Here is a 288358-nt window from a genome sequence, read left to right as displayed (position 1 = left end):
GCTCAAGTTCAAGTCACAGTACTGCAATAAAAAATTAAATAGTAGTAACTACATTAGCAGAATTTGGTGGCATTAGTCTATAGTCCCAGCTACTTAACACACCAAAGCAGGAGCATCACTGGAGCCCAAGAGTTCTGGACCAGCCTGGGCAATACAATGAGATATGTGTCTCAAAGGGGAGAAGGGAGACTGGGTGTTGCTCAGTAGTAGAGGGCATGATTAACACGTACAAGACTCTGAATTCAACACCAGTACCACTAAAAAAAAAAAAAAAGGAAGGATGGAGTGGAGCTACATTAATGTGTTAAGACCTAACACATTAATTGAGGATGTAAAAGGGATAAAAAGTTATTTTTTATAATAAAAGATGTAAATGGGATAACAAAATATAAAATGCAGAGAAAAATGGAATGCAATTGGAGAGTTTTCTTATGGGTACTTCTTCACTTATTCTTTTATTTGTTTGTTTGATTATTGCTGTTCTTTTCTTTACCATCACATTAAGTTGCTATCATTTCAAAATAGTTTTTTATGACCAAATTATGTTTTTGTAAGCCTCATGATAACAAAGCAAAAATCTACAATAGGCAAACTGCTAGCTTTCCATCCCTGTGACAAAATATCTGAGAAAATCAACTTAAATAAAAAATATTTTGGCTCAAGTTTCAGAGGTTTTAATTCATGATCACTTGTCTCTGGTGTTTCTGAGACTCTGGTGAGATAAAACATTATGACAGGGAGCACATGATGGAGCAAAGCTATTCATCTTGCAGTGGGCAGGAGGCAGTGAGATAGGAAGGGATGGACATAAAATACTCTCTTCAAGCCGGGCACGGTGGCTCACGCCTGTAATCACAGTGGCTCACGAGGTTGAGGCAGGAGGATCGAAAGTTCAAAGCCAGCCTCAGCAAAAAGCAAAGCGCTAAGCAACTCAATAAGACCCTGTCTCTAAATAAAATACAAAATAGGGCTGGGGATGTGGCTCAGTGGTCAAGTGTCCCTGAGTTTAATCCCCATACCAAAAAAAAAAAAAAACTTTAAGGACATACCCCCAATGACCTACTTTCTCCAACTATGCCCCATCTCCTAACTTCCTATTGGGAAGTTTCCACCACTTCCCAATAGCCCATTAAGTTATTAATCCATTAATGAATGAATACATTGATGAGGTCAGAGCCCTCATCATCCACTCACCTCCTACAGGCTCCACTTCTGCAGATGACTACACTGGGGACAAATCTATAACACACAAGATTAGGGACATTTAAGATCCAAAACATAACACAAACCAAAACTAATAAGCTAGGAATCAAAACACACTACTAGAGTAACTCACTTAACTACAAAGGAAGACTGTAAGAGGAAGAAAGAAGGGAGGAGGGAGGGAGGTAGTAAAGAAAGAAAGAAGGAAAAGAACTATAATAAAACTAGAAAGTAAGTTACATAATGGATGTAGTAAAAGCTTATCTATCAATAATTACCTTGAATGTAAATGGATTAAATACTCCAATTAAAAAAACATAGAGTGACTGAATGAATTAAAAATTAAGACCAAACTGTATTCCTTACAAGAAACTTCACCTCTAAGAACAAAGAGACTTTGTTGGAATAAGATGGAATAAGATATTTCATGCAAATGGAACCCAAAGAAAGCAGGAGTAGCCATGCTTATATAAAATAAACTTTAAATCGACAGTAAAAGAAGAGTCAAGACAGGTCATTACACAATGATGAAAGTATTAATTCACTAAGAGGAAATATCAATTCTACATTAATATATAGTCTGGCATGGTGCAAACCTGTAAATCACAGCTACTGAGGAAGCCAAGACAAAAGGATCAAAAGTTCAAGGCCAGCTGGAACAATTTAGCAAGACCTGATCTCAAAATACAGTTTAAAAAGGGATAGGGAGGGACTCTGGATATAACTCAGTTGGTAAAGTGCTTGCTTTGCATGCACAAGGCCCTTGGTTCAATCACAAGGCCCTTGGTTCAATCCAGCACTGCAAAATAAACATATATATTTACCTTCTTATATATTAATTTTATTTTATATATATATATATATATATATATATATATATATATATATATATATATCTCCAATGGAGCACCCAATTATATAAAACAAATATCAATAGGTACTTTAATACCCCACTTTCAGAAATGGGAAGATCATTCAGATAGAAAATCAATAAAGAAACAACAGCATTAAATTGCACTCTGGGCCAAATGGACTTAAAACACATCTACAGAACAATTCATCCAACAGCTGTTGAATGGATATTTTTCTCATGTGTACATGGAACATTCTCTAGGATAGGTCATATGATAGACCACAAAACAAGTCTCAACAATATTTAAAAGATTGGAATCATGTCAAGCATCATTTCTAAATACATTGCAACAAAACTAGAATTCAATAACAAGAAAAGCTTTGGAAACTATAGAAATCCATGGAAATTAAACAACTTATTTTTGAGCAACCAATGAATCAGAGATGAAATCAAAATGGAATTTTAAAATTTTCTTGAAACAAGCAAAAATGGTGATACCAAAACCTATGTGATGCAACAAGAGCAATACTAAGGGAGATTTTTATAGGAATCAATGTCCACATGAAAAAAGTAGAAAGACAGATAGGGTGGCACATGCCTGTGATTCCAGCTGCTTGAAAGGCTGAGGCAGGAGCATTACATGTTTGAGGCTAGCTTGAGCAATTAAGTAAGACCCTTTCTTAATAAATAAAATAAAATTTTTTAAAATAGAAAATTTTTAAATAAATAATCTATTTCTTCATCTCAAGGAACTAGAGAAATAAGAACAAGTCAAATCCAAAATAAGCATGAGAAAAGAAATAATAAAGAGCAGACCAAAAATAAATGAAATGGAGAAAAAAAAATCAAAAAAACAAAGATCTGTTTCATCCAAATTCACTAAAATTCACCCAAACACTTAAAAACTAATACCAACACCACTTAAGTTGTTCCAAAAAATAGGAAAAAAAAGAGAAATTCTTCCAAACACATTCTACACCACCAACATTACCCTGATACCTAAACCAGATAGAACACACATGAAAGAAAGAAAACAGAAGGCAAATACCCTTGAGGTACATAGATGTAAAAGAATCCACAACAAAATGCTAGAAAACCAAATTCAACAGCATATTAAAAAGGTTATTTACCATGATCAAGTGGAATTCACCAGAGATGCAAGGATAGTTTGATAAATGTACATCAGTAAATATGATACAATTTATCAACATAATGAAGGACAAAAATCATATAAACATCTCAACAAATGTGGAAATGCATTTAATAAAATTCAACATCCTTCATGATAAAAATGCTAAATAAGTCAATATTAGAAGATTCATATCTTTAACATAGTAAAAGCCATTTATAATAAGACATCAGCTAACATTATACTGCATGAAGAAGAGCTCAAAGCTTTCTCTCTAATATCTGAAATAGACAACTTTTCCATTTTTATTCAACCTCGTTCTGGAAATCCTAGCCCAGACAATCAGGTAAGAGAAAGAAATAAAATACATCTAAATTAGGAAAGAAGAAATCAAATTGTCATATTTTTGCAGATGGCATGATCTTATATGTGAACCCTCCCCCCAAAAAAAGACACCAAAAAAAAACTGTTGGAATAAGTGAATAATAAATGAGTTCAACAAAGTTTCAGAATACAAAATCAACATACAAAATTGGTAGCATTGATATATACCAATAGCAAATTATCTGAAATAGAAATCAAGAAGACAAGAATAGGGTATAGCTTTGGGGTAGAATGTTTGTCCTGCATGTACAAAACTCTGAGTTTGTTTCCCAGCAACACACATACACACAAGTGAATTCTAAACCAAATATGGTGGTGCATGCCTATAATTCCAGAGATTAAGGAGGCTGAGGCAGAGGATGATTACAAATTCAAGACCAGTTTGTGTAATTTAGTGAGACCCTATTTCAAAATTAAAAAAAAAAAATTAAACACATAATGATGTACCTCAGTTGTAGAGCACTTGCCTAGTATGTGCAAGGCCCTGAATTTAATTTCTAGTATCACAAGAAAAGGAAAGAAAGAAAAGCGAAAGAGGGAGGAAAGAGGGAATGACAGAAGGTAAGAAGGAATGAAAGAAATCAAGAAAACATCTGGGTATGGTAGCACATGCCTCTAATCCAAGCTACTTAGAAGGCTGAGACAGATTATATGTTCAAGTTCGGACTAGGCAATTTAACAAGACCCTGTCTCAAAACAAAAAGAAGGGCTGGGGATGTGGCTCAAGTGGTGGCGCGCTCGCCTGGCATGCATGCGGCCCAGGTTCGATCCTCAGCACCACATACAAACAAAGATGTTGTGTCCGCTGAAAACTAAAAAATAAATATTAAAATTTCTCTCTCTCTCTCTTTAAAAAAAAAAAAGAAAAAAAAAACATTTTTAAAGGGCTGGAGATGTCGCTCAATAGTAGAGCCCTTTCCTAATGTGCAAGATTATAAATTCAATCTTGCAGGGATGTGAGAGAGAGAGAGAGAGAGAGAGAGAGAGAGAGAGAGAGAGAGAACATTACATTTACAATAGCTACAAAAATACATAATAAAATATTTATGAATAAATTTAATCAAGGTGGATGATCTAGTGCTCTCTCTCTCTCTCTCTCTCTCTCAACAGGGTCTCACTAAATAGTTGCTTAGGGGCTCACTAAATTGCTAGACTGTCTTTGAACCTGTGATCCTCCTCAGCCTCCTGAGCTGCTGGGATTACAGGTGTGCACCACCATGCTCAGCCAGAGATGGAAGATCTCTACACTGAAAATTATTAAACATTGATGAAAGAAATTGAAGATGACACAATAAAAGTAGAAAGACATTCCATGTTCATGGATTGGAAGAATTAATAGTTAAAATACCCATACTACATAAAGTGATTTACAGATTCAATGCAATCTCTATCAAAATACCAATGACATTCTTCATAGAACTAGAAAAAAAAATCCTAAAATGTATATGGAACAACAACCAAAAAAAAAAAAAAACCTGAATACCAAAAGCCATCTTGAGCAAAAAGAACAAAACAGAAGGTATTATATTACCTGAATAGCATGGTATTGTCATAACAACAGAGACCAATGGAACAGAATAGGGAATCTGGAAGTAAAATTATACAGCTACAGCCAACTGATTTCAACAAAGATGCTAATAACATGCTTTGGAGGAAGGCTGGTCTTTTCAATAAATGGTGCTAAGAAAATTGGATAGCCACATGCAGAAAAGTGAAATTAGGCCCTTTCTCTCACTAGTCACAAAAATCAACTCAAAATATATTAAAGACTTAATGTAAGACCTGAAATATGAAATCAGTAGATGAGAACATAGCAGAAATGTTTTGGGACATTGGAATGGGCAATAATTTTTAGAAAAGACTCCAAAAGCATAGAAAATAAAATAGATAAATGGGGATTTTATCAAACTAAAAAGTTTCTTCACAAAAAAAGTAAATAATCAACAGGATATACAGACAACCTACAGAATCAGAGAAAATATTAATAAACGATACATCTGCCAATCCAGAATATATAAGGAAGTCCAAAAACTCAATAGCAAAATAATGAGCAGCCTTATTTAAAAATGAGCAGGGTGGGGATATAGCTCAGCTGATAGGGTGCTTGCCTTGCATTCTCTAAGGCCCTGGGTTCAATCCCCAGCACCACAAAAAAAAAAAAAAAAAAAAAAAAAAAAGAATCTTCCTGAGATCCCAAGAAACACTAACTTTGGGGCTGGGGTTGTGGCTCAGCGATAGAGTGCTCAAAGCACTAGGTTGAGGCACAAGTTTCAATCCTCAGCACCACATAAATGTAAAATAAAAGATATAGTGTCCACCTAAAACTAAATATAAAAAATGAAAATGAGCAATATATCTAAATAGATATTTCTCAAAAAGAACACATACAGGTGGACAATAGGTATATGAAAAAGTGCCAAGCATCACTAATCATCAGGGAAATGCAAATCAAAACCATACCCCAGTAAAGAACTGTTACTATTAAAAGACTAAAGATAATAAATGTTGGTGAGGTTGTGGAGAAAATGTAACTTCTGCACACTATCAGTGGGAATGTAAATTAGTACAGCCATTATTGAAAAAAAGTACAGAGGTTCCTTTAAAAATTAAAAATGGAACTAACATATGATCCAGCAATCCTATCACTTGGTATATATCCAAAGGAATGAAATCAATATGTCAAAAGATATCTGCATTCCACTGTTCCTTGCAGCACTTTTCACAGTGTCCAAGAGAGAAACAGCTGAAGTGTCCATCAACTAATGAAAAGATAAAGGACTAGAGATGTAGCTCAGTGGTAGAGCTCCTGCCTAGCATGTGCAAAGTCCCAGATTCAATCTCCAGCCTCACACAAGAAAAGAAAAAAGAAAGGAAAAGGATATATTGTACATATACACTATGGAATCCTATTCAGACTGTTTTATTTTTCTTACAGATGAAATCCTGTCATGTGTGACCACGTGGGTGGAACTGGAGATCATTATGTTAAATGAAATAAGCCAGGTACAGAAAGACAAGTACCACCTGATATCACTCATGTGGAATCAAAAAAGTTGATCCATAAATGGGCATGGTGGTGCATGCCTATAATCCCAGTTACTTGGAAGACTGAGGCAAGAAAATAGTAAATTCAAGGCTAGCTGGCAAAACTTTGAGGGACCCTGTCTCAAAATAAAATTTAAAAAGGTGGGTGATGTAGCTCAGGAGTAGAACACTTTCATGGCATGCTGCATTCAGTCTCCAATCACACACACACACACACACACACACACACACACACACACACACAATTGATCCCATAAAATTTGAGAGTTGTATAGCCATTATATAAGCCAGGGAGAGTAGTAGTGGGAAGGAGTAGTGGTGGGTGAGGATGAGGGAAGCTTGATCCATGGATGTGAATTTACAATTCGATAGGAGTAAAAGAGTTCATTTTATTTTATTTTACTATTTTATTTTACAGTCCTGGGGATTGAACCCTGGGTCTTGCACATGCTAGGCAAGCACTCTTCCCAGAGCTACATCCCCAGCCTTTTTAAAATTTTTGAGACAAGGTCTTGCTAAATTGCCCAGGGCTTGCCTCAAACTTGCAATCCTCCTGCCTCAGCCTCTGGAGTAGCTGGGACTACAAGTGTGTACCACTATGCCAAGCTAAGGAACAAGAAGTTAGAGAGATTATGTACTGTACAATTCAAAAAACTGGAGGAAAGTATTTTGAAAATTTTAACCATAAATGATAAATATTTGAGGAGATAAATATGTTTAACCTGATTTAAATATTACACAATGTATAAGTGTATCAAAACAGTATATGGTACCCCATTAATATGTACAATTTTATGTTTTTAATGCACCAGTTAAAATGAATAAAGTAAAAATTTGTGACTTTTTTTCTGCAACCATTGTTTTAGGTAGTTATTTTTATAAATGGTTAATGTGAACTTTCTAAATGTAAGCTGTATTTAAAATTCATATTGAAGACTCATTTAAAAGTTTTGTTTTAAAAGATCCTATCTATGTCATCCTACTAAATATATTTACGGCCAATACCCTTAGAGCTCACAAAGACAAATATCTGTTTTATTCCAGCTTAGCCTCCTTATTTTCTCTTTCAGAGGTATTCTGAGAATCCTAGTCAGTGCCAATCTGTCTTCAATTTGAATAGGAAAAAGTACACAAAGTATCAAACAAATGAAAATGTCAGAATTATTTGTTATTAAGCAGAGTGAATCAATAGAACTCTGTGCTTAGATGGCAACTTTGTTTGAAGACTTCACATTTTACCATTATCTCACCATAGGACATGCTGCAAATCAATCAACTGAATATTGGCTTAATGCAAATTATGTGCAGACTGCAGTTCTAGGTGTAATCTGTGATGTTCAAGATATGAAAGGTGTGGTGTGTGTGTGTGTGTATGTTACTGAGGATTGAACCAAGAGGCATGCTACCACTGAGCTACATCCTCAGCCACTTTGTAAAATTTTGAAACAGGGTCTCACTAAATCATACAGACTGGTCTTGAACTTGTGGTCCTGCTACCTCAGTCGCTGGAATTATAGGCATGATCTATGTCTGCTTATGAAATATGCTTTTACCCATTTTTCCTTGCCCCGCAAAACACAGTTTTAGAACATGTACTATATTAAGGACCCCATGCTAAGTAGCAGAAAGAATGTAAGAATAAATCAAACTTAGTTCTTGCCCTCAACAAAATAGGAAAAGAAATGATTTGTATACACACTAAATGATCTTACTATCTTTTTTCTCCCTATTCCTACACCATACTAGGAATTGAACCTAGTAGTGTTCTACCACTGAGCTATATCCCAAGTCCTTTTTATTTTGAAAAAATAAAGTCATTAAGTCACTGGGATTACAGGGACACACCGCCATACCCAGCTACCAATCTCACTATATACTTAAGAAGAAAAGACTCCAATAAATGAGCTCTTTACTGATTATTCCTTAGAGCCTGCCAGCACTCACTTCACCCCTTCTTTTTTAAATTAATTTATTTATTTTAATAAATAACACATTAGGTATGTATGAGATATATATATTCAAATATATATAAGGTATATATATGTATATGAATATATATATAAGGTATATACGACAGCAGAATGCATTTTGATTCATTGTACACAATTGCAGCACAATGTTTTTATTCTCTAGTTGTGTACGATGTGGCATCCCACCATAGTGCAGTCATATATGTACCCAGGTTAATGATGTCCATCTCATTCCACCATCTCTCCTACCCCGATGGCCCCTCCCAAACTCACCCCTTCTTTTTTGCCCAGTCCTGAAAGACTTCTCTTCTGTTCACCTCTTTTCCAGGTCCCATTGCCCTAGTCACTTTTCCTGAGGCCAGTCAACCTCTGATATAAGTACTGAAGAGATAATGAAAAGGAAATAGACATAGTTTGTGCAAAAAATAAGGGGGAAAAGTCAAAAGTCATCTGAAGAAGTTTTAAATTTTGTAATTAATCATACCTGTCCCTTGTGTAAATTAATATCTTTAAATACCAACGACTGACGACTCCTAACTGCTTTTTTTTTTTTTTTTTAGTGGGAAGCTACCAGGGATTGAACTCAGGAGCACTCAATCACTGAGCCACTAAGCCTCAGCCCTATTTTGTATTTTATTTAGAGATAGAGCCTCATTGAGTTGCTTAGTGCCTCACTGTTTCAGAGGCAGGCTTTGAACTCGCGATCTTCCTGCCTCAGCCTCCTGAGCTGCTAGGATTATAGGCATGTGCGACTGGCTTTTCTTTTGTTTTGAGATTATGAATGACTTTCTTTCTTTTTTTTTTTAATAATGGTGGGATTTGTTGTTGCATACCCATACATGCACACAATATGATAACATGATTTGGTCAATATTCCTCCCCAGTATTTTCCACCCTCTGGTCCCTTTCCTCTATTCTACTGATCTCCCTTTGCTTTTCATGTGATCACCTCTCATCTTTTCCTCCTTTTTCCTTTCTAGCTTCTATATATGAGAGAAAACATATGACCCTTGACTTTTGGAGTTTGGCTTACTTTTATTAACATGATGGACTGCAGTTCCATCCATTTTTCTGCAAATGACATGTTTTCATTTTTTTATGGCTGAATAAAACTCCATTATGTATATATACCACATTTTCCTTATCTATTCATCTGTTTATGGACACTTTGGCTATTTTTAATCATGTGACTATAAACATAGATGTGCATATATCACTATAGTATGCTGACTTTAATTCTTTTGGATAAACCAAAGGGTCATATGGTGCCTCCATGCCTAATCTTTCAAGGAACCTCCATACTGATCTCCATAACCTTGTACTAATTTGCAATCCTACCAATAGGGTAAAAGTGTTCCTTTTTCTCCACATCCTCTGCAGCATTTATTATTATTTATATTCTTGATGACTGTCATTCTGACTGGTATGAGATGATACCAGAGATTAGCAGTGTAGTTTTGATTTGTATTTCCTTAATTGCTTAAGATGTTGAACATTTTTCCATATATTTTTGGCCCTTTGTATTTCTTTTGAGAAGTGTTTTTTTAATTCATTTGCTTGTTTATTAGTCGGGTTATTTGAATTTTTAGTGTTGGGTTTTTGAGTTCTTTATATATTCTAGTTATTAATCCTTTCTCAGAAGAGTAGCTGGCAAAGATTTTTCTCCCATTCTGTAGGTTCTCTCTTCACATTCCTGTTTCCTTTGCTGTGCAGAATCTTTTTAATTTGATGCCATTCATTTATTAACTCTTGGCATTATTTCCTGAGCTGTAGGGGGTCCTAGTTGCTGCTGCTTCTTTGTTTGTTTGTTTGGTTGGTTTTTGGTACTGGGGATTAAACTCAGGGGTACTTGACCACTGAGCCACATCCCCAGCCCTATTTTGTATTTTATTTAGAGACAGAGTCTCACTGGGTTGCTTAGTGCCTCACTCACTAGTGCTGAGGCTGGCTTTGAACTCATGAACCTCCTGCCTCAGTCTCCTGAGCCGCTGGGATTACAGGCCTGCGCCATCACACCCAGCCCTACTTGATTCTTCATATTTCCTCTTAGAAGTCTTTGGGAGGCAGGTACCAGGAATTGAATCCAGAGATGCTTAACAACTGAGCCACATCCCCAGCCCTTTTAAATTTTATTTATTTTTATTTTTGAGACAGGTTCTCACTAAACTGCTTAGGACCTTGCTAAATTGCTGAGGCTAGCCTGGAACATGAATTCTCCTGCTTCAGCCTTCTGAGTTGCTGGGATTACAGATTTGTACACCACTCCTGACTTCTAGTAAGTCTTAAAGGCATCTCAAATATGACCCAAACAAAACTATCTGTTCCTTCATTTCTTGCTTTTTCCACCTTACTCACATCTTAGTATATAGCTCTTTAATCAGTTCCCAAGCTAAGCATCTAAGGATCATACTTTGTTCCTCCTTTTCTCTTCTTCTCCCCTACTCAATCCAATAGACACTATTTCATTTTTGCTTTCAAAATCTTTATTTACTCACTCCATCTTTACCACCATAAACCAAATCACAAAAAAAAAAAAATCTCTATCCTAGACTATAACAGTGGCTCCCTTGAAATTGTTTGGTGCTCCCCTTTCCTTTTGCCCTTCCATCCCTCCCTTATCTTTTGGCTGAAGAACAGTCCAGCTAGAGGCTTTAGATCCTCTGAACCAGATGGCATGTGTAACACCTTCCTCAGTAACTGGTGCAGGAGATCAAATCAACTATGATATCCTGGAGAGGATATCAAGTCCTTGCAGAGGAAAATCCTGCCCGGCCTGCAACCTCACTGCCCACTCCCCTCTCACATAAAACTTTTCCCTCCCAAATATGGTACTAAAGCAGAGGGCAGCCCAGATATTTGATTCCAGTAACAAGGCCACTGCAGTTTATTTTCTTACTTAATCCATTCTTGGATTTCTACAACCCGTTATCCAAGTTATCTGTGAAATAAACTTCATAAGCAGTCAATACTGCCTGTTGTATTTAGAACAAAATTTAGGCTCCTGGGCTGGGGTTGTGGCTCAGTGGTAGAGTGCTTGCCTGGCACGTAAGAGACACTGAGTTGGATCCTCAGCACCACATAAATATTAAATAAATAAAAAACAAAGGTATTCTGTCCACCTATAACTAAAAAATAAATATTAAATAAGGAAAATAAATAAAAAAATATCATAAATAAAATAAAATTGAGAGCTGATCTCTTTCAGTACACTCATTTTTTTTAACTTGTCAATAAAACCATTTTTACTGAAAAAATAATTTCTGATTAATAAATATACTAGAGATACATTCCTTTTAATCACAGTGTGAATTTATTTAACCAGTATAAACTATTTTCCCAATATCTTCGTGTTGGATTAGAAAATGGACAATCTCTAAGGTTCCTTCAGCTATCATATTCTTCCCCTGTGGGAAAAGTGATATTTAGTTTCATCCAAATATCTAGTTCTTGAAGAGATCTTCATTATCCTAAGAGATCAGAACATGTTCTATTCTAGTTATCAGCATGTGGAACTGATAATACATATTACCTTGATGCTCTGGTTTTTTTTTTTTCTTTTTTTCTTTTTTTTTTATTGGTTGTTCACAACATTACAAAGTTCTTGACATATCATATTTCATACATTAGATTGAAGTGGGTTATGAACTCCCAATTTTACCCCAAATGCAGATTGCAGAATCACGTCGGTTACACATCCACAATTTACATAATGCCCTATTAGTAATTACTATATTCTGCTACCTTTGCTATCCCCTACTATCCCTCCTCCCCTTCTCTCACATCTTCTCTCTCTACCCCATCTACTGTAATTCATTTCTCTCCTTGTTTATTTTCCCATTCCCCTCACAACCTCTTATATATAATTTTGTATAGCAATGAGGGTCTCCCTTCATTTCCATGCAATTTCCCTTTTCTCTCCCTTTCCCTCCCACCTAATGTATCTGTTTAATGTTGATATTTTCTTCCTGCTCTTCCTCCCTGCTCGGTTTATAGTTGCTCTCATTATATCAAAGAAGACATTTGGCATTTGTTTTTTAGGGATTGGCTAGCTTCACTAAGCATAATCTGCTCTAGTGCCATCTATTTCCTTGCAAATTCCATGATTTTGTCATTTTTTAGTGCTGCGTAATATTTCCATGGTGTATAAATGCCACATTTTTTTTATCCATTCGTCTATTGAAGGGCATCTAGGTTGGTTCCACAGTCTTGCTATTGTGAATTGTGCTGCTATGAACATCGATGTGGCAGTATCCCTGTAGCATGCTCTTTTAAGGTCTTCAGGGAATAGTCCGAGAAGGGTAATAGCAGGGTCAAATGGTGGTTCCATTCCCAGCTTTCCCAGGAATCTCCATACTGCTTTCCAAATTGGCCGCACCAATTTGCAGTCCCACCAGCAATGTACAAGTGTACCCTTTTCTCCACATCCTTGCCAGCACATGTTGTTGTTTGACTTCATAGTGGCTGCCAATCTTACTGGAGTGAGATGGTATCTTAGGGTGGTTTTGATTTGCATTTCTCTGACTGCTAGAGATGGTGAGCATTTTTTCATGTACTTGTTGATTGATTGTATATCCTCCTCTGAGAAGTGTCTGTTCAGGTCCTTGGCCCATTTGTTGATTGGGTTATTTGTTATCTTATTGTCTAATTTTTTGAGTTCTTTGTATACTCTGGATATTAGGGCTCTATCTGAAGTGTGAGGAGTAAAAATTTGTTCCCAGGATGTAGGCTCCCTATTTACCTCTCTTATTGTTTCTCTTGCTGAGAAAAAACTTTTTAGTTTAAGTAAGTCCCATTTGTTGATTCTTGTTATTAACTCTTGTGCTATGGGTGTCCTATTAAGGAATTTGGAGCCCGACCCCACAAGATGTAGATCGGAGCCAACTTTTCTTTCTATCAGACGCAGAGTCTCTGATTTGATATCAAGCTCCTTGATCCATTTTGAGTTAACTTTTGTGCATGGCGAGAGAAAGGGATTCAGTTTCATTTTGTTGCATATGGATTTCCAGTTTTCCCAACACCATTTGTTGAAGATGCTATCCTTCCTCCATTGCATGCTTTTAGCCCCTTTATCAAATATAAGATAGTTGTAACTTTGTGGATTAGTCTCTGTGTCCTCTATTCTATACCATTGGTCCACCCGCCTGTTTTGGTACCAGTACCATGCTGTTTTTGTCACTATTGCTCTGTAATATAGTTTGAAATCTGGTATTGCTGTACCGCCTGATTCACACTTCCTGCTTAGAATTGCTTTTGCTATTCTGTGTCTTTTATTTTTCCATATGAATTTCATGATTGCTTTATCTATTTCTACAAGAAATGCCGTTGGGATTTTGATTGGCATTGCATTAAACCTATAGAGAACTTTTGGTAATATCGCCATTTTGATAATGTTAGTTCTGCCTATCCATGAACAGGGTATATTTTTCCATCTTCTAAGATCTTCTTCTACTTCTCTCTTTAGGGTTCTGTAGTTTTCATTGTATAAATCTTTCACCTCTTTTGTTAGGTTGATTCCCAAGTATTTTTTTTTTTTTGAGGATATTGTGAATGGAGTGTTTTTCCTCATTTCCGTTTCAGAAGTTTTGTCGCTGATATACAGAAATGCCTTTGATTTTATATCCTGCCACTTTGCTGAATTAATTTATTAGTTCTAGTAGTTTCTTTGTAGAACCTTTTGGGTCTTCTTGGTATAGAATCATGTCGTCTGCAAATAGTGATAATTTAAGTTCTTCTTTTCCTATTTTTATGCCTTTAATTTCTTTTGTCTGTCTAATTGCTCTGGCTAGTATTTCAAGGACTAAATTAAATAGAAGTGGTGAGAGAGGGCATCCCTGTCTTGTTCCCGATTTTAGAGAGAATGCCTTCAACTTTTCTCCATTCAGAATGATGCTAGCCTGAGGCTTAGCATAGATAGCTTTTACAATGTCAAGGTAAGTTCCTGTTATCCCTAGTTTTTCTAATGTTTTGAACATAAAGGGATGCTGTACTTTGTGGAATGCTTTCTCTGCATTTATCGAGATGATCATATGTTTCTTATCTTTAAGTCTATTGATGTGGTGAATAACATTTATTGATTTCTGTATATTGAACCATCCTTGCATCCCAGGGATGAATCCTACTTGATCATGGTGCACAATTTTTTTGATGTGTTCTTGTGTTCGATTCGCCAGAATTTTATTGAGGATTTTTGCATCTAGGTTCATTAGAGATATTGGTCTGTAGTTTTCTTTCTTTGAGGTGTCTTTGTCTGGTTTCGGAATCAGGGTGATGTTGGCCTCATAGAATGAATTTGGAAGAGCTCCCTCTTTTTCTATTTCCTGAAATAACTTGAAAAGTATTGGTATTAATTCTTCTTTAAAGGTTTTGTAAAACTCCGCTGTATACCCATCCTGTCCTGGGCTTTTCTTGGTTGGTACTCTTTTGATGGCTTCTTCAATTTCATCCATTGATATTGGTCTGTTCACATTGTGTGTATCCTCCTGACTCAGTCTGGGTAAATCATATGACTTAAGAAATTTATCGATGTCTTCACTATCTTCTATTTTGTTGGAATATAGGTTTTCAAAATAATTTCTAATTGTCTTCTGTATTTCTGTAGCATCTGTTGTGATATTGCCTTTTTCATCCCATATGTTAGTAATTTGAATTCTCTCTCTTCTTCTCTTCGTTAGCATGGCTAAAGGTCTGTCGATCTTATTTATTCTTTCGAAGAACCAACTTTTAGTTTTGTTAATTTTTTTCAATAGTTTCTTTTGTTTCAATTTCATTGATTTTCGCTCTGATTTTAATTATTTCTTGCCTTCTGCTACATTTGCTGTTGTTTTGCTCTTCCTTTTCTAGGGCTTTGAGATGAAGTGTGAGCTCATTTATTTGTTGGTTTTTTCTTTTTTTGAGGAATTACCTTCAGGCAATGAATTTCCCTCTAAAAAGTGCTTTCATTGTGTCCCATAGATTCTGATATGTTGTGTCTGTATTTTCATTTATCTCTAAGAATTTTTTTTATTTCCTCCTTTATGTCTTCTGTAACCCATTGATCATTCAGTTACATATTGTTCATTTTCCATGTGATGTAGGATTTTTCCTTCCTTCTTTTATCATTGATTTCCAGTTTCATTCCATTATGATCAGATAAAATGCATGGTATTATCTCCACCCCTTTATATTTACTGAGGGTTTCCCTATGGCATAATATATGGTCTATTTTTGAGAAGGATCCATGTGCTGCTGAGAAAAAAGTATATCCATTTGATGATGGTTGATATATTCTATATATGTCATTAAGTCTAGGTTATTGATTATGGTATTGAGTTCTATAGTTTCTTTATTCAACTTTTGTTTGGAGGATCTGTCCAATGGTGAGAGAGGTGTGTTGAAGTCACCCATAATTATTGTGTTGTGGTCTATTTGATGATTGAACTTGAGGAGAATTTGTTTTATGAATGTCGCAGCACCATTATTTGGTGCATAAATATTGATAATTGTTATGTCTTGTTGGTGAATGGTTCCTTTTGACAGTATATAATTTCCTTCCTTATCCCTTTTGATTAACTTAGTCTTGAAGTCGATTTTATTCGATATGAGGATGGCCACCCCTGCTTGCTTACGAGGACCGTGTGCGTGGTATATTTTTTCCCATCCTTTCACCTTCAGCCTGTGTATGTCTTTTCCAATCAGATGTGTCTCCTGGAGGCAGCATATTGTTGGATTTGTTTTTTAATCCATGATACCAGCCTATGTCGCTTTATTGGAGAGTTTAAGCCGTTAACATTCAGAGTTACTATTGATATATGGTTTGTACTTCCAGCCATGTTTGATTATTTATCCTTTTTTTAAAAAATTAGTTTGTTTCTCCATGATTATCTTTCCCCTCGCCCTCTGTCTTTACCGAGGCACTTTCCACTGATGGTTTTGGTTATTGTTTTTCATTTCTTCCTCGTGTAGTGTTTTGCTCAAAATGCTTTGCAATGCTGGTTTTCTGGCTGCAAATTCTTTTAACTTTTGTTTATCATGAAAGATTTTTATTTCGTTGTCATACCTGAAGCTTAATTTTGCTGGATACAGAATTCTTGATTGGCATCCATTGTCTTTCAGTGTTTGAAATACATTGTTCCATGACCTTCTTGCTTTCAGCGTCTGTGATGAAAAATCCGTTGTTAACCTTATTGGTTTACCCCTGAATGTAATCTGCCTCCTCTCTCTTGTAGCTTTTAATATTTTCTCTTTGTTCTGTATATTGGATATCTTCATATCCATGTGTCTTGGCGTTGGTCTACTGTGATTTTGTGTGCTCGGTGTCCTGTATGCATCTTCAATTTGTATATCTGTTTCCTTTTTTATTTCTGGAAAGTTTTCTGTAATTATTTCATTCAGCAGGTTACTCATTCCCTTGGTTTTAATCTCTGTACCTTCTTCTATCCCGATGACTCCTAAGTTTGGTTTTTTTATGTTATCCCATAACTCTTGGATGTTTTTCTCATGATTTTTTACCAGCCTTTCTGAGTTGGCTAGACTGTTTTCAAGATGATATATTTTGTCTTCATTATCTGACGTTCTGGCTTCTACTTGCTCCACTCTGCTAGTGATACTCTCAATTGAGTTTTTAATTTGGTTTATCATTTCCTTCATTTGTAGAATTATTGTTTGATTATTTTTTTATAATCTCTATCTCCTGATAAAGATGCTTAACTTCTTCTTTTATCTGTTTATGTAATTCATTCTCAATGTGTTCTTTCGCTGCTTGAATTTGCTGTCTCGTATCCTCTTTAAGTTTCCATTCCATCTGTCTAAGGTGTTCCTTGAGTTCTTTATATGACCATTTTTCTGATGACTCTAGGTCCTCCTGAATATTTAGGCTGTCCTGCATTGTTTGTACTCCTTTTCTTCCTTGCTTTTTCAAGCTTCTCATGTTACTTCTTCTTCTGTTTGACTGCTGAGTTACTGTTTACTCCTATAAATTTATTTGATGCTTGGGAGGAAAGGTATTAGAAGGGAAGGGAAGAAGTCACTAAAGAGAATGAGAGTAAGCAGGTAGAATTCAAGGAAGGGGGAATAAGAAAATTGAAAAGAAATGAAAAGACAAAAGGAGAAAAAAATAGGAAATTAAAAAAGAAAAAAATTTTTAAAAAATAATAATAATAATAAAAATTAAAATTAAAATTAGAAAAAAATTTTTTAAAAATTGAAAAAAAAATTTAAAAAACAAGAAAGAAAAATGAAAATGAAAGAAAAAAACCCAAATCAAAAAAAAGAGGAAAAAAAAGAAAAAAAAACTAATAAATGCAGTCTTAGAGTTTGATTAACTTCTCTTCCAGTAGGTGGCGCTGTGCCCACCAGGCCAAGTTTCTCCTGTCAATATGCGGGAACCAATCACTGTGCAGCAGCTCCTGCTCCCAGACTGGGCGAGTCTCCAATCCTGAGTGCCTAGGGCCTCCTCTTGTGTCTAGTCACTTCCCCACTTTTCCTCTATCCAGGCCCCTCTCATGGGTGCCGCTCACCACAATACTGGCTACACGCCAGGTCTGCTGCTCCCAGGAGCCCTGTTTTCATGAACGACTGGGCACACTCTCCCTGTTTGCCATTCCCTCAGACCCTAAGTTTGTAGAGCTTGGGGCTGAGAATCCTCAGCGAATTTTACTTGCCCTCCGGTAGCCACGCCCGCGGTAGCTGGTGCAAGAAACCTCAGTTGTCAGCACTGGTGGGAGCGGTAGCCGGGAGTTCCGCGCCGCGGGTCCCGCGCCACGTCTGATTCCCTCGATCTGGCTATCGCACTCACGGGAGAGCTGGGAGGGGCCCTTAAGGTTTCCCCGATGTGTGGAGAGGGAAGGCTAGGGAATTGCACACCTGTACCCGCAGGTTTCAATGAAGTTATCTCCTCCGCCACAGTCTGGTAACGTCAGTTCTCTGCCATGATGGTATCTCTTGCAAATGGCGACAGTTCGTTTCCCTTTGCCAGGTGACCAATGCAACGGGTGGGTCCTTACTGTCTCTCCCAAGCCCCGTTTCAAACCTGTGGCCACTACCTATGAAGGCTCAGTTGGCATTTACCTCCATAGGATCAGAAGGGCTGACCAGTTTTTCAGCCGGATGGATTAGTGCTGAGTCACAGCTGTTTGTCTGCGGGAAGCAGGCGAACGGGAGCTTGAATTCAGCCGATCCGGGCTCAGTGTGTGTTCTGAGAGGCCCAGACTGTTCGCCCCAGATCCATGTCAGCTCAGCATCGCCTAGTGATCCTGAGCAAACAGAATTTAGATTGTTTATGACTCCCTATGCCTGCACAGCTGAAGAGGTCAGAGACTTGATCTCTTCGCGCCCACCGCCATGTTGGAATCTCTCAGTACACTCATTTGACTTTATTTTAAATCTTTTGCTCTAAGTGGAGTCTATTATACTATTCTTTCTACTTTTGTAAGTGCTTGTTTAAAAATGTCCATACTAAAAAGGTTTTTTTAATGACATAAAATTAAAAAGAAAAAATTAAAAAATTAAAAAAGACATAAAGCCACAAAGGAGTGTGGGAAATTTAATTTTTAGCTTTCCAGCCTTTGCAACTGAGGAAGGAATACTAGGAAGAAATTGGATGGACATCAAGTTCTAAGGCATCACATCATCACACAAATAAAACACAAACAGACGACATATATATTAGAAAGGCCCTGTCCCACATGAATTCTCTCTCTCTAGTAACTGAGATATTTGTATCTGTAAAATACAGTGTCTCCCTTAGATAATGCTTGGAATTCACATCGTTATGGTTATTTTATCAGTTCCAGAATTACATCGTAGTCCCAGAGTTTATTAGCAATAAATCTTAGAGTAGATACTCTTGGAGCTGATATCCACTGAATTAATTCATTCGTGCATTTAGTTCTTTAGTCTTTTCAGATTTGCTCTCAAGGCCAACAAATGCTGAGAACACCTTACCATAACCCTTTTTACAAATCTTCTTCTCATTGAGGAACAACTAAATAGCCTAATTGAAAATGTCAAAGGAAAGAAATTCAAGGGAAAAATACACAGCAAAACAAGTCTCATTACGTAGAGTTGTTGCATGTGAAATCTATGTTAGAGATATTATTATTGTTGCTTTATTATTCAAATACTTAAGTGCTTTTAAAAACGTTCCAAGCAGTTAAAAGAGAAGAGGTTTGTACTTTTGGGATGTAATAAAGCATCATCTAGAAGTGCTGTTGTTAAAAAGTAAGTAGGTAAGCACTTGAGAAATTTGGACATATTTCATGGAGTGTACATAAAGATATTTTAAGCTCAAGAATGAGCTAAAAGTCTTATTGAACTGCTGACAGTTTTGAAAATTATTGAAAAACTATAGTAGAACACAGAATTGGAAAGGCAAATACAGTGCCATCCTACATCCATTGCATAAGCACTGTCCCTTAATGTTTCTTACAATTATCCTTACAAGCTCAGGCCACTTGTCAGCAAAAATTAAATGGCAGAGTTATAGCAATATTATTACTGAGATGCTGCCTACTTTTACAAAACACTCTTCAAGACATTTACTAATGCACTACAGTGTATTGTTATAAATAATTAAAATCAAATAAATTCAGAAAAGCTAAATAATTTAAACACTTGTCAAAATAAATCAGCTAAGAATATACTGAGGTTTAATGTATTTTATTTTCATACTTTGATTTACTTGTTTTCTCATTAAATCAGATATAATTTAAAAAACTGTTAAATCTTCCATTCATATATGCCAGATAACACCATCTTTATTGCTCTACAAAACATTTTAGAAACGAACTTTAAAATATTGACAAAAGAGACTTAAAAACTGGTCATGAAACTTGGGTGGATTTTCCACAAGTTACAAGTACCCCAAATCAAATGGTAGCCCTGTGTTCTCCTGAGTACAGAAAAGTTTTCACAGAACATACATTCAAACTTTTTGAAAATATATACAGTCCCTGGGCTTGAAAACATGTGTATTTTTTCTCTGTGTTTTTTTAATGAGTACCGGGGATTAAACCCAGGAACAGTGAATGCTAAGCATGAGCTCTACCACTGTTAACTGTATTATAAGGTGTATGCATATATGTTCTTGGTGTCAAGAAATAAGAAATTTATTAGAGAAATAAGGCATATGCATTACAAATTAACTGACAAAGAAAGGTACTAAATATGAAGTGCTGTAAATTATACAGATTTAGAGCTAGACAAGATGGCTCTGGATTAAATCAGAGAAAGCTTGAGGGGTGGGCAGTTCCTTTCTCTGAGCTTTAAATGCTGTTTAGGATGTAGATAGGTGATGAGTAAGAGATAATTTGGAAGCCAGGGAAAAAGTGGAGTGTATTATCTAACATGGAAGAATAAGCAAAACAGCTTGGTGGAAGGAAGGGGTTTCAATGATAGGACACTGAAGAAGAAAAAAAAAGGAAAAAAGAAAAGCTGGGACTGAATTGTGAAAGATTTTAGATTATAAATCTAGAAATTTCTGTTTCATTCTATAGACAATAGAGTCATGGTAATAGGAGTACAAAAGAAGGAACCAAAGCAAAAGAAGTTTCTACAGAATCTATAGAACTGGTGATTTCTTGGCAAGCAAAAGGAAGAGATGAAAGATGAAAGATAACACAGAGGATATATTTATTTTGTTTATTATGGTAAGAAACATAATGTGAGATCTATCCTAGCAATTTTTTTTAAGTACTGGGGATGGAACCCAAGGGTGCTCTACCACTGTGCTACAACCCCATCACTTTATTCATTCATTCATTCATTCATTCATTGAGATAGGATCTCACTAAATTGTCTAGATTGGCCTCAAACTTACGATCCTTCTGCCTCAGCAACCCTAGTTGCTCGGATTACAGGTCTATGTCATTGTGCCTAGCTACCTTAGCATATTTTTAAGTGTACAATACTTTATTTTGTTGACTATAGGTGCATGGTTACGCTGTGGGTCTCTAGAGTTTATTCATCTTGCTTATTTGAAATTCTATGTCTGTTGATTAGCATCTTCCTACTTCCCTCTCCCCCAAACCCCCAGCAACCACCATTCCACTTTTCAGTTTCACGAATTATATTGTTTTATCTATTGTGTTTCAAGTATTTGAATAGACGTTTTTACAAAGGAGACACACAAATGTCCAACATATAAAACTATGCTCAAAGTCACCAGTCATCAAGGAAAGGCAAGTCAAAATCACAATGAGATGTCACCTTGCATCTATCAGGACGGCTATTATCAAAAAGAAAGCAAATGTTGATGAGGATGTGGAGAAATCAGGATCCTTCAACACTGTTGAGGGGAATGCAAAAATGGTGCGGCCACTATGGAAAACAATACAGACGTTCCTCAAAAATTAAAAAGAAAACTCACGTAATCCAACAATCCCATTTCTGGGAATTTATCCAAAAGAATTAAAATCTGGACCTCAAAGAGATACTAACAAATCTTCATGTATTGCAGCACTATTCATAATAATCAAAATGTGGACACAAGCTAAATGTCCATAGACAAAATGTAGTATACCCAACCTGAAGTTTTTTTTTTTTTTTAATTTTATTTTGTGTTTGTTTTTTTGTGGTACTGGGGATTGAACCCAAGGAAACTTTACCACTGAACTACATCCCCAGGGTCTCACTAAGTTACCCAGGCTGGCCTGAAACTTTTAAAATTTTGAGACAGAGTCTCCCTAAATTGTCCAGGTTGACCTTGAACTTGTATCCTCCTTCTTCAGCCTCCCGAGAAGCCAGTCGGGATTACAGGTATGCATCACCGCTCCCAATAAACCTGAAGGTTTGGAGGAACTTGGAGAATATACAAAGGACAGAAAAAGAGAAATCAGGAGTCAATTTGTGAAGAAGAGAATGAGTTTGTTTTTTAAGCATGCTGTATTTTAAGGACCACTTAAGCTTTCAAGGAGTCAGGTCTGGGCCTGAAAAGATAACACTAGAGAGAAAAAAATTGGGATTCATTTGCCTAAAAAGGATGGTTAAGCCAATGGAACTACTAAATTCTCTGAAAATAAGAATGCAAATTGAGAAAGACATAACCAAACCTAGAAAATGCCCTTACTCACAATGTAACAGGGGTTCACTTGATGCTTTGACTATATCCCTTGTGGCTTTGAAACTTTCATATTTTTTTTCTTTTTCCCAACATTCTTCTCCCTGATCTTCTCCTCCCTGATCTTTTCCCTGAACTTCCCCTCTCTGAACTTGTTTTCCATGATCTTCTCCTTCCTAATCTCATCTTCTCTGAATCACCTCTGTAAAAGAGCCCTGTTCCTGCTGATGAGCAGAATCACAGCCTTTGGGACAGGAGTCCCCTGTGTTTCTCCTTTGCTAGCAAAGCAATAAACCATCTTTTTTCCTTTTTTCTCAAAACTGAGTTCTTATTATTGGATTGGCATCTGAGACTAGGACCGAGCTTTCAGCAACAAGAAGATAGGAAGAGGAAGAAAGGCCATCATGAAGCCAAAACATTTAATACTTTATTAAATTATAATTTAATAATTAAATTATAAAATAAAAATATGTAACATTAATGATGACAATGACTATTATTTTAGAAGTTTGTCCCTCAATGTTATTCAAGAAACTATAAGATATTGAAAATTTACTAAAGGAAACAAAAAAAGAAGAGTGACACCAAATTTTTAGGAATTAGACCAACAGAAACTATGATATGTTAAGAGACAGAGATAGATAAAGTTGCAGTGTTTTTAAGTTAATGTATATCATTCATTTGGGTGAGATGAAGGTTAATAAAGTATATGTATACAAATATTTAAGTTTATATGAAATTCTAGGAAGAATAAGATAAAATTATTCACAATCAGTAAATCACCTGTGCTATCTACCTGAGTCAATTAACTAATTGCATTTTTTTTCAGTAAATTGACTAAGCTAATTGAATTAGCATGTTGGATTGTCTTAGAATTATGTGGTCACATGGACAAAACCAAACATTCAAATAGAGCATAGTAAATTTCTAATAATTCACTTAGTACAGATAATCCTCAAACCAACTCAATCATTGAGTCTCTGAATTCTGAATGGGTTTGTCCCATTTATGCATTATGTCAAGCAATAATTATGTTTGTGAATAATTGCCTTATATAAGCATAAGACTGTTGTTGGGAATATTTTTATGGAACCACCAAATTATTGGAAGAATTTAAAGACAGTAAATATCCTTATCTAATAATATTAAAACCAGGAGGCTGGATAGTAAAATAGCACAGGTTTGATAGGCAAATTTAGACTAAGAACATTAAAAAGAATTGCATTACATGAGTTGATATATGTGCATTAAGTGCTTAATTAATGCTGAATAATTTGTTAATGAAGTTCTGACCTCAGATGCTATTGGATAGCAGAGAAAACTAGGTATATAAATCTCTAATAAAATAATGCAAAAATAAAAATATATATTATTATTATTAGGTGCTTACCAGATGTTAAATATAGTCTCCATTTCATAGAATAAGAAACTGAAGAATAGAGAGGTCATATAAATTGTTCAATGTCACATAGTTAGTTACTAAGGGATAAAATCAAACCCAGATTTGCTGACTGCAGAATCTGGGCTCTCAAACACAGATGTATACAGTCTTCAGATAGAGTTTTGATTAAAAGGTGCAATGGAAGTAGAAAGGAAGCACTTCTTGATGCGGAAAGGCAAGAGATAGCACAGAAAAGGTGAAAAGGAATCACAAATGAGTTTGCTTCCACATCATGCACAACCACAGGAATGGGAAGTTATACTTTATGTATTTATAATATGTCAAAATACATCCCACTGTTGTGTATAACTAAAAAGAGCAAATAAAAATTTTTAAAAGAAAAAAAAAGAATGAGTTTGCTGACAAAGTAAAAAAGCAGAGAATTGGAGTGCAGGGATGTAGCTTGGTGGTAAATCACTTCTCTAACATATGCAAGGCCCTGGGTTTGATCCCCAGCACCACCAAAAAAGTAGGAATTTGGTAGACAGTTAAGGTGATAGAAAGGACATTATGGTAATTTAAAAAAGAGGAAGATATAACTAATTAGAACAAACAAATTAAAAAATTTTTTAAATAAAAAAATTAGAGGAAAGGGCTGTGGCTGTGGCTCAGTGGTGGAGTGTTTGCCTGGCATGTGTGAGGCATAGGGGTCGATCCTGAGCACCACATAAAAAATAAATAAAATAGGGCTGGCAATATAGCTCAGTTGGAGCGAGCTTGCCTTGCATGCATAAGGCCCTGGGCTCAATCCCCAGCACCACAAATAAATAAATAAAATAACTTAAGGTATTGTGTTCATCTACAACTAATATATATATATATATATATATATATATATATATATGTTGCTCAAAACATTACAATGATCTTGACATATCATATTTCATACATTGATTCAAGTGGGGTATGAATTTTTATTTTTACCACACGTACAGATTGCAGGATCACATTGGTTACACATCCACGTTTATACATACTGCCATACTAGTGTCTGTTGTATTCTGCTGCCTTTCCTAACCGCTTCCTATCCCCCTTTAAAAAAAAAAAAAAAAAAAAAAAAAAAAAAACTTTTAAAAAATAAGAGGAAATTGGGGCTGGGGATGTAACTCAGTAATTCAGTGATAGAGTGCTTTGCATGCACAAGGCCCTAGGTTCAATCTCCAGCACACACACACAAATTCAAACACAAAGTATGGCTGCTTGGTTCACAAAAGGCACAGAAAAAATGTAGTAAAAAATGAGGTCAGAAAGTTCATCCAGGACTCCATGCCACAGAGGACTCCATACTTCCTGAAAAGTCGAAGCACCAGGAAGCATGAGAATGTCAAGATCATTCTGTCGCTAATGAGCGTGATACACAGGATGGGACAGAACCACTAGTTTGGAAACAATTGTAATAATCCAGACAAAGGATAATAAAAGCCCAAACTAAGGGTAGAGTGGAGGGGATAGAGTTTGAGCACACTTAGGAAGTAGAATCTACGAGGTTTGGCACTGATTGAATGTCATGGGTCAAAGGGTAGAAAAGTCTAGCTAAGTCCCTGCCCTTTGACTAAGGCAACTGCATAGAAGATGATTTGTTCCATTTACAGACTCTAAGAAGATGAGTAGGTCTGAAATGGAAAATCATGAATTTTACATTGGACTCTTCCTGTTTGGGATGCTTCTAAGACATCATGATGGAGATGCACAACAAAGTGGCAAAAAAAAAAAAAAGTTACTCAGAAGGGATTTCTTAGTATCTGCTAATATTGAGTGAATATTCCTTTATTCACAAAACATCCTTTTACATATGGAGAAACAAAAGCATAGATTTAATAGGTACACCAGTGTCCATAATCCTACACCTAGTCACCAACAGATGCTGCCTTGTGAATGCCAGTTTGACACCCAAACTTGGACTCTATCCACTAGACTGTACTGCCTCCATGTGTATCCAAGTTGCAACAGCACAATAAAAATTACATCTACTACACTGTTTTAGGCAGCATTATACATATTCAAACACTTGGTGGCCAGAGTAATCCAATGGATTCTTAGTTTATGTAATCTTTAAGGAATCTTTTTGGGAGTTCCACCATAGTCTGGTACTTCTCACAATAATATTTTTGTGTGACATAAGAAAATATTCAATAATCTGAAAGGACTATATTTTAAGCTTCATTAAATTACCAAGAAGAAATGCACCGAATACATATAAGGATTAAAAGTAAAATGTAATTACTTGTTATATTATCTTCCCATGATTTTTAGTCAAAAGTGCTAAAAATCTTAATTTTTAGCTAGTGTTAATAAAAATAAAAGCACTTTTAGGAATTATAGTCTGAAAATTTACAGGAAAACACCAAGACAATGAAAAATGAATTTTTAACCTTTGGGGGATTAGATTCACACACATTCTACAAAATATTGTTGTTACTTACCTATGCAAATAGAAGAAATGCCTCCCTTCTTCAAAAACACCACAAAACGGGGCTGGGGATGTGGCTCAAGCGGTAGCGCGCTCGCCTGGCATGCGTGCAGCCCAGGTTCAATCCTCAGCACCACATACAAACAAAGATGTTGTGTCCGCCGAAAACTAAAAAATAAATATTAAAAAAAAAACCCACAAAACTCCAAAGGGAGAAAAGGATTCTAAGGAGGGAACAGCAGAGAGAAATGAGGAAAATACACTGATCTGAGAGTTTTTTGTGGAGTGGGCGGGGGGGGGTACTGGGAATTGAACCCAGGGGAGCTTGGCCACTAAGCCACATCTCCAGCCCACATAACTCTAAGATAATCCAACATGCTAATTTAATTAGCTTAGTCAATTTACTGAAAAAAAATGCGATTAGCTAATTGACTCAGGTAGATAGCACAGGTTTTTTTTTATTTTGAGACAGAGTCTCACTAAGTTGCTAGGGACTCACTAAGTTGACGAGGCTGGCCTTGAGTTTGCAATCCCCATGCCTCTGCCTCCTGAGTCATGGAATTATAGGAAAATTTAACCACACTTGGATGATCTGAGGCTTTATATGTCAGATTCTCTTACCTTCTGAGACTTGAAAAGGAGAAAGAGATTGCACAGGGTTTTAAGTGAAGTAGCTAGAATTCTAACCCAGGTACAAAGTCCACCTCTATCTTTAAATGACACACTCTTAATTACCCTATTTTCTGCTTTCAATAAAGAACATTAGGCATGATCTTTTAAAACCTCGAGTCAAAATGTGTGCATGTCTTTCATCAGCCATCACCCAGAGAAATCATCTTCCCCAAAAGTATAAGCTGAGGGGAAATCTAAGATGCATGTCACCTACCTTTTCATTCTTTCAATTATTTAACAATTAAGTATGAAGATCTTAATTCATGCCAGGCACTGTCCAAGTACTGTATGTACACAGTAGTGAAGAGGGGGTAGGGAAATGAGACAACACATAGGAGAATATTAAATCATCGTAAGTGTTAATGATAGGAGAGAAAGAGTGGGAAAGCAGAAATTGGTAATCGTCTTGAGAGGTGCAGTGGCGCACGCCTGAAATCCCAGCAGCTCGAGAGGCTGAGAGTAGAGGATTGCTAGTGTAAAGCCAGCCTCAGCAACATAGCAAGGCCTTAAACAACTTAGCAAGACCCTGTCTCAAGGTAAAATATAGCTGGGAATATAGCTCAGTTGGTAGAGTGCTTGCCTTACATGCACAAGGCCCTGGGTTTTAAAGTGCTGAGACGTGGCTCAGGTTTAACCCCCAGTACTAAAAAAAAGTCCTGAATTTTAAATCAGAATTTAGATTTACCTTGGCTTTTGTCATACACTAGTTTTGGGAAAAGCACCTCACTCCCCTGGATATTAGTTCCTCATCTATCAAATGAAAATTTTCTTAAAATAGCGTATTAAACATATATTGGGCTGAAAATATAGCTCAATGGCAGAGCACTTGCCTAATCCCCAGTACTATACATACACATACAGAGAAACACATGCGCGCACACACATAAAAAGAAAACAATTAAAAACTCTTAGAAATTGAAGTATGAGAGCAAAAATAAAAATTCAACAGAAGGATCGAAAGATAAAGTTGAGGGGATTTGCAAAAAAATAAACTAAAAATGCAAAAAGATAGAAAATATGGGATAAACATTGAGGAAATCAGACAATATATTCAAAAGATATTACCTCCAATTTTTAAACATTTGGGAAAAAAAAAACAAAAAAATGTAGAAAAGGAAATTCTCACAGAAAAAAAAAATCCTTGAAAAGTAAGAATGAAAGGGCCTATAACAACAAAAAAAGCACATCACTGTAAAAATCTTATAAAAACAGAAATAGAGAAAGTGTCCTAAAAACTTCCAGAGAGGAAAAAGGCAAGAAGGTTATGCACAAACATAATAGGAATGAGAATGGCATTGAACTTCTCGATTACAACACTGGAATCTAGGAGATAATAAGAGAATGACTTCAAAATTATTTAAAACTATCTAACTTTATCTGGGGAAAACATTAAGTATGAGGGAAGATAGACATGAAAGTTCTCAAAAGAATTACTTGCTATACACTCTTTTTTGGGAAACCTGGAAAATGTGATCTGCCAAATTGAAAAGTATATAAAGAAAGGAAATGTGGTATGACAGATGCAGGGGATTAACTCATTAAACGATTCTAACCTCCTCTTAGTGTGTATTTCTGGAATAGAGGATGAAATCTTTTTTTGGCGGGAGCAGGGGTTATTGGGGATTGAACTCAGGGGCACTCAACCACAGAGCTACATTCCCAGTTCATTTTATATTTTATTTAGAGACATGGTTTTACTAAGTTTCTTAGAGCCTCACTAAGTTGTTGAGGCTGGCATTCAACTCACAATCCTCCTGCATCAGCCTCCCAAACCACTGAGATTACAGAAGTGCACCTCCACGCCTAGCTAGAGGCCAGAAATCTTAAAACAACATTTTTCCCAATGCTTTTGAATTGAAGACTTCACTTTGTTATTCAGATGCATGCACACAGGACTTGAATCTAGAACTAGGCTAAGTGAAGCATGAGAATATGGCATGCATGGATGGCATCCGGATTTTGCTGGCATGGATTTGTAGTCCCAACAACTGTAGTGGCAGCTTACTGATTCCTCTATCAAAGGGTATTTCTGGAAACGAGAGTTGTAAGGTGATTTGATGATTCACCAGCATCCCAATGTGGGTATATGTACCAGCAACTTGGTAGTAGTCTTGTTTTGAGAGTCATTTTTATAGGCCCCAGTTTCTTCTCTGGTCAGCAGCTATTTTTGGCACTGAATCCCTATATTAAATACTTTTCTGCTTGAAATATCTGGAGTGGTTTCTGTTGTCTATTTCATGGATAAAAACCTGGGATTATGTGGTCTGGATTAATATGAAAGGAGTGGAGATTCATCACAATTACAAGATAGGATGCTGATGATCCATGCTACTTGGTGGCAAAGTTACTTTCAATGTCATATGGGTGAACTGAAAAACGTGTCTCTTTTTTTTCAATACTGGGGATTGAACACAGACCTTGTGTGTGCTAGGCAAGCATGCTACCACTGAGCTACATTCCCAACCCCTCTCTTGGGGGGTTTCATTCTGTTTTCAGTATTATAGATTGAACCACCAATTTACATCCTCAGACTTTCTTTTTTGAGACTGGTCTCAAACTTGCAATCCTTCTGTTTCAGCCTCGCAAGTAGCTGGGATTACAGGCATGCCCAGTATGAAGTGTCTTTTGTAGGCATGTCTTTGGTGAACAAAGCAGTTGAAGCTATGGCAGAGTATAATGTAGTAAAGAAATACAAGGGCTATGGAATGAGATTACTGTTTCTAACAAAACTGGATTAAAAAAAAAAAAGAATCCAAGAATTTCAGGTTACCTTTTTCTCCCCGGTCCCTTTGAATCCAACCTGTGGTATTCATTTTCTCCCATCCCTGGATAAAACTCAGACTGGTGCTCAGATTTTTCAGGCCTTTCTTAGGTAATAAAAAGTCCTTTAAGTCACTTCAGTTACGCAATGCACGTTCCATTCAAAAATAAATATCAGAATAACAAAGAACAGAAAAAAGTCATGCCTAACTGGCCGTGTCATGATCACGGCATCTATAGTTTCTGGACTTACAGATTTTAAACCTGATCTTTATTTCATGTGCTCTTTGGTAGATTTTGTGGCAGGTTTCATAAATGATACACTACCAGGAAGCTTTCATGTGCAAGTCCCTTGCCATGTGTGCCTGTATCTGTGTTCTGGCTAGTTGTCTGACTCCTTCTTTAGTCACAGGCAGTCAGTAGTACAACTACAGGGTGTCCTCTTGGATGGAATTCAAGATAGTTCCACGCTGGCTTTCCCAACTTTCTTTGGGGTCACATAAAATCCTTAGTCATCTTTTTACCTAATGAACAAGAAAGGCAGGGTAATACCAACACGTTACCAATTGTAAGGTGATTTCATGATTCACCAGCATCCTAATGAAGGCAGATGTAGCAGCAACGTGGTAGTACAATCTCTACTTCGCTCTTCATTGGAACAAGCAGCCAGCCAGGTCTTCACTCTTTGGATTTCTCAGGTGAAATTAAACACACCCTAAACTGCAAGGGATATCTACTGAGCTTGGCAAGCATCTGTTGAGGCTCTTTCCCTGGACTTGCGATGAGGACAGAAGGAACTCACAGAACACTACCAGCCCTCTCCAAAATCCTCTCCTCATCACCAGCAACCCATGGCTCTTTATATTCTCCATACAGGTAGGAGTTTATGAATTGAATGGCCAGTCTAGTGTGTGTCCCCTCTGACATTTTTGTATCTTGGATCAAGTACTTACTTTGTAATATGTTTTCTGTTGAGCAGGGGATTCAGTTGAAACTTCCATTATGTTGGTACACTCTGGCACAAATAAAAATGATGGACTTTCAGACTACATCATCTTTAAGGTCTCTTGCAACCCTATAAACTGAATTATATGGAGATAGTTGAAAAAAAAGGGTAAAATTCTTATGGTGGTCACATAGAGAGGTGCAGAGAAAAGAGACATGTGTGTGACATGTTGTGATCAAGGATGGGTGGGCACAGCCTCTGGCCATGCTCCCTATAGACTTTCCTTGAATGCCTTGGAGGATAAGGAGGAGCTAGCTGAAAGGATGACCACTTAAGACCAAAACAATTACAGACCAGACATCTGAAAAAATCAGAAGAAAGTGGTTTGGAAAAACAAAGAACATTTTTTTTCTTCTTCATTTTGGGATCTTTCAGATGTTAATGAAATATAATTTAATATATTTAACTCTGAGGAGGACTATTATAGTGATTCTGATAATATACCAGATCTCTGTTTTTTTAAAAAAAAAATAAATAGGTACTCTTTTGCACTAATTCCATAAATTAATTATTGAAAAATGAATGTTACATCCAGGCTACCCATTCTTAATGAAATGTTACTAGATAGAAAATGTAGTAAAAGCCATATCTTTTCTTTTAATTTACTGTTTTTAGTTGGAGTTTGACACAATATCTTTATTTTATTTATTTATTTATTTATTTATTTATTTGTATGTGGTGCTGGGCATTGAACTCAGGGCCTTGCATGTGCTAAACAAGCGCTCTACTGCTTAGCCACAATCCCAGCCCAAACCTTCTCTTTTTAAGTGAACAACTTTTATGACACAACAAATGGTCAGGGTTATATGGAAAAAAAAAAAGAATCCACATTTATACACTTCACTGTATCTACACCTGGGAGCAGTTCTCTTCCAAATCATACACCGCAGCTGCACTTTTCCAATCCTCCTTTGCATAGGCATCCTAGTCACACTTAGCACTTAGGCCAGTAGAAGTAGCAGCTCTTCTTACAGAAGGTGCATTTGCACTCTGCACTTGCAGGAGCTGACATAGATACAGGAGCTACTAATGGCACAGGAGCTGTTGGGGTCCTTTGGGAGCCCTGGTGAGGCTGGAGATGCCAGCTGAATTGGTGGAAAATGTGTCCTAAAGCCAAATTATTTCTTAAGAGCTCTAGAATTTAGCTCCGATAGGGTGAGTATGTTCAAAATACTCTTTGAGAGACTTTCAATCAGAAATAATTGGCATCTGAGGGGGCTTAGAATATCTTTTCTCTCCTCTAATAATATTAATTGTTTTGTTTTGGGGTACAGGGACTTGAACCTCAGGGACACTCAACCACTGAGCCACATTTCCAGTCCTATTTTGTATTTTATTTAGAGACAGGGACTCACTGAGTTGTTTAGCGCCTTGGTCTTGATGAGGCTGGCTTTGAACTCTCGATCCTTCCTGCCTCAGCCTCCCTAGCCACTGGGATTACAGTGAGCACCACCACGCCCAGCTAATAATATCAATTTCTGAGCATCTTTGTAAAGCAAAATTTTCTGAATGATTTAGATTTGGGACTAGAGTAGAATTTGCATCTATATTCACAGTTCAGAAATTCCCACAAAATTGCTTTCCTTAATGATCTTGAAATTCATTGCAATGATTTATACCTTAACCTTTGAAGCATTTAATTTCCAGTGATGGGAAAAATGAGGTAAGGAAAAACTAGGAATGATCAATCATCAAATTAGTCATCTTCAGTAAAACTCAATTTGATAAGTAAAAATTATATATCATTGATTTAAATTTGCATTTCTTAGATTACTAGTTAGGTTGGACATTTTTTAGTCCTTAATAGCCATTTGTATTTCTTTATTTGTAAATAAGCTGTTCACAGGTAGAAATAATTTTTTAATAAATCAGATATCAATTTCCAATGGAATACAGAAAAATTGTGTCCTTGCTCCTCTTTTTTTTTTTTTAATTTGCACTTTAATGACATGACACTGCTTTGGATGAATACATCACTGGCCCCTGGCCGTGAAACAAACAAACAAACAAAAACAAGAAATTAGCCTTAATCTTAAACATGAATCACTATTAATGTTTCTGCTATCATTGAGCAATTCTCTATTTTCTTTTTTTCCCTATGTCTTTCATTTTTACTTATTTATTTGTTTACTTATTTATTTTTGCATTATAATTCTTAATACACCATTATATCATAATTTATCATATCTCTGATTATATATAAGGTATGTTGACACCAAATTCACATCTTCATACATGTATTTTGTATAATGATGAGGGTCTCCTTTCACCATCCATACTATTCCCCTTCTCCCTCTCTTTCCCTCCCACCCCTATTCCCTATCTAGAGGTAATCTTCCTCCCTTGCTCTCCCTCCCAAACCCATTTGAGTCATCCCCCTTATATCAGAGAAGACATTTGGCATTTGTTTTTTTGGGATTGGCTAACTTCACTTAGCATAATCTTCTCTAATGCCATCCATTTCCCTGCAAATGCCATGATCTTATTCTTTTTTTATTGCTGAGTAACTTTCCATTGTGTATAAATGCCACTTTTTAATCCATTCATCCACTGAAGGACATCTAGGTTGGCTCCACAGTTTAACTATTGTGAATTGTGCTGCTATAAACATTGATGAGGCTGTGTCCCTGTAATATGCTGTTTTTAGATCCTTTGGGTATAGTCTGAGAAGAGGAATAGCTGGGTCAAATGGTGGTTCCATTCCCAGTTTTCCAAGGAATCTCCATACTGTTTTCCAAATTGGCTGCAATTCTCTATTTTCAAATAAGAAATGCATCTAAAAAGTCAACAGTTCTGAAAATAAATTCTTACATTTGAAAGACACTAAAGTTTAACTTGCCTATCAATTATAAACTTACACGATTTTACCCATTGGGTTACCTATAGGTATTTCACTTTGAATGGGTGAGATAGGGATTTAGTTTCTCAGTTTAAGTGACTGAACTTACACTCTGCTATATATAACTTTGGGTCTGGAAGGCCCTTTCATCTGCATGCTGTAGTGAATCCCAAACTATATCCAGAGGGGAATCTAGAACCTGACCAGATAGTATAATAATGTGAGAACAAAAAGAAGGAAGTTGAAGGTGAAAGAAAATCAGTGATGATCAAAGTCTGTCTTTTATGCCATTCCAATCAATTTAAATTTTATCCTTTCAGCAATGTGTGGGCACACAGAGAAGGGATTTGGAGCATTTTGAGCTAGGAGTAATATTATTAGACTATTTTAAGTTAGTTATTTTCAAGTGATATGATGGATGGGTTTTGGAGATGAGCAAGACTAGAGGAACAACTCTCAAAAGAAACAATGAAGGTCAAAATCAGAACAACAATTTTGGAAAGGCAAAGAAAAGATAAGTTGGAAAGATACATACAAGTAGAATTGACCAGAACGGGATCAACCTAAATGAATTCAGAAGTAATAGATAGGCATAATTACAAGACTACCAACAGCTGATATTAGAAATGGCATTCCAGAGAGATGACCTGAAAAAATGTAGCAACCCAAGCTAAAGATGAGTCATTTACCACCGCCATACAGAGTTCTCATGAAAGTTCCGAGATTCACATGCACATTAGGTCTGAATAAATGTGCATAGTTTTAGTGGAGTGTACAGAAATTTAAATGATTCTTACATGTCGGGTATAATATGGATCAGTTCTTCCTCTCATATCAAGCAAGATATTTTCAATCTACTCACTCAGGCATGGAAATGAACTGAAACTTTATCTTTCTACAGCTCAATTTAGTCTTCATCTTGAGCCTCCACTCCACCTGATGATATACTGTGGTTATTTAAGATATTTTTCATAATTATTATAAAGTTAAATTTTCTTTTCCTTTTTTTGGTGGGGGAGACGGGGTGGGGTGCCAGTGATTGAACTCAGAAACACTCATCCACTAAGCCACATCCCCAGCCCTTTTTTGTATTTTATTTAGAGACAGAGTCTCACTGAGTTGCTTAATGCTCGGCTGTTGCTGAGGCTGGCTTTGAACTCTATCCTCAGCCTCCCAAGCCGTTGGGATTACAGGCATGGGCCACCACACTCAGCTAAAGTTAAACTTTCAATTCAGGAATTTTCCCCATCCCCATATTTTTCAGGTTATTTATATACCTGGATGTTTATATAAGCTCATTGGATTGAAGGTGGGGAGTGAAATTGCATACAAGCTCAGTTAGAGATAATAAAGTCCTTCACTAATACAATGGCTATAAAGTCTTAATTTTGTTTGTTTTAGGAATTGAGGATTGAACCTGGGGCACTTTACCAATGAGCTACATCCCCAGCGTTGTTTGAGACAGGCTCTCACGAAATTGCTTAAGGTCTTGCTAAGTTGCTGAGACTGTGCTATAGTCATCAGAGAGTCTTAATTTTAAAGTGCAGAGGAGTATCTCACTAATATACTCATAAATGCAAATATAATACAATAATATAAGAGGTACACAAGATAGAAAACTATTACTGCATTTTAAAGTATAAATTGGTTTATGACTCACTGTACTCTTTTCTGTTCATTTCTGATTGTTTTTCCTATTCAGAAAATGATTATGATCCTCTGTATCAAGAAAGAAAGAAGGGCTGGGGATGTGGCTCAAGCGGTAGCGCGCTCACCTGGCATACGTGCAGCCCGGGTTTGATCCTCAGCACCACATACCAACAAAAAGAAAGAAAGAATGAAAGAGAGGGAGGAAGGGAAAGAGGGAGACAGGAAGGAAGGAGAAAATAAAGAAAAGGAAGGAAGAAAGGAAGAGAGAGAGAAAGAAGGAAGGAAAGAAAAAGAGATTTTGGTAAATTTTTAGAGTATTGAGAATTGCATGAACATATATTTCAAAACCTAACTTCTAATTTTATGAAATAAGTTCAGTTAATTCTATTCATAAACCCTGGAAAAATTCTATCTCAAACACTCCAAGTAGATAGATGAGACTAACTAATCAGTTCAAATTAGAACTTTGGTTCCAGCTTAAGCAGTCTCGGATTGTGAGAACCAGATATTAAAAATAGTGAGGTCACTTCATATGGACCCCTCCATAGTCTATCTCATGATTCTCAGGTGGAGTCACTAGGAAAATATTAGTTCTGATATAAAATTTATTATCAAAATTTATCTTTGGTTGGAAAAGGTTATGAAACACTCTGTTCATAAATGTGAAATTACAACTGGTAACATCCTGTCTTCACTCTCCAAAAACAGAAATTTCTTTTTTTAAAAAAAAAATTTTCAAACAAAGTCTTCTATCTTTATGTCAGAAATAAAATACTATTATCTTTTTTGGTGGGTACTGGGAATTGAACTCAGGGGCACTCTATCACTGAGCAATATCCTCAGCCCTTTTTGTTTTTTATTTTGAGGCAAGGTCTCACTAAGTTGCTGATGACCTCACTAAATTGCTGAGGCTGGACTCAAACTTGTGATCCTCCTGCCTCAGCCTCCCAAATTGCTGGGATTATAGGCATGTACCATCATGTGATGGCTATCTTTTTATTTAAAGACGAGTTATCCTGATTTTGACTTCTAGAGTCAAAATCTTTGGAAACTTTAAATTTATACTATATATATATTTATTTGGTGTCTATATATTTCAGATACCATATTTGGGTATGGCTGTAAATAAAACAGAACAAAACAAAAATCCTTACACTCGTGGAGCTCACATTATCTTTGGGGAGGTAGACAATAAACAGAATCAATAAGTAAAATATATGGTACATGGTGATAAATGCTAGGAAGGAAAGTAAAACAGAGAAGGGCATGTGGGTGTACTTTAACAGAGTAGGAAGGGAAGGTGTACATCTGGATATGAGATATCCCCCCTGTGTCAATACAGGAATGTTCAGAGATGAAATGATTGGATCTCGAGACCTAATCAGTCCATCCTACTTCAAATGGGCTGGTTGGGTGGTAACTATAGATAGGTGGGGTATGGCTATAGGAGGTAGATCACTGGGGGCTACTCTGGAAGGGTGCACCTTCCCTCCAGTCCCTTCCCTTCCTTCCTGGCTTCCTGGGGGGGGGGGGCGGGAGAAATGTTTCTGTACATGCCCTTCTGCCACAGTGTTCTGCTTCACCCTAATCCCAGAGCAGTGGAGTCAGCCGACCATGGACTGAAACCATGAGCCAAAATAAATTTTTCTTCTCCTAGGTTGTTCTTGTCAGGTATTTTGGTCACAGTGACTGAAAAGCTGAGCAACACAGAGAACTTCATGGATTTTAGGGCAAAAACTGAATGAGGCAAAGGTTTAAAAACACAGATAAAGATGAAGGGAAAGAACTATGCCAGAGGGACCAGCAACTGCAAAGGCTATCAGAGAGCAGCCAATGTTGGGGGATCATCAAGGAAGCCAGTATGGTCATTATGGAGACTATAAGAGGAAAGTAGAAATGGGACCCAAGAGGTAAGAGAAGACATTAGAGGACTTGAGCAAAGAATATGATCTGACTTGTTCACAGGCTTATTCTGGCTGCTAGGTTGAAATTAGCAGTAGTAATAGAGGACAAAGTCTAAGTAGAAACTATTATTTACAAAAGAGACTAGAGATAATGGTAGCTTGGACCATGTGGCTGAGGTGGAAGAGGTAAGAGAAATGGATGGAATACGGATATGTTGACTATGTGGTCTACAGATTTTGCTGATGAAATACTTAGGGGGGAAATAAGAAAGAATAGTTAAGGCTGAGATTATTGGCCTGAGCAACTAGAAGAAAAATGCTTCTATTTACTAAGGAGATGAAGACTAAGAGAAGAGCGGATTCTTTCAGATGTTTTCTCATCTGCACATCACAGCACCCACAAGGAGCATATAAAGCACTTCTTAGAATTCTACCTAACAATCATAAACAGCACATGGGGAACTTCTTAGCATTTTAAGTGAATCTCAGAACCAGAATATGCATTAGAGACCATCTAGCTCACTGGCTTTTTTGTAATTTTTTTTTTTTTTTAGCTGATGGACAGAGTACTTTTATTTTGTTTTCTTTTTATGTGGTACCAGGGATCGAACCCAGTGCCTCATGTGCTAGGCAGGTGCCCTACCACTGAGCCACAACCCTAACCCTAGCTCACTGGCTTTTGAAATATTTTACTTTTATCCAAAATAAATAAACAAATAAATTCTTACATCTTAGCCAAGTACACACATTTACACATGCACATACTTAAGCGCACACATACATGCATACACGAGTATCACTGAAACATTTCACAGAACAAGCATCTTGATTATGTATGGTGTACTTTGATGTTTTGTTTCAATTCAAATCCTGTTTTCAATCTGAAAAACAATGTTGTAGCTGAACGTTCTCTTTGTCCAAATGGAGGAACAGACCAAGAAATCAAATGGTTTTTCAAATGTTCCGGAGATTTCACAGCAATGCTGGAACTAGAACCGGTTCTTTTGACACCTGGTCCGGGGTTTCCCACAACACAAAGAAGCCAGAACCTCCTTTCTAGCACTTCCTTTTTAACTTTCTTTTAAAAGAAATATTTATATTAAATATTTATATTAAATATTTATATTAAAACAGAATTTCCTGAGAAACACCCTAATTAGCTTTCTAAAAGGTGCCCTACCTACTAGTTTTATTTACAAAACTGAAACTTTTATAAACACAAACATTATAATATTTGTCATCCAAATATACTTAAAACTAAAGTCATTCACAGAGTATTCAAAGGTAAATTTCAATAATCATAAAATTATATCAAATTTTAGTTCATCATAAAGCTCATGAGATTTTACACTGCACACACATTGAAGTTCAGATTAAAACAGAATTATGGTTAATATATCCACCTCAACTCCATGAACATTTATAGTGCATCTACTATGTGATAATTGTGTTGTGCTGGCAAAATAACAGGGAATGAATGCATTCTTCTGGCTTTCAAGAACTTACAGTTCAACTAATACCAAAACTTAATATGAGATTTATTATAGATGGTCAAGAGCAAAGAATACTCTTTGCTTAAATGCTGAAGGTATACAGATGAGGGAAAAATCAGTTCTCCTGGAAGCTATAGATGGTTCAGAAATACTCAAAAGGGAGGTCATATTTGTTCTAGGCTTTGAAAGATGAATAGAAATTTACTAACCAGTTGAAGAGTGAAATGGTTATAAGGGGAAGGAAAAGCATGGAAAAAAAAGAAAAAACATAGAGCATAAATAGCATGTCACATAGAGGAATCACCTCATTAGATCGGGGATACCAGTGATTGGTTGTACATAATCAAATATTTAGACTCTTTCCTAGGTGAGTCATCAAAGCTGTTTAATAAAGCAATTCTAGAAGCAGTATAGAAACTAAATGAGAGGCTGTAATGGGTTGGACTGTGTCCCCTATAAAAGATATACATGTTTAAGTCCTAACCCCTAATCCCTCAGAATGTGACATAGTTGAAAACAGTCTTTACAGATGTTGTCAAGATAAAGCCAGTTGGGTGAGTCCTAATTCAGTATGACTGGTGTACTTATAGAAAAGGTAAATGGACATGCAGAGACATGCAGAGACTGTGACGATAATCCTATTGGAGGTGGAGGATAGGAGGGATACATGTACAAGCCAAGGAATTCCAAGATGGCTAGAAAACCACCAGAAATTAGCCAAGAGGCATGAAACAGATTCTTCCCTATAGAAGAAAGCAACCCTGTTGACACATTCTGGATTTATAGCCTCCAGAACCATAAGATGGTAAGTTTGTGGTGGGGCATGGTGGAGCATACCTGTAATCCCAACAATTTGGGAACTGAGGCAGAAGGATCACAAGTTCAAGGCCAGCCTTAGCAACTTATTGAGGGCCTAAGCAACTCAGTGAGACTCTGTTTCAAAATTAAAAATAAAAATGACCGAGAATATAGCTCAATGGTAAATGCTCCTGGATTAAATTCTCAGTAGTCCCTACCCTCAGGGGGAACACACACACACACACACACACACACACACACACACACACACACTAAGTTTCTACTGTTTTAAGCCACTTTGTACCTTTTTTTTATATTCCATTACAGCAAACTTAGGAAATTAATGCAAAGTATATTGAGTGATATAGTTTAAAGTGAACAGAAATTGGATATAAACGGTGACGGTGAGATATGTTAGTCAGCTTTTTGTCACTGTGACCAAAATACCTGACAAGAACAATACAGAAAAGGAGACATTTATTTAGGCTCACAGTTTCAGAGATTCAGTCCATGGTCAGCTGACTCTACTGCTCTGGGCCAGGGTGGGTGGAGCCAAACTTCATAGTGGAAGGGCATGGTAGAGGAGCATTGCTCCCCTCATGGGAACCAGGAAGCCAAGAGGGAGGGGAAGGGGCTGCAGGGTACATGAACCCTTCCAGGGCATGCCCCCACCACACTGGACCTGCCTACAGTTACCAGCCTATAATTACCTGCCCCGAGTAAGTTCATTCAAACTAGGATGGCTTGATTAAGTTGCAGCTCTTACAACCCAATCATTTTGCCTCTGAATATTCCTGCATTAACAGGCGCTTTTGAGGATACACCTTACATCCAAACCATAATCTGTGCTGCTCATAAAAAGTCATGAATCTAAAAGACATTAATGAGGTAAAAGAAACAAGAGTGCTAGGTGTGGTGGCAGTCGCCTGTAAACCCAGCTACTCGGGAGGCTGAGGCAAGTAGAACACCTGAGTTCAGGAATTCAAGGCAAGCCTGGATAATGTCATTAGACCCCCCCCCCATCTCCAAAAGGAAGAAGAGGGAATGGAAGAAAGAAAGGAGGGAAGGGAGGGAGGGAGGGAGGAAGGAAAGAAGGAACGAAGGGGGCTTAGTGATGGACTGAATATGCCAAAGAAGAAGGAGGAGTCCAAGATAGAAGAAGCTTTTTTTCTATCTTAATCAACCTTAAGTGGTGTCTAAATTACTTTGGTGTCTTTGTTACATTTCTTCCAAGGCCAGGGATCTTATAAATATCCCCTTACTACTTCCCCTGGATAGTGTTAACAAATCAAGCTGTGCTTCTGACCTTTTATTCAAACATTTCTTTGGGCTGGAATTCCATTTTTCATTATGTTGGTTTATAATATCTTTACAATATCCTGTTCTTTATATCCAGTCCCTTTAAGAGACTTTAGTTGACCTGCCCACTTTTTTTCCCATTTTAGTTTTGTCCTGAATGTTATCTATGAAATTATTCTTAGCTATGAATTCTGTCACCTTTAGATCAATTCTGTCTCTTCACTATATACAGCACAACCCCCACCTGGTTACAGCTCAGATTTAATACTACAAGCTCTCACTTATCTAGAGAGCTAAAATAGATACTTAAGCCAGGAACCAATCTGTAAAACACAAAAAAAGAAAACATGTGAAGAATGATACTGAGTTCACTTTTGGACACTGTACAGAATAGGTACTTTTCCCCCAACAAAGGCAAGACATTGACCCCACTTTCCTCAAGACTACAACTACTTCATACATCTAATCAAAGCAGATGGTCTAGTACATGTTCCTATCCAAATGACCAGATATTTTAACATGTGTATTCAGCTTTCTATCACCATAACAGATAACTGAAATAATCAATTTATAAAGAGGAAAGGTTAACTCCAGAGAATAGTTTTAGAGATTTCAGTCCATGAGTGGTTGGCCCTATAGTTTTAAGCCTGTGGCAGCACATCATGGCAGAAGCATATGGTAAAGTCAAGCCACTTACTGCATAGCTGGGAAGTGAAAGAAAGAGAGGAAAGAGACTGGATCCCACAATCCCCTTTGAAGACACACCCCCCAATGATCTAAATACTTCCACCCACTAGATCCCACTTCTTAAAGGTCCACCACCTCTGAATAGTGCCAAGCTGCTGACCAAGCCTTTAACACAACCTTTGGGGAACATTTAAGGTCCAACTTATAGCCGGTATAAACACCTTTTCCAAACTGAACCAACAAAACTGTCTCTATAGAGGAACAGAAATTAAACTCTGTATGTGTCTAAATATCTAACACAAATTAGTGCAGCAGCTATAGTCTTCCCTATAGACTATGCAGCAGAGAAAAAATTAAGCAGATGTTAGAAGGAAGTAAAGATGAGAGAGATGGAGAGATATGGGTTCTGTAGTGTAGTTTCCTTTTTCTTTCTTTCTTTCTTTCTTTTTTTTTTTTTTTTGTCCCAATACCTTTCTGATGCCAGCAACTTTTCTGCTTGTGAATTCTATAAAAACATGTCTACATCTTTAGGACAAGTGCACTCATCTTTTTAGATTACCCTCACTGGAGTTTGTTTCAAAGAAGCCTAAACAACACAGATGTATTGAGTATAAAATGTGAACTTCTACGAGGAGAGTAGTTGGAAATACAAGTCTAAACTTAAAGCAGAAGTTGTAGGAGAGTGTATTGTTTGGGTAAGGGAGTAACTGAAATCACTGGAGTAGATGAAGTTCTTCATAAAGGCACAAAGAGATGAAGTAAAAAGGGGGAAGAGATGAAGGATGAAGATCAAAGAATCTTCAATATTTAAGATATGAATCATAGAAAGAGGAGTCAGTGAAGAAGTTTAAAAAGAACAGAAAACCAGGAAAAATGATTTTGTGGAAACCAAGAAATATAAGTGTTTAGGTTGTACTACAGAAAACTGAGCCACTATTAGTTGCAACGGGTGTTAATTTATTTGTCTCAATGGGCTGTACAGAACTGGTATAACACATAAGCAAAGTCATCAGGGACCCTGATTCCTTCTCCTACCATCTTCATGGCACAAGATGGTTGGTACACCTTCCAGGGAGTAAGAAAGAAGAAAAAGTGAAGGGTGCCATGCCCTTACAAAAAGAAGAACTTTACAAGACACGACACTACGTACACACACACACACACACACACACACACACCTCAATGGTCAGAACTCCGTCACTTGGTTATCCATAACTGAAGGAATGGTAGGAGGTCAAGGAGAATGATAGCTAAAGATAGATGATAGTGGTGTGGGAAGTGAGGATAGTGAAGATGGGGAGTTGGATTTAATAATTACGAAGTTCCTAGCAACCTTATCTAAAGCAATTGTTTCATGGGTATATTAGGCATAGAAAGTATATTAGGGTTATACTAGACTTACTGAAGACAAATTAGTAAGTGAGAAATGAAAATAGATGGTTCTTTCTGATGTGTGAAAAGGAGAATTAATGGAGAAAGCAAAAATCTGAAGGAAAAACATAATGAAGAGGTGTTTTGCTTGGTTTTAAGATTGTGGATAATTGTATTATGTTTATAGGCTGAGAGATAGGAACAAATGGAGAGCCAGAGAGTTGAGGCATAAAAGGCATAAAATAAAGGTCAATTGTTAGGGGAAAGCCCAAAAAGATAAATGACAAGGCATTCTTAAAAGTAACACCTCTTACTACAAATCAAGAAAGGAAGTTAAGGACAAATAACAGTAGTGGTAGCAGTTAGATGTATCTAAGAAAAAAAAAAAGTGGAATTGTTGAAAATTTTGTTTCAGTAAGCATGAACTTTAAAACCATTTTTTTAGGTTTATTTATTTTTTTATTAGCACTTTATGGTTATACATAGTAGTTGGTCATCCCAACAAACTCATACATGCGTGATAATCGGTTTCAGTTCATGATCTCCCTTCCTCCTCTTCTACTAGACTCCCTTTCACCTATTAATTTGCATTTGATTGTTTCTTCATTTAATCTTATCCTTCCCTCCCCTTCTTCTTTATCTTACTCTAGCTTCCGCATATGAGAGAAAACATAGGATCTTTGGGTTTGGCTAATTCCATTTAGCATATTCTCCATTTCCATCCATTTACCAGCAACACCATAATTTCATTTTTTTTAAAAAAAAAGTCGTTTAACTTAGATGTAACTTTTTAAGAATACGTTTTGGATTCACTATAATTTAATTTGAGGAAAGGCATGAGAAGGTAGTAAATTCTCTCTAGAATTTAGTTTTGCTTTATTTTCTTAGATGGTTGACCAAACAATCCGAGACTAACTGTAGACTCCCCGCTCCCCCCCCCCACCCCCATTATAGAGAAGAGCTGGAACTTTTATGAGCATCTAAACATTTCACTTTTTTTCTCCCTTCCTTCTCCAAGGTCGTGGGCCCCAAAGGACCTGGAGGAAATACGCTATATTTTTCTCAAAAGACAGTGAAGAGACCACGGTGGCAAACAGCAATGGGTAGTCCTTATTAGAAGCATTCAGAAGTAGTTCCGCAAATTTATTTTGATCATGTTTTCAACTCCTTTGCCTTAGAACACTTAGGAGGTGGCGCTCAACAAGACTAGACAATAGAAAGACGCCAAGCGAAAGACGCCAAGCGGGACCTTCAGAAGGGCGGAATGTAACAAATCGATTAAAGAAAAAGCAGGAGAACAGAATAAAGCTATGGCCTCCTGCTCTTCCAAAATCAGAGCCCTAATCTGACAAGCCCGCCGGGACGCCCGTAAGATAATCACTCTCACTTTTCATTGGCTGACCCTCTCGGAGTTGAGACCTTGATTTATTCTCATTGGTTGTTGCTGCCGTCACGTCCTTTCGCCACTCCCACTTCGCGTCAGCGCCCAGTGAGCTTTGAAGTAAAGTGATTTACAGCGGTCAGGGGCGGGAACTGGCGTGCCGCAAGCCCCCGCCCCGCCCCCCAGCCTGAGGCCCCGCCCCCGCCCAGCCGGGCCCCGCCTCTCCCTCCCAAGAGGGCGGGGACCAGGCGGCGGCCACAGCCGCAGGAATATGCTGGAAGCCGGCAGGCTGGCGCCCGGGAGGTGCTGAAGGGACAGTTCCCGCCGCCGAACTTGCCCCGCCGTGCGCGGGTGGGGCGGCCCGGAGCCGGTGGGGCACGTGAGCCATGGAGGCCATCTGGATTTACCAGTTCCGCCTCATCGTGATCGGGGACTCCACCGTGGGCAAGTCGTGCCTCTTGCACCGCTTCACCCAGGGCCGCTTCCCCGGGCTGCGCTCCCCTGCCTGCGACCCCACGGTCGGCGTGGACTTCTTCTCCCGCCTGCTGGAGATCGAGCCGGGCAAAAGGATAAAGCTGCAGCTCTGGGACACGGCGGGACAGGAGCGGTTCAGGTAGGGCCGCCTGCGCCGAGACCACGGGGACCCAGAGGGCGGGCAGCCGCCCCGCCTGCCCGCACGGCCCCTCCCCAAGCGCCGGCCCCACCAGCCCTGGTCCGGAGAGGCTTTGGCCCTTCCCTCCTGAAAGTGCAAACACTCCATTCTTGCTTCCCCTTTGCCCCTCCTCTTCCAGGGACGACTTCCTCCTCCGCAATTTCTCACTTCTTTCTTTGGCGCCCACTTCCTGCGCCCCCTTTCTATTTCTCCTTTCCCGCCTGAACCAGGGTCACCCTCGCGTTCCCTTCTTCCCCAACTCTTTCTGCCCCTGATGGCATTTTGATCCCCTTGGGCTCCGCCACTGTTTTCTCCCCTGCCCAGCTTCCAGTCTGAGCACTCTCGGATCCGATCATCTTCCTCCAAGTGCCCCTTTTGGTGCCCTAACCAAGAGGCGCCCTGTCGACGCGGCCGGGGAGAACTGTGAAGTAGTGTTCCCTGATTCGTGATTGATCCTTAAGCTTGACAGCAAGCAGAGTCCCAACCCAGGCTACTGCATGAGCTCACTGGGCATGGTTCACAGGGAGATGGATGCGGTAATGGTTTGAACACCTCACACCACCGAATGTGGTCATCAGAAAATACTGGGCCATGACCCGTGGGAATGGTTTATAGGACAACTACATGCAACATCAGGGACATTGGCACTGCTGAAGTTGTGTGAGTGTGTGAGGTGGGGGTGGGGGGGTGTTTAAAGGTTCGAATTGTCTTTAGAAGTTTGTCACCATTGGTTCGTTGCTGGGGTGTGGGGATATATCTATCTATCTACTTACAGAGAGGCGGGGGCGGGAGGAAAAGAAATTTGCCAGGAGCTTCTTTATTTCACTTATGATCGCTTCTTAATGTTCCAGGGTGATAATAGAACAGAAAATAGATTTCTAAATAGAGAAAGAGGGACCCAAATAGTCTCATTCTAAAGGTTCACTGGGAGTCTAAAGGATTTCACAAAGGCAGCTCATGTCACTAAATAGTAAACGAAACTGTGCATTTCTTGGATATTTGAGATTGATCCAAATTTAAAGCACATTTTCAAATCCTATGATTCAAGGACACTTTATTTTAAAGGAAAGTAAGAAAGCAGATATCTTATAGTGTTTTGGTTCTTAATGATCACATTATCATTTGAAACTCATTTAAGCAAGCATTTTGTGTTCCTCAGCAAATACTCTGTTCGTGAAATACAGTGTTCCTTGAGGGGACTTCCCAAACATGGCTTCCCCTCACCCCCAGCCAGCATCCATCCGAATGAGATCAGCCTACATCTTGAGAATGTCCAATATTCAGAATTTTGGCTTTCATTCCCAGCTGTGACACTGATTCATAGAGATAATAAGGGAACTGCTTAGCTTGCTTATACATTAGTTTTTTTATGTATGAAATGGAAAGTTGGTAAGGCCTATCTTCTGACAGGTGTGAAAACTTATTGATTTGATTTATACAATACTTGAGATTCCATGAAGAAATTGTTTCTTTTTTCAAGAAGTCTTCTTTAATTAAAATAGCTTTTCAAACTTGTCATTCATCTTCGAAAGGCAGGTGTCATTATGATCTCGAAGATTTCTTCCCAGTTTTAACTCTCAGGTTGGTTGTAAATTTTTCACTTGTGATCTCAATCAGAGATGAACTTTGAAATGTTTCAGGTGTAGAAAAAAAACTTTTATTAAGTAACTCTTTCTCTATCCTCTAAACAGTACAATAAAAACATGACATTTGTGTCTTCAACTTCAAGTAACTTCTAGGAGTTACAACTACAAGAAACATAGGTAATAAAATCTTACTGTGTCTAATTGTTTGCTTATAAGTAAGTGGCTCCTCAACTTTTTGACAAGAAAGAAAAGGATAATTAAATTGTTTGACTTTAAAGACCTTTTTGCTAAATAGATGATTGGGTTTTAATGCTTTTGAGAAGAATGTAAATAGTAATTCGTTTTATATACATTATTAAAAGCACACAGTAACTCTTTCATTGTAATGCAAGGACATTTAGGAAATGTTTACTGACAATGAGTCATACTTTATTTTGTTTGGCTCTTTACCAAAGATATATTCACAAATACATATTTCAGTAGCTATGTCCAAATGCTTAGTTTTTCTATCATGTAGCAGAATGTTTTACTATAAAATTGCATTTAAAGTGATTACTATTAAGTCATCTGTATCTTTATCCAGAAAAAATATACTTACTTTGAATAATAGATATTCTTGCACATTTTATTTCATAGAAAATGATACTTGAAGATACATTCCTGTGATTTCTCATAATCACACCATGAGAAATTTGTGGTAAACACTGTATTTGGGGGACTAGGCTATAACTCAGTGGTAGAAAGTGTGAGGCACTGGATTCGATCCTCAGTACCACATTAAAATAAATAAAGATATTGTATGTCCATGTACAACTTAAAAAAATAGTAAAAAAAACTGTATTTGGAGGTTTATTGGTGGTTAGACATAAACTTACAAAAGGATCCTACTTTAGAAGCTTATGGAGTAGCTTAACATAAAAATATGGAATATTACTCAGCAATAAAAGATAATAAAATCATGGCATTTACAGGTAAATGGATGGAGTTAGAGAAGGTAATGCTAAGTGAAGTTAGCCAATCTCAAGGAGGCTGATTCATAGTGGGAGAGAGAGAGGGAGCATGGAAGGAATAGATGAACTCTAGATAGGGCAGAGGGGTTGGAGGGAAAGGGAAGGGTCATGCAGTAATTAATGATGGTGGAATGTGATGATCATTATTATCCAAAGTACAGGTATGAAGACACAAATTGGTGTGAATATACTATGTATACAACCAAAGATATGAAAAATTATGCTCTATATATGTAATAAGAATTGTAATGCATTCTGCTGTCATATATAAATAAAAATAAACAAATAAAAAATATGGCTCAGAACAATAGAACAGCTGATAATTATGATCATGATTAGCTTTTGTTTTCAGTCTTTAGATTAACGTATTCTAGTAAATGATAACTACCTATATGACATAAAAAGGAACAAACTCAAAGTGAAAAAAGTTTTCAAACAAGTATATATGTGACCATATTCTAAACTATAATATAAACTTAGATATTAATTTTCTGTTATTAACACTTCTTTAATGAAGGAAAATGTTAAATTTCTGTATTAGGGAAACTCAGAATTACCATGCCTTCAATAAAAATAGAAGTTTATTTTTCTCTCATATAATACCTAGGCCCCATCTCTTATGTAATAATAATATAATCATCATAATCTCAAGTTAAGTGGTTCAAGTTTGTGTAGTAATTCTGCTCTAGGTATCATTCAGATACCTTATCTTTTAGTTTTCTGCCATCCCTAGGACATTTTCATCATCTGCATGCACAAAAATTGGATTGCAGGCACACCATGTAGGCTCAGAGCAAAGGGAAAGAGATCTAAACCAAGTCATGTTCCTTTTGAAAATATTAGACCATTTAGGCCGTCACTTCCTTAAAGAGAACTTTAGTTACAAGGCCACACAGACTAGGCCACCATGTGCCCAGGAGGTAGGGAAGATGTTTGACATTGTTGTTGGGAACACTATCAATCACTACTTTTAATAGTTTTTTTTTCTTTTTCTTCTCTTTCTCACCTCCAATACTGGGAATTGAACCCTGAGTGCTCTACCACTTTTTAAAAATATTTTTTAAAATTTTGAGGCAAGGTCTTACTGAGTTGTCCAGGCTGACCTTATTCTTAAAATTTTCTTGTCTTAACCTTGGAGTTGCTAGGATTATAGGCATGTATCACTACACCTAGCATCACTTTTTAAAAATTTTAATCACAGGAGAAGTGTCACAGTAAAGAAAATAAGAATAACGTTTAATACAGTGCTAATAAGGGTAAGTATAGTAGTAGGCTGGAAATATGGAAAGCATTAAATATAAGAATATAAATTTTGAACTTTTTCCATAAAAAACATTTAAAGTAATAAAAATATAAAGTTTTATGATTTGGATGTGGTTTGTTTCCCAAAGATTCATGTATGGAAGCTTGGTTCCCTACATGGCAGTATTAGGAAATAGTGGGACCTTTAAGAAGTGGGCCCTAGTATAAAGTAATTTTGGGGTTATTATGGGTATCACCTTTGAAAAGAATTAAGTAATTCTTATGGGACCCCAGTTAGTTCCACAAGAGTGAACTATTATTAAAGAGTTAGTCTGGTTCCTCTCTGCTCTCTGGCTTCCTATCTTGACATGTGATCTCTCCCTTTTACACGTTTCCATCATGATACCATCCCCTATGACATGATGTAGTCAAGGAGAGCCTCACCATTCCCAGAGCCATGTTGTTGGGACTTTTTGCCTCCAAAAGTAAACTAAATAAACCTCTTTCTTTATAAAACCTCTGATATTTTATTATAGTAACAGAAAATGAACTAATACATAAAGTGGAATAAGGAAGTAGCAATGTTGATGATAGGAATATGAAATCTCCAGGATTCAAGACAGATTTGGCCTTTTTTCCACATTGTCTGTGGTCTTGGGGTGTTGTAGTTATAGCCACTGAATATAAAGTTCAGAGAATAATGTCCTCCTCCTGCAGTGCTTGCAGGGTATTTTCTGCAGATCATATCCATTGTGATTCTTTTTGAAAGATGAGTTCTGTGATCATATAAGTTTGGACATTTCTGTATTCCATATAACATTTCCTTTAAAATTCATATCTAAGCTCTAAGAATTGCAGCAAAGAAACCTGCTTAACTTTGATTAAACTCCATTTCCCAAATTTTTTTGAGGGGCTATTTTCAAAATATGAAAATCTATGATGACAGTGTTCCAAGGACTGTCATTTGGGGAAAGCTCCCTCTGATGATGAATTGCTTTAGTCACTTGGGGAGGGTGGGAGGGCAGAATTATTACATATTTAAAGTTTGGAGTAATGGAAGATATGCAAACATTAGTTAGACAGCTAATTAACTTGGCAAAGTGGTAATAGATAGTACCTGTTACATAAGAGTCAGCCCTTTATTTGCACCCCCCCCAAAACCTGGGGTGGTTTCCAGTACCACTCGATTTACTGGGCTTCTCCCTCTCCGACCACATACTTCTTCAACTCCTTTCCTTCAACTCCTCTTCTGCTGTGTATCTTTTTCTTTACCATATTTCTTAACTCTTTCTTTAGTTCCCAAACATCTGTGTGTTTGGAAGTATGAAAATTCCAAATGGATTTCCACACTAGTCTGTTTCTATTCTTGAACTTTGTTGACTCCCAGTTCTCTGTCTCTGAGCCTCTTATTGAAATTATTGAAGGAGATAATCTAATTGGGTGTTTAGCCAGTGAATCAGTTCCCCTGCAGTCAGATTATTGAGATGCACTCACATATAATACAATATTATATTGTAATATAAATACACTATGTAGGCATTATGAGTCACATAATGCAAATGTGTCTGTAATGGTACACTTTTTTGGAAAGAAAAATTGACAGAAGAGGAAAGTAAGCAGTCTCATCCCAAAATGACTATTTTGTGGTGTTTCGGAGTAAAATGTATGTAAGAATAAGGCAACATCATTTCTAACAAGTGTAACAGAATGTGAAAAGATGATCCATGTAGCCAAACATTTTTATACTCTCAAGATTATTTTTAGTGCCAAGCACGGTTGTGGCACATGCCTGTAATCCCAGTGGCTCAGGAGGCTGAAGCAGGAGGATCTCGAGTTCAAAGCCAGTTCCTTACTTTTGCTGATGCACTAAGCAACTCAGTGAGACCCTGTCTCTAAATAAAAATTTTTAAAAAGGGCTGGGGATGTGGCTCAGTTGTTGAGAGCCCCTAGTTCAATCCCCAGTACCGCCCCCCACTCCAAAAAAAAAAAGAAAGAAAGAAAAGAAAAATATATGTATTCTTTAATTCTTCCTAAAACAAACTACCTATAAAGCCTATACTTTATGATTTTAATAAATCTACATCTAAGTGTCAGTAACTTGTAATCAATTCTGACAATATATGATTCAAGAACATTCACTTTAAAAATTGCTATCTCACACAGTCTTCCTGGCCTATTACAAAACATGTGATTAATTTCTGTACTTGCCTATAGGAACTCCAGAAAAATGTGATGTAGAAGACAAAATATGTTTTAAATTTAAAAGGATTTCTTTAGTTTAAGCTATTAAAGAGTTTTGAAATACAGATAGTAGCTGGACATGGTAGCACACGCCTATAATCCCAGCTTCTCAGGAGGCTAAGGCAAGAGGATTACAAATCTGAGACCAGCCTGAGCAACACAGTGAGACTTTATTTCAAAATAAAAAATAAAAATGGCTGGAGATGTAGCTCCAGTAGAGTACCCCTGGGTTCAATCCCTGGTAACCCCACCCAACCCCACCAAAGTGCAGATAGTAGTTTTGTAGATATATATTACTAGTTAAGTGTTGGTAGCTAGCTGGCATATTATCTTAGTTTGATTTAAAATCATAACAGTATTCTCTTAAACATTCTTAAAATATAATGATTATTTCTACTTTCCTTCTTATGGTAATGACTGATTTTTAATTTAGGGACATCTTGCTAAGGCAAATGATCACACTATTGACAGAAAGTCTTTAAGACCATATGCTGATCAATAGTTAGGGCACCATCAAAAATACCTCAGTGCTGGGCTGGGGATGTGGCTCAAGCGGTAGCGCACTCGCCTGGCATGCGTGCGGCCCAGGTTTGATCCTCAGCACCACATACCAACAAAGATGTTGTGCCCGCCGAAAACTAAAAAATAAATATTAAAAAAAATTCTCTCTCTGTCTCTCTCTCTCACTCTCTCTTTAAAAAAAAAAAATACCTCAGTGCCAAAAATATTGAGATAAGGAAATGGAGACTTCTCTTAGCTGAGTGCATCAGGAGTCAAATGAGAAAGCTCTCTATCAAAGTACATACAAAAGGTCATCAAAGATTTTTCTTGACAAACTGTGAGCACTGTTCCTATTTTTTTCCTACTTTTTGTATGATTGGTCATAATATGTTTTAAAATTATCTTTTTCTACCCAGAATGTGAAAAACGGCTTTTCTTCTGATTCTTTAGCTTCTCCAAAAGTATTTCCTTTTCACAGGACTTAGGGTGGGATGTCCTCAAATAGATAAAACTGAAGTATAGCCTTGGTGACAGACATACAAAAGAACAGTGAATGGTCCAACTGAAACCTCTTCTCTGCAAAGAAATCAAGAGAGAATGCCATAAAAGGGAGTTAGTAGATACTAAGAACATCCTAGCTATAAGAGAAAGCCATATGAAGAAAAATTATAGATTCTCAAATTATAGGCATTGCCTATCATTTTTCTTTAGGCTTGCATTTTTCAAAGTGATGTTAATAGGTGTCATTTGAGAAAAGCCTTTCTTGATCTTTGGAAATGCCAGGTCATTGCAGTACTCTTCAGAGCTCCCCACTACTACCACTCTGATGCTAGACATTGAACCCAGGGCCTCAATCATGGTAGGCAAGCACTCTACCACTGAGCTACACCCTGAGCCTTTCTGAGGTCATTTAATATACTAGTATACGTTGTGACCCCCTGAGGTAGATATAGTGTTTCCCAGTCCAGAGTGCTTTTACAGAGAGGATTTTGCTATAATAATGTTCTACAGAATGCACTTTTGGAACTTATACTTTAAAGTGTAGGCAGTTCCTTTCTTCTCTCATGATTCTCTATGTCACTTTTACTAGTGTTTCTAGGGGATATCATCAAGGCTTCCTTTTTAAATACTTGATTTATTATATGTTAGGGAGAATTTTAGAAGCTCTTGAGAGTCCTTTGATTTTTGTCCTTCATTCAAAACTAAAAGATTTATGTTCTTGTCTGACTTTTAGCCACTTGTCAAACTTTTACACAGATCATAAAAATCATTAGTATTTGTTTTAAGCACAAAGCCTTCAAATAAAAACCACTAGAAAACCTGGAATATAAAGAAGCAAATAGTTAAACATTCATAACTAGATATTTTAGATATAAAATTACTACAGAAAGGCTTTGGGAATAGGAAAACATAAGTTAATAAAGCTATGTGGAAGCTAGAAAGAAATAAGGAAATAAAAAGTAGGGGTGGCGGGGAGATCCCATAAAAATAGAAGGGAGATCAGTGGGGTAGAGGAAGATGATCCGGGGAAGGAGGGGAGGTTTGAAGGTGGACGTACTGGGAATTGAAATGAAAAAAAATTATATTGCGTGCATATGTCATTATGTCAAAACTAACCCTGCTATTATGTATAACAATAACACACTGATTAAAAAAACATTTTTAAAAGTTAATGAAGTAAATAGCTGAAATTTAAGAAAAATTTTAGAGAACAGATGGCTACACACTGAAAAGAGAATCAAAAGTAGAAGAGAAGGTATAATTAATACTATAGCAGAGAATTATTGAAGGTGAAGAAAATTAGAGAAGAATTAAAAACAAAGTCCAAGAAAGTAAGGAAGAAAAAACATGAAAGAAACTACAGAGATCAGCTACACTGTGCTTAACTTTTTTTTTTTTTTTTTTTGGTAGAAAAGTAACTATAGCCACAGAATCTGACAGGGACATAGAGATGATCTGATATAAAAGTATCATTTTTTAAAATAATATGGTTAATATCCAGAGAACCTTTGACTTACCCAAGGCCTCATAGCTTGTTGGTAGTTTGCACAAGAGCCCAGTTCTCCTAATGTTGTGTTCAGTGCTCTTTCTACTATACTAGACTTCTTGTTATGGTTGAAATGAGTTTTAATGAGTGCTGTGCAATTTCTATCCTGAAAGTATTTCTGTTTGCATACAACCCAACTCCTTATCCCCATAGACCCAAACCTTGAGTTTATTGCTGTATTCAAAAAACAAAAGGTAAAATAGCTTTACATGTTAGTAGCAGTACTGATAATGAACACTGACACTGAAGTGGAGAAACTTACATGAGGTATTTGCCTCATTAGACAAGGAGAGGTGTTGGAGAGCAAATACTGGATATAGTGTTCTAAAGTTTTATAAGTATAGTGAAATAGCTTTCCAATCCTTAAATGCTTGCTTGCTTGCTTGCTTTCTTAGAAGCAAAATTAACCAAGATAGTAATTTAATTGTGGGAATATATACATTTATTTAGCTTAACTACATACCAGTCACTAGAGGTATAAAAATAATACTGTTTCACATTTAAAGTCCTTGTAGTGTCTGTAGTAGATAGAAAACAGGCTGTACTGCTATTACAGAAACCACCAAAATATGGCAACTTAAATAATAAAATAGAGCCTAATTACTCTCTCCTGTAATAGAATCATATATTATAGAATGAGCACTCCTGGGTAATTATGGTGGCTTTGCCTCAATATCAGTTTCCAGGAATCTCCAACATTGCCATTGCTTAGCAGGCAAGAACAGGCAAAGGATGTCTTTACAAATGGCTTCTTCTTCAAGTAGATGAACCTTAGTTAGACTGCACACATTACTTATCAGATCCTGTGACTCAAAGTAGTGCCATGACCACAAATTACTGCAAGAAACACAAAGGAACATAATTTCTAAATGGGTTTCTGAGTACCAGCTAAAACTTTTGGGGTTTTGTTACTAAAGGAAAATAGTAGAAAAGATTCTGGGGAATAGTTAGGATAGCCCTTCTTACAGACTTTTTTAAAAAATATACTTTTATTTAATTTATTTCTATGTGGTACTGAAGATTGAACCCAGTACTTCATACATGCTAGGCAAGCACTTTAACACCAAGCTGCAACCCTAGCCCTCTTGCAGATTTTAATAAAGAAAAATAATCAAATAATTACAGTAAGGGATAGTAAGTACTAAAATAAATTTCAGTGGCAAAATAGAGGGAGGAATTGCCATCTGTGTTTAGAGTGAAGGCCAGTTTCAGAAGATGTATCCCAAAGAAGGTGGTGCTTGATGCTGGGACATGATGGATATGTCTGTAATAAATGGAAAACAGTAGGAAACAATAACAATAGAAAAAGACCTGGCTTCTAGTAAAGATAGCAGACTGAACAGCTATATCTACTTTAGTTTTTTTTTTCCTGAAATTGCTAAAATCACAATAATAATTTTTTTAAACCATAAACCCTCCTGAACAAAGAGATAATAGCAACAAAATTTGGGAAGAAGGAAAACTATTGGGGCATGATAAATGAATGGTCAGACTCAAGATAACTGAATTATGGGGCTGTGTAGTTCAGTGGTAGAATGTATATGCATGAGGCACTGAGTTCAATCTTGAGCACTGGAAAAAAAATTTTTTAATGATTTCTAAACTAATGGTTGAAAAAAATCCACAACCCACTTGATGCATATCATTGAATCCTCCAAAGACTCACAAAATGATGGCACCAGATAATTCTGGAAGTGGGAGTGCTAAAGGATGGATCACTATCAGTCTGTTTAAGAAAGAGTGGATCCTCACATCCCCTTACATCCTCTACACACCAAGGGACTTCTTCCCCCATGTTGTCGAAAAACTGAAAACTAATTCTTGAAAAGAATTAAACATAAGGCCTTTGGATGAAAGCACCAGAAATGATTGGGGTTGTGGTCCCTTGTTAAAAAGTAAGAACTTTGGGCTGGGGATGTGGCTCAAACTGTAGCGCGCTCGCCTGGCATGCATGCGGCCCGGGTTCGATCCTCAGCACCACATACCAACAAAGATGTTGTGTCTGCCGAGAACTAAAAAATAAATATTAAAAAAAAAGTAAGAACTTTAAGTGAATATATGCATGGTAGATGCCCTCTGCCCTCTTCCCGGACATAGCTCCCAGTAGTAGTCAAGCCTTCACCCTTCAGACAGGACATTGGTGAAGTCAGTTCTGACTAATCTGACCAAGCCACAAGGAAAGTCTTAAAGATACCAATATTAGAGTTTCCACCAACTAAATAATCCTGACTAATCATTTTGTAATGAGGCCTTTAGTCTCAATGGAAAATTATAAGAAATAATAGAAAATCTTTAATGTGAAACCTTGAGACAAACCAACAGGAAACAACTGGAGAAACAAAAACTTAATAAAGGAGATGGGAATATTTAAAAACTAAACAAAAATTGTCTTTAATTTCCTCAGAGAGATAATAAACGGAAAAAAATTGCAATCATTAAAAAGGAACAGGATACTAAAAAAGAATATTCTAAGAACAAAAGAGCTTTTGAAACTACCATTAAAAAAAGAAGTTGAGGGGAGCTGGGGTTGTGGCTCAGTGGTAGAGCATTTGCTTAGCATGTGGGAGGCCCTGGGTTCAATCTTCAGCACCACATAAAAATAAATAAATAAAATAAAGGTGTTATGTTCAACTACAACTGAAAAAATATTTTAAAAAGTTGAGGGGCTGGGGTTGTAGCTCAGTGGTAGAGCACTTGCCTAGCATATGTGAGGCACTGGGTTCAATTCTCAGCAACACATTAAAAAAAATAAATATATTGTGTACATCAATCATCTACAACTAAAAATTTTAAAAAAAAGTTGAGAAAATCTCTAAAAAAAGAAAAAGGACAAATGACAAAGGCAGAGGGGAAAAATTGTTTATTTTAAATAAGAGAGTCAGTCCAAAAAGTTCAGTGTACAAGTATTAGGCATTCCATAAAAAGAGATCAGAAAAAAACAGAGGGGAGAAATCAAAACAATAAAGAATTTACCAAATATATATGGGTAGTATAACATAAATATTAAGAAATGATCTTACCAAAATTATGGTATAACAATATTGTTAAGTTCAAGGAGTGGGAAACATGCACAGGTAACTTTGATAAAAACACAAACCTAATAAAAGAGAGAAACTAGAAGGCAAAGAACCTCATCTATTCAATTGACTTGGAAATAAAAGCTGGATAATTTTAGAGATGGAATGAAGTGAGAAAAGAATAAACATCAATTGTAAATTCTAGGATATAGAGAGATATAGGAAGTCATGAAACAAAGCAGTATGGAGAAATCCATATAGAAGCAGACAGCAGTCACAGAAATGGTAGGAGAATTATAACCCAAGAAACCATACCCCTTATGTTAGATCATATAATCCTCTCTATGTTATATAGAAAATAAAGTAACCTTGAGAAGCTAGACATCTCATTATTGTTATGGAAACAGAAAATCAGAAAGCATTGGGATAAGTGCCTTTCCAAATAGAAAATACTCATTTTTTTCACCTAGAAGACAGTGAAGCTAGAAACCTTTCTCATTAATTTCCAGATAAACTTTCAGTTTTTACACATAACTTGTTCTATCTTCCAAAATCCACTAAAAAGGACAATTTGATAGTTCTTTAGAAAATGTGGACAATTTCAACTATAAGTTTATGGTGTGTGCAATTATTCAATCTATGACCCCCTTTGACCTTACTTTCAGTATCAAAAGGAGGTGAGACTTTTTTGTATTTCACTCTTTATTCTCCAATTTCCTCAACCTAATAGGGTATGAATTTACTAATTCAATTGTTTGTTTATTTATTCACAAATATTGGTAGTACACTTGCATATACAGTTCAGTTTTAAGCACTAGGGAAAGAGTATCCCTCACCAAAAAAAAAAGTTTTTTATTCTGAGTTGTCTTCAAATGGGAGGAGTCAGGTTATAAACAAATAAGCTGGAAAAATTATAGGATGTCAGAATATGTTAATCATAACAAAGAATAATAAAGTATAAAAGGCAAATAGAGACTGCTGCGTTGGTAAGAAGCACCATTAAACAATAAAGAATTTACCAAATTTATATGGATAGTATAACATAAATGTTAAGAAATGATCTTACCAAAATTATGGTATAACAATATTGTTAAGTTCAAGGAATGGGAAACAGGCAGTGATAAGTACACAGGTAACTTTGAAAACACAAACCTAATAAAAGAAAGAAACTAGAAGACAAAGAACCACATCTATTCAATTGACTTGGAAATAAAAGCTGGATCATTTTAGAGATGGATTGAATGATGATCTGTCATGAAAGGAAAATAAAAGGTGGCCACAGAACAATTGGTTCATGTATCCATATGGTCCATTAGGTCTTGTCAGTATTATATAGAACTTCTATAATCATAGACCAAGTTTTTGATAGAAAGATCCTGGAATTATACCAACAAAAAGAGTTCTGATGTTTGTTTGGATGATAGCGCCCATTTGTAATCTCAGTGACTCCAGAGGATAAGGCAGGAGGATTTTGAGTTCAAAGCCAGCCTCAGCAACAGCGCGGCACTTAGCAACTCAGTGAGACCCTGTCTCTAAATAAAATACAAAAAAAATCTAAGGATGTGGCCCAGTGGTTAAGTGCCCCTGGGTTCAATCCCAGTATCAAAAAAAAAAAAAAAAGAATTACCCTAAATGTAAAGTGCCAGGTTTTAGGATCTTAGGCAGGGGCAGGGATTAGTCAATAGTAATCAGTAGTAATAAAAGGTATGGGAGACTTGTATTTTAGTCTTTGGAAATCAGTTCTGAGGGCCAGCTTTACAAGGCAAGAGAAGCAGGTAAATAAAACATCAACACAGTGACTATTCCCAGAAGGACAGAAGGAATATAATGTCATGGTGAATAAGAGGCACTCACGAGGCTAATGTGTTCATAGGCTACTAGCTGCCAACAGCCTTTGGCATTCTCTAAATGCCTATTTTAAAGTTGGCCAAACCACAAGAAGGGCATTTCCAGGATGAAACATCTGGTTCATTTTTTATCTAAGTCAGCAAGTGCTCAATATTTTGTGGCTCTTTTAAAGAGTTCTATGTCCATAGCAAAGTTCATAATAACATACAAGATATATAGAGAGATATAGAGAGATATAGATAGTACATAATATATATAAAACCTTGCCACTTACATTTAAAATTTTACTTATAAGTAACTTATAAGATTATGTCTAAATCACTTGTCTATAGATTATTTCAGGGAAAAAAATTAAATATAATCTTGAGCATTCAGATGCCTATAGAATTTGTCTTTCATGTGACAATAGCATCTTGTTTTCTGGGCCTACCAGGAAAATAGATAACTTGTCTGAGATATCATTTACATTTTTTAGAATCTTAATAATCATATCATTTGTGTCAAAAAGATTATAAATTCCCTGCTGAGTGTGCTGGTGCACACATATAATCCTAGTGACTTGGAAGACTGAGGCAGGAGGGTCAGAAGGTCAAGGCCAGCTTCAGCAACTTAGTGCCTAATCAACTTAGTGAGACCCTGTCTCAAAATAAAAAATAAAAAGGGTTGGGAATGTGGCTCAGTGATAAAGTGCCCTAGGTTCAATCCCCAATAAAAGAAAAGATTACAAATTTGCTCAGGTATTTGTCATTCACACTTGATCGAATTAATCATATATTAAGTAATTCTTTGTAAATGTGTTGCTGAAAGCTTGGTCCTTGTCCCTGATGCCAGTCCAATAATGAGGACACAGTTTTGAGAAAAAGAAAAGAAAAGGTTTATTACTTTGTTAGCAAAGGAGAAACACTGGGGACTCCTGTCCCAAAGACTGTGATTCTGCCCATCAACAGGAACAGGAAGTTGTGGGGGTTTTTTTTGTTTTTTGTTTTTTAGTTGTAGTTGGACATAATATCTTCATTTATTTTTACATGGTGCTGAGGATCGAACCCAGTGCCTTGCAGATACTAGGCGAGCGTTCTACCACTGGGCCACAACCCCAGCCCCAGGAAGTTTTTAAGAGGTGACTTATTACATTACACTTGTTCTCTGTCTGGAGATGTAATTCACTTGTTCATTTGGGAGCTAGTCATTTCTGAGATCTTCTGGTGCCATCCTCAACTTCTGGATTACTTCATTCCTATGGTAGGTGTCTACTTAGGGACAGATAAATCTGCCTAAAATGGGGAAGAAAAGTAATCCTTATTCCCTTGACATTAGGGAAGGGGGGAGATTAGGGAGGAGCAGGGAGAGAGGAAGAGAAAAAACATAAAAAATAAGTTGCAAGGCTGGGATTGTGGCTTGGAGGTAGAGTGCTTGCCTAGCATGCATGAGTCACTGATTTCGATCCTCAGCACCACATAAAATAAAAAATAAAGATATTGTGTTCACCTGTAATTAAAAAATAAATATTAAAAAATAAAAATAAGTTGCAGTGGCAGAGCAGCAAGGTTTATATTCAAAGCATAAAGTGGACCACTGTTAACAAAATGTAAGCAAACTCTGGTGCTGTCTCATAATCACTTGTCTATATCTTATTTCAGGGGAAAAAATTAAAAGAGAGGGAACTTAAACAACTAAAACTTTTTACATGAACAAGACGACCATTTTTCTTCTCTGTTATTCCGAAGCAATACATATGTTAAAATGAACTTTGTGGGGGCTGGGAATATAGCTCAGTTGGTAGAGTGTTTCCTTCGCATGCACAATGCCCTGGGTTCAATCCCTAGCACCACACACACACACAAAAAAAAAAAAAAAGAAAGAAAGAAAGAAAATGAACTTTGTGGATGAATAAAGAAAATATGCTACATACACACAATGGAATATTATTCAGCCATAAAAAGAAGGCAACACTGTCATACACTAAACATGGATGAAACTTCAGGACATTATATTTAGTGAAATAAGCCACTTAAAGAAGGACAAATACCACATGATTCCACTTATACGAGGTAAATACTTATTTACCTTTAAAAAAGCAGAGTAGAATGATGATTGTCAAAGGACAGGGGAGGGGAAGAGGAAGAGTTCTGTTCCGTGGATATAAAGTGTTAGTCATGCAAAATGAGGAACTGATAGTGATCTGCTGTATAACACAGTGCTTATAGTTAACACTACGATACTGTACACTTAAAATTTGTTAAGTGGATAGATCTCACTGTGTTTTTCACAATTTTTAAATTAACTTCAAGCTGATTCATAAACAAAAAAATTGTACATATTTATCGGGTACCATGTGATATTTTGATATGTGTGTACATTGTACATGTTTAAATTAGATTAAACATATCTATGTCCTCAAACATTTGTATTTCTTTTTTTCTTTTTTTAATTTTATTTATCCAGGGTTCTTTGTGTGCTGTGCATTCCTAGCCCTGCCAAGGCCCAGGAGGATGTCATCACCCACATTTCTTTCTTTCATGTGGTGCTGGGGATCAAACCCAGAGTCTTGTGCATGACTATGCAAGCACTCTACCCCTGATCTACATAGCCAGCTCCACATTTGTATTTCTTTATGGTGAAAACATTTAAAACCCTTTCTTTTGATTTTTGAAATATATAGTACATTACCATTACCTGTAGTCACAGTTAAAAAAAAAAAAAAAGAATTAACTATGGAGGCGTTGCTGTGGCTGAGTGGTAGAGTGCTTGCCTCGTACATGTGAGGCAACTGGGTTCCATCCTCAGCACCAAATAAAAATAAATAAAGAAAATAAAGATATTGTGTCCATCTAAAAACGAAAAAAAAAATCTATGCTGACTTTATCAGTTAGATCTTTGGTAGATAGCAACAAAACCAACTTGAGGACTATAATCAAAAGTATAAGAAACAAGAAACATGTCTGAGTCACAGAAACTTGTAAGAAAGCTAGAGGATCAGGCTTAAAATGAACCAAAAGATCCCATGAATTCTGAGCATCAGAACCACAGGAAGTCTGTGTGGTCCTCATGATGCAATTGCTCCTTTTCTGCCTACTCACTACCATAAGAAGCCCCACATGGGGGCTGGGATTGTGGCTCATGGTAGAGTGCTTGCCTAGCATGTGTGAGGTACTGGGTTTGATTGTCAGCACTGCATATAAATAAATGAATAAAATAAAGGCCCATCAATGTCTAAAAAATATATATATATTTTTTTAAAAAAAAGATGCCCCACATGGCCAGTTGGTAGCCTCAGTTGCTAATTCAACAGGGTCCTCCAATGAATGCATTTCTCCTTTCTTATGGTTTAGATATGCAGTGTCCCACCCAAAAAGCTCAGGTGTGACTCCATTCTGGAATGTTCAGGGGTAGAATGGTTGGATTTTGAAAGTTATAACCTAATTAGTCAATTAATCCATTAATATGGATTAACTGATGCTAACTGGACATCTGGAGTGGCTAGAGGAAGTAGGTCACTGGGGCATGACTTTGGGGTTTTATATTTTGTCTCTAGTGAGCAGAGCTCTCTCTCTCTGCTTCCTGGTTCCCACGTCCTGAGCTACTTTCCTCTGCCACACCCTTTTGCCTTGATGTTCTGCTTCACCTCGGGCCCATAGCTACAGAGTTAACCAACCATAGAGTGGACCTCTGAAACCATGAGACACAATAAACTTTTTCTCCTCTAAATTGTTCTTGTTGGGTCTTTTGGTCAGAGCAACAAAAAAAGCTGACTAAAACACCCTTGAATACTAAAACTGTTATATCAGCAAAGTTCAGAGTCACAGGGATTAGATGCAACAAAAAAATTTTAGTGACTCATTAAGTGCAATTGTGAGAGGCACCATCACCCTATTTTCACCCTTTGCTTCCCATACTACAGTTTCTGTTTATGAGGGAAAACTCCACTTACTGTTTTGATCTACTTTAGAATGTGAATATCCTGAAGGATTGGGCCAAAATCTTACAAGGTGTCATAACTTGGACATGGACATAAATCGGTCCTATTAGCCCAGTTTTATAGGGCCGTACGTATGTCTCTAGGTGTTAGTGACATGATAAGATCAATGAGTCCCTTGGCATCAGCCCTTTTCCTGTCTCTGCCACTATTAAATGAATTCTTTAGTTGTTAGCAACGTGTAGAACATCATAACCGTATATAATGCATTCCTAAATTCATGGATAGTATTACTAGCACAGCCTGATTCCAGATTAAATACCTTACAATGAGGACATGTCAGCATCCACTCCATGAGTAAGGCACCACATCCAAGTTGTCAGTAGCTACCGGAAAACTGGGTAGTAAGCAATGATAGTCTAGGCCAGCCTAGGTAAGAGAAAGTCTCTACTGAGCTCAGGCACAGCCTCCCTCTCTGTACCATGATTACTTTGAGTTCAATAACTATAGGTCCATTCTGTTCTACTAATGATAAGAACTCCGTGAGGCAGCTTTTGGTAAGCATTCACATAAGATACAAGTATTGATATACTCTAGACTCATGCATCTTCCCCAAATCTCCAATTACCAGTCCTCCAATTATGCTTTGTTGTTGTTGTTTTGGTTTAGTTTGGTTTGGGGGTTTTGTTTTTAAACCTATCAATACTATTAGCCTCTGCTCATGGTTTGGTGTGGATCTTTACCTGTATGCCTCCATCCCTCCTGGAAAAAGTAGGCAATGAGTTGCACCACTAGAAGCCCCACAAGTGGAGAGTTTCTCTTTTCCATTAATCTTCAAGTTCACCATAGAGGGGAGCTGGCTGATGCTAATATATATTTTTAGAGCCATTTTGTGGGACTGATTTACATATTTCTTCTTTAAATATAGGGAAATATAGATATGGCTGTGGGTTCAGAGGGTGATGTATAAGTCTTGTTGCTCCAGGTTTGTTCAGGTCCCACCTTATACTCCTGCCTGCATATATGACTTCTGCTTGGTGATGAAGCTCCAGTCTGGTGAATCACAGAACACTCAGCTCCTGATGAGCACTCAGATTGCAAGGTCTTTAGGTGTTCTATAGCCAGGCATTTATCTTTATCAAAGCCAGGTTATAAACCAAGAGCTATTTTTCAAAAGCATAATAGCCTTTGACAAAAAGCATAACTTTATTCCAAAATGCCACTCCTACAATTGTCCAGTAGAGGTTTCCATGGGCTTAATCGAACATCCCAGTCTGCTGTAGGCACTATATACAGCTACCATTAGATCTGATGGCCCATGACCCAAATGGCAAATTGCTTTCAGTATAGTTTAGACCAACAAAAGGAACTTCACATTTTCAGTCTTCTTAAAGTGGGTAGCCTTTTGGGTTGCCCACTTAATGGGTCAGAGAAGCACATTTTACTATACAAATTACCTTCAAAATTCAAAAAGGTTCACCAGGTATTGTGTACCTTTCTTCTTGTAGGGAACATAATATATTAAACTTATCTTTTTGTTTTCTTCAATCTGCTCCTGATTAAAGAACCCCTTCACTCAAGAAACAGCAGAAATTTCTGGCTAGTATATTTTCATGGGGTGTGTGTTTCTGAATATTTGATTTACCTCTTACATGATATTCTCATAGCAATTCAGTGACCTTGGTGTGAGAATATAAGACTACACTACTAATGGATCTACTATTGAACAACTTTCTTTTTTGTACTGCTGTTATCCTTTTCCCTCAAATTTCCTTACTCTGTCATTTCTCCTATTTCCCCAACAGCTATGTATATGACTCTGAAATCAACTATTCATTAACTCACTAAGATAGATTGAGTACCCTTCATGTATCAGGCACTTGTAAACCACTGGGTATTCACCAGTGAGCAAACTAAACATGGCACCTGCATGCCTGTCACACAAGAAGCCAGTAGCATGGATGCAGAAAATGGAAAGGAAGGAGAAAAGATGCTTTGCCAGAGTCCATGATGCAGCTGAAAGTTTTTGAACACACATTGACCCTGTCCACTGACCTGAGAATTAGACTCTAACCAAGCAGAGCAGCCATTTGTCCTTCTATAGAGGAATTCATAAAAGGGCTAAAGTGTTCCTCCGGTTCTCTTTTGTGTAAAGAACAGTTTAATGGAAATTCCATTTCTTCCTGGGGTAGAAATCTAAATGTGAGAAAAAAGGGAGAAGAATTTCTCTTAATTCTAGAAGTATTCCTCAGCAGTATTGAACCTATTGCCATCTATCCTAGCTGGCAACCTAATTTTGTGCTGGGTTCATAAAATCTGACTATTCCAATAACTTAAGAAAACAACAACGAAAGCACTCAAACACACAGAAGTACCTTTTCAAAATCCGAGACAGCTCTCCAACCTTAAGGGTCATGAAAATAGAGAGAGCCACTGTAATTCTTTATTCTTATATAGGAGACACACAAGAGGAGGTTCCATGGAATATTCTATCCCAAAAAGGGCAAAGGTGTAGGATTACAAAGGAACAGGTGAGTGTAATTCAACCCCAGCAGGTGACACCTACTCCTGGAGCCACGCCTTGTTATCTAAGCTGGGGTAACACCCAAGTTACTGAGACCTGGCACTATCGCACCAGACTGAACGCAATAATTGTTCAGAACCCCGTCCATCAGGACTTAAAGGCATCTGCATCCAGGGCAGCTCCTGACAAATACCCACTTGGGATTATCTATAATTAATTCATACTGACACCAGTCTGCCTGATTGAGTGATATTCCCCAGAAACTTTCAGTTGCATGATGGACTGATCAAGAAATAGAGTTTTCCCAGATGAATATGTTAGAGGGAGAAGGGCTTGGGATTTTAGCTGTTTCCATACAGTGATGATGATGACAGAATCTAATATATGGAAAAAGGTACAGATAGGTGGATATTAATGACATAAAGTGATAGAGTTGGTCAGTGGATTACAAATCTTAAAGAAATTAGAGAATTATTGTGGTAAAAATATGCAGGCAGGCAGTGAGAGTTTGATTAAAAAATGGACTTTGTGAATTTGCAGACTTAGAGATGGTGAATGCTTCTGCTGATGATAAAAGAAGAAAGGAAGAATGTAGGAGAAAGTTTATGAGTGGAATTCAAGAGACTAGAAGATGACATTGGAAAACCCATACAAATTGATGTTGAAATCAGTAGGCAAAAGGACAGGAATTGAGAAAGAAAAACAAAGTAAACTGCTAAAATCTTGAATACATGGAGAATAACCAAGCAGTTGGCAGATGACAAGCCAGATGGCGCAAGCCTCTCAGGAGAGGAGGATTTTTTTTACAATAAGGGTTGGGAGGGAATAACTATCTGGATGTGGTATTGAGGAAACATTAGCCAGCACCTCCTGATCCTACAGAATAAGCAACAGGAATGTGCTGCAGAGAAAGCAAGTTTCAGGAGTTGGATAAAACATTCTGAGGAAACTGTTCCTCGGGAAATGAAATAATATATGCTGATAGTACAGCCTTCAGAGTATAAAAGAACAAGCAGATTTCCTTTATAATCAAAACCAGGGGATAGCAGTGTGGCTCTATAGCAGAGTGTATGCTTAGCATGTGAAGCCCTGGGTTCAGTTCCCAGAACCAGAAAAAAAAATCTTGGGACGGACAAGGAGCTACTAAGAGCTTGTAGCCCTGCTCCCTGCCCTCTATAACTCACCTTTCCTATCGTATCACATCATTATAACCCCTTTATCATTCTTGCCAGAGGATGGTCTCACAGCTCTTAATTCCACCTTTATACAATGAGACCAGTTTACAATCCATTTATGCATTACTCTCTCCCTTTCTTCCTTCTGTTCTTCTTGCCTTTCCTCTGTATTTTTCCTTTAAGTCATCCATTCATTCAGTGAGGCTTTCAAAGCCCAGAAGGAAATAAATATAAAGTAATATGCAAAAAAAAGTATTGTTGCTTTTAAAGAATTGTTATTTATCATGAATTCTTAAGTTCCTTAGTGGGAGAACCACATATGTAGTTCTTTTGAGTTCTGTTCCCTACCTCTTCATAATACCTTCAAAAACTTCTAAAGACCTAAAGGAGGAAGGTCCAGAGAAAAAATTTCCTCATTTCCTCATTACCTGCAAGACCTCCCTTTCAAGTTCAAGTTTTCTATATGAAGGCCTGCCCTTTCCCTAACTGACAGCAGGGATGCCCTATTGTTTCAGGAAAAACCGTATCCCATGGACAACTATATATAAATCTGAAGCCAAGCCTAATGAGGCCAGAATTCTACTTTCTTTTCTTTTTCTCTTTCTTTCTTTCTTTCTTTCTTTTTTTTTTTTTTTTTTTTTTTTTTTTTTGCAGTACTGGGGATTGAAGATTGAATTTGGATTAGGTAAGCACTTGCCCCTGAGCTACATCTCCAACTCTCACAGGTCAGAGTTCTAAACATAATATCTAGACTCACACACAGAACTTGGAGATGTTATTACATAGAAAATGTCAGATGTCATATTGAGACCTTTATTCCAACTATTAATAAGGATAGTTTTGTAGAGTGTATTACAGATACTTTGCTATAAGATGATTTTCCAACTGTATTCCAAATTTGATTTCCAAAATTAAATACCAGGGACTAGAAAACATGGTATTTCCTACATGTGTAAGACATGCCCCAGTGTACTACATAAGCATTTTAATATTGACTTTTCAACCACAAAAGGCAAATTGTAAAAAATTATAGTAATGGCAAATTAAATTTGGGAGAGGGTAAAATAATGCAAACTTGGTGCCTGAATAAATTAAAGCTTTCAGTCTAACAAGACGGCCTTAATTAAGTTTCTCTTATGACACTGCACATCTGCCTGAATTCAAACATATAAAGATGAAGTGGCAAAACAATAACAAATTAACTATCCTGTGAAAATAAAAAAACAGCAACAACTTAAATGAACGGCATTATTTATAGCCTGCTAAAGATTGTGGGAGATTTTTCTTATTGGCAATTACTGTGCAGTAATGTAATCCTCAAGAATAGTGTTTTAGAAATAGTCATTCAAGAACCTATTAGGAATTATGAGGAAAAACTGGGAGGCAGGAGAAGTAGAAAAGCGAGATAAAATACTTTCTTCACATTCTGACAACAAAAGTATTTGTGGTATTGGGTCATTGAACTGAGCTGTAGCTTTAGCAATAAGGATAATGAAGATGTATGAAAGATGGAGAATAGGAGAGCACCAGACAATCCTCTGGCACTTCACAAAAATCTTTGTGCCTCAGGCAAGTAGTCAGGTGGGTTTATGAGAAGCATTGGCAACTTGGAAACATACACAGGATCACACACACAGGATCCCTGACTCAGAACACTTAGCTCTTTCCCTCTCCAAGATGATTCACTAATCCAGTATAACAAACATTTAATAACATCTGTATTTGCCAGGCGACATGATTATTAGGTACACACATTTTTAAAAATTATATTTTGATCTTCAAAGAACTTGGAATTGAGTAGGAGACACACCAGCAAATCCAGTCAGCACATTGTGAAATTTGATATAATCATGAGGGCAGTGAGGCCACAACAGTTCAGTGGAAATAAGAGAAGGAGTGCCTAAGACAGAGCCTAAGAGTCAGTGGCAGGGAAGGCCTTCCAGGTGATATAATTCCTGAGCTGACTATTGAAGGAGAAATAGGAGTTTGCTAGACAGAAAAGGGCTACAAGGCATGATAGATAGAGAAGATAACATAGGTAAGGGCAAGAAACAAACATTAACAAACAAAAAAAAAAAACAGTGTTGTCTTGCCACGTTACCTCATAATTCAGCCAGGAAACAGGTGGCACAATAGTAGGTTAACTGAAAAGAGCTGAATAAAGTGACTATTTCCAGAGATGTCAAAGTCAAGGGCAGTAACAAAGGATGTTGAAGCATCTAGGGAATAGCAACAGTGTGAGGCCATTAACTACCTGGCTGGAAGAAATATTTGATAGAATGGTACTATCAAAACTTGGTGACAGCTGTAGCCATGGGAAAGGGACTACCCAAAAGGAACCTTGACCAGAAGCAGAGGAATACAACCACTGCTGTGCCATGCCCAACAGAGACAAAGGAAGGAATAGATATCCTTATTTCCCTTTCCTCCAGTCCCCATCTAGTATCCCCCATTGGCTGACCTCCATTTGGAGAGCTTTCTCCAAAGCCCAGATTCCTAAAGCTAAGAAAAGAGTAGAGACGAATCCTTGGAGGGGCAAACTGAGAATCACCAGCACATCTCAGATTCATATGCCAGGTCCAAATAACTTCCTGTTTCTTGAGTAGGTATAGCAGAGGCATATACTTGTAGCTAATATTGGAATACGTTTTCTGTCTTAGTACGAGTGTCCATAGAATGGGAGGCTTGACCAACAGAATTGTATTTCTCAGTATTGGTGGCTAGAAGCCCAAGATCAGAGTACCAGCATGGTCTGGTTCTGGTGATGACTGTTTTCTGGCTTGTAGACAGCCATCTTTTTGTGGTAGCCTCACATGGTAGAAAGAAGACTAGAGTGTTTTGAGGTCTCTTTTATAAGAGCATTGATCCCATTCATAAGGGCCCTTCCTCATAACCTAAATTATATCCCAAAGGCCTACCTCCTAACATCAACACAATCAGGATTGGGATTTCAACATAAAAATTTGGGGAAGGGAACACAACATTCAGTCCATAATACTGCTCTTTTTTCTTTTTTCTAAACTTTTGGTGGGGGGGAGTTGTTGAATTACATGACAGGCTGAGATTCTTAGGATTCACCTTGCTGTGCAACCTCTGTCCTTCTTTAGTCTTATATATATCTTTATTTTATTTGTTAATTTTTATGTGGTTCCTGGGATCGAACCCAGTGTCTCATGCAAGCTAGGCAAGCACTGAGCCACAACCCCTACCCTCTCTAGTCTTTTTATATGACTGTTTTTACCTATAATGATGCAATAATTATGCTATCAGTATTTAAAAACATAATCATAGATCATGTGAGATGATATACCATATCCATCTAAAAATATTAATGCTTCTTTGATATAAAGAGAGCAAATAAGAACAGAACAGGAAGGAAGAGCATGAGGAAAAGACTAACAGTAAACAAAGACGAATGGGGGGAGAGAAAGGGAGAGAGAAGGGAAAGCATATGGAAATGGTAGGAGACCTTCAATGATACACAAAATTATAAGAGGTTATGAGGAGCAAGGGGGAGGGGGAAAAAGGGGAGAGAATTGAACAACAGCAGAGGAGATAGAGAGGGAAGATGGGAGGGGAGGGGAGGGGAGGGGGGATAGTAGGGGATAGGAAAGGTAGCAGAATACAACAGTCACTAATATGCCATTATGTAATAATGTGAGTATGTAACAGTTGTGATTCTGCAATCTGTATTTGGGGTAAAAATGGGAGTTCAAAACCCAATTGAGTCTAATGTATGAAAAATGATATATCATGAGCTCTGTAATGTTTTGAACAATCAATAAAAAAATATTAATGTTCTGTCAGTGTATGAAACAGGTTTGCATGATAGTCTTATAGAATACTTTTGTTCATTTGAGACATTTTATATTTGATTTGTAAATTCTAGTTAAATCACATTAAAATATCTTCAAATTTTATTTATGGTATTACATTGTTTGAAGGAGAGGAAGATATACATTGTCTTATACAACCCCTTTTCTCTTTATTTTTCAGATCAATAACTCGATCCTATTACCGCAACTCAGTTGGTGGATTTTTAGTATTTGACATTACTAACCGACGATCTTTTGAACATGTAAAAGATTGGCTAGAAGAAGCAAAAATGCACGTACAGCCATTTCAGATTGTATTTCTACTGGTGGGACATAAGTGTGATTTAGCTTCACAACGTCAAGTGACAAGGGAAGAAGCTGAAAAACTGTCAGCAGACTGTGGAATGAAGTATATAGAAACCTCAGCAAAAGATGCTACAAATGTAGAGGAATCCTTCACAATCTTGACAAGGGACATATATGAACTTATTAAAAAGGGAGAAATCTGTATTCAGGATGGCTGGGAAGGAGTTAAAAGTGGTTTTGTTCCAAATACTGTGCATTCTTCCGAGGAAGCAGTAAAGCCCAGGAAGGAGTGCTTTTGCTGACTTCAAACATGCCAAAGAACAAGAACAGATTGGGTGTCACTTCAGGATAAATATCAACACTAATGGCAGAAGGATGCAATGATAGCATTTTAAAAAGTTAGGCCTATACTAACACTATTTTGTAAGCTATTTGATTCAGAGCACTATGCTTGTTACACTGCAAGATTGGGTATTTTGCTAAATTATCAGGCGAGGCAGACAACTTTTTGAAACTGGAGTATCTACATAATTTCCTCCATTCTTACTTCTTACCTTGTTAGCATATAGCTGACCTTAGTGTCCAGATATGTCAGTGTTATGCACTTTTCTTGACAGTCCAAAATGGATTTTTTTGTCTGATTGAAGATTTTATTAGGAGTTATATTACCTTGAGTTAATTAATATTGAATATTAAAGTGCATTTAAAAGTATGCTGTTCAATTGCAAAGTAAACAGTCTCAGAAGTATTTTTTAAGAATTTAACTTTTTTAATTTTTTTTTTTAATGTGGTGCTGAGGATTGAACCCAGGGCCTCACCCAAGGTAGACAAGCACTCTACCACTGAGCTACAACCCAGCCCTCAAAAATATCGACTAGGACAAAAGTAGCTGTTCCTTGTTTAAGATCCCAGATTTTTTACGATTCTCAGAGGTATTTATCCTCTTATTTTTGCCTGAAAGTGGGAAAATAAGTTTTATACTCATTTTTTGCTTGATTTATTGCTCTTGAAAATTTTATTTTATAAGATGTATAAGGATTCAGACTATATATATATATATATATATATATATATATATATATATATACTTTTTTTAGAGAGCGAGAGAGAGAGAGAGAGAGAGAGAGAGAGAGAGAATTTTTTTTAATATTTATTTTTTAGTTTTCGGCAGGCACAACGTCTTTGTATGTGGTGCTGAGGATCGAACCCAGGCTGCATGCATGCCAGGAGAGCGTGCTACCGCTTGAGCCACATCCCCAGCCCTCAGACAAAATATTTTAAGCAAATATTTATAAAAACAAAAATGAAGGACCACTCAATCGCAGATATTTTGATGTTGTAGTATACTGTCTGGATTTAGACAAGAAAATACAAAATTTATTTATATACTGACATTTTCCATGAAAAAAGGAATTAACTTTGAACCACTTTCAAAATTTTCCATATAGACACAAGAATGTTTTTAGTGACAGCATTTTTGGCCAAGTAAATTTCCAAAATTTCCCATTTCAATACAATAGAAGTGTAGAAAAAAGACTTTTCTGGACAAGGAAAATGGGTTAGATGCTTGATAAATTTAGCATTCAAATTGCATTTTACAATCTCCCCAGTACAAGTAAAGATAGACGAGATGGATGAGAATCAGTTAAGAATGTAAAATGACTTTCAACTTTTCTAATTTTGAATTTATTGATTAAACTTTCTCTCAGGACATTTTGAGCATACTATCAAATATTTTATATGACATACATGTCCATTTTGTTCTGTAAACTGTTCTTATTACAAAGAGTTACCAAATGAAGCTGCCTTTCTAAAAGCATAAAATTTTTACCACTGAACTATAGTTTCTTCATTTGTTTGAAAACCAAAATGGTATAACAGAAAGAATATTTTAGCAAGAAATTGAAAAACTTGGTTCTAAACTTGCCTTTGCTTACCAATATTTGACCATAAGGAAGTCATTTGATCTCTTTAAGCATCATTTTTCTCATTTATAAAACAAGGCTAGTGCTGGGCATGTTGGTGCACACTTGTAATCCCAGCAATTTGGGAGGCTGAGGCAGGAGGATCACAAGTTCAAACCCAGCCTCAGCAATTTAGCAAGGCCATAAGCAATTTAGTGAGACCCTATCCCAAAATAAAAAATGAAAAGGTCTAGGGATATAGCTCAGTGATCAAGGGCCTCTGGGTTTAATCCCCAACACCATAAAAAAAAAGACTAATAACCTCATTTATTGAGTTTCATGGAATTATTTTAAGAATCAAGTGAATCATGAAAATAAAAAGCTTGTAAATAGAGAAAGCATTCACAAATGTGAGGTTGATGTTGACTGCTCATGAGCATACCAGTATATTTACAGTGGATGAGAATTTTTTATCATCTTTCCTTTCATGTGTGTTCAGAAGGGACAAAAGAAGGTACATGTTTTCATGGACCTGGGGGATTTCTTGGCTGAAGCTTATCCTCTGCCCTTTTACCCTGAACCATTATTCCTCCAAAGCAGAAATGATAGGGAAGGAAGTCCCCAGAGAATTAATTCAATCAAAAGTCACATTTGAATGTGTTTTTTGTGTATCTTTGAAGTGGATATTTAATTGTATTTTCAAATACTTGTACATTTTCTAGGTTATTGTAAGTATTTTCAATAGTGTTTATGAATATAATATAAATTATGTCACTATAAAATTTTAAATATTTACATTGTCAACTTTTTTTATATTATTAAATTAATTTCACATGAGTGAATTCATACCATAATTGACCAGATGAGAAATATTTGTCGCCCAAAATGTGAAGTAGACTATTTTTACTATTACAATTTTAAATCTTAAAATTTTCCATCAGTCCAAAATGGCATAAGCTCAACTACTAGGTATCTAACAGCAATTTAAAGTATAGTCACCTGTGCCTACTTGTAAAGTTAAACAGCTATAACATAAAATGTGACTTAACTTTCAGTGGACACCCTTTATAATATTTATGTTGGATGAGACTAATTATTCAGGCTGAAGGATTTGATGTGTTCCAAGATTTAGAACAGAATTAAGAAACTAGGAGAAACAATTGGGAAAGCAGAACCCAAAAATTTAATACTTGAATAAGTAGAAGCAAGCCTAGCACTCTGGTCTCCTAACATCTTGATTACCATGCTTGGGGGCGGGGTGAGTTAGTGTGTGTGAGTGTGTGTGTGTGTGTGTGTGTGTGTGTGTGTGTACACATGCCTGCATGCGTGTACTCACATGAGTATGCATGTGCACATGGCTGGTTGTTGAGGAATGTGAGGAAAGGGGAAATATAATCAGATGGAATCAACAAACTTCTAAATTTGGGTTAAATCATTTTTATATTTTAGAGAAGCTGTTTGTGATAAAACCATAGTACAGCGAATAATGACTGCAAAGATCTGAGTTCTTAAACAAGATTGCCAAACACCTGTATACCCTTAGCCAGATATCTTTATCCATTTATATATATATAATAGCTGACCTATTTTTTATACATTACTGTGGAAAATATGGATAATAATTCCAAAAATAGTAAAAATTTTTGCTCTAGGCAAAACATTTTGACTAAGTTCCTTAGTAATCACTTATTCTTGATTTATGTTAAAATTACTTCATTTAAAATGAACTTTTAGCTCATTTAAAATTTAAAGCTAATGATGTAGCTAATTACTAAATAGTAATTTTTAAAAAGAAATGAAAAACTATCTAATTGTATAGTAACCTTTTCCATAATAGAAATTACTCATCTTGAGCTGCATTAACACCTTGAGTGCATGTGGTGATGTGATGATTTATTAAATAGTAAGCTTTAAACCAAAATGTTTAAGTAATCAGAATGCTTTTAAATGTGGCCTTTATATGCATAATAGTAGCAAACAAGATTTCTTGAGCCTGGAAGATGGAGTTTAGGATTCTAGAAGTCTGAAGCACTCCATGATTTTTTTGTGTGTGTGGCAACTGAAAAACCATCTTTTACATTATGGTTAAGATAACTTTATTAGAACAAAGTCTTTTTAGCAAACTTTTCATCATTAAAAAATGAATCTATGGATTACTAAAATCATTTTGAGAGTATTTTAATATTTTAATCTGTGTTTATACTGCCCTTTACTCAACTAAGAACAAAACTTCCATTAACTTCAAAGAGTGCACTGAATTTCAGTAATTTAAGTCTGTTACAGCGGGGAGGACTAGGAAGACTAAACAACCGTTTTATAAGCATATTCATTTGTTTCCCACTAACTGCCTGGAAAGATTTAGCTTGGAAATGCAAAGGAAATATATAATCTTTAGGGAAAGAAATATAAGACTGTAAAGCCTTTAGAGTTAGATCCTTTGTATTTTAAAATAGTAGAATACATTCCCAATGTTTTCACCAAACTCCTGAACAATTGATCTTCACCTGGTCTTGAAATACCTAGCACTATTTTTCCCGAACCTAAGTGATCTGCTGCATGACCTGTTATTTCTATAAAGTTAATAACTGATGCAAGTAGACACACGAGTGATGAGCTGTGACAATCTATATCAATCATTACACAGTCTAGTTCATTTATTGCACATAACCATGGTAGAAAATTATGAGAAGAAATTTGAAAGATATATTAAAAATAAGTGTACCTTGTTATCTCTCTGGGTAAATTTTTTGTCTTTTTTAAAAGTAGTGCCTAATACATTGTCTTATCTATGTAACATTCAGTGATTGCTAATTGATGGTTAATGTGTTGAATTAATCCTATTAAATGTGAGTTCCACATACTTGATTTTAATTTATACATTCCATGGAGGAATAAACATGTTTTGCTATCATCATTTCTTGGCATTTTTTTTTCAGGATGACAGCCAGGAGAAGTAAGATTTGGCATAAATTTTTGAAGTGTGTTATTAATCTTATTTGACTTTAAATTATGAATAAGAAGAATGAGAGTAAGATTGTTACATTATTCATTCTTAGCAATTCACCTGCAATAGTATTTTAAAACAGAAGCAACTACTTTAACTGCAGTTGCACTTGTGTATGTGTGTTCACAAATGAAATACAAATGAGAATCAATTCAAAATTTGCAATTTCATATATATTGCATTATTCAATGGTGGGTATGTGGCAGAGCCCCATTATCAAACAATATTTACACAGCAAAATGGCTAGTATTCACACTAGAAGAGATAAGTCTATAAGTAATCTATCATCAGGTCAGGTCAGATTTTTGCTGTCAAATGAGTTACAAAAAAATTAGAGTATTTTGGATTTTGAATTGCAGAAAAGGATGATGGCCTTGAACTAATAGATATTTTAAAATTTGTGATCTCTAGTTGGTTCATCTTTGTCATGCTTCAGCTTTACACATAACAGAAGCTAATTCAATTTTGAATCAAACTGTTAAATCACACAGTAAATGTTCATACTCCTGCACATAAAACTAATTACACATGTAAATGTTTATTTACCATTAGTGCTTGATACATAGTAAGCTCTTGATAAATGTCCTCTTATTTTTCTTCTGTTTTTAATAATAATATAACTATCAAGTTGTCAAGAAGCCAGTTTTCATCTCCATGGTTAGGCAGAATTGTTGGTAATGGCTATCTTGCTAGTTCATTTCAAATGGTCATGACTCTTTGAAACGGTCTGATATTTATCAGAAAAAAAAAGCTTTAATATTGCCTTAAAGCACACCGAGAAGATGATACACTTTTAGGGGATTGCTGATGATCAACAACAGCATCTGAGCAATGGGACAGGTGCTAGAATGAATGTGGCATGTCCCAACAGCAGTGCTGTAAATACAGGGAGAGTGTGCACGAACCTAAGGTAGTGAGGACTGTGGGTCAGAGGATTAGACTTTTTAATTTACATAAAATTATTATCAATAGCCTTGTTTTTTAAAAGATTTTTTTTTGGTAACAGCTTTATTGACATAAGTTACATGTCATAAAATTCAACCATTTAGAATGTACAATTCAATGTTTTTTTTACTATATTCCATTATGCAAGCTATCACCACAATTTTAGAACATTATTATTACCTGAAAAAGAAATTCCTGTGCCCTGTAGTTATCATTCAACACCCCTCCCCCAACAACAACTGCATCCTAATCAACTACTACTATTTTCTGTATTTGCATGTTTGCCTATGTGAACATTCCAGATAAATGGAATCATATAATATGTGGCCTTTTCTGACTAGCTTCTTTTCATTCATATAATGTTTTCAAAGTAGCAGTAGCATTTTAATAAAACTTTTTCTCATATGAAATAATGTATATTCTAACTTTATGCCATTTCTCTTTCCCCCACAAAATGAATGACCAAGATGTCAAAGAAAAACCAGAGCTGGGCAGTAAACTGGTAAAAACAGATTTTACTCAGGAAATATTGCAATACGAGAATAGAAACCTCACTATAGAAGTAGGCTTAATTTCAAATTCTGCAAGGAAAAGTATGAATTTATATCTGAGGAGCAGGGGACAGGGGTGACAATGAATGGAAAATTACTAACAAAAATACCAGGCATTTGGGAAGATTCTGCTTAAGGCTTGACAGCACCCAGGGGGATGATGGAGCATGAGAAGTATGAGAAGATATGGAGAGTGATCAGAAATCAAGGTTGCATTGAGGGATTATGTTCATACTGACTTGGCAGGCTTCTTACTAAAACTGGACTCTAGGATGTGTTCAAGATGGAACCTAGTCTGGCTCAGAGGACTCGGGCAAGGAGAGAAACATTGTCAAACACACCACACAAAGCTCTGTCCATTGGGCAGATCAGATCACTCTTGACCATTGCCTTTCAAGGCTTTGGTGCAACTGCTGTCCCTGTTTAGCCTGTACACACACATTGAGTCAAACCATTATGAGTCAAGCTTGGCTTTGTTCTCCTTCATCAGTTGGTCATGTGGCCACAAGTATATAAGGAAGAAGGTACATTCAACACTATTGTGATCCAAGTTTCCTGAATACACAGCTTGCTTGTGATTCTGGTGTGGCTTGTGATCCCGAATGTATTAATTCCATCTCATGAAAGTGTTGTGTGTTTGGTGGCACCAATGGAAACCAACTCATGAAGGGCAATTGCCACATGGTCATTTAGCGCTTCATCATCAGGCTCTTTACCTCTACCAGTGTCTAATGGCATGTCAGGAATTGTTTATAAAAAGGTACATAATTCCCCACTACAGCTGGAATGATTATGACCCGTAAACCTGGGGCTATTTGTGATTCTGCCCTGGGTCTTGTCATTAACTCCACAAGGGTTTTTCTCACCACCAATATATCAAATGCTGATTGTTTGGTCCAAGCAGCAAGGCCACTTCCACCACAATCTGAATGAACTTCCTTACCAATCCCTTTCCTTTTCAAGAAGCCTGGTACACAGATCAGAGCAGTGTCATCTAGTGTAGATTAATTTGCCTTCAGAACTCATGATGGGAAGTATAGGATACAACAATTAACTCTTTACTTTAAATAGAATATCCTGCAGCATGCACCTGATCACTTGATCCCTAAAATTTTTACTCTTGTGGGAGTTCCTGAATGTTTGTTTCTGAAGTATATGTGTCTTTATGAAGACTTCCATTATAATAGCTACCTGACTAATGTGGTGTTGTTTAACAATATAATTGGCAGGATATTAAAATAGTGCAGGTTTCTTTGACTATAGTATGACAAAGTAGAGGAGAAATAACAGCCCTAGGGCAAAATTGTAAATTTTTGCTGTTGTCCATTTCATTAGTAGGCAAACTGCTTTGAATACGCTTTTGTGACAGGGATAGGAAAGAATGTATTTAATAAGTCAAAGACCACATGCCATAAATCTTGGACCATGTTAATCTACTCTAGCAAAGATACTACACCTCAACTGGTATTAAAATTTGTGCTATTAGTGATGCATTTGGTCGAGCTTGGTAGTTTATTGTCATGTCTAATGTTTTCAGGGGTCAGACTGGTAAATTAAATGGAGTTGTGATGAGGATTGCCACTCCTGAATCCTAAAATCTTTAAAGTAGCTTTAATATCTACCATCTTCCCCAGAATATAATATTTGTTATTTTGGCCAGGAAGATGTGCATTTTCAGAGCCTACTTCTTTGTCTTCTCCCACAGGCTAATGATTCAATATGAGAATTGTGCCCAACTACCAAGTATGTCTAGTTCAATCATAAATTTGAGAACTGGGTAAATGACCATGAGACGAGTCTGTAGATGCATTGGACCCATTGTTAGCTGAACCTAAGCAAGGATGTCATTTATTATCTGGTCTCTGAATACCCCTATTCCTAACAGTAGAACCATAATGACACTTCAAGCCTCTGATATTTTTTAAAAAATATTTGAGTATACTCCTTTCCCCAGTATATAGAAAATGACTGTAGGTCTCTTTGGTAAGGGATGGAGAAAACATTGCTTTGTATATTTGCTGAGGTACTGTAAGGTTTTCCCTCCTGGGGTCCCAATCTTTTCTAAAAGTCCATAGGCTCTGGATCTGAAAACTATTTTAATTGCAAAAAAATTGATGACTGCTGTCAATCTCCTTGCTATAGTTAGGATGTTGTGTGTTCCCCAAAGGCCCACGTTTTAAAGCCTGGATTCCCAGGTGATGCTATTGGGAAACTTAGGAGGGTAAGGAAAAATAAAAAGGGAGACACAGAGACCAGATGCAGAGGCAGGAAAGAAAGATGGCAGAATGGTAGAGAGGCCAAACTGCCAAGCTTTATTGGGTTGTGGCCTAGTGATAAAGCACTTGCCTAGCATGTGTGAAGCACTGGGTTTGATTCTCAGCACAACATACGAATAAATGAATAAAATACAGGTCCATCAGAAATTTTAAAAATATTTTTAAAAGGTTACTTAGGTCATTGGCATCATTAGTACATATTGTTCATTGTATTACTGGACAGGTTACAGACTTAGCAACATTATGCAACATATTCCTCAGTTACATGTTAAGTTGCAATATGCAATGTTAGGAGCCTTGTGTAGCTCTCAAGAAAGTCCATTGTATAAAGTTACTGTTATGTGGACAGATTTAGGTTCAGTGAAACATTGTGGTTTTCTAATATTCCCAGGAGCTGTGTGCCTGAGCTGAAGGTGAAACTGATAAAACTCTTTTAACACAGAGCTTCCTGGTGAGGGACATCCCTACAGCAGCCAGGCATCCTGTGTCTTTACACACAAGTTTCCAAGCAGCCAGGCATTCTGGGCCTTTGCACAGAAACTTCCTAGCCACCAAGCATGCCACAATCATGAAGTTTATCAGAGACCCCAATCCCGAACACAGAACCCCTACATAGGAGGAGGTCTTTAAGCTACTGGGGGCAAGACTTTGAAGGGGCAAGACTTTGAAGGGTATTATGGGATATCAGCTTTTCTTTTTCTTCTTCTTCTTCCTTTTTTTTTTTTTAAGTACCAGGGATTGAGCCCAGTGGTGCTTAACCAGTGAGCCACATTCCCATATCTTTTTTACATTTTGTAATGTAAAAAAGTTGCTGTAGGACCTCACTAGGTTGCTGAGGCTGGCTTTGAGCTTGCAATCATCCTTCCTCAGCCTTCCAAGCCATTGGGATTATAGGAGTTCGCCACCACGCCGGCCACCTGGCTCTTCTCTCTCTTGCTTCCTGACCATGAAATAACTTCTGCCATGCACTTCTTACTTTTACCATCTGGAATGCACACAGGAGTCCCAAAGCAATAGGTCTGCCTGATCTTAGACTAGAACCTCCAAAATTGTGAGCCAAAATAAACATTTTCTAAGTTAATTATCTCAGGTATTTTTTATAGCAACAGAAAACTAATACATTTCTGATCGTACATTCTTGATTTCTTTAGATGATATAGATTGAGTATGCCAGTTTGGCTGCCCACCTATTTTATAAAAGATACAATACAGATAGGGTTCTTCAGGAAGGCAGAGCCAATAGAATGTTTATATATAAAGATATGTATTATTGGGATTGGCTCATATGAACCAATTGAAACTTCAACTTTCACATGGGGGCTGACAAGTCCAAAATCTTCAAGGTGGGTTGGCACACAGCAGACTAAGAGAACTGATGCTACAGCCAGACTCCAAAGGCTATTTGCCATTAAAACAAAAAGAGTCAATGTTGCAAATAAAGTCCCAAGGTTGTCTTCTGGAGAATTCCCTCTTTCTTGGGGAAGGAAGTCATTTTGTCCTATTCAGGTCTTCAACTGCTTGGATGAGGACCACTCACATTACAGAGGGTAATCTGCTTTACTCAAAGTACACCAATTTAAATGTTAATCTCATCCAAAGACACTCTCAAAGAGACACCCAGAATAATGATTGACTAAATATTCAGGCACCTCGTGGCCCAGCCAAGCTGCACATAAAATATTATCCATCACATAACCCTGGAAGACATCATGCTAAGTGAAATACAACAGACACAGAATGACAAATACTGCATATTCTTCTTATATGTGAAATCTAAAACAATAAAAGCCATAGAAACCAAGCAAGGAATGATGGTTACCAGAGGTTAGGGGTTGGGGAAATGGAAAGATTTTGGTAAAGGATACAATGTTTCAGTTAGAAGGAATAAATGAGAAGTGTTTGAAGTGATGCGTGTGTTGATTACCTTGGTTCAGTCAATCCATATTTTAATACATGTAGCATCATTTTTTACTCCATACATACATATAATTTGTCAATATTCAATTTTTCAAAACTAGCCATACAGATGCCACATTCAATGATCTCCATAACTGCAGATTCATCACCTCTTATGCCCCCTGACCTTGACATACATTATGATTGATGTGTCACCACCTAGCCTGTTTTTTTTGTTGTTGTTGTTGTTGTTGTTGTTGTTTTCCTTTCCTATCAGAAAGCCCAATTCTATCACGACCTGTCCTATCATAAGCTCCCACCTACAGAGGAAAGCCACAACTGACTGCCTTGATGAATGATACAGATACTTCCCTTACCAGGACATTCCTTATAGTCTAGGTAAATGATGTATCCTCTAGGCCTTTCTGCAATACGTAATCTGGAGAATTTCCACTTTACATGTATATCCATTTACCATGCTCACTTCTCTTACTTTTTAACTGTCTTCTACTATTCATCATAGCAATTCTAGCATTACAAGTTCATTTTAATGTGGACACCTGGTTTCTATGTTGTCAGAAGGCATGCTGGGAGAAAGTTGGTGCTGTCTTCTGGGGTTCTTGCCAGAGTGTTAAATCTAATATTTCTGAGAATGTTCCCAAATCAATAAAATTTTCCCTTGTTCAAATTTATACATTGTCCTGCTGGTCAAGCACCTTCAGAAATCCATGGCATGCATAATCTACCAGCACATGTGGACAGTCTTGGCACTCCTTTTAGATCACAGTCTCTTTCCTCCCTTATCTTGTCCAGCTCTTTTTTTTTTTCTTTTTTGGTACTAGGGGTTGAACCCAGGGGCACTCTTTCACAGAGTGATATCCCCATTCCTCCCACCCCACCCCACACTTTTTTTGTGTGTGTGACAAGGTCTCAGTAAGTTGCTTTGGTCTTCACTAAATTGCTGAAGCTGGCAGTATGGGTTGGCTTGTAGTTGGGCAAGTCCTTTTTTAAAATATTATTTTTTGTTGTTCTTCCACATTGTACCTCCCAAATGCATTTTTAATTGACTCATCACTTTCTGTAAAAAAAAGAAGAAGATTATCAAAGTATTTTGTTGGAATTTTATTGAATACACTGATTAATTTGGAAGAAGTATCAAAGGTAAGTGCAATGGGATGTTCCTGTTGTTGAAGCTGATTTTTTTGTGTGTGTGTGTCTAGTAGTCAGGTTCAAGTTATGGCCCCTTCTAAACTGCAGGAGTGGAAGGGAAGTCTGTTTTCTCTTGCAGTCCTACTCATGACACAGTGAGCAAGTTTAATGAGAGAGAAAAATTGACCACCTGGCTTCCCTTTCAAGATATATTCTCTCATGGCTTTACTACTTCAATGTAAATATTTTAAGCCCTATTTGTTCTCTTAAGCTTGTTCTCAATTGGCTTATAATTAGCATTTCTAATTATATTCTCTGAAATCACCAATACATTGTATATAGCTGGCTAAATGATGAAGCTTAATGGAGCTGAAGAACACAAGCAGAACTGATCCTGCTTCAAAATTGAAGCAGGTTCTAAAGATTAACAAACCAATATAAAAAGTGAGGGGGCCAAAGTGGAAGCTCGCAAGAAGTGGGAACATTTAGCTATTAATGTTGATGTGACCTCATTGCCTACACTTGTGAAGCCTGGGAATGTTTTAATTTTATAAGTAATAAATAGTTTACTAAGCAAAAAACACAGGATACATTTTTTTTAAGAGAGAGAGAGAGAGAGAGAGAGAGAATTTTTTAATATTTATTTTTTAGTTTTCGGCAGACACAAAATCTTTGTTTGTATGTGGTGCTGAGGATCGAACCTGGGCCTCACGCATGCCAGACGAGCACGCTACCGCTTGAGCCACATCCCCAGCCCAGGATACAGTCTTTGTACTGTAACTACTGGATAGCTTTGGCACAGTAAAAAGACCTCATAGAATTTACTTCAGATTTAATTCAATGGAGAAATTGAGTTTCATTTAGAAAGTAAATCTCTAAATCCTATTACTAAAATATTATTTTCCTATAGTCCGTCCTTGTAAATTGTCTGAACTGAATTTGAAAATTAGATAAAGCTTTTAAATGATAGTAGCTTGCATAAAATTATTATAGAATTTAAAAAGAAAATTCTAATTAGACAAAGTCTCCAAATGATAGCATGAATAGTGTTGTAATTGATCAACAGATGCTAATTTGTGTGTGTGTGTGTATGAGAGAGAGAGAGAGAGAGTGTGTGTGTGTGTTTACTTAGTGCTAATTAGACAAGTTAACATTGTTTGTTTTTCTCTGGTATTGGAAAATTGAATAATTATTTGTGCAATTATGGATAATGAAACAAGTATTAGAAGTGGTGTGTGTGTGTGTGTGTGAATCTGTCTGAAATCCCCTTTAGACTAAGTCAACGTGACCTCACAAGGCAGCTCCTGCTGCTGGACTTGTTACACCAATGAGGGAGAAATTGAGAGTTTAAACATGCTTCATCTCAGCTGCTGCAAACCCATGACTGGCCACTGGAGGATGTGGAAAGGGTAAAGAACATGGCCTTAAAATCTGTGCCTTGCCTCCTCTTTCTGTGGAGAAGTTCTAGCTGCTTGATAATTTATTTACTGTACCAGGAAAGGACGAGGGGTAAGCCTGATTTAGGCACTGAAGCAAATAGGTCAAAGGATAAACAAAGAGGTCCAAAAGAAATATCAGACAACCTAGAACCATCTCAAGTTTAACCACACCTCTCCCATGGGAAGAGAATTAGGGTACATCTTGAGAGTAAGGCAGGGGAGGTCCACAGATGTGGACCAAGGACAGAGAGGAACCAGAGTCTGTCTTTGGTGAAGAAATCACAGAGGAGATCAGAAGAATCAAGTCTGAAAGAGACAGTTCTGCCTGGCAGGAGAAGAGAATCATGCCCAGAGCATTTTTGCTTCTGTTTTCTTTGACGTTTTTCTCTGAAACCATCCTTCAAACAAGATGAGCATTCAGTCACAATTAAGACAGCCCATATCTAGGGCTGGGGATGTGGCTCAAGCGGTAGCACACTCGTCTGGCATGTGTGCAGCCCGGGTTCGATCCTTGGCACCACATACAAACAAAGATGTTATGTCTGCCAAAAATTAAAAAATAAATATTAAAATTATTTTAAAAAGCCTGTATCTAGTCTCAGTTCTGTCAGTCGACTACACTATTGTGGAAGATAATTGGACAACAAGGAGGTTCATAGGTGCAAGGTGGTCAACCCAACCCAATAGGTTGTTTAAAATGTTTGTTTTAAAAATTATATACCTAATAACTGGTTTTTCAAGAATTGATAATGTTGGTGTATGAAGATGTTGTTTTGTAATATTTTCAATCTTTAGGCACTTGTGCCACTTTTCAGCATTTGGGGGTTGTTTCCTGTTATATAAACAGAATATTATAAGGTCTACATTATTAAATTCATCCTTGTCTAGAAAATGTAACTGAAGCATCAGCTTTGGGCATTGGTTAACAGTTGTTAATGAGGAACCTTTAAAGAATGGATGACTATTCAACGGTTACTTTGAGGAGCCTAACCCTAAGCTAGTCATTAAAATTTGTTCCACAAAACTCTCAGTATTCCAAACAAGAATATGCTCTCACTGGGTTTCCTCATCTAGCAAGGATCAGGAGAAATCCAAGAAACCTGTGAATTTTGGAGTAATAGTATCCTTCCCAGAAAGGGTAAATATTGGGGAATGATATTGATCAAATTCTATTGTTATATTGTGTGAATATATGTCACACAAATCCCACCATTATGTACAACTATAATACACCAATAAAATATATGAAAACTTTTTTTAAAAAGAGTGCCTTTTCTAGCTTTCACACTTTTGGCTGCAGCAAAGAAGAGGGGACCCTAGAACTCAGTATTTTTTTTAATTTTTATTTATTCTAATTTGTTATATATGACAGCAGAATGCAGTACAATTCATATTACTCATATAGAGTTCAATTTTTTCATATCTCTTGTGGTACACAAAGTAGAGTTACACCATTTGTGTCTTCATACATGTACTTAGGGTGGTGATGTCCATCTCATTCCACCATCTTTCCTACCCCCATGCCTCCTCCCTTCCCCTCCTACCCCTATACCCTATCTATTGTTCATCTAATCTTCCAATGCTCTCTGCCCAACCCATCACGAATCAACATCCTTATATCAGAGAAAACATTCGGCATTTATATTTTTGGGATTGGCTAATTTTACTTTGCATTATATTCTCCAACTCCATCTATTTTACCTGAAAAATGCCATGATTTTATTCTCTTTTATTGCTGAGTAATATTCCACCGTGTATATATACCACATTTTCTTTATCCATTAATCTACTGGAGGGCATCTAGGTTGCTTCCACAGTTTAGCTATTGTGAATTGTGCTGCTATGAACATTGATGTGGCAGTGTTCCTGTAGTATGCTGTTTTTAAGTCCTTTGGGTATAGACCAAGGAGTGGGATAGCTGGGTCAAATGGTGGTTCCTTTTCCCAATTTTCCAAGGAATCTCCATACCACTTTCCAGATTGGCTGCACCAATTTGTATTCCCATTAGCAATGTATGAGTGTGCATTTTCCCCCACATCCTCGTCAACACTTATTGTTTGTATTCTTAATAGCTGCCATTCTTTTATTTTTTAAAGAATAAACTTCTAGCTTTATTGATCCTTCATACTGCATGTTTTCTATGATATGATTTCATGATCTCCTCTTTTTATTTTCTTCCCACTTGATTTCTTGATTTTTTTGAGAGAGAGAGAGAGAGAGACAGAGAGAGAGAGAGAGAGAGAGAGAGAGAGAGAGAGAGAGAGAGAGAATTTTTAATATTTATTTTTTAGTTTTTGCAGACACAACATCTTTGTTTGTATGTGGTGCTGAGGATCGAACCCGGGCCGCACGCATGCCAGGCGAGCGCACTACCGCTTGAGCCACATCCCCAGCCCCATAGCTGCCATTCTGATTGTAGTGAGATGAAATCTTAGAGTAGTTTTGATTTGCATTTCTCTAATTGCTAGAGATGTTGAACATTTTTTCATATATTTGTTGATTCATTGTATATCCTCTTCTGAGAAGTATCTGTTCAATTCCTTGGCCCATTTATTGATTGGATTATTTGTTGTTTTGGTGTTAAGATTTTTGAGTTCTTTATATATCGTAGAGATTAGTGCTATCTGATGTGCGGGTGGTAAAAATTTGCTCCCCAAATGTAGGCTCTCTATTCACCTCACTGATTGTTTCTTTTGCTGAGAAGTAGCTTTTGAGTTTGAAACCATCCCACTTGTTGATACTTGATTTTAATTCTTCAGCTATAGGATTCTTTATAAGGAAGTCAGGGCCTAATCCCATATGATGGAGATTGAGGCCTACTTTTGCTTCTATTAGGCATAATGTCTCTGGTTTAATTCCTAGGTCCTTAATCCACTTTGAGCTTTATGCATGGTGAGAGATAGGGGTTTAATTTCATTTTGTTGCATATGGATTTCCAGTTTTCCCAGCACCATTTGTTGATGAGGTTATCTTTTCTCCAATGTATGTTTTTGGCACCTTTGTCTAATATAAGATAACTATAATTATGTAGGTTAGTTTCTTGTGTCCTCTATTCTGTACCATTGATCTACAAATCTGTTTTGGTGCCAATAGCATGATGTTTTTGTTACTATTGGTCTGTAGTATAGTTTAAGGTCTGGTATAGTGATGCCACCTGCTTCACTCTTCTTGTTGAGGATTGATTTATCTATTCTGGGTCTCTTATTTTTCCAGATGAATTTCATGACTGATTTTTCTAGTTCTACGAGGAATGCCATTGGGATTTTGATTGGAATTGCATTAAATCAGTATAGTGCTTTTGGTACGATATTTTTTCTGCCTATCCAAGAGCAAGATAGATCTTTCCATCTTCTAAGGTCTTCTTTGATTTCTTTCTTTAGCATAGTTTTCATTGTAGAAAACTCAGTCCTTTTCTTGTGAGATGAGCAACCCACCCTGCTGCAACACACACACACACACACACACACACACACAACACACACACACCCCTATCTACTTTTCCAATGTTAGGCAAAACTCATTATGTCCTTATCCTTGTTGTATCAGTCTCCAAAGAAGACTAGATTACCCTTAGAACACCTTCATTCAGGGACACCTAAGCACATTCTCCCTTCTGACTTCATCTATGTTTTCATAATTTCTGTGCCTCTGGACAGGTAGTAAATACTCTATCTTTGTTAACTCTTATTAATGTCCTTTTACTTTCTTGTTGTAAGTAAAATTTGTTTCCCCCTAAAGTCTCTGTTCTCTCTCTCTCTCCCTCTCTCTCTCTCTCTCTCTCTCACACACACACACACACACACACACACACACACACTCACACACACACGATGGCCTATGTAGCACTGGGTCTGGAGTTCATGTGTCTTTGCTCCCACTGCCATTTCCACATCATCCTCCCTGCTTCACTAAAAACATTCATCTTGAGTCTTTGTTAATGGAATAACCATCTGTTAACCCTCCTAGTTTCAGACACATACTAACTCTCTAGATCATATGCCCTCATTGTTTAATGAATTTAGGTAGGTCCTGACTCCATTATCATTTTCTTCCAACACTATTTCTGATATAATTGTTAGTGATTTCAGTATCTGTGTAGAGGATTATTAACATGCTTGTTATATAGTAAGGTTTCTCTTGAAAGCAGAGTTTGAGACAAGGATTTGGGGTACCAGTGGCTTATTTGGAGATAATCCAGGAAGCAATAAGGAAGGAGAGTAAGATAGGGAAGGAGAAAAGGTCTCTGTAATGATGTACCGTCAGGGTCATGCCATGGACAAAGGGGACATGAGTACATTGAGACCTTTGGGAATCATTTGAGTGACTCACAATATTATCTATCAAAGACTAGAGACTAGGTCCCTTACTCACTGTTTCTTCACCCTACTGCTTGAGGGATATTCCCTGAAGCATTTTCTTCCTCTTGTTTTGCTGTACTTGCCTAAGAACCTCAAAGCCTCCTGGGTTTTGGAGAAGACTCTAAGGTGAAGGCAGAAAGGAGAGGTTCCCTTTTTAAGTGGGAAGCTAAGGAAACTGCACTAATATAATATAGAATACCCACTAAAACTTCTGTTAAAATCAGAAGCAGGTCAAGAAGTATGACTCTACACCAAAGGAACATGAAATGCCTAGCTTCTGAGTTCCCTGATCTCCTCATATCCAAGTTTCTGTTCTTTACCCTACCTCAACTACTCTCTTCCTTGATCATAGCTTAGGCCTTAGTCATTACCAATGGCTGCCACCAATTAACAGCCTATGCTCCATTTTACCCATCTATATTTCCCACCCTGTCCTTCTTGTTTCATGACTCCACAATCCTTAGATCCTTATCTGCATATAAAGTACTTTGATCCTACCATCTTTTTATGGTTCTTCACTCTCATAATTCAGCTTAACTCTGATGGTGAGTCATCATCCTGACTCCCCTTGTATATATGCTCAACTCTCTTCATCTTTTTCCCTCAACAAAACCTCAACCTTGTTAAATACATCCTATTCTATACATATCTGGTGCCTGCACTTGGGTGGCTGGATATGGCTTCAGAATTAAATAGGTCCTACCACTTACAAATTGTAAGATCTTAGAAATATTATTAAACTACTGAATCTTAGTTTTCTTATCTATGTCGAATGGTCTCAATTATAATTTGGAACAGCTAGGCTCAAGTTGGCACTTAGAACTGCACAAGAATCACAATACATTTCTCCAGTCCCTTTACTCTCCCACAATTGTAGATAACAATTTACTATTTTCTCCTTTTTCCCTTTGTTCTTAAACCTTGCAACATCCTCATTATCTTTGATCTTCAATCAAAGAACTTTTGTGCTGGGGATGGAGCTCAGTGGTAGAGCTCCTGCCTGGCATGCATGAGGCCCTGGGTTCCATCCCCAGCACAAAAACAAAAACAAAAAACTTTTGATGCACCTTGTCTGCTTTCTACACACAGAACTGTGCCAGGTGAGGTGGTATTCTTACATTTTAATTCTTTCTCACTGAGATTCAGCCATGTGAACTATAAGTTCAAAAGCAAGATCAAACCCAAATCTACAAAGACAAGAAGGTAGTTAAGAGTCCTCCTATTCTGTTGAGACTGGGTTTTTCTGAAGCCCAGTGAACAAGCTCAACAAGAGCTACCAAATGAAAAAATCAGGATATTATACCAGGTCAAGAGAGAAAATGAAGCAGCACCTGAGGTTCAAGGGCTTGACAATAAGCCAGTCTGGCTCAGGCAGAGAGGAAATATATATGGAGATGGGAGTGATGTCAAGAAAGAAATTCTTTCAAACCTAGAACCTATTAAAACTCCAGAAGCAGGTGAAATGCAATCACTAGTTTCAACAAAGATAAGTTGGAACCATGCATGCAGTCTTTGTGTTAAAACTTTGACCTTATTTATTTATTTATTTATTTTTGGAAGGGGAGAGGGTAATTAGGGATTGAACCAGAGGTGCTTAACCATGGAGCCACATGCCCAGCCTGTTTGGGGTGGTGGTTTTTTTGTTTGTTTGTTTTGTTTTTGTTTTTGTTTGTTTTGGTTCTCACTTTTTTTTTTTTTTTTTTTGAGACAGGGTCTCACTAAGTTGCTGAGGCTGGCTTTGAACTCACAAGCCTCCTGCCTCAGCTTCCGAAGATGCTGGATTACAGGTGTATGCCACCAAACCCAGCTTAACATTAAATTCTATAAATAAAATCTTTACAGTATCTATGGAGGGAGAGGAGGAAGGAGAGAAGGAAGGGAAGGGAAGGGAAGGGAAGGGAAGGGAAGGGAAGGAAGGGAAGGGAAAGAGAGAGAGAGAGAGAGAGAGAGAGAGAGAGACACTTCCAATAGCCCATCTACTATCTTGTGTCCATCCTTACTACTTTGTGTGACTCTGTGGTTCTAGTAAATGTGAATCTCTTTTCATTTGTACACTAAGTACCATCCTCTTTCTATATCAAGGACAGGGTCCTAGCAAATTTCCCCACCTTTATATATCTGCAAAACCTTTTTTTTTTTCCTTCTACTGGCTCTTTGATGATGGGAGAGAGTGTTTCTGGGGATTGAATCCAGGGACTCTTGCATGCTAAGCAAGCACCCTACCACTGAACTACATTCCCAACCCCTTCTACTGGATCATTTCTATCAGCACTTCTGACTCTTCTTACATGTGAAGTTCAAATAATAGTCTGGACAGGAGAGGCTAAAACATAGCATCAAATGTATTAATTTACATAAAGTGCATAGAACCATGCCTGACATATAATAGGCATTATACATGTTAGCTCTATTTGCTTTACATATATTGTTATATTTAATTCTTACAATAACTCTATGCCATAGATGCTACTTTTATCCTAATTATACAGATGAGGACACTAAGACTCAGTAATATTAAGTCATGCACCCAAGGTCTCAGCTCCTAAGTGGAGGGTCATGATTGATTTTAAAGCACATACTCTTAAGCACTATACAAGGGGTTCTTGGCTATTAGTACTGCAGATATAGGTTGCCTAAGATGCTTTTGAAAAATGCAGATTTGTACCTAACTCCTGACCTATGAAATTGCAATCTTCAGAAGATGAAGTTTGGAAATCTGCTTTTATAAAAAGCATCCTAGTTTATTTTGATGAAGTGATGTCGTGACCACATTTGAGAAACTCCTTTATATATCCTTTCATGTATACACAGAAAACAAAGGAGAAAAAACAGGCAACCAGTTAACAGTAGATATTTTACAACGTAGAAGAGATTTGATTATAGGGGACTTACAGTTTCTAAATAAATAAAAAGTAAAAATTATCCCACTTTCTACCATTGTGTATTAGTTAGGTTTTCATCATTGTGGCTAAAATGCCTGACTAGAACAACTCAGAGGTGGAAAAGTTTATTTTCAGATCATACATACATCCAGCCCTTGGTTGGCTGACTCCATTGCTCTGGGTCTAAGATGAGGCAAAGTATTATGGCAGAAGGACTGGATGGAGGAAAGCTGCTCACTTCACAGTAGCCAAGAAACAAGGAGAAAGAAGCAAGAGCCAGAGGGACAAGTTATATTCCCAAAGGGCATGCCCCCAGTGACCCACCTTCTCCAGCCACACCTCACCTGACTACAGCTACCACCCAGTACAGTAGTCCTTTCAAATTACTAATGCATGAAGTGGATTAATTTACGATTAGGTTTTAGCTCCCATAATCCTAGTAATTTTACCACTGTCATTAACATAAGAGCTTTTGGGGGACATCTCATATCCAAACAATATCAGATTGCTAACATTTTTAATATTTTTTCAAGTTTCTCCCTATTCAGACTAGGAAGTTGTTTTGTTTTGTTTTTTGCAAAGTTGGAATCATAATGTAAATAGGATTTCACATTTTACATATGATTTTCACATATCATATTCTGAGCATATCACTATGTAATTATGTATATAAGAGGTTGTTAGGGCTGGGGATGTGGCTCAAGCGGTAGCACGCTCGCCTGGCTTGCGTGTGGCCCAGGTTCGATCCTCAGCACCACATACCAACAAAGATGTTGTGTCCGCCGAAAACTAAAAAATAAATATTAAAATTCTCTCTCTCTCTCTTTTTTTTAAAAAAAGAGGTTATTAAAAAAAAGTATGTATACTAGGGAATGAAGTTAAATAGCAAGCTCACCAGAGAAAAACATGGCAGGATTGTATGGATAGTGTTAAGTGCCCACACAAGTTCTGAGTTTATCATTTACTGAGAACCCATTCAACTTTGTTTGAGGCTTTTCTCTAGCAATGTCTAGCTACTTGGGTACAGGCATAGAGAAGAAACAAGGGTTAACTCAAGTTTGTGATTTTATTACTAAGTGCATGACAGAGGGGAAAAGAGGTTAGGTGTTGAACACATTTGTAAGAAATGATTATATAATAAGTATAAATTGGACTGGTAGGACCCTCATCTGTAGTGGGTTCTACTTTCTGGAGGTGATGGTGGAGCTTAAAAATGTTTGGAGCCATGAGACAGTCATCCAAATAGAGTAGTCCCAATGGCCTGAGCAAAGACTTAAGGTGCAGATGATTGTCTTGTAGGCAATGTGGAGAAGGCACTTACTGCTAAGATGCACTCTTCCAAGAAACACAAGTAATATAACCCTCAGCACAGACAATGCATAGTACTCCATGGCATAGTAAGGAAGGATCTGATTGAGCAGTAAGAATAGAAATTGACCTCTACAACGAAAACTACAGAACACTAAGAAAAGAATTGAAGAAGACAGAAAGATTTCCTATGTTCTTGGATAGGCAGAATTAATATTGTCAAAATGGTCATACTACCAAAACTATTATACAGATTTAACGCAACTCCTATTAAAATCCCAATGATATTCTTCATAGAACTAGAAAAAGCAATCATGAAATTCATCTGGAAAAATAAGAGACCCAGAATAGCCAAAGCAATCCTTAGCAAGAAGAGTGAAGCAGAAGGCATCACAATACCAGACCTTAAACTGTATTACAAAGCTATAGTAACAAAAACAACATGGTATTGGCACCAAAACAGACATATAGACCAATGGTACAGAATAGAAGACACAGAGGTAAACCCACATAAATATAGTTATCTCATAATAGACAAAGGTGCCAAAAAATACATTCTATCTTTTCCTTAGAAAAGATAGACTATTCAACAAATGGTGCTGGAAAAACTGGAAATCCACATATAGCACAATAAAATTACAACCCTGTCTCTCTCACTCTGCACAAAAATCAGCTCAAGAGCTAGGGTTGTGGCTCAGTGGTAGAGCACTTGCCTAGCACAAGCGAGGCCCTGGGTTCAATCCTCAGCACCACATAAAAAAGGTATTGTGTTCAACTACAACTAAAAAAATAAATATTTTTTTAAAAATCATCTCAGAGTGGATCAAAGACTTAGACACTAGAACAGAGATCCTACACCTAATAGAAGAAAAAGTAGGCTCAAATCTTCATCATGTTGGCTTAGGACCAAACTTCTTTACAAGACTCCTAAAGTGCAAAAAGTAAAATCAAGGATCAGGGGCTGGGGATGTGGCTCAAGCAGTAGCGCTTGCCTGGCATGTGCAGTGCACTGGGTTCGATCCTCAACACCACATAAAAATAAAAAATAAAGACATTGTGTCCACCTAAAACTAAAAAATAAATATTAAAAAATTAAGAATCAATAGATAGGATGGTTTCAAACTAAAAAGCTTCTTCTCAGCCAAGGAAACAATCAATAATGTGAAGAGAGAACCTACAGTTTGGGAGAAAATATTTACCACACTCATCCCAGATAGAGTACTAATCTCCAGGATATATAAAGAACTCAAAAAAACTTAACACCAAAAAAACAAATAACCCCATCAATAAATGGGCTAAGGAATTGAACAGACACATCACAGAAGAAGAAATATAATTGATCGGCAAATATATGAAAAAATGTTCATCATCTCTAGCAATTAGAGAAATGCAAAGCAAAACTACTCTAAGATTTCATCTCACTCCAGTTCAGTATAGCAGTTATTAAGAATAAAAGCAGCAGCTCGGGAGGTGAAGGCAGGAGGATCATGAGTTCAAAGCCAGCTTCAGCAATTTAGCTAGGCGCTAAGCAACTCAGTGAGACCCTGTCTCTAATAAAATGCAAAATATGGCTAGAGATGTGGCTCAGTGGTTGAGTGACCCTGAGTTGGATCCCTGGTAGCCCCCTCCCCCCAAAAGAATACAAGCAACAATAAGTGTTTGTGAGGATATGGGAGAAAAGGCATACTCTTATATTGCTGGTGGGACTGCAAATTGGTGCAACCAATCTGGAAAGCAGTATGGTGAATCCTTAGAAAACTTGGAATGAAACCACCATTTGACCCAGCTATCCCACTCCTTGGTCTTTATCCAAAGGACTTATAAATCAACATACTATAGTGATGCAGCCAGATCAATGTTTGTAGCAGCACAATTCACAATAGCTAAACTGTGGAAGCAACCTAGATGCCCTTCAGTAGACGAATGGATAAATAAGAGGTGGTATATATATACACAACAGAATATTACTCAGCCTTAAAGAAGAATGAAATTACAGTATTTGCAGGTAAATGGATGGAGCTGGAGAATATCATGCTAAGTGAAATAAGTCAAACCCAGAAAACCAAAGGCTGAGTGTTTTCTCTGATAAGTGTATGGATCCATAATGGGAGGGGGTAGGGAAGCATGAAGGAACTTTGAATTGGGCAGAGGGGAGGGGGGTAAGGGAGGGGGTGTAGGGGTAGGAAGGACAGTGAAATAAGATGGACATTATTATCCTATATATGTATATGAGTACACTATTGATGTGACTCTCGGCTATGTACAAAGGAATGTGTTGTGATCCATTTAAGTAAAACATGTCAAAATGCATTCTACTGCCATGTATAACTAATTAGAACAATTTTTTAAAAATAGAAATTGATATAAGTATACTGTAAAATTCCAGTTAGGTTAGATTTAGGGTTTGCCCCTATAAATCTTTCTGATAATAGACAATGGTTCAGTCTTTTAAGGTGGACTCTTTCTCCCTGTGGTACTGAGAGGCTCAGGAGGCTCTGATATACATCTTCCTCCAACTCTTGGGTCTGTTTTGCTCCTTGTTCTCCAAAATCCTGTGAACTCTTGGTGCCTCATCTAGGTTTTTTCACCAATTTTCTCATAAATACATAGTTTACTGATTAAACTTTGTATACTCTCTTGATAAGTGCAAACATTTTTAATGTTTATGGCCTCAGAAATAAAAACTTTATAACTATTGTTCATCAAATGGATTTCAAGAGCCTATTTTGGAAGTAATAATCCTAAACATCCTGGACACAATGCATGCATTAGATCAATAATTGTTTGACTTTCTGTAAGTGAAAAAAAAGCACAAAAATGTTTTTCATTAATTTATATCATACTGCTGAGTGAAAAGAAAGGATGTGAGGGCTGGGGCTGTAGCTCACTGGTAGAGTGCCCGCCTCACATGTGTGAAGCACTGGGTTCAATTGGCAGCACCACATAAAAATAAAGAAAGATATTGTGTCCAATTACAACTAAAAATATATTTTTTTAAAAAAAGAAAGGATGTTACAAAGTATAAGTAGTATGCCATCATTTGGGGGTAGGGGAGAAGAAAAAGAATGTATATAGGAATGCTTATATAAGTACAGAACATCCTAGGGGTTCACAGTATCTGTAGTTGTCTCCAAGAAGGAAGAATAGATGCTGGAGGTTATGGAGAAAGAACAGATGCTGGAGGCTTATTTATTTCTTAATTCCCCCAATGTTTAGTCATAAAACATTTCAAACATATAGACAAGCTGAAAGAATTACCCATAGGGAACACTAGTATTTGCCACCCAGACTCTGTCATTAACACTTTAATTTGCTCTATTAGTCTTTCTACTCAACCATCAATCTACCTTAGTTTTTGATACATTGCAAAATAAATTGTAAATATAAATTCACTTAACCCCTACATTCTAGATAATAGACATGATTAACTGAATTTCAAATTGTGTTTACCATATTTTCTTTTGAATGAAATGTATCCATATTAAGGATACATTGGCTGAATTTTGACAAATGCATAAATCAGAATAACCCTAATCTCTATCACAATACTGTTAAAAAAAAAAAAACAGAAACCCAGAAAACAGAAGAAGGCCTACTTTTGATTGCATTGCTTTTAGCATCTTTAGAATTTTGTGCCATATACTTGTGTTCTCTATTTTAAAAGTAAATATTTAAACATCTTAAATATTTAGACTTTTTTAGCCAGGCATGATGGCACATACCTGTAATCCCAGTGATTTGGTAGGGTGAGGCAGGAGAATCTCAAGTTCAAGGCCAGCCTGGGCAACTTAGGTCCTGTCTCATAATTTAAAAAAATAAAAAAAGTGTTGGGAATGTATATCATTAGTAGAGTGCTGCAGGGTTCAATCCCCAGCATTGGAAAAAAAATGTATCTCATATATATATATGTACATATATATATGTATATATATATGTACATATATATATATATATATATATATACACATACATATATTTTTATAATGATGGATCATTGAGTCTAAATTAGATGAGAAACAAAACAAAAACAGGAGGAGGTGATACATGACAAGGAAATGATATATGACAATGGAATGGACTCATTGATGTTAAAGAGTTGTAGTGGTGGTGTTACCAGACAACTCTTTTGGCTAGACAGTGGGATGTTGGAATGGAGTTTTCAAAAGTAGTCATTAAGGTTCATTCATAAGGGTCCATTCGTAAGGAATGGGTGGCTTGTTTGAATGAAGATTAACATATTAGTTCTTCTCTCTACCTTGTCTCAAGTGCACAGTATATTTTCCCCTTGTAACATTTAGTACTACAACACTATAAGTAATTTAGCTATCTCTCCCAGTCCACAGGGGATTGCAAGGATACCAAAATCCTTGTATGTCCATGTCTTATATAAGATGGTGTAATATTTGCATATAATATACACACATACTCCTGTATAGTTTAAATCATCTCTACATTATTATAATACATGTTAATAATGTAAGTACTATGTAAATAATTGTTTTACTGTATTGTTTAGCCAATAATGATAAGGGATAAAAAAGTCAGTATACATAAAATTTTTCCCCAATTATTTTTCACCTGTGGTTGTTTGAATTCACATACATGGAACTCACAGATATGGAAGGTCAAAAGTATTTGAGTAACTATGCTTAATATTTGGTTCCCTTCATAAGCTCCAAGAAGGCAGGGGTCTTCTCTATTTAATCCTGTATTTCCAGCACCTACCACATATAGAATTGGAGTCGTTAGGTAGCCTTACCTCTTTGTTTTGCTTTACTCCAGAGCTTATTTACTTCTACATATTATGAGGGTGTGAACAAACACTGTTTTAAAACTTGCATAATACATACCAGGTATCCTGTAAACTCTCAGTATAAATAATCTTCCCTTCCTTAGGCCAGTGGTTTGTAGTTTGAAGGGATAAAATTAGCGGGCTATGGTTTAGGATATTCTAGGCCAGTGTTCCTTCAAGGAATCCAATTAATACTCATCCCCTAATCTTTTTTAAAATATATTTTTAGTTGTTGATGGACACAATATCTTTATTTACTTATTATGTGGGTGTTGAGGATCAAACCCAATGCCTTACACATGCTAGGCAAGTGCTCTACCACTCAGCTACAGCCCCAGCCCTGACCACATAAGCTTTAATATTTAAGCACCAGTCACTCCTGATCAGAAATGTTAATAGTTAACACGTTTGTGCATTCACTCATTCAACAGACATTTACGGGTTCCTTCTCTGAGCCAGTTATTTAAGACAGCTGTCATGATCCCTGAATGATAATGTATCTCATCTCCTCTAACCCGAAGTCCCCAGGTCTGGGGTGAGCGGCAAGCTACTATGGGCAAGGGGTGAGGGTGAGGGGAACTTCCAGTCTCGCCAGCAGAGGGCGCGCCCCCGCCCTCCGGACTCAGTAGGCTTCTAGGCTCCCATGCTCGCTCCCGAGCGCGCCCCCGTCCGCCGCATCACGTGATGCGGCCACGGAACCTGAGCTGCAGGGCCTAAGCTGAGTTAAATTCGTTGCCGGTGGCCGCTGTGGGTGCAACCACAAAGGCTAATCCGGAGGAGTCGGGGAGTCCGTTAGAGTCGATGCTTCCTCCTCGAAGTCAGGTCGGCTCCTGTTACCGTCTCACCATTCGTTGCTCCTGTCTCTCTTGAGCTTTTGCATGAGCTCTTTCGTGTGGGGAAGCTCCAGTGACCATGTAGGGGAAAAAAGCGAGGAAGCTCCGGTGCCTAGGACGAGGTCAACGCTGCCGGCACGCCGCCCGAGCGCCCTGAACACCCCGGGTACGGGCCACTGGGCCCGTGGGCCCTGGTGGGAACTCGGGCCTCCTGTTGTGGCCTGGCCCGGAGCGCCACGAATTCTCGCCTCCTCTCGCGAGAGTCTAAGTTGAAGGAACATGGCGACGTCTAATCTGTTAAAGGTAAGACCCTTACTCCAGCTTGCTTTTTACTCCATAGCCTCCGGGTTCAGGTCTTCGAGAACGGCTTGGTTCAAGTTCCGTGGCGAAATGCGGCAGTGCTCCGGGGTTGTCTGCTGGAAGGGAAGCCGCGGTGGCTGCGCCGAGGACCGGGACGCCGTTCTCTGGCCTTGGGGTCGAGAGGCTTTGGTGGTCCCTCCCCTCTCTCTGGCTGACGGGTGTGTGAGAAGCCCTGCCGAGGGCTGGCGGGGACCAGTGTTTTCTAGGGACCAGCTCTGGCTGGGAACGAGAGATGAATAGTCGCTGTGTCCGGACCATTGGGCCATTATTCCTCTTAGGTTCTGTTTATTCTGAAGCAAGAGTCTAGGACGCATGAAAGGGAAATCCAAGAAAATTCTGCCTGTTTCAATGACTCTACCACAGCTCCTCAATTTCTGTTCTCATACTGTCTGCACGCAATGCGAGTCAGACAGCAGTGCCTCCCACTCCATCCTCCTTCTGCCTTTTCTGCATGCTACACCTTCCTTCCTATTCTCTCATTCTTTGACTTCCTATCCCCTTTCTTTTCCTTAAGAGGCTGTTCCCCAACCTTCACCCCCATTAAAGGACACTACCAAATGACAGTGAATAAGTGCTGATATTATATCCATCGTTTTAGGAAAGTTCTTATCAAATAAAACATTTCAAGTTTTTTATCGCAAAAGAGATATAGGCCCAGAGGGACAGATTCTCCATTATAAGTTTAAAAGTTTGGAGGAGAATGAGGAAGACATGAACTATTCTGCTCTTTAGTATCTTTTGCCTTAACAGTACTGTCTGAAATGGGAGTAGTGATTACCTCTCTCTCAGAGCCATCATTATCCCCTCAGGCAAGGTGAATGGTTATTAAAAATATAGAAAATATATTAAAGCGCAAAGTGCATTCTATTATCATGTATAACTAATTAAAACAAATAAGAAAATATATTAAAGTGTACTGAAACCTCGTTTTCATATCTTTTTTAAGCCACTAAATTAGCTGCCTAATTGAAGTCTTATATTTCTCTTAGTAAAATTTTATTATTTTATATCACCTTTTACAAGGGCCTAGAACTAGACTCTGAATTTCTGCCACTTAAGAGCTGTGTGACAAGTTTCTTAATTTCTTGTGCCCACGTTTCCTCATCAGTAAAATGAAATGAGCAATAACACCTATTTTGAGCAAGCACTGTAATTAAGTGAATTAATGTAAAGTTCTTGTAACTGTGCCTGGCACTTAATTAGTATACAATACAGTAAATTACTAGGACTAATGTTCCTGTTTCTTTAAGAAAACTAATCCATAGGAATTAACTCATTCTACTCTTTCTTTTGTAACAATATAGGAAAGTTTTAATGTATTAGTTCAGAAAGAAAATTTAACTTTTGAAATTAGTGTATCCATGTTTTAGTGGGCAGTATTTTTTGTTAATAGAAATAGTTTTAAGAAATGATTTGGTTCCTTATTCTTTGTGAGTGTTTGACTCATTGATTACTTGGATATGAAGCACAGTCTCCTCTCCCACCCTCTGAATTCTCTATCAGAAAATAGCAAGTTGCTACTCTCTGTACAAAGCCTCACAAAGGATTTTTTGGAAGAGGTATAAACCTAAAGCTACTGCCGTCAATTGCAAGTTAAGTGGTTACCTTGTAAAGATTATGAGTCTGTATCTACAACATACACCAAAGAGTGGGAACAAACAAACAAAACCTGCCAGACATTATAGAAAATGGGCACTTACGGTTTAGGGTAAAAGGGCACTTAGGGTTAGGGTAAAAAGATCACGAGGAAATTAGGAGCATCTTACTTTCAAAATAGCCCTTACCCTCTTTTCCTTCTCATGTGTAAACCTCAGTTTCTTAAATAAATCTCTGCTAGTGCCTTTTTTTAAAGTGCTTTAACTTAAACAATGTTTAAATAACTTTCATAAATAAAAGGAAGGTGATAATGCATTGAAAATGAGTGACTCCATTATATTAGTAAACTTGAAGACAGATGCCAAAAAATACTTTGGAAAAATTTCAATAAAATTATTTTATGAAATGTTAACTATGGGAAAAGGCAGCATTTCTAAATGAATATTATATAGCATGTGATTTTAAATATGTATAACTTATGTTATATAGTGGCTTTACAAATAGACATTTGGTTCTGTTATCTATTAACAAAAGTTTATGTATTCAAGTTGGCCAGAAAACTTTTTTTTTCCTCATGTTATTGGGAAGTGGGAGGATTGCCTCATACTCCTACATTAAAAAGTAGTAATTATAGAGTGGGAAAATGGAAGTTTATCTTCTGGAAGAAATATAGTGAGAACCTACCACGTCTAGAACATAATTTGTAGCATCATTAAATGCAAGGCTGTTGGTACCTTGAATAGAGACAGGGCTGACTGCAGAGTGACCAAATTAGCCTCATTTCCTTTTTTTTTTTTGGCATTGGGGATTGAACCCAGGGCCTGTGCATGCAAAATCATGCATTCTACCAACTGAGCCATATCCCCAGCCTTCATTTCCTTTTTTGACAGGATTAGTTGACTGGTTTATTAGTGAGATGCTGTTGACATTGTGCAATTAGATTTCACCATGGCACATTTGACAAATTGATCATGTCTAGTGGTCAAAATAGAGAAATGGGAGCTAAATAAGAGTTGATTATAAATTAAACAACTTTACCTGGAAAACGATGAATAATAATAAACAGTCATCAACCCTAAAGGGAGTACTACTGAAAGTATAGTGTCCTACTGAAAGTATACATTCTTTAGTTATTTACCAGTAACTTTGATGAAATCAAGTTTATTGAGTTTGTGGGTGACAGAAGCAGTTAAAGGAATAGCTAATGTTTTGAAAGTTTGTCAGAACTTTCTTGACGTGAAACGTGTAAGTTAGAGCCCAGTGCAATAAAAAACACCAAATTTTTTAATATTGGAAGTTGATTAAAATAATTTTATTCTTTTTTTTTTTAATTTTTAATATTTATTTATTTTTTCTTAGTTCTCGGCGGACACAACATCTTTGTTTGTATGTGGTGCTAAGGATCGAACCCAGGCCGCATGCACGCCAGGCGAGCGCGCTACTGCTTGAGCCACATCCCCAGCCCCTAATTTTATTCTTTTTAAAGCAAATGGACTGTTGCTGAATCTGAGAATTCTTTTGGGTATACAAAGATTTGTGTAGTACATTTTGACATATACAATTATAAGCCTCTCTGAGCAGTTGATATCTACAAAACCTTTTCCATATTGCTACTTTATCTTGTTTTTTTCTTTCGTTGTGTTTTATAGAACATTTATAGTAATCTGATAGTTTTACCTTGTGTTTTAGATTACTTGTGTCTAATTCTAACATAATTGTTCGTTTTCTTTTGCAGTTATCTGGGCCCTCAGTGCTCATTTTCTTCACATCTAGTTAATCATCCTACTTCAAAAAGCAATCTTTTGAACCTCTTTTTTCTTCTTCTGATCCTTACTTTTCTTAATTCTAGCCCATTACTTTACGTAGCTATTGGGAATGTCCTTAATTACGTTGGTCAATACCACAAATTTTTCTAGTGTTCCCTATATTCTGCTGTTTTTCCATGCCACCTCCTAAATTGCTGCTTTCCCTCTGTCCTAGTTTTACCCCCTGAACTTGATGGCATATTCCCTCAATTTTTCCCCCACTTCTATGCCAATAAGAAAAGTTCATGTATTTCTTTATATAAATATAATGTGTGTTCTGCTTCTGTCTCAAACTTATGCTCTTTCTCTTTATTCACTGTCACAATTCTTGAAAAAGCCCCCATTTGCTGCCTTTATTATTCTTCACCTTTTTCCTTAATTCTCCCCCCCAATTATGTTGAAGCTGCCAAGTCTTCAGTGTGCCAGCAACCTTATGATTGCCAAGAGATTCTTCTTTGATAATGTTCATTCTATCTTATGATTTTATTGCTCACTTCCTCTGCTTTTCTTTTGTCTTTTGGTTTTTTTTCCTTTCTTTTTTTTTCTTTCGTGTGTGTGTGGAGAGAGAGAGAGAGAGAGAGAGAGAGAGAGAGAGAGAGAGAGAGAGACAGTATACTCTGCTTGGTCTACTGTCTCTCAAATCACTTGTGTTTTTCACTGACCTCCCTCCCTTCCCCCCAACATAATTATTTCTCAGAATTTAATCTTTAGCCCTTTCCTCTCTGGGTACTTTTTTTCTGGGACAGTCTTAACTCTCATGATTTCACTATTTTTATCTCTTAGAGCTGATCTGAGCTCTAGACCAAAACACAGTTCTGACCATATCACTTTCCTGCTTAGATACCATTGATGGTTCAAATTCTTTGAGCTCTTTCCAGTTGTGTCTTCTCCTTAATTATCTGTCTCACTGACACACTGCTACCTCGATGGTTACTTGTTGACTCACTAGCATTTTAGAGATTGTCTTTTTTCCTATAACTAACTCTACCTTTCTCCTAATTAGATGTAGAGAGACAGACTGATGAGGTGAGTGGTATACAATCAATTCACTAGAGGATCCAAATTTGAAAGTGAAATGTGAAGCACAATTTTTCTCAGTGAAAAATTTTATCCTTTGAGAGGAAAAAAATTTGGAAATAGCAGTGATTCAAAGTGTCTACAGAATTTATTCGTTATTAAATAATCTTATTAGATACCTATATGCAGGACACCAGGAAGAATACAGAGCTATACATATAGCAATGTCCATGCTCTTTGGGAATTTGTCGTATACTGAAGAAGATTGAATGGTACTAATGATTTTACTATAAGGAAGAATTTCAGGTGTAGTACCACCTGCTGTGTGGTCCCTCATAGATTGAAGTAGTAATTTCTCAGGGGATGATCAAGGTAAGTTTTGTGGAGAAAGCATTGGAGCTGGATTTTGAAGAATGAGTATTCTTTCTGTAGGTGGTGATTAGAAGAAAATTTGGTAAGAATAGAGACTAGATCAGTTTGGCTGCAGTATAAGCAGGACTTGTTACATCCTGTATGGTAGGTGCTCCTTAGAATTGGAGCATATTAGCACAGAATATAGGTAAACAGCAGGATAGAAAAGTAAAAAGAAAGTCAGAGTCAGATAGTGAAGGGCCTTTGATGCTTCATAAGTAAGTGGGTTTGAAATAAATTTCCATAGATAATAGGGAATATTTGGAAAATATGTGAGCAGAGATATTGTCAAACTTTCAACCTATTTTGGCTCTTACACACAAAATTTTACTTATATTTTATGTGCACTCAAAATCTCATTTGTGGGATAGCTGTGGATGAGGAGTATTTGTACTAAAGATATGTTCATTAAAACCATAATGAGTCATTAACTCTATGGGAAATAAATTTAATAATTGAACAAGAAATTGACATTTTTCTAATTCTAACTACATGATGGTAAACCAGGCAGATTCACTCCTGCCCGTGTAACTTACATTTTTGTGGGGAAAAGAAACAATAAACATAAGCAAATATGTAGTATAAGTCATATTGTGATAAATACTTTGAAGGAAAACAGTAAAAAATAGAGAATGAAGGTGTTATTTTTGACAAAATGATCAAGGAAGACCTCTGGGGAGGTGGATGATATTTGAGGCAGGACCTTTATGAAGCATGGGAGCAACCATACATGTTTAGGAGAGGAGTTCTGTATACAGGGAACAGCAAGTGCAATTTACTGAGTCAGGATCGCATTTGGCAGGGAATATGGATGTGATACCAAGATTTGAATGAATGTTTTCAGTGAATGTGGTTAAGATATATAACTGGGGATTGAACCCAGGAGTGTTCTACCTCAGAAATACAGCCTCAACCCTTTTTTAAAAAATTTATTTTGAGATAGGGTCTTGCTGTATTGACCAGGCTGGTTTCAGACTTACCATCCTCCTGCCTCACCTTCCCAAGTAGCTGGGATTACAGGTGTGTACCATATCCAGCCATAACTAGATTATGCTTTTTAATGTGTCTAGTTGAACATAAAAGAAAGGCTAATTAACTTAGCTTGTCAATTTTTTGCTAGATTATTAAGAATTGCTATTTTGAAATGGTCGTCAAAGAGGGGCGTTGAGCCTTTGGGATGCTTTTCCTCATTTCAGAGTCCTGCCTAGAAATGTGAATGCCTATGACACAGCCTAGAGGGAAACAAATTTAGGGATATGTAAGAATGGGAATGGGAATGGTGGACTAAATCAGTAATAAACTGTGATAATTATAAATGGGAAAACCTTTTGTGCTTTGTGAAAACAAAAGTTTACTCAGTTTTGATAAGCTAGAGGTGATGTATGTTAATTAAAGCTACTAAAAGGAAGTGACACTTAAACTTTGAGCGATCAGTCATTTATCAATGGATTTAAAGAGGGAGATTTTAGAATACTAGAAAGCATCAAGAACCCACTAGTCATGCCTGTGATTACGAAGTGACCTGGGAGACTGAGTCAGGAGGATCTTAAGTTTGAGGGCAACGTCAGCAGTGTAGCAAGACCCAGTCTTAGCATAAAGAATAAAGAGAGCTGGGGATGTAGCTCAGTGTAAAGTGCCCCCTGGGTTCAATTCCCAGTACCCCACCCCACTCCACCAAAAAAAAAAAAAAAAAAAAAAATCCCACCAATTATCAATCTAGTTTAGAAGTGTGGAAAAATAGTCAGGTTTTTCTTATTAGATATTTTGCTTTAAGGCTCTGATGAACCTAGTTAGTGTCACTAAAAGCCATCTGGCTCTTGCCTTTGGTATAGTAGGTAGAATAAATAGGTGCCAGATATGCTCTGCAAACATAGCAGGGCACAACTCAGATTAAAACATAGATGAACAGTACATACAAATAATGTCAAGGGTAATTGATCTGTGTAACTGGGGTTTGTTTATTCCATAAATGTCTGAATAACTACTTGGCAGGATATTATGCTGAGTGTCTGATACAGTAATGAATATGACAGATAGGGTCCTTAGTCTTTGGAGGGAAAATGCTAACACTACAGAAATAATACACTGCTTAGTTTTTGCCAGTAATGAAGGCTATGATAAAAACACTATATTAAGAGTGTTCAGGGCTGGGGTTGTGGCTCAGTGGTAAAGCGCTCACCTAGCATGTGTGAGGCCCTGGGTTCGATCCTCAGCACCACATATGAATAAATAAATAGAAGTTATTGTGTCAACTACAACTATCTATCTATCTATATATATATGTATATATGAGAGAGAGAGAGAGAGAGAGAGAGAGTGTGTGTGTGTGTGTGTGTGTTCAGAAGAGGGGGCTACTATTTTACTTGTTTACAAGTGGCAAAAAAAATTGTTTTTTTTTTCCCTCAAATTCTGCTTTTTAACTCTGTTCTGTTGGTTTTCCTTTCTTGCTGATTGATGGCATTTCAGTGAGATTCTATAGCTTTCTGGTCTTTTTAAAAAGTCCTCTTGGAAGCTGGGGTTGTGGCTCAGTGGCAGAGTGCTTACCTAGCATGTGTGAGGCACTGGGTTCAATCCTCGGCACCACATAAAAATAAAGAAACAAAATAAAGATATTATGTCCATTTATAACTAAAAATGTTTTTAAAAATTAAAAAAGAAAAAAAGTTCTGTTGGGCCAGGGGGTGTAGCTTGGTGATAAAACACTTGCCTCGTATGCTTGAGGTTCTGGGTCCAATCCCCAGTATTGCAGAAACACAAAAATAAAATAGTGACATTGAACATTTACAAACAAAACAGAACAAACCACCTTAGTCCTATTAATCTGAATTAAAAATTTAGTCTCATAGCCAATCAAATGTTTCTTTTACCAGCTCAAAACGTTGGCTCTGGATGTGTAGAGAGAAACACAGGGTGGATACTTAGGTTGGTTTGGGAAGACCTCTCTGAGGTGACATTGGAACCTGAATGATCTGCATTCTAAGGCAAAGGTCTTGAAATGCACTAATGAGTTTAGCGTATTTGAAGGTATTTTAAAAGGCTAGTGTGGCTAGAAAATACTAAGAATTGCCAGCATTCAAATATATACTGTTTTGTGGTTCTTTTTTTAGATGGGGATTGGCAAATGTGATTTAAAATCATATAACTGAGAACATTAGTGGGAACCTGCACATTCAGACAGCCAACTAACTTTATAATATACATGAAAGATCTAAAACTTGCAACTTGAATTTGTTTGGGGAGTTATTAGAATACCATCCTGGATATAATCCATAATAAATACCTTCATGACTCCCTGAAAGAAACAAAAAACAAATTAAAAAAAAAAAAAACCACTAAACTTGTATTGTGTTCAGTATATTCTGGGCAAGAGCATAGTGAAAAAAACAAATTGCTTTCAGTTGTGTGGATGCTGTGAGGTGTTTGTTTGTTTTGGTTTTGGTTTTGATCTTCCCTTCAACATGTCCTTTCACCCTAACTTTTCTTGTACTTTTGTTAACATTGATGAAGATATAGCAAGAAATATATAACAGTGGGCTGGCATTGCAGCTCAGGGAACAGTGCTTGCCTAGCATGTGTGAGGCACTGGGTTTGATTCTCAGCACCACATATAAATAGGTAAAATAAAGGTTCGTCAACAACTAAAGAATATTAAAAAGAAAAAGAAATATATAACAATAATTACATTCTTTGTGTTCTTACAATATGACATCATAAAATATTGTAGTAATATTGATCTTATAATTCAGAGGGGCATGTTTTGTCTTATATGTTATTTAGGGATTTCTGGATATTTCAGGGCAAACCAGTATGTAAATATTTGAATTATTTTGTTGTAAAGTAAGTGCTTATAAAAGCACTTTTGAATTTCAATGGGATATGTGTAGATTTTTAAAGTGATAATATTCTAAAAGAACTACTTGGTATCTTTAATTTCTGGCCTATGACACCTTTGCCCACCTTGAACACATTTTTAAAAAATTAAACTATCATATTCTTCTTCTTCAATCTACTTTCTAATGTATGGCTGCTTTTCTTTGAAACACTATCATGGCTACAGGCTAAGAGTCTAGGACTGTACTGGCAATCAGTTTTATAACTGATTTCTTCCATTAGAGACTTTTCAGATAAAGCTGAATGTATTTTGTTTGGGTCTGGGCAACCAAGTTATATTAAGAGATCTTCATTTCTTTATTAAGTCAGGGAAGGGGAACTTAACCTTTGTTCACTTTCCCCCCCTTTTTTATTAAATATTGTTTTCATCCTATTTCTCCTAATTACTTGTGAAAAACTTTATGCGGATTTTTTTTTCCTCAGCCTTGAGAGGAAGTCATTAAGTAAAAAGTAACTTAGTAATAAATAAACTTATTTAAAACAAAAGCAGGAGAATACAGAGAAAAAGAAATGAAGATCAGAGTTACAACCTCAGTATCTGCTTAAACTATGACAGGTCCCAGACTGCATTCATCACCTTTCCTAAACCATCCAATTCCATGTATTCTTTCCCTGGCATTTCTTGTTTGGTCAGTGATTCTGCTACTTGTTCATTCGAGTAAGAAATCTGAGAGCCACTTTATATAATTTAAGAGGAAGGAAAAGCCCATGTTTAGGATAACCCATCACCACCATAGAAAAAGTGAGGAAAAAATGTTGTATGTGGGGTTGTCTTTTATATAATTTTCTTAAAACTTTTGGCTTTTGGCCTATTATTTTAAGTTTAGTATCATTTGTACTGTGAATTATATTGAGTGGAGGGAGGAAGTATTGTCATTTGAAAGCCTCAGCCTTAATATGTTGAGTCATTTTCAAAGTTCTTTCTCTCGTTCCCAATTATCAGCAAATTATATTATTGTAGAAGTAGTAGTTATAGTTGGAGGACTAATGTAATATTGATAGCCAACCCTTAGACACTTCTCTGAAGATTTCACATATAAAATTCTTCCAACAGTCCTTTCAGGTAGATACTTTATTAAATCCATTTTAAGTAGATGTAATTGAAGTACAGAGTTTAAGTAATTTGCTTTAAGTTTACACAGCTGGCAAGTAGCTAAGCCATAGTTCTATTATTATAAAGTTGCTTTGTGAATATCTTATATCTGCATCTTCCTATTTCAGTGCCTTAAGTTTATTGTTTCATCATGTATTGCTCTTGTGAACTATCTCAGTAGTTTTTTGTTCAACTCCCTTTCAGTTTTTTATTTAGTGAATTTATAGGTGACTTCTCTGAGTTAAATATAATCACATCAATAGCCACTGGCTATCCCTCTCCCAATTTAAAGAAATATCTTATTTAATGCATTAAAATCTGTTATTGTTGCTTATTTTGCTTAGATTGATTGACTGCTTTCTTACTTTCTGGTACAAAAAGAGTGTTCCAGAATCATCTCTGTCCCAACTTTGGAATTAGCATTTTCTCTGAGGAGTCCTTTTTTTGAGTGTGGTATCCTAAAACCCAGGTATGTTTTCTCAGTATGCTCATTGCTATTGTAGTGTTGCTCCTTCCAGGCCCTCAGTGGCTGAGCTAGGACACAGATGGTGAAGCATGTTTGCATATATATACACAAGCACACCCCTATACTTATTTTTTTGTCTCTGTTATAAAAAAAAAAAAATGTTAGTTTACCCCAATCCCTCCAATTCCATTCCAACACCACAAGGTTTATTCTGTCATCCTTTTCCACATATATAACTTCTTTCACAGTGAGAATCCTGGTTTTTAGACTGAATTAAATATTCAAGAAGGAAGGATGGAAGGGTGGAAGTTGAGAGGCTAATATAACATTCTTAACATTTATAGGTGTGAAGTTAACTATAAATTCCTAAAGCTCATAATTCTTTTATAGTTGAAAAAATAGATTTACTTATTAAATAAACACTAAAAACTCAAGAATTAGTGAATAATATTAGCATGACAGTTTTAAAAGTAAATTTTATTAAAGTATGGTCTACATACAGAAATGCACACAAATCCTAAGTGTGGCATTAGATACATTTTAATAAAGTAAAAACAACCGTGTAATCAGCATCCTGATCTAGAAATATTAACAATATTCTGAAAAACTGCTCTTCTCTTGCACTCTTCCAGTTTCTAACTTGCAAATGCTTAAGATAATCACATCTGACTTCTAATCCCAGTAGATATGTTTAATTCTTCATGAACATAGTGTGCATTCATAGTGTGCATTCTGACTTCCTTGTTCTACATTATGAGATTCATCTTTATGCTAATTTTTATTGCTATGTAGTATTCCATTGTTGTGAGTCTTCCACAGTTTATCAGTTTTACCATTGATGGACATTTAGGTTGTTTCCATTTTTTTTTTTTTTTTTTTTTTACTACTGAGAATGAAGATATCATCAACTTTCTTAAGTGTCTTTTGGTTAGAATCCAATATTTGGTATTACCATTCTTTCTATTTTAGCTTTTAGGTTGTGAATAGTGATATTTCATTTGTGGTTTTAATGTGTATTCCCCTGATAATTAATGATGATGGGTACCTTTTATTATGTTTATTGACAATTTATATATCATTTGTGAAGGTCTGTTTAAGTTTTTATCCACTTTTTAAATTGTCTTGCCTTTTTTTTTTTTTTTTAAGAAGTTCTATACATCTTCTGGATAAGAGCCTTTCTTGGATATACATAATAGAAATATCTTCTACTCTGGGTTGCCTTTTATTTCAGTAGTATCTTGTAATGAACTAAAGTTCTTAATTTTTCTCCCCCAGTACTGAGTGTCAAGCCCAGAGGCACTTTAACACTAAGCTACATCTCCTGCCCTTTTTATTTTTATTTATTTATTTCTTAAACTTTTGAGATGAGTTTTGCTAAGTTGATAAGCCTGGCCTCTAACTTGTGATTCTCCTACCTCAGCCTCCTGGGTTGCTGGGATAACAGACATGTTGCCACCACACTTGGCCCTTATCTTTAATATAGTCGATTTATCAGCTTTTTTTTTTTTCCGCTTTATGTAGTGCTTGGTTTCAGGGTGATACAGATGGTCCAGAATCTACTTGTGTTGATATTTGACTGAACTTTTCAAAACAAAATAAAAATGAAAAGTTTTTCAAGAATTTTTTCTGGAACCCTTCAAGAGTCCATGGACCACTGTTTTAAAAACACTATACTAGAATGTGAGTTCCTTGAGGACCTTTCATTTGTGTCTCAATGCACAATAGACACTTAACTCTGTCCAGTGAATAAGTAAATGTGGTAAACAAATGACAAGGAAGTCTCCCAAAGTAAGTATAAACTTTTTCATCAGTACTATTTTTGGGTTTTCCTTAAAATTGGTTGGGTTTCAAAAAATACAAGCATTATTGGGATTTTTTTTGGGGGGGGGGGTACTGGGGATAGAACCTAGGGCCTTGTGTAGAATTTGCTTTAATTTTTTTTTTTTCTTTAAAATCAACTGGGGCTGGGGTTATAGCTTAGTGGTAGAGCACTGGATTCGATTCTCAGCGCCACATATTTTAAAAAAAATTCTATCAACAGCTAAAAAAAAAAAAAAACCTAAAAATTTAAATGGAACATAGTATGAATTTTTTTACTGGAAAGAAATATTTAACTTTAGAAAATAGAGTCCTCCCCCTCATCTCCCTCCACCCATATAACTTGGAAAGAGGTGGAGGACTATATTTTAAAAAGAAATGTCTTTTATGTAGTGATGCTTCCATCTTATTGTTTCCAGATAATTACCACTAAATTTTTATAATCAGTTTTTTGTGGTTTACAAGCCTGATGTAATTAAACCAAGGACTAGTTCTGGCACATAGGTTAGAAGTCCCTCTATTTTTATCCAGGAAAGAATCAGGGAATACTTAAGAACATGGCTTTAACAGATCTAAACTGCTTAAATTTGAATTCCCGCTCTGCCATTCATTGCTTTTAGTTTTGTGCAAATAATCTAACTTAATTTCAGATTATGGTGTACAGTTTTTTCATCTATATAGCAGGAATAATGGTATCACTTACCACACAGGGTAGTTGTAAAGATTAAGTGAATTAGTAACTTATATTTAGAATAGTATACTAGCTGACATATAATTGTGAAGGAAAATGATCAGAGTGATTGAATGATTTTCACATCTCTATTGAAGATTATTGTGAAGTTAAATATCAAAGACTTGAGGGGACCCCTTTACAGATCCCTTTCCTTTTTTTTTCCCCTGCTATTTCTGCAGCACAAATTCCCATCACCTCACTTCTCCTAACCCTGTCTTTTCAGCATCATAAAATCACCAAGGCTCTGTTTGAGTTTCCACTCCTATTCTGAGGCCTGGAAGTTCTCTAGGCAGTTTGTTTGAGAATTCGTGGGGCTTGTCTCTTGTTTTTCTCTTCTCAGGAAGTACTGTCCTGGACTGCCTTTTGGCTTTCTAGTTGTTTAGGTGGAAGGGGAAATCTGGCCTGTTATCCCATCATAGTTGAAGTGTATTTCTCATTATCTTAATGTCCTTTTCCACCTCTTTATCTATTATTAATTCTCTTTTTCAATCATTATAATCACTCCCTTCAATGTGCTTTTGGCAAATGTGGAAGTTCTTGGTAAAAAAGCTAGTGTGTGAGATGATCCTAGATTTATTAACAATTCGAACGCCTTCCCACTTGCTATTCTGAGTAGCAGTGAAAGAAAGCAGAAGAGATTTTGTAGCAAGTTAATAGAGAGGAAGCAGCCTTCAGTTAGTCAGTGGAAACATTACTAACTCAGGGTTCATGATTTGAAGATTCCTTTGCTTTTTTTGGGGGGGTGGGGGGACTGGGGATTGAACCCAGGGCACTTAACCACTGAGCCACATCACTGGCCCTTTTTTGTGTTTTATTTAGTGACAGGGTCTCCCTGAGTTGCTTAGGACCTCACTAAGTGCTGAGGCTGGTTTTGAACTTGCAATCTTCCTGCTTCAGCTTCCTGAATTACTAGGATTATGGGCATGTGCCACCATACCTGACTTTCATTGCTTATTGATGAGGCATTTCCTTTTGTAGATAGGAGGTTTGGTATCCTATTGCTTAGTTATGATTTAATGACTTACTCTTAATTTAATAGAGAATAGGTCAAAAATTGCTTGCATCATTTTTGGAATCTGTTTTAATAGAAAGCATTCAGTTATTAAATTCTTCCTTTACTTGAATGTTAGGAGAAAGTGGTTTTGTAGTTGATCTTGTATATTTCATGAGACGGAACAAAAAATATTTTCTTGCCAAATCTATTGGATTTCAGATCATAACCAGTATTTAATTTATTTCAAGTACCTGCTATTCTAGTCCTCTGCACCATTTTGATTTTGAATTGCAGGATTTATACTATGTTTATTTTTTTTCTTTACTAGAGCTTTATAGTTCTACATAATAGTTAGGTTCATCACAACAAACTCATACATGCATGGAAATTGATACTACTATATTTAATTTTATAAATTGCCAAAAGTGCTTATGGAAATAGACTTAGTTGAAATTAGAAAGTATTCTCTTATTTGGAGGATATTATGATTTTCCCTGCCAAAGTCAAGGAAAAACAATTTTTTGGACAGTACTGGGGATTAAATTCTTAAAACTTGTATGCTCTTTTCGTGATTCTTTCATATATGTTTATTTGCACACTCTTTTTCAAGAGGGAAAAGTAAAGAAGTGAAGTTAACAGGAAAATAACAATAGTAGAAAAAGTAACATGAAGCTAAACATAAGATTAGTAACATATTATCACAGGCTCACAAATCTAACTGAATTTCTCATTATGAGAGGAACAAAGTTACCTATGTAATTAACTTAAGTTCTTAAGATAAAAGCAAACTAGTTACTGAAGGAAGAACAACAACTAATTCTGGTACTAAGTTTTGAGTGAATATCTTCTATCAGCCCTTATACAGAATACTGTGTGTTGGATATGTTAGAAGCATTCACTTGGGGCAAGACAGGAGGAGGAGCTGTGTGAATATAAGAAGCATCACTTGTTTTCACTCTTGTAAGATTTTAGTAGTTTTTAACCTTTTGGGATCATAGACTTTCAAACATATTTATGTAGTTTGACCTTACTCAAGAGATTCTGATCCAGTAGGTGTGTGGTAGGCTTTAGGAGTCTATATGTAGACTCACCACCCCAGGTGATTTTGATGTGGGTTATTGTCAGACCATGTTTTGAGAAACTGTTTCAGGATTATAATTTCAGGGAACTTGCAGTCAGGACATCAAGCTCAGATTAAGAATTTGATTTACTCTTAATTTAATAGAAAATAGGTCAAAAATTGCTTGCATCATTTTTGGAATCTGTTTTAATAGAAAACATTCAGTTATTAAATTCTTCCTTTACTTGAATATTAGGAGAAAGTGGTTTTGTAGTTGATCTTGTATATTTCATGAGACGGAACAAAAAATGTTTTCTTGGGGGGTATAGCTCGGTGACAGAACGCTTACCTAGCATGTAAATAGCCCTGTTGGGTTCAATCACCAGCACCTGTAAGTGGGGAAAAAAAGAACCTGTGATTAGTGAGCAATGTCCTCAACAACATTTGTATAAAAAAACCATTATGAATTCCATAAGGTGTTTTGTGCTGGTATATTAGAAAATTAATGACTTTTGTTAATATATTAGCCAAAACAAGTCACATGGGCAGACACATTTAACTTGAAAAGGAACAGAACTAGTGATTAATACACATGAAGTCTTTCTCCCTTTCTTTTTGGTAATGTAGTGAATTAATGGGCTCTTTTCCTCCTAATGTTGAACCATTTTCACAGTACTGGGATAAACTATATATGATTATGAAGAATCATTGTTCTGGTATACCACTTGTTTGGTTTGGTTGTATTTGGGCTTTGTTTTTATTATTTATTTATTTATTTATTTATTTATTTATTTTATACTGGGAATTTAACCCAGGGACATTTTACCACTGAACCACATCCCTAGCCCTTTTTATTTTGAGACAGGGTTTCTCTGAATTGCTTAGGGTCTTGCCAAGTTGTTGAAGCTGACCTTAAACTTTTGATCTCAGCCCCCTGAGCCACTGGAATGACAAGTGTGTGCCATCACACCTGGCTGCTAGTATTTGTTTAGATCTTTGCATCTGTGTTCTGTAGTAAAATTAGCTTAGAGTTTTATTTCTTTTGTTCTCCATTTGGTGTCAAGGTTTTGTTGGCATTATAAAATGGATGAGTACCTTTCCATGTTTTCATCCCCCAATTTTGAGAGCTTATGTAGATTTCCAACATACAGGTAACCCTCTCCACAGTTCCACATCTGTGGATTCAACCAACCATGGGTTGAAAATATTCAGGAAAATATTGTACAGACCTTTAAACATGTGTACACTTTTTTCTTGTTATTTCCCAATAATACAGTATAACAACTATTTACATAGCATTGACATTAGGTAATATAAGTAATCAAGAGATGATTTAAAGTATATGTAGGTAATATGCAAGCACTATATCATTGTATGTAAGGGACTTGAGCCTCTGAAGCTTTGGTATCCATGTGAAGTCCTGGAAGCAGTCCCTGTGGATACCAGGGAACAACTGTTCTTTTTATGAAGCTCAGGGAAGCCCTTACTGCTGACACTGAGTAGAAAAGCTCCTAGAATTTACTGAAAGCTGTTGTAATCTTAGTTACTATTCATTATAGGGAAAGGATTCAGATTAAGATCTGCCAAAGGAAGAGAAGAACAGGGCAGTCTAGGAGGGATTCAAATACAGAACTTCTTATGTCCTCTTCCTGTGTAGTCAGCACACATTTTTCTTCTGGCATCAGAATGTGACAGTATGCTAATCAACCTATCAACCTCTTCTCCTCATCCCCTCTGTGCAGTGCTGAAAATTGAATCCAGAGTCTCATGTATGATAAACAAATGGTCTACCATTAAGCTGTACCCCTACCCCAGTTTTTCTCTTAAAATTTCAGCCTCCATCTTTTTCTCTCTCTCTTATCTGTCTGCCCCCTCCATCAGCCCCCCCTCTTCCACCCACCCCTAAATGTCTGTGATGCTGGGGATTGAATCCAGGGCTTCATGCATGCCAGGCTGAAGTTCTACCATTAAGCTATATCCCCATCTCCAGTTTTTCTCTTTTATAGTTTTCTTCCTATGACTTCTTGATATAAGCCTAGAGGGATTCCATTATGGAAAGTTGGCTCTTTTAAATTTGAGCTTTGCATTTCTCTAGGTAGTCCTTAAAAGACAAAAGCTACAAGACACTTTTGATGTAATTGCATTTAAATTAAAGTACTTTTTTTTTTTTTTTAAAGAATAAAGGTTCTCTTCAGTTTGAAGACAAGTGGGATTTCATGCGTCCGATTGTTTTGAAGCTTTTACGCCAAGAATCTGTTACAAAACAACAGTGGTTTGATCTGTTTTCGTAAGTAATTTATTAATTCTGTTGCTACCATAAAGCTAATTTTTATGTCTTTCTGTACCCAAATGGAATGTGTTATTCAGGATGGTCTGTTTACCTGTTTAAAGTTATTACTAGTTTTGTTGGGGGTCCCCAAGACTTTCCTTAGGTTCATTAAGGACTCACAGGATGGAACATAAAGTCATACTCATGGCTATGACTTATTATAGTAAAAGGATACAAATGAATATCGGCAAAGGGAAAGGGCACATGCAGTGAAGTTGGGGGAGGGGAGGAAGGCAACAAGCACAAGTTTCTAAGAGACCTCTCCCAGGGGAGTTAACACAGGGCACAATAAATTTCCCCAGCAACAAGATTAACAACTTGTGATATGTTGTCTACCAGAGAAACTTGATAGAGACTCAGTGTCCAGGGTTTTTATAGGAACTGATTACATAGTATGTGCCTGGCACGTACCAAAATTTTAGACTACCTGAAAGACAGCAGGTGTTGAGTGTAAACCAAATTGTTTATATAAACAGTTTAGGTACAATGGGCCACTATTCTCAGGAAAGTGTAGGAAATTGTTGACTACTTACATTCTCCAATGCCAACCAAAGGATAACCTTACAAGCAGGCATTTCTAAGGAATTCAGTGTGGGCTTTGCTGTGTTAACTCTTGTCCTTTGAGTAAAATGTCTTTATAGCAAAATTATTGTTAGTAGGCCTCCAGGTAGCAGGATAAGACCAACATGTAGTATTGATCTCAATTATACCTTTTGCCAGGAGAGCTGGGGATGTGGCTCAGTGGTAGAATTCTTGCCTTGCGTGTGTGAGGTCCTGGTTTTGACTCCTAGTACTGCCCCCCCACACACACACACACATGTATATATTTTCCCCTACCTTTTAGAGGGCCCACAGTTCTGTATCTGTAGATGCAACCAACTATGGATCGAAAATATATTTTTTTAAACTATACCAACTTTAATCATGCACAGACTTTTTTCTTGTCATTTCCTAAACAATACAGTATAACAACTATTTACATAGTTATTATGAGTAATCTAGAGATTATTTAAAGTTTTTTTTCTGCAGTATTGGGGGACAAACCCAAGGCCTCATGCATGCTATGCAAATGCTCTACTGATCTACATCCCCAGATCCCTTATTTAAAGTGTATCTAGCCAGCACTGTGGCTTATGCCTATAATCCCAGCAGCTCCAGAGGCTGAGACTGGAGGATCCTGTGTTCAGAGCCAACTTCAGCAACATAGAGGCACTAAACAACTCAGTGAGACCCTGTTTCTAAATAAAATACAAATAGGCTGGTGATGTGGCTCAGTGCCCCTGCGTTCAATCCCTGGTACCAAAAATAAATAAAGTATATCTAGGTAATACACAAATACTGTGTCATCCAGTGTATGACACTGGATTTAGCAAGCCAAAACAAATTCCATTAGCCATAAAGTTTATCTTAGAAAACCAAGTGATTTTCCTCCTTCAGTTTCTGTATGAACCATTTTTGTTTTGTTTGTGTGTGTGTGTTTTAAACAGTCTTGCTAAGTTACTTAGGCTGGCCTTGAACTTGTGATCCTCCTGCTTTAGCCTCCTGAGTAGCTGGGATTATAGACTTGTGCCACCACATCCAGTGAATCTTTTTTTTTTTTCATTTCTTTTATTTTATTTTTTATTTTTTTAATTTTTTTTTCTTTTTTTTATTGGTTGTTCAAAACATTACATAGTTCTTGATATATCATATTTCACACTTTGATTCAGGTGGGTTATGAACTCCCATTTTTACCCCGTATACAGATTGCAGAATCACATCAGTTACACTTCCATTGATTTACATATTGACATACTCATGTCTGTTGTATTCTGCTGCCTTTCCTATCCTCTACTATCCCCCCTCCTCTCCCCTCCCCTCCTCTCCCCTCCCCTCCCCTCTTCTCTCTCTACCCCCTCTACTGTAATTCATTTCTCCCCCTTGTATTATTTTTCCCTTTCCCCTCACTTCCTCTTATATGTAATTTTGTATAACCCTGAGGGTCTCCTTCCATTTCCATGCAATTTCCCTTCTCTCTCTCTTTCCCTCCCACCTCTCATCCCTGTTTAATGTTAGTCTTCTTCTCATGCTCTTCTTCCCTACTCTGTTCTTAGTTATTCTCCTTATATCAAAGAAGACATTTGGCATTTGTTTTTTAGGGATTGGCTAGCTTCACTTAGCATAATCTGCTCTAATGCCATCCATTTCCCTCCAAATTCTATGATTTTGTCATTTTTTAATGCAGAGTAATACTCCATTGTGTATAAATGCCACATTTTTTTTATCCATTCGTCTATTGAAGGGCATCTAGGTTGCTTCCACAGTCTTGCTATTGTGAATTGTGCTGCTATGAACATCGATGTAGCAGTGTCCCTGTAGCATGCTCTTTTTAGGTCTTTAGGGAATAGACCGAGAAGGGGAATAGTTGGGTCAAATGGTGGTTCCATTCCCAGCTTTCCAAGAAATCTCCATACTGCTTTCCAAATTGGCTGCACCAATTTGCAGTCCCACCAACAATGTACAAGTGTACCCTTTTCCGCACATCCTCGCCAGCACTTGTTGTTGTTTGACTTCATAATGGCTGCCAATCTTACTGGAGTGAGATGGTATCTTAGGGTGGTTTTGATTTGCATTTCTCTGACTGCTAGAGATGGTGAGCATTTTTTCATGTACCTGTTGATTGATTGTATGTCCTCCTCTGAGAAGTGTCTGTTCAGGTCCTTGGCCCATTTGTTGATTGGGTTATTTGTTATCTTATTGTCTAATTTTTTGAGTTCTTTGTATACTCTGGATATTAGGGCTCTATCTGAAGTGTGAGGAGTAAAGATTTGTTCCCATGATGTAGGCTCCCTATTTACCTCTCTTATTGTTTCTTTTGCTTAGAAAAAACTTTTTAGTTTGAGTAAGTCCCATTTGTTGATTCTTGTTATTAACTCTTGTGCTATGGGTGTCCTATTGAGGAATTTGGAGCCTGACCCCACAGTATATAGGTGGTAGCCAACTTTTTCTTCTATCAGATGCCGTGTCTCTGATTTGGTATCAAGCTCCTTGATCCATTTTGAGTTAACTTTTGTGCATGGCGAGAGAAAGGGATTCAGTTTCATTTTGTTGCATATGGATTTCCAGTTTTCCCAACACCATTTGTTGAAGATGCTATCCTTCCTCCATTGCATGCTTTTAGCCCCTTTATCAAATATAAGATAGTTGTAACTTTGTGGATTAGTCTCTGTGTCCTCTATTCTATACCATTGGTCCACCCGCCTGTTTTGGTACCAGTACCATGCCTAACACACATCCAGTGAATCTTAAAAAAAAAAAAAAAAAAAAAGGGTCTGAGGCATCAATTTTAGGCAAAGAGCCAGTAAGTTGAAGCAAACCTGAAAGCTTTCCAGGATTGTATCAAGGTGATGATGGCCAGAGTGCGCACACAAATGTAATCTTAGAGGACAAATATGATATTCTTGGAAACAAGTTTTCAATTGTTAGTGTTCCCTAAGTAAGACATACCTTAGTCAGGTAGTACAGATTAACAAGGTCCCCACTTTTGCCTCCTATTGTGGGACCTTTTACCTTAGGGTTCCAAGGCCAGTAGTACAATATGTTTAATTCAGTTCAGGCGTTGGTTTCTGATGGCTTGCCTGATGTCAGTTTTTGCTTATCTGTCACAGTAGTTCATTTGCCTCACTAGTGTGAACAACATCTGGAAGTGTTTTACATGGAAGGTACAGAAACTGGGGCTTGAGGGGCTGAGGTTGTGGTTCAGTGGTAGAGCACTTGCCTCACACATGTGAGGCACTGGGTTCTATCCTCAGCACTGCATAAAAATAAATGAATAAAATAAAGGTGTTGTGTCCATCTACAACTAAAAAATATTTAAAAAGAAAGAAAGTAAAGGAAGAAACTGGGACTTTAAAAACTTTTCAAGATGGGCTTATGTTACCTCCTACACTATTTTCCTTGTTCATTCATCTATTAAACAGCCTAGAAAAGATATTTCTTTCTGTGGGCAGCTGTATTTAATAGCTAAAACAGCCTTAATAATGTATGTTTACCAGGAGGGGTGAGGAGAAGGGAAGAGAAATAGAGTTAAGTTATTAATCTGTTGCAAGCTGTAGCTAATCTGGAAAGCTAAACACAAGTCAGTAGCAGTGTGATCTCAAGACTGGGTCAGGAGTCCAATCTGTAATGAGTGGGTAAAGGATTAACATTTTGTGGTTTGCCTTATCTCAGTTTGTAATATTTAGCAGGAACCACAAGTGAGGAGTGCAGTTGTTAGTCTCTATATTAGTATTTAGAGCCAATTAGCCACTTGATTTTTGGATGGTCTCGTCAAAGAATAAGTCCTTTTCTCTGGACATCTGTAAGCGATTGAGACAGTCCAATTAGAATCCATGATGTTTTCATAGGTTATGGATCCACAAAAGAGTGTTATGTATTTATTTACAGTACTTGGGATTAAACCCAGGGTACTCTACCCACTCAGCTACATCCCCAATCCTTTCAATTTTTTGAGACAGTGTCTCACTAAGTTGTTGAGGCTGGCCTTGAACTGGCCTTGATCTCCTTCCTCAGTCTCCCAAATTGCTGGGATTACAGGTATGCCACCACCATGTCCAGCAGAAGAGCACCTTTTAAATATTAAACATCTTCAAGGCATAGTCATGTTTATGGAGCATAGTCCTGCTTCCAGTTTAGCACAGCTTGTGTTGAGATTGAAATAGCCCAAGCTCAGAATCAGGTTTCAGCCTGGAGTTGGATCCAGGCAATTAAGATATGTGAGTTCAGGACTTCAGAAAAGCCTTTGGCTTTTCTTTGACAATGGCAAAGCTAAGATGTTGCAGCCTTCACAAACATGTTCTAAGTCCAGATGACAAGCAAGCATATCCTAAGCCTATTATATCTTGTCTAGTCTTGGAGTCCTAATTGATCCACTCAAATATATGCACTAAGCTTGAAAAATCATCAGCCTCTAATCAGTCAGACATCTGATTTCACAAGAGCTTAGTAGTAATGCAAAACTGCTTTTTAAAACTACCAAACTGAAAAAGCAAAACAAAAACCCTCCCGAATTGTAATTCCATCTTGCAATTTCCTTTGTTTCTTTGTTTATATCCCTTTTTCTAGAGACCCCCATAGATTAAAAAATCATTGTCGATATCATCTACAATAAATTTTATATAGAAATTTATTCTCTTTCCAGTGCTCAGAGTTTTAAAATACCAGTTTCTTCACTAGCAGGGAAAAAAAAAGAGAAGTTATAGACTACTTTTTTTGGTAACTTTTCCTGATTGAGGTGATCCATCTAGTATGTATGTATATATGTATTTTTGTGATGTTGGGGATTGGATTCAGGGTCTTAGGTATGCTAGGCAAGCTCTACCACTTCTGTGAAATGACAAACATAGTACATCATATATCTAGGTATAATAGCAACAAAATACAAAGCCATCTTTCACCATCTCCCCTCTTTTTTCCTCATTACACATTTAATTAAACCCCTAGTTGTAAATCAGCATTCATAGGATTAATATTATAGTTGTTGGGAGATCCTGACTGAAATGCATGGAATTAAAAAGAGACTAGGCTATGTAAAGCTTTGCACCAGCCCCAGGCTCTGATTTAACTATTATTTGCTCATACTTAGAGGGGGAAAAAAAAGGCATAAATGTTTAACATTTTTGGTTCATCCAGAATTCACTTTTGGGAGCTTTAGGGACTCCCTCCCCCTTAAGAACAAAACCCAAAGACAATTGAGAGGGTCCATTCCCCTGGGGTTAGATCTGTCCTTTTGAAATTTCATAGATAACTTTTACCTCTCACAACAGCTAGAAGCTCAGCTACTATTTCAAATCATGGTTGATTTCATAGCCACTCAGCAAGAGTGTCAACCTGCTGCTTCATCCTGCCTTGTGACTCCTGACACTAACCATGTCAGCAGTCCCGAGATCATCCTAGGTTCAACAGTTGCTGACAAGACTCATAGGATTCACCATGTAGTTATATTCATGGCAATAGTTTATTCCAGTGAAGGATACAAAGCAAAATCAACAAAGGAAAAAGGTACATGTGGCAAAGTCTGGGGGAAACCAGGTATAAGCTTCCAAAATGTCATGTCCCAGAGAAGATACACAGGATGACTTAACTCTTTCAGCAACTAATTTTGACAACACATAAGAAATGTTGGGTACCAGCGAAGTTCATTAGAGACTTAGTACTCGTTGTTTTTATTGAGGGCTAGTCTCATAACTGCCTTTGCTTGGAACATACCAAAATTCTAGACTCCCACAAGGAAAGCAAGTGTCCAATGTAAATCACACTTTTTGTTTAAACAGTTTAGGCAGCATGGGGCATTCTTGTCAAGAAATGGTAGAAACCCTCCCTAAATTGAAATTTCTAGGTGCTAGCCACAGGCCAGCCTTGCAGACCGGTCTTTATAAGGGCATTAATCTCAGGCCTGCTATCATAATTTTTTTCTGCATACTAGTAAAGTACTATATCAATGAATTATAGATTTGTGACTGCATAACCTATGCAGATTAAAGTGTTATATTCTTTATCGTGTGGCAAAATACTAATTTCTTAAATAACAAGAACTTATTACACAATAATTAATTTGTATCCATAAATCTGCCCTTTGATAAATTATAGTTCAATAAGAAACAGCTGAGGCCTTGAAAAGGTTTTGTTGTTGTTTAAATAAACACAAAGATCTTGGCTAAATTTTTTTTTAAATACCTTTATTTATTTATTTTTATGAAGTGTTGAGGATTGAAGCCAATGCCTCACACATGAGAGGCAAGTGTTCTACCACTGAGCTACAACTCCAGCCCCAAGGTTTGGGTTTTTGTTTTTTTTTTATAGCATTCACTGGACACAGTGGCTCATGCCTGTGATTCCAGCAACTCAGGAAGATCACAGTTTGAGGCCAGCCTGGGCAACTTTAGTGAGATCCTGTCTCAAAACAAAAGTTGGGAAAGTAGCTCAATGGTAAGATGCCCCTGGATTCAATCCCCAGTACTGCAAAAAAATAAAAATAAAAAAAAAAAGGAAAGGGAAAAAAATCAGTTTATAGCATTCATGTATACATACATTTTTCTTAAATTATTTGGTAATCTTATAAATAATACGTTGACTCTACCAGTTGATTGGATATTCTTTGATTTTATTATTGGCTACTCTGTTAATATGATTTATCATCTAGGTTAATGTTTTCTGAATACTCCTCAGTGGAGGAAAAAAGCATAGAATGGTGATATTCCCTGCTTAAAGTATTTTTCTAAGCAGAAATAGTAATCTTGTACCTGCCATAGTTGGTGGCCTTGATCTTCTTGGAGTACCTTAAAGAACCTTCATACCTCAAAATACCTCATTATGTAATCCTTTCAGATAAAATGATTGTGTATATCTTATCATGGCATCAAAGTTATGTGACAGTAATTAAGACTCTTCTAAAAATTTAGCCATATTTTGATTAGATTAATCATTAAAATTTAGGTTGCCCTTTATCTTTCTATGTCTGATCAACTAAAACAATGTGTTAATATTAACTATATTGATTATTTGAAATTTCTTCCCCCTTTCTCATAATCTGTGTCGAGGGCTATTGGTGTTTTGGGTGGGTAGCATAAGAGCATGTCCTGAATATTGTGCAATATTTATCAGCTCTGGTTTTTACCTTTGTCAGTCTCCAGTAATGGACACTCCCTGTGTGCCTCCCTACCCCCTATTAATGAAACAAAAAGAAATTTTCATGTGTTTCTGCATATCCTTTTGGGGAAGTGGTAGCTCCTTCCATTGAGAACTGCTGTTCAAGATCCATGGTGTTAGGTGACTCTTATCACTGAGCTACATTCCCAGCCCTTTTTATTTATTTTTTTTTTAAGAGAAAGAATTTTTTAATATTTATTTTTTAGTTTTCGGTGGACACAATATCTTTACTTTATTTTTATATGGTGCTGAGGATCAAACCCAGCGCCCCGCGCATGCCTGCCAAGCACGCTACCGCTTGAGCCACATCCCCAGCCCCCCAGCCCTTTTTATTTTTGAGATAGGGTCTCACTAAGTTGCTTATGGCCTCACTAAGTTGCTGAGGCTGGTTGCTGTGATCCTCCTGCCTCAGCCTCCCAATCTGCTGGTATTACAGGCATGTTCCATCATGCCCAGTTTATTATTCAGTTATAAAAGATGTTTCTTTCATTACTAAGTTGGTTTTTATAACATCATTTTCTTGTTTCCCTGTTTATCTCATCTCAGTTGTCTTAGCCAACTCATCTTTGTGTGCCCCTCAAATGTTTATTTCTTCCAGAGCTCCATTTTCTTCTTATTCTTTTATCTGAATACTCATGTCTATATAAGCAGTCCAGATTATTCTCCAGGGTTGAACTTTTCAACCCATGTGGCCACTTACTTCCTGCATAAATCTGTTTCCATATGTACTTCAAATTCAGAATGATAAAAATGTTATTCATAGTCTGAACCAAAAATCTATCTTTGAATATCCTGATTTTTATTCCTTTATGTCCAGTTGATTACTAGGTATTATAGATTTTTATTAAATATCTCTTGAATTGAACTTCATTCCAGGTGGGTTTTTTTTTTTTTTCCATTGTCTGTTTGAAGGATTATAGTCATTCTCTCTCCCTTTCTCTTTTTCTGTGTCTCTGTATATTAATTGCTGCATAACAAATTACTCTAAAACTTAGCAACTAAACCCACAAATGTTTATTATTTCAGAATTTCTGAGTTAGGAATGGTAATGGTTTCACTGACTCAACATCTCTCATGAGGTCACAGTCAAGCTTTCAGCAAAAGATTTATGCCTAGTTCAAATAGGGCTGAATAATCTTCCAAGCTCACTCACATGATCTTAGCAGGTCTCAGATCTTCGTGTGCCCTTCACTGAAGACTTCAGTCCTTCCATACGGCTGTTTATAGCTTGATTTCCCTAGAGAAAGTCCAGTTGTATATCCTTTAACAATAAGACTACATTCTGAAAAATGTATCATCAGATGATTTCCTCATTCTGTGAACATCATGGAATGTACTTTTCACAGCCTACATAGTATAGATCAATCACTGAAGGTATCCTCTTGATAAAATCAAGAAAAATGCAATTAACGTGAGATGATTGAGACCACTGCCAGCACAACATGACATACCGTTTTACAATAAACTTTATTTTTTAATAAGTAGAAGGAGTATACTCTTTTTTAATGAGGTGTCTTTTTTAAATAGCTTTATTTTATTCATTTACTTTTTATGTGGTGCTAAAGATTTAACCCTAGCCCAGGAGTACACTCTTTTTTTTTTTTTAAATATATTTATTTTTTTAGTTGTAGTTGGACACAATATCTTTATTTATTTATTTTTATGTGGTGCTGAGGATCAAACCTAGGGCCTCGCATGTGCTAGGCAAGCGCTCTACCACTGAGCCACAACTCCAGCCCCCAGGAGTACACTCTTGATAAAAATATAGTAAACTCATAAGCCAATAATGTCATTCATTAGCATTATTAAGTATTGCATACTGTACATAATTGTATGTGGTATACCTTTATATACCTGGCAGTGCAGTAGATGTGTTTATACCAGCATCACTAACATGAGTTATACCTATGCTGTGACATGCTGATATGACGTGATGATGACTATGATATCACTGGGTGATAGGAATATTTCAGTTCCACAATAATCTTATGGGGCACTGCTGTATACGTGACTCTCATTGAAACATTCTCTGGTGCCTAAGTGTAATCTGAAAAGAGACAGTGCTCTTAAGACCTAAGCTATGGTATTTTAGAACATAATTTTGGACATGACAAGCCATTACTTCTACTCTATGCTCTTGATTATGCAGACAAATCCTTTTACACTGTGGTGGGAAACTATACAAGTGTATGAACACCAGGAGGCATGGATCATTGGGGGAGGGCATCTCAGACACTACTTCAAGTCCTGTGTGCATAGTCTCTTAAGAAACATTTTACTTTTTGAGGATTGCCAGAATAGCTACCTGTTAAATCATGTGTATTAATTATATTTCTAAATTCTCTTAAGTCTTTAAATTTTTCTACTAGATTTTCAAATGTAGAGAGTTTATGATAGATGCTGTTCCTTGGTTAAGCCAACACCCATTCCCAGTTCTCTTTTTACTTGTATACCTTCCGCTACAGAGGCTGGTTATTTCCTGTTTACTTCTTTGGCCTTCCCTTGATGCTTGGGTTGCTCTGTGACAGTGCTGGAACTATGTCTCCAGGAGACTTGTAGGAAAGTTTTTTGCTTTCTAAGATGAGCTAAATTAATGTGCGTGGCACTGTCCTCCCTTTCTTCCCTTTGTAGTCACGGAGATAAGAGGCTAACATACTAAGATGACAGAGTGGAAAGAAAAAGGTCCTGGTGAGTCTCTGAACAGACACTAATAATTGCCTACTTCTAGACTTCTTGCTATGTGAGAAAAATGCCATCTTAATGGTTTAAGTTGCTATTAATTGAGTTTATTTGGTTTTAGCCAAAGGCATCATTTTTTTTTTTTTTAAACCAGGGATTGAACCCAGAGGCACTCAACCATTGAGTTACATCCCCAGTCCTTTTTATTTTATTTTGATACAGGATCTTGATAAGTTGCTTAAGGCTTCACTAAGTTGCTGAGGCTGGCTTTCAACTTGGGATCCTCCCTCCTCAGCCTCACTCAGATTATAGATGAACAATACTGCACTTAACTAGCCAAATGCATTTTAACTGATAAAAGGATGTGTAAACTATTCCTATGTATTTGTGTCAACGTGGGCTTTTTTTTCCAAGCTCTTACATTTATAATTATTTTTGGCTTTCTATTTATATGTACATGTGTGTACATATAAATAGATTGACATATCTTCTAAATAATGCTTTTATCAATTATAATATTTCTTCTTACTACTACTTTTAACTGTAAATTTCTCTTTGGGCCAGACACTGTATACCTGTAACCCCAGTTACTTGGGAAGCTGAGGCAGGAGGAGCTCAAGTTCAAGGCTAGGCTGAGCAATTTAATAAGACTCTATTTCAAAATAAAAATTTTAAAGGTTGGGGATATAGCTCAGGGGTAAAGTGCTCCTGATTTAATCACTAGTACCTGAAGGGTAGTGGAGTGGTGGGGTGATGGTGGATATTCCTCTTTGGGTGATACCAATATTTCTAGTATTGCTTTTTTTTTTTGATTTGTGTTTGGTGTTTTATAAAATAAACTGTTTTGAGGTATATGTGTGTATATATACATATGCTTTTATGATAAAATGCACACAAACCTTATTATGTTAGCTTTATAATTGTACAATTCAGTGGCATTAATTATATTCACAGTGTTGTGCAAATATCAACACTGTCCATTCTCAGAACTTCTTTATTATACTAAACAGAAGCTCCGTACCCATTAAACAATTAACTCGGGCTGGGGATGTGGCTCAAGCCGTAGCGCGTTTGCCTGGCATGCGTGCGGCCTGGGTTCGATCCTCAGCACCACATACCAACAAAGATGTTGTGTCCGCCGAGAACTAAAATAAATAAATAAATTCTCTCTCTCTCTCTCTCTCTCTCTCTCTCTCTCTCTCTCTCTCTCTCTCTCTCTCTCTCTCTCTCTCCTTTCCTCTCTCTTTGAAAAAAACAAAAAAACAAAAAAACAATTAACTCTTCCAGACAAAGTGACACATACCTATAATCCCAACTAACTGGGGTGGTAGTGAGGTAGGAGGATCCTAAGTTCAAGGCCATAAACAATTTAGCAAGATCCTGTCTGAAAATAAAAAATAAAAGGGGCTGGATTTTATTTTTTAGCTCAGTGGCAGAGTACCCTGGGTTCAATCCCCAGTACTGTAAAAACAAAAACAAAAACAACTCTTCTTCCCCCAGCCCCGTACCCCTGGTAACCTCCATTCTACTTTCTGTTATGAATTTGCCTAACTAGGTATTTCATAAATACTAGTCCTTCTTATCCACAGTTTCACTTTCTGTGGTTTCAGTTACCTGCTATCAGCTCTGGTCTGAAAATATTAAATGGAAAGTTCCAGAAATAAACACTTCATAAGTTTTAAATTGTGTGCTTTTCTGAGTAGCATGATGTGCTGTCCCACATCATCTTGCCTGGGTCATAAATCATCCCTCTATCCAGAATATCCATACTATATATGCTACTCTGTTAGGCACCCGGTAGGCTTCTTGATTAGTAGTTGAAGGTAGTTGCATCCCAGTGTTTAGATAACTCGTACTTTACTTAATAATGTCCCCAAAGCACATGAGCAGTGGTGCTGGTAATTCAGATATGCGAAAGAGAAGCTGTTAAGTGTTTCCTTAATTAGACTACATCATAAGTATGTCTGCATGGGGAAAAAAAAAACATAGTGCTAATTTGACATTTCAGACATTGACAGGGAGGTCTTGGATCATGTTTTTCGAGAGTCAAGGGGAACTGCTGTAAGCAGAATCATACAGTATTTGTACTTTGAAAAACATATTCCTTTTGTGTGGTGGAGGGGGTTAGGGATTGGACCTAGGGCCTTTAGCAAGCTGAGTATACACTCTACCAGTGAGCTACACTCCCAGTCTGCATTCCATCCTTCCGTCCCTCCCTCCCTTTCTATCTTTTTTTTGGGCAGCACTGTGGATCCACCCTAGGCTTTGAACATTTTAGTCAAGTACTGCTGAGCTGTTTCCAGCCCTGCATGCTGTGTCTTTTAATGGATCATTTATTTCAGTTCAAGTTTAATATTATGTCTGATGTTCTTGTTTTTATTACTTTTATCACTCTAGCATATGTGAGGTATTATAGTTTCTTTAGTTTTCTTTTCCTTGTTTTTGTTAATTTGAAAAGTTTACTTCTATGAATAGTTATCTTCCTGTTTCTTACTCTCAGAAGCATCCCATAGTGTTGTTATTGATTGGAAGCAACATCTTATTATTTTTATGTTACTATTTTAGTTCTTTTCTATCCAAGGAAATTAAAATCTTTGGAATACTTTTCATCTTTTGCTTTTCCTTTTCACCTGCTCCATTTCTTTATTCCTTTAAAATCTTTGGAAAGCAATTATTTCCTTCTTTCCCGTTCTTCAACTCCAAGATTTTTCTGATATAGTTCAGCATTTACAAACAACTTTCCTTATAGCATATCCTTTTTTTAAAAGCATTTTGGCTATATATTCCAAAGAGTATGTTCTTATTCGTTATGGCCTAGCTTCATGTATTTGTTGCTCACTATTGCATCTTCCCTTTTATCTTGAATTATAATCTTTGATATAACAGTGCATGCACCTATATGGATAAATATCAGAAGCAATGCTGAGTGGAAAAATTATCTGAAAAAGTTGTTATTTGATAAGATTTCCATAAAGTTAAAAAATTCTCATAATACTTGGTAAAACTTGAGGGGGAAAAAAGTTCCCCTTGTTTATTTCTTAGGAGGTAGGGAGGAGGCTAAGAACAGGGAAAGGAACATAAAGAGCTTTATGGATATCGTATAATACATTCCTTGAATATAGAACATTACTTAAAATGTGTATAAAAATTGACCAGGAAATTCACCATGCTCTGTTATGTGTTTTGGAAAAAAAGTGTACATTGAGAAACCTTCCTCCCTGTTGAAGCAAAGAATAACTTAGAGGTTGAGAAAAAAGAACTAGGGGAAATGTACCTGATCACTCAAAAGTTTGTTAGGTAAGATTTCTTCACTCCCCAACCCACTTAGGTAAAATTTCTAGGAAGCTCTCCAACCCCATCTTTTTTACCGCACCATTCCTCTTTTCTTATGAAACTCAAGTCACAGTTAAGCCCTTTGACATATACCAGGCATTGTTTTGAGTATGTCAGGGATACTAAGATAGGCCTGTGTGGGGTAGGCACAGGACTCCTTTGATGGGTGACTTTGGCTCCAGAACCCTTCACCAGCTTTAATCAACCTTGTTATAACTGCACTGCAGTCTAGGACTCTTGCTGCCCATCTACCTTTCTTTACTCTTACAGAGATCAGACCTACATTTTCTTGTTCACTTTCCATGCGCCTTCAAGTCATTCCCTCAATGTATCTCATATTTCTCATCCTATCTGCTTCTTGAAAGATCTAAACTAATGCAGGAGTCAGTGTGAACTGCCTAGCATATAGTAAGCCAGGACTGTGTGTATTAATATTGTTATGGAAAACTAAATAACAGATAATGGTAACTGTGGTATTGGACATGTCCAAATCAGGGATATTTAGGAGATAGGTACAATATAGAAATATATTTAATACTAGTACATGTTCAGAAAATTAATTTCTTAATTACCACATTATAGAGCAGGGAAACTTAGAACAAAATAGTTTGCCAAGCACAGTTTCACAAATCTCTAATCTCAGCTACTCCAAAGGCTGAGGAAGGATGATCACAGGTTCAAAGCCAGCCTCAGCAATTTAGCAAGATTTTTGTCTCAAAATATAAAAAGGACTGGAGATGGAGCTCTGGTTAAATGCTTCAGGGTTCAATCCCCACTAGTGTGGTGGGTTGGGGGAAGGATCTTAGGTTGAGGATTCATTTAATTAAAAAAAAATATATATAGGGGACTGGGGATATAATTCAGTTGGTAGAGTGCTTGCCTAGAATGGACAAGGCCCTGGGTTCACTCCCCAACACCACCACTACCCAAAAAAAAAAAAAAAAAAAAAATGTAGAGACACATACACACACACACACATGGGTATACATACATATATATATATATATATTTTTTTTTTTTTTTCATTCTCCAGGGATGCATTCAATAGATAATGGAAGCTTTGATATAAAGAATATCCAAAAAAAACCCAAAATATCTTCAGAATTATATGTTAATAACCAAATAATTTGCCTTCTGATAAAATGTCAGCTTTATAAGTTCAGTTTTTTTGTTTCTTGGTACCAAGGACTGAAACCAGGGCCACTTTACCTCTGAGCCACATCCCCAGCCCTTTTTATTTATTTTAAGACAGGGTCTCACTAAGTTGCTTAGGGCCTTGATAAGTTGCTGAGGCAGACTTTGAACTTGTGATCCTTCTATCTGAGCCTCCTAAGTTGCTGGGATTATAGGTGGGTGACACCACGCCTGGCAAAGTTTTTATGTACTAATTTATGATAGCTTTTTGTTGTTTTTATTTTTGGTTTAAATTAAGGAGACAGTTGTCCCTGTAATGAATAGACAGGAGAAGCTGAGAGAGATTCTTTAATGGGTTTTAATATCTAATTTTCTTAAAAAGATAATTTATATCTGTTGTAAGGACATACTTGTTTTTGCACAAGAAAATGTTAGTAAGCTTTGGGGAGTGAGATTGAGATATGAAGATATGCCTTTATAATGAAATTTTATATAGTAAAAAAGAGAATTAAGAAGGAAAATGCAAATAAAAACAGATGTATGTGTGTGAGACAACTTAAGAGTGCTTGATTCTTGAGAATGAATTCAAGCACCATTAGCTTAATGTACCACGGTCCATGGAAGCTGGGCTATACAGATCTTAAGATAAATTTTTTTTCTGTTCTTGTTCCATTAATAATGTCTGTTTACTTTATTATTTTTAACAGGGATGTGCATGCAGTCTGTCTCTGGGATGATAAAGGCCCAGCAAAAATTCATCAGGCTTTAAAGGAAGATATCCTTGAGTTTATTAAGCAAGCACAGGCAGTAAGTTCTGTATCTTTTTTTTTTTTTTTGGTGCTGGGGTTTGAACCTAGGGCCTCTCACAGATGCTAAGCATACACTCTACTGCTGAGCTACATCCCAGCCTCAGGTTGGTTATACAACTACACAGACAATATTATATTTTGTGATTTTGAAAGTAAGAATTCCTTAATCCCAGCAGTTTTGGAGGCTGAGACCAGAGGATCATGAGTTCAAAGCCAGCCTCAGTAAAAGCAACTCAGTGAGACTCTGTCTCTAAATGAAATACAAAATAGGGCTGGGGATGTGGCTCAGTGGTTCAGTGCCCCTGAATTCAATCCCTGGTACCTCCCAAAAAATAAAGTAAGACTTTCTGAAGTAATTTAAAATATTATATTGACTTCTGACACATCTGTTTATTTAAAAATGAAATGATTGTCATTTGTTGGATGTTTACCTCTTATTGTGATAATTTCTGTCAACAGAAATACATTATTATCTCTAATTAAAAGATGCTATAAGGAATTTAGTTTTTTATACATTTTTTAGAAGTCTCTATTGTCATTATATTTTGGCCCTAGGTTAATCCACATAAATCTTTCTTTCATCTCATGACCTCTTTCAGGTGGATAGTAATTTTCTTCAATTCTAGATACTTCTCTGAATAAAAAATCCTGGGAGTGTCCTTTGTTTTGCTGTTGCTGCCTGAAGTCAGCATTCTTGTGTTGGTATTATGAGTAAAATTTTAATTTTACTTAAATGAGGACAAAGGTCATTTAGGCCATTGGTTCATTATACAAGCATTAATTTTGTTTTGTTTTCATTGACACCTTTGTTTTTTTTGGAAAAATGAATGCAGAAGTAATGTATTATTTTGAAACAACATTAGCAAAATGAATGAATCCCTTACCACTTTGAGAAGTGGCTTAAGAACATGAAATTTTTCTTTTGTATAAAATGAAAACTAGAGGGCTAGAATTTCTTATTCTCTAGGTAAATCTTTGTCTTGTACAACATTTGTAAATGTTGTTTGTTAAAAATGTTAAATACTAATAGCTGCTTAGCAATTCAAAATTAAAAACGAGTTTTTCTATATAGAACTCAAAGGAAGATATTCAAATCAAGTATATGACTCGTGTATATTTAATTCTGCTGGTAGCCACTGCCATGATAGGATAAGAATGATGAGTATTATTTACAAAATTGTTTTAGTGATAATATAAATAAGTTTTTTAAGATTATAGTTTTATAGGAAATGATCTTTTAATGAAAATAAATCCTGTTTTTAAGCTTTACTTAATGAAATTAAATGTTTCAAATCAATTTAATTAAAATTATACATAAAACTGACTTAGAAATACCTTTTCCATTTGGATTAGAAAATATGAGCTTTTCTGTTTATAACTTTTGGTAAAGATAAATTATGTTTATTTCATATTGATAGTTTTATTTCTTAGTTTCTGGAAACAGGCTAATAAAGACTCATCTTAAATTAGGTGTGATATACTTATAATCCTAGTGACTAGGGAGACTGAGGCAGAAGGATTCCATGTTTGAGGCCAACCTGGACAATTTAGCAAGACCCTCAGCAATTTAGTGATAAAACATTTATTCTCAATGGGCTGGGGTTGTGCCTCAGTGGTAGAGCACTTGTCTGGTATGTGTGAGGCCCTGGGTTCAGTTCTCAGCACCACATACAAATAAATAAATTAAATAAAGGTCCACCAATGACTAAAAAAATATTTTAAAAAATATTTATTCCAAAAGTAAAAAACAAAAATGGCTGGGGATGTAGCTTAGTGGTAAAGTGCTACTGGGTTCAATCTCCAGTATGAAAAACAAACAAACAAAATCTTCTTAGATATTGTTAACAGTTGTTTAAAAATGTAGTTACTTAATACTAGCAAACAAAATATGTAAGAATTTCACTGTAACATGACCCGATAAAGTCTAGAATATGTATCTGAGGAAGGGCGGGACTCGGTGTTGCATGCCTATAATCCCAGTGACTGGGGAGGCTGAGGCAGAAAGATGCCACGTTCAAGTCCAGCCTCAGTAATTTAGTGAGTTCTTAAGCAATTTAGCAAGACCCTGTCTCTAAATAAGAAATAAAAAGGGGTGGGGACTTGGCTCAGTGGTTAAACACCTCTAGGTTTAATCCCCAGTTATGTGCCCCTGCCCCAAAAAAATTTTGAAAAGAACTTAAGCCCACTGATACAGAGCAGTTAAAACTGTAGGAATATCAATGGCAGACATGAGTATATAATTTTAAAAGATTTTTTAACTCGAGAATATCTAGCTTTGTGATTCATTTGAACTTACCTTGTTAGGAAGAACCATATTTCCCAAATAAGAAAGGTACTATGCATTAAAATGTTTATGGCATTATTTAAAATGATGCAAAAAAGGGTCTGGATAGCTCACTGGTAGATTACCAGAGGTATATTTTGGGGGGGGGGGGGCGTGCTAGGAGTTAAAGACCAACCTAGGCAACTTAGTGAAACCACCTATCTCAAAGCAAGACAACAAAAGCAAACAATATTTGAGAAATCATTAGGAAATTGTTTTTTTTTCTTTTTTTAGATTAGCATAACGACTTTATTTTTCAATCCTGGGCATTAAACCCAGGGCCTTGCACGTGCTAGGCAAGTACTATAGCACTGGATTATTGTTCCAGCCAAAGATAATTATTTTGTTCATAATTCTCTGATGTAGTTATTTGGGCTGGCTCAACTGATTTCACCCAAGCTTCTTAATTCAGCAGTAGTTGGTTGTTGGCTCTGCAGAACCAGGTGGCCCAAGAGGGCCTACTAGTGTTTGATGCTGGTTTTCTCTTTCACCATGTAATTTTTCATTTTTCAAAGAAATCACCCTTAAAGTGAGATAAGGATCTATAAAATTTCTTCATGTCTAGGCTTGGAAATCGCGTTTTACTACTTTGACCTTTTGTTGGTCATAGCAGTTTACCAGACCAGCCTGACCACAAGCAGTGGTCAAATTGACTCCATCCCAGCTTCTTAAAATATTGAGATATATTGCCCAGCATGTGCAAGCCCCTAGGTTTGATCCCTAGCACATCCACTCCTCCCCTACCCTGCAAATTAAGATATAATTCACATATCATAAAATTCAGTGTCTTAAAAGCTTGTCATTCAAATGAGCTTTATTATAGTCACAAAGTTGGATACATCATCCACTAATTGCCACGTATTTTCATCTCCCTAAAACAAAGGGCTGTACCTGTTAACAGTCACATCCTAGTACACCTCCTTACCACTAAACCATTTCTTGTTTTCTGCCTCTGCAGATTTGCCTGTTCTTGATATTTCCTATAAAGTATCACCGTATAATATGTGACCTTTTATGACCACATTTTCACTTGGGAAAATCTTTTCAAGATTCATTTTATGGGGCTGGGGATGTGGCTCAAGCGGTAGCGCGCTCGCCTGGCATGCGTGCGGCCCGGGTTCGATCCTCAGCACCACATACCAACAAAGATGTTGTGCCTGCCGAGAACTAAAAAATAAATATTAAAAAATTCTCTCTCTCTCTCTCTCTCTCTCTCTCTCTCTCTCTCTCTCTCTCTCTCTCTCTCTCTCTCTCTCTCTCTCCTCTCTCACTCTCTTTAAAAAAAAAAAAAGATTCATTTTATGTTGTAATATTGATCAGTATTTTTTACTTTTTCTGGATGAATAGTATTTCATCATGTGGCTCTACCACATATAGTTTATCCATTCATCAGTTGATGGATGTTTCTTCTTGTCTATTATGAATAGTGCTGCTGTGAACATTTGTGTACAAGACTTTTGGGAACATGCTTTAATTGCCCTTGGATATAATACAGTTTGTGCGATAAATAAAACATTTTAAAATTATGACATGAATATGTTTTGTTCTTATTTTTCAAAGCACACTGTTTATTTCAAATTGGTATGATTCTTTTTTCCAGCGAGTACTGAGCCATCAAGATGACACAGCTTTGCTAAAAGCATATATTGTTGAATGGAGAAAATTCTTTACACAATGTGATATTTTACCAAAACCTTTTTGTCAACTAGAGATTACTTTAATGGGTAAACAGGGCAGCAATAAAAAGTCAAATGTGGAAGATAGTATTGTTCGAAAGGTAAGTCAGTTTTTCCTATCGTTTTTCTGGTACTCTTTAGAAAGCGTTATTTGAAGGCATTTCAAAATAATGCAGACTTTAAGTGAGTTTTTGTTTCACATGTAAATTCCTTTTTACCTCTTGTATTTTATTGAATAATGATATTTTTAATTTTTTTCTTTTATCTAACTTTAGTTCTCTTTTATCTTTTTATTTGGTCTTAAACTATGGATCTTTGTCTTCAAACATTATCTCCTTTGGGCTGGGGTTGTAGTGTTAAGAGAGCTTGCCTAGCATGTGTGAGGCATTGGGTTTGATCGTCAGCACCACATAAAAATAAATAAATAAAGGTATTGGTCCATCTACAACTAAAAAAATAAAACATCTCGTTTGCTTTTCCTTTTTACTTTGAACTTTTTTATTATTATCTTTAGTATTTAATTTTCCTGTTCTTTTTTTGTACTTTTATTTTTCTGTAAGTTATTGTTTTTAGTAATCCTTTTATTAGCTTGCTTTCTAATAAGTTTGTGTTTAATTTTTGATAAACTGATGTCATCTTTATAATCTTATAAACTCAGTATGTATCATACTTTTATATTTTGCATGGATTCTAATTAAAAGCACATGCCCATGATTTAATGGAAAGAACTCAATCTGGAAAGTGAGAAAGGTTTCCCTTGGAACTCTAAATCACTCTTCAACTTTTTGTCTTCTTTTACCAAGTATCTTCCTACTTGTGAGAATCAAAAGTAACTAGAGGTATATTTCGGGGGTGAGGGGGTGCTAGGGATTGAATTCAGGGCCTCACACATACTAAGCCCTCACTTTACCACTGAGCTACATCCTAAACCCCAACCAGAGAACTGAAAAGTTAAAAATGCCATTTGAACTTTAAATAACCTACTGTTTGCTGTGATGATTATTAAAACTCAGGCATTAAAATAGCATGGTCTAAAAAAAAAAAAAAAGTAATAATATCATGGTATAGGCATTCTTGCCTCATCCCACTCTTAAAATTTGCTTAATTTGCACAAAAAAGAAAGACACATTCAGATGCTATTTAATTTGTAATTCTGTAATCTTATCCTCTTTTATTTTTCTGTTATTCCTTTATTTTTTGCAATTCTATATGCATTGTGGGAAGTGGCATCCCTTAAGAGCATCAATTCCGAGAACCAGAATTGGATTCAGATCCCAGTGTTGCAACTGCAAACTGCATGACTGTGGCCTTGCTCTCTCTGTCCCTTGTTCCACATAGAGAGGAGATAAGAGTGTACCTATATCAAGATGATGAAGGTTGAGTTATGTGTGGAAAGTACCTAGAGCAGTCCCAGATATGTAATGAATATTAATGCCTTGTGGGTTCTTTATGTTGTTGCTGCCATCACTAACATTTATTCTACACCTGACTAAATTACTCCAAGCATTAAAACATATTCACTAATGTGTATTTTTGTAAACAGAACTGGGATTCAAATTCAGTTAGTCTGATTCTGAAATACTTTTTTTTTTTTTTTACCATTATTCTAAATATACTACTTTCTTGAAGAATGCTAAATGTGTGCCTAAGAATTTTATTTCTTTTAGTGTTCATACTAAAATATGTGTTTGTTTGGAGGCGGTATACTCATTATGTTAATAGTTGAAAATAATTCCATATTTTGTTCTTGTTTTCCTAGCTCATGCTTGATACATGGAATGAGTCAATTTTTTCAAATATAAAAAACAGACTTCAAGATAGTGCAATGAAGCTGGTACATGCTGAAAGATTGGGAGAAGCTTTTGATTCTCAGCTGGTCATTGGAGTAAGAGAATCCTATGGTATGTTCTAAACTCTTAATTCTTTGTCATAAAAATTCCAGGACAATTATAGTTTTGTCAGAGTTATGTTTATCAGCATATAAACTGACATCTTTTTTTGTTCCAGATGCTTTTAATAGTACACAAATGGTATTCATTATATTTGTTTTTTAGTTTCTTTTTAAAAATTTTTTTTAATTTTTTTATTTATATGTGACAGTGGAATGAGTTACAATTCTTGTTACACATATAGAGCACAATTTTTCATATCTCTGATTGTATACTCATTGTACTTTTAAGAAACCTGCAAAAAATCATATTGATGTGTCTGTCATATTTCCTCCATATCATTAATTTCTTGACTGTTAATTTATGTATGTATTTATTTATTAGTACTAGAAATTAAAACCAGAGACACTCTACCACTATACCCCCAACCTTTTTATTTTTTATTTTTGAGACGGGATCTCACTAAGTTGCTGTGGCTAGCCTGGAACTTGAGATCCTCCTGCGTTATCTTCCTGAGTCACTGGGATTATGGGCTTGCATCACCACACTTGGTTGCTAACAAATCTTTTTAGTGACCTAAATTAAAGAAATGAGAATTTGGACGTATTTTTTAAATACATAAATTTTGAATGTAAATTTGCATGTGACTCATAAAAGGTAACTGCTTTTGTGTTTGTTTTCAGGAACTTACTTCACCCTGAACATTTTCTCTACCTCTTAGCTTCTGGCAGTATTTTCATTTGTATTTTCAATCATGTATATTGTTTCCTCTGACTTAGAATACTCTTCATCTTCTAATTCCTTTTTATACTTTGTTTCCTCATGGAGGCCTTTCCTAATTCACACACTAGGTTAGGTCCTATCACTTCATTTTTGATAGTATCTGTGTCTCCCTAGAATAATACTAAGTGTCTTGTTGACCCTGTATCTTTCTGTAGAATGCCTGACAGAAAATCACTCTCAACAAGCATTTGTTGAATTAATGAACCTTCATTTCTTTTTTTTTTTTTTTTTCATTTCTTACTCTTGCATTGTAATTGCACATAATAGTGGGATTCGTTGTTACATATTCATACATGCACATGATATAATTTGGTCAGTATTGTTCCCCCCAGTAGTAGTGAACCTTTAGGGTGTTTTTGACTGGTTTTTCCCTTTTGCTCCCATATTTCTTTAGTATTATTTTATTGTTTTGTTTGTTTGTTAGTTTGTTTGTTTTTACCAACAGCATCCTGAATACAGACTACTTAGTTTGAGATTTGTGACTTTCCATAGCAATTCCTAATTTACCATTCTTCCTTATTTTCTATTAACCTTATAGTTGACTTAGACCACCTAATCATTATAGCTTGTGCTTTTCTGCTTCCGAATATTATCTTACTAATCTGTCTATGCAAATTCTTATTTATTTTTTAAAATTCAATTTAAATCTAATCTGTTCTGCAAATGATTTCTTGATCATTGATTTAGAAATCAGTGTCTTTACTATTCCAAAACAAAGTAGTTCATATTCTTTCTTGTATTTGTTACTTAACTGCTTTGATCTTTTTAAGTTTTTTATGGAGATTTTTGTCTTATAAAGGATTTTTGTCTTGTTTAATTTTAATTGTTTAATTATACGTTCTCACGAACACTGTCATCTTCCATATAATAACTCCTCAATATAAAGTAAAATTTTATTTTCTATTTTTCAGTTAACCTTTGTTCTAATCCTGAAGATAAGCTTCAGATTTATAGGGACAATTTTGAGAAGGCATATTTGGATTCAACAGAGAGATTTTATAGAACACAGGCACCCTCATATTTACAACAAAATGGTGTACAGAATTATATGAAATATGTAAGTCAGAACTTCATACATTTGGTAATTTGAAATGTTATCTTGATATTCTTGATAGTCTTAAAATGATTGCTATTTTGCTTCTGGACAGGCAGATGCTAAATTAAAAGAAGAAGAAAAACGAGCACTACGTTATTTAGAAACAAGACGAGAATGCAACTCTGTTGAAGCAGTAAGTAATTTTTGTAATTGTACATTTTATGAGATTATTTGAAGTACAATTGCATAGGGATGGCAAATACATGACACTATCTATCCTTTATATAATGACATTATCCTTTCTCATGTCTCTGACCAACATTACTAATTGTTTCCCAGTAAGTAAAAACAAAGTTCCAAAAAGCACCTTATTCAGAACACATTGTTCCTCAGAGCTGGTGTGCCAAATAAAGCCTATTTGCCATCCCTGCTCTAAATTTTACTGTATTTAATGTACACTACTTAATTTTTAATCAACCTCCTCTTTCTATACATTTCTAAAGGCAATCATTTTAGTGATTTTTCATGTTGCAAGTAAAATATACTTTTTGGGGCTGAGATTGAGGCTCAGTGGTAGAACACTTGCCTAGCATGTGTGAAGCCCTAGGTTCAAACCTCAGCACCACATAAAGATAAATAAAGATATTGTGCCCATCTACAACTAAAAAATATTAATACACACACACACACTCTATCCTTGATATGATTCTCATTATTTTCAGTAGATATATTCTGTAAAGTGGCTGCAAAAACTGAATTAGTCATTATTGAATCACTTATTACCCCTTGGAGGCATTTCTTTTTGTTATTTGATGTAGGACCATCGACCTTTATTTATTATTTTATATTATATAATAAGTTCTTCATTTAAATGAGGTTGGTCAAGGGTTTTGTTTTGTTTTTAATCAAGAATTCATAAAAAAAAGAATTCATGTTAGCATTGCTTTAATAAGGAAGGTAGTAATCAAGTTTGGGAGAGTCTTGGAATCTGCTCAAATATAACAGTAGTATTTCCTCCAATTCCTTTCAGTATTTGGAGCCTGTGTTAAATTTACATTGACAAGACTAACATTTCAATTTGCCTATGACCAAACCATTTCTCAACTATAGATGAGATTTAGAAATGTTTTTATTTTGTTTTGTTTTATTTTACTTCTGGCTTTTAATTTTTTTTTTCATCTGTCTTGACTGATAGTCTTGTTTATTTTGGGGGGTGGTTGCTTGTTCATAACTGGCAATATATGTCCTTTCAATGATTAAAATAATTTTAATACTGGCAAAGAAAGGTGAGGGTTGGGGGCTAACTTAGTGGTTGTTGTAGAAATTATTTGTTGAAATTTAAAGCTAGATTTGGGCTTTATGCAGAAGGCAGGGCCATTGAATGTTTTTAAATATGTGTGTCATGATCTGAGATGTCTCTCAGGAATTTAATCTGGTGATAGTAAAGATTAATTACTAAGGAGAATTAATTTTTATGGAGAAGGATTTTGTTTTAAATGGTTATATGTTCTCATGAGCACTTTTATCTACCATTTAATAACTACTCAATGTTAACATTGCAATAATAAGCAAGGCATTAGGAGAACCACATAGGGTTATAATAATAGGTTTGGAAAGGATGAAGGTACAGAGGAAGACTTGCCACAGGTGGAACATTATGTCATTATGTATGCAGCTATATATTGCAGAGAATCAAGCCAATAGTGTTTCAAAGGTTTCAGCTCAAGAGAATAGTGTTGCCACAGAGAGATTCCATATGAAAATTAGTCTTATAAAGATGAGTTCAGTTTTGGAAATTTGAGTTCTCTTAGTAGGTTTATATTCCTGTGGCATCTGAGTTGGTGTGTTACCATTTTACAAGGTGGAATTGTTCTGATCTTAATACCCCAGTGTTTCAACTTTAGCTGTATTATATACATTATATTTATGGCCATTCAACTATAAAGGTCCAACTAAGAGTAAGAAAATGAGACGGGGTCTCACTGAGTTGCTTAAGGCCTTGCTGAGTTGCTGAGGCTGGCTTTGAACTTGCAATTCTGCCTCAGCCTCCCAAGGCACTGGGATTATAGGTGTCCACCATTGTGCCCAGCCTTAAAACTCATTCTTACAGAAGAGTTCCACTCTATAAGTGTAAAAGGAAGTAAATAATCGCTGTTAGGCATGGTACTGGTACCAAAACAGGCGAATGGACCAATGGTATAGAATAGAGGACACAGAGACTAATCCACAAAGTTACAACTATCTTATATTTGATAAAGGGGCTAAAAGCATGCAATGGAGGAAGGATAGCATCTTCAACAAATGGTGTTGGGAAAACTGGAAATCCATATGCAACAAAATGAAACTGGATCCCTTTCTCTCGCCATGCACAAAAGTTAACTCAAAATGGATCAAGGAGCTTGATATCAGAGACTCTGCGTCTGATAGAAGAAAAAGTTGGCTCCGATCTACATATTGTGGGGTCGGGCTCCAAATTCCTTAATAGGACACCCATAGCACAAGAGTTAATAACAAGAATCAACAAATGGGACTTACTTAAACTAAAAAGTTTTTTCTCAGCAAGAGAAACAATAAGAGAAGTAAATAGGGAGCCTACATCCTGGGAACAAATTTTTACTCCTCACACTTCAGATAGAGCCCTAATATCCAGAGTATACAAAGAACTCAAAAATTTAGACAGTAAGATAACAAATAACCCAATCAACAAATGGGCCAAGGACCTGAACAGACACTTCTCAGAGGAGGATATACAATCAATCAACAAGTACATGAAAAAATGCTCTCCATCTCTAGCAGTCAGAGAAATGCAAATCAAAACCACCCTAAGATACCATCTCACTCCAGTAAGATTGGCAGCCACTATGAAGTCAAACAACAACAAGTGCTGGCGAGGATGTGGAGAAAAGGGTACACTTGTACATTGTTGGTGGGACTGCAAATTGGTGCAGCCAATTTGGAAAGCAGTATGGAGATTCCTGGGAAAGCTGGGAATGGAACCACCATTTGACCCAGCTATTGCCCTTCTCGGACTATTCCCTGAAGACCTTAAAAGAGCATGCTACAGGGATACTGCCACATCGATGTTCATAGCAGCACAATTCACAATAGCTAGACTGTGGAACCAACCCAGATGCCCTTCAATAGATGAATGGATAAAAAAAATGTGGCATCTATACACAATGGAGTACTATGCAGCAATAAAAAATGACAAAATCATAGAATTTGCAGGGAAATGGACGGCACTAGAGCAGATAATGCTTAGTGAAGCTAGCCAATCCCTAAAAAACAAATACCAAATGTCTTCTTTGATATAATGAGAGCAACTATGAACAGAGCAGGGAGGAAGAGCAGGAAGAAAAGATTAACATTAAACGGAGACATGAGATGGGAGGGAAAGGGAGAGAAAAGGGAAATTGCATGGAAATGAAGGGAGACCCTCATTGCTATACAAAATTACATATAAGAGGTTGTGAGGGGAATGGGAAAATAAACAAGGAGAGAAATTAATTACAGTAGATGGGGTAGAGAGAGAAGATGGGAGGGGAGGGGAGGGGGGATAGTAGGGGATAGGAAAGGTAGCAGAATACAACAATTACTAATAGGGCATTATGTAAAATTGTGGATGTGTAACCGACGTGATTCTGCAATCTGCATTTGGGGTAAAATTGGGAGTTCATAACCCACTTCAATCTAATGTATGAAATATGATATGTCAAGAGCTTTGTAATGTTGTGAACAACCAATAAAAAAAAATTTAAAAAAATAAAATAATAATCGCTGTTAGGCAGATTTCACAGTAATAATTGTTGCAGGCAAGCTCCACCAAGTGCATACAAAAATTAGTGACCAAAAGTTTGAAATAAAATAGGTTTATTTTCATTGTTTCAAAGATCTTCCCCAAGATATTTACTAAAAGAAAAATAATAACTTTACAATGGAAAAACCTTAAAAATACCATCTTGATCCATTGTCCCAGATGTGGAACACCTTTAAAAACTTTATTATATAATACACAATTATATAATATACTATAATTATATAATAATAATATAATTATAAGAATTATTATATAGTATTGTGATATTTGTTTATACACACACATACACAAACACACACATAAGCTCTAGATAATGATTTCCAACCTATTTTAATATACCTGAGCCAATTTCATTGAAATATTCCCAGAATTAAAAGCTTCAAACTTAAAATAGTTAACCAAGTAATTATAGTTAACATCACTAGTAATAGGACAAATCGATATTATGTATCCCTGGATGTCCTACAAAATAACTAACATTCTTTAAAAATGTCCAAAAAATGTCATAAAAAATGTCATAACAGACCAAACAGAGGACAAAAGAACTGTCAGATTGGAACAGACTACAAATATAACAATTAAATGAAATGTGTGCTTAAGGATTGGATTCTGCAATAGGAAAAGGACATTAGTTTAAAAAAAAAAAACTTTGTCAATTTTCAAGTATAACATTGTATCAGTGATTTTTTTGTGATTTTTATTGTTATGCTATAGTTTTGTAAGATTAATGTTAGGAAAAGTAGAGTGATCGAGGTATGAGATTCTCTGTGCTATTGCAAGTTTTCTGTAATCATTTAATCAAAATAGAAAGTTTAAAAAATAAAGAATATTATGAAGAATGCCATCTTTTATTTGAAGGCATCACTGGAGATTACCATATGGTATTTTCCTTATTGAATGAATTTTTCAAATCATATTAATAGAATCCCTAACATTAAACCATTGTTCTACTTTAGGAGTGTTCCCAAAACTCACATTTATTTTTATTTATTTATTTATTTATTTTAGTTGTCAATGGACCTTTATTTTATTTGTTTATATGCAGTGCTGACAATTGAACCTAGTGCCTCACACATGCTAGGCAAGTGCTCTACCATTAAGCCACAACCACAACCCCAAATCACATTAAAAAAATTTTTTTCAGTTGTTGATGGACCTTCATTTTATTCATTTATTTATATGCAGTGCTGAGAATTGAACACAGTGTCTCACACATGTGAGGCAAACACTTTACTACTGAGCTACAACCCCAGCTCCCCAAAATCACATTTTTTAAAAATATTTATTTTTTTAGTTGTAGTTGGACACAATACCTTTATTTCACTTATTTATTTTTATGTGGTGCTGAGGATCGAACCCACAGTCTCGCATGTGCGAGGCGAGTGCCCTACCGCTGAACCACAACCCCAGCCCCGAAAATCACATTTTTAATGGATAAAAATTTACACTCTAATGGGATTTTGACATATTCTATCTAGCCAGTAAAAGTTACTCCTTTGGGGTGGGAATATAGCTCAGTGCTAGAGCACTTGCCTAATATGTGAAAGGCCCTGGGGTTTAATTTCCAGCATCACAAAACAAAACAAAACACTCTAATTTTATATATGTAAAATTTTTAGATATTATATGTACCCAGAATCATATTTTAGAATCCTTTTATAAGTTTATCCTAATGAACTTTTATTTTCTTTTGCTTATGTTTAGTATAGCAGGTTCTGACAGATGAATCAGTGGAAAGTTAGTTATGCTATATGTTGTTTAGACATCTTATCATAAACATGAAAGCAAGCAAAAGATAGGGTTAGAGTGGTGAGAAGATAAATTATTTTCTCTCAAGCCTAGACTATGTTGGAACATTGTGAAAGTGAATGTAGAAAAGTAGGAGATAGATTTTGATCTCATTATAAAGGACATTTTGAAATCTCTAAGTCAGAAGTTTTCAGTGTGGGTAGTATTTACCTCCAGGGAGCATTATAAAAATGTATGGAGGCAATTTGTGATTATTGAAATGATTGGATAGTTAGAAGATAGGGGTCTAGGAGTGTAAATAAGGATTTGTGAATGCCACAGTCTCACACAGTCTTATATAAACAAGGCTTGGAGTCAGGCAATCAAATGTGTAACTCATCAGTACATACATAATACTGAGACCAATGATTTTTCATTACTTTTCAAAAAGTATGGTGTCCCACAGAAACAAGAATTACTCCACAGGCCAAATAACCTTAAAATGTCCCACTGGCCACTCGTCTAAGTGGAAATATCATTTTTACTTCTTGGAAAATAGAACTTAATTTTTTTAAATTTATAAATAAAAATATTTTTTATATGATATTAATCTGCTGTTCTAGGGATGATGTTATTGTATAAACTGAGGAAAGATGTTTTGTTTGGAATCTTAAAATTTTTTTCACTAGAAGAAATTTATATTACCTGCAATGAAACTGCTTATGGTATTGAGTTAGCAGTGTACGTGTGTGAGATTCATTTGTAGTTTTCACATTCCCATTTGTGCTGCTTATAGGTTCAGATATTGGACTACTTTATGATCTCTTCTACTTTAGTTGTTGCCAAGTATTTATAGGTTGAAATATATATTGGCTTCTTATAAAGTTTTTTTTCTTTGATTTCTCCTATATATTATAATTAAAGAATTATGTGGATGTTTCTGAAATGATATAACACATTTTAATATTTGCTATGTAAGAAAGTGTGAGTTTGATAGTTTTGAGAACCATTGATTTGGTGATGCAGAGTCTGGAGGATTCATCTGTCCTGGAGTGTATCTCAGTGTCTATAGAGAGGTAAGAAACTTGTTTTTAGCTGTCTTCAATGATATAATAAAGTTTCCAACTAGATAAGTGATGACAAAGGAATGGAGAGGAAAGGATATGAAAAGCATTTTGAAGAAGAATCAATAGATATTTTAATGGTTTAAAGGATCATTCAAGATGATTGAAAGATTGCTTAAGTTATTGGATGAATCTGAGTAGAATCAAAGGGAGTGAATTTTGAGAGCCTTTGCCAGTTTTTAAATAATTAATTGAAAGAACTTAAGGAATCCTAATGAGTTTTAACTTAAAATTTTTGGAAGGGTCTAAAACTCCTCAGCATTAGATATGTAATAATACACCGTGAATTCTTTTCATTTTAATAATACACTGTGAATTCTTTCATTTTTATTGTGGTACTGGGAATTGAGCCCAGGGTCGCTTAACCACTGAGTCACATCCTCAACTCTTTTTATATTTTTATTTGAGATAGAGTCTTGTGAAGTTGCTTGAGGCCTCACTAATTTGTAGAGCCTGGCCTTGAATTTGTAATCCTCCTGGCTCTGCCTCCTAAACTACTTGGATTATGGGTGTGCACCACCTTGCCTGGCCAGATTGTGTATTCTTTTAAAAATAAGTTTGGGAGGGGAGCATGTGTAAGTAATTATCCTACTCATACAGTGTGGTTTGAAAAATAACGAAAAACCATCATTTTCAACGTTATATGGTATTGATGAATTATGGCTTTAATTGTCTGGCTCCAAGCTAGTCTTTTTCCCACTGGACTGCTTCTCTCTCTTTTTTTTTAATTAATTTATTATTTTTTTTAGTTATAAGTGGACACAATATCTTTATTTTATTTTTATGTGGTGCTGAGGATTGATCCCAGTGCCTCATGCATATTAGGTGAGCGCTCTATCTCTGAGCCACAACCCCGGCCCCTGACCTGCTTTTCTTATAGTATGATGTTCTGAAGGGATGTGGATAAAAATTATAGAGTTTCATTTTGTCGTTCGTTTTTCTCTGTGTCTCCTTGACTTAATTCAGTTTTTCATTATACCATTTTACCTATCTTTATTGAGTACTCAATTGCTCTGTAATATTTATTTTGCCTCCACAGCACAGCAGACAGAGGGGATACAACATGAGCAAAAAATAAAATAAAAACGGCTGGGGATGTGACTCAGTTGTAAAGCGCCCTGGGTTCAATCCCCAGTACCAATAAAAAATAAAAATAAGAGGGAGTGATATTGGAGGTTAGACCCAAATGGTAAAGAGCTGACCTGTTAAAGATCTGAGACAAAAATATTATGGGCAGAGGGAAGAGCTAGTGTAAAGACTTTAAAGCAGTCATGAGTTTAATTTATTATAGGAATAGAGAAAGGTTAGTGTAGCAAGAACATGGTAGGTGAGGGGAGGAGAACAATACAAGGTAAGGATAGAGAAGAAAGCAGGAGCAGTGAGAAGCCATACAAGGTTTTTAAGCAGGGAATGGATTTGATCTCCATACTACAAAATAGTATTTGGGTGGCAGTGTGGTATTTAAATTATAGACTGATAATCTAGGTGAGAGATGTTGATGGCAGTGGAGGTGGATATATAAGTACATGGATTCATGATATATTTTGAAAGTGTAACTAGTAAGTAAGTAAGTGCTGTTCTTTCTATTTTACAAACAAGGAAACTGAAATTTAGAGATGTTCAGGAATTGGACCTCACTCCATAACTAGGGAATGGTGAATCTGGAGTTCAGTTTAATATTAGATCTTGAGTTCCTAAGGGTAATGTTAGGTACTTTGGAGTATATAAAGAAAAGGTAAATGGTTTGGTAACTAATTTGGATGTATGTACATACACATTCAATCTCTGTAGCATTACTCCATATCATAAATAATTCTCATTTGTTTACTTGCCCTATCTGTTTACCTTCATTAGAAGAGTAAAGATAGTGTTCTGCTCATGTTGCATCACCTCTGTCTGCTGTTCGATAGGGACTGTGTGCGTGTGTGTGTGTGTGTGTATGTGTATGATCACATGTAACACTCTTAGTACAAGAACCCATCTCAAATAAACAACAACAAAAAAGGTTAGTATGGCAAGAACATGGTAGGTGAGGGAAGGAGAGCGATACAAGGTAAGGATAGAGAAGAAAGGTGAATGTGTTGGTTCATGGAAAATCCACCATGGAAAGGGCTAGGGGAAGACCAAAAGGAAGGACATCTGGGTTCAGAAATTTGGGAACTCTGGCCAGGAGATGGTGCACACAACTCAGGAAGCTAAGGAAAAGGATCTCAAGTTTGAGACTGGCCTGGGCAACTGAGTAAGACCCTGACTCAAAAAAATGAAAAATAAAAAGGGCTGGGGAGGTAGCTCAGTGGTAGAGCAACCCTGGGCTCAATCCCCAGTACTGCAAAGAAAAAGGAAAAACCAACAGCAAAATGCAAACTTGGAATTCTGTCAGGACTTTTTAGAATGTCTTTTTCTGCTCATCTACTTTATTATTTCCTACAATTGATAGGCTTTTTTTTTTCTTTTTTTTTTATTGGTTGTTCACAACATTACAAAGCTCTTGACATATCATATTTCATACATTAGATTGAAGTGGGTTATGAACCCCCAATTTTACCCCAAATGCAGATTGCAGAATCACGTCGGTTACACATCCACAATTTTACATAATGCCCTATTAGTAATTGTTGTATTCTGCTACCTTTCCTATCTCCTACTATCCCCCCTCCCCTCCCCTCCCATCTTCTCTCTCTACCCCATCTACTGTAATTAATTTCTCTCCTTGTTTATTTTCCCATTCCCCTCACAACCTCTTATATGTAATTTTGTATAGCAATGAGGTTCTCCCTTCATTTCCATGCAATTTCCCTTTTCTCTCCCTTTCCCTCCCATCTCATGTCTCCGTTTAATGTTAATCTTTTCTTTCTGCTCTTCCTCCCTACTCTGTTCATAGTTGCTCTCATTATATCAAAGAAGACATTTGGTATTTGTTTTTTAGGGATTGGCTAGCTTCACTAAGCATAATCTGCTCTAGTGCCGTCCATTTCCCTGCAAATTCTATGATTTTGTCATTTTTTATTGCTGCATAGTACTCCATTGTGTATAGATGCCACATTTTTTTTATCCATTCATCTATTGAAGGGCATCTGGGTTGGTTCTACAGTCTAGCTATTGTGAATTGTGCTGCTATGAACATCGATGTGGCAGTATCCCTGTAGCATGCTCTTTTAAGGTCTTCAGGGAATAGTCCGAGAAGGGCAATAGCAGGGTCAAATGGTGGTTCCATTCCCAGCTTTCCCAGGAATCTCCAAACTGCTTTCCAAATTGGCCGCACCAATTTGCAGTCCCACCAGCAATGTACAAGTGTACCCTTTTCTCCACATCCTCGCCAGCACTTGTTGTTGTTTGACTTCATAGTGGCTGCCAATCTTACTGGAGTGAGATGGTATCTTAGGGTGGTTTTGATTTGCATTTCTCTGACTGCTGTCTTTGTTGGTATGTGGTGCTGAGGATCGAACCCGGGCCACACGCATGCCAGGCGAGCGCACTACCACTTGAGCCACATCCCCAGCCCCCTTGATAGGCTTTTTGTTGAAGTTGGTAATATGAAATCTACCAGCCTATTCTTTTTTTTTTTTTTTTTTTTAATATTTATTTTTTAGTATTTGGCGGACACAGCATCTTTGTTTGTATGTGGTGCTGAGGATCGAACCCGGGCCGCATGCATGCCAGGCGAGCGCGCTACCGCTTGAGCCACATCCCCAGCCCAGCCTATTCTAATTTGTGATCCAAGGTGATAAATCTTCTCTTCCTGGTTTCAATTAGTACAGTTCTAATTGGCCCAGCTTGGATCAAGTGCCCAAATTTGAATCAAATGCTGTGTGTTTGAGTGTGTGTCTTTGCACGTTTATATAAGCATACTTGAATCTCCATTTGTATGTATAATATATTAGTACTTCATGTATCCAGAGGACAGTCCTTTTAGCAAGTTTAGCTATTTATTTGCAATTTAGTGGGGAATCTAGAAAATAAACCAAGAGTTCTGAGCATTTGAGTATTGCACTAGATGTCTGGAAGTCCCACTGTTAACTTTTATTTAAGGGATAGCCACCTAAGCCCTTCTTGGGTCCAAATTTATAAAAACTCTGATAAACTTGATTATCAGAATGTGAGTCTATAACAAATGAGCAGTGGTATATTAGTAAAACAAGGTTAAGTGGCCCTAGAGCTGTGCTGCTGAACAGGCATATTGGCAGCAAAATGTGACACAACTTCAAAAAAGAGTGAGGAAAAAAAAAACAAAATTACTTTTAAAATTTATCTGTGGTTGTTAGTTTTTAGGTGATGGTCATTTCCTAAAAGAATTCAGTTAGAATTTATTATGAACCTATAGTGCCAGGCCTTGTGTTTTTTGGGAATGATAAGATAAATCTAGTCCCTATTTTTAGGAAGATGCCAAAGGCAAATGAATTATTTATACAGTAGTGTAATGAAAAAGTGTATTGTTAGTATAAGCCTTCATCTCTTCAGAATGACCAGGGCACAGATAGGGAGGCGCAGTGTATTATAATGGTTAAAAGCACGTATGTTAAAATCAGATAAAGATTTGAATTCTGCTCATTATTTTATAGCTGTCTGTGTTTGGCAAGTTATTCAACTTTTGTATCCCTGTTTTCGTAACTATAAAATGGAATAATACCCATTCTTGTCAGAATTAAATAAAATACATGGTATATTAAACATGTAGGACTGTGCCTGAATGATAGCTTATATTTTTAGGTTCTACTTTGAAGAAAATTGCTTACCAATTCTAAGAGTAGAAACTGTTTCACTATCTTATTTATATGCAAAACTGACTTTAAAAACTGAATAAGTATTGGGTACAGTGTCACACACCTGTAATCCCAGCGACTGGGGAGGCTGAGGCAGGAGAATTACAAATTCAAAGCTGGCATCTACAACTTAGATTCTGTCTCAAAATTAAAAATAAAAAGGAATGGGGATATGGCTCAGTGGCAAAGCACCCCTGGGTTCAATACCTGCTACCAAAAAAAAAAAAAATCACATAGGTCACAAGTTATAAATTATTAAATAACAATAAATATTTGTTAAACTTCAGTATTTTGGCATGTTAAGGACAGTATCCCAAAAGTTAAAAAGAGGGCTGGGATTGTGGCTCAGTGGTAGAGTACTTACCTACCATGTGTGAGGCACTGGATTTGATCCTCAGCACCACATAAAAATAAATGAATAAAGGGCTAGGGTTGTGGCTCAGCAGTAGAGCACTCCTTTAGCACGTTCGAGGCCCTGGGTTTGGTCCTCAGCATGACCTAAAAATAAATAAATAAAATAAAGGTATTGTGTTCAGCTACAAGTAAAAAAGAAATAAATATAAAAAAATAAATATAAAAATGAATGAAACAAAGGCATTATGTCTATCTACAACTAAAAATATTTTTTAAAAGTCAGGAGTCATTCTTCATTGCTTATTATAAAGGGTTATTTTTATAGTTTAGAAATGAAACAAGGACCACCAGTTATATTGATAGAAAAAGAATCTCAACCAAGGTAGAAAGGTCAAGAGAAATTAATTTTGAGAATAGCCTACCACACATAGAATAAATTAACCCTTGAATATGGTACAGATATCCTTGTATTGTTAAGGGCCTGATGATAGTTGTCTTTTTTTTTTTTTTTTTTGATAGTTGTCTTAAAGTAGAAAAAACTAAGATAATTTTTAGCTCAACTCAATTTTATAGCTGAGGCAAGGCAAATTATTATTCACAAACTTCTATAATTAATGGTAGTCGGAACTATTCTTGTTGCTTTTTGCTAAATTTCAATGAAATAGAATTAATTGTGCAAACTGAATACCACCAAAAGAAGAATCTACCATATCACATAGCCTACCTTTCATCTTCAAAGACCTGTGAATTCATCATTGAACAAATAGTTATCGAGTGCCTGCTGTGTTTATGGCACATCTTTGAAGAGTTTATAGTCTTGCTGTAGCAGAGAGTAAAACATCAAGCACATTGATAGTTAAAGTGTTTCACCTTGCAGACCTCTGGGGAGAGATTGCTATGGATTTAGAAGTTGTGCTCATCTCAGGCAAACAAGTACAGGAGTTGATGGCATATGGCAAAAAGTTTTTTTCTTCACGGAAGCTAGCAAAAGGAGACAGAAAGGGATACAAGGTGAGAGAGATGGTTTATCACTATCCTTTCCATACAAGATGTGTTTTTCAAATAACAAGTATATATTTAGGTTCGAGTCTATGTATATAGTAATTTGGTAAATGATGGGGAAGACATTTAGAAGAGTATTAACATGTTCTCTGTCCTCCTTGAAGAATTTAATTCAAGGAACCAACCCTATTTAGGACAAAACTCATTTGAAATAAGGAGAGAACTCTATCTAGTAGTATCCCTTTCTTCTTTTTGCATAGATAAAATAGTCTTCTGAAAGATTTTTCAATATACAGGAATCTATAATATAATTATTCTATGTTTAAAAAAAAAGCTTTGTTGTGAAAGATTTCAAATATTTACATAGGGGATAAAATAGTATAGTGAACCTTACCTACCCATACCCAGCCTCCAGATTCTACCAGTAGTATCATTGTGTCATACTTGTTTGGCTTATGTTTTTTCTTGTCTTTCTTTTTTTCTTACTTCCCTCTAAAATACTTGCTTTCCTTCCTTCCTGTGTTCTAGCATTTTAACAGAAATATATGACATTGTGCATTTTTACACCACACAATTCTATTACAGTCTATCTACACTGTAATATACCTACATAATGGCAATTTTCATTGTTTATAATTTATTTCTTATAAGTACTACTTCCTGGAATATCTTTATATGTCTATTTCTTTTTTTAATATCTCTATGTATGCCTCTTTCCTCATACTTGGCATTCTCTTGGAATGGAATCTCCTGAAAATGAGATTACTGAACAAAGGATATCAGCCATTTATAAATTTCTCTGTAATACCAGAATGACTTTGAGGAATCTTGTAATTCTTACTCCCATCAATAGTGTACCTCTGTATCCATATATCTGCTGATTAGGGTTTTGTCAGTATATGTTTGCCAGTCTCCCAGCATCATAGATTAAAGATGATTTTATATGCATTTAAAAATGACTAATGAGACTGGGCATATTTGTTCTTATTGACCATTTGTATTTCTTTTTAGTTAAACTGATCTTTTACAAACATCATTTTTATTATTTTACTTCTTTGTTTAAAAATCATAGTATCATTATTTCTTACACTGATTTTCAAGACTCTTCAGAATTTTGCCCTAACCTGTTTTTCTAATTTAATTCTGTCCAGCAAGAGTCACTGTACTCAGTGAGGAATATTTACTCATTGATATAACTCATCCTATATTATTTTTCTTAGACTCATGTTAATAGTATCTTTATAACCCACTTGTAATAAAGTAGCCCAGATTCTTCAGCATTTATCACTTTCCTCTTACTTGAATTCCTACAGTATCTGTTGTTTCTGCACTAGATTTAGTAGCAAATCATAGACTGTTTTGTTGTGTTATTTATCAAGCACCAATGATTTGCAAGGCCATGACTATATAGTTGTGAATGGAGTATGGTCTCTGTCCTTGTGAATTTGTGGTGTAATGATAATGCATCTATTTCTGCTTCTTTGCTTGTTAGTGAAATTGAACTTCTTTTCATCAGTATATATGAAGCATGTTTTCAGGTATGTAATTATATGTTCCTGAATTGACAGTGTAACTCAGTGGTAGAGTGCTTGCCTAGCATCCCAAGGTCTTGAGTTCAATTTCCAGTACTATCTAACCTCCCCAAATTATATGTTCCCAACTGGACTATAGAATCATAGAGGGTGTGAACCATATTTTTTTTTTTTTTTTTTTTTTTTTTTTACTTCTGAAATCCTTGAAACACTTAACTCAGTTCTGAACATGTAGGCATTACTAAATACATACATACTCTATTGGTGTAGTTAAAAAAAAAAAAGAAGTTGAAGGCTTTTCTTACATACCCAACCTCAAATTATAGCTCTAGTCCTTATGAACTAAGTGTGTAAAGTTTGCAAATTATTTAGCCATTCTAAGCCTATGTCTACATAAATTAAATTGCTGTTTCATAAGGTGGTCGTGCTTGTTAAATTAGATAATAGATGTAAAGAATTTTGCCTTATGCCTAGTGTATAGTAAGCACTCATAAACCTACCTATAATAATTGTTTAACCCCTCAAGCTGAAAACTACTTCAACACCTTTTATTTCCCTAATGCCTTTTATCTAAACAGTTACCAAGTTCTGTGTAGTTTTCTTCAATATTTTGTCAGTCTATTCTTTTAATCCTCATTATAATCCACAATAAGAAATACATTTTGTACTTCGGGTTACTGTTCTTTGTTCATTTGCACATAATCTGAAACAAAAGTTTTTTTGTTACAATGTGTGATGTGTTCTATTTTTTTTTTCTGTTCTGTGTCATTTAATAATAAAAGTAAATAAACTGGTTACAGCTGATTTCATGCTGGGCATAGTGGCATACTTCTGAGGCTGAGGAAAAGGTTCCCAAGTTCAAGGCCAGCTTGAGCAACTTAGTAAGATCTGTCTCTAAAAAGCAAAATGAATGAATAAAAAGGGCTGGGAGTATAGATCAGTGGTAGAGTGCTTGCCTAGCATGTTCTGAGCTATGGGCCAATTCTCAGCACCACCACAAAAAAAAAAAAAAAAGAAAGAAAGAAAGCATGATTCTACAGCAAAAAGTTTGAAACAGTGGTCGACATTTTTGGAATCTGAAAAATTTGGACTGACCAGGATAATATGCAAGGTGAAAATTTTCAGTGAAATAGAAAACAGATCAGAGACTGAGGCCTAAAATTTATTTAAATTGCAATTTTTCTTTGTCCTCCAGTAGTTACATACAGTTAGCTTTGCCCGTTCTCATTCAGATTTTGCTGCAGAAGGATAGGAGTGTTTACTTGTGCATATTCCAGAGCTAATAAAGACTGGAGGAGCTTCCCACATTACAAGGCAAGAATTTCTCAACCATTTCAAGTCTGTATTTTTTGGTAGGACAGAAATGAGATAGATACATGGATTAGAGAACCTTGAAGGAAAAAAGCTTTTTTATTAAAGGAAAATTTTAAAACATTTTTTAAAATAGGAAGAATAGTGTAATTATGACTTATTAATTAAATTCAAATTAAGTAATTATCAACATTATATTGATTCCAAGAGGACTTTTTTTTAAGAGAGAAAGAGAATTTTTCAATATTTTTTGACACAACATCTTTGTTTGTATGTGGTGCTAAGGATCGAACCCTGGCTGCATGCATGCCAGGGGAGCGCGCTACCGCTTGAGCCCCAAGAGAGGAATTTTTAACAAAGAATTTTAAGACAAAAATACTTACCCCCCCTAATACAGATAGATTATCTGTTTTTCAGAAGAGAGATATCAGCCTTAAGATATCTTACTTCAGAACTTACAGCCTATTTTATTTGATCCCTTCAAGAGGAATAAGTAATTGCATAACAAGGAAGGAGCAGGAATAGTGTGGATATCTTTTGCTCCCTTTAGGGGATTTTTCCTGGTGGCCTCCGAGAATTCTAGACACCCATCTTACTTGAAGTATTTTACCAGTCTTTTGCACCCACTGCATACCACCTGCCTTCCTCTTGTGACACGGATCTGTAACAGTGACTTGAGGAGATGAGAATCTCATTATTTTTATCCTCTGTTTAAACCTTTCTTGGTTCTTTCTTTCCTAGCTGTAGAATAAAATCCCAAACCATAGGTTTTTGTTCATGTTTGTGGCTCCCTCCCTCCTTTCCCGACTTCTTCTATGTCTTCCCTTCCATGTGTACCTTCTTTTCCCTAGAATTCGCAGTTAATTTTAGGACTTATACTAATTTTTCAAGATCCAATTTAGATACTATCCTGTGGGAGCACTTTAGGTTTTCACCTTCAATTAGATAATGATCTTTTCCAGAACAGGGGTTATATCTTACTCTTTTGTGTCTTCTAAACATTTCTTTGATGCCCACTCATGTGGTAGGTATCCAGTAATATTTTGTTAAATGAATGTCACTATATTTTAGAATCTAATTCTAGTATAGGTTCTCTCCAGATAGGATAAATTAATCAAAAGGTTTTTTTTTATTTTGTTTTTGTATATTTTTAGTTTTTTCTCCCCTCCTTGGGGACTTTTGTTAAAATTTCTAAAGAGAACCGAAGTTCTATAGCATTATTCTTAGAAATATACTTTGGTAAACTAGGATAAAGTATCCATCCTCAATAATCCTATAATAAAGGTAAGTAAAATCTACTTTAGTTTACTTAATTTTTTTCTATTGAATAACATGGTTTATTTTGTGTATTGGATAGATTAGTGCTATGAAAATTAGAGTAGCCATGACTAATTTTTACTGTGTTTCAGCTCATGGAATGCTGTGTAAATGCCCTGGTGACATCATTTAAAGAGACTATCTTAGCGGAGTGCCAAGGCATGATCAAGCGAAATGAAACTGAAAGTAGGTAAAACATCACATAAAACTTTTCTGTTTTAAGAGTGTCTTTGAGGGCTGGGGATGTGGCTCAAGTGGTAGCGCGCTCGCCTGGTATGCGTGCGGCCTGGGTTCGATCCTCAGCACCACATACAAATAAAGATGTTGTGTCCGCTGAGAACTAAGAATAAATATTAAAAAAATTCTCTCTCTCTTTAAAAAAATTTTTTAAAAAAAGAGTGTCTTTGAAGCAGGTCATTAAATAAATTGCTGTTAGATTATTCTTTTACACATAGGCATATTTGTTAGCATAACCTGAGCTTAAAGAAATGGTAAAATATTTAAGACAGAAAGACTATTAAGGAGTTTGCAAATTTCATTTGTAAGCATTTCATTTCTTTAGGTGTATGTGGTGAATTTCCCATTTTTTTCTCAAAAGTTGAACTCTGCATTTAAAGACCAATTTAAATTGTAAATTTACAGTATAGGATAGGACTAGGTATTTGACTTTTTTTAATAAATATTTTTTAGATGTTAATGGACCTTTATTTAATTAATTTATTTATATGTGGTGCTGAGAATCCAACCCAGTGCCTCACACACTCTAGGTGAGCGTTCTACCACTGCGCCATAACCCCAGCCCTGGTATTTGACTTTTTTGTGGAACCTTGTGGTAAATATTTTTAGAAAGTAATGAAATACTTCGGGTTAATAATTTTTATTCTTTTACCCCCCTCCAATTGAAAATTTTTTAAAGAAAGGTATTTTGGTAGGCAGCAAGTATTTAATAAAACAAAAATTGTTCATATCCTTTTTACCCTTAGAGAACCACTTTTAACATTTTGGTGTATTTTCTAGATTTTATTGTGTTTAACTGCAAGGTCCCCTTTAATCTTTAGTTGCATTTCAGTCAGGTGCTATGGCACATGCCTATAATCCCAGCTACTTGGGAGGCTGAGACAGGAGGATCTCAAATTTGAGATCAGATTTGGCAATTTAGTGAGAACCTGTCTCAAAAACTAAAAAGGCAGGTTGTAGCTCAGTGATAGAAAGCCCCTGAGTTCAATCCCCAATACTGGAGATGTGGGTAGGGAGAAAGCTACTCATTGGCACAAGTGAAATGTTTGAATATTATATGCCAGTATAAGTAAAGTAGGTGTGATCCATGTTGAACTCTCTATAATAAAGGATTTATACTTAGTGTTAATCAGTACTGTTAAGTAAGGTTTTTGTGTCAATTAAGTGATATATAACAGGAAAAAGTGCTTTGTGAATTGAAAAATTATGAATACAGTTTTATATTATGTCTACCATATTTCTTTTATAATTTTTACTACTTGTAATTTTTTAACCCTTTAATTATATGGCTATATATGTAATATTGCAACTACTTTATGAAATGTACTAGTCTTCTGTCTAAACTTCAGTACTTTTATGCTTTCTAAAATAAAAAATATTTTATCTCAGGTTGGGGATGTGGCTCAGTGGTAAAGTGCTTGCCTAGCATGTGTGAGGCCCTGAGTTCAATCCCCAGCACCACCACCAAAAAAAAAAAAAAAAAAAAAAATTGTCATGGGAGGTCAAATGGAATTGGGTTTTACAGTTTGTGATCACTTTTAATTAGATATTTTTTAATTTGTTTTAATTATTTATACATGACAGTAGAATGCACTTTAATACATCATATATAATGGAGTATAATTTCTCATTCTTCTGGTTGTACATGGTGTAGAATCACACCAGTCATATAGTTATATATGTACATAGGGTAATAATGTTTAATTATATTTTTTAAAAATAATTTTTGTCAAACTGAGAAGATAGATCAGGGAGTTATAATTACAACTCCTAACTAATTGTACTCACACAATACTATTACCTTTATAAACTTCTAACTAATATCTCTCCAAATTCTTATTACCACAGGCATTTCATGATGTAAATCAGAGAGAAAATTTATTCTAGTGAATAAAATAATTATATGAGTATGTTCTGTCCTTTCAGAGTTACATTTAATGTTTTCATTGATGGACAAAGTTCCTAATGGGATAGAGCCAATGTTGAAAGATTTGGAAGAACATATCATTAGTGCTGGATTGGCAGATATGGTAGCAGCTGCTGAAACTATTACTACTGTAAGTTTTCTCCAGTGGCAATGATAGAAGTATATCAAGATTATTTTTTAAATGCAGGATCAAGTATTTAAAATAATAATTGAAATGGCAAAATAGTAATATTGGAACACCTTTTATTTTTAACAAAAAAATTTTCCTAGTTTTAAGACTATAGTCTTATATTAAAATTATATTTTCTCATTTTTGTATAATTATTTTCCTTTTAAAACTCAATTTTAAAAAGAAGGCCAGAAAGTAGAAAGGAGACTTAAGGACTGGGAAAAGACTAGAAAAATTGGGAATAGAAAGAAGTTGGGGAGAGAGTAATTAGGATAACATAATTAGGATAGAGGGACACGAACAATGTACAATATATGCATGTACAAAAATGTCACAGTGAATCCATTATTAAACTCAATTAAATGTAAAACTTTTTTTTTTTCAGGACTCTGAGAAATATGTTGAACAGTTGCTTACGCTATTCAATAGATTTAGTAAACTTGTCAAAGAAGCTTTTCAGGATGATCCACGATTTCTTACTGCAAGAGATAAGGTATCCATTTCTGTATATTGACATTTTATATTAAAAGTGCTTCTGTTGTAATTACTGCTTTGTTTTGTTTTGTTTTGCTTTTTGTTACCAGGGATTAAACCCAGGGATAATTAACCACTGAACCATATCCCAGACCCCTTTTTTAAAAACATTTTTTATTTTATTCAAGTTGCTCAGGACCTCACTAAGTTGTTAAGGCTGGCTTTGAACTTACGATCTTCAGCCTCCCGAGCTGAGGGATTATAGGCATGCACCACTGTGCCTGGCATAACTTCTTTTTAATAAGCATTAATTATCATGCTAAAAATCTCAAACTAAAAACCTAGCAACTCTATTTTTTTCTTTAGTGAACATAGTGTATTTATTATATTTGGTTTGGTAATTTTTTGTAAGCATTGGATATCCTTCTGAACAAGAACTTAGCTTAAAAATTATTCTCTTCTTCATTTTTCCCAGGAATGTTGTCCTGTTTTTGAATATTGCTGATTATTGAATTTCTATTCATCTTTCCAAAGACTTAATTCAATGTATACTTCATCTGTAACTTCCTTGTTATACCCCACCTCTCTCCAGCTCATTACATGCAGAGTTGATTCTTCCATTCTTTGTCCTCTTATAAGACTCCTTCCAGAGTAATGTCACATTTGTCTTTGCTTCCCAGGGAAGAATTTGCATAATGAACCATCTTTTCCCATCCTCACTAGTGTGGGGCAAAGATAATGAAACATCATATTGTCCTGAGAACACTTTTTAAATGTCATAAACCTATCATGAAAAATTGCCATTAGTTTTGTCCCCTCTTCAACTACCTTTTATTACTTTCCAAATTTGACTTTTTTCCTGTGACTCTGAAAGGACAATCAGCTTTCTCTAGTTGACTTTTTTCCTCACTCTTTTTGTTTGTTTTAGATAATTAAGAACATAATTAGGGAAATAATTAATGGAATGTGAAGGTGATGAGGTGGTTTAAAGTCTTAAGTACTCTACAGAGGCTTTTGTGGTGATCTTTAAATTGAGACTGAAAGGAATAAGTTTATGGGACTGACCAAGGGGCGAGTGTTGCAGCCAGATTAAACAGCAGATGCAAGGGCTTTAAGCAGGAAAATAACCTGTCATAATCCAGGAACAGCAGAAGCAGTCATTGTGGCCAGAGTAGAAGGGAGTGAAGGCGAGAATAGTAGGAAATTAAGCCACACAGGATCCCAGATCTTGTAAGGAGTTTGGTTTTTACTGTGAGTAGGATGGGAAGTCATTGAAAGATTTTGAAGAGAGTCATAGGACCTGGCTTACATATTAACAGGACTACTGGGGAAATTTTTTAAAAAGTGAAGAAAGTCAAGAGAAGCAGCAAGAACATGAGATAATCAAATAAATGATGTTGGAGACTTACAGTGATGGAGAGGTGGTCAAAAGTAGTTAAAATTTTTTTTTAATACAAATAATTTATTTGGAAAATTGAGGGAGCACAGGTGAAAACAGAGAAGATGATAGAAGGAACTGTAGCCAACAAAATTTTTTCTTTTTTGTCATTTTTTGTCAATTTTTTTCTTTTTTGTCATATCTACAATGAGCTACTATAGCTTAATCCTGCAGGGAAACTTTGTGAAAGTTTTTAAAAACTGTTCAAATTACCCCACCCAGAAAGTGTTGATTCTCTGGCATTTTCTAACTTGCTATCTGCACATGCTGCACATATTTCCAGTTTTAGAAAAAACACCTTTAAGGTACAGATACAGATATGAACAGTGGAAAAAGTCTGGGAATGTCAAAGAGGATTGGCAAAATGTGTTTCACTAGCTGTGTGGCTTGGGACTTAACGATAAAAGGGACAATGGCCTCTAAAAGTGACTTCTCAGAGATGCTTTGGCTGACCCCCACCCCCCAAACGCATGAACTCTGTCTTTAAATCATGTTCTTAGAGTGCTGATCTCTGTCCACACTGATGTTATGCCAGGCCATTGTCGTCTTACTAACTCTAACATCCTATTGAGTTCTCAAATTTAATGTCTCTTTTCTTCCATCCTCTTCCTTTTCTCCCTCTTTTCCTCCCTCCCCACCTTCCTTCCTCTCATTTTTTAGTTGTATATATTTAAGTTTAAACATAACATTGTGGACTACATATAGACAGTAAAAAGTTGCTGAGTGAAGTTCAGTTAACATCCACTGTGTCACATGTTTTGTTTTAATTTTTTAGTAGCAAAGGCAGCTAAAATGAGTTCATTAGCATGAGTCCTATGTACAGTAATATGTTATTAGTTGTAATCCTTATGTTGTACATTGTTAGGTCTCTAAACTTGTTTATCCTGTATATCCACTGCTTTGTATTCTCTAACTTGCATTTCCCCATTTCCTCCCTGCTCTACTCCCCATTCCCATCTCTGATAACCATTGTTTGTTCTGTACCTTTGTATTTTTTAATATACTTTTATTCTACATATACGTAAGATCATGCAAGATTTTTTTCTCTGTCTGGCTTATTTTACTTAGCATATATTTTCCAGGTTTGTTCATGTTGTGGCAAATGACAAGATGTCACTCTCTTTAGGGCTGAATAATATTCCATTTTATATATGTACTATAGTTTCTTTATCCATTTATCCGTCAGTGGACACTTAGGTTGGTTGTTTTTATCTCTTGGCAATTGTGAATAATGCTACAAATAACAAAGGAGTGCAGATATCTTTATAAAGTGGTGATGTAAAAAAATAAATTAATAAAGTAGTGATTTTATTTCCTTTGAGTATATTCCCAGAGAAGGGATCACTGGGATTAAGATCATGTTATGATAAAAGACTCTACAGGACTTGCTAATGAATTAAATGTGTAAGGTGATAGAGACCATTAAAGCATGGCATTCAGGTTCATTAATCTGAATATTTAAAATAACATATAATATGATGGGTAAGACTTTCGGAGAAATAAGTTTTGGGGATATAGTTGCAGAGAAATCAGACAGTTTTGAACAAATTAACTTTGAAATGTCTGTTAAGCATCCATGTGGAAATTTTGAGTTTAAGGGAGAGAGCAGAATTGGAAAAATAATTTTTTGCAGCTCCAATATGTAGGCGATTTTTAAATCATTAATACTGCCTACAGTCACCAAAGTAATGAGTGAAGATTGAAAAGAGAATATGGCATTCTGATATTTAGTTGTTAGAAAAATGAAGAACCATCATTTATGCAGGAGGAAGGAGAATGACCAGGAGAGTGTAGTGTGCTTGAAAACGGGGGGAAAAAAAAGTGTAACATGCTATTTTAAAACGCTACTGATAGGTAGAATTAATGGAAATTGTTAATTATTGTCTTTATCAACATTGAGGTTGTGAGTGACTTTTACAAGAGTAGTTGGGTGGACTGGTGGTCTGAAAGCCTGATTAGTGGTTTTCAATAAGAATGCAGAAAAGAAAGCCTCGTGTGGTGGCATATACTTGTAATCCCAGCAGCTCAGCTTCTGAGGCAGGAGGATCACAAGTTCAGAGTCAGCCATAGCAACTTAGAGAGGTCCTAAGTTCTCAGGAACTTAAACCCTGTCTCTCTCAAAAAAAAAAAAAAAAAAAAAACAGGGCTGGGATATGGCTCAGTGTTAAAGCACCTATGGGTTCAATCCCTGGTACAAAAAAAAAAAAAAAAAGCCAGAAAGAAATTAGAGATGGTAATTTAATAATTCTATAGGAGTTGAGCATAACAATATGCAGTATGCTAAGACTAGAGGAACAATGGAAAGGGAAAATTAATGAGTAAAAAGAGGAAATTCTGATTAAGTTTTATCAGTAAAATAGAAAGCTACATTATTTGTTGAGCGTTCATGAAGAAGAAACCATTGGAGGTTTGAAGAGAAAGGAAATGGTACAAAACCGTCTAGAAGGATGAGAGAAAACAGTGAATTATTTGTCAGGCAGCTTTAATACCTCACTTGAGAATATTCATAGTTATAGCATGCCAGAGTGCATTTCAGTTTTGAACAAAGTCTATGAAAACATATTCTCTGAGACCAGACATACCATTAAATGTAAAAACTGGGCTGGGGCTGGGGTGTAGTTCAGAGGTAGAGTGCTTGCTTTGCATGGGAGAGGCCCTGGGTTCAATCCCAACTACCACAAAAAAAGCCAAACTAAAATAACAAAAAAATGGGCTGAGGATATAGATCTGTGAGTCCTTCTATTCTTTCCTCAGCACCACAACAAAACAAAATGACAAAACTTGTATTTTTATGTTTTTAATAGTGTATTGATTTATCTGTTTACTCAGATCTTCAAAATAATGCTCATATTCCATTTCAAATTATTTTTTGCAGGCGTATAAAGCAGTTGTAAATGATGCTACTATATTTAAACTTGAATTACCTTTGAAGCAAAAAGGGTAAGCTTTTAAAAACCATATTTAAAAATATTTAAAGTGCTTGGACTGTATTACTTGTTACTAGGTCAGCAGAGTACTCTACTTCCCTATTAGGTTTGTTTTTATTGTTGTTTCTCTTAGGATTCTTGTTGTCCTTGGTTATTAAAACTCTTCAATTTATATTTTTTTATTCTTCTTTTATGACAAAATATATTGTCTTTATCTTTTGAAGTAGAAAATGTTGTTCCTAATCTTTTAGAATCTCTACTTGATTATTTTCCCTTTGTTAGTCACTAAAGGTATTCTATTACATGGAAAGTCCAGAAAATGAGGATTCACTATAATGATATAAAAAGGGAAATCAAGCCAGGCATGATGGTGCATGACTATAATCCCAGCAACTCAGGAGGCTGAAGCAGGTGAATTGCCAGTTCAAAGCTAAGACTGGCTTAGCAACATTAAGCAACTTAGTAAGACCCTGTCTGAAAATAAAAGGGTTGGGGATATGGCTCAGTGGTTAAGCGCCCTGGATTCAATCCCTGGTACCAAATAAAATAAATAAATAAAAATTAAAAGGGAAGTCATTTTTTAATTTATTCTAATTTATTATATATGACAGCAGAATGCATTACGATTAATAGTACATATGTAGAACATATTTTTTCATATCTCTGGTTGTATACAGAGTATATTCACACCATTCGAGTCTTTATATGAGGGTAATGGTGTCCAAGTCATTCTACCATCTTTCCTACCCCCATGCTTCCTCCCTTCCTCTCCCACCCAGAAAATCATTTTACTGTAGGTTGTATTATCATTTTTAAAATTTGATCTCTTTGATAGAGCACTTGCCTGGTATGCATGAGGCTCTGGGTTTGATCCCCAGAGCGTGCGCGAGCGCATACAGACACACAGACACACACACACACACACACATACACACACACACACACACACACACTTTGGTAAGATGAATTTACATATGCTATGTATAATTTCAGAACATCTGAGAATTGAAATTTATGAAATATTATTCCATGAACTAGTTATAGTCCCTTCAGAGTATAGTACTAAGTTGCAATAAAGGTTAAAAATTTTTGATACACTTTCTAGTTGCTAATTACTTTTTTAAAGAAAATGTATATATAATGCCAAAATATTTGAAAAGTACCATTTTTTATTTTTATTTTTTATTTTAGTTGTAGATGGACACAATATCTTTTTTTTTTTTTTTTAAAGAGAGAGGAGAGGGGGAGGGAGAGAGAGAGAGAAAGAGAGAATTTATTTATTTATTTTAGTTCTCGGCGGACACAACATCTTTGTTTGTATGTGGTGCTGAGGATGGAACCCGGGCCGTACGCATGCCAGGCGAGCGCGCTACCGCTTGAGCCATATCCCCAGCCCCGACACAATATCTTTATTTTATTTATTTTTATGTAGTGCTGAGGATTGAACCCAGTGCCTTACATGCTAGGCAAGCACTCTACCACTGAGCCACAACTACAGCCCTGAAAAATAACATTTTTTTAAGGAAAAGTAATTGGAGTTTTTTATTTTAATCTTTTCATTTTTTCCTTTTTTGATCTACATAGGTTGAATAGTATTACAGTAGAAGACATCTGAGCCAGGTGCAGTGGTACACACCTGTAATCACAACAATCTGAAAGGCTGAGAGGCGGGAGGATCTTGTTTGAGGGCAGCCTCAGCAACTTAGTAAGGCCCTGTCTCAAAAGATAAAAAAAGGGCTGGTGATATGACTCCATGATAAAGTGCCCCTGGGTTCAATCCCCAGTACCAAAACAAACCAAAAAACAACCGAAGACATCTGAGTCATTTGTTCTGTGATAGTAATTGATATGGTTGAAGGGCATAGGTCCCATTCTCTTTTAGCAATTATGAAATATATGAAACATTATACTACATCTTTGTGATAACTATGTGTGATTATATAGATTTTCCTTACTCTCCTATACTCAAGTGTTTTTTTGTGAAAGATTCAAACTCGGAGTAAAGTTACTATAATTGCTTTACCAAACATATATCTCCCTACATACATCCATCAGTCAACTTCTTTTTTTTTTTTTAAGTTGTAGATGGACACAATACTTTTGTTTTATTTATTTATTTTTATGTGGTGCTGAGGATCAAACCCAGTACCTCAGATGTGCTAGGCAAGTGCCCTACCATTGAGCTACAACCCCTGCCCTCCATCAGACAACTTCTTAAATGAATTTCTAAAGAAGTTTCATACATTGATAATCCTACTCCTTGAACACATTAGCATGAACTCATTAATTAAATTTGATATTTGTTTTGAGGTAAAATTTACATAGACATTTGCATACATCTTAAGTGTATAATTGGGCCAAATTTAACAAATGCATACTCCTATTAAGATATACAGTATCTCCATCATGTTAGATCATTGCCTCATATCTATTCCCTGTAAGTCTCACCCTACTTCCTCTCAGAGGCAGCTGTTGGTCTAATTATTTCAGTATAGATAGGTTTTATCTGATATAAGACTTCATATAAATGAAATCATACAATATGTGCTTTTTGTATATAAAACTTCTTTGATTCAGCATTGTCTACGAGATTTTTCCATTTTTTAATGTAACAGTTTGTTTTCCAAAGAGATTGTACTGTTTTACACTTTCACCAACAAAGTGTGAAAGTGCCATTTGATCCTCATTCTCATCAGTGTTTTGGTAATGTCATTTTAATCTTAGTTATTCCAGATGTATGTAGTTGTATCTCATTATAGATTTTTTTTTTTACATTTTTAAAATTTTGTTTTTAGTTGTAGTTGGACACAATATTTATTTTTATGTGGTGCTGAGGATCCAACCCAGTGCCTTACACATGTGAGGTAGGTGCTCGACCAATGAGCTACAGCCCCAGCCCTCATTATAGTTTTGATACCCCCCTCCCTCATGTTACTGATGTTAAGTAATTTTGTGTGTGTGTGTGTGTGTGTTTCTTTCTTTTTTTTTTTCTTGTTGCTTTCTGTATCTTGGAAATCTTTTTCTGCTTCAACCCTAGGACATGAAGATGTTCTTTGTTTTCTCCTAGGAACTTTATAATTTAGCTTTTACAGTTACATCTAAGATCTATCTTAAATTAATGGTTGTGTATGTTGTAAGTTAGAGATTAAATTTCTTTTGTTTACCATATGGTTAGTAAGTGGCTTCAGAACCATTTATTGAAAAGACTTTCCATTCCCCAATACATTACCTTTCCATAAAAACCTTAGGTGACTTTAAAATGGTCATCCATTTCTGGGCTTTCTGTTCAGTTCCAGTGATTTATTTGGGTTCTTTAGGCTATTATCACATAATCATGATTAGTATAGTTCTATAGTAAATCTTGAATCTAGGTGGTATAATTTTTTTCTCCCCCCACCCCAATTCATTCCCAATTCATGAAGGATTTGCCTTTCTTTCTGGTCTTTGTAGCTTTTATGGTTTACTTTTTAATAATGTTTGTAATATCTGGTATCATTATGTTGGCCTCATAAGGATTGGAAGTTACTCTCTCCTGTATGTTCTGAAAGAGTTAGTGTAATTGGTATTACTTCTCCTTAAATGTCTGGTAGAATTCGTAAGTAAAACCATTTGGGCCTGAAGTTTTCTAGTGGCAAGTTTTTTTTTTACTATGAGTTCAATTTCTTTAGTAGATAAAAGGTCTTCAGATTTTGCAGTTAATCTAGTTATTTGGTTAAGTTAGATTTTCAGGGAATTTACTCATTTCTTCCTAGTAGTCAAATGTGTATATATGCATAAAGTCATAACTACTGTGCCCTTATTATCTGTTTCTCATAGCAAATACTGAAAATACTGTTTCTAGAATCATTCGAGAGTAAATTGTTTATCATTCAGTATATTAGTGTAAACATAATCACAAAACAACTTCCAGAATCAGGAAATTATGATACATACTGCAGTGTAATTTAAATTTCATGAATTGACCATATGTTTTTCCAGCAAAGATATTCAATACAGAATCATGTGTTGTTTTTATGTTGTCATATTTCTTTGATCTTTCTTGGTCAGAAACCAGCTCTTTCTTTGACTCTTGTAACCTTGTCCTTTTGAAGAATACAGGCCAGTTTTTTATAGTGTTCCTTAGGTCGTGTTAATCTGATGGTTCCTATAAATGAGATTCAGGTTTGCATCTTTGGCAGAAGTAAAATTTTGTGCCAGACATGGTAGTGCATCTCTGTAATCCCAGAGACTCAGAAGGCCAAGGCAAGAGGATCTCAAGTTTGAGTCCAGCCTCAGCAACTTACAAGGCCCTAAGCAACTTAGTGAGACCCTGTTTCAAAGTTTAAAAAGCTGGGGATGTGGGGATGTGACTCAGTGGTAAAGCACCCCTGGGTTAAATCTCTAATACCAAAAGAAAAAAGAAAAAGTGAAACTTTGTTCTTATCTGAAGGAACATGATTTGTTTTACTATACTACTAGACTTTACTTTGGTCATTTCATTAAGTTGATATGTACTGGATCTCCCTGCTGCAAAGGTACTCTTTTTTCTCTTTATATTTTTGGGTAGTACTTTAAAACTATGTAAAGATTCCATTCCTTGGAGGTACTATGGATTAGACAGAGGGGACTGAAGGGCAGGGAGGAGCAATGGATATAGGAATGATGGTAGCATTAATGAATTGGACATTATTACCCTATGTGCATATATGATTACACAACCTGTATAACTCTACATCATAAACAACCAGAAGAATGAGAAGTTATACTCCATTTATGTATGATGTGTCAAAATACAATCTCCTGTCATATATGACTAACTAGAACAAATAAAAAAAATATACAAACCAAAATAAAAGATTCCATTCCTCATCAGATTTTTCATTTGTACAGTGATTTATCATATCAGTAGGACTTATTTCCTATTTTGTTCAGTGGATTACAATTAATGGCCCTATATTTGGATTTTCAAATTATCCTAGATTTCTGTTGACTGACTGCCTTTCTTATATATACATAACATTTCCATGTATCTTTGCATCTTTGGTAGTGTTGGATTTTATCCTGAATGTGTAATGATATGTTGCACGGAATGGTTCCTGTTAGTTTGTTTGAACTATCCTGATTGTTCAGCCAGAAAGTGAAGATCTCAATCTGAATTTTAGCTTCCCTGCAGGTGGCATTGATAGGATTGCCTCTAAGCAAAATTGTCTACTTTGGGGAAATTTAACCAGTACCATTACTTTCTTTAAAGTGTAACTTTATTTAGAGATTTACCTATAGTGGATCACTATTCACTGTCTTCATGGCAGTTGTTTATTGGGGAAAAAAATCTCCAGAGTTTATAATTGCTTTCTGGAGGAAGATTGGTATAATGCGAGTTTTCTGCTCATTCTCAAGTTGAACTTTTTCCTTGTTCTTTTTAAAAATTTATTGAAGCAACTTTAAACAAGTTAAAAATAGACAATTTAAGTTTTAAACTGAACAATTTTGTGGCATTTAGTACAATCACAATATTGTACAAGCATCATCTCTATTTAGTTCCAAAATATTTCTAACACTCTCAAGTAAAACACTTTCCAGAGCAATTTCTTGCATTCTGCCGTTATACCAGCCCCTGGCAACCACTGATCTGCATTCTGTCTCTATGGATATTTTGTGTAAATGAAGTTACACAATATGTGACCTTGTGTCTAGTTTCTTTCATTTATCATTTGTGGTTTTTTTTAAATATTTATTTTTTTTAGTACCTTTATTTCATTCACTTATTTTTATGCGGTGCTGAGGATCGAACCCAGGGTCCCGAGCATGCTAGGCAAGCGCTCTACCGCTGAGCCACATCCCAGCCCTGTATCACTGTTTTCCAAACATGTATTGGTGCTTCATTCCCTTGTTTGACTAAATAATATTGTGGTATGTTTTTAACATGGTTTAGACCACAATTTTTTTTACCTCCTATCCCATGGATATTTGGGGTGTTTTCCCCTTCTGTGAATTTTGAGTAATGTTGCTTAGAAACATGAGTATCGTGTGCATGCACTTCTTGAATACTTCTGTTGGGTATATATCTCTGAGTGGAATTAATGAGTTCATATGGGAATTCTATATTTAACTTTTTGAGGAACTGCCATACTGTTTTTCATAGTGACTGAATTGTTTTACATTCCTATCAGTAATGTATAAGGAGTCTGGTGGTTAGAATTGCATTTCCCTGATACCAACTAATGATTTTAAGCATCTTTTTATGTGCTTATAGGTATTTTGGCATCAAATCCTTATCTGATAGATAATTTGCAAATATTTTCTTGGATTCCATAGTTAATTGTCTTTTCCTGCACAAAAGCTTTTCTTTCTTCCTTTTCTCTGTGCTTCCTTTTCTCATGGTGGGCAAATAATCTGCTGAGCTACACCATCAGCCTGTTGTACAAAAGCTTTCAATGAAATTCTATTTTCTACTGTACAATTTTTTTTGTTGCTTTTGCTTATGCTTTCATATCTAAGAGTTCATTCCTAAATCCAGGTTTATGAAGATTCATCTTTACATTTCTAAGATTTTTTTGGTTTAGGTCTAGCCAAGTATGGTGGTGCACTCCTGTAATTCCAGCGACTCAGGAGACTGAGGTGGAAGGATTGCCAAGTTCAAGGCCAGCATCAGTAATTTAATGAGGCCTAAAGCATCATAGTGAGACTCTGTCTCAAAAACATAAAAAAAGAGAACTGAGGATGTGGCTAAGTGGTTAAGCACTCCTGGGTTCAATCCATGGTACCAAAGCAGCGGGTGGCGGTGGTAGAGAGAGAAATAAATATTATATATATTTATATAGATCTATATATATATATGTATGTGTGTGTGTGTGTGTATATATATATATATATATATCTTCTTTCTTTTGCATGTGGATATTAAGTTGTCCCTGCATCCATTGAATGGTCTTAGCCCTGTTACCATGAATCAGTTTGCCATGGATTTATGTTTGTTTCTGGATGCTTAATTTAATTCCTATAGTCTATATGTCTGTCCTTATGCTGGTACCACTCTGTTTTGTTACTATAGCATTGTTAGTAAGCTTTTAAATCAGGACATGTGAATGTTCCAGCTTCTCCCCCCCCCCCCGCCGCCCAAATGTTTTGGCTATTTGAGTTCTCTTTCAACTCCACATGAATTTGTGGATTGGTTTTTCCATTTTGTGGGTGGGGGGGAAGGCTCCTGGAATTTTGATAGGAAATGCATTGAATTGGTAGCTTATGTTGGGTACTGTTAACATTTTAATTTTATGTCTCTCAGACCATGAAAATGTGATGTCATTTTGTTTATTTAGGTCTTCTTTTATTCCTTTCAGATTACTTATTGCTGGTATATAAAAATATAAATGATTTAAATGTTATTTTGTACTATACAGTTTTCCTAAATTCATTTATTAGCCCTAATGGCTTTTTTATGGGTTCTTTTAGATTTTCTATACACAAGGTCATGACATCTGAAAATAGGTACTTTAACCACTTCCTTTCCAATTCAGATGTCTTCTGTTTCTTTTTCTTGCTCAATTGTTCTTACTAGAAATTCTGGTACAGCGATGAATGTCAGTGGTGAATTCAGGTATCCGTATCTTTTTCTTGGTTTTAGGGGATTTGTTCTCAGTTGTGCTCACCATTATGATATAAGCTGTAAGTTTTTTTATAATCTCATCATTTTTAATAGTACCATGGCATTCTGTCTGGTGGGTGTGCCCTTGTTTATTTAAGTAATCCTGCACCTATTTCTAATGGTTTGCTGCTACCTTTAATGCGACAGAGGAATAATATTGTACAGTTGTCATTTTACATATGTGAACCTGTGTCTTCAAGATAGTTTCCCAAAAGTGAAGATTGCTGAATTCTCTGTATTTTCAGATTCTGAGATTACCATATCTTTTAGCTCCAGATTAAAGTAAAAAATTTCTGTGGAGCAAAATGAATATCAGTAGCTGACCCAGATAGCAGAAAATAGGTGTTGTGGCTTTCAGAGGTAGGGGAGGTGATGTTCTAGGAGAATAAACTTTTACTAGCTTTCAGGTTATTTGGGTGACTCACTTCTGAGAAGTGAAAAACCAGTGCTAACAACTAGAATGATTACGTAAATACAGAAAATAGTAATTTTAATGTTATCAAAGAGCTGCAGAAGCAGCTATGATGAAAGGATTGAAACTTAACAGAAGGTGAGAAAACCTGTTAGAGGTTAACTGAGAATTTGAACTGTTTCCTTAAAGAGAAATAGTACGTGAAAATGAAGGTTCGGCCCAGACTGAGCAATGCTTCTGGAGGAAAATAGAGAGATTTGGTGGTCATACAGGACTGAAGAGATAAAACCCGGTGGAGCCTTAATTGAAAACCAAGGAGGAACATTCCTTAAATTCAGGGGCTAACCAGAGGTAGACAGATTCCTAGCAGAAACTGCAACCCTACCTGAACCAGCCCTGTTCCTAACTGTATTAAAGTGGTCAGCCCCTTCCCATAGCTGTTGGATTATCACAGGAGTTCATGCCTGACCTTGGCATCTGCACTGCAAAAGATTTGAAAAGATGGATATCCAATTATCATATTATTAATGGGATATGCCTATGTTGAGGATTACAGAAAGATTTTCCTAGAGAATGAATATATTATATGTGGATACTTTCAAGAAAATCAGTTCCTAATCTTGAACTTCTGTGTCAACTTTTTTCTAAAACTGAGCTCTGATGGAACTATCATAGCAGTTTTTCTTTTCTACTTGTTCCACAATTAGCCCTCCACACTTTGTAAAGAAAGGAATACCTCTTATCCTTCATACCATAGTGTTTTGCCTCGGGATAGAAAAGCCTCCAGATTGCCTAAGAAGGTATTTGCCATGTGGTACTGATGTACAGAAAATGAATTTCTAATGAGTTAGCTATCAGAGCCTTTGCAAGTTGGGTAGTTTATAATTAGTCATTATTGAAAATATGAATTGTTAAAGTTAAATTTTAATGTTAGGTCAACATTATTTTTTTAAGCAAATGACTGAGGAAAAAATTGATGTCATAAGAAAAATTTATTCTAGTCCCATCTGCTTACTTACATGATGAAGATTTTTCAGAGCAAAGACATTATTAAAATAAGAAGTAGAAATAGAATTGATGCTGATTCATAATTGGTAAGAAAAAGCTGGGCATGGTGACGCAGACCTGTAATCCCAATGATTGGGGAAGCTGACATAGGAGAAACACAAGTTCGAGGCCAGCTTCAGTAAATGAGTGAGACCCTGTTTCAAAAAAATTAAAAAGGTCTGGAGGTGTGGCTTGGTGATAGAGCACCCATGGGCCTGGGTTCAATCCCCATCATCCCCCCACCCACAAAAAAAGGCATAATTGGGAGAAGAAACAATTTAATTCATCAAATTAAAAGGGAGGCTAGTGTTGTGGCTCAGTGATAGAGCACTTTCCTGGGTGAGGCCCTGGGTTTGATCCTTAGCACTGTATATAAGTTAATAAATAAAAATAAAGCTATATAAAAAGATCCATTGACAACTAAAAAAGAATTATTAAAAAAAAAGTCTATTTATCCAGGGACTAAGGATGTATCTCAGTGGTACAACTCTTGCCCAGCATGTATGAGGCCCTGAGTTTCATTCCCCACATTCTCCAGGGAGCTTTCCTACCAAGCTACATCCTCACCCCTTATTTTTTTATTTTGAGATAGGGCCTCACTAAGTTGCTGAGGCTGCCCTTGAAGTGCGACGATCCTCCTGCCTCAGCCTCCTGAGTCACTGGGATTACAGGCAAAATATTTCTTTTAATTTAAAAAAAATTAAAAGAGTTGATGTATCCAGTAAAAATAGACATTTGCATACATTTTATTTTTATGTACACACAATATAATTTTGTTTTTTGATATATATACTGATAATATAGATCACTCAATCCTTGAAAATAACACTTGAATTTTGTGTGCACGAGACATTTTAAAATGTTGAATTTGTTTACTTACAAATGTTGTGGGCTGGAGATGTGGCTCAAGCGGTAGCGCGCTCACCTGGCATGCGTGCGGCCCGGGTTCGGTCCTTAGCACCACATACAAAGAAAGATGTTGTGTCCGCCGAAAAAACTAAAAAATAAATTTAAAAAATTCTCTCTCTCTCTCTCTCTCTCTCTCTCTCTCTCAAAAAGTTGCTTAAGAAGTAGTATAAAGAATAAATGCAAGGCTGGGGCTGTAGCTCAGTGTTAAAGTGCTTGCCTCACATGTGTAAGGCACTGGGTTTGAGCCTCAGTACCACATAAAAATAAGTAAAGATACTGTGTGTTTATCTACAAATAAATAAATATTTTTTTAAAAAAGAATAAATGCAAGACTTCAAGCATGAAAGTATGATACTGGTTTTCAAATTTCCTCAGAAAAGGGAAATATACATATAAATTTTTCATTGTTTAGGAGAAATTTGGCTTTAGAAAAAAGCTTGGCAAATATTTAAAATGGTTATTGGTGGCTATCACATCACTACAGAATATAGATATATTTCAAAAAGGAAAGTAATGGATTTATCTTAACATTAATAATGAAAAAATTTGTTAGGTTATAATTATCCAAGAACTTACATGGTTTTTCCTATTTTAGCAGATATATGAATAAATCTTTGTATCTATATAAATAAAAGTATCTGAATAAAGATCATTGCAAGCCCAAATTAGGGTTAGACAAACAGGTACTGAGAGGGTAAAATTTAAGGAATTTCTTGTTCTCAGGGTCCTGTAGGAGTTGGGTGGCATTTACAGGACCCCAAGAGTGAATGCCTCCTTAAATTATGCACTCTAGATATCTTGCTCACCTTAACCCCAGTCCTGATCCCTAGATTATTGCACATAAGAATTTTGCTGTTCAACATAAAAAATTAGTTTCTGAAAAAATTGGCTTTAGAAAAAAAACTTTGCAAATATTAATCATTTTTCATCATCTGCTTTTGTTTTTCAGAGTGGGATTGAAAACTCAACCAGAATCAAAATGCCCTGAGTTGCTTGCCAATTACTGTGACATGTTGCTAAGAAAAACGCCATTAAGCAAAAAACTAACTTCTGAAGAGATTGAAGCAAAGCTTAAAGAAGTGGTATATAAATTTTTTCTATTTCTGATAGCTAGTTGCTTTCATTCTTTTATTATCTGCTTAGCATAATTGTAATAAGCCAGGGAGCAAAGAAGTGAAGCTAGAGGACAAGTATAGATAAAAAGGATCACAGAGATGACTAGTGTCAAAAAAAAAAAAAAAAAAAAAAAAGGGAAGGGTAAAGATAAGTAGAAAAGAAAATTGGGAAAGATCCATTGATTTTTTTTCATGTGAAAAAATATTGTTGCATTTTATGTAAAGTCTGAAAAAACTGGTATTTCTTAAGACTAAGAGGTTATTTTGTTAGTCTCAAATTTGCTGACTTTTAAATCAGTGACGTATATCAGAACTGATTTTTCAGAGAAATAATTTAGTAGGCTTCTATTTTTATGTGCTTATATAGATTTCAGAATTTTGACATTTAGGGGATATGGAAAGGCCTAAATGAGACAGATGGCTAAGAATATATAAGAATTGAAAGTATCTTTGCTTTCTGTGCAGCTCTTGGTACTTAAATACGTACAAAACAAAGATGTTTTTATGAGGTATCACAAAGCTCACTTGACACGACGTCTCATATTAGACATCTCTGCCGATAGTGAAATTGAAGAAAATATGGTAGAGTGGCTAAGAGTAAGTAAATTTTTTAAAATATTTGGTTTTTAATATCGCACATGGTTCATATCTGTGGTGATATTGGTAATGTTAAAGAAATAGTGATCTTTTAGTAAGAACAGAATATCTTGTAAAATAAAGTGATACCTATTAAAGTACATTTTCTTAATGAAGTTAGTAAAGCACCTTTGTTTCTCCTGTTTTATTCCCTTTTGTATACACTCTTGCTAAAAATTACCTTATTAAATAGACCACAGGACAAATAATTTCTTTCTTTGTGATACCTGGGATTAAACCCCAAGCTTTGTGCATGCTGTGCAAGGGCTCTACCATAGAGCTACCTCCCCAGCCTTTTTTTATTTTGAGACAGGGCTTTGAACATGTAATCCTCCTGTTTCAGCTTCCAGAGTAGCTGGGACCACAGGCATGTACCACCACACCCAGTAAATTATTTCATTTTTAAGGTATTTTTAATGCTAAATGTTTAATTATAGAGCTGTTTATAAATAAATAGCAACATACCAAGTGAAAGAGCATAGATGGAAAAATAATTATTGTTCTGTGACTTTTAAAAATTTTTTGTCAAAACTCTTATTGTCATATAGGAAGATGAAAAAATAGCAAAACTAATATGTGTTTAGTACACCAATTTAAAACACAAGAAACTTTTTATATTGAAGTATTTGTTTTCTTTGTAAAAAGCTTATCAGGGCTGGAGTTGTGGCTCAGTGGTAGAACACTTGCCTCGCACATGTGAGGTACCGAGTTCGATCCCCAGCACCACATTAAAAAAAAAAAAAAAACCTAAATAAACAAAATAAAGTTATTTTAAAAATTCATCAAGTGTAATTAGGAAAATATTTATAATTTATCTCTTGATACTGTATCTAGAATATTTTAAGCACTCTTAGAATATAACAACAAAATGTCAAATAACCCAATTAAAAATGGGCAAAGAATTTGAATAGACCTTTGTTTCTTTTTTCTCAGCACAGGGGATCGAACTCAAGGGCATCTTACCACTGAACTATCCTCAGGCCCTTTTGCTGGCCTCAAATTTGGCTATTTCCAGCCTTAGCATCCCAAGTATCTGGGATTGTGAATAGACATTGCTTTATAGAAGATAAATAAATGGACAATAGTGCACACAAACATGCTCAGCATTAGTAACCATTAGTGAAATGCTAATCAAAATCACTGAATATATCACTTTATCCCTACTATAATAGCTAAAATAAAAAATAGAGATGATAACAAATGTTGAGGAAAAAGAAGAGAAATTAGAACTCTGGTAAGTTGCTGGTGGGATTTAAAATGGGGCAGCCACTTTGGAAAACTGTTTGATAGTTCCTCAAAAAGTTAAACAGACTTGATGAAGCAATTTCACTGCTAGATAATTCTACTCAATAGATATGAGAACATATACACATATCCATGTAAATTTTTGTATATGGATATTCCTTATAATATTATTTAGAAATAATGACAAATGTTAATAAGCTGAGGAAGGAACAAAATGTTGTTTACTCAAACTCTTTTCAATAAAAGAAATGAAGTACTGACACATGCTAGAATTTGGATGTACTTAGAAAATATTATAATGCTGAAGTGAAAGAGACCAGTCACAAACCATATGTCATATGGTTCCAGTAAAATGAGATGTGAGGGTAGGCAAATCTAAAAAGACAAAAAAAGTAGTTTCAGTGGTTTGCAGAAATTGGGGCCAGAAGTAGAAATGAGAAGTGACTCTAAATAAACATGGGGCCTGTTTTTAGAGTAATTAAATGTTCTTAAAATTTGAGGTAATGGTTGCTCAACTCTATAAATATACTAAAATCCGCTACATTTTAAAAGTATGAATCTTATGGGAGGTGACTTATGTGTCTCAATAAAGCTATCATTAAAATGAAGATAGTTTAATAGCAGTTGCTTACTCTCTTCCAGTACAATAAACATCTTTTCTGTGCCTTGAAGAGATGGCATACCCATTTAAGTTTGGATCCATTTCTAGCATGTAACTTACCACTTTTCTCATTTATGCCAACAACTTTGTTTTACTAAGTTTTTATACCTCTGTATATAATGAATGTTCAGCATTGGCATTATTAACATTACAACCATAGTTCCACAGTCAGTTTTGTTCTACAACTCTGTTCTTTTTTTTTTTTTCACTTCCAACATTATTACTTTTTTTTTTTCTTTTTGGCAGTACTGGGGATTGAAGAAACACTGTACCTCTGAGCTAGAGGTCTTTTTGCTATCTTATTTTGAGACTATGTTGCCAAAACTAGCCTAGAACTTTCCATCCTCCTCTGTCACCCTCCCTGGAATTACAGGCATTTGCCACTGCACCCAGCAACATTATTACTTGATAATTTTCTAATGTATTTTTATCATCTTTGTTGGCCAAGTGCCTTTTGATTACCCATTTATGTAAAATATGTGGTTTTATCACTATAAGGCAATAATGCCAGCAAAAACAATACACTTTGCTCTCTGTTGGGTGAACTGAATAAACAAATGACTGATAGATTTTTAATAAAGTATTGTGTTTGTTAGCTGATGTTATGTTTCTGCTAAGTTTTGTTTGTTTGTATTTTGAGTGCTGGAGATCAAGCCCAGGGCCATGAATATGCTAGGTGAGCTCTCTACCACTAAGCTACACACCCAGGCCTGTGCTTCTGTTATTTTTGTCATAACTTATGGATTGAGGAGTTAGAAGTGAAGTTTTGTACTTTATGCAAGTACATTTATTATATAGTAGCAACTGAGGTTGAGCTGTGTTGTTTAGAACTGATGATAAAACTATTCTGTAAAATTTGTGCAGACTGAAATTGTGTAAAGCAAGGACTACCCTCACTATCCTATTTTTTTTCTAAGAGTCAAGGGAAAAAAGAAAAATTTTTGTTAAAGTATCTAAGACAGCTTTCTGTTAAATTTTTTTTCTGGTAATATATTAGATTACATACATTTGTCTCTTCTGTCTTTGGTTTTTCTAGGAAGTTGGTATGCCAGCAGATTATGTAAACAAACTTGCTAGAATGTTTCAGGACATAAAAGTATCTGAAGATTTGAACCAAGCTTTTAAGGAAATGCACAAAAATAATAAATTGGCTTTACCAGGTATTTTACTTTATAATTACATATGTGTGTATATGTTTTAAGCTTTATTTATTTATTTATTGTAGTTGTAGATGGACAGAACGCCTTTATTTTATTTATTCTTCTTTATGTGGTGCTAAGGATCGAATCCAGTGTCTCACACACACTAGGCAAGCACTCTATTTTAAACTTTTAAAAAAGAATATCTGTGTTTCTGGTAATTAAAGTTAAATAGCAGTAATAGACCCAGAAATGTTATGACGTTCACATTCCTGGAGACATCTGTCAAAGCAGAATGGTAGATTTATGAATCCAGTTTTTGAAACAAAAGAATATTTTTAACAAAATCTTTAGAGTCATGTTTATTTTTTACCAGAATTTAACCTGTATTATTTTAAATTTTATTTTATTTTGTAAATTTTATCTATTCTCAAGATTGTTTTATGTTTTCTGATATTCTGCCCTTTAGCTGATTCAGTTAATATAAAAATTCTGAATGCTGGTGCCTGGTCAAGAAGCTCTGAAAAAGTCTTTGTCTCGCTTCCTACTGAACTGGAGGATTTGATACCTGAAGTAGAAGAATTTTACAAAAAAAATCATAGTGGTAGAAAACTACATTGGCATCATCTCATGTCAAATGGAATTGTAAGTTATGATATAGTTTTCTCTTTGGGTGAAAGTGGAAGAACTCCAAATAAGAGTTACTTAAACAAAACAGATTTTCTGCTTCTCTCACAGATAAAAAATTTCACAGGAATAGTGGATCTGTTCCATGAAATTGTTAGTAACTTAGTCTTCTGATTGCACCATCATGCTTCTCGTATTGCCCTTATCAGCAGAACCCAGTATGATCCCCACTTTGTATATCTTCCTACCAACAAAAAAGAAAGGAGAAGGTGTACTTTCATTTAAGGGTGACTTCTAGAAGTTTCCTCCATCATTTCCACTTGTATCGAATTGAACAGAACTCAGTCACATGGCCATTATCTGTTATAGGAAAAGCCAGAAGATGAGTCATTAAACTTTGCTTAAAATTACATAGCCTGTAAGAAAGGAATAATGGATATTGGAAGACACCTAACAGTATTTTCACATAAAATCTCATGTAACAGATGTTTTATTAGGTAGATGGTAATCATTATGAAGAGCTTCTTATTGAAATTTATCTTATCTATTATAGATAACATTTAAGAATGAAGTCGGTCAATATGATTTGGAGGTTACCACGTTTCAGTTGGCTGTGTTGTTTGCATGGAACCAAAGACCCAGAGAGAAAATCAGCTTTGAAAATCTAAAACTTGCAACTGAACTCCCTGATGCTGAACTTAGAAGGACTTTATGGGTTGGTTTATTTATTTTGTTTATCAAATTATATCCTGGAGGGCTGGGGATGTGGCTCAAGCGGTATCGTGCTCGCCTGGCATGCATGCGGCCCGGGTTTGATCCTCAGCACCACATACAAACAAAGATGTTGTGTCCGCCGAAAATTTAAAAATAAATATTAAAAAAAAATTCTCTCTCTCTCTCTCTCTCTCTCTCTTTAAAAAAAAAACAAATTATACTCTGGAAATTTGTGATTATTTTTGTTGGTGGTGGTTTTTTTGTTTTGTTTTTGTTTTTTGGTTGGTGATGGTGCTGATCAAATCCAAGGCCTCCCACATGCCAGGCACACACCCTACCACTGAGCTAACCCTGACCCTTATGAATTTTTAAATTTATAACACTCTCAAAATGACATTTAACCAAGAAAAATACAAAAATGAGGTATTCTGGAAAAAAGAAATTGAAAAGAGGCAAGTTACCAAGATAGAGAAAGGCAAAAAAAGGAGAAAGATTGAATTGGTATTTTTTGCCTGTGGGAGTCTTCCCAAAGACATACATATATTAATGTTAATTTTTATACCAAGAGTGTGTACAAAGAATTTATGATGACTAAATAAGAGAACACTTTAGATCTTTTCAGAATTTATAAAATTTTCTCTTTACTTTTTGCTTTGTAACTACTTTCTGTCCTTACTCCATAAGCAACTTAAAGTTTCAGAGTAATTATTTCCTATGATGGAAAGAGCTGGTTTATAACTGTCAAGTGGTATTTGCTACTGTCCTATGTAACCAATTCTAATTTTTTATTTTCCCATAAAGGGAATATTTATTTCTTCCTTATAACCACCTCTTTTTTCCTGTTTTTCTGCTTCATACATTTAAATTGTTATATTCATAGAGATACCAAATACAAGTTTGGATTGTAAATTTGTGTCTATAATCCTTTCTTATTTATATTGGTTGTGTTGGGGAATTGATCTTAATATCCCATACTGCTTATAAATACTAATTGTTTTCTCCTTTATTCTTCATAGTCTTTAGTAGCTTTCCCAAAGCTCAAACGGCAAGTTTTATTGTATGAACCTCAAGTGAATTCACCCAAAGACTTTACAGAAGGTACCCTCTTCTCAGTGAACCAGGAGTTCAGTTTAATGTAAGGTTTATGTTGGTCAATTTAAAATGAAAATGCCTTGTTTGAGTTTTAGTTGTTATTTTTTTAAGCAAAATAACTTTTATTTACATGATATTTATAACAATAACTATATATTACCATCAATCTAAATTTAATGTCATTTAGTTTTTTATTAAAACTATTAGGGGGCCAGAGGGCTCAGGAGGATCTGGAAAAAAAAATATATTAATGAACTGTAAAGATGTTTACTTCTTTACCATATTTATATGGACACATTTTTGCTGTCTGACATTATACTATATTCATCTTAAAAGTAAACTTTTTTGTGTGCTCTAAAGCAATTTTATCTAGACAGAGCATTTTTCCCTGAAGATCAATTAGGTAATGTTGAATCACAACCCATGTCTGTTCAATTATCTAATTATTTTTATGGCAGTATAAATTATCAAACTTGTTATAAGAAATCATTGAGAAGAATAGGGTTTGTTTTAAATAAAGGTATATGTTATTTGTTATTTCTCCTTTAAATAGTTCTAGATTTTAATTTTTAGAATATTTCTAAATCTTTTCTCTCAGATATTGTTGCTATAATACAGCGTTTGAAAACCCTTTCACTGAGCAGTGTTTTTTACAGAAAAAATGCAAAAGTTCAGAAAAGAGGAAAAATCAACTTGATTGGACGCTTGCAGCTCACTACAGAAAGGATGAGAGAAGAAGAGAATGAAGGAATAGTGCAACTAAGAATATTAAGAACCCAGGTTTGTGATATTATGATAAAACATGTAAATTAAGTCTTGGGGTAGTTTATTTAAATCTTCAAACTAGAGGGGTTAACAGTACACACCTGTAATCTCAACTAGTTGGAGTCTGAGACGAGGATCATAAATTTAAGGTCAGATCATAAATTTAAGACCTTGTCTCCAGATAAAAAATTCAAAAGGCTAGGAGTGTAGCTCAGTGGTAAAACATTGCTGGGTCCAATCCCCAGTGCCAGGGGACATTTTTATTTATTCAGAATATGATACTTTTGAACATGATAAATAATACCCATTTTGGAGCTGGGGTTGTGGCTCAGCAGTAGAGCGCTCACCTATCACGTGCAAGGCACTGGGTTTGATCCTCAGCACCACATAAAAATAAACAAATGAAATAAAGGTATCCAACTACAACTAAAAAAATACCCATTTTAAACTAACATGATAATTTTAACTTTGAAATATTTTTTAAAGCCAAATTGTTCCACGTTTATTATTTTTTATTTAAAATTATTGAAATCTTCTGGTCAGTGTAATAAAATGTGAAGCAAGAGGAAGAATTACTTGTAGATCATATAATATGATCTAATTACTTATAGATCATATAATATGACAAAGTAGCACAGAAAAACAATGAATTAAAAGACTCAATTGGCTGGGTGCAGTGGTGCACAACTGACTATAAGGTTGGTTGAATCTGTGGATGTGGAACCTATAGACACAAAGGGCCAAATGTATTTCTTCTTTTTTCTCTTTTCACATTTCCTTTTTTTTTTATTATTAGTTGTTCAAAACATTACAAAGCTCTTTTTTTTTTTTTTAAAGAGAGAGGGAGAGAGAATTTTAATATTTATTTTTTAGTTATTGGCGGACACAACATCTTTTGTTTGTATGTGGTGCTGAGAATTGAACCCTGGCCGCACGCGTGCCAGGCGAGCGCGCTACCGCTTGAGCCACATCCCCAACCCCAACATTACAAAGCTCTTGACATATCATATTTCATTCATTTGATTCAAGCAGATTATGAACTCCCATTTTTACCCCGTATCACATTTCCTTTATAACAAATTCTAATCTCCACTAAGGTGGTAGATAAGATGCTTATACTGGAAAAGGTAAAAGGGAAAGAATATTTAATAATTTTCAGATAACATTTAATAACGAGCTTAATAATAATTAAATTGCCAAGAAAAATATTGATGAGGGAGGGGGAGTGAGAATAGGAAAAATAGTAGAATGAATCAGACATAACTTTCCTATGTTCATATATGAGTACACAACCAGTGTAACTCCACGTTATGTACAACCTCAAGAATGGGAAGTTATACTACATGTATGTATAATATGTCAAAATACACTCTATTGTTATACATCTAAAAAGAACAAATAAAAACAAAATAAAAAATATTGATGAAATTTACCTATATGAAAAAATACTTATTTTTCCATGAACATAAAAAACATGTACTTGCCACAAAAGAAAATGATGAAAGAGGAAATAGAGTGGCTTTTAGAGCACAAATACATCAGAAGAGATGAAGTTCAACACGTTCATATACATGCCACAATTTTGAATATCATGGACACTATTAACCCAAATTTTGGAGTGCTTGAGCAGAAAGTTACCAGTTAGAGCTAGAGAAAGGAAAACTAAAACATTTAATGGAATTAATTCAAATTAAAAGTAATATTTATAACAAATGTAGCTTATTAATTAGGTAAATATTTTATAAAGAATAGTACTTACTGATTTTATAACAGTACTATCACACAAAGAAATAACTTTTTGAGTACAGGGGAAAATTTGTTCATACAGATTTTTATCATAATTGATGTTAAACACAATATGAGTTCATATATATATTGTGTTCGAAGGTAAGATAAATTTTAAAAATGTATTTAAAGAAGTGAAAGGAAATATATTAAAATATGTGATATGGGGCTGGGGTTGTAGCTCAGTGATAGCGCACTCATCTGGCATGTGTGAGGCACGGGTTTGGATCCTCAGCACCTCATAAAAATAAATAAATAAAATAAAGTTATTGTGTCCATCTACAACTAAAAAATATATATTTAAAAAATAGATGTGGTGTGTATTTCTTTCAGCCAAGAGATTATGGGTAATTTTGCTTTTATTTTCAAAAATCTCTTTAATAAAATTTTATTTTATAAGCAGTGAAAAAAGTGTTTTATTAAGTAAATAAATTTGCATGACTTTTTGATTGTTTGCATATTTTTTGTTTTTTTGGTACAGGAGCACTCTATCACAGAGCTACATCCCTAGTCCTTTTTATTTTTTGAGACAGGGTCTCACTAAGTTGCTTACAGCCTCACTAAGTTGCTGAGGCTGGCCTGGAACTTGTGATCCTCCTGCCTTGATCTCCCAAATTACTGGGATTACAGGCATGTTTCACAGTGCTTGGCTAATTTACTTTTTTTTTTTTTTAACATTTATTTTTTAGTTATAGGTTGACACAATACCTTTTGTTTTATGTTTTGTATGTGGTGTTAAGGATTGAACCCAGTGCCTCACACGTGCTTGGCAAGTGCGTACCTCTGAGCCACAACCCCAGCCCCTAATTTACTTTTTGTAAATAAATATTGGTCTTAAGATTAATCCCTTATGGACTGGGTTTGTGGTTCAGTGGTATAGCACTTGCCTAGCATATATGAGGCAAGGGTTCAATTCTCAGCACCACATATAAATAAATGAATAAAATAAAGGTCCATCAACAACTAATACACACACACACATATATATAAATTTTTAAAAGAAGATTAATCCCTTAATAGTTGCTGTGCATTCTGATAGATGTTGGATAGAGGATGAAATATATGTAAAAAATCATTTTTCATTTTGCTTTACTTAATATATTAAAACTTTTTTTTCTTTTTTCTTTTAGGAAGCTATCATACAAATAATGAAAATGAGAAAGAAAATTAGTAATGCCCAACTTCAGACTGAATTAGTAGAAATTTTGAAAAACATGTTCTTGCCACAAAAGAAAATGATAAAAGAGCAAATAGAATGGCTTATAGAGCACAAATACATCAGAAGAGATGAATCCGATATCAACACTTTCATATATATGGCATAATTTTGAATATCATGGACATTATTAAGAACCCAGATTTTGGAGTGCTTGGGCAGAAAGTTACAAGTTTGAGCTGGAGAAAGGTTTATTTGGACTTTGATTACATAAATATGAAAATCTCTGCCTTACCTTACAAAGTGACTCTATTTTGCCACTCACATTAGTTAGCATGATGGCATTCCCTTCATGTTGCGCACTCTGTAACAGCATGCTGTTTTGTGGAGAAACTTGCATTCATGAAGAGCCCATTATGAACTTTTAAAAGTAAATTTGATTTTTACCCACCAGAAGAAATACAGTTGGGAAGGGAGAGGGCGGGGTTCTTGTTGCTTTTTTCCTCTCTTAAAAAAATGTACTTGCACAAGGAAGGATATTCAGATATTCATGCACTGAAAAATGCTGTTATCTTTTGTTTTTTAAAAAATGCAATTAAAACTAGAAGTAGCACTCTTGGCCTCTTTTGATGAGAGTGAGCTGGTCAATACAACATTGGGAGAGGGCAGATGTAGGTGAGAAGATAAGTATTTCATAGTATCAAATTATTAGTTCAAACACTGCTTTGGTATGATAACTGGATTTTAATGGTGACCTAAAAAATGATATGAAATATTTCCAACTTACAAATGTTGGTGTTCTTTAAGCAGAAGACTGCTGTTTTAGTTGTTTGTTAAATGATAAGGAATTTTGAAAAATCTTATATGGCTGGAGAGTTTGTTTTGAAAAAAATGAAGCTTATATTAATTGTTGCTTCAGTTGTACAAAAGAAATTTATGGAGAGAGGTAGGTCATTATGACTACAGGGTTAGTACAGCAAAACAAACATTAAGTGTGTCTGTCACTAACACACTTAATATTTATATACCTAGTATTTATTATGGCATATCTAAATTTATTGAACACAATGCAGAAATCTCCTGCTGTGATATAATACAGTTATGGAACGGATCTCTCAATCTGTAGCATAGAACTATTTTGGTATCTTAAAGTCTCATGATTAGGGATTTTTACAGCCTCAGGTTTCTGGAAAGAAAGACTTCTCTTTTAAAAAGTAATATCAGTCATCTAGGAGAAGAAAAAAAAAACATAAGACCTGAAAAGCATAAGCAAAGTTATCCCAGTCTTAATATGAGCAGTATACTTGCCAAATATGTACATATATATTTATATATTTTAAAAATAAACATTTTTAAAATGTTCAGAAGGCAACACTTACCTTTTTACTTTCAGTCAATCCAAAGCAGCAACTTATTAGTTGCTGGCAACTAAATACCCAGAGCAGTGCAAATTTTATGACTTGAGGACTTGAACAACTGAGAAGAACAAAACTATTTCCATTGGGGAAAAAATGGCTCAACATGGATTTTTATTCATTGTGGTGCACGTTTCGAATTTTCTTACAAATTATTTTATATCTTTTTGATGTTCAGTAATATTTAAAAGTATGGTTTTGAAAATGGTAGGAAATGGAGTGCTGAAAGGCATCCAGTATTATATTATAGCAGAGTGCTTTTAAGAGTATTTCATGGAATCTTCCCTATCCCAAGAAGCTTTATGAGCTCCCCAATGAAAAGAAGGAAAGTCAATTTAAAACATTTATGTGTTTGCTGATTATAATCAAATGCCTGTTCTGAAACTCATAGGAAATTTGAATTTTGTTTAGAATTTAAAATATACTTCAGCTCTAAGATAGCATATGTCAATCATTAGACCAAGATATTGTGAAGAATTAAATTTAAAATTAGTGTTCATTGTTTTCTCTAATTAGATGACTAACAGTGGATGAATTTGAAATTTAGAAGAAATAATTTTTTAATAACTGTGACCCTTAGGTTTAACAAATATTTTGATATTGCAGATTTGCTTGTCCCAATAGAAGAATAACAAAAGAAGAAACTATGGGAGAAAAATTTTAGGTCATTTTTTTTATATTTAAATTTTGTTGTTCTCAGAATTTCTTTGGAATTTCTAACATTTTTGGTCATTTAATTTAAGAATGAGAGCCATAATGTTTTGATTTCTAAAGGCAAATTTAATGCAAAGTGGGTAAGATTAAATCCATAGCAAAGTTTTCTATTAAATTTTTTTAATAGATTTTTTAAAGCTAATTATGTCCTGATTGTATTTTAGGGATTAAACAGCAACAAATACTGTACACTTAGGTTTTCATCTTTTTTTTTTTTTTTTTGTTATATATATAAAAATTTAACTACTTTTTGGTGTTTATGAAAACCATTTAGTTGACATGGTGCCTATACCATTGTTGAATTTTCTTTAAATATGTTTTGACAATAGATTTGCTAATTTTAAAAAATACAATCTGAAGAGAAAATTTTATCAGCAATTTGTTAAAGTATACTAATTGTAATTGTGTATCTTTATCAGGTTCTTTTCTCCAATGAACACTTAGTGCTATCTGAGCAGAAATGAAACCTAGCATAGTTAAGGAAAAAGAAAACCCAGTCCCCAACTTCACCACCAAAATATAATTTTTAAGTTTTTTTATGAGTAGCATGGCAAGAGAGTACCTCAGGTTAAATTTTGACCACTCATCTTCTGATTTTAAAGATAGAGCCGTCTGAAAATGTTAATCTTCGTTGCCACCTCATTGCCAGAGTAAGATATGAAACAATTTACAAAGTAAAAATATATGACAATTTTGTTGCTTACAATGATATAATAAATATTAGAACATAACTGTTCCAATGATTTGATGAGGATCTTGAAATAAATTCTGAAGTCTTCCAATTTTTACATTTATTGGAGGGGTCCCCAAGTTCTTTCAACCTGTTTATTTAAGTCCCTTGATCTTATTTTGTGCATAAATGTTAAAATTTCCTAAAATGTTAGCTCTCTTCTTACTTTTTATTAAATTTAATACAAAACATGACCTTAGTTGTTAAGAAAGGATTTTGCATTATTTGCAGTACGATGTCGTTAGTCCTGCTCAAAGGGCAAATTTTTAAAATTCAGTTTGGGTAAAAGATTTGCTAGTTTTAAAGAAAGATTTGCTATCATAAACTTAAGCTGGTTTTTCTATTTTCATGTGAATGACTGGGATGCTGTCTTATAAATTCTTCCAAGGTCATGTTTGTGAGGTAAAAACATTACATGAGAGCTTTCTTGTCATCTACACTAATGTCTTTTGGAGTGTTGAACAAATTTTGAGTTTCTAAGGTGTAATCTATCCTCATATGGTCTATACGATTTTGAATGTGTGCCACTACATACTGAGATGATAATGCTGTACAGTTTTAAATGGTAGCAGTTTCTGTATGCAGTAGGCTGAAATATTTTGATGAACTGCTTAATTTTTGGATTTTATTTTTTAAGTTGTATAATTTATTTTCTTGCAAAATAAAAATGTAATATAAAAGCTTTCACTTATCCCCCAAATTTTGATTTTTCTACTATGAAATAGTTTCTAAGAGTTTAATTAAAATTTTTAGATGGGTGTAGTGGTGCCATTGTACTCCTAGCTACTTGGGAGGCTGAAGCAGGAGAATCACATGAATTCAGGAGTTTCAGGCCAACATGTGCAACATAATAAGACCTTGTCTCAAAGAAAAAAATATATAGCAGGTATATTTACATATTTGCACAAACTAACTAAATTTCAAATAAGTTTAAAATATATCTTTAAATTGAGAATTCATTTATTTCTACTGTAGTAGTTGTGAAATAAATATTTACAGGCAGTTGACTGGACAAACACAGTTGACTTCATAATGACCCTAAACTCAGCTTTGGACTTTCAGTGAGTGAGATCTAGGGGATTTGAAGGAGATGGGTTCACTTGGAAATGAAGCTAGAGAAAAGTTTGGTCTCAGTGTAATATTAACCTAAACAAAGAGACATTTATCATTAAGCTTAAACTTTCAGGAGACCCTTCTCACATGGGTGCTTCTCAACTCCCTGATTGGGGCTCAAGAAATTTTGTATAGATTGAGCATCCCTAATCTGAAATCCAAAATGCTCCAAAACATGAAACTTTTTGAGCATCAATGTGACAGTACAAGTAGAAAATTTCACACATGACTTCATATGACTAGTCAAAACCAAAATGCATACACACTAAACATACCGTATAAGGGGTAGGGAATATAACTCATTGGTAGAGCACTTGCCCAGCATGTGTGAGATCCTGGGTTTTGGTCACCAGCAAAACAAAAAGAAAAATAAAACTTCAGGCATCATGTATACAATTATATATGAAACAATTGAATCTAATGTTTAGACTTGGGTCCCATCCCCAAGATACCCTATTATGTATATGCAAATATTCCAAAATCTGGAACACTTCTGGTCTCAAGCTTTTTGGATAAGGGATATTCAACCTGTACTTGTAATTTTGTATTGTTGTTTTTGTTGTTGTTGGATTTTGGTTTGGGGTTTTTTGTTTTTGTATTTTCTTTCTTTCTTTTTTTTTTTTTTTTTTTTTTGGTACTGGGATTGAACCCATGGGTTCTTTACCACTGAGTTCCATCCCCAGTTTTGTTTTTGTTTATTTTGAAAGAAGGTCTTGCTAAGTTGCTGAGACTGGCCTCAAATATATAATGCTCCTGCCTCAGCATTGCAAGTTGCTGGTAAAACAGGCATGTGCCTCTGCACCTAGTATATTTTAAACTTTTGAGAGAGTCTCTCTAAATTACACATACTAGCTTCAAACATGTTCTTTTATTTCAGCTTCCTGAGTCACTGGGTCTGGCTGTACTGTTTTTCTTAAAGAGGGTCCCCAGCTGGGGACAGTGGCACATACCAGTAATCCCAATGGTTCAAGAGGCTGAGGCAGAAGAATTGCATGTTCAAAGCCAGCCTCAGCAACATTGAGGTGCTAAACAACTCACTGAGACCCTGTCTCTAAATAGAATACAAAATAGGGCTAGGGATGTGGTTCAGTGGTTGAGTGTCTCAGAGTTCAATCCCCAGTAATCTCCATCAAAAAAAGAGGATCTCAAAATATCTTTTTGTTTTGGTACTGGGGATTGAACTCAGGAGCATTCAACCACTGAGCCACACCCCCAGCCCTATTTTGTGTTTCATTTAGAGACTGGGTCTCACTGAGTTTCTGCTTCAGCCTCCCGAGCCACTGGGATTACAGGCATGCGCCACCATGCCAGGCTCTAAAATATCAAATTGGATCCAGCTCTAAGACTGAATCAAAAAGAACCTCATAGCCAGATTAATTGAGAGCATGTGTACCTGAGAACAGATTGCAATATTTACATATTTTTTTCAATAATACGGATTTAACCCAGGAACACTATAATGAGACACATCCCTGGCTGGCTGGCTGGTTTTATCTACCTATCTATCTATCTATAGACAGGGCTTTGCTAAGTTCTCCAGGCCAGCCTTGAACTTGCAATCTTCATGCTTCAGCCTCTCAAGTTGCTGGGGCTACAGATGTGCACCACTGCACCCAGCCTAGAGTTAAATATTTTAAGTTCTAAATGGGGAGACTTTGTACTATGTAACCAAAACGGACTTTTTGTGTCACTGAACACCTGTTTTTATCAGTGAACAGTTTGGAACAGGGGTCTAAGACTGTTGAGGTTTTCCAGGTTTTTCTGAACAACTGATTAAAGCATAAGACATGCATATAAACATTTAAGTTCTCTATACATTTGAAGAGCTCACACAACCAAGGTTAAAAATCTTCCTTAGTAAGGAGGTCCAAGTCAGGTATAGTGCATGCCTGTAATCCCAAGAGGTTCTCAAGTTCAAGGGCAGCCTCAGCAATTTAGCAAAACCTGCCTCAAAAAATGCAAAGGACTGGAGATGTAGCTCAGTGTTGTAGAGTGCCCCAGAATTCAATCCCCAGTACCAAACACACACACACACACACACACACACACACACACACACACACACACAAAGAGATGATAGGTTCTAGGGTAAGTAAAGCAAGTGGATAAATAAATAATAAATTTACCGTGGCCTAATATCTGGAGTGCTAATTTAAACTTAAGATTTTTTTCCACTTCTTACTAATCTAGAGAATGACAGAAGATTTCCATAGATGTTAAGTGATTTTGCTATTTTTATTTAATAATAACAAGCCAGTGCAATGGCGCATGCCTGTGATCCCAGCAGCTAAGGAGTCTAAAGCAAGAGGATCACAAGTTCAAGCCTGAAAAGGGCGACAGATGTAGCTCAGTAGTAAAATACCTCTGGGTTCAATTCCCAGTACCCTAAATAAAACAAACAATGTACATAAAGTTTCTCTTACCATGATTACTAAAGCAGACAGATATTATTTAGATTTTTCTTCAACAGCTTCAATCAATTGATGGTTGAAAACCAGCAGTAGAAACCAGGAAGGCCAAAATCTGAAGAATGGGCCAACTTTACACAGAGCTAGATTTGAAAGTTAACACTCTTTTGTTGAGAGACTGACAAGGCAGTAACAGTGAGGCTTGGGAATTCCTTCACATTGTTCTTTTTCTGAGCTGCTAAATGTATAATTTAATTTTCTTTTCCATACTCTACCTTAACTCCTTCATTCCCAACAGATGGTCTTGCTTTGGAAAAATAAGGCCTTTGGTATGAAATTTCATAATTTGTTTTCCTTGCACCTCCAAATTTACCTCTATTAATGTACATCTTCACCTGCCTACCTGTCTCAGAGAAAGAGGTCCCTCATTTCTTTATTTGTGATACTGGGGTTTGAACCCAGGGGCACTTTACAACTAAGCTACATCTCCAGATCTTTGCATTTTGTACTTTAAGATAGGATCTCTGGCTGGGTGTGGTGGTGCATGCCTGTAATTGGGAGCAATGGGGCAGGAGGATCCCAAGTTTAAGGCAGTCTGGGCTGTGAGGGACCAAACTATATGTGCCTTGAACAGACAAACTCCATTTTATCCCGAGACTTCATTTCATATAAGAAATGCTTCTCCCATGAGAAAACTCCGCCTCTGACACCTCCTGCTAAGCACACCCTGTTAGCCAATGCATGGCAGTTAAAAAATGTTTGGTATTCTTATATAATGTATTATTTAGAAATGCATTTGTAAGATATTCTCCATTTAGTTCCCATTTTTCTTGGGAAGTGTACTGTATCCTGAACTGGGTCATTCCCACTTCCTATGTTGCTATCATTTTGACTTAATGGTAACTTGTGGGTTTTGGCCATAAAAACTACCTTCTGGAAGTGGTTGAAGGTTGCAGAGGTGACTTGCCTGCTGTCCTTCCAACTCACCTACAAATAAAATTTTATTTTCTGCTTCAAGACTGACTCGGTGATTTATTTCAAACATGCCACAACAGGGCAATTTAACAAGACCCTGTCTCAAATGTTTAATGGATTGGGTATGTAGCTCAGTAATAAGAGTTCACTGAGTTCAGTCTCCCGTAATGAGGAGGGGAAAATTAAGTACTAGTTCTTGCTAAATTGCCCAGGTTAGCTTTGAACTTGGAATCTTACTGCCTTTGACTTGAGTAGCTGGGATTATAGCATGTGCTTTCATGCCCAGTGAGATACCTTACTTCTTTCTCAAGGTCAACAATTCACCTTTTTTCTGAGCCCATCCACTCTTGCCTCCTGTGTTTTGTTTCATAAATATCGACATCTCCCAAGACTTCCACATATCATTTTGGTTATTTCCTCCTTACCCTACAACTGTGATTCTCAGTTTCAGTCCACATAAAATTTATTGTCACTTGGTAGTTTGTTGGAGGTGTAAGTTTTTGAGATCCACCCCAGACCTACTGAATCCAAAAAACTTCAAAAAAAATTTTTTTTTAATTTTTCATTGTTCAGAGATAATATTTAATTTTTTATTTGTTTTAATTAGTTAACATGACAGTAGAATACACATATACTTTGATGTATCATACATAGATGGGATATAATTTCTCATTTTTCTGAGTATACATATTGTAGAATCACATTGGTCATACAGTCACATACATACATACAGTAATAATGTCTGTTTCATTCTACTATTTTTCTTATCCCCACATCTCCTGCCTTCCCCTTCTTTCACTTCCCTCTACCTAATCTAAGGTAACATTTTTTTTTGCATTATAATTCTTAATACGCATAAATACCACACTTTTTATATATCTTGTTTGTATATAAAGTATATTGACACCCAATTCAAGTTTTCATACACGTACTTTGTATAATGATGTCCATTACCTTCCACCATCACTTCAGGTGGTTTCTAGCAATCTGAATTTCAACAAGCCCTCCAGGTGATGTTGACAGACACTTAAAGTTTGAAAAGCTACTGAACTATAAACATTCTCATTCACCACTTTAAAAAAAATTTCATCTCCCCCAACCCTGGTCATGCTATGAGCCTAATTTTCAGCTAAACATCTTGGAAGAGTAGTCCACAGTCTCACTGTCTCTATTTCTTCAACTTGGTAGTCGTTGACTTTGTCCCCAGTACTTCTCTTGCCAAGGTCATCAGAGACCTCTCTAGTGCATAATTAGAAGGGTAGTTTCAATCTTTTTTTTTTTAGAATATTCTTTTTTTTTTTGAAGTTGTAGGTGGACAGCATGCCTTTATTTTATTTATTTTTATGTGGTGCTAAGGATCGAACCCAGTACCTCACATATGCTAGGCAAGTGCTCTGCCACTGAGCCCCAGCCCCAGCCCTGTATTTTCAATCTTTTAACTTGATGTCTTTGTCATTTAAACCTGAAACACTCCTAGTTATTGACTAGTTTTGTTTCATATTTTGCCTTTGCAGACACTATTCTCTATTCCGTCTCTCTGATCTCTCTGAGCTTTCTCAGTTTTATTCTCTGGCTCTTCTGCTTGCATTTCCAGGAATTCATGTGATTCTCCTCTCTTGCCAAGCTACATGCTGCCTCAGGGTAAGTTCACCTCCCTGGCTTCAGCACAATCTATATATTGCTGCTCTAGTAGAGGAGCCTGGTTGAAAGAGATCAATCGCTGCAGCCTTTTTTGGAGGGTTTATTTTGTCCCTGAACCACCCTGGTGACCTCTCCTAAAGTCAACATGACCTCTCTGTCACTTGATCCATGTAATTACCTCAGTCTCCAAGGTTAGCACCTTTGATGTAATTCTCTGTTGCTTTTCTCTTCACACCACCATTGACTTCTCTGCTATCTCCAAAGTCTGGCTTTTGTTTACTAGTACTTCTATATTCACTGAATAAGAAAACTTCAGTCTGTTTATGCCATCTGAGGTAGGTAAGAATACACCTTGACTGGCTGCAGGGTTGCTTCTTGGCCTACAGTTTGAAGCCCATTATCTTCAATGTAGAGTGATAATATCAGTAAAATTATTAGTGTAGCTCTTTACTCAATTAGGGGCCTTCTATGTGTTAAATTGAATTGATAGATATGGGAACCACTGTTGACCAGACTATATATAAGTAGCCCAAAGGTATTCTCTGGACAAATAGGACTACTGTCTTATAAAGAATGTCCTACTATGCCTTCTTAGACCATTTTGTTTCAGAATCCAAGATAAATCATACAAAAGTTATTTTTAGGAACTCTTCTATTATCTTGTGTGTACCTCTTTATATTATAATCCTGTTATCTCCTTTTTTTGGAGGGGAGTACCAGGGATTGAACTCAGGGGGCACTTGACCACTGAGCCACATCCCCAGCCCGATTTTATATTTTATTTAGAGACAAGTTCTCACTGAGTTGCTTAGCATCTTGCTTTTTGCTGAGGCTGGCTTTGAACTCATGATCTTCCTGCCTCAGCCTCCCAAGCCGTTGGGATTAAAGGCATGCGCCACTGCACTGAGCTAATCATGTTATTTGGATACATACAATGCAAACACTGCCGCATTTCTGCTATAGAAGCTCTGTTGGCACTGTGTATTTCTTAGGATGCCAATAAAGGAGATGTTTTAGGGGATATATACTAGAAAATATAAGGATGTGGCCTGTTTTAGCTTGAATCAGGAATGTCCCCCAAAGATTCATGTGTTGAAGGTTCAGGCTCTAGCTGGTGGGACGTGATAGAAAGTTTAGAAAGTAAAGCCTAGTTGGAAGAGGTGGGTCACTGGTGATATGTTTTGGAAGGGTATATTTTGTCCCTGGACACTTCCCCCTAACACCCCCCCCTCCTCCTCTTCCCCTCCTTTGCCTTCTAGGCCCCATGAGGTGAGCCTTGATATTTTGCCTCACCAAATACCCAAAGCAATGTGGCAGTGACCATGAACTGAAACATCTGAAACCATGGGCCAAAATACATCTTCCCTTGTTTAAGTTGTTTATTTTAGGCATTTTTGTGGGAGTAACAAAAAGATAATGCCTGGTATAAGCAAGTCTGTCCACCCAGGATAAGTGTTGTAGAACTGTTGTAACAAAGTACCACAAACTAAGTAGCTTAAAACATCTGAAACCCACTGTTGCACAACCCGAGTCTAGGAGTCTGAACTCTAGGTGTTGGTAGGCCATGCTGCTCCTGCTGAGGGCTCTTTCTAGCTTTTGACAGTTGCCAGCAGCCTTGGCATTCCTTGACTCATTGTTGCAGCATTCCAATTTCTGCCTTCTCCTTCCCAAGGCTATCTTCTGCAACAAGCACATCCAGTCTTAACTGCATTTAAGACCTAGCCTACTCCATTATGACCTCATTTTCCAGGATTCTGTTTTCAATAAGGCCACATTCTAATGCTGTGAGTAGATATGAATTTGGGGTGGAAACTTCTTCAATTCAGGATACTTTCTCTGCCCCAAATTCACATCTATTACATGTGCAAAATACACTTATCCCTTCCCAATATCCTCAAAAATCTTATTTCAGCATTAATTGTCATCCAGAATCTCATCTTTTTTTCCCTCTCCATCCAGGCTGACAGTGATTCTACTTGTATACCATTCTCAAAAATATTGTCTTCCAGGTATGTCAAAGGGATCCATGCCATTGGACTTGACAGTATTCCCCAAGTCCTCCCTTGATAACACCCCATCTCTGTTCCTGGTATCTGCTGAGATGGTTGATTGGATCCATAATCACATGCCTCATCTCTGGCAATTTATTGTCCAGATATGCTTGGGATTCTCTTCAGAGCAACCTTCCGATTTTTTTTTCTGTTCTTCTCTTTTTCTTTTTCTTTCTTTTTTCTTTTCTTTCTTATTTTTTTCTTCAGTTCCAAGGATTGAACTCAGGGGTGCTTAACGACACTAGCCCTTTTTATTTTATTTTATTTGGGAGGTACAGGGGTTTGAACTCAGGGGCACTTGACCACTGGGATACATCCCCAGCCCTATTTTGTATTTTATTTAGAGACAGTTTCACTGAGTTGCTTAGTGCCTCACTTTTGCTGAGGCTGACTTTGAACTCCTGATCCTCCTGTCTCAGCCTCCTGAGCCACTGGGATTACAGGCATGAACCATTGTGCCCAGTACCTTCTCATCTTTTGCAGTGTGTTGTGAGGCTGAGAATATTTTAAGTGATCAAGTTCTGATTTTGTTGTTGCTGCTGTTGTTTAACAATCCCTACCCCAATTTATTTCTTTTCTCTTGCCTTTTAATATAAATTGGAAGGAAAAACCAGGTTTTGCCTCAAACATTTTGCTTGGAAATTGCAGCTAAATATCCATCCAACACTAGAACACACTTTGGCCAAGTTTTGTACCACTTTATAACAAGGATCACCTTTCTTCTAGTGTCCAATAAAATGGCGCTCGTTTCTTTCTGATACCTCACCAGAATCACCTTTATTGTTCACATTTTTTTCTACTGATTATTTCTTAAGACAATCTGGGTTTATTCAAAACTATTCCTATGCCCATTGCCTAATTTCCATAGCTACTTCCATATTTTTATATTGTGTTATGGCGGCATTCCACTTCCCAGTACCAAATGTTTTCTCACCTTACTGTACCAAATTGCCACAAACTGAGTGGCTTAAAACAACAGAAATTTATTCTCTCACAACTCTGGAGGCTGGAAGTCTGCAATTTAAGCACCAGCAGGATTAGTTCCCTCTGAAGGTTCTGAGGAAGAATCTTTTCCATGCCTCTTTCCTTCCTTCTGATGTTTAGCAGAAATCCTTGTTGTGCCTTGGTTTGTAGATGTATCATTCCAGTCTCTACATCTGTCTCTACATGACATCTTCCCTGTGTGTGTGTCTCTGGTTCTGCATGTGTGTGCATTCTCTTTTGTTTTAAGGATGCCAGTCATTGAATTTAGGGCCACCCTAATCTAGCATGACTTCACCTTGACTTGATCATATCTGCAAAATCCTTATATCCAAATAAAGCCACATTCATAGGCACTGAAGTTGAAGACTTAAACATATTATTGGGGGACAACATTTAATTTACAATGAGTTATTCCAATAGTCTAATTTTGATAGAAGCTGCTTGTTATAGAAGAACTTAATGAGAAGTGAATATGGGGCTGGGGTTGTGGCTCAGAGGTAAAGCGCTTGCCTAGCATGCATGAGGCACTGGGTTCGATCGTCACATGAAAATAAAGATATTGTGTCTACCTATAACTGAAAAAATTAATATTTTTTTTAAAAAAAGAAGTGAATATGATGAGGCATGAGGATTGAAAGTTCAAAGCCATACTCAGTAAATTAGTGAGGCCCTAGGCCTCTTAGTAAGACCCTGTCTCAAAAAATTAAAAAAGAGGGGCTGGTGTTGTGGCTCAGTGGTAGAGTGCTTGCCTTGCACTAGTGAAGCACTGGGTTCAATCCTCAGCACCACATAAAAATAAATAAAATAAAATAAGAATAGTATGGCCATCTATAACTAAAAAAAAAAAGAGTTTAAAAATTTAATAAATAAGTGCTGGGGAGGATGTAGGTCTGTGGTAATGCTCACCTGGGTTCAATCCCCAGTACTGCCCTCCCCCAAAAAAGTGCACACAGAATATCATTTATGAATCTAATACCCACAAAATGTTCTTAATTTCTTTTAAACTTTTTTATTTTCCCTTTCGGTTCTTGCTGTGAAAATGTTGTTCTAATATTCCTAATACTAACTTCTAGGAAACCACTTTGGGCCTTATGGGCATTTACAGGAAGGAAGAAATTTTTATGTTAATGAGACTTGTACTAGGGCTGGTGTTGTAGTTCAGATGTTAGGGTGCTTTCCTAGCATGCAGCAGGCCTTGGTTTCCACCCCCAGCACTGCAAAACAAATGAAAAGATTTCTACTATACTTGGCAAGACACAAGTCTCCACTTAAAATTTTGCCACTAGATGGAGCCATGGTTAGATTTCCTTGACAAATGTCAACTCAGAATCCAAGATGAATTTGAGAGATTGAGCATTTTATTAATAAATGTATGGGGGCTAGTGGTATATATAGTTTAGTGGCAGAAATCTGGCCTAGCCTGTGTGATGCCCTGGGTTAAAAAATGCATCATTATTATTATTATTTAAAATTTACGAGCCAGGCATAGTGGCATATGCCTGTAATCTCAGAGACTCAGGAGGCTGAGATAGGAGGATCACAAGTTCAAAGCCAGCCTCATGAATTTAAGGAGATCCTGTCTCAAAATAAAATAAAAAGGGTTAAAAGGCTGAGGAAATAGCTCAGTGATAAAGCATTTGTCTAGCATGTGGGAGGCCCTGGATTCTATCCCCAGTACAAAAAAGAAAATTATATCCAGACATTGTGTTATCTACTGTGGCAGAAATCCAAAACCAGATTATCAAATTCAGATATGTAAAAGATTGTTTCATTCTGTTTTTATTTTTGTTTTGTTGCAGTTGTAGATGGACAGCATGGCTTTATTTTGTTTATTTTTATGTGGTGCTGAGGATCTAACCCAGTGCCTCACACCTGCTAGGCAAGCGCTCTGCCACTGAGCCACAACCGAAGCCCCTTCATTCTGTTTTAATTTGACTTGATTTTTATCACATTATTTCATTTATACCTCAGAAGAAATGTTAATTTAGTCACTTTTACCTATGCTCAGTCAAACTTGTTATCTCTTCATAAATTTTAGGTTCAAGGCCTGTCACTCTCAGGATAGTTCTTTTTGCACTTTCTGTCCTTAGCATTTGGATCATCATGGATGGCACATACCTGTGCATGCCTGCACCTCCACACTGACTTGTTTGGGATGTCCAGCTTTCTGGGTGTAGCTTTAGGGCCTCTTGCCTGCTCCAGCTCAGCTATCTTTTGTATTCTTTATAGCCACAAGAGAAAAATCACCCATTTAACTTATTTTTTGTTTCTAGTGCTGGGGTTTGAACTAGGGCCTTGTGCATGCTAAGTGTGCCCTCTGTCATTGAGCTACACCACCAGCTCATATTTAACTTTGTGGGATGTTCATGAGACTTTCTTAGGCCCCTTCATATTCATATTTAACCTCTAATGCTTATGTGGGCTACTTTTCAGACAAGTTGACTTGAATCAGAGAAATAAATTTATTGTGTCTGTCTATTGATGAGTATCCCTAAAACAAAGTCCCAAACCCTGTTCCTCCTGCAGCCAGTCTCAGGGGAATGTGGCAGTAGAACCCTCCTCCTTGCCTCAGGTTCCAGAGTACCTGGGACTACAGGCATGATGCTGTGCCCTCTTATTATTTTTTTAAGTTTAGATTGAATAGCAGCTTGCCTGCTAAAACTCTAATTTGCTGCCCTTCTCCCCAAAATGTTCCTATATCTCTCTCAAGTCCTCTAGAAACCGCCCTGACCAACTAGTGGCAATATTTCCAGGTAGTGTCTTCAATGGCAGAATTGCCAATTACAGTCACCCAGTGTTCCTAAGGCAGGTCTCCCTTAAGGCAAAATTAGTGTAGTGAGTGGTTAAGAGACTAGATCTGGCAACTCCATTGCCTGAGATCAAATTACAGGTGTGTCACTAACTACTAGATCTGCACCTTGGACAAACTTCTGTGAGAGTCTTTTTTTTTTCACCTATAAAATGTGTATAATTATATTCCTTAATTCAATGAGTCTTTGTGAGTATTAAATGAATTAAACTGTGACATATATGGCACATATTAAGAACCATATGAGGGCCAGGCAGTGGCTCAGGAGGCTGAGGCAGGAGGATCATGAATTCAAAGCCAGCCTCAGTCACTTAGCAAGGCCCTAAACAACTCAGTGAGACCCTGTTTCTAAATAAAATATTTTTTTAAAAGGGCTGGGGATGTGGCTCAGTGGTTAAGCACTGCTGGGTTCAATTCCTGGGACAAAAAAAAAAAGAAAAGAACTATATGAGGGCTGGGTTTGTGGCTTGGTGGTAGAGCTTCGCCCAACATGTATGAGGCCCTGGGTTCAATCCTCAGCACCACATAATAAATAAAGGTATTGTGTCCATCTACAACTAAAAAAGTACTTAAAAAGAAAAAAAAACTATATGAGCTTTTGTTATAACCAGTCATCTTTTATTGTTTGATACTCTAGTGTAGTTATCAGGCTTGGCCTCTTAAAACAAGTCATCACTATTAGGCCAGACAAGCTATTTAAGTTTTTGAGTTGTTTTTTTTTTTTTTTGAGTTATTTATTTATTTTTAAATTCAACTTTTGTCAGGTACAATGCTGCATGCTTATAATCCCAGCTATTCAGAAGGCTGAGGCAGCAGGATCACAAATTTGAGACTATCCTGGTCAACTTAACAAGACTCAGTCTCAAAATAAAAAATAAAAAAGGGCAAGGGATGTAGCAAAGGGTAGAATGGTAGAGTGATCCTGGGCTCAATCCTAGTACAAAAATATATAATTTTTTCAGTTAGAAAAATATATGCTATGCAATTCACACCAACACAAAGCATAAACACAGACATATATTGTAATAACTTCTTTTCAATATCTATTGGAGCAATACAGGTGTGAAAATATTTGTTCATGGCCTAGGTTAGGATCAGCAGGACAGAAGGTATGAGGATGACATTCAAAGGAGGAAAGTTAGAGCTGGGGGTGTATCTCAGCATTTGAGCAGTGGCCTCCTATGCTCCAGGTCCTTAGTTTAAATGAGCACCTTAAAAAAAAAGTCAGGCAGAATTTAGTGATCTATCTATTGAACATGGAGGGTTTTGGTACAGAGGTGCAGGGCTCACCAAAGTGTATAAGGGACCAAACTGGGGAAACTGGGAAATTAAAGATGGGGGTTCTGTATCTATCCACTGCAATATTAAAAAAATTCCCCTCAAACATAGTGGCTTAAAATTCACAACCATTTGAAATGAAAACAACAACAACAAAAAAAACCCCATTATCATTTACTTTGATAGACCCAACCTGATCTTTTATTAAAATTGGGAGCCATCTTGCCACAAAGCCATGAAAAGCTAATTTCGGCTTTACTATAAATTACTGCAAATTCTGAACCTGCTTGGAATGCCTGCCGGTGCCTTGAACTCACCCATGCCTGGCTCTCTGACCAGATAGCAGCCCTCTCTGAAACTTTAGTGACACCTCATAAATATTGGCCTTCCCTGGCCAGACAATGACCCTCTCAGAGGCTCTAATGGTCCTCATAAATTCTGATGTTGGGGCCAGCAAAAAAAAATGTAAACTACCATTAGTGTGATGCTTGTCAGAGTTCTGTTATCTGTAACCCCCCTTTTGTGTAACTTTCTGGGCTATAAAGCTGGGCTATAGGAAAGGTGGGGTTGCTGTCTTGTTCCCGCCGTTTTGGGAGGGAAAGGCAGCCCAGCCGGTCGAAATAATAAGCTTGCTTTAATTTGATTTTAATTGGAGTCAGTGGTCTTTTCTTGCGTCCTGGTCTAACAACTTTCCCTCGTTGTTTCTGTGGATCATGAATAAAGACAGAATATTGTGAAGACAGCTTATCTCTGCTCCATTTCTATAGTCTGGAGTCTCAGCTGGAAGAGTTGAAGACTGGAGACAGAAATCATCAAAATCCTGGGCTGGGGATGTGGCTCAAGCGGTAGGGTGCTCACCTGGCATGTGTGCGGCCCAGGGTTCGATCCTCAGCACCACATACAAACAAGGATGTTGAGTCCACCGAAAAGTAAAAAATAAATGTTGAAATTCTCTTTCTGTCTCTCTTTCTATCTTTAAAAAAAAAAAGAGAAGAAAAAAAAAAAGAAATCATCAAAGGCCTTTTTAATCCGTGATATTTCCTTCTGCACCTAGCCCAGGGAGTCACATAATATGACTTCTGACATATTCCATTGACCCAAACAGTTAGCACTCTTCACCCAGGCAGAATCAAGGGGAGGGAATATAGATTCCCATCTCTAGTAGGAAGAGTGAGCATCAGTCACATTGAAAAAAGAGCTTTGTGGGATGAAATTACTAAAGGAGTAGCCTTCTTCGAAAAACACAGCTTTCCACAGCTACCAACAAAACATCATGTTTAACAAAACGTAATTAAGGTGGGTATTTTACTTTCTTTTAAAAAAACACATGGATTTGACTTGGTGTAAATCGAAGTGTTCAATTTGTATGCTGTTGCTCCTTTTATCTTTTACATGACAATAAAGTAAAGCACACTAATGTTTCAAAGTCACAAAGATGTACTGTCCCCAGCTGAAGGTCAACATTTAAGTAATGAGTTCCCCAAATGTTAGAACAATAGCTAGCATTTACACTGTTCTCCAGGAAATGGTACAGGAGGAAATCAATGCAATATAATGATATTAATTCATACTTCAAATCTACCACTTTCTGTGCAATCATGGACAAACAACAACAAAAATCCAAGTTAACTTGGTATTTCAGTTTGAAAGACCCCCAGACCCTCAAATCCCCCGTCCAAAAGAACTAGAGTCACACTGGCTGCAAAAGCAAGAGGCAAGTTTATTAATACACAGGCGCCTGCGGGTGCACAGCAAAACCTCAGCGGAAGCTTTGGTGAACTGGCACACTGGGCTTTGGGGTACAGATCTTTTATAGGGAAAAAGGAGTTGTTTTCCACCTAGCACAATAACAGGTGTTTTTGAATCCAGCATACACGTCACTTAAAGGGTAAACTTGTTTTTCACTATGATAAACTTGTTTTTCACTATAATAAACTTGTTTTTCACTATGATAAACTTATTTTTCACTATAGGTTCCCGAAAAACTCATTAATCTCATAGGTTTACATTTTGTTTCCTCCCTGTTCCCGCTTATGATCCCAGTTTGCTCAAGCATGTCCTGTGATGTGGGCAGGGTGCCCTTTCTAACAGGTCATGTGGTGAGCTCACCTGTTTACTGCATACTTTCTACTTTTCATAATCAAGCCTTAGGTTATGGGGCTGGGGTCTTTCATTCCCCCCTTTTTCTGTTTCATGGATATAATCCTATATCCATTGTTCTGCCTGTTCAGATTCTTGGACTAAGTTTGTGGGTGACCCTGTCTGCTGTTGGTGTAGATGATATTGTTGAGTGAGGACCATAGTTTGAATTATAGAAAGCCTTTCTTTCATGAACTGCACTAGTCGGTTAAGTATGCAGCACCCCCGAGTGTCAAGATTAACAGTAAAATAACTAAAGGACCCACTAGGGTGGATAGCAAAGTAGTCAGCCATGGGGACTTATTAAACCATCGTTCAAACCATCCTTGTTGTGCTTCAAATTCTTTCTGCCTTTTTGCCAACCTTTCAGTAACTTTTTCCATGGTTTCGCGGACCACCCCTGTATGGTCTGCATAGAAGCAACATTGTTCTTTTAAAACCACACAAAGACCTCCTTCCCTACTTATTAACATTAGTGTCACCAAAGTTGGTATACAACCCCCCTAATTTGGGAACTCCTTACTGCTGTGAGGAAGGGGGACGAAGAGAATCTTTCTGGCTTCTTCAGGCTGAAAAGGGATGGCGTGGGGCAAGCAGTTTGGAGTCCCCCTTAAAAATGTCGGGTCTATCGAGTGGTCCATGATAAAAGTCCAATTGAGAAGCAATAGGCTGGAGGGCCATTCGAATGATAGGTGGTCTATAAGAGAAACAAGAACTCATTAGTACTGGAACCATATTGATGCAGTAATAAATGCCACAGCACAGGAATATGCCAATGAGTATAATGACCAAGACAAAGATTAACAATGTTTTCCCTCAGGCAGTACCAAGAACTAGGAGCTAAGATATTGTTTTCACAACAAAGTTGTTGAGAACATGGCTTCCATCTGAGCATGTAAATCTTTAAGGATATTTGTCACATTGTCAGAAATGTCAGGGATGTAAACACAACAACTAACATTTAGGGTTACAGATGTCCTTTTTCTTAAGATACAGTCTAATAATCTAATGCCATCTGATCATGCAAAATCCTTTTACTAGTATGACCTGTGTCTAATAGAAATCTTTAATTCTGTTACCTAGGGCTGGATACTCATACTAGCAAACACCAAGCCTACCTGTGTAGGTTAGGAATATCTGTGGGCCTTGAACTAAAAACTACTCTGGCAATTTCTTTTGATAGTTATCAGGCATTCCTGTCTGAGAATCTCTTTTGTAGCCTCCAGTTTACTTATTTATGGAAGTTTTATTTAATTATTATTATTATTAAAATGTCCAGGAATAGCTCTGTTTTTGGCTTAGACTGCCTTTGCTAAGTGTTTAAGATGAAGCAAGTCAAACTGACTTTTGTTTCAATTTATTGTTAACAGTCAGTTGAGTTACGCTGGGAGTCCTCGGGAACTTCACAGTAGCTTCTCAGTTCTGCTAGTGCCATTTGCTCTAGGATGGGTCCAGGCCTTGCTTGACCATGTAGCTTCCCTCGGAAGCATCAGGGATGTCTCCCTTTTCTGATGACCCTCCTCTTCACAGCAAATGCACTGACTGGCTTCCTGTCCTCCACTGGTCTCATTAATCTCCCTGATCGGGAGGTTATGTGGCCTAGAGTTGCAGAGCCCTTTGAAGAAGTCCCCTATTCCCTGATTCAGACTGACTCAGAGGGCAAGAGCCAAATTTTTAATTTTAAAACTTAATCTTAAACATCCAGCAAATAAGTCAACAGCCTTATATTAAGAGTACTGGGCTTTAATGTCTATCTCTCTATCCTGTAGGTGGCAACTTTTTATAACTCATTATCTTAAATTAACCCAGGTTGTGAGTTTTTAAAGCAGTACCTCTGCAAAACATTAACAGGCAATTTTAAATCATTTATAAGAAAACTGCAAGATAACATTATCAAGAATAAAAACATTTAGTTCATATAATAGCTACCTTGAATTTTAGTGGAGTATATCCCCTGTTTGAGATCCTGGCAATCGTGACAAAAACCAACTTTTGGACACAATTTTAAATGTACTGAAATCTGGCCTACTTTTTTCATAGTCACTTTCACATGAGATGGGACATGGAGCCTTATCTCAAGTAAGGTGGGGCTCTTCATAAATCTTAAATATTATAGTTCTGAAGCTGATCTTTGCTGCTTTTTTTTTAAACATCATTTTACAAAGCCTACATGAATTGTTGCTCAAGTTCACATGAATATTAGCTAACACAACATAATATCACATCTAAAACATGAATTAAAGAAAGGCTGAAAGCTTTTAACCTTTTGTAGAAAAGTAGCAAAGTACTTTTGTGTTTTGTAATAAAACCTTTACATAGATTAGGCTCTCATTAACTTAAAAATACATTTAAATTGTATCTCAGTGTAAAAAGTAACATGGAACTTTACATAACTTATTGATAATAAGTACAGTTATAGAACACAAATGATATAAATGAATTTCCAACATGTTTTTCTTTTAAGCCTAAAATTACCATACACTTTTAGAATACCAGCTTGATATAATGTTCTTTTTAAAGCTTCTACCTTACAGACTTGTATACCTGGAAGATATGAACACATTAATGGCACCAATTACATTGATGTTTTTATATTAATCAAGTTTAGCTTTTAAAGAAATAACATAGCACAATTCTTTAAAACAACAGCACTTGTTTAACCAGCTGCTTAATGTCTTTAAGATTACTTGCTCAAAAACTTACACAGACCTTTTTTTATATCATTTACTTAAACTTTTTTAATTACTTAATCATATAGACTCTTATCCAGAAATCTAGAACCTTTTAGTTTCTCTTTTTACCTGTTAATCTCCTTCTGTTCACATTTTGAAACAATACTTGTAAATTTTTGAATTTAAGCAGATTTAACATTTTATTAAGGCCTTTTTGAACACCTAGAAAAACTTATAAGCTTAATTTTAAAGACATCTTTACTTTTATCTGTTTACCCAATTTAAATTGAACCATTTGAATCACGTGAATCAAAGATATTTGGATCCATTTTTAAATTTTCATGAGCGCTCCTCATCTGTCAATTGTCATATCACTGCAGGATATATGGACATACACACAGACATGGACATACAACATGCAACACAAGTGTAACACATAACACAAAAGGCAAAAAAAAAAACCCTCCAGTTGATCAAAAATAGAACTTATCAGAAAAACATTAGCTTGTCTGTAGAATAAAAATCATGAGCTCAAAAAAAAAAAACATAGAATCTAAGAAAAGGCAAAAGTCCTAGAGAAAATTGACCGGCCAGTAATTAGTAAATGTCATACAATTTACTCTTTGTTTTAATCTGGTTTGAGTTCCCATAAAAAGACATTTTTACCTTTTTTTTTTTTCCTTGAGCTTCAGATCTGTCTCTTACTGAGTGTTCCAGGCTTCTTTTATTTGCATATCAATTTAAGTCCTGGCTGAGGTCTGGAAGGAACTGGGAAAACTGGAATTTTGAGCAGAAACTTCATGTCTAAGGCATTTTAACCATAAGTCACAATTTTCAGGTTTGGAAGTTGAAAATATGGTAAAAGTTTAAGATACATGAATTATCTGAAATCACAAACTAAACAATTAAACCTCAACTTTTAACTGCAAGATTATGTAATGTTTCAAACTCATTTTGATACCAGATGTTACAATGAAATCACATTTAGCCAAGATCATCCCCAAGAAACAATCTATCTGAGAAAGAAGGGGAGCATCCAGGAGGAATGGATACGGGGTTGGGAGTGTTGCATAGCCCATAGGGAGGCAAATGTGATTGGGGCTTTCCCTCAGTGCCATTCATCTACCGGTCACCCTAGATACCCCTGGGGGCTGTCGGGAGGGGGCTCAAGAGAAAGGACCTTAGGAATACGTCTGAGAGTAGCCCAGACCGGAATTCCGCAGTTGTTCCAAACTCTTTCCTCCACCTCCACGCATCCGAGGCAGACCGGGATTCAGGACACTGTGTACTCACGCCAATTGCTCTCCGGGCCCAGACAGAAAAGTTGGAAGCGGCGTTGGCAGAACCGGTCTGGGACAGAATTTATGACTGAAAGTTTGGCTCCTATCCCCAAAGCCAATTAATGCCAATTTAATAATGAGGACAGGGTTTTGAGAAAAGTTAAAGTGAGGTCTCAAAGTTCTTAGATCCCCAGCAGGCATTTCTATTTGCATTCAAGCCGATTACGGGAGGGAAGGAAAACATTGCTTTACCGCCGATGGTCAAGGGTGAGGCTCAAGGGAGTTGTTATAGATTGCCCCATATTAGTTTTAGTCAGAAGGAGGAATAAAGGGTTAACACAATTAAGAAGACTGAACAGAACTTCAGTCAGAAGGAGGAAGTAAAGGGTTAAGACAGGCACAGCAGAGTTTCAGTCAGAAGGAGGAAGTAAAGGGTTAAGACAGACACAGTTAAGAAGACTGAACAGAGAGAGAGAGAGAGAGAGAGTGCTGCGCGTTGCTGGAACAAACCAAAACCGAAAGCACCTGACAGCTCAAGGGGGAGCTGGCATTCCCCCCCCTTTACTTACTTACGGAAACAGTGTTTCCCTTGGAAACACTGGGGTCCCAGAAAAGGAGAAAAGAAAAAAAAAATGGACCCTACGGACCCCTGGGACGTCTCCCAGGGTGGCAGGCAGGGGAGAAGTCCGAGTTCGTCAACTCCTTCTCAAGCTGCCTCAGAATACAGAGCGATTACGCGTAATCGTACAGTCGCTGCGCCACACCAAAGACATAGACAAACACGACACAACACACCACAGACATAGAGAGACACGACACAACACAATAGCTCGAGCTGGCCAGCTTACCTCCCAGTGATGCCAAGAGTTCCTCCGGACAGGGTCCTGGAGGGGGGAGGGGATCTCGCTGGGGCCTCCAAAATGAAAGACCCCCAGACCCTCAAATCCCCCGTCCAAAAGAACTAGTGTCACACTGGCTGCAAAAGCAAGAGGCAAGTTTATTAATACACAGGCGCCTGCGGGTGCACAGCAAAACCTCAGCGGAAGCTTTGGTGAACTGGCACACTGGGCTTTGGGGTACAGATCTTTTATAGGGAAAAAGGAGTTGTTTTCCACCTAGCACAATAACAGGTGTTTTTGAATCCAGCATACATGTCACTTAAAGGGTAAACTTGTTTTTCACTATAATAAACTTGTTTTTCACTATGATAAACTTATTTTTCACTATAGGTTCCCGAAAAACTCATTAATCTCATAGGTTTACATTTTGTTTCCTCCCTGTTCCCGCTTATGATCCCAGTTTGCTCAAGCATGTCCTGTGATGTGGGCAGGGTGCCCTTTCTAACAGGTCATGTGGTGAGCTCACCTGTTTACTGCATACTTTCTACTTTTCATAATCAAGCCTTAGGTTATGGGGCTTGGGTCTTTCAAGTTACCTCCTTAGTTGAAGGGTAGTCAATAATAGCAGCTAATTCATGGAATTTTTGTTAAGTTTAATATAATCCTTATTAATGTGATTTTTTTTTTTTTGTACCAGGGATTGAATCCAGGGGCGCTTAACCAGTGATATATATATACACACACACACACACACACACACACACACACACACATTAAATTTAGAGACTGGGTCTCATTACCTTGCTTGGGGCCTTGATAAATTGCTGGGGTTGGCTTTGAACTGCCAATCCTCCTGCCTCAGCCTCCCGAGGCACTGGATTATAGGTCTGGCAGCCATGCCTGATTAATAATGTGCTATTAATTCGTATTCTATCCTTTCTCTTCCTCCTCCTACTGAAAAACACTTGAAAAATCCTCTCAACATAACTTAAAAGCTAATTGTTAATAAAGTACCAAAAGAAATAACAAAAGTTATTATTTTTTAAAAAGCTAATTAGGTCGCTTGAAAGCTAATCACGAATTTCCTTTGTATGGGTGAGAATGAGAAAGGCTCAGTGAATGGAAAACTTCGATTACACATAAACCACTGGACTCAGAAGATTAGGAGGAGGAGCGTGTTGGGTGCCAGTTGGCTCAGCCGCCAGCGCCTGGAGCCAGACAGGCCACAAGTCAACCTTTTATAATGTTAGTATTTTTTTTTTTAAAGAGAGAGAGAATTTTTCAATATTTACTTTTTAGTTATTGGCGGACACAACATCTTTGTTGTCGAACCCAGGCCGCACGCACACCAGGCGAGCGCGCTACCCCTTGAGCCACATCCCCAGCCCACAACCCAACCTTGTCCAGGCTCAGGCTAAGGCCGTTCCCAGCTCCCGGCCCCGCCCCGCCCTTGGCCGCCAGTCCCAGGCTGCTATTGGAGGAAATGAGGTCGGGGGCGGTGCCTGCCCCAGGGAGCGGGGTCTACCGTTCGCAGAGAGTGACGCTGGTCCGCGGTCTGTCTTTGCCCTTGAAAGCTTTCCTGGCTCTCTTCTGACCATGACTGTATTGGCGGCAATTCTGCACGGCAGCGTCCGTAGGCGCAGCCCTCTGCTTCGGAGGCTGATGCAGGTGAGGTAGGCGCGTCCTTCGGGTAGTCCTAGGCCCCACCGTGCCCAGACCCAGGATTCAGGGAGCCAGTTCTCCGCCTCATAAGGTTCCTGCTTGTAAAGGTTCCTTCCGGCGGCTCCCGCGGGCGGGGTGCAGCCTTAAGAGTACGTCCGGAGGGAGCTAGTCAAGGGGCGTGTTGCCCCCAAAGCCATAGAAGGGCACCGACGACGCGCTGCCTTGCCCAGGATCTCCGCGTGATTGCTGTGACTGTACTAATGTGCTAACCAGCGAGTGTGGATTTGTGCTGGCAGGAAGGCCCCGCGTTGGCTCCCACGGAGCCTGACGTGTAGACTGCGGACAGATGAGCCTCTTTGCAGGAGAATCGTGTGTGAGCATTATGGTCCATAGAGAGGTTTTCTTTTCTTTTTCTCACAAAATATAAAATCATTGGTCTTACAATTACATTGGCATTGTGATATTAAAAAGATGTTCCAGCTGGGAGCGGTGGTGCACGCCCTTAATCCGGGGGCTGAGGAAGGAGCACCGCGAGTGTTAAGCCAGCCTCAGCAAAAAGTGAGGCGCTAAGCAACTCATTGAGATCTTGTCTCTAAATAAAATACAAAATAGGGCTGGGATGTGGCTCAGTGGTCCAGTGCCCTTGAGTTCAATCCCTGATACAAAAAAAAAAAAAAAAAAAAAAAAAAAATCCTACCCAGGAGCCCCTTAAACAATGACTACTCATATAATACAGGAAATAAATTTTTTATTTGATATGTTAAGGGTATACTAAGGGCATACAGAGGGGTGGGTGTCTTCTCTGGCTGTTTTGTGTAGGGAACTCAGTAGCAGACCCTTGAAAGAACTTATTTTGCATATGTTCAAACAAGAGAGCCTGCACCCCAGAGTTACTGCCTGGTAATGCCTAAGGAATAGGTAAAGAAGTTAAGGGGGTGGGCAGTGAAGGTTGTTTTCTGGTTTGTTTGGGGTAGTAAGCTTTGAAATCCACTTCCAAGTCAAGTGGGTACCATTGATATTTTTGTTTTTGTTATAACTGGAGGTCATGAAGAATTAGCATGTGGAGAAAACTAGTATCTATCTGGACAAAAGAGTATGTGCCTTGAACTAGAGTCCTGGTAATAAGAGCTGAAAACGAGCAGCATTATGCAAGAGATTGTGAAAGAATAATGTAGGACTTGCTAATTATGGGACAATGATAGGGAGCCAAGGGAAAAGGAAGAATCTAAAATTAATCCTGGGTGAAGTATGGCACCCACCTGTAGGCCCAGACACTCTGGAGACTGAGGCAGAAGGATTATTTGAGGCCAGGAGTTCCAGACCAATCTGTGCAACTTGTTGAAAATCTGTCTTTTTAAAAAAAATAAGGAACAAGGTGTGGTGGTTAAGGCTTGAAATCCCAGTGACTTGGGAGGCTGAGGCAGGAGGATCACAAATTGAAAGCCAGCCTCAGCCACTTAACCAGGCCCTGTCTTAAAATAAAAAAGGCCTGGGATGTGACTTAGTGGTTAACTGCCTCTGGATTCAATCCCTTATACCAAAAAAAAAAAAAAAAAAAAAAAAAAAAAGAATTAAAAAAAAATGAAGCTAAGACAGTCTAGAGATGCATACCTGTGGTCCCATCTATGCAGGAGGCGGAAGCAGAAGGATTGCTTGAGCCAAATAGTTCCAGGATGGCCTGGGCAACATAGAGCCTGTATCTTTAAAAAAAAAAGAAAGAAAAACCTAAAGGCTATAGAGCATAAGGAATGTGGTTTTCTTTCATTCTTTCTTTTTCTTTTGGTTCTGGGAATTGAACCCAGGTCCTTCCACAAGCTAAGGAGGTGTTTCACTGCTAAGCTACACCCCCTAGCCTACATTCTTTTTATTGTACTCTCATAATCATTTATATTGAATGTTTCTCAAGTTAAGTAATCATTTACTTAACTTTGGAAATATGTTTTAATAGGATTTTCAGTTTTCTGTGCCATTTTGTGGAATGGAATTTGACCTCTCAACCATTACATTGGCTCTTTCATCTTTGCCTTCAAATAAACATTTTCCCTTATGATCAGCAAATATTTATGGACTTTATTGAAGTTTGTTGCCTTTCTACTTCTAATCACTTTTCTCTCTGGTCAAGGAATTGTCTATCCATTACTTCCCATTTATTTTATATATGTTTCTCTTTAACCTTCTGCGTTAAATTTCTGTACCACTCAACTGAAAAATAGCAGTGCTATTGTTTTTTTTTTCTGTGTGTGTTTTATATTTGCCTTCTTGATCTTTTACTATATATAACCTATTGGTCACCATCTTTTTCCTTTTTTTTGGTACAAAGAGTGAACCCACAGGTGCTTAACTATTGAGCTACATTGCCAGCCCTTTTTATTTTTTTATTTTGAGGCTAAGTTGCTTAGGACCTCACTAGATTACCAAGGCTAGCCTTGAACTTGTGATCCTCTTGCCTCATTCCCCAGGCACTGGGATTACAGGCATGTGCCAGTGTGTCTGGCCTTGGTCACCATCTTCTGAAACTCCTTGTTCTGCACTTACAGTTTTATTCTGGTTCCCTTCTCTCCTGTTCTTTCTGTTTTTTTTGGTACTGGGGATTGAACCCAGGATCTCACACATCTAAGGCAAGTGCTCTGCCACTAAGCTACATCCATAGCCCTTTTAATTTTATTATTACTATTATCATTATTTAATATACAGTATCCACCCATGGCTTTGTGCATGCTAGACAAGTGTTCTACAATGAGCTGCGTTCTCAGCCTCTATTGTACATTGACCTACCTTCCCAGATCTATTCTCCTGCTTTTTAAAAATTTTTTTTCAGTTGCTGGACTTTTATTTTATTCATTTATTTATGTGCAGTGCTGATAATTGAACCCAGTGCCTCACACGTGAGGCAGGCACTCTACCACTGAGCCACAATTCTAGCCTCGTTTACTTCCACATTCATTTCTCTCCCCTCCCCTATTTTGTCTATATTTCTGTGGGTTGACCCTTGCAGGTCATTTCAAATACTCCAGTTTCTACCCACTACCTCTTGATTCCTTGGATTTGGGGCCTCCTCTGCATTTTTCTTCTCTTGGTCCTAATATAACAGGAGTGCTTGTGCTTTTTTTTTTTGTATTGCTCGTCTTCTGTTCTCAGCTCTTTTAATCATCTGTGTATTTCATTCCCTGAGCTAAATTCTGTTTCACATAGAATTGTTTCTGTTTTCGTGGCTGCATTCATTGTTTTTGCTCCCTTCCTATTCCATTTTACTCTATGCATTCCATAGCTTCAGTCCTTAAGGCTTTATTTTTATACAGTTGGAAGCAATAGTCAGAATGTTATAGTAATCAAGCAAGTGGTGATAGTTATGTGTTAATACACACAGACAGAAATGGAGAGGTTCAAGAGAATTTGTTTCCCTTAATGACTGATCCTAACTCCAGGGACAGTTAGGGTCTAGATCATGCTGGGCCTTGTAGGATAAGGTTAAAAGTTTTGATATCATTTTAAGAGCAATAGAAAATCACCAAATGACTTTTTTTTTCTTTTTAAAAATTTTTTACATCTTTTTTTTAAGAGAGAGAGGAGAGAGAGGAGAGAGAGAGAATTTTTTAATATTTATTTTTTAGTTATTGGTGGACACAACATCTTTGTTTGTATGTGGTGCTGAGGATTGAACCCGGGCTGCACGCATGCCAGGCGAGCGCGCTACCGCTTGAGCCACATCCCCAGCCCGACTTTTTTTTTTCTTTAACATGACTAATCAGCAGGCTTTTCTTTATTCAGTATTTAGCAGAGTCAATTAGTAGAACCCTGATGTGGCTCATTTTCAGGGCAGAAAATGGCTCATCATCAAAGGATTTTAAGCAGGGGAATGTTGTGATCTGATTTACATATTTAAAACTTGATAGACTAGTCAGGGGAAGCAGGAATAAGTAGAATGATGCTCACAGAAGCGAGAGACGGTGGCTTGGACTTGGGGCAGTAGAGGAAACTGAAGCAGAGTGGAAGAGTTTAGGTATGTTTTGAACACAGAATTGACAGTATTTGTAATAGAGTGTCTGAGTTTTAGGAGTCATGATAAAGGAAAAGATGAAGGATGATTCTGGCTTGAGCAACTGAGGTAGGGATTACTGGATTCCTAAGGGTAGAAAGTGAGAGAGATAACTTGGTATTAAATTGAAGGTATCAGATTGGCACCTGGATATGAGTCTGGTGGTCTATTAAGAGGACAGGACTAGAGATAGAAATTTGGAAGTCAGATGGGCACTCTTGCACACACCTGTAAGCTGTGGCAGAAAGATTGCAAGTTCAAAGCCATCCTGCACCACTTAGTGAGGCCCTAAGAAACTTAGGGGGACCCTATCTCAAAATAAAAGGGTCTGGAGATGTGGCTCAGTAGTTAAGCACCCCTGGTACCAAAAAGGAAGAAGAAGAAAAGAAGGAGAAGGAGGAGGAGGAGGAGGAGGAGGAGGAGGAAGTACGGGGAAGGACGGGGAAGGACGAGGAAGGACGAGGAAGAAAAGAAATATGGAGGTCATCAGAACATAATGCTACCTAAAATAAGATGACTTGATATGATTATCTAAGAAGACAGGGCAGTTAGAAAACAAAAAGGGCTTGGAACAAAGTCCTTGGGGCACTGGAGCACTTAAGAGGACAGAAGGGGAAGGTGAGATGGTAAAGGCAGTGATAAAAATATAACTAATTAAGCCAGGTGTGGTGGTGCATGCCTGTTTCCAGCAACTTGGGAGGTCAAGGCGGGAGCATCACAAGTTCAAGCTAGCCTCAGCAACTTAGTGAAGCCCTAAGCAATATGGCAAGACCCTGTCTCAAAATAAAAAGCAAAAAAAAAAAAAAAAAAGGGCTGGGGATGTGACTCAGCAGTAAAGTGCCACTAGGTTTAATGCCTGGTACCAAAAAAAAAAAAAAAACAAAAAATATATATGTGCGTGTGTGTATGTGTATGGCGATTATATATCACCTCTTTACATTCTCAAAACAACTCGTGGAGAGTATTTGAGAAAACAAAGGTAAAATGAGCCCAAATAACTCACACAAAAGTACTCAGCTAGATGCCCAGGCTCTTAACCACTCTGCATTTTGTAAAGAAGAAAGCTCAGTCAGATGTTGCTGGGAGGTTGAAATAATCATAGTAAAATGTGTATTTTTATTTTTGATTTACTTTATAGGTATCTATTTTTTATTAATCATAAATATGTATTTGTGCCAGTATATGTACCTAATTCCATAAAAAATTGTATTGATGGCTTTTCTTCTATTTGCTATGGTGAAGCACCCAGAATGGTGAGGAGAGCTTGTTTGTGTACACTAATTTCTGTATTTTACATATGTACATATTAATGGTTATATGTGTACTTACATATGTTTCCTACAAATACCTTTGTGTTCACGTGTAGGTAGATATTTATCCAGTAGGGTTGTTTTTGTGGGGAGGTTATGTTGTTCTCAGCCTAGCCTTGATGACCTTAGAGTCAGCTCTAAACTTTCTAAAGCTGCTGGTCCAAAGTCTGTGAAGTATTTGACTTTGCTATACTGACATTGTTGACCTTGAGCTGGGGATGTAGCTCAGCTCAGTGGAGGAGCACTTGCCCAATATATATGAGGCCGTGAGTTCAATCCCCCTTGCTGACTGGGTTAAACAGTAAACAGAGGTGTTAACAAATCTTTCTTGTAAAAGGGAGCTAAGAAATCAGGTGAAAGTTTACTGTATATGTGGATCAAGGGATATTTGTTTTTACATTGTTTTTAGTTGGAAGGAATCAGCCCATTTGCATGCTTTATGGAATCAAGGTAAAAGGAAAAATGGTGTAGAAAAGGAAAGGACACTGAGGCTGAAGCAGGAGGATCACAAGTTCAAGGCCAGTCTCTCAGCAATTTATTGAGGCCCTAAGCAACTTGGTGAGACCCTGTCTCAAAAAATAAGAAATAAAAAAGGCTGGGGATGTTTCTTAGTGGTTAAGAGTCCCTGTGTTCAATCCGTGGTACAAACCAACCAACCAACCCCCAAACCAAAAAACAGACAAAAAACCGAACCACCAACTTGAAAGAAAAGTGGCTTAATGAATAAGAAACAATATTCTACTCACACCAGCAAAGGTTGTTTTAGAGTACACACTCTATCATTAAGTTATCCCTCAGCCTAGAAAGGACATTTTTGAAGAGATATAATAGGCCAACTCTTAGATGTCAAAGAATATGAAATCAGGTGTGGCTGGTCTTGCCAGAACCTAAAGTAGAAGATATCTAACCAAAGAAACTTTTGTAGTGTGCCATGCTTTCCTTTTCTCTGATTATGAATGTTCAATTTGCACTGTGCTCTACATCTACTTTTACATGGCATTTGCCATTTGCAGTGCTCACTAGCTCCAGTCCCTTGTGACTAATCACTTTATGGATCCACCATCATCTAGCTAACCCAGAGTCTGAGGGTGCCAGTGAGGGGCCATACAATTCATTCTTAGTCCTGTGAGCTCTTGCCAGAGATAGCTAAGGGAGTTACCTTATAGAGTCTTAGTGTCCCCTGCTTCTGGATCGCTTTGAGAAAGGAGTATGGTTGGAGAGGCAATGAAATGACTGGCATATTTACTACATATAGGAACTTTTTATCAAAGTTAGATCACAGATAATAAACTAGTATCCCTTAGATAAGTAGGTTATATATAAGCAGTAGCTCAAAGTCTATGATATGTGAAGGGTAGGCTTGTTTTTGCACAGCTGATACTGGCAAGTACCTCTGTTGAGCGATGCTCTTAGGCCTTACCTACTTGAGCATAGACATGTCTGCTGCCTGGGGAGAGTAGTGCATACTGTCACTTGAGTTAACGTGTAAAGCTCCGTAGAGTGAAACAAACCTTTCTAATCTCATGACAAACTTTATGAAGTACAAATTTAGGGTCTGGGAATGGAGCTCAGTGGTAGAGTACTTGCATGTGCAAGGCCCAAGCTTTGATCCCCAGCACTGCAAACAAACAACAATCAAATATTATAGACTGAGATAACAGATGTTTTATTTATTTCAGGATCTCAAACAGTTTAATAACAGGAAGTAGCATGTATTAACATGAAATTTAAATACAATAAACCCCAGGATTTGAAGGTCACTGCCAGTACCAAAGAATCTTTCTCCCCTGAACCCTGGGGATAACTTGCTTATTATTATGTTATTCTGGTAGTTCTTACCAAATTCTGTCCAAGGAATATGTACAGGTAATGTTGATGTTTCTTCCCCAGAAGACTATAATGCTGCTTGAGTGTAAGTGCCATATTTTACAGATCTCAAAATCACCATAATGCCTTCATAAGGTAAGTGATCCCAAAATGTCTGTTAAGCAGGTGAAGGATCAAATAGTTCTATGCAGGTCAGTCGTCTATTGCTGACACACAAAGACCCTCTTTGTAATGAAGGATACATTGAATATTTGTAATGATGACATTTTAAGACAAAATTATTTCTTATAGCAAAGTTGTTTACATCAAGTTTCCAAATAAAAGTGGGGAAATTCTGTTCTCCCACTGCCTAGAAGAACATGCTATCCTGTCTTTAAGATGCCATGTATGTGTACATATTCTCATCCAAACACTTTATGAAAACCGATTTGGGGAGATACCTTGAGATATGTGGCTATTCCTGTTCATAATTCATACTTGCCAAATCTACTTTTTGTCTGTTCTGTGTTTGAAAAAATTGAAAAAAAAAGTTTTAATTTTGCATCCAGTCAGGACAAAGCATGTTTAATGTGTGAAAAGTTAAATTCTGGGGTCACTTGAAAGTTTACATATTTGTTGATTTGCTTATTACTCTGTGAAATATTATTGCCCATTTTAACTGCCAACTATAAGATTATTCTAAAAATAAGCTGTCATTTTTGAAGATTTGTTATGCTTCCGACTTCACATGGAAGAAAATTTTATTCTTTGTTCTTTGTCCTGTACATAGTCCAATTTCAGTTAGTTAGGTCTCTGAACTCTGTCATATATTTTCAGGAGTTTTCTTGTTGGAATTTGTTCCTAAGAACAATGTAGAAAGAATTTAGATCATACTTTTTTTTTTTTTTGTCGTGGGATAGAACCCAGGACCTCACACATGCTAAACATCCATTCTAGCCCTGGGATACACCTAACCCTTTTTTACTTTTTCAATTAAAGAATTTATCTGCTGGGCGAAGGGGTTTACGCCTAATAATCCGAGCAGCTCAGTAGGCTGAGGCAGGAGGATCGTGAGTTCAAAGCCAGCCTCAGCTACTTAGCAAGACCCTGCTTCTAAATAAAAAATTGAAAAAAGGGCTGGGGATGTGGCTCATTGAAAAAGAACCCCTGGTTCAATCCCTGTACAAAAACAATTTATCTAGTATTATAGACCATGTTTGTCTCATATAAATTGGAGGCATTTGCTGGAAGTAGATAGGGAAAGATAGCAAGTTTTACTTAGAAAATATTTCTTTAAGCAATGAAAATATTTTCTTGTGGAATTCTAAGATTACATAATTTAAAACAGATTTGACTCAGGACTGCATTTCAGATTTGACTCAACTGTGTTTTTGAAAGATTGTACTTAAAAAAGACTTAGAAGTTTTAAGGTGATAAACTCATCAGAAGTTAAAACATGTATTTCCAGTGAACAGCTAATCAGCATAGTAGCATTTATATGCAGAATGTAGAAAACTGTGAAATAAAATCATAATGAGGTAGAAAGAAATAACTCGTATCATTGTGAATTATAAAATTATGTAGATTAATTTTATATAACAAATATTTATATTACAGGAAATAAGATACATGGAGCGAAATTATGTATCAAAACCAACTTTGAATGTAAGTATGAATTGTGCCTTAAAATTTCAAGAATTTAAAGGAAATATAGTCAATTAAAATGCATATATTTATAACTTGAGTATATTTGAAGGTCAACACAGGATTCTGCAGTAGTTAGAATAGCCAGCTATTCAAATATTAAACTCCTAGATTATGATAAAAAATTTCAGTCTGTAATTCTTGGTATTTTTCCATAATCTACAAAACAAATTTTCCCTTGAAAATAAAGTATCCCTGAGAATAAAGGCTTCCTTTATTCTCAGGGATACTCATTGAATTGTACTTGGCACAATGTAGAGGCCACATGGAAGATTCATAAGAGAGAGTCTGGATCAGCTGGGGATTGGACAAGGGCGAAAGTTCATCACCTAGTTAGCATTTTCTGAGGGGCTCTCTGTTTGATATGGTTCCTAATGTGACTTAGTATCTTTTTATCTAGGAGTGTAATAACAGATTGAGGAAGACAAGTGTGAGGAGAGAGTTGTTACAGTGGGGTTTTATAGAATTTAAGAGAGCTTTTTAGATACTTTTTCTTTTCTTCTTCTTCTTCTTCTTTTTTTTTTTTTTTTTTTTTGTGTGGTGTTGGGGATTGAACCCAGGGCCTTGTGCATGCGAGGCAAGCACTTTTTCTTATTATTAAAAAATTAGAGGCTGGGTTTGTAGTTCAGTGATGGGGCACTTTGCTGGCACATGTGGGGCACTGGGTTCAATCTTCAGCACTACATAAACATAAGTAAAATAAAGGTATTATGATCATCTACAAAAAATAAAAAAAATTTAAAAAATTACAGCTTGCCTTGTGTTGGCACATGCCTGTAATCCCAGCAATTTGGGAACCTGAGGCAGGAGCATTGCAATTTCCAGGCCAATCTAGGCAATTTAATAAGACCCTGTCTCAAAAAATAAAAAGGGCTGGTGATGTATCTCAATGGTTAAGCACCCCAGAGTTCAATCCCCCATACCATAATAAACAAACAAATAAATAAATGACAATCTGGCTCTGTTAGGTGGTGTTGCCCCATCCTAGTCCAGAGTTTTCTTTAGTAAGGGTGCTTTTCGGCTAGGATTATTATTATAGTTAACACAGGTAAAGTGAAGATATCTTAAAGTTTTTACTGAGGAGTAGAATCTAAACTTAAGCTTCTGCCCTCAAACCTCCTGGAGAGAACTGGGAAGAATCTTTATGTCCATTTTAGAGTTTGTGTTAGGTTTTCTATTAGGTCTTAAATCATACAGTGTTAGCATCAAAGTATAGTTTTACAGCTGTTCAAATATTGAAGTTATCTTAATCTTTGGTGATTAATTGCTTATTCACAAAAATAGTCTGTTTCTTAGATCATATTTAATTATTTAGTTTAATGAAAGGTGGTTTAGGTAAAAAGACCTCCAGTAGTTTTTTGCCATCTTCTGTCTTTCCAGGAAGTGGTTATAGTAAGTGCTACAAGAACACCCATCGGATCCTTCCTAGGCAGCCTTTCCTCACTGCCAGCCACTAAACTTGGTTCCATTGCAATTCAGGGAGCCATCGAAAAGGCAGGTCAGTAGTTGCTTTTCTTTTTGTGGTGTGGGGGAAGAATGATTCAGTGGAACACACATTTATTTTGCACTTACTACATACATAGCTGTAAGAAATGCAATAATGCCTACATTTCTGAATTCCCTTATACTATGGAGTTAGGAATGAAAATAAAAACTGATAATAAAAAGGAACCATTCCCACTGTGTGATGTCATGAACCTTATTAAGTAATCACTAATTATTAAACTGAATAAAATATGAAGTGTATTTTTGGTGTTTTTATAAAAGGGATTCCAAAAGAAGTAGTGAAAGAAGCATACATGGGTAACGTTCTACAAGGAGGTGAAGGACAAGCCCCTACGAGGCAAGCAGTATTGGGTGCAGGTATCAGTAATATATTTTTGCTTTTATACTTAAAATATTCAGAATGTCAAAATGGAGGTCACTTCATCTTAAGTGCATAATATTTATAGACATTTATGGTATGAGAAATTTTGCACGTTGTATTAACATGCTCTATTACTTTTAATTCTATAATTGTATTTGAAAAGTGAGTATCTCTGTTTTTTCTTAAATATTACTTATTTTGGTTTTAGGTCTGCCTGTATCTACTCCATGTACCACTGTAAACAAGGTCTGTGCTTCAGGAATGAAAGCCATCATGATGGCCTCTCAAAATCTTATGTGTGGACATCAGGTAAGAATCATCTATTTTTTTTTTTTTTTTTTTGTGGGGGTGGGTACTAGGGAATGAACTCAGGTACTCAAGTACTGAGCTACATCCCCAGCACTATTTTTTGTTTTATTTAGAGACAGGGTCTCCCTGAGTTGCTTGGGCCTCACTAAGTAGTTGAGGCTGGCTTTGAACTCTCGATCCTCCTACCTCAGCCTCCCAAACTACTGGGATTATAGGCATGCCACCGCACCTGGCAAGAATCGTCTTTTTTAATCTATTAATTAAAATAACATTGTTCTAAAAGACACTAAAAATCTAAACACATTTATGCTTTAGAAATGAAATTCCAGTTGTAGAGTATTGCCCAGTATGTATGAGGGCCTAGGTTTGATCCCTAGTACCATAAAAACAAAACAGAGATTTTTTATTATGAGTAAAGTTGATATGGTGTCTCGAACACTCAGGAAGGAGTGTGTGGATTTGCAACTCCACTGACATACAGGTCAAAATGATAGCTTAAGTGTTTGTTAATAACAAACAGTTTTCAGCCACGGCATCTTAGACTGGGAATGACTTTTTTTTTTTAATATTTATTTTTTTTAGTTGTAGTTGGACCCAATACCTTCATTTTATTTATTTATTTTTATGTGGTGCTGAGGATCGAACCCAGGGCTGCATATGTGCGAGGCGAGTACTCTACCGCTGAGCTACAACCCCAGCCCTGGGAATGACTTTTAAGAGGCTTAGAGATTCTAAATGATTTAACCTTTTTTTTTTTTTTTTTTTTTTTTTGTAGTGCTAGTGATTGAACCCAAGGTATTGGGCATCCTATGCAAACTCTTGTGCAATTGATGTTTTTTTTTTTTTTAATTTTTAAAATCAATTCTAGCCCTTATTCTGACAAATACAAAGATCAAGGGGCTGACTTGGGAACCAGTCACTGAGTCCAGGATTGTTGACTAACTTGTAGTTTCCTATAGTGCCTGAATTCACTGGTTAAATTTGTAGGCTTTCCATTTGCTTTGTTCATCCAGATATTGTCTTTATCTCATTAAACAGAAGCTAGGCTGCTAAGCAAATAAATGCTATGATGTTAGGAGTCTAGATTTAGACACACAGAATTTTTATCAGATTCAAGCCTTCATTTTTCAGATAACCAGTGTGAGCCTGAGATCCACAAATACAAAGTTACAGGGCTGGAGAAAGAAAATGGTATTCCTACCTAGCGTATTCTAGCCTACCAAGGTATAACACAACCAGGGCAAACATCAGTTGTGAAATCTGAAAATTATTTTCTCACATATACAAGAACCATAATTGTGTGTGCCCTTTGTTGTGTTAAACATGTTTTGCTTTGTTTCCAATTAGAAAGCAAGCCAAAGAGAAGGGGGAAAAAGATGGAGTGATATCTGAACTATTGTACTAGATACTTCCTTATGAAAGATAGACACACACAAAACCACCTCAGATGGCATAAATTGAAGAATAACTCTTCTTTTTTCTCACCCCTGACCTCTGAGTATCATCAGTTTGTTTATTCTGCTGCTGGTCAGAATAACTGTGGACAAGTTGCTTAACCTCTTTTTGGCCCACTTAATGTCTTAGAGATGTGTTAGCACATGCAATGTATGCTTTTTTTTTTTTTTTAGTTACACATGAGAGTAGAATCCATTTTGATAAAATTATTCATGCATGGAATTTATCTTATTCTGATTAGGGACCCAGCCTTGTGGATGTTCATGATGGTGGAGACTCACTGTGGGGGGTATTCATATGTATACTTAGAAAAGTTATGTCAGATTCTTTTCACTGTCTCCCCACCACCCTTATTGTGAATTAGCTTCCACATATCAGAGAAAACATACATCCTTTGATTTTTTGAGGTGGCTTGTTTCACTTAGCATAACAACAGAATTTCTTTATCCATTTATCTGTTGATGGGCATGCAGGTTGGTGCCATAGCTGTTATTGCAAATTGTGCAACTATAAACACTGATGTGGCTGTGTCACTTTGGTATGCTGATTTTAAATCCTCTGGACATATATTGAGGAGTAGGATAACTGGGTCAAATTCTATTGAACTGAATAACTATAGTATGTTCTATGGCTCAGTATTACTGAGTGGACATTTAGGTTGTCTCCAGTTCTTTACTGTTTGAAATAATGCCTTAGGATACAAATACATCTGTGAACTTTTGTTTTCTTTGTTATTGCGGTTAGAACCTTCTAGACAAAGGCAAGCATACAACAACTAAGCTACATCCCCAATTTTTTAAAATTTTGAGATCTTGTTAAGTTTCCCAGGCTGGCCTTGAACTTGTGATCCTCCAGCCTCAGCCTGGAATTCAGGTGTTCACCACTGTGCCCAGATATATTTGTGTACTTACTTTTAACACCACTGATACAGTACAGGTTAGTGGTTATAAGTGCAAAATCTGGAGCTTGACTAACTTTAAATCCTAGTTCTGTCCCTTATTAGCTGAGCATCTATTCTGACAGCAGTAGAGATGAGTGGTGACTAAAGATTTAAAAAATTTCTTCATGTGCAAATGTTAGAAAAATGTTGAGTCAGAGGATTTTAGTATTTTGATAATTTCAAAGGCTCTACAAAAAAGTTAATCCAGTTATAATTTCTAAAAGTTGTGTGAGCCTGTTTGCCTACATCCTTGTCAAAATAATGGATGAAAAATGATCATGAAATTGTTTAGATGCTCCAAATCGGTTTCAAGTACAATCTTGATTTATTGTGGTTCTCTAGCAAATACTATTTGTATTATACTGAAATACCCTGCCACATACTTAAAGGTACACTGTTGAAAAATCCAAACTATAAAACCCATTACCTGACATTATTACATCAACCTTTATTTTTTAATTTTTTTAGATGTTGATGGATCTTTATTTTATTATTTATATGCATTGCTGAGAGTCGAATCCAGTGCCTCACACATGCTAGGCAAGCACTCTACCACTGAGCCACAACCCCAGCCTCTATATATCAACATTTTTGAAAACCAAGTTTTGGGTTATATAATGTTGATGAAATCATCTTATAGTGTACTGTTTATAAGTACATAAATGTCCATGCATAATTTTATAGTGATAGTTACTGGAAGAACAAAGACTCTTAAAAAGCTAGACAGATTCCTTTTCATTCCAGCTGCCTCTTTATGTTGGTTAATACCAAGTCTTAAGAGATACTGTGGTCAAATTCATCACAACAGCCCGTAGCAGATGATGAAAATGTGATAATCTTCTAACTTATTTTTGGTGCTTTTTCATTAATTTCATTTCTGGGAGTGAGCTATGGTAGGTCTTATACTTCAACCCATCAGCCATCACCATCACCTTGTCTTTTTTTTTAAAATGTCTTTTGAGTTGTAGACAGTTTCAACCTTTATTTTATTTATGTATTTTTATGTGGTGCTGAGGATTGAACCCAGTGCCTCACACATGCTAGGCAAATGCTCTAACAACTGAGCTACAACCCCAGCCCTTATCTAGGTCTTTTCTGTAACTGTAACCTAGGAAGAGGTGGTTGGCTCAGACCATAGAAAGGGAATGACAGCTGGTCCAGGTAGCAGAAGACTTAGGGCGGCTCACCAGTCAGACAGGTGGTACTGGATGAATTCCATGCAGGTCTTCCATTGCTTCTTGGTCTTGGAATAGGAATAATACTGCTTGGATAAATTGGTAAAAATACAATAGAGAAACTGTTCCAGAAGGTATAGAGGGAAAATGTAAGTGGCCGGTTTCAAGGAAATGCATGCATTTTACATATTGCTGGATTGGTCAGCAAGTTGAGGTGTGTGTGTATGAGCATAGTATCTGTGGAAAGCTTTAATTAGTTCTGTGGACTTCATGTGTAGGTTCAGACAGTGGACTGGCAAGGAAGGGAGAATATATATTGGTACTGAGAGTTATTTAAAACGCGAAGTGATCAGATATGAATTCTAGCCAGAATGACTCAGGTAAGAGTAGATGATGCCTTGGTGCACAGAAAGGCTGCATGTTAGAAGATCAAGTGGAAACTTATTACACCTCTACCAGAAGAGTTGATTTGAGTGAAGGAAGTAGGATTATTTCCACAAACTGAGGTGGTTTCTAATCTTTTAGAAGACATTAAATTTTTAGCAGTGTCAATGAAATGGTCAGAAGGTAAGAATTTCATAAGATGATCTGTACATGAAAGATATTTTAGCATTTTTGTTTTTAAATTTTATATTTTTGTGGTACCAGTGATTAAACCCAAAGGTGCTTAACTACTGAACCACATCCCCAGCCCTTTTATATTTATTTTGAGTCAGGGTCTGGCTAAGTTGCTGAGGCTGGCTTTGAACTTGCAGTCCTCTTGCCTCAGCCTCCTGAACCACTGGGATTACAAGTGTGCATCACTGCACCTGCAGTGGAATTCTTATTAATGTCTGATTCTAATCTTATATTTAAAACCATTTGTTTTTTATCAGGATCAAGTGATTAAGGGTATTCAAGGCCAGGTGTGGTGGCACATACTTGTAATTCCAGAGAATTGAGAAGCTGAGGCAGCAGGATTGTAATTGAGGCCAGCCTCAGCAATTAGCAAGGCCCTAAGCAACTTAGTGAAATGCTGACCCAAAATAAAAAAGGCTAAGCATATGGTTCCATGATAAAGCACCTCTGGGTTCAATCCACAGTACCAAAAAAAAAAAAAAAACCAAAAAAAAAAAGGCACTTACTATGTAACAAATGGTTAATAAACCCATGTTAAATACTCATCTGTTGATGGATGTATAAAGAGTATATTTAACTCATAGACTTGTAACACTGTGAAGTGACATTGTTTTGTGTTGCTGAGCAGGATGTGATGGTGGCAGGTGGGATGGAGAGCATGTCCAATGTTCCATATGTAATGAACAGAGGAGCAACACCATACGGTGGGGTAAAGCTTGAAGATTTGATTGTAAAAGATGGGCTGACTGATGTCTACAATAAAATTCATATGGTAAATACTGCTTTTTAAATAAGGAATACCATTTAATATATAGTATCTAATTTTTTCTTATGTATTTAAAAAACTGAATTAAAAGATGGGTACTGTAAATACTGATTTTTTTTTTTTTTAGCCATTTGTTTTAGGACAATATTTTTCTATACCCATTGTATCAACATGGCTCAGTTTTTATATTGCCTCACACTTGTATAGGGCATTTTCCTCCAAAAAAGCAACTTCTCGGTCAATATGAAGTATTTGAAGATAATGCATCTGTGAAAAGTTATCTAGTACGGAAGTATATTTTAAGAAACTAAATTTACTGGTAATCACTGTTATCTAGTTAGGTAAAGTTAACAGATATTTTCTAACTTACACAAACTTAATTCGTTTTTTAAAATTGCACATTTATCAGGGTAACTGTGCTGAGAATACTGCAAAGAAGCTGAATATTGCACGTGATGAACAGGATACTTATGCTATTAACTCTTACACCAGAAGTAAAGCTGCATGGGAAGTTGGAAAATTTGGAAATGAAGTTATTCCTGTCACAATTACAGTAAAAGGTAGAGGGATAATGCTCCAAAGTAGATTAATTTTTAAACTTTTGTTTTCCTTTTACATTATGCTGGATTTATGTTTACATTTTAAATTAGTATTATCATCCTTTAAATTTAGGTATACCAATACTTCTGGTTAAAGGGAGGGGCTTCCACTTTAGATATAACATATGTCAACACAATTTAATGTCAGATTTCAATCTAATGATAAGATCCCCTAAGCATTGTTTGTGGTACTGGGGATCAAATCCAGGACTATATACATGCTAGACACTACCACTGAATTACAACCCCAGCCCGAGACTATTTTTAATTTGAGAAATGTATTTACTAGAACTCTTTCTTGTGTGACAACATATTAGTTGATGTTTAAAAGAAAGGAGGGGATTTATATTAGATGACTACTAGGTGTGGGGGTACTTCCTAGAAGATGAATGACAGCAACCAGTCTGCTCTGGGAGCTTCAGGGATTGCAACTAGACATTTGTACTATAAAATAAAACAAAGAAAACCCCCAGACATTCAGTACTTTTAGGACCTACTTCTTGCTTCTTATTTTGGCATGCTCTATTCTTTCAGGCTTTCTGAAGGTGCTGCCTCCATCTCTAGTATCACATCTGTAGGGCTCTCAAAGTAGAAAAAGACCCTTTCTCCAACTCCAGGAAAACAAACCCATGGTACAGACTCATTAACTTATTTTAGGTTACATATCTACTCCAGAAATAATTATTGTGTTCTGGATAATACCAGAGTTTGTCCTCTGTTGGCCAGGAATCTACCCCTGGAAGCAATAATCGTAGAAGGAAGCCGAGAAGATAATGGGATGTGGATGTATAGAAAATTTAAATTGCATGAAGCTACTTAATAAACTTCTCTTTATGGCACTAATATAATAGAGGTTATAATGCTCTAGATGAACATTTTCTCAGGCTGGTTTAAGACATGCAGGAATATAAAGGAAGTCTTGGACCACTAGGGACCTTATACAACAGTTTCTTGCTGAATGACTATTTGTTTTGAGTTTACTTAAAATATTTTTGTTTTAGGTAAACCAGATGTAGTTGTGAAAGAAGATGAAGAATATAAACGTGTGGATTTTAGTAAAGTTCCAAAGCTGAAGACAGTTTTCCAAAAAGAAAATGGTGAGTAAGAAATCAAACTAAGAATAAATAGAATTAATATACTATATTTATTCTTTAAGGATTATTAAAGAGTAATTCTAGAAGACATATAGATGTTAATCTTTTTTTTTTTTTTTTTGGGGGGGGTGCTTGGTATGGAATCCAAGGCCTTGCATATGCTAGGCAACTGTTCTACCACTGAACTACATCCCCAGACTGAATGTTAACATTTTTTAGTTTATCAGACTAAAGTAATAAAACAGTATTAATTCAAAGTATATTTTAAATTGCTTGTTAATATCTTTAATATATAAATCCTAGAGAAGACATTGTGCAACATGACTATAGAATTATTTTTCATAGTTCATCTTGAAAGTTAACTATGAACAGAAAGTCAGGTTTACAAGTGTCTGTAAACTCCTTAAGGACTGAAATAATAATAATATTGTTCATTAATATCATCAGTGCCTGGTATTAAGAGGTCCTTCGTAAGTAATTGTTGAATGTTGGTGCAAATATGATCTCAGTGTTTTAAATACCATTTTTTCTTAGTGGTGCTAGTAATCAAACCCAAGGCTTCATGTAAGCCTTGGGTTACATGAAGGGAAGCATTTTACTACTGAGCTATATCCCAACCCATTTTATTTTTTCAGACAGGGTTTTCCTAAGTTGCTGAGGCTATCCTTGAACTTTCTGTCCTCTTGCCTCAACCTGCCTAATGGCTGGGATTACAGGTGTGTGCCACCACACCAAGTTCCCAAATTGTTTTAAAAGTTTTTAAGGAAAGATCAAGGGGCCAAGGTTGTGGCGCAGTGGTAGAGTGCTTGCCTAGCACATGTGAGGCGCTGGGCTCAATCCTCAGCAGCACATAGACATAATACCTTTATTATATTTATTTTTATCTACAATACACACATGCACACGATCCATTCTGATGCTTTAAAGTTGGAATGTATACAGTTGTGATAACGATCTGAAATTAATTTTTCCTCTTTCCTGATTGAATTTCTGAGTTCCAAGTATCAAAGTATTCCCAGGGACACTTTACCACTGAATTACATTCCTAGTCCCCCCCCCCCCCGCCCCCGTTTTTTAAAAATAACGCCATTTTATTTATTTTTATGTGGTGCTGAGGATTGAACCTGCGGCCTTGCACTTGATAGGCGAGCGCTCTACCACTGAGCCACAATTGCAGCCCTCCCAGTCTTTTTTTTTTTTTTAGTTGTAGTTGGTACAATATCTTTATTCAATAGTTTTATATGGTGCTGAGGATCAAACCCAGTACCTCACACATGTAAGGCAAGTGCTCTACCACTGAGCTACAGTCTCAGCCCCCGCTCCCAGTTCTTTTTATTTTTCAATCTTGTGACAGGGTCTTGCTAAGTTGCTCAGGCTGGCCTTGAACTTGGTATCCTCTTGCTTCAGCCCCTGGTATTACAGGCATGTGCTTGACTGTTAACATTTTTTTTTTTTTAAAGAGCTTTTTTGACAGTAAAAACAAAACAAAAAAACCCAACATTTTTAGTTGTACATGGACACAAGTGCTCTACTACTGAGTTACAAATCCAGTCCTATTGACAGTTCACATATCATAGAATTCTTGTTCAGAATGTACAGTTCTGGGGTCAGGGATATAGTTCAGTGGTAGAGTGCCTGCCTAGTATGCACAAGGCTCTGGGTTTGATCCCTAGTACAGACAAAAAAAAAAAAAAAAAAAAAAAAAAAAAGAGCAGTTCTGTGGTCTTTAGTGTTCATTGACTTTTTAAGTGATTCTAGAAGAAAAGAACTAATGTTGACACTGATTTGGAAAATATATAGCAATATCTGCTAAATTTTGGATAAAGGAAGATGCTAGGTAGAAAAATATGAACTGGTTCCTATCTTTGAAGGGTTGTTGACCAGCATTTACCTAAGTTGGCTTTAAGAAGGCACTCTTTTATACTTAGCTTTGTATATGTTTCCTGAGGGTAGGGATAATCTCCAGCCATATTAGTAATCTCTTCAAACATTTAACAACTCAGAAATATTCCTGTATTGGTTAGATTGAATCAAATGAATTCAATGTGAAGGAATATTTTTACTTCATGCTCATGGTTGCTTTCAGGCACAGTAACAGCTGCCAATGCCAGCACACTGAATGATGGAGCAGCTGCTGTGGTTCTGATGACTGCAGATGCAGCCCAGAGACTCAATGTGAAACCACTGGCAAGAATAGCAGGTAGATGGTCTAACCTTATTTATTCCTAAAATTTCTCTTAAGTTCTTCATGAAATCAGGTTTCCCTGTTGGTGATACCCAGTAGTTACAAAGTAGTAATACAATTTAACTGATACATATTTCAGTTGAATATGAAACTCCTTTTAATAGTTTTGTTATAATTTGCTTTATATAAGAGTATACTTAAATAAAACCCTTTCCTATCCTGTAAAACAAGGAGAAAACCAGGTACATGTTTTACCTGGAGTGGCAGCCAGGTAGAATAAAAAACAATAGGGGATTAGAAGTCTAGAAATAAGAAATCTAGATGTTCTGGCACTTATTGTCTGTATGGCTATGGTTGAGTCCTCAATCTCTCTAGGCCCATCTTGAAAATCTGCCTTGGCTAGAGACATTACGTGCATGGCCCCAAGTGTTATCCCTCTTCTGAGGAGGGAAAATTGGCCTTGCTGTCTTCATTAGGACTTGAAAGATGTTACTTTGTTTACAAAATAATCTTGGAACTTCCTTAGTTTAGATCATGGTGTTTTTCTTTTGTGGTACTGGGATTGAACCCAGTATGTGCTCTATCACCAAGCTACATTCCAACTGCTAGATTATGCTTCACCCAAACCCCTAGGTTTTCTTAACCTCAGTATTAATGATACTTTTCACTAAGTTGTGGGGACTATTCTTTGTATTCTAGTCTGTTTAGCAGCATCCTTAGCTGTTTTTTTTTTTAAAGAGAGAGAGAGAGAGGAGAGAGAATGAGAGAGAGAATTTTTAATATTTATTTTTTAGTTCTCGGCGGACACAACATCTTTGTTGGTATGTGGTGCTGAGGATCGAACCCGGGCCGCACGCATGCCAGGAGAGCGCGCTACCACTTGAGCCACATCCCCAGCCCCATCCTTAGCTGTTGGGATAACATCCTACCTGTTGTGATAACCAGTGCCAATGTCCCTAGAGGCAAATTACCCCTAACTTACTCTCCATAAAAATCAGTGTCTTGGGGCTGGGGTTGTGGCTCAGCAGTAGAGCCTTTGCCTAGCATGTGCGAGGCGCTAGGTTCGATCCTCAGCACCACATAAAAATAAAAAAAATCAACGTCTAACATGAATGGAATAACATTATAGTGTAGAATACTAGAAAAAGAATATATTTACATATATTATGGGGGTTAAAAAGGCTTTGGGTGATGTGACCAAGATTTTAACAATCTTCCCCCTCCCCATTAATAGCATTTGCTGACGCTGCTGTAGACCCTATTGATTTTCCAGTTGCACCTGCATATGCTGTACCTAAGGTGAGAAAAAAAAGTAAGGGTCTGTACTTCATTATGCCAGCTTCTGGTTTGCTCATACGAAGATCACAGTTTTTAGACTTTAAAATGTTAATCATTTGCAGGGCTAGTGGCTCAGTGTTAGAGAGTGCTTGCCTAGCATGTGTGATGCACTGGGTTCAATCCTCAGCACCATATAAAAATAAATAAAATAATTGTGTCCAAATACAACTAAAAATATTTTTTTAAAATTTTTATTTAAAAAGATGTTCATCATTTGCAAAAGCAGAGAGCATGGTTTCAAATCTTTCCACTTCTGAAAACAATAAAGATAACAAAACAAAAAAATCCAGAGTAACACACAATCTACATCTTCAGCAGAATACATAAAAACTACTTGTAAGTATAATGCTGAATGCACATACCTGGTATAGTAACCACAAATGGGGAAGCTGTGGCAAAGAAAAGGGAATGCTAATGGTCCTGGAATTAGAATTCAAAGCAAACAGTCACTCCCAAAAGGAGGTGTCTTCATCCTGAAAGGAAACTACTGGTATCAGGACTAAAAGAATAAAACTAGATACAAAAAACATATTTCAAATTGTACATGCTATCAAAGCAGAAATCACCAAGCCCCTGTGGAAAAGTACTAAGGGGCCATAAGCAAACAACGAGTTCTGAGAACTATTAGGGATTCAGAGATCTCAGAAGCCTCCAACAAATATTCCCTTCCTAGAGGGACTCACCTTGAAAGTGCACTTCTGAGAACAGCACCCAGAAAAAAAAAAAAAAAAAAAAGGAAGCAGAGCTGGGCATGGTGACACATACCTGTAACTCCAGTGGTCAGGAGGCCAAGGCAGGAGGATCACAAATTTGAGGCCAGCCTCAGCAACTTAGCAAGACCCTGTCTCTAAATTAAAAAAAAAAAAAAAAAAAAAAAAAAAAAAAAAAAAAAAAAAGCAGCAAGGAAGTAGAAATTAGAAGGAGTAAGAATAGAAAAGGATCTGAAACAGTAGTAGATAGGAGAATGATGAGTCTGACCAGAAGTGGCAGATCTTAGAAGGGAAGATTACAACTTCTGAAAGCGAATACATCAGATTAAAAAGCATAATGATACATTTCTTAACAAGAGGATAATCACCAGCAGAAAAATGCCTTCCTACATGCTGAAGGATGAACATAGCAGGACATAGCCTGATGTAAGGCTTTACAAAACAAATACCTAGGTCTCATATAACCCCACAACAAACTGCAGGGGATACAAGGAAAAATAAACATGACATAGTAATACAAAGTATTATGCTTCACTTGACAGACCAAGAATATATAATGAGTAAGATAGATTTTAAGACTATATAAACATTTTTTTTATTAATAAAAAATGAATAAACCTTTTTAAGCATTTGTGGGATGTTGAAGAAAATAAAATTTTCTCTGTGTCCCCAAAGTAGACATAAGATAATGCAAACAAGATTCTTTGATTTTAATGCACTTAGATGAAAAAATTAAAAAATTCAAAAATAAAAGGATTCTTTCAAAATTAAAAATCTTCATATTTAAATAACTTACATCAAAGGAAAATAAGAACCAAAATTATAAAATCTCAAGAAAACAATGAAAATAAGTTTTCACTGCTAATTATTTGAACATCTTTCTCTTAAAAATTTTTAGGTTCTTAAAGATGCAGGACTGAAAAAAGAAGACATTACAATGTGGGAAGTAAATGAAGCCTTTAGTCTGGTTGTACTAGCAAACATTAAAATGCTGGAGATTGATCCCCAAAAAGTGAATATCAATGGAGGAGCTGTTTCTTTGGGACATCCTATTGGGTAAGTAAAATATTAAAACTTTACCCAGGTTAATATCTGGCTGTACAAACTTCAGCTACTTCATAATTCCTATTGCTGTTGGTTGAACAATTTTCCTCCTAATCCATCCTTCATAAGACAAACACCATTCCTGAGAGAGTATCCAACAGTGAAAACAGATCAGTAACAACAGATATGACACAAGAGTATTTCATGCTAAAGAAGAAACTAAAGATGAATGTCTATATTCAGGCTTTTAGAGGAGATGACACCCTTTTTGTAACAAATCTCCTAAATTTAAGAAAAGTAATGAATTCAGCTATAAGTAGTAGCTAATAAGGTTTTTGAATAGAAACATTTTTTGGTTAGTCATAAACTCTGTTCTTCATTAAAGAACCAAATGATTTTTTAATCCTAGGATGTCTGGAGCCAGGATTGTTGTTCATTTGGCTCATGCCTTGAAGCAAGGAGAATATGGTCTTGCCAGTATCTGCAATGGAGGAGGAGGTGCTTCTGCCATGCTGATTCAGAAGTTGTAGACATCCTCTGCTGTTAAAGCAGACACCCTGTGTCACCGGAAAGCCTGCTGAAATTAGTGCAACTCCGTTGGGTCAGCTTATACTGAAAATATGCTATTTCATTTTTTATTCTTTTCTATTTTATTTTTTTTCTAGGAAATACGAAACATAATCACATCCCGAAAACTTTTGAAATAATAAATAATACCACTTTAATTGTGGTAATCTTAAAAAAAGTCATCACATTTTTATATTATTATCTCTAGTATCTGAAGTGTATAATTGCTAGGGATTTATATAAGTTGCTAGAAGCCTCCACTTAGGTCAACTGAATGTTATTTGTAGATAATTTAAATTTAGCAAACTTCAAAGTGAGAGCTGACTATTCTGGGCAAACCTACAGATAATAGCATGCACAGTAGTACTAAAAACAAGAGAGAAGCCCGCTTGCTCAAGTCTAGAGTTGGGGCAGATTTTTATAATCAGCATTCAGGGCTGGGGATACATTTTTCGGCTGACGCGTCTTTGTATGTGGTGCCAAGGATCGCCGCACACATGCCAGGCGAGCGGGATACCGCTTGAGCCACACCCCCCGCCCCATAATGCATGTTCTTAAGCAAGATAGATCATAGCATGAGTATCATGAATTGCATTTTACCTGGAGGGGAAACAAAACAAAACAAACATCGTAGGCATGCCCTAAGCACCTTGACTATAAGGAGAAATTCCCATTCAGTGGGGAAGGAGAGTTCAGCAAAGGTCTCTGTAGACAAATATCTGTTAGCAAATTATTCTTGTGAATTCTTATTTTTGAAGGGACAAAAAGATGTTATATGGGGAAAAACTATTCTTAAGATACAAACTATCATATATTAAGAATAATAACATTTGCTGAAAATCAAGCTAATAAACTTTTTCATATTAAAAAAAGATTCAGAGGAAGAACATTTTAAAATCATCTATAGAGTAATCACAATTAACTCTTTAATTTTTCTATATGTAGATGGAGAGAATTGCTTTTATTTTTATGTAGTTCTAAGGACTGAACCCAGTGCCTCACACACACTAGGCAAGTGCTCTGCCACTTGGCTACAGCCCCAGTGCCACAATTAACTTTTGAGGCTCTTTATGTGTTAAGATTTTATTTCTGCTAATTCCTTTAATCCTCACAAAAAACTATAAGGTAGGTACTGTTATCCTTGCCCACAAATGCAGGGATGGGGTGGCTAAATAAATTCCAAGGCCAAACAGCTTGGAAAGTACAGAGCAAGGGTTCAAATCCAATTTTGTCTGGCTCCAAAGCCCATATCTTGCCATGTTTTATTTAAATCACCTTTCAATATACTCAATAAGTATTTGCCTGAACTTAGAAAAACTTATAATAAAACCAGAAAAGCAGAACACACAACTGCATCCACTGGGAAAAACTGGAGAGGAAGAGAGAAAAAATATAGAGCCAATAAGTAAATGTTGTTTCTTAAAATAAATGGGATGCTGATGCAATAATTGAACATAATAGAAAACAAACAGAACAAACTTATGGGTATGTTTCATCTGCAAAACTATTTAGTGGATAATCATACTATGAATTTGAAGAAAACATAAAAAAGAAATTCTTCAAAATGTATGGAAAAGCTGGTCACATGCCTGTGTGTGGCACATGCCCGAGACACAAGGATTCCAAGTTTGAGGTCCACCTATCTTAAAAAATAAAAAGGGCTGGGATGTAGGTCAGTGGTAGAGTGCCCCTAGGCTCAGTCCCCAATACTGAGAAAAGGAAAATAAAGTAGAAAAACAGCCTTCTTATTTCTCTTATGTTAAATGCCATGAGGCAAATTACTATCACCTACACTGTTATTTTGCGGGGGAAGTGCTGAGAGTCAAACTTAGGGCTTATGCATGCTAAGCATGTACTCTACCACTAAGCCACACCCCCAGTCTATATGTATGTGTCTAATGGAATGAAGTGATAAGATACTAGAAAGTATCAGCAATGTAAAAGCTTAGAAATCAGAGCAATCTGATGTTTCTTGTCAAAATGACAAAGGTTTAGACCAGCTCATGGAATGAACAATTATGAATTTAGGACTGCTGGGAAAAAGGAGGAGACAGTGATGAAATATGGGAAAAATATATACCTGCTGAATAAAAACACCAGTACAAACAAGGCCTATCCCTTAAGTTACTCCAGAAAAGATAAAAATATTCAATTATATAGTAAAAAGAGTACCATATATTACTAATCAGAAGTGAAGGCAAAAATGTGTTAAAATATGAAAAACTATTTTATATAAGGATTGTTCAAAATGAAGTTATGATGGATATAGGAGTGATAATAACGCCAAAATAATGAAAGCAGAAACAATGGTAGGGTAATTATAATGGGAAATTAAATATTTATAAAAAAGTGTTAAAGGCAAAATAAGATATTGTCTAAATAATAAGATTAAGTAAACATTCAATTTTGCACCTTTATATAAAACAGAATACTTTTTTAAGCACTGTCAGCTTTCCATTTCTCTAACAAAATAATTTACATAAAAAAGAAAAGTTTACTTTGGCTCAGCTTTGAAGGTTCTAGCACATGATCAATTGGCCCTGTTGCTTTGGGCCTATATGTCAAGGCAGTGCAACATGGTCAGGGAGTGCATGGTGGAGAACCCTCTTCACCTAAGGGAGGCTGGGAAGCAAACAGAGGAAGACAAAAGGGCTAAATTCCTTTTAAGGGCATTCCTCCAGTGACCTAACTTCCTAGTACTAGGTCCCATTTCCTAAAGGTTCCACCACCTCCCAGTAGGCCACAGGCTGGTGAACATGGGCCTTTGGGAACACTTACACACATTATGGTAAGCACCTATGTAACATTTATACAGATTTTAACCTGGGCTTGGGATATAGCTCAGTGGGTTCAATCTCCAGCAACACACACACAAACCATCCTTTAATTACAGTAATACAATTTTTATACCAGAGAGCATAATAACCAATTCTACATAAAAAAAAATTTTTAAAAAAAAATCATACTACTTACCTAAACCTTCCAGATTTGATGTTGAAAGTTGAAATCAGAAGTAAAGTTGTAATGTTAAATGTTTACATGGTTAAAAAAGATAACTTTATGTAGTTTAACAAGTAAACATGCAAAAAGTACACTGATAAAAACAGGAAGCACAAAGGATAAAGAAGAAATTAATCAACAAGGATACAACTAGCTGGGCATATTTGTGCATGTCTGTAATCCTAGCTACTTGGGAAGCTGAGGCAGGAGGATTGCAAGTTTGAGGACAGCCGTAGCAATGTAGTCATATCCTGTCTCAAAATAAAAAAATAAAAAGAGCTGGGGATGTAGCTCAGTGGTAAAGTGCCCTGGGTTCAATTAATTGTACTGGCAATGCTAATAGTGCAGTAATGCTGTTAAAACACACACACTCACTCACTCTCTCAAAAAAAAAAAAAAAAAGTTAAATCTAAGAATGGTGTTTTTGTTAAAAAAAAAAAATCAACTTAAATAACACATGTAAAAATCAGAGGAAAAAATGTGGTTTCTGACTAATTAAGTTCAAAGCCTGAATGGATAAATCGGCCTGCCAGAAATTTCAGAGAAAAGGAATTGGAACACTTTAAGCAAAAGACTACGGCTTTGGATGACTTAATCCTAAGAAAAGCTATTTGCTATTTTAGATAAACTGCAGAAAAAAGAAATATAGAACACCATCAGCTATGATATCAGCTAAATGTTTTTTTAATTGATTCTTTTTAGTTATATATATATTCTTTTTAGTTATAACATTTGGATATATTTTGACATAATCACAAAAGCATGAAATATAATTTGCTCTAATTTAATCCTCAGCACTTTACCCCTCCCCACTCCCTCTACTCTTCTGATCTTTAGCAGCTAATTCTTTTTTTTTTTTTCAGTTGCCAATGGACCTTTATTTTTATTTATTTGTATATAGTGTTGAAATCAAACCCAGTGCCTCACACATACTACGCAAGCGCTTTACCACTGAGCCACAACCCCAGCCCCTAGCAGCTAATTCTTTAAAAGTGCTCTTTAGGCTGGGGAGGGTGGCACACGTCTGTCATCTCAACAACTAGGGAGGCCAAGGCAAGAGGATCTTAAGTTCAAGACCAGCCTCAGGAACTTAAAATGGGATAGAGATACAGCTCAGTGGTAAATGGTAGATCACCCCTGGGTTCAAACCCCATTGAATCCCAACCTCCACAAAAAAGTGTTTTTTATGTTCTAAGCATTGATCTAAATAGTTTTACATATAGTCTTATTTAGACTTCACACCAACCTTAAGACAGGTTCTAATTATGATCCCCATATAGATAAACTATAAGAGAAGGAAAAATTTCAAAATCATTTAAAAATTAGTATCAGTTTTAAACCAATCTCATTAAAAGCAAACATTTAAACAAGTGTCCACAAATCAAATTTAGTTCAAGAATCATTCACTAAGATCACCAAGTATATAATATTAGGATTAATGTACAAATAAATTCATAGGCTTAATGCAAACATTTTAATTGACATTAGAAAAGCACCTAATTAAGCTCAACACATACTTTTTTTTTTTTAAAGAGAGAGTGAGAGGAGAGAGAGAGAGAGAGAGAGAATTTTTAATATTTATTTTTAGTTCTTGGCAGACACAACATCTTTGTTGGTATGTGGTGCTGAGGATCGAACCCGGGCCGCACGCATGCGAGGCGAGCGCGCTACCGCTTGAGCCACATCCCCAGCCCTCAACACATACTCTTGATGTAATTTATTAAAATACTACAAACTGTGGCCACCATGTTCAAACCTTGGGTTCCATTCCCAATACTGCAAAAGAAAACAAAACAAAATACTACAAATGAAAGTCAACATTACACTTAACATTCCCATTAAAATAAGGAACAAATTGGGCATGGTGGTGTACATCTTAATCCTAGCAGCTTGGAAGGCTTAGGCAGGAGGATTGCAAGTTCAAATCCAGCTTCAGCAATTTAGCGAGACCCTAAACAAGACCCTGTCTCAAAATTAAAAAAAAAAAAAAAAAATAAGGGCTGGGGATGTTACTCAGTGATTAAGTGTCCCTGGGTTCAATCCTATTAGTAGAATAAATAAATAAATAAACTAAAACAAAACAAAGAACAAGACAATGAAGCCTATTTTGATCATTATTAATTGTACTGGCAATGCTAATAGTGCAGTAAGAAATAAAATTGGAAAATAATTTACAGAAGATAGGTCCTGAATAAATAAAGAAGCACTAGAAAACCCATGAGTGCTAACAGAGTTCACCTAGTTATATAAATGGAAACTGGAACATAACACAGGTTTCCTATAGTAATTAAGACAGTCTGTTATAGGCAAAACTTATAAGACCAATGGAATAATTTGGGGTTCAGAAACATAACACATAAACAGTTTACCAACGATGACAGAGGAAAAGGACAATACAGTTGTTGGGATAGCATTTTTAATAAAGGGTGCTGGGTTAAACTGGATATTCACATGGAAAATTAATTCCAGATGGATAACCAATCAAAATATGAGAGTAAATGATTTTAGAGCTGGGTATGGTGGCTCATGCCTGTAATCCCAGCAGCTCAGGAGGCTAAGACAGCAGGATCGCAAGTTCAAAGTTGGCCTCAGCAAAAGGGAAGCACTAAGCAACTCAGAATGTCTCTAAATAAAATACAAAATAGACTGAGAATGTGGCTCAGTAGTCGAGTACCCCCAAGTTCAATCCCCAGTACCCACCCACCTAAAAAGTTTTTATAAGAAAAACATGGAAAATACTCAGATATTTGATAAAGAACTTCTATCTAGATTATAGAACACCTACAAATCACTAAGAAAATGGCAGACAACCAATACAACAAAGAGTAATAAAACATGGACAGCCTATAATAATCAGTAAGTATTGGAAAAAAAATGTTGATTAGAGGGAAAGTGAGAGTTAAGGGAAATTGCATGGAATTGGAAGGTGAGCCTCAGGGTTATACACAATTACATATAAGAGGAAAGGAGGAGTAGGAGGAAAATTATAGAAGTGGAAGAAACGATTTATAGTAGAGGGGATGGAGAGAGAGAAGGGGAGGGGAGGGGAGGGGTGAGGGGACAGTGGAGAATGGGATAGACAGCAGAATACATCAGTCACTAGAAAGGCAATTTGTAAATCAATGGAAATGTAACTGATGTGACACAGCAATCTGTATACGGGGTAAAAATGGGAGTTCATAACACACTCGAATCAATCTGTGAAATATGGTATATTAAGAACTATGTAATGTTTTGAACAACCAACAATAAAATAATTAAAAAAAAAAAAAAGAGTATGAACTTAATAGTTTGTGTACTTTTCTGTTTACATGTTATGCCCCTGTTAAAAGTTTACATTAGAGGCTGGGGTTGTGGCTCAGTGGTAGAGTGCTTGTGAAGCATGCACGAGGCACTGGGTTCGATCCTCAGCACCACATAAATGTAAAAGAAAGATATTATGTCCACCTAAGAATAAATATTTTAAAAAATTTACATTAATAAAGGAATAACATCCTTACATAACTGCTATTACCAGTTTAAAATGGTTGTGGAATGAAGAGCTTCTCTACAAGTAGCAGCTAACAAGAAACAACCACTTTACCTAAAAATTTATGTGGACAGGATAACTAAAAAACTTTAATGATACTTACCATAATAACTTGCCATTTGCTTCTTTCAGTATCAATTAACTTACAACATTAATGTACTTTTTTGGGGGGTACCATGGATTGAACCCCGGGGCACTTAACCACTACGTCACATCCCCAGCCTTTTATTTTTTATTTTGAGAAGCTCTTGCTAAGCTGCTGACGGTGGCTTTGAATCTGAGATCCTTCTACCTCTATTCAGACACTGAGATTACAGGTAAATGACACCCTGCCCAGAAATATTAATATACTTCTAAAATCAATATTCCAGTAGAATTTTAATTTAAATTAATACAAGTGATCCTGAAGTTAATTTGGAGGAAAGATGGGAATAGGAAAGACAGTAGAATGAATCAGACATGCTTTTCCTATGCTCACACACTTTTCCTATGCTTACACAACCAGTGTAACTAACTACACATCATGTTTAAGAATGGGGATCAAAACTGTAATGGGTTGGGCTGGGGTTATGGCTCAGTGGTAGAGCACTTGCCTAGCATGTGTGAGGCACTGGGTTCGATTCTTAGCACCACATAAAAATAAATAAATAAAAAAGGTAAAGGTCCATCAACAACAAAAACAAAAACAAAAGTAATGGGTTGTGCCCTATGTATGTATAATATGTCAAAATACACCCTACTATCATGTGTGTCTAAAAACAGTAACAACAAAAAAGTTAATTTGGAAGTAGAAAAGTCAATATTTGAAAAAAACAAGAATAGTAATAATGGATTAAAATACTATAATGATTCAATCAAAAAGCAGTCTTTGGACTGCCAAAGTATTTTATGTCAACCAATCAATATAATGACATAAAATACTCTATACATTAAAGTATAATATGTATCTGTGTATAAATTTAATATGCTTTCAAAATTCTTAATCATAAATCTCTTATTTTTTAATATTTGTTTTGTTGTAGTTGGACACAATATCTTTTATTTTATTTAGTTATTTTTATGTGGTGCTGAGGATAGAACCCAGGGCCTTGCACGTGCTAGGCAAGCGCTCTACCACTGAGCCACAACCCCAGTCCCTTGATCATAAATCTGTAGACTTAGCTGGATTTCATAATTCAGAATTTATTTCTAAATAGTAACTCAATGTATGTAATCACATGCTCCATTTAAGGCTAGAATAACATTCTAATTAAACACACTACCATTTTTATAGTAAAATATGAAAACTCATACCAAAAGAAATAAAGATTGTAGTTTCATGTCATTTCAGGTTATGTTTTGCCATGTAATTTGCCATAATGAGTTCTAATGTTAAGGGAAAAAAAATTGGTTGTCAGAAACCTTTTGGATTTAGAATTGTAAATAAGAGACTGTGAATCACTATACGATGAAGACATTATAAGTAAATGATTACAGAAAGGGAAATGCTATTTTAACACATTACACTAAGTGGTTAAATTATTTAGGGGAGGGGCTGGGGTTGTGGCTCAGTGGTAGCGCATTTGCCTGGCATTCGTGAGGTGCTGGGTTTGATTCTCGGCACCACATACAAGTAAATAAAAAAAGGTCCATCAACAACTTTGATTCTTTTTTCACGCTAGGTAACCAAACAATATATGTGGATTAGAAACTACCTCCTAATTTTAACAAATTAAAGAAAATAAAAGCCTCGAATATACCTCTGACAAGGAACAAACATATGCTATGGAAGAGATAACAATTTTCTGGCAGGAATATCAACTGATATAAAGTTTAGGGATAGAATTTGGCAAAATGTGTTAATATTCCTCAAAAATACACTTTTTGATTGGGTAATTATACTCTCTAAAATGTTTCTTAAATGCACGAGGTCCTGAGTTCCATCCCCAGAACCACCAAAAAAAAGGAAAAAGAAAAAGAAAAAAGGCCTATTGTTGTTTTTGAAAAACTAGAAAATCCTTTAAAACATATTAGGAAGTTATGTTTATAATATATGTTCAACATAGTGAAAATTTTCTAAAAAAAAAAAGACTAACGTATACTGCAGTGATAATGAATATCAATAAAAAGGAAGCATAATAATAATAAAGTCAAACTTGATACATAACTTCAAGAAGGTAGGCCTGTGCCTGTAAGACAGTGGCTTGGTAAAGAATAAATGAAGCATATATACTAAAATGCGTTTGAAATTATTCTTTATCAAAACACCAATCTTTATTTCCCTAATAGTCATGATATCGATATCTAACTTTTGCCTGAATGCTGAGGTTTAATTTTTCATGTGCAGTTTCACAATATTATAAGGCTCTAACAATGTTCAGGACCAAAATAATAAAATAGTCCTATTACAAGAATTCTCAGACTTTTGCACACACTGATTATATTAACAATTAAGAATTTTCCAATTTACCAACTGGATCCTTATAGGTAGTTGTAAAAATAGCCACACATTGCCATTTGTGCCATACTTAAATTTTGAAAATCAGTCTCTGGGCATCTGACTATTAAAACAGGTTACCAGATACAAGAGTAAAAGTCAAGAATATTTAGACTTTTAAAGGTAAAATGAGCATCATGCTTTAGCTCTTAAACATAAAAATGTTCAAGTTATCTTTGGACTGTATCTAGTGGCTCCTGGGTAGTTAACTAAAAGATTGAAGAAAGTTATCTTATTCACATATGAATTCTCAGTACCTAGCACATATAAATATTAGTTAAATGAGAAGAAAATCTGTAATTTCCAGCATTATAAAAATTCCTCAAAAAGAATAAGCGAGAATGAACTGACTTGCAAAAAACTTAAAGTTTCTAACTAAGACTGCCAATAGAATTCTAAAAAGGACTGTCGAAGTAATTCAAACTTGTGAAGTTAATGAAATTATTTATTTAAACCTAACTGTAGTACAGTATCAAGTTGAGTTAGATAAACATTAACTGTATGATATTTCTTCTTTAGGAATAAACCATTGTTATCATAAAAATTTGTTACAAAACAAATTTCTGCATTAAAGTCCAGCAAAATTAAGACATGATTTCTACATTGAAAACTATTATGTTAGAGTAAGATGGATTTATTTTTTAAAGGTCCAGTACAAAAAAATGGTTGAGTAAAGTGACTTTTTAACAAAATATACACCTATAGGAAAGAAATCCTAATATACTGATAATTAAACAGAAAGCACTTAAGAGAACATACTTTAATATCTAGGCACAGTTGGTTAGGTATTAATTATAAGTTCTGTTATCACTTAAAAGTTTAAACCAGTTCTTCAACTTGACTGTTGTGTAAGTCCAAAACAGAGAAGGCACCTCTCTCACTCTCCTTAAGGACCTTTTGAGAGTAACTCTTTATAATATTATAAGGAACACACAGACAATGCACTATATCTCAGTATAGATATAGTTATTTGACACACCCCATTTTGGGAGAAACTAAATTAAAATATAAAACTATGATTTCTCTTTTTACATCTTATGATGGGTATGACTTTCTAAAAGGACACCAGAAGATAAACCTCCACACAAACTTTAACATAGAATACAAGATTTAAATTAAAATGTGCATTGGTCACTAGTATGTGGAGAATTACATGAATTAGTGCAATTCTTTATATCCCCAGTGCTTAGGGGAAAAGTTTATATATGCCAAGAAATCTCAACTACTACAAAACTCAACTTTTTATGGCTCAATAGTGTAACCACTTATAATGTTCTGAAAAAGATCTTAGAAGTTATAAATGAAACATCAGAACACCTAATAAATGGTTTTCAAAATTCTCTCTTTAAAACAAAGAGAACAGAATGACTAGAAGAAAAACAGTATAAAATCTTGGTAATATAGTTTTAATTGCAATAATGATAAGGGGTGGTAAAGTACTGACTGTAGAAAAAAAAATCCATCAAACTATTGATTTTTGATTAGATACTTTACTACCAGTTGAGGTGCTTATCATTTTATGTGCTGTGTGGCTATGTCCTGTTGAACAATTAATGAAGGCAATTTATAAGAATAAGCATCGTTTCCTCCAAAAGAAATAAGAAACTATTCCAGATGAATAAGCCTCAGTGAGGGATCATAAGAAGTCAAAAACACAGTGTAAGAACATTAGGCTATTTTAACAAGATTTACATAATATTTACAATATGCAACAGTCAAAGCTATACAGTTTTGCAGATTGGCTTTACTTACATTTCTGCAAATGTTTTTTTTCTAAAATAAAAATATACCAAGGAAGTCTATTTACAAACTAGAAAGCTGTTTCAAAAACAGCATAATTTAGATATAAAGTGAAATTTCAGTACAATAAAAGTGCAGGTCATGCTTTCAGATTCTGTCAATATCCCATTCCCTACACTCAGAGTTTAAGGGATACAAGTTTTAAATAGCTACTTTAGTTCTTACATTTTTGGGATGTTTACTCATCATAATGCAATGATAATAAAAATTTGTCCACATCCATTCCTGCTGGAAAGGAACAAGGTAGCTTCTTTTTCTGTCAAAAAAAATAAAAAAAATAAATAAATTCAAATGAAGTCAGTTTTCTTAATAAGTCATCTAAAACATTATACTGGGTTCTTCCATATGCTACTAAAATTGCCAAAATTATTTAGTCTATTAGAATTTTAGGGGGCTGGGGATATGGCTTGGTTGGTAGAATGCTTGCCTTGCAATTACAAGGTTCTGGATTCAATCCCCAGCAAAAAACACACACACACACACACACACACACACACACACACACACACACACAATTTTACTTCTACAAGAGAAACAGAGGCAAGTTTTATAAACCCAAAGTTAATTAAATGTTTTAATGATACTTCAACATTAGTTTTGGGCAAAAGGCAATAAACAAATCCTAAGTGTCTGAATGCTGAATGAGACAAGATAGAATGTGCTTTCTATAAGGTGGTCATTACTGTCAAACCAAAAGTCTCAGAAAGCTCTAACAGATACTAAGAGTAACAAATTCCAAATACTGAATATATACCAGGTACTTTATATACTCAAATTTATGTTCTGAGACCACAAGGTAATATATATGGTAATAGCATGTTAAAAGGATGAGGCTGAGAGTCAGAGAAGCTGGACTTAAACATGGTCAGTAAAAAAGCCTATTTATTAACAGCAGATACAGGATTCAAATCCAGGTTTGTAGGATAGTAAACCAAGATTCTTTTCCTGAAGCTATACTTCATTTTAATCACTTTCTTTCTATTCAACTCAGCTACTAAAAAAAATAGCTAAACAATTTTAAAATAAATAGATTTCACTCATTAAGATTAATTATCTGGCAATATCTTCCTGTAGACAACCATGGTTCAAGAAAAAAACATAAATTTTTCCAATGCTCCACCACATTAACATCTTTAAAAGTTATGGAAAAGATGACATGAACATAGTGGTGTTTTACTTGGTAATTTCATATATAGCAGTTTCCCAATATTTCATGCCTTATGTCATTCTCATGAAAAAACTTGGGTCCTACCTGACTGAAACACTTGCTTTTCCCACGGAAAACATTTATAGTTTAACGCCTTACTAATTTTTCTGAAAAATGCTGTTTCATCTTTATAATTTCTGAGTTCCACAGTGACTAAGAAAAACCACTATATAAATGTATTTTATCAGTCAAGACTCCACATTGTCCTGACTCAATAGTCAGGTAGTAGTTGCAAAAAATGTTAAATTACCTAATCTCAGTACTGAAGGAAGGGAAAAGTATGGTTTTGAAATTAAAACTTTCAAACTTGCCTTAATTTTCTTCTTTTTCATTGGTATTGATGAATTTGTAAGATTTTTACTAGAAGAACGGGAATTTCGCTCACGCTCATCTAATTCTTCAATTTTCCGCTTTTTTGTGGTGCTTCTTGAAGATGTTCTAAATTGTTGTGTGTTATCTTTCAAAGGAGTTGCAGAAGTAGTCCTAGAGATGGCTGCTCTAGAGAGAATCATTAGTGTGTGGGCAGCCATGTTTACGCTGTTCTCACTGCCTGTTTCACTGGCAGGGCTGCAAGCAGGCAAGTCTGGAGTTACAGGAGGGATCATTACTTTGGGTATGCTACTGTCTTCACCAAAACGCCTGTTAGAGGGGGCTTTGATACCATCTGTAGGTTCTTCTTTATGCTTTTCCGCTGTTCCTGAGCCAGGTGTCCGGGGTACAGGCAAATCACTAGTATCAGCTAGCCTATTTACTGGGCTGTGCAACTGAACATCCTGTAATATTTCTGCAGTAATCAAGGAACAGGCAGATTTAGTTTGTTCTTGTTTCAGATCCTTTACAGCTGTACCCACTGAAATGACATTTTTATTATTTGTGGATGTAGCTTGTTTTTTGGTCAATTCTTGCAAAGAAGCTATAGTTTTCTCATTCCGTAAACTCCCATTTTGCTGTCCAACAGATAGTTTTGATGTTTCTAGATTTTTCTGCCTCTCTACATCACTGCATAATTCATTCTCCTTATTAGCTGTTGCTTTATGGAAAGATTCAAGTACCATCTCTGTTGGTGTAACTTTCTTTTCTGACTGAATTTCTCTTATGGTGGTATGCCGGCTAACAGCAGTTTCTGATTTAGATAAAATCTTGGGCATAGGAGTTTTCTCTCTCTCTTTTTTGGTAGCATTATTAGAAGGGGGTTTTAAGGTAGAGGACACAATGGGTAAGTCAAGATGAGGAAAGGAAGTTTCATTCCTTTCTTTGTTTTGGGATACCAACTTATGATTAGGTCCCTGTGTATTTGCCATAGGAGAAGCAGCACTATCAAAACAGAGCACACGTCTGTGGCTTTCAAAAGGTTTGCTACTTGGAACTACACTCTCAACTGAGAAGGGAACTGTGGTTTCTTCCAATTTTTTCCCAAGTTCTGTGGCTGTATTCTTGTCAGAAACTTCAATTCTACCAAAACAAAAACAAAACCAAATTATTTCTAGCAACCTAATGAAATTCTATTTTAATTTGAGCATTCGATAATCTATAATAAAAACTACTTTATCCTCACCTTTGTGCATGACATCCAACTGAATGAGTTGATGAATCTGCCAAATTATTTCCCGGTTTTCCTGGAATTACAAATTAATTAATTAATTAGAAAGAGAATGTTTATTCTTGAGAGAAACAAGATATTCCCCAGAAAGAGGATGGAACAAGTAATATTATATACCATGAGAAAAAGTTCCAAATGATAGCTAATGTACAAATAAAATACTTTCTCATATTGGCTTTTAAAAAGAAGTTTTGTAATATATACAAAATGGCCACTTACCCATTCTAATTCTAAACAGGAAATCTAGATATGGAGCAAATGACTTGCTTCAACTCCAGGCAAATATTATGAACCCAGTCTTTGGATCTATGTATGCTCCATATAGTACTTAATGTACTACACGTGTTTACCAGTACCTGTGGGGAAATGGTTCTATGACCCCAATGGATACCAAAATCTGCAGATGCTCAAGTTCCTTATATAAAATGGCACAGTATTGTCTATAACTTAGGCAATCCTTTAAATCATCTCTACGTTACTTCTAATAATAATGTAAATGCCATGTAAAGAGTTATTATAGCTTATTATTTAAGGAATAATAAAAGCCTGCACTTTCAGATATAATTTTTCCCCACTGAAAACTCTCTACCTGTGGTTGGTTCAAACTGCAGACGTTGAACCCACTGATAAGGAAGGCCAAATGAACTTAGATCAAAACAGTTATTAAAAGAATAAATGGATTAAAAAATGTGGCATTTATACACAATGGAATATTACTCATCACTAAAAAATAACAAGATCATGGTATTTGCAGGGAAATGGATGGCATTAGAGCAGATTATGCTAAGTGAAATTAGCCAATTCCTAAAAAACAAATGCCGAATGTCTTCTCTGATATAAGGGGGGTGACTCAAAATGGGATAGAGAGGAAGAGCATGAGAGGAAGACTACCACTAAATAGGGAAGAGAGGTGGGAGGGAAAAAGAGGGAGAAAGGGAGTTGCACGGAAGATGGAAGGAAACTCTCATGGCTATACAGAATACATGTATGATGTTGTGATGAGAAAAAAAAAAGTGTGTCACATTAGATTGGATACAGAGAAATGATGGGAGGGGGATAGGAAGGGCAGCAGAATAGAATAGACATTATGATTGCTGTATGTATATAGGAGACTCTACGACCAGTGTGTGTGGGCAGGGAACCAGTTATTTAAAGAAAGCAATATGTTATACCTATTTAAAAATTTTTGCCCATATAACTGTCATGTTTGCAAGCTGTGTCACTCAAATCACACACTCATAATAGCTATATTTTAATTTATAGGTTTCAGAATTTATGTGGGAAAGAAGATATAAATGCTTAAAAGGGTCACAAAGATGAGATCATGATGAGCCTTGTGCATTATGCAGAAGTTATTTCAGAGACAACCTTCAAGAGATGTAAATAGGAAAGATGCACCAATAGATTTATGTATAAAAGGAGCTGGGGTTGTGGCTCAAGTGGTAGAGTGTTCGCTTAGCACTTGTGAGGCACTGGGTTTGATCCTCAGCACCACATAAAAATAAAATAAAGATATTGTATCCACCTAAAACTAAAAAATAAATATTAAAAAGAAATATGATTGACTAAGTATTCTAAAAAAAAAAAAGATTTATGTATAGAAGATTAATCTGGCAATGATGTAAAAGATGGAATAGAGGGATGGGGTTGTGGCTCAATGGTAGAGTGCTTGTCTCACATTTGTAAGGCTCTGGGTTCCATCTTCAGCACCACATAAAAATAAAAGTATTATGTCCATCTACAACTAAAAAAAAAAAAAAAAAGGTGAAATAGAATTCTAGTAAGAGGTCTCTATTCCAGATAAGAGATGATGAACATCTTTGAAACAAAAGTGGGAATTCACATAAATAAGAAGCGTAAATGAAGAATCAATGGTAACATTAACCAAAGGGAAAAAGTAGACAATGGAGGTATTTGAAGAAGAGAGACTTATCTAGAGTTTGAAAAGTTTTATTATATTAGCAAGGGAAAAGCATTATATTGAGTGATAGCTCCAGAAGCCACCACTATTATTTACAATTATAGCAAAGTAAGGTAAAAATGGAAAAAGACCAAAGTACATGGCAATCTTAGGCACTGGTGACTTCAGTGTTAGACAGTTTTAGCAGAAACATGAGAAAAGACAATAAAACTAAGTAAATTTACAGTCAGAGAAGGAAGAAGTCAAAAAAGAAAATATTGAGCTGGGTACAGGTGTAATTACAGCTACTTAGGAGACTCAGGCAGGAGCATCCCAAGTTCCAGGCCATCCTGAACAAGTTAGAGAAACCTTCTCTCAAAGTAAAACAAAAACCAACCAAACAAACAAAAAACAAAGAAAGAGTGGAAGTTGTAATTCAACCCACCAGTGGTACAGTGCATCTAGGTTCAATTTGTTAAATAGCTGAAAGATATTTAACAGAAGACAGAATCTAGAGAACCAGGTAGACTATTAACCTTAGAAAAACCAGAAGGTCATTATTCCTTTAAGAAAGATGGGAAAAGAATGGATGATTTTGAAAGAAGGTACACACTAAAGGGGAGTGATAATCAGAAATGAAATTTACTGATAATTGCAAGTTGAAATCATAGCCGGAGAGTGAAAAGCCAGGGATTAGACAGATTTGAGAACAATTAAGACTGGAATAGTATCAAAGGGGAAATGGGGCTGAGATGTGGCTCACTGGTAAAGTGCTTGCATAGCATGTGGAAGGCCCTGGGTTAATCCCCAGCACCACCACCACCATCAAAACAAACAAACAAACAAAAACAAGGGAATAGGAGAGAAAGCCGATAGGTAGATATTTAAAATAATTGCTGTGCAGCAGGTAAGTAAGAAAGTTTTATGTAGTATGGAATGGCAATGCTTCTTTGAAAAGCCCAGGTGTAAAAGCAGAGATGGCTGGACAGATCAAGGACTACAGAGTAGCCAGTGGGTATGGAGAAGAATGTGCATAGGCAGGTTTTAAGAGTACTGGCAAAAGTGGCTATTGTGGAAGACTGTGGGGTCTAGGTAAATTTAGAAAGATGATGAAAATTCAGGTGAAAAGTGAGGACAAATAACACAAAATATGACTGGCTGAAGATCAATTTGATGGTTATGTGGAAATGAGATGAAAGAGGTTATTGGTCTTTAACAATCTTATAAACCTAGTAAGATATGAAAGAAAATCTTAGGAGTAGAAAGGATCAAAAAACCATGAGGCTAGGATATTCTGAAAAGGTTCACTACATGGGCATTTGTCATTATTATTTACAAACACACATTTTGGTACTGGAGACTGAACCCATAGTCTTGCTAAATTGCCAACGCTAGACTTGAACTTGCAATCCTCTGCCTCAACCTCCAGAGTCTTGGGATCACAACTGCAACCACCTTTGTCATTCATTGTGATGGAAAATTTAAGATAAATAAGCCTGAGAATTGTGTGTCATAGTCATCAAGGCACTGAATAAAAATCTCCTGATACTTTGTATAATGCCTTTTGTTGAACACAAATCTTTAATTTTGTAGTGATTTTTCTACTTCTAAATTATGATTTTCTCATTAAAAAATCTTTATCCTAATGTCATAAATATATTCTTACACATTTTTTTTTTTTATCACTTAGCTGATCTGTGTTTGACTTTTTAGATTTTTAACCATCTTGGAGTTCATCTCTATATAAGGAACGGATCTAATTTTTTAATGTATTTATATATATGGCCAGTAGCTCTCATTAAATAATCCATCTTGTTCTCCCTGTCTTTTCATGTTACCTTTAATATATACTGTGCATGGTGTCTTCCTAAACTCTATTTTGTTCCATTTGTCTTTTTTGTTTGTTTGTTTTAATTACCATGGCTCTTGCTATATTTTATTATCTAGCACTGAGGTTTGTCCTCTGCTCTTCTGTTTTAGCTATCCATAAACTTAATTCTTCCTTACAGATTTTAAATTATTTTCCCATTTCCCAAAATATTTAAAAAAACTTTATTTTGTAGTTGTAGATGGACAGAATGCCTTTATTTTGTTTATTTTTATGTGGTGCCTGGAATCAGACCTAGTGTCTCATGCATGCTAGGCAAGCGCTCTGCCACTGAGCTACAGCCCCAGCTCCCCAAAATATTCTAATGGCATTTTAAACTAGATTACATAGAATTTTTTCAACTGGGAGCTGACATCTTTAACATGGTTAAATCTTCCAATCTATGAGCATGATTCTCTTCTATTTGTAGGACTTCCTATAATATTTTGAGAGATTTCAAATTGCATTTGTAACATTTTTGGTTAGGTTACTTCTGTATTTTATTATTTCTGAGGTCATTACAAGTGGTACCTTATTTTCTATTACATTTAATAATTTCTTGTTGCTGGTATATAAAATCAAAATTTTGGAAAATTAATCATACTTGGAAAACCTGTTGAATTCTTACTAGTTTTAGTAATTTATTGATTCCCTTGGCTTTCTGTGTAAAAATCATGCCATTTGTCACAACAGTTTCATTCTCTTTCTTCAAATCTTCATACCTATTTGCATATGTATTGTCTAAGACTACATATAGGACTTCATATGGGAATTTGCATATGATAAAGGTAAAATCAGATGTGAGAAAAAAAATGGAATAAACAATTTATTGGTGTTGGAAATACTGGCTTAACTATGTAGAAAGGTGAGAATGAGCATTTTTTTGTTCCCAATTTTAAAGGAAGCCCATGATGTTTACTACAGATAGCCTTTAAGAACTTTTATTATAAATAGATGCTGAATTCTTCTAAATTTTTTTCTGGTATTAACTAGTTAATGGGATAAAAAGTATCAGAAGCCAGGTGTAGTGGCACTCTTCCAGTGGCTTGGGAGGCTGAGACAGGAGGATCACAGGTTCACAGCCAGCCTCAGCAATTTAGCAATACTGTAAGCAACCTAGTGAGACCCTGACTAAAATAAAAATAAAAGGGCTGGAGACATGGCTTAGTGGTTAAGCGCCCCTTGGTCCAATCTCTAGTACAAAACAAACAAAACAAAACAAAACAAAACAAAAAGTGATAGACCAAGAAGATATTTGTGACGTGTTACCAATAAAGGATTAACACCTCAATACACAGGCAATCTAATAGAGAAGCAAAAAAAAAAAAAAAAGGAAAACGACAAGCAATCCACAGAAGGAGAAGTATTATTTGCATAAGAGGTTATTCTGAGCTGCGGATGTGGCTCAGTGGTAGAGCACTTGCCTAGCAAGTGTGAGGCCCTGGGTTCAATCCCCAACACCATATAAAACTAAATAAACAAAATGACATTATTATGTCCATCTACAACTAAAAATATTAAAAAAAAAAGAGATGATTCTGAATCTCATTAGTATAAGAATGATATGAGATACAACAATACCACTTCACATCACAGTGACAAAAGTTAAAATATTACATGGTATCAAGCACTGGCAAAGTTGTGAGGAAAATAGAGAAAATAATGGAAATGTAAACTCTCTTCTCTGACTCAGAAATGCTACTTCTGGGTATATGCCCCAATAGAACCCTTATATGGGTCCATGCAAAGGTTTCTACAGAGATGTTCATCACATCATTATATGTCAGATAATAATATCTTGGAAACATCTTAAACATTCATTGATCTGGCATGGTGGTACATGCCTGTAATCCCAGTGACTCAGATGGGAGGCGGAGGCAGGAGGACTGCCTTAAGATAGAGGCCAGCTTCATCAACTTAGCGAGACCCTGTCTCAAAAAACAAAAAGGGTTGGGGATGTTGCTCAGTGGTAATGTGCCCTGTGTTCAATCCCTAGTACTCTATGCCTCCCAACAAAAAATGTCCATCAATAGGGGTTAAACAAATAAAGTAAGTTTATGTAAATATGTATTCCCAATGGTCATTAAATGGAATGAAATAGATGACAGAAGGAACTAAAAATATTACATAACAGCAACAATGTGACAAAGTTTAACAGGGTGCCAATAACATACATTACTAGATGTATTCCTGTTAGCTTAAGGAAAGGCTAAACCGATCACAGTATTTAGTGAGTCTTTTGTATGATCACTGCCCTTAAGACTGTAATGTGTTAAATGCTGTAGTATAGGCATGAGAGAGAAAAAAAATCAAAATACCCACTTTATCCATTGCTTATTAAAAATAGTTTCAAGTTTGAAGTATAAGAAACAGATTGATGGTGATGGGGGAGGAGAGAGAATTTTAAGAAGAAGAAATAACATGGGTAAAGGGACAAGAAAGACCACCAAGTATAAGGTGAGCAATAAATATGGTTGGTATGTATAGAGAACATGTTGGAATGGAGTAAGAGATGAGAATGGAGGGGTTGACCAGTGTATATGAATGGCATCCTGAAGAATTTCAGTTTTATCCTGTGGGCAACAGGGAGCTGCTGAAAGATTTTATGTGGGGAAGCACTACATTCAGATTTGCATACAAGGTGAAAAAGTCACTTAAGACAATGGATATGGAATGAATTGGAAAAACAAAAGGGAGGGCTGGGGTTGTGGCTCAGTGGTTGGAGTGCTTGCTTAGGATGTGTGAGGCACTGGATTCACCACATAAAAATAAATAAATGTTAAAAAAAAAAAAAACAAGAAGGCAGATCAAGATAATACACCACTGATACAACTTAGATGAAAAATGATCAACATTTTAATTAAGAGAAATGTGTTTTAAGAATGACTCCAAGGTTTTTGACATGGGTAGATAGGTAGATGGTTGGGTCATTGACTAAAATAGGAAACAAGGCAAGATGATTTGCAAACTTAAGACTTGCTGCTACTCAAATATTCTCTAATACCAGTAGCATGGCATTCTTATAGCTTGTTAGAAATAAGGAAACTTATTTTAATAAGGATTGGCTCTGAACCAGTCTATTAATTCAGCATCTGCATTTAACAAGATCCTCAGGAAGTTCATACACACAAATTTGAGAGGCATTGCTCTGAAGTCTCATACAAATATACCAGGCATTTATTAATCACTTTAAAAGTTGTCAGGAAAACAGAAGTTGTGCTCATGTTAGGTAGCAACAAAGAACAAACCAAGAACCAGCAGCAAAGGCTAAAAGACTCAACATAGTAAACAATTTTATCAGAACCAAAGCTGTACATTAACTGAGTTGGCTGCCTTGTGATATCTATTACTACCAAACATTATGCAAATGTAGGATAATCACGTTAGGAATGGTATAGGAAGTAAAAAAACAAACACAAAAACCAAACAACCCTCAGGTATTTCTGCAAACAAATGAATATAAAATCACAAAATTAACTTTTAAAAATGGTACCTATACAAGGCTTGTTTCTTAGTCCTTGAGTCTTCTGAGATTTTGGAGGAACAGGGAATTGAGGAATATTTCTATTGCATACAGGTGCTGCTAAAGGCATATGAAGGACCTAGAAGAGAAGAAGCCATTAATTATGTTATATTTGAAAAGCTTCACTACACAATTTTTAGTTTAAAAAAAATCTTACCTGTTGAGGAGAAGCGGAAAAGGTATTTCCATTCTGTCCAACCACAGATACAGGGATCATTCCCACCATTCCTTGGAGTACAGGCTGGACTGGAGAAGCAATTATGATGGCAGAACCTAAAAAAATTTCTCATATAATTTCTCAAAATTTTTGGCATAAATCAAAGTATTTTGTACTTTGAAATAAATTCTACGAACAACTTTTCTTATAATATACTCTCCTTTAAAAAAAACTGGTTTAAGAACAGAAAGGCTAACATGAAAAAAATCAATTTGAATATTAAGTTGTTAAGTCATTTAGCTACGTTAAATCAAAAAGAACAATCATAAAGCTCCATAACTAGGAGATCATATTACAAATACATCTTGACTCCTCTAGAGAGAATAGTGAAACTAATTAGAAAATGAGTGGTTAATGTTCCAAGTTTGAACAACAGAGCAGAAAATTATGATCCCAGCTAAATGTTTTTAGCCCGAGACTATGCTTATAACCTCAACATATTATATCTTAACGGTATTGGTCAGAAAAGTTTCAGGATAAGTGTATAACCAGACAAAACCATTGTGGGGAAGTCAGCCAGAGTCTATAGCTATCATAATTTAGCTCTGCCCTGTAAATGAGCTTTTTCCTAAAACATTCACTACTCCTATCAGGGTGATCTCACTTTCATGCATACTACTACAGTCTCTCAAATACCTATGTATGTTTATGCTGCTTCCCTTAGCTATGAAAGATTTTCTTCCTTTAGTTCCAAACTCTACACCTTATTTCTATAAGCTTTAGTTCAAGCTCAATATTCTTTACCAATTCTGACCCCTTCTTTATCTCCTCTAAAATAGCACTGAACAGACCCATCAAATTTACTTAATTGGCAATATTCAACCAAATTTCATAGTATGCTTATAATATAAAAGGGGGGCCTGTATATAAATACAATGCTCTAATTAAAAAAAAAAGTATAAGGGCTGGGGTTGTGGCTCAGTGGTAAAGTGCTTGCCCAGCAGTGAGGCATTGGGTTTGATTCTCAGCACCACATATGAATAAATGAATAAAATAAAGGTCCATCGTTGTCTAAATAAGATATTTTTTAAAAATAAAATAGGGGGGAGATGAGCTGGAGAACTGGAACACATGGAAAAATAGACCAACGTATTAAGCTCTCTATCTTCAAGGAATGCAATCAAGAACGACCCATGACAGGTATGTGAATCATATATGAAACAACATGTAATAAATGCCAAGAAACCCCTCTGAATAAAGGATTCTAAAGATGAGAATCAATTCAAGAGGGTGGAAGACAGAGAAGAATTAGAGTTTTAGCTAGGGAGAAATTAAACTTGTTCTTGAAAATTTCTCCAATAGATGATAAATTCCCTCAAAATGACTACAACAGCCATTAAAAAAAAGTTCTACAACATGAAGTTAGGAGATATACTGGTATTATAGATGTGTCTTTCTTTTCTCATTCTCATAGTTTATTAGAACATGGATGGAATAATAATTGTAGAAAGAAAAAAAATTAAACTTAAGTTCATGGCTTACCAGATTTAAAAAAGGCTTAATTAGTTAGCACTAAAAGAAGGCAAAATCACAAATTACAGAGCATTTCTCAAATAATCCATTCATAATTTATCATCTTCTCCTCAATGACTTCATACAAAAAGAAATTAGATTCCAAGATAGAAGAAATGAAGTATAATATGTTTTTAAAATTACCTTGTGAAAAGTTTGGTGACACAGCTTGGTTGACAGCAAATACACTGTTTGACCTTGGTGGTGTCTGTAACTGAGGTGGTGGAGGTTGGGCATTTATAGGTGCAGAATTTCCAGGCAATACCATTACATTAGACTGACTAACAGTTGTTCCCAAGGCTGTTGTTGGATCAGTCACACATGTAGCTATCAGAATGTTATTTGAGCTGCCAAAAGTTGTGCTTGTGGATGGCATCAACTGTATGTATCCTCCATCCTTGGAAACACACTGTGTAACATTAGTTGAAAAGGCAAAACCATCTTCATTCTGAGTGTTATTTACTATAGAGTCCTCAGGTTTGACTGCTGAAAGGCTTTGTTCTGTTGAGGCTGAATCTCCTGCTTCAGCAGATACAATAGCACCTGCAGTTTCTTCTGAAGACAGACATTTAACTAATTCTGCATTTTTGGCAGGGGATTTAGCAGGAGAAGACAAAATTATAGTTGGCAAGTTTTCGCCACTGATACTGGATACAGCACTGTTCAGTTCAGTATCTGAGGAAACAAATGGATCATCACTAATGATAATTTTGAGAGAGACGATATTTGATGCATCCATCTCTGTCGAGTTGTCATTAGAAGGTTTATCATCAGTATCTTGAGATTCAGGGTGAGAATCACCCACTGAAGAACATCCAGATTCTAATGGAAGAGACTGACTATTTTTTATAGGATTACCTTCTGGAGGCATCAGTGCAACTTCCTCACAGTTATTTCCACCCAAAGAGAGAAAAACAGCATCTCCATCTTCTTTCACAGAAGATGAAGGCTCTTGTGAATCCAAAATAACTTTCTCAGACTTGTGTGGCTTAGTTTCACCTTCTAGATGATTTAACTCAATAGATGTTGAATCATCAGATGGTTGTTTAATTGAGGAGATAGAATCTTCAAGACAAATTTCTACTTGTTGTCCAGATACATTTAAACCTGAACTTTCAACAGACACAGGTAATATTTTACTTTGAAGTGAAGCATTATCTTGGCAATCTGATAGTTGTGAAATCACTGCTACATTACTGATTTCAATTCTACTTTTGTGAATTTCACTAGAATCTGGTGACTTGGAACCATGGAAATTAGTTTTAAGTTTTACTGTATTGTTAGAACCTTCACAAAACTGACTTTTTTTAGATGGTTTTCCAGTTATTGGGGTATTTTGGGACAAAAGTTGAGAACTTTTCCCAGAGAGAATTAAGTTTTCATTGTTAGTTTCACTAGCAAGTGAAACAAATGGAGTTATGGGTATATTGGGTTGATCAGACTGTAATTGAGATTCATTCGTAACATTTGGAGACAAAGAATTCTTTTCAGCTTCTATAACCATTTCAGTTTCATTGGGTATCTGACTTGTATATAATTCAGCACAATGTTGATTACATTCACCATCAGAATTTGCTCTTTGGTTAAAGTCATTCAAATTAGGCACAGACTCAAAAGTAATGTCAAGGTTACATTTCTGTTCAGTAGGTACAGCAGTTTTAAAGGGCTTTTTCTGGATGCTGGAGCCTATTTGGGAAAAATTTTCCTCGGCTTCCTGTCTAAGCACATCATGGTTGCTGCCATTCTTCAAAGTATTTAATGCATCTTCATTTTGATAGGATGTACAAAATGGGGGCTGACCAGGTTGACCATCTGTAAAATACCAGGATGTTGAACAGATATGCTGAGTATATTTAGCTTCTGTATTAGTCAATTGTACTGTAAACCTATTTTGCCAAGGAAATACTAATGTGTGGCATACTAGTAAGTGGATGTCTCATATTTTATATTTATATAGCCTCCCATTTTCTGAATATCAAAAAATCTGCAACTACTTTTCTAATTATTGGTGCCTCTTTAAGCAAATGTCTGTTTTCTGTGCTTGGAAAACAGGTAACAACGAAGGAAAAAGTGTATAGGTTTAAGAACATCTAATATTTACTAGTAGGTAAAACAAAAACAATTGGCTCCAACTATCATTAGTAGTAGTAGCGGTGATGGTGGTGTTGTTTCACCACATTGACTTTTTAACTTTCCGCCATTTCTACTGATCACATTTATCTGATATATTTTTAAAGGTTAAAGGGAGCCAAACACCCTGCATGATCAATATTTTATTTAACATTCACATATTGACTAAAGACCACCCAAATGCATGGTATTAGAATACAATACAGAACATAAAGTCAAAATAAAGCATGGAAAAAAGTGTAACAGTGTAGGAAGAAAAGACAATCTTTCTGCCAGTAGAACAAGAAGTCATATTATAAAGGAGGCACTATATGAAGTGATCTTGAAAAATAGGGGAAGTACGATAAGATGGAGTCCGAGCAAATGATGTTTCAGAAAACAACACAACACTGATATGCTTAAGAGTTCACGATTTAGGACAGAAAATATTAACATCAACAAATATGAACTACAGGTAAAACTCTGAAAAACCTATGCCAACTATCATAATTGGTGACACAAGTAAAATGACATTGTTATTGCCATAAATTCAGGGGAAGTAGTTTCTTAATGAAATGGAGGACTTTCTGAGAAAATAAGATTTAAAGTTTCGTTTTGTAAAGAATGGAGTTCACATGGTGTACAATCTTCTAGATTTAATACAGTGAGACACAGCCCATAGAGCTCAGCCTAAGAAGAAATGGGGAAGACGGCACTTTGGTGTTGGCAGAGAATTCAAAGGAGGAATGTAGTCTGAAATGATCCAAAACTAGTTTTTGGAAGACAAGATGTGAAAATTAAAAGCCATTAGGTTTATAGGGAATGGGAAGGGGTGACAACATTTAAAAAGCAGGTGAACAAAAAAGATGGTTTAGCATAGTTTGCTGAAAAACAGAACAGAGGCAGCACTAAAAAGGCATAAAGTAATGATTGTCTCAGGAATAGTGCCGTGGAGAGTAGTGATTGAGAAGATGCACAAAAAGTTTTTTTTTTTTTTTTTTTTTTTTTTTTTTGTGGTGTTGTCAGTGTTCTATAATTTTTTTACTCAGGAGATGGTTACATGAAGATTTAATTGATTGCATTTGATAACTGAATAAGTCATTCATTTTTGTTGTGTAGTTCTAAATATGCATTACATTTTACAATAATTGGTATATAAAAATTTTTTAGAAAATCTAAGATGGGCTTATTTTTAGTCTTTCTTCATTCAGTAAGTGGTTACTGTGGGTTGTGTTACATTCATAATCCATGAGAATATAGTAGGAATGGGCTGGGGTTGTGGCTCAGTGGTAGCGCCCTTGCCTAGCATGCGTGAGGCACTGGGTTCGATTCTCAGCACCACATACAAATAAATAAAATAAAGGTTCGTCAACAACTAAAAAAAAAAAAAAAAAAAAACAAAACAAAACCAAAAAACTTTTAAAAAAGAATATAGTAGGAATATAACCTAAAACATCAAAGATTCAAAACTGTCACCACAATATATAATCTCCTCTACACAAATGAGATACATATGCTGAAGCCATCAGCTAACTCACTTATTAGGCTGAAGAACTTCTATCATATATAAACTTTGCAGATTAAGGATTAGAATTTGGGGCTGGGGATGTGGCTCAAGCGGTAGCGCGCTCGCCTGGCATGCGTGCGGCCCGGGTTCAATCCTCAGCACCACATACCAACAAAGATGTTGTGTCCGCCGAGAACTAAAAAATAAATATTAAAAATTCTCTCTCTCTCCTCTCTCTCACTCTCTCTTTAAAAAAAAAAAAAAAAAAAAAGGATTAGAATTTGTGGCTTACTGAAATTATTTGTTATAGACTTTTGTCAACACTACTAATACTAAATTGTGTATGCCAAAAATCTACCACATTATAAAAGAATGAATACTAAAAATTCACCTTTTAATCAAATACTAAGGATTTGGGAGTAAATTTTCTGAATGAAGAAAAAACTATTAATACAAAAATGACTTATGTGGTCACGTGAACAACTTCCAACATAAACAATATTTTCTGCCCTTGAATTTTGAGACCAATATTAACATTTTGACTTTAATCAATTAGTTCTTACCAGATTCTGTTTCAAATGAACTTTTAACTGCTAGATTAGTTTCTTCTGTTAAAACTATATTGGAATTGGTTTCTATATGCTGACTTGTAATACTCTGTGATATAGTTTTATTAGTCTTTATTTTACCTGTTAAAAAAGGACAAGGAAATAATTAATGACAAAAATAAAACAAACATGAATTAGTACCATTTGAGTGTAGTCAAATGTTTAACTCTGATTTTAATTATAGTTGTTTTGGAAGTTTTTAACATTTTGCACTTTAATATGTAAAATGTAGTATGTAAAAAATATTTTCCCATGAGATTTTTTTTTTTTTTTTCGACACAGGATCTCACTATTTTGCCTAGGCTGGTCTTGAGGAGTCCTCCTGCTTCAGCCTGCATTTGCCAGAAGTATAAGCAAGCACCTATTGAAGTACAGAGAAGAGCACCTGGCTAGGACTGGTAAGTTCTTAAACTTTAGATCAAGATCTTCTGGGAGGCCCCCAAATTTGCATATTTTACAAGTTCTTAGATAATGTTGATACTACTAGTTTGGGGGATTTCACTTTGAGAATTATTGCTCTAGATCATATGATTCAGAGCAATGGTTGATATTTTGTATTCCTTTTGTATTTTTCAGTTGTATTTCTCTGTATTGTAGCAGCCCTCAACACTTTCCCTCTTGACTAGCCAAAATACCCACAAAAATTCAGATTTCTAGCTGAAATTTTTTCAACTATAAACAAAAGACAACAGAAACCCCTTTACATATCCATGCAATGCTTGCTTTAATGAAACAGTACCTTTTTCAAATGCTCTGTGTAATGTTTCTTCACTGGAGTTACCAAAGAAGCAATAGAGAAATTTTTTATCCTTCTGTCTTGAAAAAATTTTCTACTTACCATAGTCAAAGAGATCAAAGAGTGCCTGAAATGCTGGGTCTGATTCTGTCTGTTCTAATATATCCTGTATAGCTTCTTCAGACATATGGATTTCACTCTGCAAAAAAGAATGAAGGCATGATCTTAATTGAATAATATGAATTAATACCAGAAAGATACTTAGCAGACATCTGATATCTTGCTGTTTTATGTAGAAGCATTCCCTTTCAAGAAAATCTAATTGTAATAATATGCTCACTTGAAATGAAATAAGACTAGAAAATAGAAGGTCAATGTTATTTAATTCTGTTTCCTAGTTAATCACTTTGGAGAATATATTCCTGAACATCAACATAAAATGAACATAACTATGTAAAAAGAAAAATAAAATCAAATAATAATATTTTGTAATTTGTTTCCTTCACATTAATTTACTATAAACTTTATAGGTTCTTCATAACAAATCTATCTCACTCCTTTTGTCTACTTTGGTCTCTTCATATTAAATGTTTCCTTCAAATGTTGAATAATCTCTGCTTATCTCCTCACATTGAAAATAGCATGCCAGAAGTCACCTGTAATCTCTGTGCCAAAAGGGTGAGGCTGTGGTATAAACTTCTCAACTATAATCTAAGCTGTAAATTAATCTTACAGAAATACCTGTATTTTTAGTTCAAGTTTGTTTTTTAGTACTGGGGATTAAATCCAGTGGCGCTTAACCACTGAGCCACATCCCAGCCCTTTTTGAGACAGGGTGTTACTAAGTTGCTGAAGGCCTTGAAAAATTGCTGAGTCTGGCTTTGAATTTATGATCCTCCAGCTTCCGCCTCCCTAGTCACTGGGATTATAGGCATGTAATCACCATGGCCAGGTAGTAAGTATTTTGATGGAGAATTTATGACTAGCAATAGTATTTCTGGAAGAGAGCAAGGAACAGAGATAAGGAGTTTTACTTCCTAGATTTTGCACCTCGTCTTCCTGTTTGTAGTTTCACATTTACATTTACTTTCAGAGGGGCTGCTGGTACTTCTTGAACCTCCTGCGATTTCTAGGTTGTAAATATGCTTTTTTATGAGCTGTCTTTATTGAGAACCCTGGGTCTATTAAGTCAGGTACCACGTGTCCATTTTAGCTTCTAACAACTGTTTTTCTGTTTTGTCTTTTGTCCTTGCGTTTAAAAAAAAAAAAAAATCCTCTATTAGTTCAAAATAAATAATTTAAATCTAAATTTTAAAGTTTTCACAAATATGCAATATTATGAATGACCCAAAACTGAGGATCGTGTTTCTTTTGGTACTGGGCTTTGAACCCAGGGGTACTTTACTCTTTTTTTTTTTTTTAAATGTTGAGACAGAGACTTAAGTGCCCAGACTGGATCTGAACTTGTAATCCTCCTGCCTCAGCTTTCCCAGCAGCAATTACAGGTATGCACCACAGTGGCTGGATGTGTGTGTCTTCACTTCATTATCCCTCATAGTATGTAACAGCCACGGATATGGGTAAGTATCTGATGTACTGGTGGAGAAAATAGTAAAGAGTTGGAGACTATTAAAAATTTAAAAGAGGGCTGGGGTTGTAGCTCTGTGGCTGAGGGCACTGGGTTTGATCCTCAGCACCACATAAGAAAATAAAATAAATCAGTAGCACATATACTAAAATGGGAACAATACACAAGGATGACACGCACATTTGTGAAGAGTTCCATATTAAAAAAAAAATTAAAAAGGAGGATATATGTTAAATGTTAAGATAGAAGAGGATTTTAAAGAAGCAGTGATAGAACTGACATGGGAGGTGTGGTGGTGGTGGTGTATCAATGGTTTTACCCAGAATTCACTAACTGAAAGAAGACCTGTTATAACAAACTGACACAGGAAAGTCAATAAAAATCTTTACATTGTACAATATTACAAGTAAAGGCATGTGTCTCAATTGCCTCTTCAGAGAGCACATTCCCACATGAACAAGTTTTACAATGTTTACTATAAAATTCCTCCTTTACCAATTCATCTTTTTATTTCACCATCACTGAATAGCAACAGTGACTGCAGACCCTCTATTTCTTCTATTAGCAATAAGCCTCACACAACTATTCATCTGGTTAGTACATTTGTTTTTTAAAAAGTGTTTTATACTTGTATCCATTATTTAACTTTAACACACTACCCTGTTTCTTTAAATTATTAGAAATGTAACAAACACCATATAGTAAATGTAATAAAAAAGTATTAAACACAAAGATAAATAAATACTAGTAAATTTTTAAGTATTAGATTTTTTTATGTGCTTAAGAGTATTTTACTGGTATCTGGTAAAGTTGGTTAGCTACTAGATGGGTTAGAAATACATTATTACTTTTACTACTTAATAAAATATACATATAAACTTACTCTGAAAAGTCACTATCCAAATGTGTTCAACACATTTTATTTGGGTAATAAAGCTATATCTTAATTTTAAAAGATTTTTTTTATATGTAATCTTTTGGTAATAATTTTGAAATGAAACTAAAACACTATCAATTTTAACTATGAATGTATGTATTACTACTACTACTACTACTACTACTACTACTACTACTACTACTATGTGTGCTCACGCACACAAACAGTTAAGTTTTGCTGTGCTTAGCAAAACAAGGAGTTCTGTGAGAAACTATGAACTCTTTGAACTGTGTCCTTGTTGCTGTCTTAAGAAGATAAAAGAATGATCTGCCAAGTGTAAAATATATATATGTTTGCCTGGGAATAACTAACAAGTTAATTGATAAGAAATACGGAGCACTGTGACCATAAACAAAGTTTTCCTGAGAATGTTTATCCATGCTTGTAAGGATTAAGCTGCTGAAAGGATGTTTTTTCTTTACCCTTGTTTTAATTAACAATGCTGTATAAAAGAAGGAGAGAAAAAAGTAAAGACAGTGCTCATTTTCTACTGAATGCGTGTGTGTGCGTGTGTCTTTCTTAAGCATCTCTGCTGTACCAGGAATTACAGATGGTTAGCGGGTCTGACACTACTACACACACACACACACACACACACACACACACACACGCATGCACATGCTCTGTATCTACTCATACCGGAAGTCCCAGGAGTTCATCAATTGAAGTCTCTGGCTCAGTAGGGTTGCTATCTGTTGGCTTAGGTACTTGAGCAATATTATCACTGTAAAACAGAAAATATTGAGCATATGTTATGGTTTGGATTTGGAATGCCCCCCCAAAGGCTCATATGTAGAAGGCTTGGTCCCTAATATAGTAATGGTCAGAGGCGAGGAATCTGTGGAAGTGATTGATCATGAAGGCTCTGATCTCATCAATGGATTAATTCATTCAGGGATGCTCAGCTGAATGGACTAGTGGGAGGGGTTGGAAATCATAGGAGGTAGAACCTAGTTGGAGAGAAAAGTCCTTGGGGGTATGTCCTTGGAGACAATTTTGTCCCAGTCCCTTTCTTTCTGCTTAATGGCCATGAAGAGGTGAGCAACTCTGCTTTGCCACACCCTTCCACCAGAATGTACTATCCCACTATGGGACCAGAAACAATGGAGCCATCTGAACATGGACTTAACCCTGTAACACAGAGCTAAATAAACTTTCCTTATTTGTTTTTCTCAGGTATTATGCCACAGTCATAAAAAGCTGACTAGCACAGCAGTTATGCAATTAGGCAAAAACTATTAGGGATTTTAACTGGTAAAAACTTACTTGGTCAAAAACTTATTAATGTTTTCTGCTAGCTTTTCTTGAAGAGATTTGTTGCTTAATATTTTTTCTCGTGCATTTTCAATAACCATTTGCTGAGGGAAAAAAAAGTCTGCATTAATAAAGGATAGTAAGGAGTATTGTCTTACTTATTTTAAAAAACTAATCACTGGAACTAGGCATGCTGGTGTATGCTTATAGTTCTAGCTACTGAGAGGGCTGAGGCAGAAAGAGCAATTAAGCTCAGGAGTTTGAAATCAATCTGGGCAATATAGCAAGACTCTCCCGAACAAAATGTAGAACAAAACACTAATCATTGGAAGCTGGGTTGTTTTAATACACCTAAATGGAAACTCAGGATTTGTGGTGGATCCCTTCATATTAACATAACATGCTATAATTTGTGTGTTTTTACAGATCTCTCACTATCTTTCTTCACTGCTTACAGGATACAGTTTCATAGTCTTTATCATATGAAGAATAACTTGATCCCAGGAAATGCAGTATTATACTGCATGATCCAACAACAAAGAATTTACAATTATTAAATATACCAACATTTCTTATTTGGAGCATTTGCCCATGCTATCTATTCTGAATTTATTGCTTCCTATCCCAAGACAATTCCACTGCAGTCTTACAGTGCACTCTTATAGAAACACTGTATTTTAATTTATTTTTTTGTAGATGGACACAATACCTTTATTTTTATGTGGTGCTGAGGATCGAACCTGGTGCCTCACACGTGCAAGGCGCATGCTCTACCACTGAACCACTACCTCAGCCCCCGAAATACTGTATTTTATACTCTTGGATACTATGTGTATGTTCATAGATAGGCATATATACTCATACACATATTTGCATATATGTCTTTATACACATTTGTATACACATCAGAATTTTTAAACTCAGGAATAATTCAAGATGCGAAAATTGGGAAGATCACTTACTTTTTCTACTGCAAATGCATTTGGATCCTGGAAATTCCGTATCGTTGAATGAGGCCCTGACAAAGTGACACTTTTCCTTTGAGAATCACTGCAACACATTTTAAAAGCTTGTCTTTTAACTACTGTGTCTGACAGGTTTAATAACTATATGAATAGACATAAATTTTAAGATCATCATGGTAGAACACATTTTCTCTCTTTATATAGAAACAAAAAGCAGCAAAGTATAAAGGGCATTATCACACTTGAACTCAGAAGAAATAAATTTTGAGGCCTTGCTTCACCATTCACTATCTATATAATCTTAAGCATGTATTAAGCTCTTATCCTCTCACCCACTTTATACTGAAGTTAAGACCAACTACATTATTGGATTTACAGAAAAATGAAATGAAGTAAATTATGTGTGTAGACTTCATTTTAAAAAAGCCAAGTTTTCTCTCTTAGAAATAGTTATTATTTTATGTGGTTAAGTGAGAGAGCTTATAGTAAATAAGCCTAAAAATAAAGGAAGCTGTGATAAAGTAAATCTTGAATTAGAGATAACAATAAAAATACCCATGATGGGCAGGTGAGAAATGGGGGGGGGGGTCTTCTCTCTTTTTTCTGAAATATTCTTCAAAGAGACACAGGCTAGGCAATAAAGAACTTTTCTTGAAACTTGTACCCGAAAAGATTCCATTAACTGATTTAAAGTTCTATGTTTGTAGATAAACATATTGCATTGTTTATATTCATCTAAAAAGCACTTGTTTTAAAAAAAAATCTGAGATAACATCAACTATAAGACATATCATTATTTAACATACCACTACCAAAAACCAAAAAAACTCCAATGAAACAATAATATGGCATTGATTAAAGGATGCAACTTAAGTTCAATAAATTTAGAATGTGAGAAAAGGCAACATGTTTTAGAACGGATATAGCAGTACCCAGTCCCAAGAACTTAGTAGTCTTGCTACTTTATACACAATAGAAATATCTTGCTGTAATTCTTTGTTTCAATATACGGTTCATAAAAGTATTTACCTTTTACGTCTCCCAGGAGACATTAAACTGGCATGAGTTTTCCTTTCCTGAGGACCAGGAATGATGTTTAAAGCCTCTCCAGCTGTATTTAAACAACAAAACAAAACAAACAAAACCCCCAATAAGCTAAGGAGACTAAACTTTTCTAAACCTGAAATGGGATAAGAAACATTAAATATTGATTTTTATTTTATATTAAATTCTGTAAATCTTGTCCTTATGCCTTAAGGTTCTACAGTAAAATACAAAATACAATATAATCACAACAAAAAACACTGCAGAACAAAAAAATGTGAAGTATAAACAAAGTGTTCTGAGTATAGAAAAGGATTTGGAGAAAAGATAGAAATGAGGAAGATCTTAATGGATGGTAAAAAACTTTAGTTGCACAGAAGACTACCGGACTGGGAACTGAGAGAACTGACCTTGAAATTCTAATTCCAACTACATTATAAACTTACTTCTTCCTTCCTGCTATCATGCACTTTCACTATATAACAAGCACACAACAAGCAAGATGTACCACATGATTTCTAAGTTTATTTCTAGCTCTTGAGATATAGCCAAGATGAATTGGGGTTGTGGCTCAGTGGTGGAACGCTCATCTGGCATGTGTGAGGCACTGGGTTTGATCCTCAGCACCACATAAAAAAACAAATAAATAAATAAAGGTTTGTGTCCATCAACAACTTAAAAAAAAAAGATTTAGCTGAGAACATGAAAGGTTTTTAACACAGAGAAAGAGGGGAGCTAGAAAGATATTTCTTATTCCAGGAGGGCAAACTGCCATAAATAAAGGTTAGGAGTTGGTTAAATACAATATTTATTCTGTTTAAAATAAAAATACAACAGGGTCTTTTCTATTAATGCCCAAAATTAGGATTAGAAGAGAACTGAAGGTTGGCTTCTGTTAAAGTTTAGGAAGAACCCGGGACTAAAATGATTCCTATATTTAAAAAAAAATTTTTTTGTTGATGGACATTTATTTACTTCTATGCGGTGCTGAGAAATCAAATCTAGTGCCTCACACATCCTAGGCAACTGCTCTACCACTGAGTCACAACCCCAGCCCCTAGATTTTATATGCTTATTTTGTAGCAAAGTGACGTAAAGTCTATTCCACTTCTAGTCTCTCATCTTTTTATTTGACCATAATTCTGTACTATGAGTATAGAGACATTAGTAGACCTTCTCATTGATTAACAACATTTAAGTAACAACAAAATTAAGAGAACAAAATTTAAACTTACTAGTTACAGTATCTTGTGACTGTGAATGGTTGACTACTACAAAATTTGACCTCATTGGAGTTGAAATTTGGCTAGCTGGTCTAATAGCTTGTGTAGCTGTCAAGGGAGAAGTGGTAAATTGTCCTGAAACATACGGTAAAGTCAGTAACTCTGAACTGACGGGAGCTGTTTGAGAGGCAAGCCTTCTCTGTCGTTTGATTTCTGCAATTCCATTTCTTGTTCGGGCTGAAACACACGAGCATTAAAAAAAATTAATGTTAGTAATTCTGGAATTTTAAAAGTCAAAATGACCTATATATACTATATAACATGTAAAATTGGCCCTTAAACATATGAAGTACATTAATTTCTTAAGAAACAAAAAAATAAACACATTTATACTTTATAAATCCAAAAGTACATTTGTTCTGCAAAAACTCATCCTCACAAGATAAGAAATTCAAAATTATAGAATGAGAATAAAAAAATGCTACTACTACATGGGAGTCAATGGAAAAATGCAGGAATTTTTCCTTTGAAACACACACACACATACACTGATAAAGTACTTCCTAGTATGATAACCCTACTTGGGAGCATGGGAGGAATAGACGAACTCTAGATAGGGTAGAAGGGGTGGGGGGAAGGAAGGGGACATGGAGTTATAAATGATGGTGGAATATGATGAGCATATTATGCAAAGTACATGTATGAAGACACGAATTGGTATGAATATACTTTGTATACAACCAGAGATATGAAAAATTGTGCTCTATATGTGTAATAAGAATTGTAATGCATTCCGCTGTCATATATAAATTAAAAAACAAACAAACATATACTTAGCACTTATGTACTGCTAATTAAAACATTCATTAGATAGATGGTGTTTGAAGTAATGCTGAATGCTGTTTAAAGTTTTATACTAACCTCTCTGATTGGCAGCAAATCCTGGGGAACTTTGCATGCTCCTAACAAATAAAACAAAGTAGTTATTCACTAAAAATTTTTGTTGCTCAGATATACTCTGGTTTAGTTATAGTCAGACCTGAAGCTAATTGTGATAGATGTCTCTCAGACAAAACCAAACAAACAAAAAACCCCCCACCCCCGCCAAAACTAACAATTAAAAAAAATATATTTTTAGTTATAGATGAACACAATATCTTTATTTTATTTATTTTTTTTATGTGCTGCTGAGGATGGAACCCAGTGCCTCCTGTGCTAAGTGATCACTCTACCACTGGGCCACAACCCCAGCCTGGTTTAACAAATTTTTTGAGTAAGCAACTCTGATTTGCTTTGGGAGAAAGACAGTGACATATAAATACATTCACACAACAGATTATTCAATTCAACATGCATCAGAATGCTTTGATATTAAGAGTACAGTTTGACAAAATTTTAGGAACTCTATATATATTTAAGTAAGCTATATTCAAAGTATATTATTATTTAAATTATAGTTCACAATTATAGGGATGCTTTCCCAAGAAGAAATTCTGATTTCATGTACATTAATACTTCAAAATTCCAAAATTTATGTCAAAGGATAGCTTGCTTTTAATAAGTTTATGACTTAAGGATTTATTTTACTTCTAAAGGAGAAAAACATAGGAAAACTCACAGTACAAGCTAATCCATTTACTATGAATCGTAGTTACCCCACCCATGTATTTGGTAAGCAGTCACAAACACTACAGAAACTGCGTCAGATAAGACTCCATCAACAAGAGCCATAAAACTTTAGATACAATTATGAATGTCTTTGAAGATAATTTGTAGAAAAGATGAGCCAGGAAAAGTAAATAGATAAGATCATCAAATAAGATATAATCCAGAGTTAGGATGAAAGCATTTGGAGCTATTTTCCAAGTTGAAGCTAATAAAGAAAATCAGGACTCTGCTGAAGTTAGATGGGTTTTTACTTTTAACTCTATGAAAGAGGGTAATAGACTATGACTTTTCACAACCAATTGTCAAAATAACAGATATTACAAAAGTGATACCAGTAGGGCTGGCATCTTTCCAAGGACACTGAATCTAGCATTTCCAGGCTGTGAACACTATACAGAATACACTATATACATAATACCATAAGAAAATTCTAAAGGTAAAAGTGTCTAGATGTAGCATTATTCATCAGGCTTGTTTCTTTACAAGGGAAGAACCAAACTGGACATTTAATATATTAATTCTCTGAATGTGTTATGAAGAGTGTGTTTTCTTAGGGAACTGACAATGGACTGGAATTAGGAGACTCATATTCTAGCCCAAGATCTGCCTCTAAATTGCTACAAAAACTTGAGACACTGTCCTCAAAGTTCTATATAACTCAATTTCTTCATCTGTAAACATTTTATTAAAAGTCCACAATTTATTTCAAATTATTCCATCTAAAGACAAAGAAATATCAATAATCTCTAAATAATTTCAAAATTAGGTAAATGTTATAAGTGTATCATACACGTCTTAAAGAATTTTAAAACTCAAAATATGTTTGTATTCCAAACATATCATTATGCACACTTTAATAAGCTTAGTACCTGATCTGGGAAAGTGTGTGGTCTAACTTCTTCCACAAAGATGACATTATTGCTGGGACATCATTTGATGTTTCTAAAACAAAAGGGAAATAAACCAAGTTGGAGAAAATTCATCATTCAATTTGAACAAAGAAAACCTCTCTCTCAACTACTGACATGATGCTGTGAACAGAAAATAAACCTGTTTGTAAAATGGTCTGAACAAAGGTATAGTGAGGCTGCCTTGTTTTTTTAAGTCTTTGAATATGAAACACAATATGAGTAGAAGTGGAAATTTATGTAAACTCAGCCACATCCTTTGGCTAATTATTCTTTTATCATTTTGAATTAAAAGATGACAAACTATTTTTGATCTTCCCTCTATCTGATTTCATCTGACATTCAAAAGTGAATTAAAACAATTTACTTCATGACAAATAATTATCATAAAGGTTACGCTCATTCTTTGTGAATGTGGAAATATAATTCTCTATTTCCTTATGCTTAAAAATAGGCCTCAAAAATACGTTTTAGGGTTAAAGACTAAATGAGATAAACCATGAAAGCATCTAGTACAATACTTACTGACAGTAGTTATTATATTTCTTTTGTGTTATCACTTTATGATAATTAATTCCTTAATAATTATTTGTTAATGTTGTAAGTTATGGAAATAATTAATATTAGAGAATAAACAATCAGAATTTTCTTCTAACTCATCATTAATTTAGGCAAGTATTAGTTTTATGACTTTTTTAAATGATTAAGTTTGAGCTATATTTGTTAACATTCAGAATTTTGAAATTTATGAAGTACTCCATATAAACAAATAAATTAGATGTTCACCAATAAAATTTATCTCATCACAATTGAGAAAAGTTTTCAAGAGTTTTTTTACAGAAATAAATCTTTAAAAAATTATTTCTAATTAATCAATAAATGCTGTATACATCAATATAAAAATCCCTGAACCTGAGTTCTTACCTTTTGCTTTCATAGCTACATATTCATTCAAAATTGTTGTCAAGTTTTTTCCAAATAAGGACTGAAAAAAAAGAATCAAACATTACCAAAATAATTTACTACCAATTAATTTCTCACTCTGATTTCATCATTCAAAAGTTAATAAAAGATCCATATTGCAAAAGAGCTGATGATGAAAGGCTAAAAAGGACATCATCAAAAATGAAAAAAACCATTCAAGTTATGGGTTTGATGAAATCTTCTGAAAATAAAGAATCTTGCCTATTTCAATAGGACATTGTGACTATGTATTTCCTTAGCTAAGATAGTCCTAGGACAGAAAAGCAAGTTTTAGGTGGGAGGAGAGATTCAAACAACTGCTTAAAAATTGTCAGATTGGGGCTGGGGTTGTGGCTCAGTAGTGGAGCGCTTGCCTAGTATGTGCAGGGCCCTGGGTTCCATCCTCAGCACCACAAAAATAAACAAACAAACAAACAAATAAATAAAAATTGTCAAGTGTGGTGGTGCATGACTGTAATATCAGAAGATTAGGGAGGCTGAGACAGGAGGATGCCAAGTTCAAGAACAGCCCCCAAACCTTAGCAAAACCGTGTCTCAACATTAAAAACAAGATGGTAGTGGGGACTGGGAATGTAGTCTAGTGACAGAGTGCCTCTGGATTCAATCCTCATTGCCACAAAACAAAACAATAGGGATCTAAATCCTAATCTGCTCTGGCTACATACTATCCTAAAAGCCATGTGAACATACAGTAGAACAAACGAAAAAATTGAGTGTGTAAGAGATAATTTTCCTAAGAATCAGTATATTCTTTTTTTTTTTTTTTTTTTTTAGGTGTAGATGGACAACACAATACCTTTTATTTTATTTTATTTTTTTATGTGGTGCTGAGGATCGAATCCGGGCCACGCCGGTACTAGACAAGCGCTCTATTGCTGAGCCACAATCCCACCCAGATCAGTATATTCTTGTCCTCATTTTTATCATCAGCCCACTTATTTATTCATGACCCCGCCCCCCACTGGTTCCCACTACGACCACAGCAGGTTTCTATAACTTCAAGTTTGAGATTATAGGGAAGAACAAGGATTTTTGAGCTCACAGTTTTTGTTTCAAATTCAACATTTACTATATGTGGGACAAATAAATTCTAAAGATATTTTAGAGTTCCCATAATAGCCTTCAATCAGCATATTATTATTTTAAGATCTTATATAAGCATTGGACTTCAATCAATACTAAGAAATAACAGTTTAAATTACTATTAACTACCCTACACATTTTTTTCAGATTTTTTTTCTAGTTTTTCCACTGATGTCCTTTTCCTGTTTCAAGATCCAATCTAGGATGCCAGTTGCATTTAGATATCACGATCCTTAGATTCCTCTTATCTGTCCGGTTCTCAGTCTTTCTTTGCTTTTCTTAATCTTGCTTTTGAAATGGTAGTCCTCCAAGTTGTCTTTTTCAGAACTGTTTGGGCTTTTCTCATCCCTTTCCATGGAAAATTTAAAATGTAATATGTTTCAATATACAAATTGCATGTGGAAATTCTGACTATGATAAATCTATAAATCAAATTGGGATAATTAAATTCTTAATGATACTATCTCAATCCATGAACATAGTATCATTTTCCTTTTATTTATATCTTAGGTTTCTTTCATGCAGTTCTTTGTATTTGGAACATACTTAAAATAAATTATTTATTGTTTATACAAAATTCAATTTTATTTTTGTATTAATTTTTTTCACTTTTTAATTGGTGCTCTATAGTTGTACATATTGATTGGATTTATTGTTATGTATTCATACATGCACACAATATAACTCTACAGCACTTCCCCCCTCCCTCCCTGCTTTCCATCCCTTGGTCCCTTTCCTCTACTGATCTCCCCTGGATTTTTAGGAGATCCACCCCTACCTTCTTTTCTGTTATCCTCTCTGGCTTCTACATATGAAAGAAAACAAGATCCTTGACCTTCTGAGTTTGACTTATTCCACTTAACATGACGGTCTCTACTTCCATTCATTTTCCTAGCATGACTTCACTTTTCTTTATGGCTAAATCAAATCCCATAGTGTATATATTACCACATTGTCTTTATCCATTCATTGATAAAGAATAGATAGATTGATAGTTATCTACACTGGTTCCCTAGTTTCGTTATTGTGAATTGTGCTGCTATAAACATAGGTATGTACACAGTACTGTAGGAAGATGACTTTAATTCTTTGGGATAAACACCAAGGAGTGGTATAGCTAGCTAGTTATATGGTGATTCCATGCCTAGTTTTTTGAGGAACCTCACCACTGGTTTCCATAGTGGTTGTACGGATTAACAATCCCAGGCTGGGGTTGTAACTCAGTGCTAGAACGCTCACCTAGCACACGTGAGGCACTGGGTTCAATCTTCAGAACCATAAATAAAATAAAGATATTGATTGTGTCCATCTTAAACTAAAACCAAAACCACAACAAAAAGAGTAGATCTCAAGTATTAAAAAAAAATCCATAAATAACGTAAGCATTTCTTTTTCTCCCTCCTCTCCAGTGTTTATAATTGTTTGTATTCTTGATGAGTGCCATTCTAACTGGAGTGAAATGAGATCTCAGTGTAGTTCTGATTTGCATTCTTTAATCGCTAATGATGTTGGACTTTTTAAAAAATATATTTCTTGGCCCTTAGTATTTCTTTTTTTAAACATTTTGTAGTTGTAGATGGACACAATGCCTATATTTTATTTGTTTTCATTTTTATATGGTGATGGGGATCAAACTCAGTGTCTCACACATAATAGGCAAGTGCTCTACCACTGAGCCACAACCCCAGGCTCGGTATTTCCTATTTTGAGAAGTGTCTATTTAATTCATTTGCCCATTTCTTTTTAAAAAATATTTATTTTCTTTAGTTCTAGGTGTACACAATATCTTTATATTACTTTTTTATGTGGTGCTGAGGATTGAACCCAGTGCCTCATGCGTGCTAGGCAAGCAGTCTACCACCGAGCCACAACCCTAGCCCCACATTTGTCCATTTCTTAACTGGGTTATTTAATTTTTTGGTGTAAAGATTTTTTTTTATCTCTTTATATATTCTAGATATTAATCCTCTGTCAGAAGAGTACCTAGCCAAGATTTTCTCCCATTCTGTAGGGTCCCTCTTCACATTCATAATTATTTTGTTATGCAGAAGCATTTTAATTTGATGTCATCCCATTTAATTACTCTTGGCATTATTTCCTGTGCTTTCCAGTCCTACTGAGAAAGTGGTTCATGCAGTTTTTTTTTTAAAATATTTTTAAATTGTAGATGAACTCAATATCTGTATTTATTTTTATGTGGTGCTGAGGATCAAACCCAATGCCTCACATGTGCAGGGCAAGCACTCTACCACTGAGCTACAGCCCCAGAACCCATTCATGCAGTTTTATCATACAGATTTGTTAGATTATCAAAGCATTTTGTTTATTTATTGCTAGTATAAATGGTTATTTAGAAAGATTTCAAATCTCTATTTTTTATTGCATATATTTAGAAATACCATGGACTTTTATATATTTTGTATCCCATTACCTTGATAGACTGTAATTTTTTTTTTTTGTGGTGCTGGGAATTGAATCCAGTGCCTCATGCATGTGAGGCAAACACTCTACCGCCTGAGCTATATCCTCAGCCCCAGACAGACTGCAATTTTTGTAGATTCTTTTAGGTTTCCTACACAGAAAATTATGTCTCTAAGGAGTATAAAACAGAAAGACAAATGCCACATGAAATAACGTAGTTCTAGAATTTATCCATTTTAATGATAAATGGTGCTCTATTGGTATAGTAATGTTTACAAAACATCAAGATACCAAAATACCTGTTTTATATTTGTCTAAAGTAAGCTGACAGATAAATAAGCCAACACCAATAAAAATAAGCTGAGAAAAACAGCAGTGAAACTAATCAGATATAAGAGTGTCATTCTGAACTGATTCTCAGAGGCGAAGATGTAATTCCCTGAACACGTTAGCATAAATGTGTAAAAAGAACAGTTGAACTTTTCTGGTTCTTATCAGTCACAGATGAATATAAACTATTTAATTTCTGCCAATTCTGACTTTGCTGATTTTTAAATCTTTAAAAAATTGAGACAGGTGTCTCACTATGTTGCCTAGGCTGGCCATGAACTTCTGAGCTCCAATGATCTTCTTACAGCAACCTCCCCAGTAGCTGGGACTATATTTGTGTGTCATGGCACCTGACTTTGAAGAGCTGAAAGACTGTGTTTATCATCTCTCATATTGGTCAAGGAAGAAATATTTCCATTAAGGAACAAGTAACTCACCAGTAAGCAGGCTGGGATAAAACCTTCATCTGTACAGTGTTCTGCATACTCTTTTAAATTTGAACTTTCCAAAATAAAGGTCTGGCAGGTAGAAGTGAGGTTTTCTTGTTGTAAGTAACCTAAACAAAAAAAATAAAACTTTAGGTACTTTCAATACATTCTGTACTTTTGGTAAAAATGCTATTATTGAAAAAGCCAGAGTAAGTACCAATACATAAAAGGAGTGAGGTAGAATGTGCTGGTATTCTGCAGACTTGCCTGGAAACACTATGTTGTGCTATAATACAAAGTGTAGCTGATAGACCCTATTGGTAGGTTTTTTTTTTTTTTTTTTAATATTTATTCATTTATTTTTTAGTTTTTCGGCGGACACAACATCTTTGTTTGTATGTGGTGCCGAGGATCAAACCTGGAGCCGCACGCATGCCAGGCGAGCACACTACCGCTCGAGCCACATTCCTAGCCCCTGGTAGCTTTTTTTATAGGAACAATTTTAGCTAAGCTTGTAAAATGAGGTGCCTGACAAAGTGTAATTATTTCACAGTTAGGAATCTAGGAAATCCAATGCAGAAATGATAAATAAGTTCTTCTACTTTACAACACCTAGGCCAGGAGATGATATACAATTCACTTGCTATATTATAAAAAAACCTACATTCTGTCAAAATTGCTTACGTATGTTTCACTCTCTGCCTAATGATTTAACCGAAAAAGTGAACAGAAGACTTATCTACTCTTCATGAAAGATCAGACAGAAAATCCTTTGACTTTTTTTAATATTTAATTTTTTAGTTGTAGGTGGACATAATATCTCTATTTAATTTTTACGTGGTGCTGAGGTTTGAACCCAGTGCCTCATGTGTGTTAGGTAAACGAGTACTCTACCACTGAGCCACAACCCCAGCCCCAACTTTTAATTTATACATTTTGGGACTGAAAGCCTCACAAGTTACAAGATCTGTAACACATAAAGGCTAAGAGTTGTCAAGTGCTGGGCTGTATATTAAAACATGGCCCCAAAACACACACGGACACCCCCTTGGGAACAATGGAAGTTATCTGTTCCCAACATTTAAGAAAATCAATGTCTAATAAAAAGTTAATAATAGCTAAACTATGGAAACAACCTAGGTGCCCTTCAACAGATGAATGGATAAAAAAAGTCATCTTTTACTTTTTGTCAAAACTATTTAACTATATGCTTCACTCTCTGCCTAATGATATCCAATGGAATATTACTCAGCCTTAAAGAATAATGAAATTATGGCATTTGCCAGTAAATGGATGGAGCTAGAGAATATCATGCTAAGCAAAATAAGCCAATCCCCCAAAACCAAAGGCTGAATGTTTTCTGATATGCAGATGCTAATTCACAATAAGGGGTGTGTGTAGGGGGAGCTAGGGAAGAATAAAGGTACTTTAGAATAGATGATATGAAGGGAGTGGAGGGAGTATGGAGGTAAGAAGGATAGTAAAAGAAATCGGACATTAATAATTAATACCCTAGGTGCATATATCATTACATGACTGGTATGATTCTATATCATGTACAATCAGAAGAATGAAAACTTACATAAATAAGCAAATTTTTAAAAAAGCAGTTAATAAAAACAGCAGCCAAGGAAGCCCAGATATGGGACTTAAGACATTGAGTCATTTTCAAATAGTTTCAGAAACCATGCTTAGGAAATTTGAGAATACTATCTTATCGGACAGTAAATATCAATGAAGAAATATATATTACAAAAAAGAACGAAATAGGGGCTGGGGATGTAGTTCAGTTGGTAGAGTGCTTGCCTCACATGTGAAAGGTCCCGGGTTTGATCCCCAGCACCACACAAAACAAACAAACAAAAACACTTATCTGGAGTTGAAAAGTATAACAAATGAAAAATACATGAAAAGAGGCCAACAGCAGATTTTAGAATATGTAAAAATCAACATGCTTATGCATAAATTAATTGCAATTATCTGGTCTATGGAATGGAAATAAAAAAAGAATGATGAAAACTGTATAGAGTCTCAGAGACCTGTGGTACACCATAAAGTGTACCAATATAAGCATATTAATAATTTCAGAATGAGAGAAGTGACAGGAAGTGTAAAAAGAATATTTGAAGAAATAACTCCCCAAACTTCCCAAATATGAGGAAAAACAATCTCCACATAAAGGATGCTCAACAAATTCCAAATAAGATAACTTCAAAGAAATCTATACCTAGACAAATAAAGTATGAACATAAAAAGAAAGAAAATCTTGAAAGAAGACAGTATGACTTTTCACTTACAAGGTATCCTAATATGATTAACAGTTGAGTTTTCATCAGAAATCACATAGGCCATAGATAGTGAGATGATATTTAAAAGCCATGATAGAAAAAAAACTGAAGAATTCTCTATCCAGGCTGGGTATGGTGGCACAAATCTGTAATCAGCGAGCTGGGACTTTTGGTTTCATTGTTTGTTTTGTACTTCCTGATGAGCCTGTGTATTCTTCATTTCTCAATCACATTACTTGCTCATAATGTCATGTCAGAGCTCTCACTCTACGAGCTCCTACTCGTAGTAGGAACATGTTGGGTTGTTAAAAGTCACTAGGACTTCTGCTGCTTGAAGACTCCCATGACAGGATAATCTGGTAGTGAACTGCAATTAGACTTAGTTTGTGCCTGACACAGACAAAGCTCACCAATGCAGGCACATTGTATAATCAATCATCCAATTACCCCCAACTCTTTGGCTTCTACAAAAGGAAATTAACTAGACCAGAGTTCAATATGTTATTGAGTGTTTCTCTGCTTTGTAGGCATTCCAACAGTTCTCCATTTTTGGTTTTCTCCTCCTACCACCTGTGGGCTTCACCTCCTCTAAAACACCTACTGTCCTTTTTGCAATGTTCGTCCAAAACTCCCTCCCTGTGAGGGATGGGGTCTGTTGCTGTGGTAGTTACTAATGTCTTTGACCATCAGCCAAAATAAACAGAGGCTAAACCATAAACCAGTCTTCTCCTTTTTGGGTTTAATTAGACTACTAGGTAACTAAAATGCTATTGAACAGACAGTCCCTCACAGATAGGGCTGTATGGGTTCTTTTTGGTTTTATGAGTAGGGAGACTAAATATCACAGGGAAAGACAGAATTTGCAAAAATGCTAGAAGCAGAGGAAAACATCCAGGAGTTCCTTTGGATTCAGAGGATATAGCTCTTGGAAGGGAACTAAACTAAAGTGGAGAGAGGTATACTCCAAAATGTATCCCCAAATTGGTTAACAGGCTCTAGGTCCTGCTCATAGCAACTCAAAAGAAATGGAGTAAGCTCAACATAGGGGTCAGAGGTAATCTGGCCACAAAGGTCAATTGTAAGATTTTTATAGGAATGCACACAAAACACAAGGTTATTAATTCGCAAGAGGGATGCCTGAGGCAGAATTTAGGGTTCTGATTCCAGGACCTAAAACTCTTCTCTCTTTCAAAAGAGCCTACATGGTAGGGACCACCTCTGTTCCATAAGACTCTGCTCAGCAATATCCACTATCACTAGGAACTCTTTGGCCCTCATATTCTGAGGGACAGAGAGTCATTTTCTATTGTAATACCCCTAAGCTCCAACATAATTTAGGGAATTTAAAACAATAGCCCCTGGGGCTGGAGCTATAGTGCCTGCCTCCAACAAGTGAGGCACTGGATTTGATCCTCAGTACCACATGAAAATAAATAAAGATATTATGTCCATCTACAACTAAATATACGAAGCCCCTAAACAGAACCCAAATATTGTGATACCATCTTGCATCTAGACCTCATCTGCAGGAAATAAAACAAGTTGTCAGTGGTACCCCATGTCCAAGCCTTCATAGCCTTATACCAAAATCTAATCCTATGCAAAAACAAGACCTCATAAGGAGCCTATAAGGTAAACATTCCAAACCCAGATATCTTAGGTGACATATTGTTAAACCATTCTCATGTCTCTCAAGGGGAACATCAACAACCCCTCAATATTGCCCACCAGAGGAAATAGTTCACCAACCCTTCTCCATATATCCTGACCCACAACATACTTACAGTGGTGTCTTCACACTGCCTCAACTTCATGGTGTGCCTCTGCCCTGTAACATTTGTGTCCAACACCCAGTTCTTTTTGGTAACCCCAATTCTTTTCTGGTTACTTTCTCTGTTCAGCTTTTCCTGACCTTCTATTCACCTCACATTCTTGGTGACTACAGAAAAAATATCTTGAGGTAATTGATTAGCTTTTAGCTAGAACACACTCTGGTAAATACCAAAGATCTCCTGATTGGAACTCAGATGCTATAGCCCTTTGGGCTAAGATTGAGGCTTTCATTCTTGGTCTTTTGGGGGATAAAACTCATCAACTCGAAATTAGAAGATTTTTTAAGATGGATAACACCCTTGTAGAAATTGAAGGCCAGCACCCATTAGGGTAAAGACCTGTATCTCTTCCTCTTACTATCTCATCTTTATCTCTGGACTAACAAAACTTCATGGAACCGCATATAAGGCTCAATTTGGTGGGAACTCTAAAACATAACTGAGGTACCCTCCATCTCTGGGTCAAAATGCTCTATTTAATACCCTTTTCCTCTCATGCTCAAAATGGCAGTTTTCCTCATTCCTCAGCTGCCTGCCTGATAAACTCACCCTCCAAGGCTTGTGTCTGGAATGTAAGCTGGGTAAGAAACTGCCCCAAACAGATTTGACACCAAATTACCTCTAAATCCAAGCTACTGTGGAATATAAATGGCTGTTTTACAAGTTTTTCTTTTTCTTGAGAACCTTTTCCTGAGGTCCACCCTCTCCCTGGATATCATGGGCTCCCACATTCTTTAAATATCCGGAATGTAATCTGATCCAAAGTACACTCCTCTGATAGATATTTCATGTGTTCCTTAACTAGAATAATCATATTTATTTTAACACCCCTGCCCCCAACTCATGGTTTTTCTGGCAAATCTATCTCTGGTTTCCTATGCAACTAAATTAATTTTGTTTGGATTTTGTTTTATTCAACCAGAGCCCCCCCACCTTTTGTTCTTACTATTTTTACTCAAAGCCCAACTAATCAAGGATCAACTCTCAAATACACTGGGAAAGGAAAGAGATAACAGTGGTAATGGTTGACATAGAGCTACCTCATGGTTGGAAAAGTGGCCAACTAAACATCCCCAACTGTATAGGCTTCCCCTGGGTCTATGTCCTCAATCTACTGCTCATTGCCACACAAAGACATTTATGACAGACAAGTTTTGGTTTCTAAAATTCTAAATATGGTGTTCACTTGGTTTAATGGACGGCTTTAACATTTTTATCCCCTCCGGATAGGTGCCAAATACCTGGTCTATGCAAACTCTAACAAGAGAACTTGTCTTTATTGCTCTCACTATGAGAGACACTTTCTTTTCTGTTTCTTGGTTATCTAGCCCACTGGTGACTTTCCCCCTAATTCTTTATAAAAGAAATTTCCATTTATAAGGGTCTCTACCTGTATTGATGAGCTCTTAAAAAAGGAAAACATATTTAACTATGAATAACAAGCCCTGCCATTAATACTTTGGCTTTCACTTGCCTAATATTTCCTCAGTGATGTTTAAATTAATTTCTCTGTTTCTGAGATGTAATTTTCTTCCTTAAAACTTTGTAAGTATAGATTTAAGACTGAAGACTGTTTAGAACTATAGTCATCATATCAACAAATAAGTTTTTAAAAGTAACTTGGCAAATGGTACATCTAGATGAAAGCTATAAAATCTGTTCTGTCTGTATTTTTATGTATGTTTGTGTGTATCTGTGTATTATGTGGTACCAAATTGGCTTAAAAATAAATGATTGCAAAACACACACACATACACAAAAATGCTCATAGCTTTAAAATAAAGTTGGTTTTAACATAAGTAATAGTTTTAACAAAATATTAAGTATAATCCCCAAGGCAACAACTAAAAGAACTTAAAAAAAATAAGGAATTAAAATAGTAAATTGAAAGTACTTATTTGATTCCAAACAGGCCTTAATAAAGGAATAAAATAACAAAGACATAGGTCACAGACAACAAATAGCTAAATGGTTGACATAATCATCCCTTATCAGTAATTACAATAAATTTTTAAAAAATATTTATTTTTTAGCTTTAGGTGGACACAACATCTTTACTTCATTTTTACTTTACCCAGTGCCTCATGCATGCCAGGCGAGCGCGCTACCACTTGAACCATATCCCCAGCCCACAATAAATTTTAAGTTTAAACACTTCAACCAAGAGATTGCCGGGCACAAGAGCACATGCCTATAATCCCAGTGTTTTGGGAGACAGGAGAATTTCAAGTTTGACACCAGCCTCAGCAACATGGCAAGGTCCTAAGCAACTCAGCAAGACTCTGTCTCAAAAAATAAAAAGGGTTGAGGATTTAGTTCAGTGGTCAAAGTCCCTGGATTCAATCCCAAGAAGAAAGAACAAAAAAACAGAAATTGACAAAATGGATGAAAAACATGATCTAACTTTATATGCTGCGGATAACATATACTTTAGATGCAATAACACATAGGTTCAAAGTAAAAAGATGGAGGTCTAGAGAGAGAGCTCAGTGGTAGAGCATATGGGTAGCATGCATAAGGCTCATAAGACTTTGTGTTCAATTCCAAACACTGGAGTGGGGGAATATACCATCTAGACAGTAACCAAATAAGAACTGGAAAAATTATGTTAATATCAAAGAGTAAACAAGACAAATACTATTACTAAGACAATGATAAATGGGTCAATCCATTAAAAAATTACAATTGCAAACACACATGTACTTAACAGGACCCCCCCCCCCACACACACACACAAAGCATAAAGCAAGAATTGACAAAAGTAGTAGGAAAAAGACAATTAAATAATACAAGTTGGAGATTTCACTATAGCATGCTTTTAATAATAACTAGAAATAGGCAGATCAGCAAGGAAAGAGAATAACACTGTAAATTAACCAGACCTCATAAATAGATATAGAACACTTAATAATAACACAAAACACCTCTTTTCTCATGTGCACATGCAACATCCAGGATGGACCACATATTAGGACTATCTCTTTGTCCTAATTTAAAAAGTCATACAGAATATGCTCTCTGGGGCTGGGGATGTGGCTCAAGCGGTAGCGCGCCTGCCTGGCATGCGTGCGGCCCGGGTTCGATCCTCAGCACCACATACAAACAAAGATGTTGTGTCCGCCGAAAACTAAAAAAATAAATAAATAAATACTAAAACAAATTCTCTCTCTCTCTTTAAAAAAGAAAAAAAAAAGAATATGCTCTCTGACCACAATGGAACAAAATTAGAAACCAATTATCAAAATTCACAAATATGTAGAAAGTAAACAATATCCTTCTAATAAAAAGGTCAGAGAAGAAATGAAAAGGGAAGTTGGAAAATATTTTGAGATAAAAGAAAAACACAATGTACCAAAACTTATGAGATGCAGCTCATGCAGTGGGTGGTGGAAAATTTATAAATATAAGCACCAGTATGAAAAAAAGATGAAAAATACTAATAAGCTAATCTTATACCTTAGTAAATTAGAAAAAGAGCAAACTAAACCCATAGCAGGCAGAAGGAAGGAAATAGGAAATACTAGAGTAGAAATAAATGGATATAAGAAAAACAGAAAAAAAAAGTCAATGAACTTAAAAGCTGTTTATGTGAAACTAAAAAAAATTTAGGGCTGGGGATGTGGCTCAAGCAGTAGCGCGCTTGCCTGGCATACGTGTGGCCCGGGTTTGATCCTCAGCACCACATACAAACAAAGATGTTGTGTCTGCCGAAAAAACAAAAAAAAAAATTTAAAAAAATTTAAAAATCTTTAACTAGATTCACACAAAAAAAGAGAGAGAGAACTCAAATTACTAAGATCAGGAATGTAAAAGGGGAACATAGACATCTACTACATTTTGGAAATAAATAAGATTGCAAAGGAATATTATAAAATTGTATGTCAATGCTTTAGACAATCTAGGTGAAATGGATAATTCCTAGAAATACATAACCTACCGACACTTAATCAAAAAGCAGAAAATCTGAACAGATCTATAACAAGAATTTGTAATAAAATGCTCACAAAACCCAGGAACAAATGACCTTGTTGGTGAATTCTATGAAACACTAAAAGAGGAATTAACATCAGTCCTTCACAAATTAAACTGTTATTCCTCCAATATACGCAGAAAAACAATTTGACAAAATTTAACACCCTTTCATGATAAAACAGTAGGAATAGAAGGAAATTTCCTCAACTTGATAGAGGAATCTATGAAAAACTCACACCTAACATATTCAATGGTAAAGAACCAAAACTAGGGCTGGGGTTGTGGCTTCGTGGTAGAGTACTCGCCTAGCATGTGTGAGGCACTAGGTTTGATTCTTATAAATAAAGGTCCGTGAACAACTAATTAAAAAAAAAAAAAAAAAAGAATCCTAAGTTTCCCTATAAGATCAGGGACAAGACAATGAAATCCACTCTAGATATTTATATACAACATTATATTGGAAGTTCTAGCTATTTAGGATAAATAGTAAAGAAATTGAAACTTAAAAAAAAATCTTGATTTGAAAAGACAAAGTCAAGCAATCCCTATCTGCAGAAGACCCATTTTTTTTTTTTTTTTTTTTGCTATAGGGGATTGAACTCAGGGGTGCTTAATCACTGAGCCACATCCCCAGCCCTATTTTGTATTTTATTTAGAGATAGTGTCTCACTGAGTTGCTTAGTGTCTCGCAGTTGCTGAGGCTGGCTTTGAACTCCCAATCCTCCTGTCTCCACCTCCCAAGCCACTGGGATTACAGGTGTGTGCTCCCTGATGTTTTATGTGGAAAAATCCTAAAGAACCAGCACAATTAGAGATGAAAACTTCAATTAAGTTGTAGTATACAAAATGAATATATAAAAAATAACTATATTTCTGTATGCTTGCAATGAATAATAAATCAAAGAATTTAATTTATTATAGCATCAAAAAGTATAGGAGCCTTAGCAATGAACTGAACAAAAGGAGTATGACTTGTATACTAAAGATTAGAAAACACTGAAAGCAATTAAAGAAGCCCCATATCAAAGGATATACGTTAATGGATTTTAAAACTTAATAGTGTTAAAAAGTCAATACTTGCAAAATTAATCTATACATCCAACATAATTCCTATTGAAACTTCAAATCCCTTTTGTACAGAAATGGACAAGTTGATCCTAAAATACACTAGGAAATACAAGGGACCTAAATAATATTGTAAACTAGCAAAAAGGTGAAGCACTCAGTTATCTGTATCAAAACTTACTACAAAATTACACCGGTCAAGATAATGTGGTAATAGCATAAGAATAGACATATAGTTAATAGAACAGAATTGAGAATTCAGACATAAATGATCAATTGATTTTTAAAAAGGGTGCAAAGATATTAGGGGAAAAAAGAAATAGAAGTTAACAACTGGCACCAAAACAATTATATATCCATATGCAAAAGAATGAATTTGGACCCTTACCTTATCCCTTATTCAAAATTTAACTCAAAATGGACCAAAGAGCTAAACATAAAACCTAAAACTCTTAAGAAAAAAAAAGGTAAAAGTTCTGTAACTTGTATTGGGCAATGATTTCCCAATCATTTTAGTTGTTTATATACAACTAAAACACAGCAACAAAAGGAAAAAAAATCTTATAATTTAAAACTTCTGCTTTAATAGGGCATTATGTAAAATTGTGGATGTGTAACCGATGTGATTCTGCAATCTGCATTTGGGGTAAAAATTGGGAGTTCATAACCCACTTGAATCTAATGTATGAAATATGTCAAGAGCTTTGTAATGTTGTGAACAACCAATAAAAATAAATAAATAAATAAATCCCCCCAAAAAATAAAAATAAAACTTCTGCTTCCAAGAATTTTATCAAGAAAGTGAAAAGACAACTGATAAAAAGGAAAAAGTATTAGCAGATTATATTATCATATTATCTAACAAGTGACTAGAAACCAAATATACGGTGAACTGACAGGACAATGATAAAAAGATAATTTAATTAAGAAGTGGACAAAAGATTTGAATAAGGATCTTTCTCCAAAGATACATGAATTGTGAATAAGCACATGAAAAGATGCTCAATTGTTAGTAGGAAAACAAAATCAAAACCACAACGAGTTATCAATTTATATATACCAGGGCAAAGTACTAGCACCTGTAACAACAGAGCAATCCTGAAAACACGCCAAGAGATAGATGTGAGACACAAATAGCCACATATTAATTTCACTTAGATGCACTGTCTAGAAACAACAAAACCATATATATACTGAAAGTAGGTTAGTGTTTGCCAGAGAATAACAAAAGGCAAAAGGGGGAAATTAGGAGTGACTATTAGCAGTGTGGGGTTTCTTTTTGGAGTTATGGAAATGTTTTGAAATTAGTGGTGATTATTGTTTTCCATTTTGCTTAAAGTGAATTATATATCCAAATGAAAAAATATAATTCTAAATTCCTAATATGTTGTATGAAGCTTTACTTCCTAATTTCCTCTTTGGTCTTATATAAGTCTTGCTGTCCCATCTGTTTCAGACACACACACGCACACACACACACACATTTTATTTTATTTTTGGTACAGGGGATTGAACCCAGAGGTGCTTAACTAACCAGGGAGCACATCCCCAGCCCTTTTTGAAATATTTTATTTAGAGACAGAGCCTAAGTTGCTTTAGGGCCTTCCTAGGTTGCTGAGTCTGGCTTTGAATTTGTGATCCTCCTGAGCCTCTGGGATTATAGGCTGTGCAACCATGTCCAGCCAAATTGATCTTTTTAATACATGATCATTCTTTACCTGAAGAAACCTATATTTCAGATACCACTACGTTAGCATTTCCATCATTGAAGATCACAATGCAGACATGAAATTACATGAATTAAAGATAACTGGTATTTTTCATTCTTTTTATTTGTGAAACTATGACTAGCTATGGTTGGCAAATATTGTTCTTGTCTTTGTAGGAAACTTTTTTCAGTGTTGTTATAAAAGTCAACACATTTTTATTAGCTACTAAAGAATATATTTCTAAGGTTTCTTTCAACTTTAAAATTATCAGGTTCTGGGTTGGGGTTATGGCTCAGTGGTACAGCACTTGTCTAATGTGTGTGAAGCACTGGGTTGATCTCACTCAGCACTACATAAAAAAAGTTATTGTGAAAAAAAAATTATCAGGTTCTGTTCTCTTCACCTGAAACTATATTTTTAATCTTGTCATAGTCGTAAAAAATAAAAAACAACAACAAAAAAACAAACCTAATAAGATGGCCTACAAAGTCATTACACATGAGGGTTTTAAAAAGGAAAGGGCAAAGAAAAGGCATCCCATTTTAGGCACTGCCCTAACTGACTTGAGACTCAACTCACCACTTTCTACTTGTAGTTGATGAATCAGATTTTCCTCTAACTAATGCTATAAGGAGAAACAAATATACAAATAAAAGCCTGAAGACAATGTGCTTCGGAGCATGAAACCTGAAGAAACATTTATTTCAGGTATGATTACTTTAATAAACCCATGGTTGAAGATCACAAGGCAGATGTGAAATTACATAAATTAAATACAAATTTTGGGGCTGGGGCTGAGGCTCAGCAGTAATGCACTTGCTTGGCATGTATGAGGAGGCACTGGGTTTGGTTCTCAGCACCGCACATAAATAAATAAAATAAAGGTCTATCAACAACTAAAGGAGAAAAAAACCCCCACAAATTGGTATTTTTTCCTTTTTGTGAAACGATAGTCAGCTGTAGTTGGTACTTTCCTTTTGATTTTTGAAATATAGTCAGTTGTGAATGGCATTCTGCCAGGTATATTATTTAGACTAAATGAGTCAGTTGCTACTAGAATTTCATGAACATAGAAATTTAAAATATCTACAAACCACTGGAATCACCCTGGAATTAGGGTAGTTGGAACATTCTCTTCATGTTTCAAGATTTAGATTGAAAATGCCGAATAAACAGTTGTTTTTTTTTTCATGGTGGAAAGTTCCAAAAGCACTTATCACCCCAGATGTATCTGGTTACTTAATATATCCGACAGGTGGTAGTATAAAATCTAACTAAATAGATTTTCTTTCCCTAAGACCAGGCATTCTCAAAGAGTGATATCACCCTAATGGGGTGAAAACTGATTCTAGGGGGGAAAGGAATAAGAAAAATTTTGTTTTTATGCATAAATCATATTTATAAAATGTATGAACAGATATACAATATAGTCATAACATTAAAACTTCATGTGGAGAGGGGGAATTGTTGAAAAAAGTCTAATTATATTAATCCTTATGGGCTGTTATAGTGAAACAGTTTGAGAAACAAATCCTATACAGAACATAGTGATATAGTTAGACATATTTACAGGAAAACATGGTCATCTGACCAGTATATGTTGGGAAAAGAATAATCACAGATAAGATAATTCATGGTATATCATAAGACAGTACAAGCTTGTATAGCACACACTTGAGGAAAAGCTGCTAAAAGGCTAGATTACTTCTTCTCTCTCTCTTTTTTTTTTTTTTTTTTTGGTGCTGGGATTGAACTCAGGGCCTTGGGCTTTCGAGCCAAGTATTCTACCAACTGAGCTATTCCCCCAGCCCCTATCTTCTCTTTTTTAAAAAAAAATATTTATTTACTTATGTATCTTTAGTGTTAGGTGGATACATTAATTTGTTTTTATGTGGTCTTCTCTTAATACCACGCCCAACTATCAGCAACCTCAAGCTCCCATTTTAGATTATATGTGATATATTTTATTTTTGTTCTACAGGTTCCAAAATAATTCAGGAAATAGTTGAAATTCATAGTCATTACACTTAAATGACCAGTTTATGTGCCTAAAGTATGCTTATTTATCAAGTAATTGATTGCAACCAATTCTCAAACAGGTGATGGAAAGAAAAATATTAACTGTATCAAGGGATTTAAGGAATCGGAATGCCAAGAGTTGGACTTCTTCCTATTTGTAAAGAGGGAAAGATAAAAAGAGAGGAGTCCAAAGGAAAAAATAGTAAAGCCACGTATGTGAAAATATCTCCTTCACATACTATAATAATTCCCCAGGGAAACTGGTGGTTTTACGTTCTTGAAAATGTAAATGATTCTTAAGACTTAATAGTGCCTTGTACTACTAGATCTGCAAAAAAGAGAGACAGGTCTTAATCTATAAATGTAATGATCCATAAGAAGCCAGAAGATACATACACAAGGAAGTGTAATGCACGGGCTGGGATTGTGGCTCAGCAGTAGAGAGCGCTTGCCCAGCGCGTGTGAGGCCCTGGGTTCGAGTCTCAGCACCACATAAAAATAAACAAATAAAACAAAGGTATTGTGTCCAACTTCAAATAAAACGATAAGTATACAAAAAAAGAAGTGCAACGCAAAGCAAAAGCAATAAGAAAATAGGGCTGAATTACTTTATGAGGAGATAAGGGTGAGGGAAATTATTACCAGGCTTGGGGGAAAACTATGCAATGCTTCAAAGAGGAGGTGAATCCAGAAGGGTGAAGGGGTCCTGAACACACTGATATGAAGTGTATATGCAGAGCTTATTTTGGGAAAAAGCCCAATTTGGATGCACCACAAAGTATACGAAAAGGAACAGTTAGTTGGAGATACAACCAAAAAAATAGTTAAGGACCACGAAAAACTGTAAATGTCAGTTATGAGTACAGATATCATTCTGTAGATAAAGGGGAATATCATGCTCACAGTTGTACTTCTGTAAATGCTTATCAAATATGTTTTACGTTTTTGTGATATAAAGGTGAATAGAACCAGTGGCTCTTGATCTGTTGGGGGTGTGCCTGTTCTTGTCCTGCATGCCCTCAAATCCATTCTTCATTCTTCTGTATGATAGGAAGCCTATTCCATACTGGCAAGGTTTCCCAGGCTTATGTCAGCTAGTTTTGGCTGGCTTTGCTAAATGGGAAGCGCTAATGTAAGACTAGAGGACAGGAGGAAGAGGCTGTGTATTTTGCTCCCATTTTATCACTGCCTCAATAGAATCTCCTCTATCACTAGTGCCCTCTTACAAATAAAAGTCTACCTTCCATCTTCTACAGTTGCCTCTGGTTTGCTTTTTCTCTCCTTGTCCTCTTGGTTAGTGTATGGTTTCCTGC

General features: G+C 36.0%; 4 protein-coding genes and 1 long non-coding RNA gene across 10 annotated transcripts in view; 4 read left to right on the top strand and 1 right to left on the bottom strand.

The window, feature by feature from the left end:
* Positions 1-44536: 44536 nt before the first annotated feature.
* On the top strand, positions 44537-71199 carry RAB39A (RAB39A, member RAS oncogene family). The gene is made up of 2 exons (XM_081280586.1): positions 44537-44940; positions 70080-71199. The coding sequence occupies exons 1-2, from the start codon at positions 44714-44716 to the stop codon at positions 70504-70506; spliced, it is 654 nt and encodes a 217-aa protein (XP_081136712.1). The 5' UTR covers positions 44537-44713; the 3' UTR covers positions 70507-71199.
* A 26160-nt stretch (positions 71200-97359) lies between these two features.
* Positions 97360-187053, top strand: CUL5 (cullin 5). Of its 4 annotated transcripts, XM_081282060.1 has the most exons (19): positions 97361-97844; positions 114963-115072; positions 130654-130753; positions 134679-134855; positions 136514-136655; positions 138338-138483; positions 138575-138655; positions 155500-155593; positions 157571-157701; positions 158126-158233; positions 162528-162592; positions 173518-173650; positions 174149-174280; positions 177262-177385; positions 177834-178009; positions 178545-178706; positions 179722-179840; positions 180454-180577; positions 183478-187053. In XM_081282060.1, exons 1-19 carry the CDS (start codon positions 97821-97823, stop codon positions 183670-183672), a joined length of 2343 nt encoding a protein of 780 aa, XP_081138186.1. In that variant the 5' UTR covers positions 97361-97820; the 3' UTR covers positions 183673-187053. The 4 variants fall into 4 exon arrangements, with proteins under 4 accessions (XP_081138188.1, XP_081138186.1, XP_081138189.1 ...); XM_081282062.1 differs by lacking the exon at positions 134679-134855 and having other exon boundaries at positions 97360-97844; XM_081282063.1 differs by lacking the exon at positions 114963-115072.
* A 20994-nt stretch (positions 187054-208047) lies between these two features.
* Positions 208048-231838, top strand: ACAT1 (acetyl-CoA acetyltransferase 1). The gene is made up of 12 exons (XM_081278500.1): positions 208048-208219; positions 216983-217030; positions 218450-218567; positions 218837-218932; positions 219145-219245; positions 224062-224205; positions 224609-224759; positions 225800-225895; positions 227979-228092; positions 229312-229376; positions 231024-231181; positions 231579-231838. Exons 1-12 carry the CDS (start codon positions 208148-208150, stop codon positions 231697-231699), a joined length of 1284 nt encoding a protein of 427 aa, XP_081134626.1. The 5' UTR covers positions 208048-208147; the 3' UTR covers positions 231700-231838.
* A 6174-nt stretch (positions 231839-238012) lies between these two features.
* The window catches only part of NPAT (nuclear protein, coactivator of histone transcription), a 54027-nt gene continuing 3681 nt past the window's right edge, over positions 238013-288358 (bottom strand). The window contains exons 2-18 of one of the 3 annotated variants that reach the window (XM_081282540.1): positions 274170-274288; positions 269839-269899; positions 268876-268948; positions 267260-267300; positions 266351-266575; positions 265101-265182; positions 264069-264156; positions 263119-263210; positions 262492-262576; positions 259430-259526; positions 258547-258672; positions 254512-256179; positions 252796-252911; positions 252609-252717; positions 245304-245364; positions 244060-245239; positions 238013-242797 (exon numbers count right to left, since the gene is read on the bottom strand). In XM_081282540.1, the coding sequence (XP_081138666.1) occupies positions 242720-242797; positions 244060-245239; positions 245304-245364; positions 252609-252717; positions 252796-252911; positions 254512-256179; positions 258547-258672; positions 259430-259526; positions 262492-262576; positions 263119-263210; positions 264069-264156; positions 265101-265182; positions 266351-266575; positions 267260-267300; positions 268876-268948; positions 269839-269899; positions 274170-274288 (4301 nt within the window). In that variant the 3' untranslated portion in view covers positions 238013-242719. Of the gene's footprint in view, positions 245240-245303; positions 245365-252608; positions 252718-252795; positions 252912-254511; positions 256180-258546; positions 258673-259429; positions 259527-262491; positions 262577-263118; positions 263211-264068; positions 264157-265100; positions 265183-266350; positions 266576-267259; positions 267301-268875; positions 268949-269838; positions 269900-274169; positions 274289-288358 lie in introns of all 3 variants that reach the window. The other 2 variants (XM_081282538.1, XM_081282539.1) reach the window with 2 other exon arrangements.
* LOC308643002 lies at positions 252970-259890 on the top strand. The gene is made up of 3 exons (XR_014020682.1): positions 252970-253995; positions 258874-258989; positions 259502-259890. It is a non-coding gene; the product is annotated as an uncharacterized lncRNA (long non-coding RNA).

Source organism: Spermophilus citellus (assembly GCF_964194105.1).
Source record: "Spermophilus citellus genome assembly, chromosome: 2".
Lineage (NCBI taxonomy): Eukaryota > Metazoa > Chordata > Mammalia > Rodentia > Sciuridae > Spermophilus > Spermophilus citellus.
Note: the sequence above shows the minus strand (reverse complement) of the source record. Positions and strands in the feature narration are given on the sequence as shown.

Bases quoted from the DNA above. Each gene is read 5' to 3' on its own strand.
- CUL5 (XM_081282060.1), top strand. From the start codon at position 97,821: ATGGCGACGTCTAATCTGTTAAAG. The intron at 155,594-157,570 runs GTAGGTAAAACA...CTGTCCTTTCAG, and splicing joins CAAGCGAAATGAAACTGAAA to AGTTACATTTAATGTTTTCA. The intron at 158,234-162,527 runs GTATCCATTTCT...TATTTTTTGCAG, and splicing joins TTCTTACTGCAAGAGATAAG to GCGTATAAAGCAGTTGTAAA.
- ACAT1 (XM_081278500.1), top strand. From the start codon at position 208,148: ATGACTGTATTGGCGGCAATTCTGCACGGCAGCGTCCGTAGGCGCAGC. The intron at 208,220-216,982 runs GTGAGGTAGGCG...TTTATATTACAG, and splicing joins TGCTTCGGAGGCTGATGCAG to GAAATAAGATACATGGAGCG. The intron at 218,933-219,144 runs GTATCAGTAATA...TTTTGGTTTTAG, and splicing joins GCAAGCAGTATTGGGTGCAG to GTCTGCCTGTATCTACTCCA.
- RAB39A (XM_081280586.1), top strand. From the start codon at position 44,714: ATGGAGGCCATCTGGATTTACCAGTTCCGCCTCATCGTGATCGGGGAC. The intron at 44,941-70,079 runs GTAGGGCCGCCT...TTTATTTTTCAG, and splicing joins GCGGGACAGGAGCGGTTCAG to ATCAATAACTCGATCCTATT.